At 42.3% G+C, this 258,661-nt stretch overlaps 13 protein-coding genes across 16 annotated transcripts in view; 5 read left to right on the forward strand and 8 right to left on the reverse strand.

Annotated features, from left to right (window-relative positions):
• Positions 1-684: 684 nt before the first annotated feature.
• LOC306783508 (MOB kinase activator 2) lies at positions 685-5,527 on the reverse strand. The gene is made up of 5 exons (XM_079277195.1): positions 5,164-5,527; positions 3,310-3,449; positions 3,070-3,166; positions 2,134-2,258; positions 685-2,050 (listed from the first exon to the last, which is right to left on the reverse strand). Exons 1-5 carry the CDS (start codon positions 5,244-5,246, stop codon positions 1,812-1,814), a joined length of 684 nt encoding a protein of 227 aa, XP_079133321.1. The 5' UTR covers positions 5,247-5,527; the 3' UTR covers positions 685-1,811.
• A 1,372-nt stretch (positions 5,528-6,899) lies between these two features.
• On the reverse strand, positions 6,900-20,364 carry ppp6r2b (protein phosphatase 6, regulatory subunit 2b). The gene is made up of 24 exons (XM_079277183.1): positions 20,198-20,364; positions 18,481-18,638; positions 18,248-18,346; positions 17,772-17,958; positions 16,719-16,856; positions 16,569-16,634; positions 16,333-16,445; positions 16,126-16,239; positions 15,823-15,943; positions 15,317-15,478; positions 14,991-15,221; positions 14,823-14,887; positions 14,623-14,738; positions 14,434-14,519; positions 14,265-14,342; positions 13,695-13,792; positions 13,554-13,611; positions 13,181-13,299; positions 12,878-13,053; positions 12,627-12,783; positions 12,190-12,269; positions 11,231-11,441; positions 9,939-10,085; positions 6,900-9,460 (listed from the first exon to the last, which is right to left on the reverse strand). The coding sequence occupies exons 1-24, from the start codon at positions 20,198-20,200 to the stop codon at positions 9,427-9,429; spliced, it is 2,817 nt and encodes a 938-aa protein (XP_079133309.1). The 5' UTR covers positions 20,201-20,364; the 3' UTR covers positions 6,900-9,426.
• A 3,172-nt stretch (positions 20,365-23,536) lies between these two features.
• dnaja2b (DnaJ heat shock protein family (Hsp40) member A2b) lies at positions 23,537-28,946 on the forward strand. Its single transcript, XM_079277655.1, has 9 exons — positions 23,537-23,662; positions 24,840-24,899; positions 25,327-25,553; positions 25,638-25,718; positions 25,858-25,991; positions 26,099-26,295; positions 26,411-26,555; positions 27,065-27,192; positions 27,287-28,946. The coding sequence occupies exons 1-9, from the start codon at positions 23,585-23,587 to the stop codon at positions 27,473-27,475; spliced, it is 1,239 nt and encodes a 412-aa protein (XP_079133781.1). The 5' UTR covers positions 23,537-23,584; the 3' UTR covers positions 27,476-28,946.
• A 6,514-nt stretch (positions 28,947-35,460) lies between these two features.
• Positions 35,461-55,884, reverse strand: kcp (kielin cysteine rich BMP regulator; the record flags this gene model as incomplete). The annotated part of the gene is made up of 46 exons (XM_079280489.1): positions 35,461-36,149; positions 36,278-36,578; positions 36,668-36,832; positions 36,940-37,041; positions 37,127-37,238; positions 37,956-38,128; positions 38,432-38,574; positions 38,680-38,782; positions 39,434-39,522; positions 39,630-39,729; positions 40,071-40,153; positions 40,238-40,358; positions 40,647-40,729; positions 40,828-41,001; positions 41,074-41,167; positions 41,249-41,331; positions 41,905-42,169; positions 42,307-42,486; positions 43,127-43,300; positions 43,386-43,468; positions 43,544-43,634; positions 43,718-43,800; positions 43,924-44,097; positions 44,222-44,392; positions 44,582-44,764; positions 45,477-45,570; positions 45,675-45,757; positions 45,837-46,010; positions 46,118-46,211; positions 46,306-46,412; positions 46,493-46,642; positions 46,767-46,860; positions 47,144-47,229; positions 47,385-47,484; positions 47,700-47,790; positions 47,942-48,027; positions 48,116-48,195; positions 48,388-48,481; positions 48,568-48,650; positions 50,225-50,318; positions 50,441-50,511; positions 52,979-53,147; positions 53,242-53,546; positions 54,104-54,176; positions 54,488-55,020; positions 55,782-55,884. 46 exons carry the CDS (start codon positions 55,882-55,884, stop codon positions 35,929-35,931), a joined length of 6,315 nt encoding a protein of 2,104 aa, XP_079136615.1. The 3' UTR covers positions 35,461-35,928.
• Positions 55,885-60,095: 4,211 nt separating this feature from the next.
• LOC306775197 (uncharacterized protein) lies at positions 60,096-69,262 on the forward strand (the record flags this gene model as incomplete). Its single annotated transcript, XM_079265500.1, is given in 16 exon segments — positions 60,096-60,186; positions 60,284-60,498; positions 61,910-61,966; positions 62,387-62,479; positions 62,594-62,680; positions 62,769-62,833; positions 62,835-62,877; positions 63,106-63,276; positions 63,487-63,577; positions 63,644-63,750; positions 63,857-64,057; positions 64,180-64,311; positions 66,191-66,269; positions 67,318-67,508; positions 67,595-67,615; positions 68,234-69,262. Coding segments are annotated over 16 exon segments (2,673 nt in total).
• Positions 69,263-72,256: 2,994 nt separating this feature from the next.
• Positions 72,257-76,168, reverse strand: calub (calumenin b). Of its 2 annotated transcripts, none has more exons than XM_079269014.1 (7): positions 76,088-76,168; positions 74,999-75,241; positions 74,617-74,810; positions 74,330-74,496; positions 74,177-74,237; positions 73,810-74,009; positions 72,257-73,568 (listed from the first exon to the last, which is right to left on the reverse strand). In XM_079269014.1, the coding sequence occupies exons 2-7, from the start codon at positions 75,217-75,219 to the stop codon at positions 73,464-73,466; spliced, it is 948 nt and encodes a 315-aa protein (XP_079125140.1). In that variant the 5' UTR covers positions 75,220-75,241; positions 76,088-76,168; the 3' UTR covers positions 72,257-73,463. The 2 variants fall into 2 exon arrangements, with proteins under 2 accessions (XP_079125140.1, XP_079125141.1); XM_079269015.1 differs by having other exon boundaries at positions 74,999-75,237; positions 76,088-76,114.
• A 247-nt stretch (positions 76,169-76,415) lies between these two features.
• gtf3c6 (general transcription factor IIIC, polypeptide 6, alpha) lies at positions 76,416-78,490 on the reverse strand. Of its 2 annotated transcripts, none has more exons than XM_079282873.1 (6): positions 78,351-78,490; positions 78,039-78,119; positions 77,847-77,910; positions 77,454-77,498; positions 77,270-77,362; positions 76,416-77,115 (listed from the first exon to the last, which is right to left on the reverse strand). In XM_079282873.1, exons 1-6 carry the CDS (start codon positions 78,372-78,374, stop codon positions 76,964-76,966), a joined length of 459 nt encoding a protein of 152 aa, XP_079138999.1. In that variant the 5' UTR covers positions 78,375-78,490; the 3' UTR covers positions 76,416-76,963. The 2 variants fall into 2 exon arrangements, with proteins under 2 accessions (XP_079138999.1, XP_079138998.1); XM_079282872.1 differs by having other exon boundaries at positions 76,416-77,118.
• An 8,228-nt stretch (positions 78,491-86,718) lies between these two features.
• LOC306779907 (zinc finger homeobox protein 3-like) lies at positions 86,719-98,744 on the forward strand (the record flags this gene model as incomplete). Its single annotated transcript, XM_079272004.1, has 10 exons — positions 86,719-88,411; positions 88,496-89,031; positions 89,190-89,403; positions 90,052-90,159; positions 90,262-90,398; positions 90,577-90,687; positions 92,200-92,350; positions 92,510-97,308; positions 97,445-98,110; positions 98,253-98,744. 10 exons carry the CDS (start codon positions 86,719-86,721, stop codon positions 98,367-98,369), a joined length of 8,532 nt encoding a protein of 2,843 aa, XP_079128130.1. The 3' UTR covers positions 98,370-98,744.
• A 14,583-nt stretch (positions 98,745-113,327) lies between these two features.
• On the reverse strand, positions 113,328-115,761 carry LOC306778689 (glycine cleavage system H protein, mitochondrial-like; the record flags this gene model as incomplete). Its single annotated transcript, XM_079270318.1, has 5 exons — positions 113,328-113,898; positions 114,545-114,676; positions 115,133-115,196; positions 115,314-115,399; positions 115,611-115,761. The coding sequence occupies 5 exons, from the start codon at positions 115,759-115,761 to the stop codon at positions 113,801-113,803; spliced, it is 531 nt and encodes a 176-aa protein (XP_079126444.1). The 3' UTR covers positions 113,328-113,800.
• An 890-nt stretch (positions 115,762-116,651) lies between these two features.
• On the reverse strand, positions 116,652-132,846 carry fam107b (family with sequence similarity 107 member B). Of its 2 annotated transcripts, none has more exons than XM_079271792.1 (4): positions 132,691-132,846; positions 120,844-121,015; positions 118,263-118,419; positions 116,652-118,067 (listed from the first exon to the last, which is right to left on the reverse strand). In XM_079271792.1, the coding sequence occupies exons 2-4, from the start codon at positions 120,969-120,971 to the stop codon at positions 117,948-117,950; spliced, it is 405 nt and encodes a 134-aa protein (XP_079127918.1). In that variant the 5' UTR covers positions 120,972-121,015; positions 132,691-132,846; the 3' UTR covers positions 116,652-117,947. The 2 variants fall into 2 exon arrangements, with proteins under 2 accessions (XP_079127918.1, XP_079127917.1); XM_079271791.1 differs by lacking the exon at positions 132,691-132,846 and adding an exon at positions 121,779-121,879.
• An 11,801-nt stretch (positions 132,847-144,647) lies between these two features.
• elapor2a (endosome-lysosome associated apoptosis and autophagy regulator family member 2a) lies at positions 144,648-158,462 on the forward strand. Its single transcript, XM_079266724.1, has 22 exons — positions 144,648-144,829; positions 146,359-146,479; positions 147,987-148,176; positions 148,255-148,402; positions 149,120-149,209; positions 150,583-150,688; positions 150,787-150,939; positions 152,080-152,168; positions 152,253-152,433; positions 152,541-152,669; positions 153,740-153,830; positions 153,950-154,052; positions 154,143-154,280; positions 154,971-155,234; positions 155,331-155,504; positions 155,611-155,797; positions 156,018-156,114; positions 156,205-156,306; positions 156,417-156,543; positions 156,920-157,098; positions 157,544-157,712; positions 157,810-158,462. The coding sequence occupies exons 1-22, from the start codon at positions 144,734-144,736 to the stop codon at positions 157,876-157,878; spliced, it is 3,003 nt and encodes a 1,000-aa protein (XP_079122850.1). The 5' UTR covers positions 144,648-144,733; the 3' UTR covers positions 157,879-158,462.
• Positions 158,463-171,793: 13,331 nt separating this feature from the next.
• On the reverse strand, positions 171,794-191,194 carry grm3 (glutamate receptor, metabotropic 3; the record flags this gene model as incomplete). The annotated part of the gene is made up of 11 exons (XM_079272147.1): positions 171,794-171,946; positions 172,764-172,941; positions 174,175-174,307; positions 174,629-174,822; positions 174,927-175,236; positions 175,721-175,910; positions 176,028-176,270; positions 182,536-183,148; positions 183,628-183,897; positions 188,173-188,316; positions 190,877-191,194. The coding sequence occupies 11 exons, from the start codon at positions 191,192-191,194 to the stop codon at positions 171,873-171,875; spliced, it is 2,667 nt and encodes an 888-aa protein (XP_079128273.1). The 3' UTR covers positions 171,794-171,872.
• A 53,155-nt stretch (positions 191,195-244,349) lies between these two features.
• The window catches only part of sema3d (sema domain, immunoglobulin domain (Ig), short basic domain, secreted, (semaphorin) 3D), a 27,787-nt gene continuing 13,475 nt past the window's right edge, over positions 244,350-258,661 (forward strand). Inside the window, exons 1-7 of the mRNA XM_079277892.1 lie at positions 244,350-244,529; positions 250,935-251,192; positions 254,742-254,902; positions 256,821-256,883; positions 257,004-257,123; positions 257,227-257,320; positions 257,665-257,793. Coding sequence (XP_079134018.1) covers positions 250,985-251,192; positions 254,742-254,902; positions 256,821-256,883; positions 257,004-257,123; positions 257,227-257,320; positions 257,665-257,793 — 775 coding nt within the window. The 5' untranslated portion in view covers positions 244,350-244,529; positions 250,935-250,984. The remainder of the gene's footprint in view (positions 244,530-250,934; positions 251,193-254,741; positions 254,903-256,820; positions 256,884-257,003; positions 257,124-257,226; positions 257,321-257,664; positions 257,794-258,661) is intronic.

The following is a 258,661-nucleotide window of genomic DNA, read 5'->3' on the forward strand; positions in this document are numbered from 1 at the left end:
TATGACACTTTTTTGTCGTCTACTATACTATAACATTTTTGTATGACACTTTTTACAGTTAATGACGTACCAGATCATACATTCTTTTTCACATACTATACCATGATATTTTTACGACATATTATTGTTATGGCTGTTTTAAGGCATAAATGATACAATTACATTATTTATGACACTTTTTATAGTATACTATATTATGACATTTTTTTATATTATTACATTATATATCATTTTGTTATGACATACTATACTATGACATTTTAAAGGCACAATACACTGACCTTTCGATGCTTAGGACATGTGCAACTGCTGACTGTGCTGATAAACGTGCCAAGTTAACAAGACCAACTGAAATAAGTAGGTTGCTTTTGGAGTATCGACGTGCACTCGTCCCTTTTACCTACGGCAGTAGGGCCTAACATGTCTCTCCCTAAATTGGCCTCAGTTTGAAAACCTCTGCATTCGGTTGCAACTCTTTGGTAACACTCCAGAGGGAGGTCTAAGTGGCCCAGTGGTTGGGGATTCAGTAACGGCTACTCAGGGACATTTTTGTGGGGTGTGGTTTGCCAAAATGGGAACTTGAACTTGTGAAACTAGCAGGCGAAAGAGACAGTTTCTCTAACTCCTACACCACCCTGCAACCCATCAGTTTGCTGTTGTAATGGATACAGAAGTAAAAGGAGACATTGGGCCATGAACTTTAATTCCAAAGATAAAGAATGTAGTCTGTAAGTATTTTGAATAGTGGCACATTTTCTTTTCTTTTGGCTTCACTCCAAGATTTGAAATGAAAAGATGACAAAAGGATAAAGTCAGTAGTGACTTTCCAGCTCTAAGGGTCCTGGAGGGTGTTCATATTTGTAATAGGGGCGCAGTGTAAGACTTGTGGCCCTTTGATGCGTAGTTCTGCTGTTTTTAAAGTTACGACACCGTTTTACCTAAGCTGAAACTCACTTTACCCGGATTGTCATCGTTTTATTTCAAATCCAATCGGCGGCAGCCAACAAAACAAACATTATGCCTACAGACTGCAGTGTACTACAGCTGACAGTTAAGGTTAAAAAATGATAGATGCTGCTTTCCTGTGCCGGCAGCGGGTGGTGCTGTTCTCAAACAAAAGACATGCTGAATATACATCACCAGCAGTTACTGCCAGACCAAGATAACAACACACGAGATAGCATATTATAGATAATTAAGAGTGCATATATATATATATAAATATACAGAAAATGGTCTGTTATAAATGTTTAGTACAGAGCACAGACTCTTTCATAATGCAGAGATAGGCGGTGTCGTTCCACATAGATGCAGTCACGCTGACGTAATCACCTTTACGTGTTTTTGCAAATGTCCAAAACGTAATGATGCCACATCTCGTTGACATTGACTGCGATCTTAACAATTTGTTGTTGCTTTATTACGGTGTTAATTCTACGAGAACATGAATGACCATGAAGATAAATATAATAATGCAGCATTATGTTAAAATACAATATCACAGATTCACACAGTATCACAATAACCGACGACAACTATATACAACCGGAGCAAGACACTCCTTTTCTGGTCTGAAGTACTGCTTTTTTTTTAAAGCATAACAGACTCTTTCATTCTCCCAAATACTGTTAACAGTATTTTATTGCCTATTTTAAATTTACAGACTTACAAAAGAAAAAAAATCCATACTGTGACGTAAGTTTGAGTTTGGCCCAGATTGTTGAGAGACACTATATAAGCTTTGTAACAAGATATAACAAGTGCGTGATGAAAATGTGAGAGTATACGATATGTGTGTTTGCTCTTTAGGTTTAGCCTTGCTGTCCCAGAGCTGTGATGAGGTCCCGCAATGGCTCAGTGTCGTCCGGCTCCAACAGGGCATGCTGCCGGCAGAAAAGTATGAGGTGCGCGAAGAGTGTGTTGAGGTGTGGGTGCAGGCCCAGCGCCAGTGTCTGTCTGTAATGAGACCAGTAAATGTGAGCCAGAGTCCTGAAAAACAGCAAGAACACCTTCTGGACCAGAAAGACGAAGCCCGTTGGAAATACTGAACCTGAAAAAAAGACGGAAGAGATAATGGCTTTGGGAATGTGGAACGTGATGCAGAGCAATGCAACATAAATAACATTGTTTTACCTGCTTTTGTGGGGAACACATCCTCATCAGTCAGTAGCTCCTGAATGTATGACATAGCATAGTCAAAGTAAAGTGGAGCAGAGCACTTCAGCTTCCTGCCGTGGTCATCGGTCCAAACATAAACCCTGACAACAACAACAACAACACACACAGTAATTAAGACACAACATGCTGTGTTCAGCCTTATAAAAAGGAACTTTATGTGTTTCCATGGTCCAAATGAACTTTCACTATCATGCCTCAAGTGTAGCAATTATTTGAACATTGTACAGGTATTACTTCTTCCACTTCTGCTTTTTTTTTGTTTTGTTTGGCAGACAAGAAGATAACAATGATGAATAAAATGATGATCCATTCATTTCTGGTCATATGGTCATTGCTTATGCTACAAAGCGAACAGGGCTGTAGCTGTGAAAGACTGGAGGAAAACAATCTTTATAACATAACCTCAAGCAGCTATAGAGATCTGTGAACTACAGATATCTGTTAACCTCACCTCTTTCTTACTATTCTTCAGCTTCAAGCCTATAGTCTTCAGCCGCAACTGACACGGATTCAAGTGACATCACTAGAGGAAATGTATCAGATATCAAACAGCTCCTTCTGGAGTCCCCAAAGGCGTTATACGATATTCTTCATATATGTACTTCCCAAGACCTAACAGACTGTGGTAGGTCAAATTGGTGCAGTTCCCCTTATAGTAATGGAGGTGAATGCTGCAGAATTCCATCCATGGTACCCAGAAACAACCTCCCATTTACTTACAATAATACACAAACTGCACTGTGGACAGTTTTCATGGTTGAGGGAAAATTACTTTGGTAGAAATGACTCATAGATGACTCACCCTGGATATTTCAGAAACTCTGCAAATAAAACCTAATGTATCTGCATGTCAAGATACCACTAGGACAAAGACACTGCTCAGTAACTTACGTGTTGTCTGGTCCACAGGCAGTTGGGCAGGTGCTGGGAGTGCAGAACTCAGACAGTGCACTGGAGAACAGGTTTATATGCTTGAAAAACGCCACAGCTGAAAGAGATTAAGATACAAAAATGACACTTTGTACATATTCCTGTGTCTGTTTGTTTGCAGTGTGTGGGGGAGGATAAGGAGCAGGAGAAAAGGAGTACCAACAATCCCAAAATCTGCTGTGTTTAATGTGGTCTACTCACTGTTGCTGGCAAGCCACTCTGCCTCGTCGACGCCAGGCGGCAGTGCCGTGAGGGCAAACATGTCTGTGTGTGGGATCTGCTGGCACACGAACTGCTGCTGCAGATACGGACGCTCCTCCAGATTATTGTTATTAATTCCCCTTGAGGGGTGATAGCGCAGAGTTAATGAAGCAGTGACAGAAAGACAGAAGGTATTGCTGTGTATAACAATCGATAGGTCAGTGGATTAATTACTCCTGCTGCAGTCGGTAGATAACACATTTTACACTCTCCGATGCTCTCCATCTGTCCTGCCCTCTGTGGCTGGCGCACGCACACACACACACACACACACACACACACACACACACACACGTACGTTAATTTAATGAAGGCAGTTTAGAGCCAAGAGTAAGCACTGATCATGAAGCTCACTGCTGCAGTGGTCAGTGCTACAAAAGCAAATGACTGAAAGGACCAACATTGTGCATGATAATGTGCAAAGCTGGCTCTCTTACATCAGTTCATATACCAACTGACAAGCTACAGGTAGTGCTTTATAATAGTTTGGGAACTTGTGAGAATTACAAAATTGAATGCAGGAAATGAATGATGTTTGGGAATGCCAACACTGGAAAGTCAAACTTGGCAGCATGATTTGACTTTATGCAAACAAGATGGTGACCAGGTAGTGTACTGTGATGACGAGTGCTCTACTCTGTTTTTCTGTCCAATAGCTAGTGTTGTTTTTCTTACGAGGGGTTTGGATGTAAGAGAATATTTCAAAGTGTAGTGGAATCAGGCAGCAGTTGTTAGTGTGTAGACAGTTTTTGTAACAGCTGAGAGTTTACTCAGTGTGACCTTGCCCACTGCGATAAGGGAAACACTGTGCTCTCTATGGGGTTTCACTCACCCTGGTTTAACTGTGTGTATGGGCAGGAAGAATTAGTTTAACGGTCTAAACAGCAGGTCTTTGTCCAAACTAAAAGGTCAGAGGAGGTAGAGAGGGAGGAACAGTGACGGAGAGAAATGTAAACATCAGCTGAAAGGTACAGCAGTGTAAATCCTAGCCTAACTTCTCTAAAGTCCACAGGAACTTCTTCTGTTAACATCCTGTTTTGTTCCAGCTTCATAGTATTAACTCAATTGCCGCCTCTTTGCCACCAGTTGTCAGCACACAAACGCAATGATCCGGGAGCGACTTGTAATGTTGTGTTTGTGTGTAAACACACTCCTCTGTGACCCTGCTCTCCGCCATCTGTTTGCCTTCACCTCTGCCTTAAGGGCGAAATGAACAGTGCTCTCCAGGACATGCCAGCTGGACCTTACAGATTCATCCACGAGCAAATATTTGCACAGCAAACATGTCCTAAAAACACAGTCATACAGGGCGGCCTGGTAGCCTCATCCTTACCGATCCGGCCCTGGTTCGAAACCCAACCCTTTGCTGCACGTCATCCCCCCTCTCTCCCCCTTTTGTGTATCTATCAGTGTCATATCCAAAAAAAGGCATAAAAAGGCCAAAAATGATCTTTAAAATAAACAGTCGTTCCTGATCTTGGTTCAAACTACTGCTCAACATGTGTTGAAGCTGTTGGAGGAATCCGCCTTAACTGATGCCATCAGACAAATATGTAACACACACACACACACACACACACACACACACGCAGAACTTTATCTGGAGAACATTCCTGAGTGAACCATGTGTGGCCAGCTTTCCAGTCATGTGGCCTCCACACTATCATTACTATAATAACATCTTGCATTCCTGTATGTTGATGTATGTTCAGTCAGAGTACTAGAGTATAAGATGAAGCATGAGTATAAGTGTAACACTGATGAAGACAGTTAAGAGAAAGAAATACAACTTACAGTTTCTCACTGCTGATGTCAGAAGGCTGAAGAGTCTCACTGTCTGCCTTCGTAGCCGAGGGGTAACTATGACAGCCCCCCATGGCGTGAAGCTAAGAGGAGAGGTGATGGTCGCCCCACTTTTCCATCCCAAATGTACGAACCCACACACTTCTACACGCCACAGACAGCATATAGGAGCCGCTGCTCCAGCACAAACATCTCTCAACTCACAAATGAATCCATACAGCTGACGTACACAAAAAAAATAAACACACAAAGTTTTCCAAAACACACAAAAAGAAAGTGGTCCAGGAGTTGAGGATTGTCTCCTGTGAGTCTTCTTTTGCTCCAGTGATCCAGTGTCAGAGTATCTCCTTTGTCTGGAGTCCCACACCCCACAGGCTCCTCCTCTCCCAGCGCTGAGCAGACAGGCAGGTTTCTCCACAACCCATTAAAGTACAAAACACAACTCCGCCTTCTTCCCCTTTCCACCCACTGCATACACACACTGTTCTCCACATGTACGCACTCACTACACAGAGAGCAGGCAAACTAAAATGTGTTTTTTTTTTTGTCTCTCTGTGGAAGTGGACAGCAAGGCAGGGAGAGGAGTAGAAAGAGAAGCCGGAGCAGCAGCAGCAGGTGTGTTCAGTATCTGTGCTTGGAAACTTTAGAGGAATGTGATGACATGCACGATGTGTCCGAGCCAAGAGACAACACACACCCTCAGGAAATGGGCAAGGACATATAGGACTCCAAGCTAAAAGAAAAAAAAAAAGTGAATATGTGAAGTGTATGAACACAAAAGAAGGGCGTTTCGCTCCTCCCCCACTGTTACATGAACTCATTCCAGCTCACAGCACAGTAAGATCTATGTGACAGGAAGGTGTATGTTTGCACTGCGGGGAGATGGTGTAGCATTAATTGTCAGTGTGAGGAGAGGTAGGCAATATAATCCATTAGCTCACCTGCCCCGAAAGTAAACATCTGTACGCCTCCATAGACCAAGTCCTGCTCGCACTCTCTCTCTGTTTGTACAACAGTGTTTTTATTATAACAGGCTGTAAATGTGAGACAAACACAGGCTCATGCTTCTTCTTGGTCTGACATATTTATTAGGTTCATATCTGAATGTACAAGCAAAATTGACAACAGGAAACAGACACAATACTCCCTAAATGAAAAAAAAACCACCAGCATCAGTCCACTTTACAAAAAAAAAGCTATTTTACAACACAGCTGCCTTTCACACTCACACACACACACACACACACACTCACCTACACAATAAGCTATAACGCGAGGAAGATTTAAACTTTGAAATGGCCTTAGAACAGACACTGGAATGAAGAAACAATTGAACACCCATTGTCTCTTAATTAAAGTTTTGGGCATACACTGTACAATACAGCACACACCCAATGAGGTGAATGAGGCTAACGTGCAAACCTAATGCCACTTAAAGATGACGGTATTGTACCTCATGCCATTATGCAAAACATCACACCATACCCGTAGCTACACTGCACACGCAGCCCACTCACAGTGAAGGCGACGCACCAAACAACACAACGTAAGGGTCAGATGCAGTGCTTCGGTTTGGAGGACGGGATGAAAATCCGGACCTGAACACACCCTGACAAAAGAAAAAGCCCTATTTCTCTCCTCTAACCCTGACTTGAACCAATGCTTACTCTACACAGCTCCACTTCAAAGTGTTTGAACAGATAAAAGCAAAATATCTGTGGTCTAAGATGAATCTTCCAAGTCTTTCTTTGACATGTGGCATCCTCTCTCTTACTGTTGATAACTCCATCGCATGATGGAGAAAAAAAAAAAATGAGGGATCAAACAAAGACTGGTTTCGATTAATCTCGACCCTGTGACACCATTGCGAGAATGGAGGCTACTTCACAGATATGAAAGCCAGTTGTAACACTGGTGGGAAGACACACTTTGGCAGAAAGCATTGAAGAAAAAAGTATTCTAAAGTATCTACATAATTCACTCGTTCAAGTCAAACATTCCCACCACCTCTGAGTGGGGAATAATGTGATGGCGCTTGGCACCACCAAATACAAACCAAAAGTGCTTCTTGAAAAAGTGCTTTTTAAATAAATACAACAATCTGTGGAAATCGTTCCATCGGCATATATGCAGTTAAAGTCAACTCCTGCCCTGAGAAAGAGAGCGACAAGGAGAACGATAACGTAAAGCGTAACTGTCTGGCACACACAAACCTAAAGAATCATTCTGGTTTATAACAACGTGGGTCTTGTTTTTGTCATGATTTCTATCAGTTATGATTAGATTGTACTCAACAAGGTGTAATGTTAATACACTTTACTCTGTGGCAAAGGTGAATGTGTGTTCTCTCAAAGTGTTGAGAGCATGGCTGCCACAGACGATTGATTCGCTGAGTATTTGACTGATTAGATCGATACATTGGTTGGTGTGTCAACTGTCATCATCATTTCTTAAAGTCTGACCAACAGTCCAAAACCTAAAAACAGTCAGGTAACAATGACATTAGACAAAGAAAAGATCAAAATTGGGAAACTGGGACATTTTGCCTGAAAAATCACTTAATGACTAATTGATTAGCAAAATTGTTGGTATGGTATTTTTCTGCAGATTAACCATTACATTAATCAACACATTTGTTCAACTGTAGGCGCCAATAATCCATCATTACATAGGAAAAGTATGTGCACACAAATAATAAGATGATGATAATAATATTATTATAGGTTGAAGGAGCAGTTTTGGTGTTATTTCGATGTCCACCAGCGTTTTCTCTTCCTAATGAGATCGGTTAATCTGGTATTTTGTTTAAAACTAAGACCCAAGCTCTAAAGCAGCATTACTCTTTCGGAAAAATAATAAGGACAACAAACCACAGACTACCAACTCAAATACACGCACACTCTCACGCAACCTCTATGTGGGAAGCAAGTAGCAGAGCAACAGGAACTGATGCTGGAGTATTAACTGAAACACACACACGTCATTATTGCCTCATTTCAACACTACAACACACACACACACATACAATACACACGTTGCAACCTGCAAACAACTGCATTTCCATACATTGGATTTATTCCAAAAATAGATATAATGTTTATATATACTGTTTATATTTATATTACGTTTACATATTACCAAGAATAGCCACAACCTAACACATGTTCAAATTTCACAATATTACATTTAAACAGCTCAGAGGGTGATATGAATTGTGGACATCACTGTTTTTTTCTCTTTTTTTTTGCAGGCGTGTCAGGATTTAGTTGTGTATACATGTGTGTACAGCACTGTATGTATGCGTGAATGTTACACAGGTGTGCTTTCGTTGTAGCCTCATAACTCTCCTTTGACCTGAGAATGCACTCTGTACCTCAGACAGAGCTCAAACACACACACACACACACACATGCCTTCACACATGGATACAGCAGCACACACACACCTCTCAACGTGGAGGGAGGCGACACGTGATGATCCCAAATCTGAGGCTCCAAATTTTAAAAATAAAAGAAAGAGCGTTGATGTTGTGCGTGATCAAAGCAAAGCAATCTTACTAAATGATTTTAGTAGCATGTATAAACAGAAGCCAAATTATCACATTTGTACTAGTAAAATGTCTGCCTGGCATGAAACGCTGAAGAGAAAATGGCAGCTAGCTTCGCAAGCATCTTGGCTTTTGTAATCTTGGCTAATTATTTGAATACAGTTTTCTTTACTGAACTGTAAACAGTCAAATGCTCCAATAGAAAAGAAACTCTGGTTTGTGATTTAATGCCCGGAGAGCAGAAGTGCTCAAACAATCTGGAATTTGATGCTGAATTTAATAAAAAGGTCAAATTAGTTTTCTTAAAGTGCCACAGCCTCAAAGACTCGGTGTGACCTCTGCTCATGAACACAGGGAAGAGTGTTGTCACTCTCTTAAATTACATTCTGAGTTTGGCTTTGGGTGTGTAGTACGATGAAATGTTCTGTGAAACGTACATTCCTCTTTGAAGCGGTTCAGTTATAATTGAGTCATAAAGGTGCAGGAGAGACCACTGCACCTACGTGTAGATGCGTGTTACCCAGCAAACATACTGTTGAGGGCTGTTTGACCTCAACACTGAGCACATACCATTCTTCGGACACAAAAAGGGAAAATGAGGGCTGCTAACGTGAAGCAAAGCTGGCATTGCTGTGTGTTGAATGGAACGGTATGGAGCGCTTGTGTGTGTGTGTGTGTGTGTGTGTGTGTGTGCCTGTGTTGCATCGTTAGGCCGGTCCATTAGCAGATGGCTGCATCTCTCTGCAAGTAAAAAAAACAAAACAAAAGAAAAACATGACAAAATGATCAACATGATAAAAAATAATAAAAAACAGAAAGGAAAATGAAGAGTTTGGTTTCATCCACTAACATTTTGAGATATCTACCACTAACACTGCCACCACCCTTATATAATGCAGGCAAACTAAATGTTGGTTAGAACCTTGTTAAATGAAATTACAGTTGAACAAACCAGTAACTTCTCTTTTAAATAGAGGGAAACTAGGATTGCTGCCTCACATTAGTATGTACAGTATGTTACATCCACATCTGTTCAATTTGTCATCAGTTCGTCCTCGAGTCAAAGTAGACGTTTGAGGAAAATTTGAATAAATTCATTCTCAAAATGTCCTCAATAAAGTGTAATAATTTATTACAATGTGGTCGTTATTAGATAATAAAGACATTTTGTCAAATAAAGTGGCGTTATTACACAAAAAAAACACACACACACACTTACTGTGTGACTGCAGCCGATTGGTTAGTTGGACTGGTGGTAGTTGGGTTGGGACAGTTTCCATGTTTCTTTCCCTTTTTGTGTTCTTTCTTGTTGCCTTTCTCCTTGTCTTTGATGGAGAGTCCTTCTACTGGCACCTTAACTGCTTCGCTGCAAAAAACAAAGAAATGAAGCTATAACTAACTAGGGCCATAGCCAGGGCTTGTCACCTGAACTCATAGCGTAAGGAACAAACTGCAGATGCTACTTTCTGCTAAATTGGCTCAATCTCACCAGAGTTGCTGCTTTCAGCTGTCCACACTGGTCATTGCCATGTCACGTAATACCATCATTACCATGCCCAGCGCGGACAGCAACGCATGAATCCACTCACCTGTTACTGCCAAGATACAGCTGGCTGTGACCGACCAACAGCAAAGGGGGTTGGGCACACAGTGGCTAAGGTTTGTGCTACGCTAATTGCCCTCAGATGCCATCGTAGCATGCTTGTAGTTGCACTGTTTGTTAGTAACTTACTCATGTGTTGTTTTGTTAGAATGTTGATGTGCTGGATTGGTAGCAACTTCTGTTCATAGCATGCTATCTGACATACCGTTAGTAAACTTATATTTATGTTATGACTGAGACCAGAATAATCGGTATCATAAAACCAAAGAGTTATCACACACTGATCTCATCTTTTGGTGTAATTTCATAGGTTAACAGGCCACCGTTTGATTGTTTTTAATGCCGAGTGGACTGGTGCGTGCTTGGGGTCATCATCAGGAACTATAGAGTTATGTTGAGAACATGGGATGAGCCTTGCATAGGGGCAGAGGTCCTGTAGGTTCTCTACAAGCCACCAGCAGTGAGTTAGTATATTCTTGTGATGAATTAGGCTGGTCCTGAATTATGGCGAGTCATTGTTGTTATCACATCCTGTTAAATGCAACAAGCAAAAAATAAATAAAAAACATGGCACATAAGCGCTTATGATGGCCTTTTAAATCCTTCATACACCTTGAGGAAGACTCCAGAGCAAAGGACCTGAAGCACAACATACCGTCTGACTGCTGGTCTGAATACTCTGAAGTCAAAGGGAGATGGGAAAGGAGGGAACAGACAGGAGGAGGGTAATATCAGAAGAAAAACAGAGAAAGTGGAGGTAAGATTGTGCGGGAAAAAGATTGTTTTTTGGGAGGGGGGGAGAAGAAGAGCTCTATAAAAACACTTGAAAGTACACTGGGGGAAGGGGGACACGCTGCAACAATCAAAGACAGAGCAGCTGCACGTCACTTGTGTGCGAGTGTGTCTACCTGCTGAAGACTGCCCTTTCATTTTTGGCGTCCACGGTGAGCCGAATGGTCTCCTTTCCTGCCCCGGTGGTGATGGTTTCTGTGGTGACCGTCTCGCTGGTTGAAGACTCTGTCTTTCCCTCTTCCTCATCACTGTCTGAGCTGCTGGAGGAAGAGCTGTCCGACGCTACCAGTGGAGCTTTTCTCGCCACACACACACTCCACACACACGCTGCAGAAAGCGAAGAAGAAGAAGAATTATCGGACTTTACAACGGATGTAGGCTCATTTCCCTGGCGAGGTCCACTCATAGAGGTAAGAGATTGAGAGGCAGTAGTAATGAGCTGCCACATGCATATAGGTTTTAGTCATATGACTGTAAGGCCTGTTCAGACCTCGCATTAACATGCATCTTGGGTGATCCGAACACAAGTGGACAGCTGTAGGTACAGGTGTGAAATGCACCCAATACACCCTGAAGGACCGTCCTTGTGTGTGTGTGTGTGTGTGTGTGTGTGTGTGTGCGCAATCGCACATAGGTGTCGTGCTGCTGGAGCGCACTGGAATGACGCTCTGCCACTTTTCTTCTCAAAGTGAGGAAATCCAATATTCAAGAGCTGTCCACTAGAGGTGGATGTGGCTCAGCAGGTAGAGCGGGTTGTCCTTTAACCACAAGATTGGAGGTTCGATGTCCAAGTATGCTTAAAAGAGTCGCTGAAGACCAAGCCCAGTTATATGCTCCTAAATGCTTAGGATGGGTTAAATGTCAAATTTCATGTATGTTTATGAGGATTATAATAAAGTTTAAGTTTTAAAAGTTTACATTTTTTGTGATTGGATCACCCAAGACGCATGTTAATGCCAAGTCTGAGCAGGGCTTATGCCAACTAAAATATGTTTATCCTTTGACTCTAGTCATTCCAATAACAGAATGAAAAGTTCATTATGGTATCACATTTATATTTGCTGCAGCAACTTACGGTTCTGGTTGGGTTTGGTGTTGCCTGGTCCGCTGAGCTCAGAGTCCACAGGAGAGCTGCATCTAGGGCCTGTTTCAGAGCTGCGGATACAAGTAACAGATAAGTAAACAGTACAGACAATAAACTGCAGACACACATGCATTGAAATTTAAGGTTGAATTTCTCCCCATTATAGTGAGTATCTATGTTGCTTGTGCAAAAATATATATTTTTGACCAATTTAACAAACAAACTAACTTCAAGCTGTAAACACATGCTGGGGTTTTTCTTCAAATATATTCTCATTCAACTATCACCACAATTTCCTTTTTTTGCCTTAATGTGTAGTTTTGTAATTACTGAAAGGGTGATGCAAACATATTAGGAGTATTTTACCACAATAGCTTTATCAAAACAAAGCTTTCAGATCCTCATATTTAGACCACACTCAGACTCACCAACAGAAAGGCTGGAAGTCAGTGAACTTGGCCCATCCTTTCTCCTCCGCCTCTGTGGCAGCTGGTTTGGAGTCTGGAGTGTCCCAGGCAGAAAAGCCCAATCCTGCTGCAGGAGCCTTTGAGTTCACCTCCCCGAAGTCTGCTACCCAGCCAGTGCCTGAACGCCATGAGACACATGCTCAAACCCTGCTTCAGGCCCTTACATATGGGCAAAACCATTATGCATCACTACAGAAGACAATATTTCTCACTCTTTGTTCCATCGGTCTGGCCCTGGCTTGAGAAAGGATCCAGGTCCTCTTTAGGATTCTCTCCCTCCTCGGAGTCCGAGTCTGCTGCTCTGTCAGAGGCCTCGGTGCCAGAAGCTGCCGTCCTATCACAATCTTTACTGGCTGCTGAGCTCTGGGATGATCGTGACCCACTGAATCTTGAGTCACACAAACATTTTTGTATGTTTGACTGAGCGAGGACAACTAATTCACATAATAATTCAAGCGTAATGCTGAAATAAAATCCAGAGCACGGCTCATCAGTATTTATTGCTGTGTGTCTACCTGTTACGGGACTTGGTTTGTGCTGCAAATTTGATCTCTTTCTCCTCCCAAATGTCCTCTTCATCGTCAAAGGGATGAATCCTCTCCTTGGAACAGGTCTCAAACACAGCTGTATTAGCCTGCAAAGGACAGGTGGACACAGCAGATGAGTTTAGTTTAATCAGTGTGCATCAAGATTCATAATGCATCATAGCAAATGCTGGGATAAGGCGAAAACCTTAAACCTGAATTGTGTGGCTGTGTATCCATACAATTCATGAATGCATCTTCATGAATTAACAAAAGACATTTGCAGCCCAAAAGCATGACAGAAACACAACTTTATAAAACAAATGTGTGACTAGATTTCTGGAAATTACATAAAATAACTCACATTGTCCTGTCCTGCATCAATGTTGATTTTGATCTCAGCAATTCGGTCAAACGTTGCTCTGCCGGAACAGTAGAAAACACTCAATTGACACACAATAACAGTAGCTCACTGTCATACAGAGAAGAATGCCATTTAATTTACCCAATGCTGTCGTCATGATCAGTAAACTCCTCATCATTGAAGCCAAACTGATCCACAAAGTTAGCCGTCATCTGCTGGATCTGGTAGTCTGAAAAGGCCTAAAGCACACAATTATTATTTGAATTAGATTATGATCTGTGATAACAGAGTCTGTCAATATGTTTTGTGTGCGTGTGCATATTGTCACAAACCGGGCCGAACGGCCATGACGAAAAAAGGGAGACGCATTCAATGAAGCAGTTTGATCAATTATTTATTCAGTTTAAAGTAATATAAAAGACAAAACATAAACTAACAGTGACATGTGAAGTCAGTCATTTCAGCAGTGTAAGTGAGTGGGTGCGTGTAAAGTGTATATGCAGTGTTGTATAGTGTAAAAACAAACCATAACCAAAACCAAAATGGGTGTCTCGGGAAGGTTCCAGAGGGTTTTATAAAGGGTGCACTGGCACACAGGGCCAGTGTTGTTAATTGCCTCAGGTGTCCCCACTCTGCCTGACGATCCTCTGCCACACCTGCAAGGACAGCAGCCACACAGGCAGACAGGGTCGTCACAATATGAATGTCTACCTGCTGTAGTGTCAATTCTTTCGGGAAGGGGCTCTCCATGTCATCCTCCGAGGAAGGGCGTGGGTTTCCAATGCCAATCTGGACATGGAAAAAAAAACACCGCAAATGCCACATTTGAAGTTTGAGTTATACTGTTATGTACTGTGGATGAGCATGTGTGTGTCTTTACCAGGTCTATGGTGTTCTTCCTATTAGTCTCCGACAGGGTCTGGTCCACAAAGGTTTCCCAGCGCCCTCTGTAGTCCTCTGGCAGCTCTACATCCAAAAACACAAGAACAGCAGCATTTCGAAGGCATTATTCCAGTAGACTGGCAATTGTGTATTTCTTTCACATAGGAAAGTGAGTGTCCACACTCACCTGTAATGAGACTACTAATCTGTGTGTGAACTGGGCCCTTCTCCAGGTTGTGGACTACTGTGTTGGCAATTCTGGTCAGATGTCCCATGTAGCCTTTTCTCATACCACCTTCTGACCTGAACACAGAGGTACCACCACACCCCATTATAGGCAGCTGCTGCCTGTTAGCAAGAACAACATTATGCCATTAAGATCCTCACTGTATTTTATCATTCTCTTCCCAAGCCTCCAGAATCCTCTGGACAAGGTGGCAGTGCTGAAACAACTTGAGAGAAAAATAGAGAGTCAATAAATTGTTTTAAATCTACGTTCCAGCAGATTAAATGTAAATTAAGCCTGTAGCTTCAAACACAAGCAGAGAAACCTACATGAGTCACCATTAGATTATGTGTAGAGTGTTCAGGGGTGGCTGAAGGCTCAGAAGGGGTATCAGTCAAAGCCTGCTCCTGGGAGGCATCCTGATGAGGATTGGATTTGTCGTGGGATCCCAATCCAGGCTGAAGTCTCATTTCATGGGCACAGGGCCGGAGGATGGCAGCAACACAAAGCTCCACTTGGAGGTGCAGGAAGTTGTTCCATGTATACTTGAAGAACAAGTCCTGAAAAAAAAAGAGGAAGGTTTTCCGATGGGACATTTAACATGCATTACTTTCTCATCATTGGGCTCAAAATGCAGCGTGTTTGCACATCTCACCAGAAGCAGGTCCATTGTATTGAGTCGGCAGAGTTCCTGTGCTACTACCGCGTGGCTAGCAGAGCTGGTATACAGCAGAGAGGCCACCAGTCTGGCTACGTGCAGACGTGTGTTCCCTAACGGTTCCTCTAGCACACCCAGAGAAGTCAGCATGGGATTCCGCTAAAAGCACACAGATGGAGGGCATAGAGGAATTTGGGGAACAAACGTTTGAAGGTTTAGCAGAGTTGTGTTATAAAAGGTGCAACTGTATCTAAATGGCAGAGCATCAGACATCACTTTTTAAGAAAGGGGCATGCCTGATATTTATAGTATGCTCTCACTCTCTGCAAGTGAAAATTTCCATTGCTTTCCATATTGTCTGCTACCGAATTATACTGGTGTGCAAGGGATCTCTGATGTTTCTATTGACAGCCATCATTCTATGTATTTATCATGGGCAGTGGTCTCACACTACAACAGCTGAAATGAAGATCCTATAGGTGATTATATCTTTGTTTACATACCTTGGGTGGCTCCAGAAGTAGCTGGTGGAAATGTATCAGGTGTGGTTGGATGGCCAGCAAAATGCTGCTGTTAACGGTGTAACTTCTCTCAAATCCCTGAGCATCCATTACACCATCCACCCTGATATATACACAGACCAAATGTATGAAAAACAGGAAGCGGAACATTCAATAAATGGTCAAGAGAGATGTGACTAACGTCACCAGGAGAGGGGCCAAAGGAAAAATGACATTAGGGATCCTTGCATAGTAGAACTATATAGTATTATTCATAAACAGTTTAAAATTGCTTAAAACTCTCACACAGGCCTCCTGATTTCCAGTAATGTGAGAATAACTTGAATTCCATTGATGATACAGCTCTCAGTACTTTTGGCTGTGAACATGTTCTGCAGCAACTGCTCCACACACTCCTGCCTGTGGAAACAGAGCGGAGTATGTCATCGTCTCCACATCCTGTAGAAAGAGAGCAAACGGGTTTGTGTGTGTGTGTAAATCTGTCCGACTTACGACTCCAGCACAGTCAGCAAAGGGTCAGGCTGTGAAATCTCTTGGAGCTGATTGGCCTGGTCTCTGCTCAGACGAATGATGTCGCACAAAGTCTGAGATGCATTGGACTGCCTCTGTGAGAGGAAAAACACAAATACACACATGAACAATCTGTCCTGTAAATGTTCTATTCAAGAGTCGGTGTAGTATGTTACAGCAAAGATTTTAGTTAATCATCAATATAAAAATACTTCTACCTCTTCATCTCTCTCAGGGTGAATGAGCTCTATGAGTCTCTGGGCCAGCTTCTCTTCATTCAGCCACTGTTGAGACAATATCACATTGTAAGTGCAAACAATGTCAGTGTGTAAAAGTATGGTGTGAATGTGGGTCCATTTGTCTCATACAATAAGTGTCTCGAGCCTCAGAGGGGGTGGCTCAACACAGCTGATAAGCCTCAGCAGCACATCCATCATGGCTGATGTGTCGATATGCTTCAGTACCAAGGAGAGGAATCCCTCCTTCTGTCGCAGGAAACTAATCACCTGAACACAGCAGAGAGCAGAGGAAACAGCATGACACACCAATTATACTAAACTGTAAATCGGTGTCCAGATTAAAATTAAGAAAAGTACATGTGACCTTGCTTTCAAAAGTTGTACTTGGGCTTATTTTCTAAAACAGAAAAATATATATATATCGTGAGCAAGTGGGATATTGTTTCTGCAACAAAAAAAAAACATGCTGTTCAATATTTTAAAATGCAATTTTTCAGTGATTTGAGCAGCAGAAAATGTAACATATTGGGGCGGCATATGTACAGAGGTAGATATTTCAAAACACCGGCACATGCAAGTACAAATGCTCTTTTTCCGCGCTGTTAGAGCACAGACGTTTTAGCTTCAGGGTTGAGCCTTTTGCACACATAATCACAAGCTATAGATAATGCAAACATTACATCTCTATATAGCTCCTATCCACTTGCAAGAATACATATTGACACACATAAATGTATATTAAGGTGCGCAGTGTGGACTATATCACTAGTAGTAGTGGTAAGTGAGAAAATATGGGTTTTGTGAATTTGGTACAAGTGGCAATGCTATCCACAGAACTTTCATTAAGTCCAGCGGTTAGTTTTTGAATGAAGTATCATGGACCAAAGTGATGGTCCATGTCACCTCTGGAACATAAATAACCACTCAATGTCAGTTCCAACCAGCTGGTCAGATAGACAGGCCAACGTCCCCACTAACAGGGTAATATCTGAACTTTGTGCACTGCTTTATGCGTTTCCAAAATAAATAAAACTTCTACAACTATAATGGCTGAGAGTAGTTGTCATTGTGAGCACCCCTCAGCCTTTGTGAATGAAATCACGACAACACAACAAACATAGATGTCATCTTCTCATAGTATGCCCTTTGATGTAGCTGTATGAATGCGTTTGTGTGTGTTACCTGCTCGGTCTTTCGTGTGATGAGGTTCCCAATTGTCTTGCTAAAGAACGACGCCAGGAGGGGGTTAAGTGGGGACGGCTGCTCCAGGAAGGCATACAGAGTTTCCAGCAGAGGCTCCTCATTACCCAGCTTGTCATTGATCACTCCCACATCACATGTCAAAAGCTCACATGCTATATTTGGATATCTGTAATAAATGAAGAGAACACACCTTGAAGTAAAACCAAGCTGAAACAAAACCAAACCATAAATAACTGGAAAAACACAAATGTCCAGTGGTTTTACATTTGCAATGCATGATCAATGGTGGGTTTAAATAGCTGGATCAAGAACCATTTGTTTTCACTAATCTGAGCCCGATTGAACTCTCATCTTTACTTTAAAAAATCGCAGGTAAGATATGATGTCGTGCAGCACCAGCAGAACACATCTTTTCCTGGATACAGTACATCAGCATATTCTGCACAACCACCTACTTGAAGCGCCTTGTCTCCTCTACACCAGTAGGGGGCTCTGTAGTAATCATTCGGACCAGGTCCTGCATGCACTGGTCCTGGCACACAAACAGGAGAAGTCTACAAAATCCATAATGATCAGAAAAGAAGCACCAGTTAGCATCCAAAGGACTTACTGGACAGTCAAATGCAATAATATCATAACATGCTGCTGATATGCAGTATATAAACGCACCAATGGACAATTTACAGACCTCCTGTTCTGGGCCTTGCACTCCTGCAACACATCTTCCTCCTCCATGAGCTCAATGAGCGTGACATCCTCCTTGTCCAGTAAAGCCTCCAGGTGAGAAGATGTGTGCAAGTCAAATTTCCAAAACATGGCTGACGTCACCGGCACACACACACTTAGCTGTTGATGAAAAGAGGATGTGACATGGTGATCCGTTGAGCATACAGGTTAATCACACTATTTTGAACCGTGTGCTGAACAATTAACTGTGTGATGTAATCTAATGCATGCTCTTACATATGGACAAGGAGCAGTATCCTCAGTCAGATCTTGCTAAACAGCCATTTGCCTTATTGACATTGGCATGGCCTGGACATCAGTCAGCATCAGCAAATTCACAGAATGAAGACACAAACACACCCACTCAAACCCGGGAGATATTGGCATCAAGCTGGTAATGCGAAAATAAGAAACAACAACTGTTACAGAATCATTTCCAGGAAGAGCAACATTGCATCCTCGCAGTTAGCAGAAGCATTTAAGTCAGCGTAAGTGCGGTGACTAGGCTTACACTCCTCTCTGGAGGAAGCAGGAAGCATCTGTAATTGAGTTAGTGCTGCAGATCTGAGTATTGACATTACCCAGCTTGCTTTGAGAATGGCCTCACACATTTAGTTACAGGAGTATACAATGCTGTACAAAACTAATCCTCTGCAGAGATGTTACCACACATTTGCACTTTGTGCAAATTTGAGATAAGGTGTGGTGATAATGACAGTTGAACACTGTTTGGGGACAGACAGGAGCGGTCACTGGCCAATGCCTTGAAGGGAGGGATCTTAAACTTACACCTCCTGACTCAAAGCAGATACAGTAAAGAATCCATCTTAACAGCCTATGATTCAAGCCTTCATCCGTTGGACAAAACAGTCGATTCTCGTGATAAACACGCTGCATAACGTTATCCATCGTGTTCCTCTCAATTGTGGATAAGGATCCCCATGCAAATTGATATTTTCGGACACTGCAAAGTCAGCATTCGCACAATAGAACGAGTGTAGTATTTACAGTGTGAAATTAGGTTTTAACATAACTTGCTCATTTCCACGCACCATTAAAATTGACTATCACAATAACGATCGCTGCCTAATGTGGGTAACAACAACAACAATACACAAGGCTAAACAAAGAGGTGTTTTTCGCTAAGACTAAGCACTGCATGAATTCGTCCTTAACCCACAGCTCAATCATAAATGTATTTTAAATGTCATACAACAGCACAACCACGATCAGCTTTAAGACGGGCCTTTCCTCTCATCAGCTGGTGACAGTTAGCTAACGCTAGCCACCACCGTATATTGCGTATATTATGGTTAATTTCGCGTCACTAATCTTATCCAGACAGCTGTCTTCACGTAATGCCAAGTCAGAGACTGTCAACAGGAGATAAGCTACCAGTGCGTTTACAGTGTGTAACGACGGTGCCTTTCACTTACCTTGCATGCATGTCGTAAACCAGCCCGCTAGCAATATCTTAATCACGTTAACGTTACCAAACTATTTCAATACGGTAACGTTACCGGGTCGCAAACGATAGCTCAGACGCTAACATCGGCCAGTTGTGTCAAGGCTGCGTGACGGTGTCCTTCTGATTCAGTAACCTGGCGTCACCATCCTTACGACCACACGCACAGGGTTTACGTTACATTGGTTTCTCTCAAAAGACAAGCGATTATTACCATGTATCCATCTTCGTATCAGTCGTCACCCAAAAGTTGAACGGCAAATCGGCTGAGTTTGGCTCTCATGTCACCCGGAGGCCCATAAATGACCGTTTATTAGCGTGGAGAAACGGTCCTTTTCCCGGTTGCAATGTCGGTTACACTGCCGCCGCTGCACGGAGCCTGGTCTGTGTTGACGACACTGTCCAAGTTATGTTTCAGCAGGCAGGCAAAAACAACAACAAAAAATCGGTCAGATTTAGAAATCAAAATGGCGGATACCTAAAAACGTAATCAAAAGTTCAGCTGTCCATCAAGTGTGTAAACACAAGACCTCCGTGTTTATTTGCGGTCACCCTGAAAAATTGCTCTCGGGAGCTGGCTGATACTGCAGCAAAATAGTCTGATTTATAACTCAAGTTGTGGCAAGGAAGGTGCAATGAGATCAAAATAACAATAAAAACATTTCACAATTACAGAAGAAATTGCTTTGTTCTCTGCCATGCCATGAACACCCGGTAGTGTTTAGGGACTGCCCCTCACTTTCTGACCTCAGAGTGTTTGCTGTAAAGCCTATAGGGACCAAATGTTGAATATTTACATATTTACTTGCAACATGAACTAGGCAGACAATGAAAATGGGCAACTCAAGTAAGATTTAAATGAAGCCCTAGAAAAAGATATACCAAAAGAAAATTGCTGTGACTTGTTCATCACCTGGTGTACAGAGGATCCCCTGTGTAGTGACTGATCCCCCATGCTGACCCATCACTGTGGAGCTGTACAGAATATTAGATGTAGTGCTAAGAATCCCTTCCAGGCAAAACAAAACCCCAAAACAATTCAGAGTCCAGGTATATATATCCATCTAAATTATATATATGCCTCCATATAGGTCAATGGTGGAATAAGTATTAAGATAAGTAAAAATAAGCAATCCCACAATGTTGAAATACTCAAAAGCAATTAAAAGAAGAATAATGTATTGGCAACATAATGCACTTAATGTATCGAAGGTAAAACGCCCCCAAAAAATGTAAGCAGTACTGGTTGCTGGTTGAAGTGTCTATAATTCTTTAAATTATTTAGTTTAATCCAAAATAATGCATAATATTTTAGAAACTGATCATATGTTTTGTATGTAAAAGTAACTACTGACTATCGTTTTGAAATAGATGAGTTAAAAAGTGCAATATTTTCGCTGACGACACTACCGTGGTAGGTCTCATCAGCCACAACGATGAGACTAACTACAGGAAGGAAGTGAACCAGCTGGTCCGTTGGTGCCAAAATAACAATCTCTTCCTCAATGTGGGGAAAACAAAGGAGATTGTTGTTGACTTCAGGAGAACCCACTCCCAACCCCCCCTCCCTCTGACCATCAATGGTGCTGCTGTGGAACAGGTGAGCAGCACCAAATTCCTGGGTGTGACAATCACAGATGACCTCACCTGGAACAGCAACACCACTGCACTGGCAAAGAAGGCCCAGCAACGCCTGTACTTCATCAGGAAGCTCAAGCGAGCAGGAGCCCCCCCCCCCATCATGCTCTCATTCTACCGAGGCGCCACTGAGAGCATCCTCAGCAGCTGCATCACGCTGTGGTTCGGAAGCTGCACCGCCTCCAACCGCAAGAGCCTGCAGCGCATTGTGAACTCTGCCCAGAGGATCATCGGAGTCTCACTCCCTACACTACAGGACATTTACAACACCCGCCTCACCCGCAAAGCACTCGGCATTGCGGGTGACCCCACCCACCCCTCCAACTGCCTCTTCAGCCTCCTGCCTTCAGGGAGAAGGTTCCGCAGTCTCCGTTCGAGCTCTACCCGGCTGAGGAACAGCTTCTTCCACCAGGCGGTCAGGATGCTGAACTCTCTCCCTCCCTCTCTCCTCTCGCTCCCCCTCTCTCCCCCCCTGCCATCTCTCCCCTGACCTCTCTACCCTCCCCCTCACCCACCTTTCCCCACTGCCTCAAATGGAACATACCAGGACATCTACTCCCCCTCACACCCCTTCCCTCATCCAGCACCAGTCACTTTTTCTATTTATTTATTTTAATTTTTTATTCTCTGCTGCTACGAACAAATACCCCCCTCACACACCCTTCCCTCATCCAGCACCAGTCACTTTTTATTCTCTGCTGCTACTTGTTAATCCTTTATCTAGGCCCTTATGTTCTTAACTTTATTCTATTTTATTCTATTATATGTTATATGTTCATGTCTATATTACACTGTGGGACTGCGAGAAACGGCATTTCGAATTTTCTGTATGCATAACACATGTGGAAACTTTGACAATAAAGTGAACTTTGAACTTTGAACTTTGAACTTGAAATATGGTGGAGTAGAGGCATAAAGTAATACGCAAGTAAAGTACAAGTACTTTAAACTGTATTTTAGTTAATGTACTTTGTCACTTCCCCCCCTTCTTAAAGATTATGTATTTCCTTTACCCTTCATCCTTAAACAAAGGCGCTATTTAAAAAAAATCTGCTGCAGTTTAACCACCAGTAGACATTGGCGTTGACAGCTTTTAAATAACAACTACAGTGACTTCTATTCACCTCAGACTAAAGTTGCTATATACATAGATTAATATATATAAGAAGCTATATAGCTATATTAACTAGTAATTGGAAATTGCAAGCAGAATACAGGGGCTTTATGGTCTTGATCATAGAAGGGATTATGATGTACCTTAAGAGACTGACTGACACCAGATATAACATAAATTTGGTCACAATTTGCTGAAGGTAAATATCAAGTGATGCTTAAAATGTCCTAAAACATAGACCTTCAGTGCCCCCCATGGATTGGACTTTCGAATTCACCTACTTCAGCTAAATGCTGCTTTTCTCCAACGCCAATATTTGGGGATATATTTAAAAAGCCAAATTCACTCATAGGGGACTTCAGACAGTGTGTAACCTTCCTTTAAGACGCACCCTAACTCCCTCTCACCTACTATCCCACATTATCTGATGCAAATGCCATTTCTGGTGGTCAGGGGACACATTTAAACACATGTTTTCAGTATGTGTTTTTCTGCATTCATTCTATTAATTCAGTCTAAAAGTAAATTTGCAGCCATTTCCACCTCATGTAGACACTCGCTTCCGGGCATAAAGCGTCAATATCAGTAATAATATAACCTGCCTAATTGTAAACGTACCACTTCGTTAATTAATTCGATAAAAGCACTCTCCAGTCTCCACTAATAACACGAGCCCCGTTACTGTTTTGGGGGGATAACATGGATGCTGTTTAGTGGCATCTGTATCCGAGTGGGTGTTTTTGTCGTAGTATCTGGCAACCCAGGGCAGCCCCAGCCGGTGATTGTTGCGTCGGCTCCTCTCTCAGCTGAACCTCCGCAGAAGGTCTCTCTGTATAGCCGGTTAGCATCATGTCGAACGTTGTGGACACGAAGCTATACGACATCCTCGGAGTTTCACCATCTGCCTCTGAAAATGAACTAAAAAAGGTAAATACGTTACTCTGTCAAAGGAGCTGGAAATGTGTTTATTAAGAACATAATAAAAAAGAGAGAGAGAGGTCACCAGTGAATTTTGGCCTAGAAACAAGCACCGTAAGCTAGGTTAAGGAGCGCTATCGCTAGCTTAGGATCCTCAGAGTTAGCTAGCCTTGCCAGTAAAATAAGCTAAGCTAAGTAGCTAACTGTTCAGTACATCATGGCGCGGCGTTTTGATGGCAATTAAAGCTACTCATTGGTGTTTTGTAACATACCAACAATTGATTGTGATTTCCATAGTTTCTGTCGTTACGTGAACCTGAAGCATGCCGTTATTAGCCTGCCCGAAAAACCAAGAAATACACTTTTGACCACGAGTGTGATAGCTTGCCGGGCTATTGACGATACATGATACATTCCAGCAAATAGCCTCCACCAAGTAGCGAAGCAACTGCCAATTAATCAGCTCATCTAGAAAGGAGTACCAAGAAAAGAAACCCATGTGTATTGTTAGCGGCGTTGGTGGAACATCTTGTATCTCTAAACTGAAATGTGTCGTGAGTTGAGGTTTATAGATAACGCTCCACTTGTGTGGTGGTGGGTACCAGACGTATGTCGTGTAACGTTAGCTAACTGTACTTCATACTTAATGTACGTGTAACTTACGTCTCTGTGTAACGTTAACGGTACCCCAAACTCAATTCAACCATCAGGCAGTTAGGAATTGTTGAAACAATCAACACATCTACATACCTTCACATTTAGACTGACTGTATCACGTGTTTGTGACCGCCTGTTTCGTAACCAAACTAACTATAGTTGATGTTAAGCAATCGCCTGTCATCCCAGCTGGTAAGTTAGTCCGACTAAAACATACTGGGTGATGGCAACAACTGACAGTGTGGTTCACGTTCAAAACGTTTTTTCTGTCAAAATTAAGTGCTTTTAGATTTGCCATAAGATCATAAATGTAATGTCTTTACACTCGAGTGTCTCAGATGTTCAAGCCAGCGATGCTCTTGCCAGTGTCTGTTTTTGACAGCAGGCCCACAAGTCAAGCCTTTGGCTAGTAAGGACAGTTAATGCACGTCGTGATCTGCTAGCAGAGCTCTTTGTCACAGTTGGTGCCTGTCTTCAGGGTGCAGACACAGCCTCTTTTCTGATCATTTTGAGTTTTGATTCATTACAGTCCTACCGCAAACTGGCCAAAGAGTACCATCCTGACAAGAACCCTGATGCTGGAGACAAGGTATGATGCACCATATCATGGTAACAGCAGCAACACCGTAGTTAGCAACAGCAATAGCTGTAATTATTCAACAATTTGGACCAAGAAATGACGTCGACTTAGTTTATCTTGATCACACAGCCCAACGCTTTGAGGATGTAGAGGTAAGATGCAGATCAGAATACAGAATATGAAACAGCCTATTTTCCCTTGCGAAATGTGCATCGGTGTTTGATTCATACTGCTCGACTTAATTTCTCAGATTCTGCAATGTGACAGGAAAGACTAAACTGTCTTTTTGTTTCTTTTTACTTTGTAAGAGGGGCTCCTCAGAAACACACCTAGTCGGCCCGTTTTGCTGTGATTTTCTGAGTTGTTTGACACTGTGTCAAGCTGTCTGATTGTACCTTTTTTTTTTTTTTTTCTTCTTCTCTCTCTCATTTTCCAGTTTAAAGAGATCAGTTTTGCATATGAGGTACTGACAAACCCAGAGAAGAAGGAGCTTTATGACCGCTATGGAGAACAGGGCCTACGGGAGGGAGGAGGCGGTGGGCCTGGCATGGACGATATCTTCTCTCACATTTTTGGCGGAGGACTATTTGGGTTCATGGGGGGACAGGGCAGAGGACGCAATGGAGGCCGCAGGAGAGGAGATGATATGGTACATCCGCTGAAGTAAGTGTGTTACATAGATACTGTTTAGTGCTTCACATATATTGTGTTGTTGCACACATCTTACATCTCTTTTGTTTCATGCAGAGTTTCTCTTGAAGACCTCTATAATGGCAAAACTACCAAACTGCAGCTCAGTAAGAATGTGTTGTGTGCTGCCTGTAATGGGTGAGTTTGCTTTGAATGTTTAATTTCAGTCGTTTAAAAAAATAATAAATAAATCGATGTTTTCAAAGCCCTGACAGAATAACTGAGTCATTTGTTCGATATACAGTCCTGTTAACAATGAGAATGCTTTGCCTTTTAGTCAGGGGGGTAAAGCAGGAGCAGTGCAGAAGTGCGTGGCATGCAGAGGACGAGGTATGAGAATCATGATTAGACAGCTGGCCCCTGGGATGGTCCAACAGATGCAGTCCGTCTGCACAGACTGCAATGGAGAAGGTATTATATCTGTAAAAACCCCACACACTGACTAAACCTTTAAAAGACATTGATATTCTGCAACGGCACTCTGAAACTGTCCCATCTGTGCACGTGTGCTTGTGCAGGTGAGGTGATTAATGAGAAAGACCGCTGCAGAAAGTGCGAGGGCCATAAGGTGTGTAAGGAGACTAAGCTTCTCGAGGTGCACGTGGACAAAGGCATGAGACACGGACAGAAGATCACGTTCTCTGGGGAAGCTGACCAAGCACCAGGAGTCGAACCAGGAGACATAGTGCTGGTGCTGCAAGAGAAAGAACATGAGGTACGGTAAACCTGTGTTCATCTTATTCTCATGGCTAGGAAGATGACGACATGTCTACATTCATTTGCTGTACATGTTATGACACTTAACACATTTGGATGTCGATCTCAATCAGGAATTCCGCCGTGATGGCAGTGACCTCCACATGGTCCAACGCATCGGTCTGGTTGAGGCTCTGTGTGGCTTCCAGATGACTGTCGCACACCTTGATGGACGTCAGTTGCTCGTCAAATATCCACCTGGCAAGGTCATCGAACCAGGTAAACAAGTCTTCAAACCACCAACCATCTCTGTCGGGAAGTCCCTCCTTTTTTTGTTTTGTTCTCATGGACATTTTAAAGTGCGAAAAGATGATTGCTCTTATATTCGCTGCGTCTATTCATTTTTGCAGCTAGTTTTACTGGTGTCCTGATAAACACTAAGGGTGTCTGGAATACACCATTGACTCAGGTTTACGCACAATTTAAAAATAATTCTTACACAGACATTTTCATGACAGTTAAAACCTGGTAAAGTATAATATAATAAGAGTTTTCTTATTAACTTTGTAGGTTTAAAACAAATCCCGAAGAGCATTTTAAATTGTTATTGTAACGCATCATAATACGGTATGCCAAAAGCAAAGTGATCCACATATTCAAAGCATAGTTTTGCCTGACAGTTCTGTTGTGCTTTCATCACAATAAACAGCACATAGCTTGTAGATTACAAGGTTAAGGATTCCTGTTGCGTGTGCATGCCTTTACACCGTTGTGTTGATGTTTGGCAGGTTCTATTCGAATGGTGAAGGGAGAGGGAATGCCTCAGTACAGAAACCCATTTGAGAAGGGAGACCTTTACATCAAGTTTGACGTCCAGTTCCCCGAAAACAACTGGATTAGCCCCGAAAAACTGAATGTGAGTCGCACGTGTTAAACATCCCGCAGTGCACAATTTTAGCTCCCTTAAGCTTGAATGATTGTCAATTTTTTAATTATTTCTATTTTTGCAGGAACTCGAGTGCTTACTGCCTGCTCGTGCTGAGAATCCTGTTATTGCAGCAGATGCAGAGGAAGTTGACCTGACAGAATTTGACAAGAGTCAAGGGTCAGGAAGTGGAGCCAGGAGAGAGGCCTACAATGATAGTTCTGATGAGGAAGGGGGCCATCATGGCCCAGGGGTGCAATGTGCACACCAATAGAAAGACTCGTACATAAAAACATGCACACACACATAAATACATGAACATCTCTTGAGTTCCATTGCTAACACCATTCAAGACTTGACACACATACATGTTGATTTCTCTCATGATTCACATGAAGAAGAGATGTACACAAATGCATACACACTTATATCAACCCTCCTCAGTCCCATGGTGCCCATAAGTCAGAGATATGCTGGACATGTGATGACCATTTTGTGTTTATGGACAGTAGTGCTCATCAAAGCCTCCGGCAAGAAGGTTCACTGAATGAACGTGACTTGGACCGCCCTGTTTTCATCCTCTGCTTTTACCTTTCACTGTGGGAAACACCAGTCTAGTGTATAAAATGCAAATATTGTTGACTTTCTTGTATACGGTGTAGTTTAGTCTATCTCACACAAGCGCATGCTGCTTTCTTGCTGACGATCTTGCACACGTAGGTCCAGGGTCCGGATAGGACACCACAGAGACATCTGACACCACACCTGTTTAAATTTCAACGTGTCACTGCTATCAAAGTGCCCTGCTATCAAGAGCTGACCGAATTACAGCCCTAAAAGTGTGTCCTCCGCACAGCCTGCTGAGAGCCGCACGTTTTATTCCTCGTCGTCCTCTGAGGTGAACAGTCATATTTTGAAAAGGCAACTGTTTCTGTTGAGTCCCCAGCCGTCGCATTGCTAAGATATTAAAGCCCCGAGTCAAACGCCTGTCAGCCAGGCACCACGTTTTCTTAGTTTAGAATTTTAACTCGTTTGTCTTTGTTGGGTTGAATGTTGGTGTGTTCCAGACCACAGAAGTTGAACCTAAGTTGCGTACTCATTTGAATCGAGGACACACTTGTGTACTTTGTATGCACTGTGTGTGTAATGCAGCGGCTGTGGAATGTTCTGGCTTATTACAGTGATATTCCTGCTTTGTGTTAGTGGACACTAAATAGGGGCAATTTAAGAGGGACAAAACAGACTGTTTATTTGCTGAGAATCCTTCCCCATGTAGACATTCTCCCTCTACTCACCAGAACCCGGAGATCTTCTTCTCTTGCAGGGAAACCACTGGGCTCGCAGCAAACCTCTGTATTATACATATCTCCCCATTGTAGAGTTGTTAGCCAAACATACATTCTTTGACATGTTACAATATTCCTATCATGATAGCTCTGTAAATAAATATAGCCCCAGTCCATAGGTGCATTCAAAGTCTACAGCGGTGTCCTTCGTCTAGTCACATTATTTCTTTTACAAGTGAGTAATGGCCAACGGTGCCAATATATACGTTATGTTCACATGAAGGAGAGTTGATGGAACCTCTGTAAACTGTTAACATGCACCTCTGTGACTTATTGTGTATGTAATTAAGACCACGGGGATATTGTGTACACAACTAAAGGGGGGTCATTGATAAATGACGTTAATGTTGATGCTTACGTTTGTCAAGATGATAACTGTATAATAAACAGTCAATTCAACTTTTTGATGTCTTATTGCAGCTGCACACCCTGCATTCACAACACCTATTATGTGAGCCATATATATATATATATATATACATACATACACACACACACACAGTATAACCATAAACCAGAGGGCTGATGCGATTTTAAAACAATCTGCAGCATTATACTGACAATATTATCTGATAAGCAATGTGTCAGATTTTAAATCATTAGCAAATCCCACTTTCATTGAACAGTCTTTTTATTAACTAAAAATCCCTTTTGTTAAAACTACACGTGATTTTAAGCAGCTGTAGTTTCTCAGTCTGCTCCCTCGTCTGTTTCACTGCTGTTGAGAGCTACTGGACCCAGGAGCTCCTTAAATCCTGCAGTATTCCTACAGGATAAAAGGAAACATAAGGGGTGGAGGTAAAGCTTACTTTGGTGTTTCGTTTAAAGGGGTGTCCCTCACCTGTCTCGCTTGGACTGCATGACGTGGGATCTCTCTCTTCTCAGCTGCTCCAGTCGCTCTCTGACAACTGTCTTCTGCTGGTTCTTATCCTCCTAAAACACAATAGTAATCGTGATACAATGACTGATACAATTATGTAGACTGATTCCCTTAATACACAGTATTCTACCTGTGGTAGATCTTTTGTGAGGTGCCTTAGCCTGTCTGTGTGTTTCAGGCCAAGCAGGTCTTCCTCTGCCTTTCTGTTCTGTATGATGGACAGACGCTCCTGAACCTGAAAGACAAACCGTGTCAGAGTGACATGTCACCTCTGCCTCCCACAAACAATGACCCGAATACAAGTGTGTGAAATTCCTCCTCTGCTTCTACACCTTTCTCTCACCCTCAGCAGTTGTCTCTCTCTCTCTCTCTGCTGCCTCTGTTCGACCTTTCTTTGCACATCCACCAGGTTGCGCATTGTTATTTCCCTCTCCATTTCAGAGACTGGTTCTCTTGCTCGCTCTCTCTCCATCAGTGTGGATTCCCTCATTGCCTCCCTTTCTGCAGGGCTACTGTCAAACTTTACAAGAGGAAACAGCAGATGAGTGAATAATGTGGAAATGTTCAGCACAGATCTTGGTTGCACAACCATGTATTAGCAAACTTACTGTGGCTTCTGTATTATATGTCGGGTCCTCAACATGAGCGGGTTCGGGGCCTCTCAGGTCCCACAGCTCCGACTCTGTTGCAGTGGGACACATTTCTACCTCAAGCATGTCTCTGTCCACATTAGATGTATCTTTCATCAGTTCAGAGCAGATGTCACCACCATGCCGCTTGATCTCAGGAGGGTCAACCAAGAGATGTGGTTGTGCAGCCTGCAGGGTCTCTGCTACCAAAGCATGTGCATGCAGGTCACATTCAGATTCTCCCTTCTCTGGTAGATCAGCTAGTGCTCTCTCCACCAAGGCCAAATAATGAGGATATAAAAAGGGTAACAAAAAAAAAATCAGATGCATGACATAGTAATACAATGTTTTATGGTCTGCTTTACAAATCATATAGAGTACCTGTCCTACTGTGCTGCACTGCTGGTCTGCAGACTGTGCGTTAGGATGACCTGTGGAATCAGAGTGGAGCAGAGTGGGTTTCATCTCTTCTCTGTCACTCTCTCCAGTCGTCTCCTCCCACGGTGTGTGTTCAGCTGTACTGCTCGTGTCATTTGGCTGCACATCCTGGCCTCTGACCGCAGCGCCTTCCTCATACTCAGTGTCATCCTCTGTTGGTTTGCTCCAAGCAAGGGTGATCAGTGAGCCCTGTTTCTCATAATTCTGGGAGCTCTTATTTGCACTGCCCACTTCTTCTTCCTGGGCTCCTCGGTCTGCGGTGAGACTCTGACTCGTTGCATCTGAGACACACAAGATCTCCAAGTAGGGCAGGTCCTCCATGACCGCTCCACAACCTGGGGGGAAAAGCAATATGTTGTAATTGCAGCTGTAAGTGTTTGGTCCAGGTTTGCCTGTGTTTGCATTACCTATACAGATGTCCTCTTTGTCCGTACATTCTGCAGCTTGCATCACATTTAGTTCTCTGCTGGCCCTTCTGATTGAATCCACCGTCGGAGCTTCAGCTGGCCCGCCACTGCTGTTTTGAGCATCGGCCAGTCCACTGCAGCAGGACAGAGCTGTGATTTGCGCATTGATGCTATTTTCGGTTAAGTTTGGATAAGGAGGGATTATAGAGCCTGAAGTGAGTGGAGCATCTGATATCAGCTGGAGCAGGTTGGTGTAGCGTTGTGCTTGAAGTTCTAATTCATATGCATCTCGCATAGCTCGGACACACTGTGCACTCTGACAGACACACATCATTATTTGAACAGTCTGTGCTTCAATCAAAGAGTCGCTGTAATTGTTGAATCTTAGGATTGGATGTTGTGGTTGTCTCGACTCACCTTGTCCATCAGTGCTTGCAGTAATGCAGACGCTTGGACTTCCTGGAGCTCCATCAGATGGGTCAAAAGGAGCAGGGAACAATCCTCCAGATGGTGTTGGTGCCACATTGCCGGTTGACTGCTTATGTGCGGCTGCAGTTGTGGCTGAAGGTTTGTTCGCTTTAAGGGGGTCTGAGTGCCATTGCATGTCTGCAGGCCAGCATGGATTTCTCTCAGTATTTTTATACAGTCATTTCTTAAAGCAGATTGCTGATGGCTATCTGCATATGAAACATAAAACAAGAACGATGGGATATACAAATGAGGGGGACACAAAAGAAAAACAATTCTGACAAGCATGCAGCAGAAAAATAAATACAATATCCATATACCCTTATTTGGAGGCACTGTGCAACCTGGCTCTTGCAAATCCTCGATGGAGACCCCGTTTGCCAACTTGACCAGGTGCTTCCGCTCCTGCTCCTGAGTCAGCACCAGCAACTGCAGCATTGCCTGCTGTAACAGGGCCAAAGCTTTTAATATGTTGCTGATAAAACTACTGTGGTGTTTTCCTTTAAGCCATTACTCGAGAAACATCTTCCTCACAATTTGTTTTTGAATCAGGTTATGTCATGTGCTGCCTTTCTGTCAGAATCAGTGTATGCAGATTTACCATATACCTGCTGTGGTGATACTGAGATAAAGTCTTTCTGTTGCTCCTCCTCTTCACCATGTAGCCACAGTGCTGCCTGCTCTGCTCTGCAGGGACTCTTAACATGTGGCCTGAACAGATGCACGTGGGACAGACAGAATATAGCTGAAATGGAGTGTGCATAGGGCAAAAAGCAAGAACTGATGATCGCCAGTTCATTTTCCTTTTCAGTGTTGAATCTTTATTTCCACTTTTAGTTCTGGCTCACCATGTCTCCCAGGACTGCCGAGCTGCCAGCAGAGCGCTGTAAGACATTTTCTCTCTCTGAGCTCTGAGAGTTGCCAATCTGATGTATAGGCACAACAGCCTCAGGCTCTCCCTGTCCAGCCTGGAAGGTAAACAATTAATGAACTTAACCTGACCCGTGATATCTGCTGACATCACGAGAATCCAGCTACCATGCAAGGTAAGAGCAGACCTAGCAGGTTCACATTTCAAAGGTATTTACCTCTCACCCAGGACTGTCAGTGTGTCCCTTTCTTGTCGGCGAAATGTGCATAACTCATAGAGGAGGGAGACAGCAGACCAACACTGCTCCCTGCACTCAGGACGGCTTCTCAGGAAGGCCCTGCAGGAGAGTAACTTCTGTTATAGTGCTTTTGGTTGACGCCCATTAAGAGGACATGGAGAGTTGTTTACAATGTTTACGTGAATTTTGATAAATTGCACTATCTATATTTTTATTTATCACTGAAGTTTTAATCAGAACATAAATTACATAGCAATTAAACAGCAAACTGTATTTTTACTTTCGTTTTGGAACCAGGATATATTGCTGTATTGTAGTTTGGTCATTGTTTCCTTTTCAGTTTACGACATTTCAGTATATTTAGTTTTCTATTCATCTTAAATGTGTAATAATAACCTTGTTATTGTGTGTGTTACCTGTATACCCTTAAGGCTCCTGGCAGCTCAGCCAAACGAAGCATGTCACCTGACACCAAAGCCTCATCGGCAAGATCCCCCAGCCCCTCCTCTTCCTTAAGTTGTTGCCATGGCAGCAGGGTCTCCCAGATACTCAGAGCTGTGGTTTCACCAATGAGGAAGAGGAAGGGGAAAAATGGGGAATGTGAAGCACCTGGATCAGGCTCTCTGATACTTTGAGTTAAGAGATTGTTCTTTGTGTTTTATTGCTACGACATGTTCAGTGAGACCGTTCCTTACTGTAGTGCTCCTGAAGCATTTCAGTATAAAGCAAGTGGGTCACCACATTGTACTTGACTTCCAGCAAGAGCAGGACGTCTGATAGGGCGACACAGCCCCAGGCCTCACCTCTGACCCCGAGGCTTTGGCCCTGCCAGGGAGAGGGCAGTATACTTTGCACACTCTCTGATGCCAATCTAAGATGATAGATAAAAGCACATATCAATATCATAATTATAGTAAACATGCAGTTCAATGCTTAATGGGTGCCTTGTGACATTAAATAAAGGTTTTCATTGTTTCTAGAGGTCACACATTCTAATCTTTAGAGGATCAATACTGCAATATAGTTAAAGTGATACTATGTGGCTTTTGTACGAATAAATAACACATTCTCCCTCAAACAAATTCAAAAGTAAATTAATTTGCAATAAAATGTATTGTTGCTTAAATACACTCAGGGGTTTTGGTGTTTCAGCCTCACTTAGTCTGGTATGACCTGTATGATGGCTTATGTTAGCAGACTTTAGGTAGATCTATGCATGACAGATATGACTGACTCAGTTCACTTTTTTCCTACTTAACATTATTCCATAATTGTCACAGTGGCCGAAGTTACACAGCTTGCTTTAAAACAAAAAATGATATGTTCAGCCCATTTTACTGTATGTTTAGCAAGTAGAGCCTCAATCTGCAAGGCAACAAGAAAGTTGATCCTATATAAGCATTACGTCATGCAGTAAAATAATATTTCCCTGTGTACTCTGATATAGTTAAAGTATCAAGTAATGTATTATAAAAACAGGAAAACTCAGGTAAGCGCCTTTACCTTAGAATTGTATTTGAGTAACATGTTGACTTCTGAGAGTTAAGGTGCTCACCTGGCCCAGCACTGCCTGGCTGCCTTCTTGAGCCTCTTACCACCTCTCACACTCCCATACAGCTCTTTCCCCCCCACCACTTGTTTGAAAGTATTTGGGTCTGTGCAATTCAGCACATGAGGATTGACTCGAACTTGTTTGTCCATCACATAGAGAGTGTTGAGATGTCCAACATTTAGCAGCTGGAGGTCCCAGTAGAGCTGCAGATAACAATATTGTGATGACAAAATAATACTTTGGTCACTGGGTTATATGAAATTCAGAGAAAAGAAAAAAAAACATTGCATTGACTACCTTTTCCTTCTTTTCCTTCTCCCTTTCCATTTCTAGGAGAACATCCAACACATTTTCACCAACACATGACCAACTGCTGTCACCTCCTGCGATCTGTAACGGACACACGTACACAGGAGTATCCCATAACGACAAATGAAGATTGGATCAAACAATAGCGGCTTTGTTGTTTTAAATATGTCCGTTTTTACCTTCTTCATGGCCACATGTGCTTCATCGGTGTTGGAGGAAACGTGAAACACTTTGTGGTAGAGGAGACTCACATCCTCAGAGGAAAACTCTGCTCCGACAGACTTACCCAGAGATCGCCACAGACCGGGGATGCAATCCTGAACGAAGATGTAAAGACATTACATGTAGTTTACACATGCACACGAAAACTCATATACTACATCTTACCTGCTCCATGTTTTCACCACCGTGGACTGATAAATTATACAGGCTGTTACTGTGGTTACAGCAGTCCTCTGCAAAACAGCTGGATCAGGTTACCAAGCAACAAAAGTGACAGTGTGTCCGTCAGAGGGAGAAATGTGATACAAGACCATGTGACACATTGCACTTGTATGAAAAGTGCTCCGTAACATTGAACCACTGGTGAAAGTTGGTGGCTCTCAAAGTGTAAATTGTATATTATGATGCCTGTCTCTACATTATACATTACATTATATGCAATCATGCATCTTATAAAACATCCACTGGTGTTTATAGGTCTGGAATTTCCTGCTAATTTCCTAAGTTTCCTCTAAAGGACCATATAATTGGTACTAATTATGAAGACTAAAAGACTGTTCTTGATTTACAGTAGGGAGTTTATCAGCAGTTGCTAACTGAGATGAATTTAGCTGAAAGAAGTGCTACATTAAATCCTAAATTCATCCCATCTCCATTTATCATTTGAAACTTTATTGTAAATATATGCAGAATTGTTAAGTTATTTTATATTTTTGCAAATTCAGCTGATCTGCTGTGCACTCAATAAAAGCAGTTGGAATTAATTAATTACAAACGTTTTAATTAAACATTAACATGTTTCATTTTAGGAAACCTAAAAAATTATCATAATAAATGATTGATGACATAAAATGAAATACCACATATATTAGTGAAGCCTTTGTTTATTTGTACGCTGGAGAGCAACAACATAGCAACAAAAAAAGAGTACCTGAGATTATGTGGTTTCTTGTATATACACTCACACATTGCGCAGTGCTGAAAAAACCTGTACAGTAAACAAATGCTATTTTGGAAGCAAAAAATACTGTTAAAATAATCTAAAGGCTGTGGACAATATAATCATAAATGTGTAAAACAAAACAGGTAGGGACAATACCAATGAACATGTGACAAAAAACGACAAAATCCTTGTGTAGTATAAATATTCAGTGCTACATATGAAAGTCAAACAAAGCTGATAAAAACATTAAAATGCAGTATTTCACTTCTGTCAATATGTTAAATCTCCAGGTTCTTCTATTTCAAACTGTATACAGTAACAGAAGGCTGTAGCAGTCCTTGCGTGGATTAAAGATTATAGAGGTGGCAGTGCATATGTGTGCATACAAGTTAAGTGTCCTCTTGAAAGTGAGCAGTCCAGAGAATTATAGGGGGTTGCCATGGATGATCTTGGGGCACTTTTCTGGCTGTATGCAGTAGTTGTTGTGTAGAACCAGACCAGCAGGACACTGGCAGCCTGGGACACAGGGCTTGAAGCAGTGGCTCTCTATCACTCCCAGTGGCACGTCCACGTTAAAGCAGGTGACGGGACACGGGGGTCCGCATTCGTCAAACACAAAGCCCCTCTCCACTGGACAGCCAACAGCTGTAGGAGACAGCAATATAGAGAAAACAATGAGAGACTGAGAACACTGAGAACAGTATGGCTTCAAGGTTGACCAGTGGGAATGAGCAGGTGTCAACAATAAGATCACAAGTGTGCGCTTTACTCACCACACAGCGATGGGCTCCTCCATTGCAAGATGACTCCGGCCTCTCTGCACTGACTGGCATAAGCCTCCAGTGTGTCACACAGACACTCATCAGTGTTGGCCCCGCAGGCACAGAGGTCGTACACACAGGCTCCGTACCACGGCTCAGGAGGCACCACGCGATGGCAGGGCTTAAAGACAGCAGACTTCAGGACCTTACAGCGAGCGTTAGCCCCCTTCTTGGCCTGGTAGCCTGCGTCTTTACAGGGATCAACATTCTCACCGGGGCGACAGGATGGGAGGGAATGGCTACCATTCGTGACCTAAATTGACATGCAGTTAAATTATTTTTGTGTGACGATTTCACTTTTACTCTGTGTATTCTGTGTTGTTCTATGTATTGTTATTTTACCTTCCAGCTGTTGCCAAAGTCGGACTCTGACAGGCTGAGTCGTCCGTTGGGCATTCGGAGGTCATCCTGGTAGTAGTTGTTGAAGTTTCCACAGAGCCCACAGGTGTGGCCCTTATAGGAGCCCGGCACACTCACTTCCAGATGTGAGCGACCACTCCACAGTACCTAAAGGTGAACCAGGGGGTGTATAAGTGTGTGACAGAATCTGAAGTGGATTACTGTTTCCGATCATACGTTAATCACAAAGACGAAGAGAGATAACAAGGCTGTACCTTCAGCCCGATGTTAGTGTTGAGTAAGATGGTGTTTGTTTGTCGCTCTACGTAGATGTACGGTTCTCTGAGGAACGGCAAAGTCACAACCTCATCATTCACCTGAAGAGGACAACAATGGCTGAGTGGATGCATATCACAAACATGACTGTGCAAAAATGATTTGTCAATATTTGAACACACAAACCTTCACAACCCAGTCCTGGAGTAGCTGCACTGTGATGTCTCCTATAAACACGGTCACCTCTTTGGTCCAGGACACTCCTTTACGGCCACGATCATCGTTAGTGGCATGAACACTGTACACACAAGGATGAGTCATTGGGCAGGGCAAAGAGTAACAAGTTGTTGATTCCTGTTCTAAATGTATGAAGTCACGTCTTTTCTACAGCAGGTTACAAAAGCAACGCATCTTGACAACTGGATGTTTTTGCAAACAAGCATTAGCAGCAATGAAATACACTGGATATGTGTGTCAGATACTTTACAGGCAAATGATGTGTAGCACAGTAGCTCCCAACCTTTTTGGCTTTTTGCCCACTTGTTTTAAAAAAGTATTTCTCTTCAGAATTAAATATGAATAAGTAAATATACAACAATCAAGGTTAAAGTTCAGTTGTTTGTTATTTATTTAGGAGTTAACACCTGAAAACTGATCAGTTGCTTCATCAGGACTGTGTGAGGTCGATCGGCTGTCATTAAATTTTGATTTAAATATTGCTAAATCCGGATTTGCCCATATAATCATGTGACATCACCTTTTTAGTGAGAATAAATCACTGTTTTCAGATATTTCTAATTTAAATTAGTCATAAATGTTCAAACTTTGGCAGAACATTTTGTTTTCATGCAAAACCCCATCACTCATTAAGAAGCAGACCTTTAAAAGAAAGCAACGTCTACTTCTGACCCCTCATCTCAGGCGAGTTGTGAGCAGTTCAACCAAAGATCGTTTCCTTTGAATCATTTTTACAAAGCAAACAAAACATGTCTACTACCAAGCAGCACTTGCTCACCTGAAGTCCCCACTCTCACAGTCCTGTGCCAGGATGTATGTGCACGCTCCCTGGAAGTGCAGCATGCGGCCATCGAAGGTTCGATAATGAGGGTCGCCGAAGGCAATGCAGGTGGCTGGACGAGGAAGGCAATGAGGACAGCACAAACCTGGGACAATGGCTGGCATCTCATCCTGCAAACATACACACACACACACACACACACACACACACACACACACACACACACACACACACACACACACACACACACACACACACACACACACACACACACACACACACACACACACACACACACACACACACACACACACACACACACACACACACACACACACTTAGGACCTGGCCAGAGTGTTAACACTGATGAGAAATGTCAGATATTTAATGTCTCTCTACAGACTGATGGTTGAGAACATTTCAGACTATGATGAAAGACTGAGAAAGACTGTGTGGGTGTTTGTTGTACTGACTGTTGCACAGGTTAGGGGAGGGCAGCGTTCACTGTGACAGTGTACGTCTCCAAACACACATGTACAGCTGGTGCACTCATCCACCTCCCACTGTTCGTTAGAGTTGTACACTGTTCCCTGGTACAAACACGACCCCTCTGAGTCTACAACGCACATGTCAAGACAGAGACACACGTACACAAACATTAAACTTGTTAGGCAGAACACTGAAGTTGTGGAAGCTCACTGTACTGGCTGTGTTTTGATACCTTGGCATTCGTAGCAGCATTTCCCTTGAACCTTCACTTGTTTCTGGCCATTGAGACAAAATGCAGGTAAACACTCCTCAATGCTGCACTCAATATAGCCCAGCTAAGGATGAAACAGAAAGAACAGATTACTTTAAAAGTAGATGGTCTGAATAGACACAAGAGTAACAATCCTGGGTCCAGCGGTGGAAAGTAATTACGTCTATGTATCATGTACAGCATGATTTTGAGGTATTTTACTTGAGTGTTTCCATTTTATGCTGCTTTATACTTTGCCATCCCTCCATTTCGTGAATAAATTTGAAGTTTTTACTCCACAACATAATCAGACAGATATAGTTACCGGTACTAGTTACTTCTCAGATTCATATTTTAAACATAAAACTTAAGATCAGTTTATAAACTATGATGCCTTTTTATAGATTAGTTTAGGAAATGTTTTCTAATGTTTGGTGTGAGGTTTTTCAAATTTTTCAGCAGATGCACATTACCAGAATCCAAACCTTCTATTCGCAGAACATTGCTTTTATTACTGTTTTCAGATTTGCACTATTCAAAACTAAACTTCTTCAAAGGCCTTTTACTTGTTTTTTAATTGTCCCCAAGTCTTGTTTAGTATAACCTTGACCCGTGTTCATACTTGCTCTGCCATATTATCTCGTATTTGAACATTGTTTTGAAAAGCGGTGTGTAAATGTTACTGTCATTAGTTAAAGCATAGCATGAGCAGTGTAAGAATTTCCCTCAGACTCACGTTACAGGTACATGTGACGCAGTCGTCATCGCTGTCTGTCCAGCTGCTGCCGTTGGCCACACGTCTGTTCTGGCCCTCAATCACACAATCTGCATGAAACAAAGGAGAACCATCACAATAATGGATGTTTTAATGCCAATGAGACTTCCTCAAAATTTGAAAATGTCAAACGGGAGGAAAGCAGGTGTGGTTTCACCTTTACACACAGGGCAGCATGATTCTGGAGAGTTGAACTGTTCATCGCGAGGGCAAGTGAGTCGGAGGCAGTTTTGGTGTAAGCAGGTCCATGTCAGGTCCTAAATCACAGACACGGGATCACTGTCGTGCTCAAAATCACATGAGATGGTGACAGAAGTACGAAGAATTTAGATCTCAAGGTGCAGCGATGTCAAACTAAAACTCACTTTCATTGAAAGGATTGAAGTAAATGAAATGGCAAAAATCAAACATTTTATATGATTTCCGACAGATATTCTAATTACATTACTTATTTATTCAACTGTTATACCATTACAGGCTATAACAGGCTGCGTCAGCGTCATTCTCTTACTTAGCTTCAGATTGAGTCATCCATCACTTTATTCTGGACGTGCTGTATTCACAATAGAACTTAGGAAAAGTGTCGTTGCAGCGGTACCTTGCACTGGCAGGTAAAACAAGGGTCATCTGTTGCCAAGACCTCGTTGCCAATCAGTGCAGCGGTGCAGTTGCTGAGAGGCTCTAAACAGACACACAAATGTTACAGAGCTCAGGGACAATGCAGAGATAACAAACATTGTATCACAAGTGCAGTTTGGTACTGACGTGCACAGACAGGACAGCAGGAGTCTGGCCCAGAGAACAAGATGTTGCTCTTTGGACAGTCGACCAGACTGGGACACTGCTTTCGGTAACACCTCAGGTGTTGCTCTCCGTCCGGCATCACCTGGGACACACACACAGGTTGGATTACAATGATTACTATTACGAATACTACTTCTGTTATCAAGGACAGCTGAAACTATTTGTTGATTCATCTATTAATTGATAGAAGATAATCAGAGACAATTCATGAATCATTTAAGTCATCTCTTTAACAACAATGGCAAATATAATGTAGTTACAGCTTCTCAAGGTTGAAGATTTACTGCTTTAATCAATTCATCTGGAAAAAAGCAAACAAAAAAGTGTCACAATCAGGTCTCCAGTTGTCAGGTGTGTGTGTGTATCGTACCTCACAAGTGCAGATCTGACAGGGGTCATCGGCTGGATGGAAACTGTCACCTGGACCATACACTCTGCCCTCAAAGACACAATCTACACAAAAAACAATAAAATAAGATGAAGCATCAGAACGCAAGACAATGCTAATATGTACCATGAAGCTGATGTGCCTTTGATCCTCATTTGCTTACCAGCACACACAGGGCAACACTCCCCAGGCACGCTGATGAAGTTGATGCAGGGCGATAAACAGCGTACTTCAGAGCAAGTGGTCACCCCGTCCACACACATACACGTCATACACGGGGTGGAGTCTGCGAACCAGCTGCTGCCCTCTGTATGCTGCTCTCCTCCATACACACAACCTGAGAAGGAACATTAAATCACTGGTAAAAGCTAATTCCTTCTGCAATTATGATTTTTAGAGATCTATTTACCTCGGCAGCGAGGACAGCAGGCTCCTGGATCGGTCACCTGATGCATACAAGGCAGTTTGGGACACTCTGGAGAGGCACAATGCACCTCACCTGCCTGCAAGACGCAGGTAGATTAACAATTAAACCCATAGAAAGTGCAAATATGGAGGAAAAAGACAGAGGTGAGGAGTCAGACCTGGCAAGTGCAGGTGGAGCACTGGTTTGAACTCAGGGTCCATGTCATCCCGTCATTGAACTCCTGTCCATCAAGCAAACACACTGAGACCAGAGACAGACAAGGGACAAAGACAGATTTATCAATTAAGTCTCTTTTAGAGAGATATAGCTTGTTTTTATGTAAGTTTGTGCAAGAGTGATTTTTAATGTCCTTGAATTTGCGGTGGCTTTTATCAATTCCATTAATACTTTTAGGTGAAAGTTAAATTAAAGGAACTGGTAAAAGTTAAAACAAAATAAACAATGGTAAAATCATTTCTGAACACAAATGACTAATAGTTAGAAGTACAATTTAATTAAATTTCTTTTTTTGTTGAAGTAGACTTCTAAAAAGTTGTTTCTGTCTCAGTATACAGGCCAAGGCTTGAAAGTAGTATGCATGGAAGTACAACTTGGCTTTAAAACAGAAAGCAAAAAGCAGCCCCAATATTGTGTACATCTCATTCTGACAAAAGAAAACGATAATTATTTTCTTCAAATTGCAGAATTGCAGCAACGGGGTGAATGCAGATTAAACATTGAGGCCACGGATTTGCTACAGTTAAACATATTACAAGACTCAGTGGTAACACATAAGTGTTTTCATGCCATTTACACAAACAGTTCAGGAAGTACCTGTGCACTCAGGACAGCACTGCCCTGGCTTGGTAACTGGTCGGACGCAGGGTGTTGGTGGGCAGACCAGGGGCACACAGGTGACGGTGCCTTTGACACAAGTGCAGCGCTGACAGGGATTGGAGGAGGGTTTAAAGGTTTGACTGTGAGCGTGGACGACCCTCTCATACAGACAGGAGTCACAGGCGGGGCAGCAGGTATCTGAAGGGACTGGGTGGGAGCACCGGACTGGACAAGGTCTCTTCTGACAGTTTACCACCTCGTTCTGATCAGAGGAGGGGATGAAGGGACAAGTTGGAAAGAAAGAAAAAGAGGGGAGATGGAATTAATCATGCAATTTGACTTTGTATCAACTGCAGTCAGATCATTTCATTTTCATCCATTAAGAATTATCAGACTGACCAGACAGGAGCATGAAGAGCAGGGATCAGAGGGAGAAGGGAAGGAGGAGCCGGACTGATATTCTTTCCCCCGATAAAGACAAATCCCTGTGCAGACAGGGCAACACTCCCCAGCAGGGGTCAATGGACGTACACAGGCCACACGTGGACAAGATGCATGCATACACACCACACCACCGTTCTGTACACAAAAACACACGCATTGAGGTTGACAATATTTCTTTTGTATATTCGTTATCGTCCTTATGTACAACTGAAGATAAAAAAGATGAAGGAGTGGTAGCTAGGTGTATTCATGCTCCATGTGCAAAAACTAAAGTCTGCTCTTCACAGTCCTGATCGAATTAAATGGATACTCCATTAAAAGTTACCAGCAGTATCATTGTTAAAGCATTGATTGTTTGCAACATAATAAACAGAAAAAAGTGGATTATGTGGTAAACTGAAGTTCATATGTTTTGACACTTTATTTTGGTGTTGCTGTGGGACTCCACTGGATCCACTGTAAGTGCTGTAAATCAAAGAAGAAGAAGCACACTTTTCAGAGCCTACAAGGGGCAAGTATTTGATACTCAAAAAATAGACTCCTGATGGACTATTCCTTTATTAAAACATCCTTGTGACTTTAAACACGTTAGTCATCTTTTTATCACTGACGAGCCATCTAATTCTGTTCCACAGCTCTAACACCAGTGGGGTGTTTACTGCAAACGTAGACCACCTTGCTAGTTAGGGTCTCCACAGTTATCTGATGGTTTTCATAAATATATAAGTAAAAAAACAAACAGTGGATACAAATTCAAATCCGTGCGTGTTAGTACCAGACAGGAGCAGAGCTGGCAGTGGTCTGTAGGGTGTGGGAATCGCTCTCCGTTGAAACAGCCTCGTCCATTCAAGTTGCATCCATCACAGACTCCACATGCACAGCCATCCAGAGCTGGATGTGAGCATGACACCGCAGTGCATCTTCTCTGTGAACACACCACTTCACCTCTCTATGGAGAAAAAAAGATAATATGTACAGTAGCTGTGAGGGTGCAGAGAGACCCCCAAACTAAATGCAGCCCTTCTCCCTCTCACTGAGCATGTGCAGTCCTGGCACCCTCCCTCTCCTCCTGGAAGGATCTGTCCGTCAACATAAGTCACACCTTGGAATTGACAACCTATACACAAAGTTAAACTTCAATGAACAACTTACTCTGTATACCATGAACTGTGATATGTTGTAAGCTGGTTACCGTCACAGACAGGGCAGCCACAAGGGTTGGTGACCGGGTGAGGACAACGTGCGGCTGGACACGACTTCTTCATACATCGCACTGAACCAGTCTGTAAGAGAAGATGCATGACACATTGTCTATAAGAGATTAACCAGCAGGAATGACACCTGAATGCGTGTGTGTTGATGCTACCTGGCAGGTGCATTCAACGCAGAGGTTTCCTGGGTCAGCGATTGACTGCCCATTTGCAAGGACCGCACTGTTATAGAAACAGCCTGTCAAATAAAGGCATGTTTATTTTGCCATTTTGTAACCATGGGAAAGATGAACAAACAAAGTTTAAAATCAATCATCCTAAACTCGGAATGTGGGCAGAGTTTGATTTTGACTTTACATACGTTCACATTCTCCACAGCATTGTCCGGGTGGTTTGTAAGGGTGGCTGCACTCTCCATAGCAAGGTATCTTGGTGCAGATGACCTCGCCTCCGTAACAGTAACATACGCCACAAGGGTCTTTGTCATCACCAAACTCCGTGCCATCAGGGTATTCTTTCCCATGAAACATGCAGCCTGCAAGTAGAAAACCGGAGATTAAGATATTTTTGAGACAACCGGTATATACTGTAGTTCCCAATTAAAACTGTTGACAGAAATGTCTGTGGATCATCTTCAGTAATAATAGCTTTTCACTCACTATCACAGGACATGCAGCACTGTCTCTGGACTGGGTGGTTACAGTTGGACGGTGGACAGTGCTTCCTCTCGCACCGGACGGAGCCCTCACGGCAAACACACACTGCACATTGATCAGATGCATCATCCCAAGTCTCCCCATTAGCTCGCTCCCGGCCCTCGTAAAAGCAGCCTGCAAGGGAAATGAGACAGAGAAAACATGATCAAACCATACAAAAGTGCAGTTTCTTATATGACTGAACAACTGCGTCAAAATTGCTGAGGTCTTTTGTCAAAACTGATCACATAAAGTTCTTGATCAAAATATACAAACTGCTTTGTTTTTGTGTTACAATATCTTGGCAGAGATAAGAAATTGTACCTTCGCATGTCCGGCAGCACTGCTGCGTGATGGGATGAGAACATGGAGCAAAGGTGCAGGGCTTGCGCTGACAGTGAACTGTCCCATTGGTGCAGGCACATGACCGACAGTTGTCAGCTGGGTGGTAGAAACGCTCAGTGTGTCTGTAGGCTTGCTGTTCATACACACAGCCTGATGGAGGAGCTGAGGGAATATCAGGGCGGAAAAAATTCAACTGTGCGTCTCTACGATACAACTTCATAATCTATGCTGTGTTCGACCATCACGAGCCAGGAAACAAACTCAACCACAGAAGATGTACCAACCCGACCAATGAAATTAGGAGTTGTAGCATCTGTCTGAAAGGAAAACCATCAAACTCTACAATCCCTGATGACCAATAAATAGTAACACATGGTTTAAGGATGAATATAATGATCTCTTAAGCTTTCTCTTTTCAAAATAAGGATCAGATGAAGACGATATGAAGCCATAATTTCATATAAAAACATAAAATACCAATTCAGAATAGGAACGATAAGGGGTATACTAACTAACAATAAGAAACAGTTGAGTGTAAAAATCATAATGCTGGTGCTTTTGGGGATGTAAACAGGAAGTACAATGTTGCCATGGAGTCAGTTAATTAGCTTTGTTCCATTAAAAGTATGCCAAATTAATTCTCATGAGTTTTCTCTGTGTGTTCAGATTTGTGTCAAAGAAAGAACGTTTTTTCAAGGAAATTGTGATAGTTGTGCACTAATGTTAAAACAATTACCTCATTGAGCTCCAACTGCTGACTGAGTTGATATATGAGTGAAAATTACACGCCAAACTACAATAACTAACCTCGCGTCTATTTTAGAGCCCTTCCATTTCTCACCCTCCTGAACCTTTCTCTCTTGCACATCCTTACCAGGACACTGGGGGCAGCAGTCTCCAGGCAGCACATTTGGGTTGGCGCATGGCAGCACTGGACACCTCTTCATCAGACACTGGACATTCCCATTCTACGAGAAATACAACACAGACTGAAATCAAAACCTGCCTCAAGAAAAACCACAGGTGATCAACACAGCAGGGTTCGTCATGCTGTGATGCTCATTGTTCTTACTATGCAGCTGCATGTCCTGCATGTGTCAGTGGGATGGGGGAACTCCTGTCCATTGGGATACTCTTTCCCAGCATAGCTGCAGCCTAATATAGAGGAATGTTGTGTACATTTTAATTTGGTAAATTCATTTGTATTCCTTATAGAAAATGTACGTTTCCTCACCATTGCAGTTGTTTTGACAGCATGTTCCGTGTAGAGGAGCGTTACAGTGAGGATGAGGGCATTGGGCTCGGTGGCAGTCAATCTGGCCGCTCACACACTTACAGTCCTCACACACACTCACAGGGTTGGGAAAAGCCTCTCCATCCACAAATATGCGGTTTTCAAAGGAGCAGTCTGGGGGAGATGCAAACACATGGACATTATAGTGAGCTGACTGACAATAAACTAAAAGAAAATGTGCTACTTGATTCATGACCATATCTAGTTCTGAGATTGGGCACCTGGACATTTAGGGCAGCACTCTCCAGGTGGTGTGTATGAGTTAGAACAGTTGAGTGGAGGACAAGGTCTTCTCTCACACTCTACGCTGCCATGCTGAGGAGAAGGGAGGGCTGTTTCAGCATGTTTGAAAGCAAACAGTACTATGTATTGTGTGTGTGTGTGTGTGTGAGAATGGAGATGTGCTCACCTGACATGTGCAGAGGTGGCAGGGGTGGTCAGGAGTCGTAAACCTCTGGCTATTGCTATAGATACGATGGTTATAGGTGCAGCTTTCACACAATGCACAACATGAGCCTGGGGAAAGGAAAAATACTTTGTACTGACGTTACACTGTCACCTGCATATGAGCAAAGCTCAGACACACACGCTCTTACCAGTGGTCTTGCTGGGATGCAGGCACTCGGTCGGGGGGCAGTGTGTGTGTGTACACCGCGTCTCTCCATTCACACAGGTGCAGCTGGAGCAGGGACCCTCGGGGTGCCAGTTGGCGCCTTCCTCATATTCTACCTCCTCCAACACACACGCTACAATGAAAAAAAGTAGTCATATATTCATTGATGAGTTGCACCTGTGTGAGTGTGTGTGTGTGTGTGTGTGTGTGTGTGTGTGTGTGTGTGTGTGTGTGTGTGTTTGTGAATGCATTACAACCTTTGCAGATTGGACAGCAGAGACGTGGGTCTATAATGGGGTTGGAGCACTGGACAGGAGGACACTTCTCTTCACGGCAATTGACATTCCCACCCTAAAACAGATACAAGTATTAAACGTTGTGATGTGTTTCGGTTTAAAAGATCGTACAGAACAATAATAGCTATTATGTGCATACTCGATCAGGTACTAGAGTGTTATAAAATGCTTTGAAAGGTGTAAAATCATACTGTGCTTGAGACATGAGACAAAGGTAGAAACATTTCCCCCTTTGTGAATGAAGCCTAATGCACACTTGCTCATTAAACCGGACATGTTTAAATACAAAAATGCTCAAGTTTAACCACTTTCTTCTTGAATATACTGACTGGACTTGCCTTACACCTGCACTGTAGACAGGGTCCACTTCCAGCAGGGATAAACACTTGTCCATCAGCATAAACCCTCCGGTCATATTCACATTCTGTGGGAACAAATGAAAAAAACTTGCATTATGTTTGCTTCAGTTTGAATGGTAAAAGTAGAATTGGAGGATGGCATGCAATAGGCAAAACTAACTTGACAAAGACATGAGGAAATGGCATATTTTTGACAAATTTACAGATATCGACTACTGACCACCGCATGTGGGACAACACTCTCCTTTGTGCTTAGCTGGGTGACTGCAGTGTGGTGGAGGACATGATGAATCCATGCGCTCACAAGACACTTCTCCTGCCTAGAAACAGGTAGACAAGAGAGATATAATTTAGATAGGCAGATACAGAGATAGATATGCTGTTGCAGATAACCCAATATCTATCAATCTATATATATATACAGTATATATATATATATTTATTAAATTAACCCCTGGGTCTTGAATACCGGCCACCACATCATCCAGTCACGTGAACATAAAGGAAACAAAAAACTTTGCCAGACTGAACTCACAGAGCAGAGGCAGTGGAGGCAGGGGTCTCTCCTGGAGGGGAACCTCTGTCCACCCACATACACGTTGGATTCATAATCACACTGTTCACACCTACAGGTCACACACACACACACACACACACACACACACACCGTAAACATCTAAAACCTTTGGAAATGTTTCAGTTGTCTTGAAAGTAGAAGATAAGGCGGATTGATGCAGGCTTGGAAGTGATATGGATGACATTAGACAGGTTGGGTACCGTGGGCAACAGTCTCCAGCACGATGTACAGGGTGTCGACAAGTCAAGGCAGGACAAGGAAGAGGTGAACAAGCCACATTTCCGTTCTGGAGGGGAAAGACATAAAAAAGATAAACTTGATTTATACACACAAAAACTGAAGTGTAATGATGAATGTGATGATAAATAACCTACCAAACATGTGCACTCTTGACAATGGTCTCCAGTAGGGATCACAGCTCCGTTAGAGAAGTCATGACCGTTCACACCACAGCCTGCAAGACATGCACAAACACACGCTGTGTCTCTGCAGTTTACTGAAGCCACACACACACACACACACATGCACACACACACACACACACACACACACACACACACACACACACACACACACACACACACACACACACACACACACACACACACACACACACACACAGCTCCAGTTAATTGAAGAAACCCACCTTGACAAACTGGACAGCAGGTATTGGGTGAAGGAGCAGCTGGGTTTTTACATGGAGTGTTGCACTGCTCCCTCTCACAGCGAGCTTGACCCTCCTGGTGAGAGAAGAGAACAATATCAATACAGATGAAGGTGATGGAGAAGATAAGAGGGTTAAATTGCCAATCACTATCAAACCCACCAAACAGTAGCACACATCACAAGGATTCCCCACCGACCTCCACTTGGCACTATGATCATACTGGACACCAGCATGGATACAGCCTGCAAACACATTTTTACATTCCTTTAGTGGTGTTGAGATTTTGCAAAGACAATCTTGGTGATATTTTCCGAAAACCTTTGTGAGACAGTTAGACAAATTTAATTTTGGAACAACCGTGATACACTTTGACTCCATTTCAGGGTTTGGATGTATTCCAAAAGGAATTTATACAAAGAAGGATCTATGCTTTTTGGCATTTTTTTATGTAAAAGTGTTTAATGTAGTGAACTAGGGCTGGGCGATAAATCGATTTAATCGATTAATTCGAATGTGTGCTTTAAGGCGATGTGTTTTATTGAAAATCGAGAAAATCGCCCCCACCCCTTTTTCCCGTAGTAGAGTGCGCGCGCATTGTTTACAAACTAAAACAATGGCGGCCAGCAGCTTCACTGCTGGCCGCCGCCGCCGCCACCTCACAACAACAACCCAGCATTTTGGAGACATTCACCAACTGTACTCCGCATGAGAAGAAGAGTGCCCGGTGGAAAGCCATCACGGATGCAGTCGCGATGTATATCGCAAAAGATATGGTGCCCATATACACCGTGGAAAAGCCGGGGTTTATTCACCGTCTCAAAGCTTTGGACCCCAGGTACGTGCTACCAAGCCGTAAACATTTTTCTGACGTTGCCTTGCCTCGGCTGTACAATAGTACACGCCAAAGGATCTCTGCGGAGCTGGAGGGGATGTCATTCTACTCCGCAACAACTGACCTGTGGTCCAGCAGGTTGACCCAGACACCGATCCACTTGACTGGTGGAAGCGTCACCAACTTAACTTTCCAAGGCTAAGTACTTTAGCAAAGAAATACCTCTCTGTGCCAGCTACTCTGAGAGGCTTTTCAGTGTGTGGGGGGGGCATTGTTACATGCCACCGTGCATGCCTGAAGCCAGAGGTAGTAGACAGGCTTGTCTTCCTGGCAAAAAATATTTAGAAAAAACATGCACTACTGTTTAATACTGTTGGTTATGTTGTGAATGCACTTGATTTTGTTTACATGCACTTATTTACTGTGCAAAATATGTTATGTTGATGTTAGATCAGATGTTGCACTTTTGAAAATGTGAATGTTAAAGGGTCATATACATTTTATTTCATGCTGTGTTTGTATCAGTGTATTCAGTTAGAAAAGCTTACTGTAAAAAGTTACATTTGCACAGTTGTTTACAATGGAAGGCTACTATTTAATGCCATTTAATGTTATGTTTAATTTAATTTTATATTTAAATGATTCAGGCAAACAAAAGAGTGACCAAATACTTTTTGTATACTACAGGCACCTTTCTACAATGTTCAGGTTTTGTTTGCACTTTATTTTTATCAACCTACTTGGGAAAATCATCACAAAATAAAAGAAAAAATTGTTTTCAACAGCTTCTGTCATCTGCAAAAAATTTTGGGGGAAAAAAATCGATTTAAATCGTGAATCGGATTTTTTGTAAAAAAATCGGAGATTTTTTTTTTAGGCCATATCGCCCAGCCCTATAGTGAACTAAGGCTGAGGATTTGTTTTGGATTTTTCTCTCTAACAAAGAGTGTTGAGGACAGATTTTTGTTTTTGCTGTGTCCTTACCTCTGCATCGCTGGCAGCAGTCTCCAGGTACAGTCTCCCTTTGTGTGCAGTCCAGTGAAGGGCAGGGTTGAGGATTGCATTCCCTGTTACCCTCCTGTTTGCAATGAAAGGACAAAGAGGTGAGAGAAAATGATGAACAAGGAAGACCAGAGCAATTGTTTAAGCTCAGATATGTTCGTATTAATGTAGGTGTATGTTAAAAAGAAAGATACTCACCTTACACGTACATGTCTGACAGCCATCTCTACTGTAGGACACATTATGAACTGTACCATCCAGCTCACATCCTGAAAGTGAGACAGAAGTTTAAGTGCATAAACATTTTTGAGCTTGTGGGTGTGCGTCTGAAATATCCCAGAAGATAAAAGTTGGAGTGTATACTGGTAGTTTAAGTACGTTTGAGCTTTGTCCCTCTTTGTCTATCAATGCAGATTTGTTTCACCTTTTCTCTGCTCACTGGGGAACATCTGGCTCTGCTTTCTCTCTCCAGTGGTGACAGAACGGTTCTGATATAATATATATGTGCTTGCTCTCACACGTACTATAATTTATGGGCCGCAACTATAACCACAAGTTCCTGCAGCCTTCTAGCCGCTAAAGACCACCGGCAAGTGTATTAACACTGTAAGACATTTACTGTAGCAGTAACAGCTCACCGCAACAACTTCCCACATTCTTTGGCTGTTTAAGTTATTTTGATGAAAAATAACCCCGTTTACTGTACAGCACATACTAAACACTGTGAAGAGCAAAGTCGTTATGCCGAGCTTGGACATTTCAGCAGATAATTATTTTAATGATAACTCTCCAAAGGACAGAGACAACGTGTTTGTGTGTGAGAGAGGGCAATAATGACAGCGTGTGAGAGAGGCTATTGAGGCTGCCTACTGTGCCAGCAGCCAGCAGACATTTCCTCGAGCAAGCCAAGCATGCATAAGATCAAAGTGTATGTGGGAGTGGGAGTCTGCGAGTGCGTATCAACTGGGGGCCATTGGAGTCTTCTGGCCAACATGCAGAAACACTTAAGGATAGGGTGGATGAAAAGGCAGAGACAGCGACAGAGAGAGTAGCCAAGAGGGGTGAGAGAAGGGACAGTGGGGTGTTTGGGCACATCTGTATTGCATAGATGGTTAAAACGTGAACAATAATCAGAACAAAGTTTACATAACTCTGTGGGAGTGGACTAAGGGAGACAGAGACAAAGAGAGACAGAGAATAATAGTCCTTCATGAGGCCAGTCCAAATTCAACTTAAGTCCCACGTGTTTGTTTCACTCTATTATGACAGGAGGTTCTCCACAGTTACCAGGAAGTTGAGTACAACTGTATTACCATACAGAGGCAAGGTACTCTAAAAGCTAGAGTATGCATTGGCAAATGGTAGTAATATATTTAAAAAAAATACATTGACAAAAACATGCTACAACTACCAGGATGACGCTTTAGACCTGCATTACCAGTTGAGGGCAGCGCAACAAGCTGTAAACACAAGTGACAAATGATCCCCTTACAAAGAAGATGAGGTGAGCGTCTGAGAAAACAGTCGACTTTTTACACATCCAGCAGCAACAAGTGATGTTTCTGTCCACCCAAAGAATGTGAGTTCTGTTTTTGGTCTTTTCCAACCCCTGAGGGAAATATGTGGCTCTTTCACAGCTAATTGTTGCAGCATGTCTGTCCACTGTCTGATAAGGTTTTTTTTTTGCCAAAAAATAGCTGCCTGCTGCAGTTTGATGATGAGAGCAGGTGACTGTAAACTAGAACAGGAAAGTGCTGTCGTAAAAACCAAAACAATGAGCTGAAGAAATGCTGAAATGCTGCTCACTAAAAGCAACTCCCTTCCCATTACACATATTAATGTGTTCAAACCTTCATTTTCATTTGTGATTGTGACCCACCTCAAGCTTTTCAAAAGTTCTTGAGACCTGCCGGGTAACCAAACATACAATAAGCAAATCTTCCAAACTAAAACAATGAAACACCTACTGTAGACAAAGCCTTAGAATAGCACGCAAGGACACACGCTCAACATTACAAGAAGCATCTGCCGCCCTGTTAACAGCTCTGTGATGCTGCACTTAGGCACAGCAGGCCTTTGAGCTAAATGCAAAAATACCGTCAGCATGCTAACATGCATACAATGACAGTGCTAACATGTTTATGTATTGGTGTAAGGCTTACCATGTTACCATCTTAGTTTAGCATGCTGACATTTGCTGAATAGCACTAAACACAAAATGCAGATTTTTATCGAAATCCATTCAATCGGACTCGTTGTTGAAACATCACTGAAGTGGACTGACATCACCACACCTGGACATTGCTGCTAGCGTGGCTAAAACATGGCTGGAACTAATACATACATTATCACGACATGGACAAAAAAGTTCAACATAGACATTATGAATCTACTCTACCCCACTAATCCTGGTACCAAAATACCTGTCTCAGCTGTCTCTGACACACTGGTCCCTTGGTGTTGGGGGGTCAGGAGCAGCGAAACCCAGCAGGGTCAGAGGTCAAGACGAAACATACGCCTCCATTTTGACAGGGGTTAGAAAGACAAGGGTCTGAGAGAGGGACGGCCATCTGCAAACTAGCTACTTAACACCAGTTGAACGTGTGCTTTTTAAAGTGTGCCAAAATAATATAATTTTGTGTTTTTGTGTGTGTGTGACGAAGATAAACAGAGTGAGCAAATGAGGAAGGGAATGAGGGAGCGAAAGAGAACTGGCAGGAGCTGAATCATTTTTACCTTTAATGTTAGCTTGGCATGTGACCTTTCCAGATGTGCACGCACACACAGTGGTGAGGTCAATCTGCCAGCGCTGGCCCTCCTCCACGTCACGTCCCTCCCACACACATCGCTGCCTCACACACTCACATCCCTCCAGGTACTGTACGCGTGACTGTAGGTCTGCGTTCTGCAGAAAAACAAAAAGAAATCCATGTCCCTTTATATCACCTTATATACTTGTTCTATCATGGCAAGTCATACAATCTTAGTGCAATACGCACCTGAGTTTTGACCGTGTCCAGCATATGAGCAAGCTCTTCCAGCCTCTTCTCTAGCGTCTTCAGCCTGTCATCTTTCTGTGCCTGAGAAACAGACTTCACCCCTTGAGGAGATCCCGGGGGCCCCAGCACCACACCTCTCTGCAGCTGGTCACTCTGGACACCCTGGAGATAACGGTTGGTTTGGTCCGTTGGCCTGCTGCTTGCTTTATGTTTACTGGAGGATGCATCCTGCTGAAACATTCGACTGCTGTCAGTCTGAGAATCTGAGCTATCGCCGTTTGTAAACTGAGACCAAGGCAGAGCATCTGGAAGGAGAAAGCGGGAGATGTTAGGAGTAGAGATTCCTGGATAATTCTTGTATTAATAAAATAACAAAGTTTGAGCTCAAACAAACATCCTGGGACAAGGCTGTCAAAATGAAGACCCACAATGAGGAATAATAAACAAACTGTTTGGGGGACTATCTGCCGATTCACTTTTGTCTCAAAAGTGTCTCATGTCTCCCAGTACAAGAGTACTCAAAATATAATACATTATCAGGGTCAGCAATACAGAGAACGAATGGAGCAAAAGAAAACAAAAAGGGAGTGACACTGCAGCCTCTGGCATCTCGTCAGATTCTTCAGATTGTGCAGTATCTGCTTTTCAGCATTCTGGTAAAAACTGATGAATGAAGCATGAATACTGGTATTTATCTGCACAAAAAGGATATAGTTTGCAGGTCTATAGTGAGCTTTGAAATGTTTATTTTGAAAAGCATGGTTATGGGGTCTCTTCTGCAATCTTATTATATATCTATCATTGTTCTGTGTTTAAATAATATTATTAGCATTCAGTTTTGATATAGAAAATCATTCTTTACCCGTAACATTGTCACAGATCCACGGCCTCCTTCGATAGGCTTTCATTGAAATCTCAGCTGTCTTCAAGTATCCCTGCATTCATACAGAAACACAGAAATGCACACATGCTAAATGTTACTGTATATACAGAATTCACATCAAATGGAGCCGGAAATGAAGGAATGTAACTGTAAGTTACAAATAATTATTGTATACATTTTGGAATACACAGTACTGCAGTTCCAAACTTCATTGTTATGTTGCTGTTTTTTATGTTTCATCCTTTTGTGATGAACTGCAAACGGGCTCAATTATGTCTGAAGAGAAATGGTAATAAATCAGTAAAGGTCTCATGTTGTCAGTATTTGAGTATGTACAGGTATGCAGTATGTGAAAAAACTCACACTAAATTTGCTTTCTTTCTTCCCTGGTGTGCTGGCAAGAGTGACCACAGCATCTTGAGGCAGTTCCAGGTTGATTCTCTCGTCACTTTTTATCTGTACAACAACAGCTTCTTGACAGTCTACAAAAAATGCCAGCCTATCAGTCTCCAGGCTCACAGCCAACTGTACCCACGCCTCCCCGGAGAAGGGGTTTCTCCTTGGGAAGTGAAAGCTGGCAGGGCCCTGAGCTCCTCCTCCAGCCTGGTAGTCCAAACGCAGAGAATAGTTGTGGGTGGAGGAGATGATTTGGAGAATGGGTGAGGACGCAGAGGAGATAGAAAAAAGAGTGGCACTGGAGCCCGATGCCTGATGCCCTGCCAAATGCACCCCCATACCACCCTGAAGGTTGGAGAACAAGAAGTGGGAATATTCACGAGAAAGAGTTAGGTACGGGGCTCTGGGACGTATTTTGTATATCACACTGCCAGGACTTTGCAGTCTGGCCACACCGCTGATGTGGTGGGACATGTTGAGGGCTGCCAGAAGGTCGATCACTAGGAGAGAGATAAAACAGACTTGTGACAAACATGCAGACACATACTGCATGAGGTCATGCTCGGTCAAATGGAGGGTGACACTATGGTTTCTGGGTTGTAATGATTGTGTGAGTCTGTGTGAGACCGAATCAGAACGAAGCCGTTCATCAGCCGGTCACACATGGCTGTTGGAGATAAATCCTAAAGCTGAAGTTAGTAAGTTTGTTTTGTTTTTTGGGAAAAAATGTATAGTTTTCCCTAGTGGTGGAAAGTAGCCAAGTGCAAGTACACAAAGTAAGTACATAATACAATTATTAAAGAGTACTTGTAATTGAGTATTACAATATCTATAGGCCTAGCTTCTTTGTAAATAAAGATTTTGGATGAAAACATATGATCAGCTGTGATATGATGCGGTTAATGATTCATCTTCCCAACATTATGTAAAGTAGTTGAGATGATTTACACCAACACAACAGCTGTAAAATGTTGCTTGCACATCACTAATCAGTGATAATAACTGAATGCTATAATATATGGTATGTAAGACTGTACTGCAAAAACAAGTACTTACTTTTGACACTTAAGAATATGTTGCATGAAGCACTTTAGTTTTACTTCTTCAGAATACTTTCACTTTGCAGTATTGCTAATGTTTCACTTTAATAAAACTAAAGTGAAACATTTCCAAATGAAAATAAAAAGAAATGAACAAAACTATAAATATGCAAAATAAAAAAACATTAACGAGTAACCCAAGAATGCTTTTGTAAACTCACCATTCTCGTGATTTGGACTGGAGTGCCCCTGCACAGACAGCACAAAGACACAGAGCAAATGTATCTCCAGCAGCATGAGCGTCCTCAGTTTGCCGCTCTCCATTCTCCAGACGGAACCAAAATATAAAGCCTGGAATAATCCCCACACAATTTATGCAAAAGGCATGGTATTCATTGTCTTTTTAACCTTAATCTGGTGACATGGACCTTGTACTCTAGGTTGAAGATGTCCCTGTTTTCACTGCGAGCAGATCTTTTCCAAAGGGCACACAGAAGAAACATGAAACATCTGGATGCAGGCAGGGCGTCACTTCTCTGCAGTCACACAATTACATTCCCCCTGGGGCCATATCTACAACGAAGTTTCACTCCATGATCACAAAGGCATAGAGTTTGATGATTATTACGATCCTTGCTCAAGATGCTTTTTTATATCTAACGAGAGAGAAAAACACAGACGTGCAGAAAGGTTCAGGTGTGCAGTGTGCGTGAGGTCACCGGTTCTTGTCTGTCTTGTTCAGTTCCCAGTCCCAGAAGGATAGCTGTGGGGGAAGTCCTTTCTTCCCCTGTTTTCCCTCGTTTTGTCAGGCAAAAAAAAAAAAAACCCATCTCTCCACCCATTACTGCTCAGTGGTGTTGATTCCCAAAGACCTCCGTTTTGGTAATCAGCTAAAACCTGGCCTGGAGAATGGAGGGGATCCATGCTGAAAGCAGCCAAAAATGTTTTTGTGTGTGTGTGTGTGTGTGCACAGAGAGAGAAAGAGAGAGAGAGAGAGAGAGAGAGAGAGAGAGAGAGAGAGAGTGAGAGAGGGCGGGGGTACACAGAAGTAGTCATGTTTCACTGCTTTGGAGACGGTCCCAGTGTGCATCCCCACTGTGCTCAAGCCCCCCCACCTCTGTCTCCACAACTCTTGGCGTTCCTTTCATGTTGTTGTCCTTCTCTTCTCTGCTGTGTTTATTATTTCAGAGACTTTCTTTGAGTGCACCCTCATAAGCAATAGCTCTGAGACTACACAGACACTGCCACTCAAAAAGACAGACATATGCCCCTCTGTCTCGTTGTAGTGTTTTTGGTGTGATGACACCCAGGTGTTTCATAATGGAAGCAGCAGACTGGAGAGTCCCTCACCACTCCAGATTGTTTTCTATACAGATTGAGAGTATATCTGTTGAGGGAGATCCAGGTTTAAAGAAGACACTACTTTGAACCCATGATTTTAAATAACATCTTCCCACCGTCTGTCCACATACAAAACAAACCTTGTCACGTCCGTGACTCATGCCAGCTAGTCTGTAATAATCACAATTAAAAGTTTACCCAGAGGACTTGCTCTTTTTGTTTCGGTGTTTTTTCAACATACACAACATTCTTCCGGATGCCATGACTCTTTCAGGCCAAGAGGGCTGATTAGAGACAGTGATAAAGCAGTAAAAGCTTTGGAATGCAACATTATTTTGTTAAAGGAGCAATAAACAAGGTTCTGTCTGACAATAAAGCAGAAACAGACTATTTAAAGATATTGTGAAGTGATGTTATCTGAGCTTCTCCTTGCTTTGTTTACACCGCCGGGCTGGCCGCGCATGTTTTTAGTGTATGTTAGTACATGTGAGCAGCTCTGATCTGCTCTCATACGGCGGTTACAGCTGATATGATAACGTTGTCCGCACTGACAGCGTTGTTTTGCGAAGACAGAGCACCCACCCTCAGGTTACCCCTCAGGTAAACACTGTTAGCTCTGTCAGCACTGTTGCAATTGTTTATACTGTTGGCGCTGTTAGCACCATTAGCTTTGAGACGCAGGCTAAGGCGTCGCCATGTTGAGAGCTGTTGCCAGGCAATCGAAATGCTCCCAATCTTGTATTATACACCTTTAAGACATTTTTTCAATGAAGAATAACGCGTTATAGAGGAGGAAATTTAATGTTCAATTTTCACAATTTAGAAAAATGCTTCTCAGAAGAACTCGCAGGACCAACATGTTGTTCTCACACCATCTTTGTCTTCCTTTTGTGTGGAATAAGTAGATCAGTGTTACACCCAGACTACATTGAGTTGATATGCAGGACAAATTGAGGAACTTAAAAAAAGACAAATAAGTCTACAGCCATGCATCTCTGGATATTGCACATTGCTATTTTTTTTCGCTCAATGAAACTAACATGCGTATAATGACACATATCATGTTTACCATGTTCAGTTAGCATGCAGACATTTGGTAATTAGCACTAAACACAGAGCTGAGGCTGATGAGAATGGAATAAGTTTAGCAGGTATTTAGTCAGAAACCAAGTGATTGAAAACAAATAAATTTGACCTGATCATGGCGCTACATGAAAAGTCAGGGGATCATTCGAGGTAACACTGTTCATCCTGAGGGGGGATATGAGTGTGTGAACCATATTTCATGTCAATCTATGCAACAGTTATTGAGGCATTTCACTCAATTGCCATTTCAGGTAACATCATTATAAGACAAAGCAAAACACACATTCTGGAAACAGATGTTCAGATAATGAAGTTGTCAAAGCCAGCGATTATCTATCATCCACGCCCCATTGTCCTTTTAACCACATCTCTGCTGACATCCAGTGGCCATGACCAATCACAGCAGTATAATGCAAACTCAGTAATCGACTCAGCTATTGGCTGCATGAAATACCATCTTCAAGCCATATGATCTGAGAAGTGCTTGTCCTCTGCACTCTCTGCCAAAGACTGTGCAGCGTTCAACCTTTCCCTGAGGCAAACTTCACACTTCTGCTCCCTCTCCTTTACTCTGACAATGGAAACCACTCACAAGCCTGCACAAACCAAAACATTTCTAGTGGAGCCAGACAACAGCTTTTATCGCAGGAGCCCTAAAGATATGTGCAGACACACTCCTTTAAGAGTGTCTGTCTGCACATGCTGCACAGTTGTCCCGCATGCTGGGACAACTGTGTAAAAGGATGTGGGTTCATCTTTAGAAGGTGAGCAGCCGATGTTTGATAGCTAATCCCTTGTCAAGCCACATTAGTTGTCACATGTCGGCGACGCTAATTGCACAAATCCAACAGGTGCAAGTTGCGTAAACAAAGTACATACTCATACTCTTTAGCAAAGTCTAACCTATTCAATACATTTACAAATGTATATTTAAAATATGATAAATCTTGCCAAGAAAATTACATTTCCTGTTATGCTCTGTAGTGGCTGTATTACTTAAACCTAGAGCTGAATGGACAATATGGCTGTTCAACTTCGATTGCATGACAAACTGTTGATGAAGGTCAATTGTCATTGTGCCAGATAAATCTCTTAAATTCACTTGTGACCCCAGTGTCTGACCGCACCATCGGGTTCTTGCCATCTTTAATCTGATTGGCTCAGTCTTTGTCCCTGACCAGGTAAGCCCCACCCTCAGGCTTTAGCCTCTGAGCTGCTGTCGATCCAGGGATACACACCATAAGGTGCTGTCTACTTTTTAGTGTACGTGTGGCTGGTGTTATCTATTGTTGTGTCGGCATTGTTTATTCCTGAAAACCTCAGTCTGTCTGTATTGAGTGGTGTTTCGTGGCTTTTTCAGGGCTTTGGGAATCAGTGATGTTGCTTCCATCACAAGTCAAGAGATGATGGAGACTGACAGACAAGCTGCAGAGGATTTGACAGGTCAGTACACTGAACAGCATATCCACGATACCTCAGTTGAGTGTCTATTTACTACGCATTTGCAGAGGAGTCCTGATCCTGAAAAGCCCACTCACCCCAGCCACCCCATTCAAACACTTGCACAAACACGACAGTGCATGACAGACATTTAGTCACACACCTTAATTCGCTTGAAATATAACTGGAGTTGATTATTGTGGTGAAAAAGAAATATGGCCAAGTGTCCAAGCAGTTGGCTGTACGGCAGATATACTGCTAGAAGAACTCATTGTTACTCTTCTCTGTGCTTGTAGAAAATGCAACCCCTAGGAAGCCACAAAGAAAGAAGAATATAAATCATAGTGTCGACTCTAAACTGTTGTTAGGTCAGAGAAACGTGTAGAGGAGGAGGATAGTGGGCTACTATTCAGCTGGTTTGCTCTCTCAGCTAAACCCACTTTAAGGGGATTTGAGGAAATTACACAGAGCAAGTGTGTGTACTTGTGTTGAGAAGGTCTCAACCTATTGATGCTTCTTAGGACGTGTTGTCATCAAGACACAGAATAAAGCTAGGTCTAGCCCACTCATTCTTACCGTAGACAGGGAAAGGATGACCATGTTTAACTCATCGTGTTTACCTCTTCCCTCAGGAAAAACTGGTCCCTGAGGCCTTACTGAGCCCAATGATGGTCCTCATTGAACTGAAACGGAGTATATTTCAGGCCAAGGCTCTAGTCGGCTCACTGCTGGTCCTCCTGTCTCTGCACACAGCCACGGGTATACTGCCACGTCACGTTTGTTCGTATAGGAGTTCGGTTCTTGACCAGCATGAATGGGTTTCTTACACTCTGCATATGTGTTTGCATTGACACAGGAATGTCAGGGTGGGGTGGATGTTTGGATGGTCAGGATGTATTCACAAGGATCAGAGAAAACAGCCATTCGGGAGAAGTTGTCACTGAACTCGTGGCTGAAACCCAAATGGAGGGGGTTCACTGGAGCCTGACTGGAAAAGATGCCGATTGGTTCTTCTTGGATGAAAGAAGCATCCGGCTGAAAACATCAGCTGACAAGGTCCTCGACCGAGAGGTAACTCAAGGAATGCTTGTAATACTGTGGGGCTGCAATGAGGATAACTATGTTTACAGCAAACTTTCAGAGATTGAGCTTTACAGCCTTGTCCTTGGACCAAACACAATCTCTTACCGTCATCCTCTACGTAGCCAGCTGACTTACATCATGGCAGCTGCTAAGGGGTCAACCAGATTAACAATCTCACTCTCTATCTGTCAGTCTACTTCTGTCACTATATCCTTAAAAATATATCTATTTCAGGGCTTAAAACCATTTAATACAGCTACAAAGTATCAACATTGAATCCTCATCAAGTATTCTTAGCATGTGATCAAAATGGTCCTTAACATTCACATTATTAAACAGTCTGTTTAAAAGCATCAATTCCTCCCTCTAGACATGTTGTCTTTTCAGTGCACCTGATGAAACATGAGGATGTGCATTTCTTAGACTGTAATCATGAGAGGAAAAATAACATAAAAAAGAACAAGGAATATATGAGGTGTGTACGCTATTATTTCTTAAATCTTTGGTGTACATGCAAAAGTGCACAAATACAAACGGCTTTGAAGCCTGGGTTCAGTTTTTGAAAGCAGCTTGAAAATATTTCCACCTCAGGCTTTTAATATGGAATTGAGTGTGAGAGTTTTTCTGTCTCATTACAAAGTTACCCTTTGGTTATCATCATTTCGTATTTGTGTTCAAATATTTGAATATATCGAATTAGGGATGTCCCCGACTAACAATTTACATAGTCGTTCCTGATTGGTTAAGTCTTGCCTTTTGTCGACTGATCGACAAATCATGTGGGTTATTTTATGCTCATAGATCCCGCTGTTAAAGCTTTACGTATCTGCAGAAAAATAGTAAAAAAAGATGAATGTTACTGCCGCTTTGGTGGAATAATGGAAAGCGCAGTTTGTTGTGTGTAGGGTGTTTGCATGTGTGTGTGTTGTGTAGTGGCAGCTCGGTCTGTAGCACTGTCACGTTTTTTCCCCCTTCTTGCTTCTCTTGGTTGTAAATAGAACATTCAGTCCAAATTCCATTTTCCAAATCGTAGCAATCCAAAATGAAGTGACAGTCAACAGGAGAGTGAGACACAAAAATGATTTTACCACCTGATTTTAGAGAATCGTTCATATATGCATCTAGTGCTCTGATAGTTCTACGTTCTCATGTGACTGGTCTGATTAATACATGTAGGTCTGTTATTTGATTTTGAAAGCTATGTTGATATTTATGAATAACAACGTTATTTTGTTACCACATTTACCACTTACTATCTCTGAGACCATTCGACTGTGAGATTGACAGCCAAATCCGGCTCCTTAGATCCAATATTCAAATAGTCAACAATTTGGGGTCCCTTCTTTATTAAATAAAGGACTTCTTTGTTTCCTCATATCTGTTGTTGTCTCTCTGTCAGGCTCAGGGTCCTGTCCTAATGGCTGAGTTATCATGTTATGAGGACGACGCACTTCAGGTACACTTCATTAACCTTCATCTTACCGATAACTCTTTAGTGTTTCATCCCACATTCAAACCTAGCCAGACCTTAATTCACTTGAGATAGAACAGACGTTGATTGTTGTGGTGGGGAAGAATTCTGGCCAAGTTTCCAAGCAGCTGTCTGTACGGCAGACATACTGCTAGAAGGACTCATTGTTACTCTTCTCTGTGCTTGTAGAAAATGCAACCAGGAAGCCACAAAGACAGGAAGAATATAAATCACAGTGTCGACTCTAAAGTGTTGTTAGGTCAGAGAAACATGCAGATGAGGATGATAGTGGGCTACTATTCAGCTGGTTTGCTCTCTCAGCCACGCCTAAACTCACTATAAGGGGATTTGAGGAAATTACACAGAGCAAACCTCTATGTGTCTTTTTTTTTTTTGCTGGTGTAGAGTGCGTACAGAATTGTGGTGGAGATTCTCAATGAGAATGATAATTTGCCTGTGTTTGCAGAAGACATGGTCCGGTCTTTTACCATCAGTGAGGTGAGGCACTTTCACAAATACAAGCACACAAATCTGTGCATGCGTACACAAAACATACGAGACTAAAGTGCTGAAGTGTTTCTCTGCCTGCCTTTCTACCTGTGTGTTTTCCAGCTGACTCCAGTGAACACTGTGGTGTTTACTGTCCAGGCCACAGATGCAGATCATGACAAGATCATTTACTCCATTGACCAAGCATCAGTAAGTTCTACTCTAGTTCTAAACGAATAGAAAAACACCAACACAAAAATAAGCATTGTTAATGTCTTTGTGTGTGTGTGTTCTTTAGCCGGATGCAGAGTACTTCAAGGTTGATCTCCCCAACAGTGGAGAGGTGATCCTGTCCAAGCCTCTACTATGAGACCAAAACACTGCTTTCTGTCACCATCCACGCCTCGGTAAGCTATGTACGTCTCAATTTTTACTGTTTTAGAATAAATGCATGCACATATACATCTAAATGAAAGCCATCATCCTTTCCTGAAAATAAAGTAAAGATTTGATTCCCTGATTTTCCTGACAATTACTGTTAAAGAAGATGAGCCCTATTTAATTGTTGTTCTCTTTCAAATTTGCAGGACAAGTGTAATGTCCTCTAAATACATTTTAACTTGTCGTTATCTCAGGAAATGAGCACTGCTGAGCACTTCAATACCAGCACCAACATCACCATCAACATCCTGGATGGAGATGACCAGTACCCACAGTTTATGCCCTGCCAGCTGCTTTTCCACGATGAGACCAGTCACATCTGCACCAGCCCTGTGTACACAGTCAATGTCACAGAGGGGGAGGAGGTCAGATGCTACCCCCCCCCCCCCCCACGAACACACCACACATAACCTGTGTTATACAAGAATGTCCATTAATGACATTCATATAATATCCACTGACTTCACCTTGCTAAGCTTAACATAGACACTACAGTTAGCTGTTTACTGAACGTGGCTGTGTTTTGCATATCAAAAACCAAGGATTATGACCAACAAATGTGTGTCATGTTGCAGGACATTGTGTTGGATTTCTCTCCTGGTCCCATTCATGCAGTGGATGGAGACAGAGAACTCAGCTCTCCACTCAGCTATGCCATTCTCTCAGGTACCACAGATAGACCACCAACACAATTTCATGTGCTGTGCTGATAACTGTTTGTGTTCATGCTAGGAGACGATGATGGGCATTTCCTGATGGACAGAGAAACGGGGGAGGTGAAACTGATTTGTGTGATTGGAGACAGACTCACAACTCCAGAGCTGCATCTCCAGGTCATGGTAAGACTCACATACTCAGTGTTTACAGGAGGCTTGAGACATTCACTCTACTTTCTCACTCCCAATACCAATCTGTTTTCTGTCTTTCTGTGTGTCTTGCACCCAGGCGTATCAGGACGACGACCCCAGGAAGTATTCTGTTGCTACAGCGTTGGTCCGAGTTCTGGCAGTGAACCAGTTTCATCCAGAGTTTGACATGGCTGAATATCAAGGCTTTGTAACTGCTGGAAAGAGCACTGCCTCTCTGGTCAATACTTATGGCAGCAAAGCACTGATGTTATATGCACATGATCAAGACTTTAACCATGTACGCATTGCACTACTATTCCACACACATAACATACACAAACACAGTGCAAAAATGCTCAAAGCAGATCTGTATTTTGAATTTATGTTGTCACCCATCACCTCTTTTTTCTCCACAAACAGGGCTTCAATCCCATGATCCACTTCACCTTCAGTCCTACATCCAATCACACGGAAATGTACCAAATCACACAGGAGGGTCTTCTGATCGCCAGGACCAATCAACTCCAAGCAAGACAGAAACACGTTCTAGAGGTGAGCCTTGATTTGATTGAAAACTCAATACTAGCGATTGTAACCGCACATTTACATTATGTCAGCTCACAAATATAAATTTTAGCTTTAATTACCATAAATGTTTTGGAAGATTCCCTAATTTGCATGAATGCCGATTGAGATACCGAGTCCTTCATTAGGCTGACTGCATAAGGGGAAAAAATGGAACAACCCAAAGGTTTTGGCATGCACAACAAAATAACTATGAAGTGTTGTGTTTATCTACTACAGGGATTCCCAAAGTGGGGTGCGCGCACCCCTGGGGGTGCGCGAGCTGCCTCTAGGGGGTGCGCGAGAGGAAAAGTGTAATGGCGGTCTGATGGTGTAATAATATTAAATATAAAAAAAAAATGTAATTTTAATTTAAAAACTGTCAGGTGGGACATCTGAAGCCATCAGTCGTAACAGAGGAGAGGGACAGAGAGAGAGAGAGGAATCGGAGGCGAGGGGAACGGAGAGGTGCGTTGGGGAGAGACCGGGAGAAGAAATCGAGCCAGAGTCAGAGGAAGATGAGACGGAGGAGACCGAAAAGGAGGAAGGGATAGCACAGACAAATCGGGAGCACATCGGCCCATCGCGGAGTCAAGGTGAAAGAAGAGGAAACGAGAGTGAGCATCAGACTGGGAAAAAAGGAGGAAATATGATGAAGAGTATCTGTGTCTGGGCTTCACTTGGATTGGCAACGCAGATTCCCCAAAGCCACAGTGCGTGGTGTGCAGTGAGGTTCTGGCTAACAGTCTGAAGCTCTTATTTACGTCGCCACCTGAACACCAAGCATGCCAGTGCAAGTCAAAAGCCCCTTACATTGTTTATATCGAAATTGGAGGAGTTACAAAACAGCCAAAAACAACTGGAGTCTCATTCATGTGTTGGGTCTATAAATGACGCACTACGGGCTTCATATCTGGTTACAGAATAGCGAGAAAGGGGCTACCGCACACAATCGCCGAAGACGTGAGCTTGCCAGCTGCCAGAGAGATGGTGGAATGTATGATTGGGGAGAAAGAAGCAAAAAAGTTGGACATGATCCCGGTGTCCAACAACACTGTGTCGCCGCATCGATGCTTTGTCCGAAGACATCCTGGCTGCATTAGTCGCTCATTAATTGTAAATTAAATGTGATAATCTGCCTCTGAGCCTGTGCGTGTGTGCTCGCATCCGTATTGCTCTTTAAAAGTGACGCCTTGTGTCACTGAAAGTTATTGAAACTTTGTTGCAGTGTTTCAGGGCGTTTTCACACCTTCAGTTCGTTTGCTTTGTTCTGATTCAGGGTTTCATATGATACAATGTTGCAGTTGCTCCTTTGTTCGGTTTGTGTTCACACTGCAACATTTAACAGCGGACTAAATCTTGTAAACAAATGCCACGCGCGAGCAAACTGTTCTCTCATTGGTCTTATGCGGCTATGAAGGCTTAAAAGGCTCTGTTGCTTCTTTTTTTTTTTTTTAATTAAGGGGGGGGGGGGTGCGCGAACCCGGTCGGGATGTAGAAGGGGGTGCGCGGCCTAAAAAGTTTGGGAACCGCTGATCTACTATAATTACATCCATCAAAGTGGAATTAGATTCGTTGAAATAAACTGAAAAACATTTGATGTGCTTTGGAAAATGATCAGCAGTAGTGTAAAGTACACAAGACATAAGTTAATTGGCTAAAACATTAAAATCAACCAGCATGTCCCTAATCTTACCAAAGACAAGACTGGAATTATATGTATTCAACATGTCCGGTTGCAACGACTCAAACCTTATACGTACTGCTACATCCTGCAGTGAAGCTAGTCTTTGTCTTTTATCAAAATCTCATAACAAGTGAAGACACAGTTATTGAAGACGTGATAAAAAGTCTAAATACTTTGCAGGTAACGGCTAGAGACCAGGAGTCGGGAGATGCCACCTTTGCTACTGTAGTGGTGGAGGTGTTACCTGAAGGACAATCAAGTAAGGATGCACTCTCAAGGCTTTTACACACCGGTGGCATGAGTACTTTCACACAGAACATGAATATCATGTTGACAATATCAAGTCTAAGGAGTTTTCTCAGCTTTCTGAGTTAATACATCAACCAATCACTTGTACGGACCAGACAAAAAGTGTAGCCAAGAGCTACGAGCAGAGACATTTCAGAGAGGAGGCACCCCTCTGAGAGTCAGTTTAGTGTATCTGTGTCACGTCGGTTTTGCCATTTTCCCGCCCATTTAGGAGACCTGAGACTTTTAACACCAATGGGAGAAGTGAACATAAACACAGATTATGACCGGTTCATTCACTCCACAGTCACCAACATCAATATTGGACCCAATTTTAAGCCACATATCTTCAGAACATTCTGAGAGTAAAATGTCATTTTACAGGAAGACAAATAAGGAGATGATAAACTTTCTTCAAGACCTTTCTCAGGAACACAATCTCGTAAGATCTGGCAGCCAACATTTGCGAACGCCCTTGCTAACTATTTTTTTACATTATGCAATGTGTGTTAACAACACTTCAAACAAGGTGGGGGATGGGGGGGGGGGGCACACATGTACTTACCACTCACAATAGGAGACAGGAAGTGAATATTTCAAACAATTGGCGAAGCTTGTAATGCATCATCTTTGTTATCGAGCATCTTTGTTTTGAGTAAAACAACACGGACGCTCCGTCGTCTGCACCAAGAATGCAAATGTTTTTACTCACTTCAGCCTTGACAAAGGCCGCACATACCATATCCACTCCTCCCGTTTTTACCTTTCACAATAAAAGCCCTAGATATATACAGCACCCTGCGTAAATGTTTACCAGAGGGAACTCAAATTCACTTTGAGCATTTTGTTGAAAGGAAAAAGTGCAAACTCTTATGGGTATGAATAGTTTTGATGCAAAAATATTCGTAGGCAAGTATTTCCCGTGTGTATAGGCCACTACATGGCATTCTCTCCTGATTGCTGTGATGAGCCTGCAGACTGAAACTATGTATCTGTATGTCTGTCTGTGCACACCTCAGTCCCTCGTAATCCACTGGGAGATGCGCATCCGATAAACTGCACGTTGGGCAATGCCTTGTTTCTGAGCATGGTGTTCATGACTGTACTTGGATGTGTCGTGTCCGTGGTGATGTGGCTGAAGAAGAAACAAAAGGGAAAGCGGGACCCACTGCAAAGAGGCTGTGTGGCACAAGGCAAACACCGCAATGTGGTGAGATCCTTAAACTCTATAATCTCGATTCATATTTACCAAAATTTGTTGGTCAGTGAGTTTCTTCACTGTATTTTCTCCCACAGAGCTTACGGTGGTTCCAACTGGTGAGTTAATTATACTGAAGTTAATATTCATCCTTGTCCTTTATTTCCTGTCCCTTTCCTTAAATAACTCTTCATAGTAGTCATGATCTCCATTTCACGAGTGGTTACAGTTGTCTAATTTGTTAATGTCTGCACTGTCCGAATCCTACTTAAGGTAAATATACAGTTCATACAGTTTGACAAAACTATTCCAAAATCCAAATTATTTGCTGTTTCTGAGGCTTTTGACGACATCACCTGCAGTACATCACCTGCAGTACGTGACCTACGTTTGGAATAAAAACCATCTTCATGACAACTGAACAGATCCATCTGTTGATTAAGGCCACAAGACGTGGTCGGAAGCTTCTGAAAGCGACACAAAAGTTGGACCTTGTTTTGTCAATTGTCTTGTCGAACTGCTGTTTCTACGGTCCGGAATCCCTTCAAGCTGAAGTTTATACAGTATTTGAAGATGTGAGGCACATCACTCCTGATTAATCTTCTCACTCCCATTAAAGATTAGACTCCCTGGCTGTTAGAAGGCCTGGCAATTTCTAAACGTCACAGCGATCATTCGCTTACTTCCTCTCTGCGATACAATAGTGGTTTACATTTTCCACTGTGGTTGCTCTCCAGGAGAGTCACAGTAGCAGCATGCCGCACACGGAGGAAGTACCCTACAACAATGAAGAATATGGAACCTGCAACCCTTCCTTCAGCTTCACAGACAATCCTGGCATCTACACCCACCAAGACCTCCCCTCATGCCGAGGACCCGTTCCACCCAGAACGGCTGCTGCACCCGACACCAGCTTCATCCCCACTGAAACCGCGCTCAGCCCTGTGATCTTCAATAATAATGTTTCTCCACCAATCAAAAGCTCCTCTTGTTCACCCCCCTGTCACCCGGCCATTGTGGATGTGAGCCCCACACATATGGCTCCACCCGAAGAAAACCCTGGCTCACCAACTGATACATATCTTGACCCTACCGAGGAACTACCTAACACCAGTCCTAGCCCTGCAACCTCTGATGCCAGCAGCACTCCACCGTTCACCTGTCTTGATTTACAAACTACAGAAACCACCATCAACGACGACCGTGCCGACTCCGTCACCAGCCCCTCCTCTCAATGCAGTGTTCCATGCAGTCAGACCCGAATTGCTTCATCAGAGATAGACAAACCTTTCCGCAAACCTCGTGTGAAGACACCCCCATATTCACCTTTACTGTCCTCACCCCTCCCCAAGCACACGGGCACACCCCCACCCACCCCTGAGCTTGCACCTTTAAAAGCCAAGCTGGTACACATAGATACATCTCCCCTTGATACACCTCCTGCAACACCAGAGCGAACATCCACGACTCTAAGCGCAGAGGTAGACCAACCTTCCCCATCACTGGACCAAATAGAGCAATCGGAAGACCCCGCTGGGGCTTCAGACGCCGGCAGTCCGTCTCAGGACAGGAGGCCATCGGCAAACTCGGAAAACATGCAGGTCATCCGCCGGGCAGGGGATGTCAATGACGATGGTTTTCTGGGAGATGAAGATGCAGGCAAGAACAGTGAGGATGATGATGATGATGAGTTAGATCCAGCTGACGAAGAGCTGCTGAGAGTGATGGCTCGTTGTAATCCCATTTTTATCACATTTAGGAAGTGATGTCACTATAATATTGCAGGAACTGAGAGTGACGGAGTGGACGACAGAGAATGAAGGGGGTGAGGTGAAGATGGATGGCGATGGAAGCCCATAGAGGACTTTATAAAAATGATCATGTAAACTTTCACAATAGCATTACAATTTTCCACATGTCAGTGTTATTTGAGTAAAAGATGAATTTTCACATAGTCTTATGTTCGTTCCATGACCATATTAAAATGAAAATGGAAAAGCTGTACAGTCTAGCTAATCATTTCAACTACCAAAGCACCACCTTCCAGGTAAACTGCAATTAAAATAGGCATTATGAAAAATATTTGTAGTATAACTTGTTCACAACAAAGCCTTTGGATTTTTCTGTAACGCTAGCTACTATTATTACTTCAGTTTATGTGTTGCTGAGAAATGTAGAGTAGTAATTCAGTTCAAACTCTAAAGCACACAAAGAGATGCATATTGGGCTAAATCTACTTCTCCACTCTGTTACACCAATGCTGCATCCTAAGACCAAAATAACAGGAAAACGCTCAAGCTTGGTTTGTTAGCATTAATGAACTTCAGACCATGCATATTATACCCGCTGTGACAAGACGGCAACAACACCTCACCAACACAACCTCTTATTTTGCTTTGACATAGCAAGAATACCTTTCTTTACTGTTAATGTCAGCTGTGCAAAGCAGTGGAACTTCACATTACCACACATCATCAACAAGGACTGAATGATGTCTGAGAAGGCTATATCGACCTGAATAACCCATTACAGGTAGTATCAAAACTTCAAACGAATCCTGCAGTCGATCCTTTTTGTTCCCAGATCTAGAAAAGAATATTTGTATGTTTTTGCTTGCAGCCAACCACCGTAATGCGACTTGTGATACGCACACTACCGCAGCAGCTACAACCCATACAGCCATACAATTTTCTAAGGGTCTCGTGTTCTACAATAACTTAGACTTGGAATTCTCCTACTTGATTATGCTATTAGGGCATGTCGAATAAAAAATGTGGCCATGCTGAGGAGAAAATAACATTTTGTAAACAGTAAATCAATCTGTTTCTCCTTGAATGACTCAATGAATTCTGGTGAAGGAAAGAGAACAAGTTGAGAGGTTGAGTTGCAATTTAAAGGAGTTGTGTGATGGCACAGCAGGTTAAGTTTTTGAAATTAAATCTCAGCTGCGGTTTTCAACTTCAAATTGTTGAAGAAATGCTGTTTGTAATTTTGAAATTTGAATTGAGAGGCAAAGTCCCTCCCCTTTCGATGTCCCCCATGGGACCTTATTTGGAGAAAAGAAATGTACAGAGCCAATTATTATTATTATTATTTATTTTTTTATTGTGGCATGAATTATGATGTTTGTCAATTTAAAAGACAGCTTTACACATCAAGAAAGTCACAGTTTGTCGTAAAACTGTTAAAATACATAATTAAAAAGACTACACACCGAAAGTCTGGCTTGTTCTTTGCACTTTTTTGCGCTTTATAGTTTTGCAAGTCACGACAGTCGCACTTTGTCGTACGTTTGTTGTAGTACCATACAGTTTTGTGTGAAACCGCTCAGTGAGCTACATCTCTTGTCTCGCTCAATAAACGCCACCAACCTAGCTAGGTAACTTAGCTATGCTCCACACATGTAACACGATCTTGTCAATGTGTTTTATCCAACACCACCTGGACTTTTTTAGCCGGGAAGCGAAAGAACGACCTACACGTGTTGCTCGTGTACATCCGTACATCCCGGTACAAAACACAGGAATCATAGCTTCAGAGAGAATGACGTCACTTACACAACTTTAGGGGTTGTAGCCTTTCTAATGATGTATTTCCACTGTATTATACCTCACAGTATTATGTCAAACTCTCTAGATGTGCAAAATTATCTTTTAAATTGACAAACATCATTACACATAATTCATGGCACAATTCAAATGGGATCAAAAAATATGTATACAGTCCCATGGTGGTCAATCAGAATTGGGGAGGGACTTCGCCTCTCTATAAACATTTTTAAATTGTCCTCAGTACAGCAGGTACAGTCTTGAATTCAAATGTCAAATACATTTTTCATTCTCATTTCCAAATTGTTCGAAAATTGCATTTTTATTTTTACTTGAATGTTTAAATAAATGAAAATCAGGTAACATTGTTTATATTGCATTGAAATGTTCAAATTTGAAAAAAACATTTTCATTTGAATACAGAATGCCCAGTATGCGGAAATGAAAATTGGATTCTTTTATTTTTATTTAATTGTTACTCAGATAAAACATACATATGTGGCAAATTATGCTATTGTGGAAAAAAAGATTTTCATTTTAATAAAATCCTCTATACTTCCATAGAGGGCACTGTGACTGACTTGCCAAACCAGAGTTTTACTACATACAGAACTAGCATGCAAACATAATATTTGCTAATTAGCACTGAAACCGAGATGGAAAGACTTGTGATTAAATGATTACAAATCTAAAGAAATTTGATCAAATATGTTTGACATAAATGCTGAATTTCCTCCAGGCTTCAGTTGCTTGATATGCAAGATAGAAGTGACAGACCTGGAAAATAAACATCTAAATATGTATTCAGTTGTGATACTTCATGTTTTTCTGTAGATTTCAATAGCCTATATATATATACACACACACACACACACAACAACCCAGAGATCAGTGGGTCAACAGCCTGAAGGGAGGCAGGAAACAGCATTACCTAAAAAGGAGGAAAGCTGGGAAAACAGTGATTCTAATGCAACACACACTATTGTAAACTGCTACGTAATACCACGAGGTTATTGTAAAAGTAGCGAGGATTGTTTTTTTAAGACGACAGAAACACCTATGTATTAGTATGTTTTTCTTTCCACAGAAACAACTTCCTGAGAACAATAACTTGGCTAGAGTGAGATTAACACAGTCACTTGTAACGGCAGCTGCCGTGTGAAAAACACACGACAGCTAGTACTTCAAGTCAAAGAAACGGCAGACGAAATGTTCTAATTTAGTTTGTTTTTATTGAGACCATTCTTCTCAATCACAAAAACTGGACCTGATTGTTAAGAGTGCTCAGTTTGCAGACCCACAACTTATTTTCAGTCAAGTCACAAGTGAAAGGGTGGTTGCTGCAGTGAGCCTGTAAAAAAACATTATCATATACATTATAGTACACCATAAAAAATCTCAACAGTGGTTATAAATGGTGCTATGGATAATACAAGCATAAACATTTTTAGGAGAGGAAAGTGTTTGACAGGAAAATCTTTTGTTTTTTAACTGCTTACAAATCCAAAGTTTTTTGCTTGGCACACAACTTAGCCGAATCCAACAAAACATAACGTCCAAAAAAAAAGGGCAGGCGAGTATTCAAGAATACAAGCAATATATGTACACAAAGATTCCCACGCGCACACACACACACAATATTGAGGTGATGAGAAAAAAAATTAAGCGAAGCAGCTTTGTGGGCGAAGCATCCATCAATCCCTAAATCATAAATTCTTGATTCCGTCAACTAACCCACAGGCCGGCCTTATGTAGGACCGATAGCTTGTGCTCGCGTGGCTGCTTTGGGGATAAGTATAGTAGAGACGGTGTGGTACCTCTGATGATACTGCATTGCACTGGTCCAAATAGTCTTCATCGTCACTGGAATTTAATATTTACCCTATACTCCAGAATTACCGCATTATGATCAATGACACAAAAACAAAGTACGATGAACCAACAACTGGTGTTTTGAGCCCGATAACATAAGAGACGAGAATAACAAATTCTACTGGCTGGAAATGAGATGTACTCTTCACAGTCCAGTGAATCACAAAAATAAATGCTGCGATAAACTACTCCGCATACTGCAAAAACTTAAACTTGTTCTATTAGGGTTTCATAACAAAACATGGCTATTTCATAAAATCATTTTAGCAGATAAAAAAAAAAAAAAGACGAGTCGTCATCTAACATTGTTTGTTCTTTGCCTGACCTTAGAAAGGGAAGATTAGTGTGATGAAGCAGAGTACAGGCTGGCGATATATCCCGATCTTACACACAACGGAGACAAACTCTCAGATCAATCAAATAAATCAAATAAATTATTGTTTATGGCGTTGGATTAGGTGAGCTCATCTCGTTTGAGATACTCCGTCCACTGTTGGAGTATGGTGGTGCACAAGATGAACACAGAGTCTTTGGAGGCCGGCGGATGTTAGAACTCGTCGTGTCGAGTCAGAGCTTCTCCGAAATCGGTTGCCTGACTGCCCACGAACAGATCGTACTTATCCACGATTTCTGCCTTGGTCAGGCGGCCATCCTGATGGCGGGAGAACAAACAACATGATAAGACTTGTATTTGCGTCAGTACACAAAGATTACTTCTTTTAAACTGTTACCAAGATATGAAGGTACTTCATGTTGTTATTATTTGTTACTGTTTGTATTTAGTACGTCTTGTATGATTTGAACATCCATAACTGGGAGCGGACAATAACTAAGATATCTTTTCTCATCTTAAATTTGCACAATAGAAATATCACAAATTTGACAGCACATACTTTGTCTGCGTCTGACTCGTAGACCAGATGCTTGGCCTCTGCGTCAGCATGGTCGTAGTCACTGGGCAGGATCCAGTCTCTGGTCTCCTCCTTGTCCATCTTTCCGTCTTTGTTTTTGTCTCTGAATTCAGTAAACTGCTCCCTCTCCGTCTTCACCCACTCAGGCTCTGAGGAATCTCCCTCCTGGTTGTACATGTCACCTGCAGCACAGACGGATGGTGTTGTCATGCTCATTTCATGAGGGGTAGCTCAAACATTTACCAATACTTCAAATTTTTGTATTTTCCATCCGTCTTGAGCCAATTACAACCTTAAAATCATGAGGTAAAAATTGATGGTGCTTATATGACAATTAACTCAAACTCACCTATGTACTCGTCTAAATCTATTAAACCATCTCCATTCTTGTCAATGTCTTCCATAGTTTCCTGTAGAAAGAAAAGAGACCAAAGAGCAGTGAGAAGGGAAGTAAAACAGTGCGAGTGTCTTCGTTTAACACCCGTGTGCGTTTGTCACTCACCAGCACTACAATGTCTTTCATGTGGTCGTACTCCTCCGGGTGAAGGAAGGCTGTGAACTCCTCCTTGTTGGCTTTCATGTCATTGTCTTGGTTGGCCATTTTGAATCTCCTCTCGTCGCGATCCATCATCTGCCTGTAGCTGAAGCCATCATCAGGGTCGGGATCATCTGCAAGTTAGACGTCACAACTTTGTATAGTGTGCGCATGTGTGGCAAAGTAAATCCGTGTCCATGCAGTACACAGGTAAAACTTCAATCATATAAAAAGAAAACGCTCTGCCGCTGTACCCATAATGTATCCATATGTGGCATTCTTGTACTCCTCCCAGGACACCAGTCCGTCCCCATTCAGGTCATGACTCTTCCACTGTCGATCCACATCATCGTAGATCCACCTCTTCTGAGCATGCTTGATCCACTTCTTCATCTCCTCCACTGTCACGTAGCCATCCTTATCGTCATCTATACGTTCCACTAACATGCTGCAGGTAAATGGAAGAAATGTGGCAAACAATCAGCTTGTACCCTCACATCATATGGTGGTGTGTCACCGCAAATTAACTTTTCTGCTCCTTGAGGTAAAAAACTAGGTCATTACCGCAGTGACTTTATATAGTCACAGTATTTCAAGAACAGATTCACATTCATCTTCCCCGACAGGTATTCTTACCCGAGCCTCTCCTTGCTCTCCTCTGGTGTGAGCTGGTCAAAGGTCTTGGCCTCCTCTTGTCCCAGAAAGGCTTCGTGGTCGTAGTCAAAGTTCTCCACGTCGTCGTGATCTCTGTCGCTGAGGGGTTCGTCGTGGTGAACACGTTCCTTCTTCTCCGTGGGTTTACTGGTGGCGTAAACCACACAGAGAGCAAAACACATAACAAGTGGTCGCAGCTCCATCCTGCGTGTGTGTAGACGCTGTCTGGACAAGGGGTGGAAAAAAGAAAATACCAACAAAAAAAAAAGCTATGATTACTGCCCAAACAGTGCAGACAGCTTTTGTATTGCATGCCTATCTTAGTCTGTCATGCACTTCTATGCAACTCAACCCTGCCCCTGTTTAGCAGTGCAAGCTAACACTCAGGACTATGAGAGGCTAATCTGTTCAAGCTTATGAAATCCCTTATTTGGTAAACATTACTTGTTGCAGGAAATGACATCACATATATTGTGATTAATTAACTGACGTTTCAGCACAGCTTGTTGAATCTATCATTAGCTACATCTAGCATGGATAAAACCAATGCAACATGTAATGCAATGAAATCCTACCTTTATAAAAGTTATGTTCTGATTAAGCATGTTTAAGAGCAAAATACTCAAATCACCTTCTAGCAACCCACATTTGTATATTATGGTTTTGTCATTATAATAGTACTGAGGTATTCGGAGGGGAATAAATATAATCTTTGACTGTTTAACTGTCTTCTAACTACAAAAAAGGCTGCTGCTAACTTGACTGCTTGTGTGACACAGCATCAGTAGTCTGACTTTAGTCCGTCGAGACACCTTCACCCTGGCCATCCCTTGTGAATTACGAGTCCGTTTGTACGCGTTACGTCTAATTATTAATCGTTAACATTGGACTGGCTAACCTAGCGTACCGTTATTCTTTCAGCCAACGTTAAACCTGCAATTTCACTGGTCCAAAGGCAAATGAGCAACGAGGTGATTGTCCATATTGCGTCTTTCTAAACACCAGCTACATGGGAGACATATTTTAATTACTTTTTAGTATTTTAAACCAAAATGTAGCAAGATAACTCACCGGTGTCTTCGGGGAAGTTCGTCGATGCAATTTTAAGTCCCGCCTCTCGGAGACACACCCATGCACTTCCTGTGCTAAAACGCCAAACGACGCGACCGACCAATCAGGCGCCGAGAGCGCGAGTGCGATGTCGCTCGCTCACTGGTCCACTTCAAGGGTGCATCGGTGATTGGATTGGCCAAGAACCGCCACGTCCTCAAAGTCAACAAAACTTGGTTCATTCATAAAACTTCTGTGGCAGAAATTCCACACGAACAAAACATCAACAACAGAAACAACACAATAACACCCAGACAAAAAAAAATAAAGTCTTTATTTCGTGTGGCTTTAACACTATAAAGCAACCGTCACAGTACTGCAGATACAACATATTTATCACAAATCAAAAAAATAGGGTCTAAATATTTTAAGTGAAGTATTCTTTTCACTTCTTTAAATGTATAAATGACGTACTCTCTCCTATAATCGAGCAGATCAAGCAAATTTCTCACCCTCTGCTGGTTGAACACTCATCAAGATATGTGGAAAAAACAGCGACGCACAATGACAGGACTTCCTGCTGCTAAACTGAGGTTTGTCTGTGACTGCTTTTCCCAACGAGATAGGAAATAAAGGAATATATTCACGTGATGGTTTGTAAAAGCGTCATTCAACTATATTTATGTTGCGCATCAAATATCAAATTCACTCTTTTTGAGGTTCAGTGAAGAAGAGGCATTACATGTTTCTGGAAAAGGATTGTGCCACAAGACTTACACTAATACTGTCACTCTCCTTTATTACTGAACTGTATCAATCCAACTGTCTTGGAATTGTCTGTTTTAGACATGGAGTCCTTCACAGCCAGCCCAGTGTCTCTGCACTAGTATCGGGAGGTCACGATATAGCAAAGCCGCTATATCTCAGCCCACTGCTGTCTTCCAAATCTGTGTTGTCCATATCGCCTGCTGTTTCTCCCTGTTGGTTGGCATTTTCTTCTTGATTGGACAGACAGGTTGTGTCCATCTGCTCACCACTATCACCACTTCCTGCTGGGACAACACAAAAAGCCATATTTAGGATTTTAACAATGTTGTTCAAAGCGGAATTCTTTGTAAAGCAGCATAATATCAAAAATGAGTTGGGCCAAGCTTCTCCTGAAAAAATACATTGTATAAAAAATGAATAGCGGTTCTGGCTGACCCTCTTTTTTCTCAACGAGGAAGATTCGTTGCATCATCAGTTTTTTCACGGTGTGGCACATGTACTTGAGCTCTGGAACACTGTCTGATTTTCCTGCAGATATCAAAATGGACAATAAGGCAAAAAAAAAAGAAAGAAGCTGAAACCCAACAATAAACATTGAGGAATATATAGAAAGCCTTACCTGTCTGTGGTGCCTCCTCAAACAGCACACAAGTTCCCAAAGCCTCTGTGACGAGCAAAGGACAGCAAGTAAAAAGTTAAATGTTTATTTTTTTTATGATAAAATCTATTATAGGAGCTCATGGAAGCTGCTTCGTAGAGGAAAAATAGTCAGCACCACTGTGACTAATCATGCTTATTAAAATGTATGGATATGGTATATTCATAACTTCTATTGTATGCTTTCTACTCTATGATTAACAGACTTTTGAGTTGTGACTTTTGACATATTTCCATCATGACAACTTGCTTTAAGCAGGGGGAAAGAAGGAGAGTGCAATATATTTTAACAACAGGCACAAGTCAGTCAAGCTATATATGCTTTCTCTGTAGATATTTAGATTTGACTCCTTACCTTCATATTCCCCTGCAAACACATATTGTCCCATCTGTATCATGGGCTTGTCACTGTCGATATCCTGCAACACATGGACAAAACGTATTTAGTGACAGCTGCAGTGAGAGAGACCTTCACTGCTATTGATGTCATGCATGGTGGTCAGACCGTTTCTCTGTCACAAAAAAAGCATTGATATCCGACACTCACCAGTATCTTGCATGTGCCCCGACACTTGGTCAGGAAGTCATTGTTGATGATACCAGAGAGCTCCACCACAACAAGCTGCTCCTAAACATGCAAAAAGACAACAGTGATCCCAAATAAAGAGACATTGTGATTACAGTCAAACAAGCACAAAAGAGAAACAATTAAATAAAGACGTTTAAATATAACGTTAGTTTCGTGAAACATTTACATCGCCAGGGTACTAGCCCCTAGTAAATGAACTAACGTGCTAGCCACATGAAGCTAATCTGGGTATCGCTAAACAAACGCTAGTACGCTGATGGTATGTCGTACCTCCTCTTCCCATTCATCTTCCATTTTAAAAATCCTGTAATAAAAGGGAATGGTAGCAATAAACGTAAACACTCCTTTCAGCTATATCTACAGAAATCTCCCATTCCTTTATCACTAAAGAATATTTGACAACTTCCGCGAATGTACGGTGCCCGAGAAAGCCCATTGTATTTTGTTTTTTTTCTACATGGCATATTTGCAGTTACGGGCTCTGAACAACGAGGGGCGCTGTTGCTCAGTTTTGTTTGTGGAGTGTCTTGTTGCAAAGCCATTTAATGTCAACTGGAAATAGCGCGAAGAACAATTAAATATAGCTCCTACCCATCCATCCATCCAGTCTGTCTGTCTGTCTGTCTGTCTGTCTGTCTGTCTGTCTGTCTGTCTGTCTGTCTGTCTGTCTGTCTGTCCATCTATCTATCTATCTATCTATCTGTCTATCTATCTCTCTGTCTGTTCAGTCTACTTATGGTTGAGTATGATTGGATCTAAATATTGGCTACCTGTAGGCAGACGCATCCACATCTATCATTAATGTTATTAATGTTATCCTGCAGGAGGACATAGCGGAGGTGATGAGATGAGATGAAATTAGACGATACACTTTATTGATCCCCAAGGAGAAATTCATCTGTCACAGGCAGAGGCAACAAAAATCAAAACAAGCACACACATCAAACATATCCTGAACAAAAAAGAAACAAGAGGGCAGATGCAAAACATGACTGAATCATAATCAAAGTGCAGAATAAGAAAATATATTAAGCACAAACCCACACCATTTAGCTTGGTGATATGAACATACGTGTGGGGGCACCTGAGTTCTTCGGTTTTGTTATTGTGCAGAAGTGGATTTGGTGCCAGTGCAAATCTATTCCTAACACACACAATTAAGGCAACAATCTCAAAATTTGTAATTACAAATGTATTTCTGTCATTATGGTAGGAAGTCAAATGTAAAAAAAAATATATATATAATAGACATATAATATAATTTACGAGCTAAAGATGTTTTATGATACATCAACACAGTTTTATCAGTTTTAATAAGGGGTGGGGAATTCTCCAGTATTTCATTTGTTTATGCCATTGAATTTAGGGAAACAACATATGTATATATATATATATATATATATAATTAAAATCACATGAATGTTATATTGCATTTCTGGTTTAAACAAGTTTTAAAGCAGGAAATTATTTTCCAATAGAACAATGAAGCCTCTAGGATGAGAGGTGACGTCTTGTGAACTCATTTATCATTCAGTTGTCTTGTTTTAGTTTTTATATTTTTAGCCTCAGGATGCTTGACTGGAGGTAATGTATATTGTTCTGTTCTGTATATATAAAATATTTGATATATTAAAAAATGTAATATGTATCTAATAGTCCTGATGAATAATGGTACATATCGATCCTTATATAGGACATATCTCTTCCAAGTTTGCTACCCTCTACAGAGGGGTCAGAGATCGGGGAAAGCTGAGGGGCAACACCCCGGGAGCTGTTATGGATTCATAATCTCGCTCAGGACTTCTTTTTTCTCACCGAGTGCTCTTCCTGAAAGACCACACTGTCCAATAATGAAAAACAGGACAGGTGTGATGAATGGAACATGTAATAAATAAGTGAAATGTATTTGTGCAAATCTACTATATCACCTATCAACCATGCGAGTGCCTTTTACATGTAAATCTTATTCAGTAAAGGTTCTGGCAAAAGTTTTGCATTTTGTTTTTCAGGAGGAGCCATGAATCCTCTTCCACAGACAACACAATTAATAGACTGATTGAGGGAATTGAAGTAAAACTGAACCATTTAACTCGTGGGATGACAAAGTCAATAAATTGGTGCTGGGCCAGTCACAGTACTGTCCTCGGGTTTAGGAAATGGAGTCGTGGAAAGACGGGGTTTAATATGTAGATATCCGTATCCTCCTGGTTTTTTAGATGTCTGAATTTCCTCCAAATGAATTTGGCGGTAACCGTAAATAGCAGACTGTGGGTTTAATGCCCCAAAAGTAAAAACATACAGGTTTCCTGTACCCACCATTTATATGCATTTGCTTTGAAGAAAATGACCACTGTTGGATATTTCTGTTGTAAAGATACAGGAAAGGAAAACAGCACAACAATGAAAACAATTTTTACGATTTAAATTTTTTACAATGTCCACCCAGGCGCCGTAGAGCAAGGCCGCTAACAGTCGTGGAGTGGCTCGGGGGCTGACAGTATTTGTAAATACCTGTATAAATGTAAAGCAGGTTGATGCTGAATGAGAGAGAAAAAAAATATTTTGAATCAGAATCAGGCATCCCAAATTAAAGGGGGGTGCAAATCCCCCATGTGCCTGCTCCCTCTCCATTTCTGGCCTATCATTTATCTCTGGACCACGGTGGGGTTGTCATGTCGACCAGTCCACAAGTTACTATGACAACGGCTCAAGGGGAGGCACTTGCAAGGGAGGTTATTGCCTCCTTGGGGATGTAAGAAGGACGGGGGGAATGGGAGCAGAGACAAAGATAGGGGGACTTATAGATGCCAAAAAGTCTAGAATGAAGGGAGAGGTCAAGTCTGAGTATGTTAGCTGGAAGTGTGTTTGTGTTGGCTTCGCGATAAAGGTCAGTTTACATTCAGAATCACGCAGAAGTGGACACAGTGTGTAAATCAGAGTGGCCCCACTGAAGCTTTGGAGAACAAAGTTTTCTCCCTGCTGGACGAGGCCTCTCCTGTACATGATGTATTACACTTCCTGCTCAGTGCCATACCCTGGGGCACAAAGGGGCGGGGGCAAGGGAGGGAGTGACATTAAGGACCCTCCAAGGTGTCAGATGGGTCCCCAGCTTCCCCCACATTTTGTGATATAAATGTCATAAAGACAAGTTTGGAGTTGGGGAGCTTTCGGGACTCCTTCTGCCTGGGGGGCATCATGGTGGTTAATTGCCCCATTAGCACTGACAGGGTAAATTGGCGGAAGGGCTAACTATATATTACAGTGAAAACAACAACCCCTGGCATACACCTGAGGGCATGGTGCATTTTACAGTACCGCCTGTGCATGTTTAAGTGTGTATGCAAAGAAGTGTGTGTGTGTGCGTAAATTGTAAATGTACATTTACACGAGAGCTTTAAAATCTGTAAAATATTAAATTTCTATATTTATCACGATGGAAATTAACTCAAAGTTCCAGTCAGGGAGAGCGTCTCTCATATCTGTGCTGGACTATCTCAAGGCAACCAATCAGGAGAATTATTCTATTCTATAAAAATGTGACTTTATGTAAGGACTGCTTTATAGAGGACTGTGTAGTTTTGTATATATGAATTCCTTGTGTGAGAAGGTAGACATGAAATGTGTATGTGTGTGTTCACATGCCCTTTTTTCATTGTTTTAAATTGGGCAAAGAAATATGAAGAAATGGAAATTGACATCAAGAGCCAGCAATGCAAATTATATGAAGGATCAATTGAAAGCATTTCTTATTTTGTCCCACTGTAGTGTAAAATGTAAGATTGTTTGTTTATGATGGAATTCATAAATTCCCCCTGACATCACATTTGTGTTTACAGGTTATCCTTTTACACCAAAGAAGCACACATTTGACATCTTATCAATGTACTGTAGTATTAAAAAAGGATGCACATGTAAGGATGAATAAAAAAACAGCAGATCTACATGTTGTTTTCGCTACACTTTTCATTTTAACATTCAAACCACACGCACGGAAGCAGCAGATCACATCTTGTTTCTGTCTGTCTGTCTGTCTGTCTCTCTATCTCACACACACACACACACACTGCTGTGACACACACCTTGCAATATGGACTAACGTTAAAAATACATTGTTATATTCACTGTCATTGTCTTTTGCTCATAAAATGACATACAATTGTCACAGTTCTAACTGCAGTCATAACAAAAACAGGAAATATCCATGTCGGCATAAAGACAACAGAGCAGTCACTGATGTGTATTTGTGATAACCTGCAGTCTTTGCTTGCTGGCATGTGCCAGACGGACAAACACTTTAAATGTTTTCAAATATTAAAATAATCATTGAATCTTCTACACACGTAAACCAAATCATTTGGCACTTAACTAATTGGCCAATGCATCGATTCTTTACATATTTATAGTTTTACAAATGCAGGAAAATAATCAGACCAAAACAAGACAAACCAAAATCAAAATGTCAGCGTTCTCAAAACCAACACAACAAAATAGCATTAATATTCATGTGACTCCGATGTGGCCTTGTAGTGCGGTTGTTTCACGCAACAGCGAGCTGATAGTGACCTGACTGCAGTTAATGCTATCGCCTTTTTATATTCTGTGGTAATACAATAATATGCCCATCTTTGTTTTCCAGAGTGACTTTCTCTGTAACATCGCAGCCTTTCACACCTTTCAGAATGTATATTAATACAATTCTAAAATAAGGACGAGGTCAGTTGTGACAACACCAAATTAAGTATAAAATACATTATTTGATCTTACAAATACATGCAGTTTTCACCTTCTTAAATATGGGCGATCGACAGATTGCTCGTCCAGCGAGAAATTCACAATAGGATTATCATAACAATAGACCCGAGTGGCGAGGATGGGACGGCCGGAGCAGGAAAAAAAACAAAGGTCTTATGTGATGACAAACACAGAAGTGAACACATCAATTTAGGCTGAAGTAGTTTTAATGTTATCCAAAAGGAGTAAATTAACAAGCAAAACCAATGCCCGCAACCCACCTGCAGCCTCGGTTCAAAAACAGTCGAGAGGGAAATTTCTCATTTCATATTGAAGTATATTTAGACGAGACCTCTTCCCTTTTTGTTTGAAGCATTCATATTTTCACTTGTTTGTTAAATGTGAATATCTGTCAGCCAGAAACCTTGCAATTACATGCTACAACTTTTCTAAAGCAGGTGGGTTATCAAACAGAAATTTAAATATTTCATGAAAATAATGCGATTCATGTATGGGACATAATGTTTACATTTGAGCGTCCAACTGCCTGCTTTAACACGAACAAAATGCATATGTAATATTCCTAAAATAATGCCCAAGGGCCTTGCAATGCGTTTTGTTCTCAATAGTGAATCACGGTGATCGTGACGCATTTTGTGGTAGATTTTCATAATGTCCCTCTAAAATCCCTTTGTCTGTTTTTTTTTTTGGTGAATATTGACATTGTTGTTGCCTACTTCGTGCTATTTTAGCATATATTTTGGGGCATCTAGAGATTTTTTTGCAATTTTGTTTTCTCTCAAATTTACAAATATATATATATTTTTTACATCAGCTGGGCTTTGTTTTAACATCCATCCAAAATATATAGCTGGAATTCTTTTCAATAAAAAACAAACCTTTCAGCTGAATTTTATCGTACTTTTTTAAAAAAAATTGTCTTCTCCTCCCTGTCCTCTCTATGCGTTCCCTGTAGCCTCTCCCCCTCCCTCCTCCCTCCCTCTCGCGGAATCCTATTGATCCAAACGGGCTAATTAGCGGTGTCTGCGCAATTACGCACATGCGCACTAGGCGTAATCTCAGCCATTTTTTGAAGGAAACTAATTAGCAGGAATAAAGAGCCAAGTGTTTTTCCCCCACAGTGATCAGAACTCATTCTACCTCTGGAGCTCGCACAAACCCCTCCGTCCCCCTTCTTCTGTTTACTCCAGCCTATATGTAGCTTTAATTACAACTTGGACCCCGCTGCTCTCTCTCCCTCTCCCCTTTTTTTTCCTCCTGGCTCCGTAAAAACGCAGAGGATCATTCATAAGGAATGAGTGGGCTCTCTATACGATTGTTTTCCGGACTACTACACATTCAGCGTACGGAGCTTTGTACCAGAGCCGCTGCATAAATGTAAGTCTGCCGTTTGTTTACGATATTAAAGGGACGGGAGGAAGCCACCCCGACGGTGGGGAGGAAGGGGTGTTTGGTTAGTGCAGCCTGTAAATCGCAGAAATCGAGCTTTTGGTGATCTGCTTGTGCATTGGGTCACCTGTTACTGGATACTGAACGCGATCACTCTTGCTTTAGCTGAATCGGGAGTGTGGAACGGTGCGGTCCACTGTAAACAAAGGCTGAAGTAGTCTGGAGGCTGAGTGTTGGTCGGTGGCTTGACAACACAGACAGAGACGGGGAGTGAACTTCAAGTCGCTGCCCGTCCGGTATTCTCCAACAGCCCCGTTTGTATGGTACCCAGAATAATGCAAAATACAGTTTAGTGCTATTACCTTGATTCTGTATGCGGGGTCCTCGTGCAAAGCAGTTGCGTTCAAAACAGTATTTGTCCATGTCCAACTGTATTTCTCGAGGTCCTATAAAGACAAACAAAATGCATTTTCTCAAAGTATAGCCAAGCAACTCTACTCTCAAGGTCTTTCTCTCACCCCATCACACCCCTTTCTCTCCTTTCTCTCTATTCTTAATACACGCACACACACACACACACACACACACACACACACACACACACACACACACACTCTCACATATACACACACACTCACACAATCACACACACACACACCAGCCTAAGAGTCCGGGGACACATTTTTTGTTAGATATTTGAGCATTATCTTTTGTTGCAAATTGTGTTATATTCACACCTAATAACAAACATGTATTGTGCATTAATATTTTCAGTAATTATAGGTCAAATTTCAGGTGTTTTGTGCCTGTGCTTAATTGACATTATCACAATCAGTTTGCAGAAGACAACAGGATTTACTCTCATTAACACACACATAGATGTAGCCTACACACACACACACTCACACGTTGTTAAATGATGGTTTCCCGCACTTGTGATCGATAGAGAGCCAGGAATGTTTGTATAAATAGTTACATTGCCGATAGACCCAGGTTATTGATTGCAGTGTAAATGAAAATCTTTATCAGATTAGAGACTCTTCTCAGCTGCTGGCAGTCAGGCTCAGCCCCTCAGCACTATCCGGCGGGACAGTGGACAGCTGCAGTGGGCAAGGGTCTGTGGCCTGTGACATAAACACAGTACATTAAAGCACTATCAGAGTGCCGATATGAGCCATATATCTTTAAGGTGCAGAGAGGGGAGAGGCGGTGGCTACAGGAGAGAGAGGATATTTAAGCAGCAGAAGGAGGAGGGGGTTGGTTGGCTGAAGTAGAAGGTGAAAGGGTACATTAAGGTCTCTCCTTGATTAAAAAAAGGTCAGTAATGAGATTGTGGGACACACACAGAGTAAGAGCGATGTATCCGTCTCATCTGCCATCCATCTGTCAGTTAGAAACAGAAGAGGACGAGAGGCTCGATTCATTTTTTTAGGAAGTCACTGATGTATGATTGTGCTGGTAATGGAGATTATTTGTGAAACCTCACTGATCAATTTTGGGAAATTGTAATTATTGACTTGAATGTTTATGGTAATTCCTGTATGATAAAATGTCACAGCTCATTGCCAAATTTTATTAAGACCAGATTATTTCAAAAGCCAAGGAAATGCAGTCTTGAATTATTGTTTTTTATGCATTATATATAAAGTTTCAGTTTACAACAAAAAGGGATTCATTTTAATGTACATCACTGCTTCATTGTTCATGTATATGGGTGTGTTTTTAGTGTGCAAGCAATGGGACTTGGTATATACAATTTTACACACATACAACGGGGAGAGGGGATAAATAATACACTGCACTGCAACACCAGTAACTATTGCTTAAAAAATGACCACAGATTTTCATCAAAATCTGTCTGAAACCTCAACAAACATTTTATAAGCCTCATACAAATATTTGTTGCATTTGGACTAAATTAGATTACACAGGTGTTTATTGTATTGTGACCAGCCCGTGTTTGCACTGCGCGTTATAAAATGGCTCGTGCTAAACAGAGCTCCAGTTTTCTCTCCTAATATCTCTGTACCAATGCACAGCGAAAGACAGATAAAAGCAGATAAAAGAACAGTTTTCAAATCCAGTGTATCAAAGTGTGGCAATTTAGTGGAAGCCCTTTAGCTCAGAAGCATTCAGTTCTTTATTTAATCCTATTCCCTGAGAAATATTGTAGACCTCCTGCGTAGCCTTTACCCGCATTCCTCTACCTAGTTTAGCGCTCATGCTATTGATTTTCCCATTAAGGGCTAACGCTAACCCCTGAGTAACCAGCCTCTGTATTGCGCACTGTGAAGGCAGTATTGAACAGATGCTATCCAGGGACCATAATCAATGTCCTCCACTGTTATGCAATATTATTTACATGACTCATGTATTTCATTTTCTCCTCTTTTCCCTTCACTTTTCTTCTGTCTCTGTCTGTCACGCTCTCCTCTTCTCTTTCTCTGTATCTGAAACACAGGTGGGGTAGTAATGCGTGGCAGCTGTAGCCTCTGGTATGGACAGCGGTGAGGGAGGAGGAGGGGATGGAGGGGGAGGAGAGGAGAGAGATGCTGACCTCAGTCCCCAGGCTTTATCTCTTCCTCTCCTGACCCTTGCGGTCGTTCCGGAGCAGGGGTCATCTTCTCGTACCTCAGCCATGGCCCCTGCCAAAGAGCCCCTGACCCTGCCTCAGCAGGAGGAGGAGGGCGTAGAGGGGTCCCAGGCTAGAGAAGAGACCCAGCGAGGTGAGCAGAAAGAAGGAGGCCGACATTCACAGGAGAATGGAGCGTGTCAAAAGCAGGGGATGAAGGGAGACTTCGGGGAGGGAAATTTGTCAGGGCAAAGGAAGGAAGAAGGGGAGGTGCATGTAGGTGTAGGAGAGGCGTCAGTTACAGGGGGTCTCCCAGCAGCCCTTAGCAGCAGAGGGGGAGAGGAGGAGGAGGAGGAGGAGGAGGAGGAGAAGGAAGAGGAGGAGGCCATCTCAAACCAAAGCCAAACCAAATCCAAATGTTCTTTATTACCTCAACAGAGCCAGCACAGCTCTTCTTCCAGCACTGCGAAGGCCAGTGGCACACTCGACAGCAAAATAGCCGCCTCTCCAAAGCCCTCCCCCACTCCTTCCACCTCTCCAAAGCCCTCCCCTTTTCTTTCCACCTCTCCAAAGCACTTCACTTGTCCGTCCTCCTTTTCTGCCCTGCTGAGCGAGACAGAGGTAAAAGACATTAAGGGAGATCAGGGCTGGATTTCTGAGTTTCCTCAGAGCTTTAAATCCCAGCAGTCCACTCTGGCTTTTACACTGGCAGGTACGGAGCCTGCCAGTACAGCTGCTGAGGATGATGGGCCAGCAGGGGTTCCTCACTCTTCCATTTCCGAAGGAGATGGTGCCAAAGCTCCAGAACCAAATGACAGCCAGCTTGACACAGAGGTGGATGACGAGAGAGACAAAGAAGAAGAACAGAAAGACGCTGTCCTTAAAAACCTCAACCAAGACCTCTCTCCTAATTCACTGACCAGTCACATGACCATAATGCACTCACGCAACTCCTGTAAGACGCTGAAATGCCCCAAGTGTAACTGGCACTACAAGTCTCAACATACACTGCAAGTCCACATGAAAGAGAAACATCCGGAGACGGGAGGCCAGTGTGTGTGTGGGGCCTCCGCGGGAAAGTGTGTGTGTGGCGGTGCAACACGAGGTGTGTGTAGCTATTGCAGTTCGGGGAAACCCCATCCTCGCTTGGCCCGTGGCGAAACCTATGCCTGTGGCTACAAGCCCTACCGCTGTGAGGTGTGTGACTATGCTACCTCATCGAAAGGTAACCTTAGCATACACATGCAGTCGGATAAACACCTTAATAACGTTCAAAATGGGGGACACTCGAATGGTCTCATGCACACTTCTCACATTACCACAAACAACAGCAGCTCCTCCGACGGTAACGCAGTGGACGAGCCCACATACAAGCCCCCACTCTCTACTCCCACGCCTACCACCCAGCCCGCCAAGCTCTCACCACCTGCACACACTCACTCCCATGGTAAGCGGTGGCGGTGTGATGTGTGCGACTATGAGACCAGCATTGCCCGCAACCTGCGCATACACACCACCAGCGAGAAACACACACATAACATGCTGCGGCTCCAGAGAGGTTACTACCTGTCTCACTGTAGGAGTCTTGCCCCGCAGCTTAAACACTTACAAAACGCAGGTGAGTAATGCATTTCTCGCTGTAATCCAACAACAACAAAAATAAAACGTGCAAATTCTTACAGTGGATCTCTCTGTTTCATAGGTGCGGAGCTCTCCTTGAACATGCGACTGACCAGTCAGCAAGTTGCAGATCAGCCAGTCACCCTTGGGTCTACACTGACTCCTTCTCCCTCCCCCTCCCCCCCTCCAGCCCCTTCTCTGTCCCCCACTGAACCCCTCTCCCAGGGGGGCGTGTTTCAATGCCTTGTCTGCTCCTGCTTTTCGTCTGACAGCTTAGAGTCTGTGGAGCAGCACCTGAACGCCCCTCGCTCTCTGCCCCAGTCTGAGTGGTGCTCCCTGGTCGCTGGTGGCTGCCACTGCAGGCTGTGCGGCTACACCACCCAGCTGAGGGCTAACTTCTCCTTGCACTGCCAGACTGACAGGCACCGCACCCGCTACCAGCTTGCTGCTCACCTCCAGGAGGGTGGGGATAGGGGTCAGGAGGGGGCTGCCCTTATTGCTAAGGGCAACCCTGTCCAGCTGAGGTGCAACCTGTGTGACTACGTGACCAGCAGTTTGGACAAGCTGCGAGGACATTCCCTCAGTTCCCACCACGAGGCCAGCGTCCGGGTTTACCGAGTCAGTACACCGTCATTAGTAACACCTTTATCTTCGGGCATGCAAGCAGCATTTCAAACAGAAATGTATTCAGCAATTCGGGATGATCGGACTAGATTTATAAACTGTTGTCAACCATAATCCTTTTCATTCTCTCCTTTCTGCCTCATTATTTTTAGTTCCTGCAGCAGTATGATGGTGAGGTTGATGGGGGATCGTGGCTGTTCCATTGTCTCTTATGCAACCACTCCTCCTCTTCTAAACTACAAGTAATGAAACACAGTCAAACCCTAACCCATCAGCAGAGGGAAGGGCTACTACAGCTGCAACCAATGGGCGGAGAGGAGCTGGCAGCCATTTTTACCATCAGGAAAAGCCCTGATGGTGTCACAGGTGAGAATATGAACCATGTGGCCGTATTTGATTTCATGTTGCATGTGCTAGCTGACGTCATCGAGTAGAGAGGGGATTGAGATGAAAAGAGTGAGACAATAAGTAATGGCTTTTGCTGAGATATTGATCAAGTAAATTGATTTGTCAATACACATCCTTGTTATAACCCCTAACAACAGCTAACTAGCACCTGCTAATCAATGGACCAATACAAATCCCCTGGATAAGGATGGGGGAAGTAGAGGCTAGTTACCCGTTTGTTCAGGATAAAACACTGAATTTACATCGTCTGGAGTGTGTCAACTGCTGGGACAACCTCTAAAATTAGTTGTTCAACACTTCAGTTGTAAATTAAGTGCATCCTGTGATTTGTTTATGTGCAGATTAAGACTTATCGAGGTGAACTGATGTGTTGTAAGTCCATATTACCTCTACTCCACCTCTGAGGAGAATCTAATGGAGAATCAATACTTGATCAATAGTGTACGGAGGCAAGCAAGAAGAATAGAGTGAGGTCCAAAGGAATTGGTCTTTTTGACGGATGCTATCTCGATATTATAAACTACAATTAACCTGTTAGTTTGTGAAAACATATTGTATGAAGCACGATGTTTGTGTAACATAATTGTTTTTCATGTTCCCTCTCAGGAGAGCTCAGTGAGGATATGGAAACTTCCAGTGAGACCACCACTGGTCCTTTGGACACAACCAAAGACATTTGTAACTTGGGGGCGAAGATGATTTCTAAGGAGACGGGTATGTTAATTCATAGTTCAAATGATGATAGCATAATAACCTATTGCATACATGGTAAATATCAATCCATTTTCACGTTAATATGATTTTTTTTACATGAAGAAACAACTAGGGAGGAGGAAAGAGAAAAGAGGGAGTCATTTCCATCAGTCAAGCGTCCATCCTCTGAATGCGAGGAAATGGAAAACTCTATCTCAACCAAACGCCCCAGAATACACCAGCAAAATCAGAACCAGCAGGTGAGCAGTTGACACACATTTTAATAATTGAAGTATGTCCTTGTTAATGTAAAATGTATCAACGGACACAATAAATGCAGTTCTACTGTTATCCCACAAACCTATACACACCTGTGCGCTCTTTCAGCCTTCTAATTCAACACGTTTTAACCATTTTTCCCACTTCTCTCTCTTTAAGACTGTCCAGTGCCCTTTGTGCCAGGTTAAACTCCCACACGCACACCTGCGACAGCATCTCACGCATGTGCACAGTGTGGCACAGGACTGTGTAGACAAGCTCATCAGCACAGTAAGTGTATGCAAGTGTGTATTCGTTGTATTTGCGTTTTGTCAGGAAGAAAAATAAAACGTGAAGGCAAAGCAATGGGGGATGGGGAAGAGTGAAATGTAGGGAGACAATTCCATTAAGAAGGCACCAGAGAGAAAGGCACCGCTTTTTTTTTTAATGCATGTTTAAGTAGCTCCCCGCTATCATCTTTGATGCAGCCGTGCATTCTGTGTATGTGTATGTGCGTGTTTTAGAGTGGAAGAGAGAGGGGTTTGACTGAGTGAGTGAGGGAAAAGCCAGTCTTTCTATAATGCATGTTTAAGTAGCCCTCTATTACCAGAAGTGCAGTCAAGCTAAAAAGGGGCCCCCATGCTTTTTACTGTGTCTCTCCAACTAACAAAGACTGGTCATCTATCCACATCACCATCCTCCATCTCCCTGGCCCGTATGCTAAGTGGCCTTTGTCTCTTGCGCTCTTCGCCTCCACTTGACTGACTGCTTTTCACCCTTTCTCCCCTCTGCTGTCCCTCCCTCCCCCCTTCACCTACTCCTATCATTCCTATTCAGCAATATCTGTCCCCGTCCCTGCCCCTCCCTTTCTGTCCCTCCCAAGCTCACTCTCAATTTCTTATGCGTTACCCCTCCCTTACTCACTCTCTCTCGCTCCGAAGCAGTTTTTTTTGTTCATTGCCCCATACCTTCGCCCTCTCTCCAAGCTCCCTCTTTCTCATATTCTATACCCCTTACCCCCCTGCCACCCCCCACCATCATCCTCCCTCCCTCTCCTCCGACCCCTCCCTCACTCTCTCTGATAGTAATTGAGGTTCATTAATTCAGACTGAGGTGATGATGGCCATTATGTACCTTGCTTTCCAATTACGCTCTCTAGATTAAGCCTGACCTTCAGTTTTCGCTGCAGTGTGTGTGTGTGTGGTTGTTCTTCTCTTTCTCTCTTATGAAGCTGTTACGCAGAGAAAACTCTTGTCATGTAAATCTCATCTTTAGCTGTCTGTCTTTTCCTAAGGGTTGCTAGCTGTTCGCATAGATATGGTATTTGCTCTCAGTGCTCGAAGCTGTGGAGATGGAGGTTTTCTGTATGAAGAATGATTTTAAATAAATTCATTATTCAGCTCAGTAAAGTTTTATTAAACCCTTGGGGCATGTTGGACGGAGCTGAAGGGCAGACCCACATATCTCACCATATACACTTACCAAATTGATGCGCCTTGCTGTCTATACTGCTGCACAGGCCGGTGCAAGATGTAACGATACACTCACAGATTCACACTTTAATGTTTTATGATATTAGGACAGGGTATGCAGGCACTCATGTTTCTACGTCTGGATATTTGCTTGCTGTTATTCTGTTCAATTAAATGTTTTATTCATAATATAGGATTGAGAAAATATGGTAATATCCCATTTCTCTGCCTGAATTCATAAAACAGCACGGATTATAACTGGCAACATCCTCCCCCCCCCCTCCAATAAAAATAAAATTGACACACGGTCACTTTTTTTTTTTCTTTGCAGGTCACACTATCCATGGAACAACCACAGCCTCAGCTGCAGACAGAACCACAGACGGATGATACTCAGAAAAATAAAAACACCAAGAATACCAATGCAAATTGTTCCCATACTGCTGATTCCAGTGCCTCACTTGATTCACAAAAAAACCAAGGTTGGTTTAAAATGCACCGTAAAAAATACCATATTTTAGAGATGAATTAAGAGTCATAAACTCCAAACCATGTCACTGTAATTTGTTTAAAACACATTGTCTTCTTGGTCTAAATTTACTATCACTATTTACAATTTTTATTTTTTTGGCATTTTGCAGGCATTTCAGTAGAGAACACTGAGGGAGATGTAGCCGCACCCAAAGATGTCACAGCTCTACTCACCCCACCGCTAGAAGACAACACCACTCACCCTTCCAATGGCAGACTGGCTCCTCAGTCCCCAACTCAGACTCCCACCTCCTCCCCGATCGGCGACCCCCCTCCTCTTTCTGATCGCCATGGTTACCGGTTCCGTTGCAGCAGGTGCAGCTTGGCGTTCCCCACTCAAGAGAAGCTCCAGCTGCACTGGCAGTACCATGCCATGAGGGCGGCAACAGAGTGCCCCTTCTGCTCTCGACGGTGCCGCAGTCAAGAGGCCTTGCAGAGACACATGCAGAACACACACTCACAGCTGGATAACACACAGGGACAGAATACACTCTTACCGCCTCACACTGCTCAATACATGGAGCAAAATATGAGTTCAGTTCAACAAGATTTTAGTTTATCACCTCAAGTAGGTCAAGAAGCAGGAGAGGATGAAGAGATGGAGGAAGAAGTCCTGGGCATAGAGGTAAAGGAGGAAGAAGAAGAAGAAGTACAATTTAAAGAGAAGAACGTGATCGGTGAAGTTGATGGAGATGAGGAGGCGTTAACTGAGCCAGAGAAAGGGCCACATGAGGATATCATATCAGAACCTACTTACAGCTCTCTTGTCAGAAAGATCTCCAACCCCACAATGGACCGCTATCTAGATCCAACCAGGCCCTATAAATGCACAGTATGCTCTGAATCTTTTACCCAGAAAACCATTCTTCTGGTCCACTATAACTCTGTGTCCCATCTCCACCGGGCCAGACGGGCCCTACAGGACTCTGGCACAGGTGTTGCTGTCCCCGAGTCTCCCCGTGGTCCAGATCCTAGGCCCTACTGCTGCCGATTGTGTGGCGTGGGCTATAGCCAGAGCTCCACACTGGACATTCATCTTCGCTCTGTTCTTCATCAGACTAGAGCTCGTGCTGCCCAGAACTCAGCTCCACAGAACCCAGCATCTAGTGCAGCTGCTCCAGTATCAGTCCCCACTACTGCTACTCAGGCTGCTGCCAACAGAGAACAAATATCAAAGGCTTTGCCGTTCACCAAGAGGCCAGATGTAGTAAGCTCTTCAACCTCTTTACTATTAGGCCCTGGCTTAGCAGCTGAGGCGCAGCCAACCCTCTCTATCCCAACTAACAGACAGCAGGCTAAAAGTAGAGTTGCAGAACTTATAGCGTCAAGAAACCAGCTAATGCTGATACAACAGCAGCAGCTAGCCCAGGCTCAGGCACAGGCCCAAGCTCAGTTACAACAACACACAGCTCTGCTCCAGTCCCAATTAATGCAGCACCTTCCCTTAGGGACAGAGAATCTCCTTAAACAACACTTCTCCCTGTCACCAGACAACTTGCTCTCTCTGCAGCAGCAACTTCTTCTGCCCTTTTATTTGTCAGGAGACATGAATATTAACCCAGAGTTAACTGTTAAGAGCCTTGAACTTAGTCAGTTAGTACATGCCAACACCATCCCCAAAGAACAGGTTAAGGTGGAAGTTAAAAGGGAGTCCCAACCTCAAATAGATGAGAAACAAACCCAGAGACAACGTTCAAACTCAGCTGTTAGCCAACCAAAAGATCGTATGCAGTGTGAAGCCAATGTTGAAGCTGGCTGCAGTGGATCCGCCAAGAACCAGTCAGAAAAAGGACACAGCAATTCTAATCTAGAGGAAGAAAAAGAAGAAATGCCTGTTCCTACTTTTAGAAATAAGTGTCAGAAAGAGGAAACGGATTCCTCTTCATTTACTCTTCATGGATTTCAGTGTCCTCCTCCCAGAGTGCCCTATACAGCTGTGAATGGCGAGCCTGTTCGAGCCCTGCTGCAGAGTTATGGCTATGAGTTGGCACTGCAATACATACAAAGTAGACAAAGACACCAGCAGCAGATAACAACCCATATGATACCAGATAAACAGGAGTGTTCTGATAGCAACAATATGGAGGTATGCTCAGACGAAGAAAAAGTTGAGTTAAGTGGACTACAGGATGGAAAGCTGGAAGACTGTGACAAGGATAACAAACAAGTAGAGGGCAATGGAGAAATAGAAAGTTTGCCACATGACAAAAAAAAGAAAGACAAGGAATCAGTAAACAAAGAGATAGGCTGTTGTGAAAGGGGAGAAAAGTGTAGAGACTGTGGCAAGTTCTTTTCAGATGCCTTGATTTTAAAAAGTCACCGGGAGTACATTCATAGGAAAATGTTTCCTACTCCTGCACTGGAGAGATTTTCCAGAGAATACAGGCTGCAGTATGACCAGATGTACCCACTCACACAACCTAAATCTGGGGAGAATTCAACTGCTTCAGCTGGCGCCCCAGTCCCATCCTCAGAATCAGAACCAACACTGGAACCAGTTATGCCGCAAGTTAAAAGCCTTGCACCCTCACCTGTACCGTCATTTTCAGATCCCATAACCAAAACGTGTGCCCTTGCTACAGACCCAGCAACAACTTCCCCCACACCTTCTTCTTCTCCATTTATTTCACAATCTCAAGAATGTCCACAACAAGAGGCCCCCATCCCAAGCACAGCTGATGCAGCTACTTCTCAAACCACATCCCCAGCTAATGCCATACCTCTTACCTTACCGAAAATACCTATGCTTCCTTTAGACTTGCCCCAGCTTCCTAAAGCCCAACTGCCTTTACCTGAGCTTACCCTACCCCACATTCCGTTTCCCATGGACCTACCTCTCCTCTCTCCAGTTATGATGCAGTCTATGGGTCTCCAGCCCCAATCTTGGTTAGACTTAAGTGTCAACCCTGAGTTGGCAAAACTCTACCAATCTCAACTCAACACAGCACTGCTTGGGCAACAGCCACAGCTCAGCCCTTCTTTGCTTGTCCAGCAACCCCAGCTCAGCCCTTCTTTGCTTGTCCAGCAACCCCAGCTCAGCCCAGCTTTGCAAGGTCAGCCTTCACAGATCAATTCTGCACTGCAGGGTCAACCATCCCAATACAGCCCCATCCAAACAGGACAGCAACCCCAAGTCAGCCCAACAATACTTGAACAACAGGGTAAGAGAACCCGAACCCGAATCTCTGAGGATCAACTGACTGTCCTGAGGAAACACTTTGATATTAACACCCTCCCCAGTGATGAAGACATGAACAAGATGTCTGTTATGTCTGGGTTGCCTCATAAAGTTATCAAACACTGGTTTCGCAACACCCTATTTAAAGAGCGCCAGCGAGACAAGGATTCTCCTTACAATTTTAATAACCCCCCGACCACAGCCCTGGAGGAGCCCAGAGAAGTAGCACAACACCAGCCTCTGTCCCTTTCCCCATGTCCACTGTCCCCAGGCCTTCCAGCCCATACCTCCCCACTGCCCCAGACAACAGACCTCCTGAGAGGAGAACCCCATAGGGGCCGACGCTCTTCCCGAACCCGCTTCACGGAACAACAGCTTGAGACCCTGCAGGGGGTGTTTGAGGCGACTCCGTATCCCAGAGAGGAGGAATATGACCGCATGTCTGCCTTGTTGTCTCTCCCTAACAAAATCATTGTTGTGTGGTTCCAAAATGCAAGACAGAGAGCCCGTAAAAATCAGGACCATGGGACAGATGATGGATTAGAGGGGAAGAACCAACTTGACAATATTCACAGACAGAGAAATGGCTCCAACAAGAATGATGATGACGATAACAGCTGCGGGGATGAAGCACAAGGTGAATCTCAAAATGAAAATTCCATGGATCTGACTTATGAGTATTACACCCACCCTGACTCACCTGTCCTTGATTCTTCCTCTCACTGCATAGAAAGTGAGCGTCTAACAGCCGATGGTGAACCAAGACCTGTTACTAGGCAACAAGAAGACAAAACAATCTCTTCTCAGGCTAACAAGAGCCTAGCTCTTGTTCAAACTCAAAATGAAATTTCAGATGCAGACATCCAGCGTAAGGAAATTGTTCAGGCCATGAAAACGGGGTCCTCTCCACAACCTCAGCCCAGTCTGCAGCCAGAAAGTAGACCCCAGCCTCGCTCCTCCTCTTCTTCACAAAAAACTGTACAGGCCATCACGTCCACAGCTCATTCCAGCCAGGGGCATACATGCAGCCCTCCTTCTGATCCAGCTGTTGAAAAGCCTGTTGATACATCACCCAGCCTCCCTGCTGCTTCAGAGTCCGACACAAGCCACATTCGGCTGCCTGATGCCACCTCTTGCCTATCCACTGAAACCCAGCAAAAAACCCAGCTCCAACCCCAAACGCAGGCTCAGTTTCAGTGCAGTCTCTGCCCAGTGACCTTGCCCTCATTCCAGCTGTGGCAGGAGCATCAGACCAGGCACCTCCTGGCAGCTCAGTCCCAGGTCCAATTTCTCCATTCTGGCTTCACAGACCGAACCATGCCTTACATGATGCTCCACCCCAACCACACCCTGATGGCCAGCCAAATGCTTTCAGGCGCTATGTCCCAGATGCACCCTAATCCCACACATTCCATGATTTCACACTTAAACAGCATACAAATGAATAACACGCTCTCTGATCACTCGAGTAACAACCTGACCAGCCTCTCTCAAAGTACCCTGACACCCATGAAGCAGAGTTCAAAGCTCATGTCAGAGACCAGTTTTGAAGGCCAAAAGAGCGGGAGAGAGATTGAAGAAGAGCACCGAAGGGATAAGCGCCAGAGAACCACCATCACCCCAGAACAGCTTGAAGTGTTGTATCAGCGCTACAGTATGGACTCTAACCCCACCAGAGGAGTCCTGGAAGGCATTGCACGCGATGTAGGCCTGTCAAGACGTGTGGTTCAGGTATTCTAAGGACTTTTTTTGTATTTGATTATGTGTTGATGTTTGTTGGAGAGAGGGACAGAAAGCAAGGCATAGAAAATTACTTAATTATTTTGTGTAACTCAAATTTTAAATCATGCTGGTCTTTCCTTCACAGGTCTGGTTTCAGAACACACGAGCCAGAGAGAGAAAAGGACAGTTCCGATCAATGGGGCCAGGATCCAGTTTCAGCTTGGGTTTGAACCACCTGCGTTGCCCATTCTGCAGGGCTCTCTTCAAGGTAAAGAGTGCTCTTGATGCCCATATGAGGTCACGCCACTGGGCAGAGGCTGAAAGAGCAGGCTACAACTTATCGATGAGTAATGGATCCAATGGGCAGATTGGGATGGCTATGGCATCTGTCATGGACAGACCAGGTCCATCTATCTCCTCCAACCTCATCCCAAACCATGGCTATGTCATCATTAACAAAGAGTTAAGTACGAAGCCACCTATGACCTCTTTGTCTTCAACCACTGATCTGAACAACCCAGAGGAGGATGATGATTATGAAGAAGACGATGAGGAGTACCCATGTGAGGAGGGTTCCAGTACGGCTGACCAAGGGTCTCCTAGTCCTGAGGGATCTGGCGGTCCAAGCTCAGATTGGGGTGAGACGCAAAGTCTGCAACAGCACCAACATCAGCAGCAGCGCCAAAGGACACAAATGAGCCACTTCCAGGTACTCCAGCTCAGAGACTTCTACAGGAGCCACCGTACCCCCAACCGACATGAGTGTGAGACACTGGGCCAGGAGTTGGGACTGCCTCACCGAGTTGTGCAGGTGAATGTTTCAAATATTCATGAATGATAAAATGCAGTTTAATTTTTATGTGTTAGAGATGAAAAATGATTGTTTGAGAACAATTAAGTATGTTAAGGGTGATAGCTAATTTATTCATACAAATCTTTTTTTTTTTCTCCAGGTGTGGTTCCAGAATGCCAGAGCCAAGGAGAAGAGGGCCAGGAGCCTGAGCTCTGACTCTGCAGAAAGGGAGCAGGCCGAGCTGTCCGCAGGGGCAGGGGAGAGAGACAGAGCTTAAAGAGGCAGACTACGGCTGTTTTGCTTCTTTCTACTACATTCTCCCCAAAACGCCTCCTGCACCTGCTGTTGATCTCTAAACATATACCTTGTCCACTTTGCTGCCAAACCTGTAACCTGAACACCCCAAAGATGCCGAGCCACAGTGGCCCAAAGAGAAACTCTCAACTGAAAGTAGGAGAGAGCCCAAACCAAGTCCTCTCTACCACAGCTTTCCTCTTTTCTTATTGTTCTTAAACTCTTTCCCGGTCTGTCCTTTCACATTGAAAAGAGCTCCTCTCCCGATTACGTCAAGACACCTTACTACAACCAAACACCACCTTGATAAAAAACCAACCTGATGCCACAGAGGCCAAAGAGCATTCTCCAAGTATGTGACCTCACTGCCCAGCTAGACCTGCAGTCTACCTCTCAGTCTGCATGACAGACTCACAGTGGGCCCTCCACCAGACAGTGCTAGATGACTAGCTGTGTAGCATGTAGTGCCAGTCTGTAAGAGGCTGGAAAATAAATTGTCAAAGAGATTTTAGTGTAAATAGAGAGCTCCAAAAGATAAACTTGAAGAAAAACAAAGCAGTGGAAGAAGAAGATGAAAAAAAAAGAAAAACATGGAAAAATATCCTTGAAAGAGATGGAGGTATTCGCGTAGAGCTTTTGTAAAGACTGACTCAGATTCCAAAGCTCGTAACCAAAATTTTTCATGTCTGTGGATTTAGTTTCAACACGTTTGTTTTCAATAACAAACTGCAGAGCTGACGTCTGTACGGTGAATGGGTGAGATCTGCAGCTGGCAAAATGAAGCCGAGTACCAATAGACTGATACGGTGCCAGAATGCAGCTTCACCCCCCCCCACAAGCCAATGATGAGTCTTCTGTTGTACATGTACACCTTCTATGTTCCTTTAGTGGATAACAGCCCAAATAGCACAGAACGAAAAGGCCAGTTTGTCCTGAACGGGGCAAACTATTTTTTATAGCACTCAACCATTATACTGTATATGAAAACTTTAACCAAACTCAAATTTACATTGTGTGTGTTTAGTAATAGTTTCTTAATATAAATCGTATGGACTGAGATAAACTGTCTTGCTTCGATATAATAGTGTCATGATTATGAAAAGATGATGACAGCTTTGATATGTTCAGGCAAGGTGACTTACTGCCTTTCCGTTCTATTTGAATATACCAATGGCTGACCGATGTTATTTGATTAATGTAAAGCTTTCTATGCTCAGGTCAACAGCTCAACATGGCTCCGCTTAAATTGTGGTCTTAATACTGGACTTTTCTGTTTTTAAAACAGAAGAGGCATGGTTTAACCTAGGACTAAGTATTAAAAGATATCTACAAAAACATCTGTATTTCAAAGATCTGAGCTTTTCACCACTGAGTAATAGATTGTTACAAAAACCTTATTGAAACTAAAGTGTTTAATAGTGTGAGGGGTAAATGTACAGTATTTAGCTTTTGTATGGTTGACTCGAGACTTCATTGGATGATTGAGACATGGCTCCCTTTTCCACTTACAGATAGGGAGCTACTGCGCAAATCTGAGAAAAACTTCGGATGTTATTGATGTTATTTTTGTACACTTAATTTATTTCCCCTCTTTCTCCTACCTTACCGACTTTGCTCTTTTGCTCTCTACCTTTCTTCCTGTGTTCATTTGCAACCAGTCCTTATTCTAACTGTAATGATGACAATATAACAATAATAGCTAAACAATAATTAATGCTTTAAGACAAAAATCCAAAGACGTGATAATACTTTAACCATATGACCTACAAAAATAAGCGCTACTGTTTACTTGACGATGTATTGCTGTTTTTAAAGAAGGAAGGAGTCCCTATATCTAAGCTACTGTTTTCTGCCTCTCATAAGCACACTGGAGACTGTAACCAAAACCCCAAACTAGAGCCATGGCAGTCTGTAATATAGCGGTTAAAGAGTTTTACTTCTCTTGAGAAATGTTGCAGTTTATTTTTCTTTCTTTTTTACCATAGTGTTGAACTTCAGCCCTTAAGGATGTCCAGTTTGCTGCTAATGTACTGTAGTTTCTAATGATACTGTAGAAAGATGCATGCTCTGATCGCTTTACCACTAGGCTTTAATGACTACAAACTGTAATGATACCTGTGATGCTGTTGATAAACTGCTCCTATGTTATTCCGTTGTAAACAAATGGATATGTGGGGCTCAATTCCATCAGGTTTGTTTTTCAGTGTCCTAATAATTACCCCGACTCAGAAGATAAAAATGGCTTTCGTAATACCAGAAATATTTTTTCAAGCTTCAGTTTTAGAGAAACCTGCTTGGGGCATTCATTTCTCAATACTTACTGAGATACTGCATAGCTATTTGAAGGAGTTCAGCCCCAAATCTTCCACTGGTATGGTGTCAGCCTTTCTGTGTTGCAATGTCTCTCGTCTTTAGCCATTTGTCCATTGAAAACAGCTTTGCTCAACTTGTCTCAGACTGACATCACAACCAACTTTCCAAAGGATGTGGACTGACTTACTCTGTAACGTTTTGTTCTTAAACTAACCAATGTTTACGACAATACCAATGAGCTTTCTTCTGTACAGAAATGTGCATTCCAAATACCACAAAGGCAGTTTTTTTGTATACTGATTATTTAAAATTTTATTTGTCATATTCTCTTGATCTTATTGACTGTAAGATGTAAATATTGGGGTCCTCTATGGTGAAGGGACTCTGTTAACCTTACTGTAGGGAAAACTATTCTTTTCATTTTTTTTTCTGGATATGTTGTTGCCATAGTGATGACCAAAAAGATACCTGTGATGTGCACCTGTCCTTATGTCCTGCTCCAGTGGTTTAGTGCGTCTCTATACTCTCCCTCCCCAAGTTCTCCCCTACTGGTGTGTGTTTCTCTTCCTTTCCCTTCCCATACTCCACTGAGCTAAATAAAGTCTGCTTTGGTGCATGCTCTGGTCTCATCCCTGGTCTAACCAAGAGAAGCCATTTTGTGTATGTTGTGGTATGCGAGGGTGTCTGCCTGTTATGTTTCATATTGCAGGTTGTATGTTGTGTGCATCTGGCCAGAAGGCTTTTGATGTGCAACCGTATGTGTGTGTGTGTGTGTAACACAACAGTGTGTGGAAGGCGTTTGGTGAATGGAGCCATGACCTCTGGGGTCACTTCATTAATTACATCTGTGACATTCAGCCAGATGAGTTTCCTTTGTAACTCAATGATATGATGAATATTAACGACCTCGGATGAATTACACTGCTGCTTCTGCTGCTGATAATGTGTTTTACGACTCTGGGAGAGAGGGGAGTAAAATTGCACACTACAGCATATTTAGATAACGCAGATTTTCATATGCAACATTTCAAAGACCACAGCGTAGGTTGGTCGAGCAGATTTTATTATTTTGTTTTCTTCTGCGTAAAACTTTCCAGTGGTTGATCAGACAACGTGCCAGAGAGGAAAAACTACAACACAAGAATGCGTCGGTCAGAGTCTCAAGCACAAACTGGTATCCTGTCCTTGTTCTCTACCAGCAAGCCATTCATTTAACCATTATACATGAATGCGACAACAGAGGAAACCGTTCTGATTGGAGTTGCAGTGAACAAACAGATACATGGGGAGAACATATGCAAAGTAAACACAGAAGAGGGCTTGAGATAGCTTCGTAGCTGATGATAGCCATCTTACAAAGTCATCCTGATAAAGTGATCCCCAACCATTTCTCCTTCTCCCTGTCCTCCCCCTCTTAATCAAATGAATACTGTGCAGCTGGTGGGGTTGCGGCAAAAAGGGGTACGAGTGTGTGTGCAGGGGGGGGGGGGGGCTTTGAGGGATGGCGTGAAATTATTGCCTGCTGGTGTATATGTGTCACTGGGGGTAGAAGAGTAGAGTAGGGGATTGGGCTGGGGGGGGGGGGGGTGTAATGTCATTGCCTGCTGGTGTATCAGTAGTGGGGGCTCATTTAGATTTAGATTGGTTATGTGAGGAGAGAGCTGAAAGGCCAGCTCATGTTTATGCATGAATCCCAAAGCATGCTGCTGTGGTGGAGCCCCGAGTTAAAGAGACAGAGCTAAAATACATTCACACATTTGGACACAGCTCTGGTTCTTTGGATAAGGCTGCAGTCGAAGCGATGCTTTGCTATCAGATACATTTCAATCACTCGTGCGTGTGTTGGCCCGTTTGTGACGTGGTGTATGCAGATAGGCTACATCTTCGTCCAAATGAACAGCATGCTGCTTCTATTAATCAAAAAAAAAATTTAATCTAATTTTAGTTTTAAAAATCCCACTGCCCGACTGTGTCCTGAAGATTGCTTTGGTATTTTCAACAGCTGATTTACAATCACTCACACACACACACACACACACACACATGCACACGCACACGCACACACACACAGAGTAATCAGTAAATGTCTTTGAAGGAGTTTGTTCAGCACTTCATCAGGTATAAAGTGGTTTTTATTTGGAAATGTGGTCCCTATCCATCTTTTAAATGACTATTTAATGGTCGTCACACCATCCTAATCAATCATGTAGCAGAGCTAGCCTGCAAGCGCAAATACACTCTATTTATGATTCCTAGATTCTGCTGCAAAAACTGACACTCTTTGCCTTCTTAGTGCTGTAAACGAGCAGAACAATGAGTGAAATTGTCTATCAGATTTTGTGGAAACATTAGAAAGACTTCCTATACCGATCACCAGCATCCTGGACATGAGGTACCCTTTGAAATCGGTCTTTATATTATATCTGCACTCTCTAAACCTGTAGAAATGGTGGATAGAATGGCTTTATAAAAATACTGCTGTTTATTGTCATTCTTGGGTGTCTCCACATTCAGGCCCACACTTTTTTCTTTTTGTGTGACCCTTCACCATCCCCCCATCCACTGTGCACCCCCCATCGCCCCCCCCATTCAGTACTTTACATCTATAATGAGATACAAATATACGCATCAGCAGGACAGTGTCTACGCCACGCGTCACTGTGTGAATATTACTCACACTTATTAGCTGGATTATGTTAATCTTTACACTCCCTGCTCACAGACAACAGACTCCCCATGATATGGGGTGGTCACGGCAGAAAGCGTGTGCTGTCGCGTGTGTGTATGTGTGTGTATGGCTGTATGTGTGTGTTGAAGTGATTGCCATGTTGTCAAACTGATCTGCATGTGAAAGGGCGGTCTAATTACATCACTTATGCAAATGTGAAATGCACATATGCATGCACATACATACACACCACTGACAGCTTACTACTGAGGTCAAAAAGACAGTGTGAGCTATTCTCTTATTGACTAACACGAGGTGGCATCACCACCTGTCAGAGACAGACATGTCTTGACAAAATACAGAGAAGTCACAAAGGATGTTTTGACACACTCCTTCAGATAAATTAGAAAAAAAGAGTGGCTGGGTCAAGCTCACAGTAGACTAAAGCACTTAAACTGTTATTGGGAAATGTCCAACCGCATATTCACTGATTATTCTTTTTTCAGACTGAAACATTGATAGTATCTGTGTTGGAATGATTGATTGAGTCTGACACATTTTAATTACGCCCAAATTAAATGAATTGGCTGGCGGACTATAAAACATTGCTGTTTAATAACGAGCCCCACCATTTGCCTTTTTTTCCTTGCTTCATCCAATCCCATTTTGGCTGCCTGCACCAAATAACCTCTCTCCATTTAATGATATGCAAATTAATTTTCATGAACCCCATGATCCCACGCGATGATTAAACTGAGATGACATTAGCTGCCATGCCACTGCCACTGTCAGTGTTTCTGTCTGCCTCCTTTCTTCCTTCCTATCTCTACCATCTTTCTTCGTATCCACGACAACGGCCAACTGGTGATATTAAGGGGTTCATTGTCACCGTTCCCTTATGAATTTGCTTTGTGAGAGATAACATTCCGCGTATCCAGTGTTATTTCAGAGAAGTTTTTCCAATGGCAACAGAGATGGAGCGTCAGAGCGGGAAAAAACGTTGGCTCTCACACCACATGTGGTAGTGGTACACTGAAGACATGTCACAACAACGTACAACGTGCATTGTAATGCAGTAACATCATACAGACGATTTTGGCAACCTTCCACATCTCTTCATTTTCCACTTCCAGTGCTCCCCTCCCACCGTTCCGTTTCAGTCTGGATCCAGCTCCACCTCTGCTGTCGTTTATTGTACCTCATTTGCATAATGAAGCCCAGGCTTAATTAAGATCCCACTGGAGTCTGGAGCCAAGGATGAAGGAGAGGAGGACGAGGAGAAGGGGAGGGGGGATCCGGCGTTCCTTAGCTTATCCGCACGTGTCCAAATAGGAGGCACAATTTAAGGGGAGAGTAAAGCGTTGACGAGCGATTAAATCGCTAATTATGATCGGCTGTTAGAATTAGTGTGTGGCTGTTAATTAGCTGCAGATGAGATGCCCAGACAGTTGCCCGCCCCTGACGACTGCAGCACCCTCCCTGACTGGCAATAGAGAAACACAGCGTGACACCCTGGAGATGATGCCAACACATCCCTCCCTTTAACACACACAGCAGTCTGAGGGGATATCCCTTTAAGAATGTCCCAGGTGTGCATGTGCAGGGAAGAGGCTCTTCATCATCCTTGTCCACCCACTCCCACTGTTCTTCGTTAGGCACAAAATTCCAATTTTGTTTCGTCTGCTATATCCTTTATTCATGTTGCTCATTATTTCTCATCTTCCACATACTCTTTCTCTTCATATTGGAATGGTATGATCCCTTGTAGGTCTTTGTATTGGTCAGCAGCTTCCTTCCAGTGCAGCAATTGGCACTGAGCAGAGTTGGCATCGAGGAAATGTTTTTCGTCCAATACTCCTACCATAGTTGAATTTGGCTCTGGTTCAAACCTTCTGCTACTATTTATTGTCTGCATTTACTACGCCTTTATACGGCTTCTGATGGCACCCGCGAATGCCTCCCTGTTTGCGTTTGGCACGATGCCATCTCTGTGTTTGGTCTCTCCCTTGAGGGGATGCCATTGCCAAAACATTTAAAGGCATCCGAAATGGTCCTGCTCACCGTATGGAGGTTTGAGTTCGCCAATGTGTGCGTTATGTTGGCTGGGCAGCGTGCCATCTTTCTCCTCGTGCCCTTGCCGCCCCTGAAAAAATGCCATCACAGAATCGCTGGCAACCGTTGCCTGGGCACCTCTTCTTGGCTTTGTCCAAGCAAACAAACGGCGATTAGCAGCAAATTCTCAGAGGTGAGTCCTCTTGTCTTTGACTAAGACAGTTCTCCGCCGACCGCTTTGATCGCTCCGGGTATGCCACGACTGCAAGCTGGCATGGCGCCCGCTGGCTGGCACGACGTGGCTGGCATTGAGCGAAAGAAAATTGCAAAAATGAATGGAATGTAGGATTTTCCACCGACATTTTTCTTCGTATGATCAACGGTCATCACCATGTTACAGTTTACGGTTTCATAGTATCATCCATTTCGCTCCTTCTATGCTTCCCTTCATCCAGCTACATCTGAGTCATCATGTGTCTTCTGGCATCGTCCTCATTTCTATGCTCTGCTGTCCTCTGATATCTTCTGTATCTTCCTTTTCTCTGTCCGCTCTGCTGTTCGTTTCACCCCATTGTGCCTGTGCCAAGGTGGCACCATGGTAGCAGTATGGAGGTCTGTTTCTCTTCCTCTTCTATTCTTATTGTCCTCACCCCTTCGCCCATGCCCATGCCCGCCCCCCGCTCAAGTCCTGACTGGATGGCACTGTGCCAACCTGCCACCGCCATCGCTCTCATTTGTAGCTCATCCCTCCGTTGCCCTTCCCCCTGTCTCTACATTTCCATCCCTCTCTCTTCTCCTCATCCACTTTCTAAATCATTTATCCTCTGTTTGTATGAAATGCTACGTTTGTAAATTAACACATTAGCTAATTGACACATATACAACTTTTTCTTTCTCAAATGCGCGCTGCAAATTGTCGGTCTTTGTTGTCATTTGGAAGACTTTTTTGGCACCTGAAGGAATGCTCAGAGTTACTGCCCTGCCGTTAATTACCGCAGCAGTTACTTATTCCACCGAGACAAGAGGAGAAAGACGAAGAGAGCCCCGAGTTTGGATAAAGCTTGTGTTGTTTTAATTAACTTTTACCAACCCCCACCATGTGTGCTTTTGTTTCATCTCTAAGAGCCTTATGCAGGTTGTGCTTGTTCACACACATACTATACATTAATACAATTGATCCGATTATCAATGAAATCAACTGTGTACCATTGACCTCGTACACTTTTCTAAAATGACCCTTGTTTCTTTGTCCTCCTCTTTAAAATATCGTATGTCAAACAATAGCTGCCAGTGGTGGTGGAGCCATTAAGAAAATACTCTCATTAGTACACAAAACATAATGAATATGTAAATGAGGTGTGTAATGTATGCATGGGCTGAGAGACTTGTTCTCTTTTCAATCCTCCATTGTAATCACTCTATGTATATCCCCTTTCCTTAAAACTTGACACTCTTACGCCAATTTTCCTCTTTTCTTAGACCACCAACTGTGAATGAATCCACGGGGGATTTCTTGAGATCTCACTATTATCTCTTTTATTTTGTGTTTTTAACACATTTCTCCTCGCCTTTAACCATGGCTTGTAGTGTAGAATGGTCTCTCAGAGTCTCTCTGTTTGCTTCTTCCTGCTCACAGCTTCCTCTCCAAAACCAAACCCTGCAGTGACGCATTAAACCAACAACTGTGTGTTTGAACAAGGTCTTTCTTCCAGGAATATGAATACTGAACGTTCTATCCACTAAATCACGTCGGCACTAGACTGTGTTTTATTCCGTATTTTGTCTTTGTCCCTTTGTGACTGCGTTGATCTTAATGTGTGGTCCAAACTGTGTGTTAAATTCAAGCTCGCCCTGATAGACGGTGAGTATAGCCTTGCTCCTGCCTAGGATAAACACCTATAATACTCTGGCTCCCTTGGCAATCACCATAGCAACAAACCATGGTACCCACGTGAGTTGCATAATAAGATGTTCTCCAAGAGCACGGACCATAAAGCGGCGACAAACTAGACACCCGCAACGATGATTTCAGAAAATAAGTATTCGTAAATGTCAAAGTTATCAATAGGCTTGCGTCACATAACAAACACTGTCAGATGCTCATGCACCTTCTCTCTGTCTCTCCAGACCTTAACAGGTGCTGATGAGCCGCAGTCAATGATTGTAATGAGCTATCGATCAGCGTGGGAAAACCAAGGGACAGAGAGGGGTGAGGGAGATACGGGGAACCAGAGGACACACACACAACCAGAAGGAAGTGGACTGCCAGGGGAAAAAAACAACTTCAAATGAACTTAATGGAGACAAGCTACAGAAGACAGGGTATCGATACTTGCTTTCATCAAGTCCTTATCTCCTATTGTTCTGCTTAAAATAGAATGGATGGGGAGGTGCTTTTTTTGCCAGCGCAGGTTGAATGGAAGTGTTCAACTGAGAGCAGCTTCTGGACAGGCCAATCTGCTCAGGATGACCATGCAGACATGGTTGTCATGACTGAGTTCAGATGCCAGTGAATGGCACTGACGCAGTATCCCTATTTTCCTCTTTTTGTGCTGTGTGCATGGAGTGGAGGCAGACAGCTTTAGGGAAGGGGGAGGTGCGTTGCGTGTGTGTGAGTGTGTGTGTGTGTGTCGTGTGTGTTGGCTGGCGTTTTCAGATAATGAAATGCAGCAGGGAACAAAGAGCTGGGGGCCCCTATTCTTTGTGCTGCAGCTTCATTTTCACTCCCGTCAGTCTATGATTCTTCCATACCCTCTTTCTTGTATACGTGTATGTGTGTGTTTATGTTTGTATGAGCGGTTTGTTGTGGGTACCTGTGTCCCCTCCTCCTCCTGTTAGTATTCTGCATGGCAGATCCCCCTAATGTAATAACTGTGTCTGCATGTCTAATTTACAGCAGGAGAGAGTAAATAGCCTGTGGTTAATTACAGTACGTGTACGTGTACGTGTGTGTGTGTGTGTGTGTGTGTGTCTATGCATGCGTCTACATGCGCGTGGGTGTGTCAGAATGATTTATGAGTTGCAAATAGCTACACCAGTGGCCCGTTTCTCCTCACTTAGTTTTTAATCTGTCTTTCCATTAATTTTCCTGGAGACGTTATTATGGTTTTATAACAGTGTGCGGACGATGCACATGTGAGTGCACATATGTGTTAATGAGACAAAGATGAGGACAGTTTATGAGAATCGAGGCCATTTGGGCATCTGAGCTGTACTTTGCTTTTCTCTCATCAGACTTCTCCATTTCCCTTCCTTCCTTTCACTATTCCGGTGCTTCATTCACTCTCGTCATTGAGAGCCACAATGAACACAGATCTTTATTGACAGTACACGGTAGAACATGGAAACAGCAGGTCAATCCGTTTAGCCCAAGGGCCGATACACCAATTCACCAATTTGTCAGTGTTAGTTTGAGAGAGAAAAGCAGCTAATCTCTCCTCTCTGCTCTCTATTGATCACACACTTAGACTCCACTTCTCTGTCTAAACACTATTGATTCTCTCTCTCTCTCTCAATCTCTTTCTCTCCCTCTCTTTCTGTCTTGCTCTCGCCACATACCATAGCTCTCAACACATCTTCCTTCATACACTGACTTCTTCTTAGATGAAAGCTTGAATAATGGAGACTGCATGTCCTTGGCTTGTACATGAATCCCCAAGTCATATTTTGGATGAATTTAAAATACAGCTTTGATTAATTTCAGTATAACTGGAGCTTATCAACTGCACAAAGCAGTATAGTGTTTGGTCCACATATGTCTTTGTATATATATTATTGTTCCCTGCTGCGTACATTCACAAGCTGCATGGTCTCATTAAAGAAATCAATTACTTAGCAACTCCTCTACAGCTTGAATACGGACCATGATTAAACATTCACTGCTGGGTACACTGTCTCCTGGCTTTGTTTATCAGTCTCACATCGCAGGGTGAACTTGAAAAGGACCACATTCCTGTCAAGATGAAGGCTATGCAAAAAATATAGAATGATTATCTTAAGGGAGATTCATTTTCACATCAATAGAAATGACCAACAGGTCTTTATTTGATTGGCTTTAGCTTGCGTGGGCCCTTGTCATGGCACATGTGAGTTGAAGCGTAGATTACCACGTCAGTGTAATCAGTACTGTAGATGAAACAGGGAGGAAGAGAGAGAAACCTCAGACAAAAACAGAAATTCCCGGAGCATTTATTATATATTTAACCCTCTCTACCCTAATATCAAATTAAAGAAATATAAACAAGGGAATCCCAACCGTTACTCTGATGCTGTGATAAAAACATCCAGGCACGCATGGGTTTCACTGTCTTCCCCCCATAACTCTTATTTTTTAGACTGGTACACCCCCTACAGGTGAGATGAATCCATTACAAACCTTTAACTTTGCAGGTTACAAAACACTAACACATGGCTTGTGTAACTCTGGCATCAGCTGTTTGATAAGATAACCAGTACTGAAGAGTAGGTTCAGCACGTGGGGCGCATTGTGTGGTAAATATTTGTTTAAACTATGCAGTAGATGATTATTCACAGAAGTTTTACAGCATTGTGTTGCTATACCTTACATTTGAAGATGCCTCCTTCAGCAGCTGATAGTGAAGTGTTAGTGAGGAAGACGTTAAGGGAAGTGCTGGTGGGTCGAGAGGATCCAGAGGGATTCTTTGCGAGCTCGTAAAGGAGACCGGGGCGAGAACCGTCGTGGCTAACGCCGTCTATGAGCCTTGGCTGAAGGAGGGGGATGATGAGGTGGTGTCGGCCCTTCAGAAAGATGGTGTTGATTGCAGGATGTTCCACTCGTACTGTCTTAGAGCCCCTTACTCTGTCAGCACGGAGGGTGTCGGACTCAGAGGTTAGTCTCAGCTAAATTAATTTGGCGTTTGCTTATATATTTGTGGTAAATATCAAAGCTTAAAATGTGTATACGATTGGAAAGAAGTTAATTTGGTGGTGGACTGTTTTGTCTTCTCTTGATTTAGGAATAGGTTCAGTGTCTCACTTCACGAACTGCTGTAGACAGAACCCAGGGTCTGCGCTAGGGCCCCCCCTGGACCCTCCTGCATCTCTCCCCACACCTGCCCACTGGCCTCAGGGTGTCTCTTTGGGCACGCTAGGCCTGGCACGCATGCCCCGCAGGAAGGATGGCACAACGGTCAGTAACCACAGAGGAGCAGCCCTGCAGGGCCGAGCTGTATAAATGAATGGGTGCATTTCATCTCCTCTTTCTCTCCCCTGCCTTTCCTGTCACTCTTCAAGTTCTCTCTATCCAATGAAGCAGAAATATTGGAAAATATCTCAGAAAAGAAGATTAGGTTAGCTCATGAAGTCCTCAATGTATTTCTTTGTTCATTTTGGCATTCAGAGTGACTGGGCAGCCAACATCTGTGAATCTTGGGATTTCAGCGAGGAAGGAGCATGTGCCCGGCCTTTCTGAATGATGGCGAGACACCTTGCGTGTACTTTATAAACATATCTCTGTTTGGAGGAATGCTAATAAGTGTGACATTGATTTTACAGTATCATATGATTCTTCCATCTATCCAAGGTGTGTAGATATGAAAAAGAGTCCGGCAGGGCAGATGCCCCAAATACCAGCCGTCTGTCTCTGTACCTTCACTTTGGTCAGCTCAGCCCACGCTGGCTGTTGTGGGACGCCAAAGGGGCACGCTGTCGACCCACAAAGTTCCAACGCAAACTGCCGTGGAGAGATCTGGCTTACTGGCAGCTGACATTGTTTCCTGACCTCCCATGGGAATCCCTCAGACCTCCATATACGGTAGAAATTGGCTACGGACATGTTGATGACACATTAATAACATGTACTGAAAGTGTTACTCATAAATACAAAGTTAAGTTGAACTACCCTTCACTTTCATCATTACTGAAAGCCTATATCACATAATGAAGTGTTTTCATGACGAAGCATTATTCATCCACTGGTATTTGCAGGCTCTGCGATGGAGCAGTGATCGTGGCCACCTGAAGGCCTGGCAGCGAGGGGGAACAGGCTACCCTCTGGTGGACGCAGCCATGAGGCAGCTGTGGCTGACGGGCTGGATGAACTACATGAGGCATGTGGTGGCGTCTTTTCTGATCGCATATCTCTGTCTGCCCTGGCAAGAAGGTTATCGCTGGTTCCAGGTGAGACGTGCATGTATAAAAAGGCACAAAATGCACTTGCATAGAGATCACAAAGCAGCAACACATAATATAATACTACTTACTGACTGTGTCCAACATTTACATGTGTTTAGGACACTCTAGTGGATGCTGATGTTGCCATGGATGCTATGATGTGGCAGAATGGGGATATGTGTGGTCTGGATCACTGGAACTTTGTCATGCACCCCGTCGATGCAGCAATGACCTGTGACCCCTACGGCAGCTATGTTAGGAAATGGTGTCCTGAACTTGCAGATCTGCCCGATGAGCTTATTCACAAACCCTGGAAATGTCCCACGTCCATGCTTCGACGTCCAGGTGAGGAAACGATCATGCTCAGTCTCAAGAAATGTTGGCTTTGGAAACACGCTACCTACCGGTTCCACACTAACATATACGCTGCTATCCTCACTGCTTAGGTGTGGTCTTTGGCCAGACATATGCTGAGCGAATAGTTACAGACCTGGAGGAGCGGCGGTGTCATTCCCTGCAAGATGTAGCTCTGGTGCGAAAAGAGTTTGAACAGTACGTGGACAAGTGTTCAGGCTGCGACTTGGTGCCTCTGCCCCCACGCCTCGTCTCTCAGGCTCTGGGCTTATCGCACAGGGATGGCGGTGTGGTAACAGAAGGGAAGCAGTTCCCATTGCCCGCCATCACCCGCATGGAATTCAAACACCAGCAGGAAGATCCAGATGCAGATGCCGCCTCAAACCCCTACAATGCTGTTCTAAAAGGATACGTGAGCCGCAAGAGGGATGAGACCATTGCCTTCCTTAATGAGAGAGACTTCACTGCCAGTGTGTTGTACGAGGGAGTTCAGAGAAAGGAGAGGCTGGAGAGCGATCATCGCAGAATCGAGGGACTCCCTCAGCTTCCTGCTCCTCGGGGCAGAGCCAGATGAACTCCAACAGCCATGGACATGTTTTCTGTGGTACCCGGTGGGGCGGTCTCCTCAGTCAGGTGATCCAGAGGTCCAGAGGGAACGTTTACAGGTTCTAAGTGACCAGACAGTTGCTAGCTATAAAATGCACAAGTACAAACTGTGACAGAATAATAGTCTAAGTGCAACAATGAGGAAAAAACAACAATTCTACACTGGACTCCAGACTTTGGATAGAGTGAGGAAAATGTGTTGAGACAAAGAGGGTTGCAGAATGCTCATTCAAAACATTTTGTACATTTAGTGTTCAGCAAATTCCCACAAATCTGAGGAATGTTGCACAAAAATATACATTACGCCTTTGAGTCGTACAAGGGGGAAAAAGGCATCTCGCGTCATCTCAGCAGGTCTTTTGTTATTAGGTCTATTTGTGTTTACAATCTCATGTAAACCGCATCAAGAAAATGTATATTTAGTTAAAAAAAAAAAGAAGAATTTTGGTTCAGGGGCTACCTTTTATATATATATATATATATATATATATATATATATATATATATATATATATATATATATATATATAGCTGTATATTGGGAGATTACTTTTGGTTGGAAATATGTAGGTGTGGATATAATGGGCGAGTTTACTCAAACTTTTGAATGATGCAAATGATTAAATATACTAATATAATTCATATTATGCAACACTGACAGTGACACGCATATTACCTGTTCAATGGCTATGTAATGTCAAAGATCTTGTGTACACTACATTACAAGCAGTATTTGTTTTTAACTGTCCCACTTTTATAATATGAAGTCTAGACTTTGGGATTCAATAAAAATGACAGAAAACAATGTCTCAGGACAGGAAATGTTTATTTTCTAATTTTAAAAAAGGTCCAAAGTCTACAATTTAGCCATCACACATGCAGAGTAGACCAACATTATTATTGATACCATAAAGACCAAAGTGCTTTTTAAAGTCTGACAATGTCCTACAACAGAGATTCAAGTTTTCCTTTGAATGAAATGTATGGAAACTGCTCTATTGACTGAGTCTCGGTCGCTTCCGTTTGGGGACTTGAGACTGCAAAAACTCAACACAAGATGCTTAGTCAGCGCAGATTCACAGGTCCCCTAAAGTCAGTCTTTAACAGTCCATAAAGGATTCCTAATGTTCACAGCTTTACAACACTGGCAGGTCAGCCTTCTGGAGCTCCACTGGTGGATGCTAAGCATAGCGTTGTAGCTGACACAGGCACAACTTGTGGATCTTCATGCCAGTAGTGTTTGAAAAGGAGAAGGGGCGCATGGCACTTATTAGTGTAGCGGTGTTGAGTTAGTCCTCAATGGAGCGGATGTATCTCTCATAGGCTGCTTCATCCATTAGAGCATCGAGCTCTGCAGGGTTGCCAATGGTCATCTTCATCAGCCAACCTATGTTGAATAGGTTCAAATCAGGTTATGCTTGGATTTTAGGACCCTTTTTGCATACTCAAGCCCATTCAGCACAAGTCAAATGTTTTTATATATCTCTGCCAACATCTTTTCCAGGGAGTCAAAGACTTCTTTTGCTCATTACAGTGTGGAGTCTGTAAGTAGAGTAGTAATTTAAGTACTAGAGAAGGGGCTAAAACATGAAGTCAAGAGTAAAGATGGTTCACACTTGAAAGATAAAACATGCTATTAAAAGGTTAATTTTTACAAATAAAACAGATTGAACAAAGTACGAGATATCAATCTCCAAAACAGGCGTCATCTCCTTAATCCAGTGGCTGCCTTCTATGTTATGTTGCATTACTGCCATCTACTGTCCAAACAATAAGAAATTAGCGCATAAACTTCTTCCCAGTGTATCGACTCTAAACACTGAACAAATATATTTAACACGATGTAGACCAATCTGCAGTGATATTTTTTACAAGGTAAACAAAGACTAGTGTCAATTAAAAACTACACAAATGACCGTAGGACTCCAGAGTGTTAACATAGACAAACATCATACTTGCTCTTGTTTAAGCTTTAACGTGAGGCTAAAGTATACTACATAGACTCGACTATGTGTTGGTATGGACGCGCTTACCATCTTCGTAGCAAGATTTGTTCACCAGACCGGGATTGTCTGCCAGTAGTGCATTAACCTCTACAACTTCTCCAGTCAAAGGGGAATAAAGCTCACTAGCAGCCTTCACACTTTCCAGAGCTCCAAACTCATCTGTGACAGTAAGTTAGAAAGAAGTGCATTTATATATAAGTTAGGTCCTTTCACAACAGCACAGAAAGCAAAGGGCAAATATTGCTGCTATGTTGACATAAACTACAGTCTGTGTTTTGTGGGATGGTGGCAATTCATGAGTTTGTCCAAACAAGCTACATTCATGTTACTACTAAGATTTATTTTTTAAATCATGGATGGAAAGTAGCCAAACAATTGCTTCTCAACACAACAGCATCTGAGGGGAAAATTATGCATCTCTCCCTTTAAAATGCTAAATCATAATTATTTAGATATCTCTGCTTTGAAAGGCATGTTGTGTTGGAAAAACTGCACGCTAAAAATATTGGGCATTTTTCCGACAGATTATCTTAAACAATCAGGTTTTAGTCCTTCATAACAGTATTTTATACGTGTGTACTGTTAGCATGAGCCACACTGCCTTCAACTTCATACCTTGCTGAGCCAGCTGTGTTCCCACGTCTGGTAGTCCACAGTAAACTACATCTCCCAGAGCCTCCTGCAAGTGGCAGAAAGCAAGGTCAAAGACTGTAGCAAAAGTATTTAGTAACAAATAACCTAACTACACGTGTGGGCGTGAGCGTGTCTGTTTGGGTACACGCACGAGACAACTTACTTGCGCAAACTTGCTGATCCCGACAGTCCCGACAGCTCCGTCGTCTTCTACTCGGATCCATTCGTGCTTGTCTGTGAATTTTAGTGCTGCAAGATAACACAACAGACTCAGACCACAACTAGCCTCCCACTGGACGAGTGTGTAGTATTTTGTGATGTATGACAACCAGAATAAACACAGACAGACATGAAGCAGCGTCGTGAGCTCACGTGTCCTTTTCTCGAGCTAATGTTACCCTGTAGCAACCGAAAATGTTAGCTAACATGCTACAATAAAACACACCCACGGGGGGAATACCTGCTGTTAATCGACAAGAAGTGGCTAGTGTTCTTCCAAAGTAAGGTTGAGATGCCAGCCGCAGCGGTGAAAGTGTTGCCGAGCGAGTAAGTAAAGGCAAAACTGTGAAAAAGTTGGAAGACAGGGAGCGGAATAGCCCACAGGCGGCCATCTTTGTCGCGTACTGATGAGAGCGTCGAATTCTTCTTCGTGGATCTGCACGCCGCCGAGCTTCTTCTTCTTCTTTCAGGTTAATCAGCAGCTGGCGCGCGTAAAGTTGCATTGCAGGCACCTTGTGGAGTTAGTTAACTCCTACAGTGTCCGGTTTGTCATATTAATACCTCATCGTCCTGACTGCTCTCTTAAAGAAGCTGTCCAAACGTCCTGTGCCTTGTCCTTTATCTACACACTCCAGTTTGCTCCAGATAGTTCACTCATTGAAAAAGTCCCAATTAAAAACTTTTCCTCCAGTTCCCAAGTGTAATTTAATCAGAAGCCTCTCCTTCCATAACATATTATACATCTTTCCCACTTCAAATGCTGTAGCTACTATTTGTTATGATGATACAATACGTATAAAGAATTAAATCCTTCTGCACTTATGTTTTAATACAATAAAGCATATTTAGTCTTTGGTAAGTGCCCTTTTTAACTGGATGAATGTTTATTCTACATAAGACTGGATAATTGTCACTACCTACGGCTCCGTATTGATTTATTTTCTAGTCACATATTGGAGGAACGTTATTCGAAACCAATGTAAGATCGAACGCAGACTCCTTTCATGTATTGACACCGAAGTCCCCACACCACACAATGCCTGCCCTACTTTGCTACCCAACAACCAACCCTGTTGTTGTCCCAAATACTATTCATCTTGACATTTGACTGTTGTAGTCTGTGAGCAAAACCAACATCATCTTCAGTCTAAATATCACAGTAATAAGCTATTTGATAGGCGTACTGCTTTGCTGATACTTTTGGATCACGTTCCATTTAGAAAATAAAGACAGCAATTAGTTAGATACAACTAACAAACAAATGCAGACTCCAGAATAAAAATGTGTGTTAAAACTGTTTATTTGAAAGAAGATTCCGAGGAAGAACACAGCGTTATGCCGTCATAAATCTGCTTCTTCCCATCAGAATAATAACTATCATCCCTTGGAGACCCACACATTGTTTTGCAGTTAACGGCCACTTTTATTCAGATTCATTGACTTCAAATATCTGTCTGCACATCTATGGCTCCATTGTTTATAAAAACAAAATACTGCAGTGATTAAGTTCCAGGACTCTTATCAGAGTTGTTTCAGGAGCCACACAGATCCCAAGAACTACTGATTAATTCTATCTTTTGATGACCAGTGGCCTACATGTGTATGCGTCCCACCAAGTCCTTTGCTCATGAATACACAAAGACTGATCAGACAGGGCTCAAGGCTCATTCTTATAGACCACCCTAACAAGAACTTAAATTATTTATTAAGTAACACTTTTATTTATACAAAACAACAGAATATATAAAGAAAAGGTCACTCTCATGCCTGAGAGTTCTACTATTGCTCAAAATTGCATTAGCTGAGGAAATGGCATGTTTGGAATAAAAAATAAAAAGAATATCGCAAACGCGAGTGTTTCACACAACCATACACTTCCTTTGTCCTGTTCTGGCTTCATAAACTATGCTGTAAAACAAACTAAAATACAGAAAGACTAAAAGTGTCCTCCCCTATACCTGGGCTAAAAGCTACAAACATAAATAACAAAAGCACATTTGTTTGGCTTTTACATTACACAGCTTCAAGAGTCCATCCAGTGTCCACTTTTCCTTATTTGATTCTGAAGATGAGAACAAAAAACAACAACAACGGTAACAACATTGATAACAGTAAAGAGAAACGACAGCTTGCTGTGTAGCGAGGAGTGAAAACAGAGGGGATGAAAACTCCTGTGTGTCTGTGTGTGTGTGTGTGTGTGTGTGGTTGGTTGGTTTCTCCATCAGAGCTCATTGGAAGCTTGTTCGCCCTCGTTGGAAGGCGTTTAGCATGAAACATGTCTGTGTTAGGTCCCTCCTGCAGGGGGTGCTCTGTGCTGCTGAATGGGTGCGAGGAGCAGAGGTGAGTACTGGCGGTCCATGGCAAGCAGAGGGGGGTCTTTAGTCTGTAAAGTCTCTCCTCACTGCGGGAAGGAACAGCTAGGTTAGGAAAGCCAGGAAGTGCATCTTGGACCGCGGTTAGGTCACCGCCGTGCCAGACAACTCTCTCTCTCTCTCTCCTTTGTACACACACACTCCTGAAGTCTTCGTGTTCTCAAACACGCGCACAATCAGCCAGACCCAGACACCCCGGCTGGTTTTTAGGTGGTCCGTTCATCCCCGTCAGCCTCCTGCTTGGTTCTGCGCAGGTTGCTCTTCATCTTCACAAACTCAGGGGTGTTCTCCTGTTCCTCCTCATTTTTCTGCTGCTCCAGCTCCAGCTGTAAAACCACACAGACATCGGCAAATTCAGATTAAACAAATTATAGAGGCGATAATCTGATGATGCATCTTGTTTCAGCTTGCAAGGTCCAGTCAGTAACTTCAATCCTGGTTTTTGCTTGTGATCATATACAGTAGCAATGTGCATCCATCTAAGTGACGGTTCATTTTTATATACGCTTTCAATCATTTACCTGCTCTAGTTTCTGTTGTCTTTTCATGAGCTCTATCTCCAGGTCGCTCCTCTTCGTGTGGGCCTCCTGCTCCTCTTTCTGAGCCTTGAGAACTTGCTCCCTCTTTCTCTTCTCCAGAACCTTCTGGAGCTCAGGTTTGTTCTGAGGAGCCAGACCCCTGTGCAGAATCAGCATGTTCAGCGGGAGATTAACATTCACATTCATGGGTAACACACGACGACCATGACCTCATTCTAGTTTGACGTGCAGATCTGGATTTGATTTTCTGGATCAAACAGTCAGTTTTGATTCTGACCCCAATCTCAGATTGTTCCATATTTCTGTGTATGTGGTGGTCGGCAGCATTGGACTGACTTTGGAAAAGAGGGTTAAAACCAAGAGCCCTTTCTTATTTTCTTTCCCTATTCTAAGGACCAAAACAATCCCAATGTATCAACCCATATCTTAAACTATCCCACGTGGAACTGTTCCTCACATGGAAGTTGTCTTGGGGTGATAAATCAGTGACACACCAGACAGATTGTTGCACAACTGCCTGGGTTCGTGCAGCAACATTCAAAAAAGGGACATCTTAATAAAGTGCGAGCGTGCCTTGAGAAGAATAGCAAAAAATACAGAATGTTATGTAATGCCACAAGCTCCTCCAAATTACGAGAGAGAAGGGTGGGGGCTGAGGATGAGGCTGGGGAGAAGGGTTACTTAAGACAGAGGGGAACAGAGATGGGCTGGTCTCAGCTAGAAAAGGCTGAAGCCAGTAAACAGCAACGTCCACAAAGGATTAGGGAGGCATAATAAAGTGACACACACGAGAAAAAAAGAAATCAAGAGCAGAAAAAGGACCGAGGCTATCAGTCGGTCAAAAGAAACACGCTGCAGTCCTTGACTACTTCAATTTAAAACCATATTATCCAGATTATTTGCCTCGTAGTTAATCATTTTCCGTTCGTCATGAAAGCTCGACTCTGCACAGGCTGCGTCTGTTCTTCAAAGAAAACACAGCTTACCTGCCTGCAGTTCGGCAACAACAATGTCTTAATTAAATGCATTGTTAAATCCTGTAGATTGCATAACCGGGCCCACGTGGTCCAAGAAGGAGTGGGAGTTCATTTACAACAAGGCCCTACTTTATTTCAAGTCACGGCTGCAGTTAAATGCCCTGGTTTTCCTCACAGTGAGGGTTCTGTGAAAGCACTTGACGTGCTGGAGCAGAGCAGAGGGTAAAAGACACGATTGAGTCGGGCTGTTTGAGCACCACGCGCAGAAAGGGAGCAGGGCTAAGGCCAACGAAGGCACTAAGACGGGCTATAAAGATGCTTACTCCACTCTCCTTTCGCAGGAGGCATCGTTTACATAATCACAGAACCTCCTATCCGTGACCCCCCCTCCAATGAGTGCACACCCTCTAGCAGACTAGGAAGAATGTGTGTTCAATATCTCAAACATCAATATCTCCATCTGCTCAAATGCTTCCCCAGTCTTGATGGCTGAAGTTCTGAAATTCCTCTGTAAATACGTCATATGTGTGTGTGTGTGTGTGTGTGTGAGAGAGAGGAAGAGTCATCACAGCTAAGGTAGCAAAGGCAGAGAAAGGCCCCCAGCTAGGAATGTTTTGTAATCTTGATTACATAACATTTTTTTTTCTTCCTCTTCATGCAGCCAATCCATCCATCCATCCGCCCTCCCCACTCTCATCAGTGTGACTCATCCACTATGAATTACATTTCTTGTATGGCCTCCCTATCCTGCCCATCCTGGCCTCTTCCCAGTGTTCATTAATGCCTCCATCACTACACAAGGACCTCACTGTTCGACCTGTTTAGGACAGAGCATCTCTGCTGCTGCGATGTAACAGCTGTCAACAGCATGTGTGTTTACATAGCTATTTATAGCTCAGGCACAAAGCTGCCGCCACTGTTTGGTGAGAGAAATTACAAACATTTAGTGTCAAAAGGGTGATCTCAGGTCCCAGTACGCATGTTTACAGATGCATGGATGCTCACATGGACCGCATTAAATCCTGTATTGCATGATCCAGTATTAGTATCAGCAGCCAGACCAGGTTTAACCACCCGTAGAGTATATCTGCGTGACCTTTACATCGCCAATTTTTGACACACTAATGCACTCTGGGTTTTATATAATAGATTCCTGAGCTTTACATAACACTGCTGCTGCTGCTGGAGGTCGAAGGGACCAGTGAAGTCAACAACAGTGACTCACTGCAGAAGTATCAGTACAGTCTGCACGGATACTATCAGACCAATTAGAAGAAAGTAGCAGGGCTACTGGAATAACTCATCGTCCATTAGTAAGTAAATTAGCCTGGATCTGGACACTGTATTGTTTCCCCCTGTCTAACCCATTCTGAATAGGGGCACACTTGATATTGATGTTGTATTTTACCACCCAATAAATGCATAAACCATGACATGTTGAACACTGATCTGAGTTTGTTCATGTGGTAAAAGCTCCGGTTGCTAATTGTAAAATATGAATCCCTTCCTTAAGTGTAACCTGTGCATGTTCGCCAGGCAACACAAAGGGAGAAAGGTGTTGAAGGTGTATTGTTCTGTCTCCTGACCTCTTCTGGTTCATGAGCAACTCTCGGTGCAGGTCCTGGTGGTTACGGGAGGTCTTGACTGGGTTGATGAGCTTTTTAGGTTTGATGAGCTCATCACAGTCTCCGTTCAGGTAGTCGGGCTCCGCCATGACACTCCTCCCTGGTGACAGCGATAGACCAGGGTCACACGGATCTGAATCGACAGAGACAAGTAAAGATACTTTAATTTGACCACAATGCCACAAAGACATGAATGCCACAAATGCGTCGGTGACAGAAGTCTTCAAATCTGTGTTTTTCATTTTCAGCGGTCTATTAATTCTCTTTTCAACCTGTGATATGAGCATCTGCCTGATCCTCCGTCACCAGCTCAGAGTTTTTGAATCGTCTCTATAGTGATAGATGGACTCAGCGCTGGAATTACATAATTGTTCCCACAGAGTGAAGAGGAACATTTTGTTCCCCTTTACAATGAAGAAATGAATCAGAACAGTACTATCAATATCTTACAGGCACATAGTTATGTATATATTTCAATACACACCAAAAGGTTCAATCCATTGTTCAGTATTTTCTTCAATTAATAGAAATTGAACCAGATCATGTGTGGAGATCTACTATCTCCGAACCAAAGGGTCACCTATCAGGTCATTATAAAGCTGAGACATAACTGTGATCCAGCAAGTTGCCTCATGTTTATCCCAGGCTACACACAATAACACAACAGTAGGAAACTTTTAGAGAAGCTAAGTGCCACTGTTCCCCACACTGCTTATCTCAATGAAAATAATCCAATTTGTATCCGTTTGATGGCTAAATAAAGACTTTAACGGATACAAATAAGTTTTGATCGAACCAACTGAATTGAGAACAGAATAATAGTTGACAAAAAAAAACCACACGTAAAGCTGTACAAAGACAAAAAGTGTACAAAATTCAATCTTGGCTTAACTCACCCTGCAGATGAGGAAAGACGGGGTATCTGAACATTGTCGTCATCGCTGCTATTTTGATCCTGAATGTATTTTCCAGAAAAAGCTATTAAAACTCACTGTCCTGTTTATCAGTATGTTGCAGAGCCTCACACAGGAGAGGTGCTTTGTCCTGCACAGCTGTCTGCTACTGAGCTGGTTGGAGATGAACGTCGGTTTTATAGCTACGCTCACACTGCCTGCCTGCCTGCCTGCCTCCCCCCCCCCCACTCACTTTCAACATACATCACGAGGCAAAGAAGAGTTCATAACCAATTTCTGAACATCCTTGCTCGTCCTGTAAAGAACTTCATGACTTGTGGGTAATATAGTCCCATATAGAAGAGTAGAGGAGTAAACTGGTATACATCGTACACAAAATCAGCTGAGATTAGATTGCAAAATCACATGCATTTCTTCTCCCACAGTCTGAGGAATGACTCAGATTTATAAACAATCATGTTCTCAAATGCCCGTGCGTGAGTCTCTCGTGCCAGCGACTGATGAAGACTGAAAACATGGAGGGAAGTTTTGGGACCAGAGCGGGCCAATCACATTCATCAGTGGTGCCAAAGACACATTTTACTGCACGTGCTAGACACAGAGGTGGGGAGAGTGTGTCCTCAGAATGAAAGCATACATGCAGAGGATTGGTGTAATGAGTTAAAGACACCACAAGAGGTCGACATTCTTGCATTCCAGAAACTAAACCATGTCACTTACATAAAAAAAGAAGCCTAAAATAAACATGGTGTGTGGCGGCACACTGCTGAACAAAGGGGGAGAAATACCACATAATAATACTCTTGCTGGATATCGCCAATATGTTGACGTATGCAATTCCTGCTTTTTCCAGTTGGTTATCATTTCAGTCACAGGGATAGATAATCCCTTCTAATCTCAGATTAGTCATCTTTCATACTAACCCATGTGGCCAACACGAATCTTAAAATGTACATTCATGAAACAATCATCTTCAGTATCACAAGTTTACGGTCAAGTTTGGAAAATAAATATTCATGAATCTGTTTCTATAAATAAGAGATTGCACCAGTTTGGTTAGATATTTTCACCCACACGCTACATCACAGGCCAGAATGTTGTTGCCAGACAGAGCGTATTTTGTGACACAGGTATACAACGGTGACAGTGTTTGTGCACGAGATGGCGGAGGTGGGCAGAGGCGGAGGTGGGCAGAACAGTGTTTGGCTGTAACCGAGGGCTGCGTGTAAGCACACAGGTGGCGTGTACATCAAAGGCGGTTTCTGTTAAAGCCGGTAGTCGGGGGGTGGGGTAGAGGAACTTACAGACTGGCAGTGTTGTCAAAGTGTCCGTTAGCTTAACACATCTGCTGCTACTTCCTCTGTGCCCCAAGGGAGAGGGGAAGTGACATAGGCAGTTCAAAGGGAACCTGCAGCCTCAAATTGGAGCACCGGAGCCCCTTAAATTCTGCTTTATCACTGGTGGTTCTGCATGTTGTAGTGAGTCTCATTTCACTTAAAAGGCATATAGAGAACATGTTTGTTTCACTCATCAGTTCAAGGTTTAGACACCTTTAGAGAAATATACAGATAAACGAGTTAACGTGCTCCACTGTCGGTCAGATAAAGACCTGCATTTAATGCATCAAGAGCTCTCCTTCTACAGGTGTCTTATGTGTGGGTTTAAGAACTGCAAAACAGTAAACACATACTTTTTATATTTATATTATATTGTAAACAAACATATTCTATGGAAGCAACCCTCCAAGCATGTCAGTGGGTGGATACGGTTACACAGTTTTAGGGGCAATACTTTCAGGAATCCCATTAAAACAGTTTGTTTATTGGTTGTGGAAACACAGCCTTAGAGCACAGACAACAGGCAAACACACACACACACACACATAATGAGCATCCAAAATACCTGGATCTCCATTATGTCCAAGATAAATGGGGCTGCATTTAGAGGATTCAAAATGTTCAAGCAATACGGGATAAAACGAGAAGAAAGTTGGTGAAACCAATGGAAAAGAAAGAAGGAAAAGTAGGTCAGACGAGGAGAAGAGGGAGATGGTGAGTTGAAGACTTCACTCACTCCCTGTTGTCCTCATGACTGTGATCTCATATACCGTGAAATGACACATGGTTTTAATCTTGCAGGAAAGGAAAGTTCAGATCAATCATGTAAGAACCCGAAAGGTAAATCCACAGAGGCTGAAACTAAACGCATACGTTTTGAATAATATATCACTCATATAATGCTCACACACACACACACACACACACACACACACACACACACACACACACACACACACACACACACACACACACACACGCACACGCACACGCACACGCTTTTCTTTTCAAGGTTTAAAAAAGGAAGTAACTGGATGATTGTGTTTGATAAACATGTTTGCTGTGGTGTGTGTAACCCACAGTGGCAGGTTGCATTAGAGCTTGTACAATGACTTATCTTAGACGGATAAGAGTGCCTGCACTGTGCCAACTGATTGCATTACCACCGGCCCGCTCCGCTATATGAGCACGCACAAAGACTTACATTCATAACACAGACTCATTTCTCAATTTCCCCCTTAACTGTCATCTTCTCTAAGTCGCCATGGAGACCTGCCTTCACCCGCTCTGCATTTAGTGACACAGCATTCAGGGACAGGAAGGAGCTGCTGCCAACTAACAGAGTCTGAAGCCTTCCAATGTTCATCACTGATGGTGGAGAACCAAAATACATTCATTTTGTTCAGCCTTAAAAGCATTTATAATCAGCATTTCTTTACCAACAAAGGATCAAACGACTATGTGTGAGGTGAAATGTGTTGCTCGTAGTGATAAGTCCAAAGATAATTATCACCCGACTCTGCAGTTCACCTCAGATCACCATTTATGTCTTCTTCAGCGCGCAACGTTAGTGGTTCATTATCAAGTTGGCCATTATCAACAATACTGTGAATACTACAAGAAAGATGAACAATATTGCAAAAAGTGGACTGTTACTAAAGTGGAAGAGAAGAGGAGGTCGATAACTTTGTGTTGGGATCAGTGCCCAGATGGTCAGGCTGGGAAATATAACATGACCTGGTTTGCTCTCATGAGTCAACAGTGGCCTTCTTCTTGCTGCAGCTCCGATTGAGAGAAAATGAAGGCGAGGAGAGCAGCTGGTGGCCTGCTCCACCATCTGACCCCCCTGTCCTCCTCCAGCATACGGGCACAGACCATCCAGAGCTCTGCGTGGAGTGGGGTTGAGCCGTTAACTGTCATTGGTTGTGAACACATGGCTGACCACACCCACTCCATCATCAGCCAGCCAGGATTTGTTTTCCACAAAGGTACACAGGCTTATGAAAAAGGATGCATCAGCATACGAGTATCCGAGTCGATATATGCTGATCATGGACACGAACGTCTAACATTTTTAAAAAAGGACTTGAAATTTGAAAGAGCATAGTCATTTTTTAACGGAAAGCTTCGAAAGCAATTCCATAGAATGAATACTAAACTAGACTTTTGTAAACCATGACTTTGCCCTTACATCAGCTGACACACCAACAGAATTGCCCATATTCATATGTGAAGAAAAAACAAGATCAGCTGGCTTTTAAATCAGACTCACAGTATATTTCCACCAAACACGAAAGAACAAATATGTAACATTTTCTTAAAACTTAAATCTCTTGTCCCATATCGTTCCTCTTGTTCACTCTCTCTGCATTCTTTTTTTGTGGCTAGATCCCGTCTATCCACTCACAGATGGGAGGTCCACCCCACAGGGGAAATTGCGTCATCAATACCCCTAAAGCATCCCCCACACCCTGTTCTTTCTCTCTCTCTCATACACACACACACATACACCCTCTCCCCTCACACACTGCGTGTTACAAGCTGGACCGATCTGAGCATGCGTCTCCTAGCGTTTCTGTTAATGAAGCGGCTATTCAGCCATAAATAGGGGAGGCCCTAATTAAACACACAGATAGATGAGCTTTTAACTGACAGGAATGGGGGAGGGAGAGCGGTGTGTGTGTGTGTGTGTGTGTAAGAGCAAGTGAAAGTGAAGGAGAAGCAGAGAGTTCTGGGGCCTAGTCGTGACAATGAGGTCATTTCCCGGAAAGCCTCCGTGTGTACGTGGTCATTTACAAGCCTCGCGACGACACATAACTCATGGTGGGCAGCGCAGTGACGTACATACGCACATATTTCTAGAGCACACAATCAAACAATGGAAACACACTTTTTTCTTGTCACTCGCACCTACAAACCCATTCAAAGTCAGTATCAACAAAAAGAAATACCCACAGCATTTGTTTTCAGTCTACAACTGAATGTGTAAGCACAATTACATGAGAGTTCCCCTCAGGAACAACTGAGCTGCAGCACATGCTTCAGAAAGAAGCAGCCAATAAGACGAGACAAAACATGAACACCATGAGCTCAGGACCAAGCACACGTTTCTGTCTGTACACTATGCTATCAAGAGTTTCAGTTTCACATTTATACTTACTACCAGACTACAGAAGACAATATTGTGAGTAGAAAATAAAGATGTGATCTTTCGTCAAGTACATTTAGACGACAAACACATCTAACATTCACACTATTTAGCTAAAGAGGACTTCATTATGAGATGATCTGAGGGAGAAAGACAAGAGGGAAATGGTTCCTCAATAGCATGCTCGGGAGTGTGGGGATTGAGATCTGTTTTGTATTTCCGGCCTCGGATTGGGGGTCTGGAGCAGGTGAGAAGAGGAGCTGGGGAATTCTGGGGCCTCATCGTGTACGGACCTCTGAAAGCAGCCACAATGTGATGATGTCACTGGTGTATATGGGAATTTTACAATCAGGGTCTTAGGGTTCATAAGGCACAGATGTGCAGCACAAACACCCACACAATGAAAAACACACAGTGCATCATGTGAGGGAGGCGGGAGCTGTACTCTGTGTGTGTGGGTGTGATGTCATTATGGGAGTACTGGGTGTCTCTGTAGACTGCCATGATGAAAAGTCAACACCCAAATTCATTACTACGCCTGGACGCCAAGAGTAATATTTATAAAAAAAAAAAACATCTGAGTTGATGGGGCTCTTTGTTTATCGCTCTGGCTACCCAATGTTTACCTTTTTTGTCTTCACTTGCAGTTTGAGTAATATCAATAACCTATTTCCAGTAGATCTGGACTGATAACAGCTGACTGCAGACATACTGGTGTTGGCGTATATACAGCATAAACATCTTTGCTATTTTTGTGGTCATTTGGAAGCAGTGTCTCCATTTCATAGTTTTCTTCAGAAACAAATCCAATCAATCCTTAACAAGTATGTTTATTGTTACTGTTACATGTCTTTGTAAAAAGAAAAAGACTTTCAGTCGATGTTTTTGCATCACTCGGCTTATATTTTCTATCTCAATGCAGTGCTGCAGGAACGAGTCGTGAAACCAGAATAAGCTAAGTTAGACTTCAGATGCCTGAGATAGTCTGTGGTTAAGATTTTAACATTTTGTTCTACAATATAAAACACACACGTAGATACCACTCTCGTACATTTTAAAGCTTTTACAGGAGTTATAAAATGTGGTTGCTAAGAAGTGCCTAAATTAGTCGATAAAATGTCATCGCGTCGCCTAGTCCACCTTTACAGCCTCGATGTGTATACTTGCGCTCATGAAACCTTGATGTATTTCATTTATAGCTTAATGTTAGTTTTTTACTTTTTACAGGAGTTGGCCTGCAAAAACACGTCAGTCTTTGTTATCTGGAGCCTCCACTAAGCTTTCATGGACGCTTCTTAGGATTTTCTGCCATAGCTTGTCATACTCCAAGCTGCTGCTCTGTCGCTGTGGTCTCCCGCCCTTCCCACTTTCAGCTCTGGCTGGTTCAAGATGACGTGAAAGTCATCCACAGACACCAGACACTACAACTCTGGTACGCTGCAAAATACAGTGAGCACGATATTATAATTTTGGACAATAGGCCGCAATAGAGGAACCTTTATAAGAAGACTTCTCGTTCTGCATTTTAAATTAAGTTTTAAAAAACATTCATCACTTTGGCAACAATTGTATGTACAATGCTAATTTGGTTCTGGGGTCTGATCGGAATCACAGTGTTGTGATCTTGGCTTGGAAACAGTTGTCTCTTTAAATCTGTGTCCGAGTTACTTTCCATCCATCTTCGTGACATGCATCTGTGGGCTAACCACCGCAGAGGCTGCATTTGGTCTTGTTTGACTAAAGTGAGAGTTTGACTGCTTCCATATCTGGCTTTTAAGAGTTGATAGCAAGGCGAGCAGGTATCCACACATCTGTTAGTCGACGTGACCCAACGTGTTTGGATGAAGAGTAACCGACATCTTTTGCTGCTAAGATGAGTCAGATAAGCACAAAGTGATCGTGTTATACTGTGATCTCAGTTGACAGTTTGTACTCCACAGTGACTGAAGGCATTTAATGCGCCGGCTCACGCGCAGTCCTGTTGCGATGCGTTGTGAGCCACAGGCGGCGGCAGATTACAGAATGAATGGGGTGGATTGAAAAAGCACAGACACCACTTTTGAGTCACGCAGTGGGAATGTGATGAACCTGCAAAGTGATTATTACTTTGGACACACAACAGCATGTAGGGACACACACACACCTTTGAGGGACAGAATGATTTGCCATGTGTACACCATGTGCACTTTTTCTTGAAAAGGTTCAAATCAAAGTGCTTACTCCAACCAAATTCTGAACACATGTCCCAAATAATTGGGGAGGGGACTTTGGGGACACACCTGTCAGTCCAATACAAAAGGCTGGTCTATACTCTCTCACAGCTGACACCGACACATGGTCTTGTATTTATATGCATCGGCCTCATGAGAACAGGTGGACTGAGCCAGATGCACAGAATCTAGACGGTTTTGCCACATAGACACGCCCTGAGAGGAGAAATTATAGACGGAGCACAAGCATGTTTCATGTGGCTCCTCCTCACCCTGCAGATGTAAGCATGTGCCCGTATACTGCACATTCCTCACACACATCGGCCTTTTAAATGCAGTTAAAATATCTGTCTCCTTAGTGGTGTAAAAGCCGTATGGTTTAAAAAAGCCACAGCCGTTTTGTCTGGCTCAGCAGTGTGAAGTGCCGTTCAGTCATAATGGAGGAGTCTTTGTTATGGCTCCGCTGTCTGTTCCAGTTCCAGATTCAAAGCTTTGTGCTTTACTGCTGCTTTTTCCTTATGGAGCAGAGTCACGCCCCTCCTCATCGTCTACTGGCTGAGCTCAGCTGGGAGCTTAATTCTCATTGGCTAGGGGGAACACCGGGGAGGATTTGGGAGGTTCCCCTTTGTTTACACGCTAGTACAGAAAACCCCAATAACAACTGTTACCTTGCGTAACCAGACAATCCACAGTTAGCCAGCCAGACAGACACACAGGGGTGAAAGTGGGTCGTCCACACACACGCACACGCACACACACACACAATGTGTAATGGGGGAACCAGGTGCAGGCTAAATGAGGAGTCTTTGTTCCATCTGATTCTATCCTTTATGCTTGACGTGACTCAAAATACTCGGCATGTACATGCATATTTTTAGTTGTGAATAGTAGGCAATCATGTGGTTTCATTGTCTCATGAAACTTTCCAAAGCCTGAATACATTCTGCATATCAGGTTGTGACAGAAAGACGTGGCTCTGAGGGCGTACATGTTTGTGTTTGTAATAAAACAGGATCATATATCTTGATACGGATTCACAAAGAGCTTAATCCAATTCATGCAGCTCAGACTTCCAATATCCCTCTGTTCTTCACCCTAACAAGATGCAAGGAGGAAGGCCTTTAGAGTCTGTGTGCATGCATTTGTGTGCGTCATCCATTCTCCAAGACCACGCAAAGTGGTCAGCACAGTAATGGGGCTTTATTGTGATTGAAGCTCCAGCATAACAGCAGGAAAATCAATGAGATTCTTTGAGAAGCTGGCTCTCTGTACGTATGCATGTGTGTGTGTGTGTGTATAGTCTCTGGTACGTGTATCTTATCTTAAATCAACATCAAGTCCTTCGCCTGCTCAAATAAAAGTAAGTCAAGCCTGTGCATGTCTGTCTTTCATATGTACTGACACCTACCAACACCTACCACGCATACAGCCAAGGCACACACACACACACACACACACACACACACACACACACACACACACACACACACACACACACACACACACACACACACACACACACACACACACACACACACACACACACACACACACACACACACACACACACACACACACACACAAGCTCCTCTCAGGAAACTCAATACCTGAATCGTGACATCATAATATAAAACCATGGCAACAACACAACCGCACAATGTAAACAGATCCGTTGGGCCGTTGTAGGAATCTGTGATTGCATCACTTGTGTTTTCATTGCATCATAATATTTTATTCAGCCTACATGCAGAGGGCCAGTAGCACATCCAGTGTCTTTGAAAAACTGCCAAATCAGATTATAAAACCAGCACCAATATCATTGATGCAGTCGCTTAGTTTGTTTAGAAATGACATTTCACCATGTTAGCTCGATTAATAACGCCCATGCTCATATACATGCATGGAGCATTTGGGTGTTGTTTAGCAGAGGTCGTACAACACAGATTCTCCACATCTTGTCCTGTGCAAGTCAGTAGATGACGGCCTTAAGAATAGCCACACTCAACTATATGACACTTGCTGTGTGAAATAGCACCTAAAACTATATTATTTCATAAAAGTGTTTTAATTATGATTTTAGTAATGGTGGTCTTTGTTTCAGGGGAGGCGGCCCACCGCCACTATAAAACACTGAGGCAAACCCTGGGTCTCCTCTACATACTCTTTGATTAGATATTTTGTGATCTAAGTTATACATTTTCCATGTGCCAGTACAACACTTTGAACACTGTGTTTGTTTTGTTAGAGAAAGAAAAGGTGTATCAGAAGAAAACGTTTTATAAACTAAAACGTTTCCCTGCAGGCTGGAACTGGACAGAGCGAAGACATGTTTGCTCAAACCATGAGGACTGGACTCTTCGAGCAGAGACCCTCTGAAACCTCTGTTTGCATGGCTCATTACAGGGGGAAATTATTTTTGCTTTCACCGCGAGTGAACAAAATGTCTAGTAACACACAAGCACAAGCGCACACGCTCACACTGTCTCGTGCAGTGTGGATCTAACGGATCAGTGCGTTCTGCTGAGTAATGAAGATTTTGTGCCCACAGACAGACCAGCAGGACTGTGGGAGATAATACTGTCAACATACATGTGGTTGCCATTTAGCCCTCCTGTACACACACACACACACACATCCCTGACACAAATACCTTGCTTTTCTCAAGGTAAGGTTGAGTCCTTGACATGGACTCAGGTTCTATAATGATAGATCTGAGAAATGCACCAGAACCACTAATGGAAACATGCTATTATAGAATGGAAACTCAGACATTTCATTCACATTTTTAAAGTCCTTTGAGTGCAATAATAATGGGAGCAGAGAGCATTCCAGTTGTAACATCCACCGCACACAAGCACACGCAGTGACAGCATCAGCCCTTACGGGAAACAGGAGACAGCAAGAGGGGCAGCGTCAGAGAGGAGGGAGAGAGGAGGGAAGGTGGGGGTTCAAAGATCAGACAACAGATGTAAATGGTTTAGCAAACTCCCCTCTAAATGACTAACACATGTGCGAGAAACTTTCCCCTCCCTGCACACACTAAAAACTCTTGAAAGCTCTGCACCTATAACATACTCATTCACACCACCTGCTTTTGTCCCTTCTCTCACTAGAGCACATCCGATGAACCACAGGTACACTACTTCACGTGTTAAAAGCTGCTCAGCTCGCCAGCCTGCTGTCCGACCTCCTCCCAGCAAACACACACGCTGGCTTTAGAGTCGGTTCAGCCCAGTTTGTTTAACTTCTTGTTAACGTTTGACAGCAAACTCTGGGAGGCTTTTTAACAAAGTTGATGGCACTGTGAAAAATAAACACCGTAAGTCTGAGACTCATTGCCACTTCAAAAATAGAACACACACACACACACACACGACAGTTGGTCTTTGCGCCTGATGACAGCACCGGCCAGTGTGTCAGCTCTGACTGAAGCCATGTGCGTTGACACAGAACCAGTAGTCAAATCTGTGCTTTTACACACAGTCTTACTCACACATGCATCCGCTGAGCCACAGCTCAACCATGAAATATGGTATCCTCTGATGCAGTTTGTCTCACAAACGGGCCTCATTTCAATACATTATCTATAAACTACGGCAACAAATAAGAAAACTAGAACCAAAAGCAAGGCACGTCTTGTGTTGTCCAGATTGTAAAGCACTCTGATGTCAACTTAATCAATCTTGACATGGCTAAAAAAACACGAGTGATTCTGTATTTTAGACTGTTTTAGATTGTGTACAGACATTGCCAACACGTGAACATAACATAACATTCTCTCTAAAACACCTCAGCGACAACAGAAATAATAAACACATGTTGTTTTTGTTCTACTAGTCTCCTCCCGGGGTACAAAGTATCAAGTGGCATGAATAGTATCAGTGCGCTAATAAGTAACTGTCGTCTGTACATGCTGTACAACGTGTTTGTTCTTCACTGTCCCGTCGGCTTCAGTCATGCGCCGCAACAAAAGGAGACAATGAAACAAGAGTTTGTGTTTTTGCAATCTCATTCTCTCTCTCCTCGGTCTTTTCTTTTCCTCGTTACTTTTTTTTTAAAACCCAAAACCTGCTGCTTCTGCCGAACGGAGCAGACAGACCGGTTAAAACGTGCTGCTTTTGTTAGTGCGCTCTTGAAACAACCTCATGAAAAACACACACGCGAGCTCCAGACACACGCACACATACATACACACTTACCTCAAAGTCGACCCCGACCCGACTTCTCCAACTGGAGTAGTTTAATATTTAAAATGACAAAGTGGTTCAGGCCACATCAGTGGGTCCCCGGATCACTTCTTGGCTTGAGGTGTGTCTGCGAGACTCTCAGTAGCCGTAGAACACGCACGCACACACACACACTCGTTCACTCAGTCAGGACCCATAGAAAATGTAAATTTAAGATGGGTGGGAGGGGTGGAGTGACGTCACGCACGGGCTCCTCCTCCTCTGTCTTCGTTTGCTCTTTGAATAACATGAGTGGGGACTCCTCGAGCGCAGGGCGGGGCGTGGATGGAGGGGTGTGCGCACCCACACACACGCTTACACAAATAAACACATTTACAAACAAAAAAAATACTGAAAAGTGCCTGTGAGAAATACCCGTGACTTGTATTTTGTCTGCTGTTTTCAATATGTAATAGTGGGCTACTTGTACGCCCCTACTTTATATATTCCCAAATGTTCTACTCTTTCCTGTGATATTACAATATATTTTAATGTGATAATATGTTTTGCTCGAGTTTTAACATTCCAATTGATTTCTTTAACATGTTGTTCAAGCTTCAATAACTACATTATATATATATACCTCTGAAAAGCACGAGTGTAGCATTTAGATGTATCTATTGGCAAAAATGGAACAGAGTATTAAATAGTATGTTTTCTTTCGTATATAATCACCTGAAAATAACAATTGTTGTGTTTACGTTACCTTAGAATGAGTTGTTTATATCCAAGAACGGGCAAACCAAACAACAGCTTCAGAACAGATGGTGCGTTTTGTGTTGGCCACCCTTGTTCTCCTACACGCTGGCCCTGTAAGATACTTTTATTTCCTTTAAAGCAGCACTATAAATGTGTAAAGTAAACGTAAAAGTGAAACAGTCGCCCCCAGGTAGCCAAAATAAATTTAAAAATGCATCATAAGTAACTTTAAGGTATCATATCATTTATGACATTGAAACATAGTGAAATATTCAAACCAAAGATTTGTATGGCTACAACATTCTGTCAAGTGGATATATTCCAGATGTACTGGGCATCACTTTTTAAAATATATTTGGTATCTTTGGTAAGCATATGATATTCCGTGGGTTCAAAAAATGTTTGGCTGCATGGCATTTTGTATTTACTTATGACTAGTGTCCTTCAAAAATGATATATTTACGAATTCAAGAGTGAAGTTTGCATCACACCCTCAGGGAGAGATCAATACTTCTTCACTTTGATCACAACAGTTCACTCAGCTGTTTGTTATTGTTGCAGACTAAATGTCCCAAGCATTCTTTGTGATGAAGAGTAATCTGCTTACTGATTAAGGGTCAGTGGATCTGCTTATCCACCGCCCTTCTGTTAAATCGGCTCACTGAAACTCTACGGTTTCAGGGTGTCGTTTACGTCGCCCTGCTTATTTCAGGAGGCATACATCTTTCTCGACTATATCTCTGGGTTCAATCTGTGTTGCATAAAAATCTAAGTTGCCATGTCATTTCCAGAGCAGGCTTACTGGAAATGACAAAAAGAACAGAAAACGACCCACGGTTTGGGTTTGATTTCCAAACATGTGGGAGGTGGGGGTATCAGAGAAGTAAAACATTCCTAAGGACCTTCTCATAATTTAAGAGTGGGGTGACTAAGAGTGTTGCTTGCGTTACACAATAGGATGAGTCATAGAGTCTGATAGAGAGGACACTCCCTTCAGAGACCACACTCAGCGCTCCCACCATGCAGGAAACAGATGTGTATGCAGTGTGTGTAAAAGCTGGATGAGAAACCCAAAAAGTCAGACCCAAAAATCACTTGCCTTACAAGCCATCCTCAACATGCTATTTCAATTGCGCAAAGGAAGAGTGTGATCATTTGGGAAGTGCTTAGTCTCTTGCTGAGAGAAGAGAATATTGACAACACTCTCCAAATATGTAGCTAGAACCAGCAGCCGGTCAGCTTGGCCTAGCATAAAGGAGGAAACAGGGGTAAACACCTAGCATGGCTCTCTCAAACTCACCAATTGACCCATTATCTAATCCGTACAAAAACTAGAATGTAAATACAATCATTTTGTCATCTAACATCCGGCAAAAAAGCGATTGAGTGTATTTCCTAAACTGTGAAACTACATTTAAACTTAAAACTTAACCTAAAATAATATGACGAACATCACCTCATCTATTCATGACATATATTTTTTTTTGATTTTTAGACTGGTTGTCTAACCTTAAAACAAACACTTTCACTGCTATTTATACTGAAGTCGTGTTAAACTTAAAGCCTTTACCACGACAGGGAGAAAGCACTTCCTCACTGCTATGACAACAGGCCTGCGTGTTCAGCAACTTCTCCAGTGATATTGCATCTGTTCTGTTTCCGTTGAAGTTTCACACTTCTTCTTCCTATAAACCACCACCGAGATGAAAAGATTGAGCAGGACAGTTACATAGCGGACCCAAATCGTGGTTTGAAAAAAAAGCTTTTTTTGCTGCTCTAGAAAAGATTCACTTAAAACCACTGCACTCTTTATACCCTGAATACATACATGTTCTGTTATGCATGCACACAATAGGATGCCTGCTCAAAGCATTAATATGTCCCTTGACCTGTGTGGACACATGTCAGCATATAGGAACGATCCTTTTATCGTAAATAAAGGCTGATTGGGTGAAGCGGACAGGTTTGGACCCTGAAGGTCATGTTGTTGCCTCTTCCTGTGTGTAGAGTTAATAAAGGGGGGTTTCCTCGATCAGTATCACTGCCTGGAAGTGGACAGCTTCCCTGCCCCTCCTCTCTAGCTCACACTGCTGGTATCTGAAGTCTAATTTCTGGGGCAGATGTTTCTGTTATCGTCCCAGGGTTTCCCACAGTTCATGTGTGTGCATGTGTGCATCTAGGTTTGCATGTGAGGCCCCTTTATTTTTTCTTCGTCAGGCCTCCAAGGGCCTCCACTTTAAACAGGATATGGCAGTTATCTGAAAACCATGGTGACAGAGAAGCCTTCCTGTCAGTGACGGCAGGTCTTAAAACTGATAATAGTGAATCTCCTATGGTAGAGGTTTGAGGGATATTCATTTCTGGGCAAGACGTAAATAAGAGACGTATAGCCTGCTCAATGATAACGTAAATCGAAGAAGAACGTAATTTATTCACTGCTGTTGTGAAGAATGTAAAGCCACACTTAGCATCACACCAGCAGGAAAGGAGTAGATGGCAAATAATTGCATGTAATTGTAGTGTACATAAACACCACCCCGTCGTGTGTGACCTACTTGTGAATGACTGTGGGTTTACACCAGCAGTACACCCACCATGTGCTGAAGCAGTGTATGTTCAAGAGCCCACTGGTTACATTTGAGATACTTGTTGAAATCCTCAGCCTTTCTTTTTTTAAACATCAAGTTACCATTTTCTTCTTTTTCTCACTCAGCCCAAACAGACTTAATGCATTCTTTCCACTCTGTGCTCTCCCTCATGTCTGACCCAGCAACAGTTAGGGCATAAAACCCCAGTGCACTGGTGGAGAAACCACAAGATAAAACTCAGCACTCAAGTCATTTTCCACAATTATGACATGTTTTTTTGGAAGAAGTTGCCATTTAGGTAACTGCAATGTGACTTTGTGAGCTGTGTGCACATTACAAAGAGGATGTGTGCTGGCTGTTTTTGTAGCATTAATAAAGCTGGGTAATTATTTTAATAAAATCCGGGTGACACTCCCATTGTCAGCTTGACTGCCTCCGAGATGTGTTCAACAGTTGGGGGAACGTAATGCATTCTCCTTTTCCTCCCTGTTCCTCTTTTCACTGTGAGTGTTCAGCCAAAGTTCAGCTAATTCAATCACTGCTGGATGACTCACACCACAGTGTCCCTTTCTGCACAGACGCAGACACACACACACACACACACACACACACACATACACACATGCACCATGATGCTTGGCTGGGTGAGGTCAGTGAAATCAGTGCCGCGTCAGCCTCTCAACGCACTTCTGAAATAATCTCTTGTTCCCGAGCTTCACAACCCTCTCTCCCTGTCTCTGCTTTTACAATCAGCTGATGCACTGTCATGCTTTTCATTCTCTCTGTCTCTTTTAATACCAACCCAGACGTTTCCCTTGCCATGAATGTATTGGCTAGCAGAGAGAAAGACATAAAACATATCCTTGAGCAATAAATCCAATTTTCATTAAACTTTAACACTTTCTCAGGACTGCCCCTCTTTGGTTCATTGTTGTTCACTTAATCAATGATGGCATACAGTTTATTTTCCTCTTATCTGTCTTACTACACTCCTACTAGCCATACGAGGTGAATTTGACAACAAATGCCCGTCTATTCAAATGAAAAATAATTAACTGGAGCGTAGCAGATGAGAAAATGACAGACTGCATGCCATTTCCAGCCTTTGCATGCCTGCGTGTGTGTCCATGTGTGTCGGTGCTTGAATGTGTTTGCATGTCATGCAAGTGAGCACATGCAAAAAGATCAAGATACAGTCATTTAACTGCAGTCCTCGGATGTTGTCGCAAAGACTGTTATTACTGGTCAAGCCACCCAGATGTATTGAGCTTTACTGTACAGAGCCTTTCCACTTAGCTTAATGACTGCCAACAGGAATGAGAGCAGATGGCTCTGTTACAGTACAGTGAGGGTGAAATATCCACAGAGTTGAACAAAAGTGCCCAATAATTACCATGTCTATTTCATCACTCAGACCACGGACTCATTACGTTTATATGTGTCTCTTTGCTGGACACTCTGGAACGTATACACCACACATATGTTCAAACTATTAGGAACACTGTTTGCATGGATACACAAATTGAGTAATTCAATACTCAATACTGTAAAGTTTCTAAATGCAGACATAAAAGTTTTTTATTCTTGGGAATGTGCACACAGTACAAGCAAACTCAAGTACTCCCACACAGCATTGACATAAGCTAACAGGTTATTTGGATTTCATACGTCATTCATACAAGTTAATCATAAACTGTGTGGAAACAAAACAGACCCAAATAATGAAGTTTGACTGAAGGGAGGTCAGCAGGCCTGGGTCAGCTTGTATGGGAGACACAGCAGAGCTTTTCCCCTCTCTGTCCGTCCACTCGTCTGTCTCTCTGTTTGTCTGTCTGCGTGTTTGTGTGAATAAGCTGAATCAGCAGGATTTACAACACAGAGAGCAGGAAAGGCCCATCCAACAACACACACACACACACACACACACACACACACACACACACACACACACACACACACACACACACACACACACACACACACACACACACACACACACACACACACACACACACACACACACACCATGACCACAGGAAATCAAGGTCAGTGTGACAATGTGTGTGTGTGTCAGAGAGAGAGACAGAGGAGGTTCTGTTCTTACATTACCCCCTGGTGCATCATAATCTCTCCCATTTTATCCTCGGTGTAGGGGGGCGGTAAAAGTGTGCTTGCATTGTTAAAATATCTGTCACTGGGATAAAGAGACCTCAGTTGTCAGGCTTACTGTGCTCTTTGTGTGGATATTATAACTCTTAGAGGACCCCATGTAGCAGATGTTCTCTTGTTTTCTCTTTTAGTGTGTGAGCATGTGCTTGTGGCAGAGGCAGAGTTAATCCATTAAAAGCACCTAAAGCGCTGCTGGGTTAGTAAAGCATTAATGTCAGTGTTTGGTTCACTAATTCTGCCTGTTGATCCACCCTTCATACAGGAGAGGAGTGCCCTCTTTTCACCTTAAAAGGAATAGGGTATATTTTGTGAAACTTTCAAAATTAGAATTTCGCTCATATTGTCAAATTTGATGTCATAGTTTAGTGTGATTTTGCACTTGACTGCTTTATTTTTTGAGATGTTTTTACCTCCCAACCCCCGCCCCCAAAATCCGTTCTTTGTAATGTTATCAGATGGGGTCAGTAAACAAAAGAGAGAGAGATTGACTGTAGATGGGGCTACACACCCTCTCCTGTATGTACTGGCACACACTCACATTTTAGCCACGCTTGTAGACACACAATGTACACACCCAATCACATTATTTATCGGGCACTCAACTCCATCCTTTTACCCATTTGTACCCCTCCACCCTCCCAGTGCTTTGCCCCAAGACTCATTGCCAAGGTAACCGCCAGCACTCAGCTCCTCCCAGACATCCTGGCAAGGTGAGTGAACACACACACACACACACACACACACACACACACACAAAGTCATACACACAGAATGCCCGTCCTTTCCTCTGGATCACTATTATCTACAGACAAAGAGAAGTCTCCCTAATCACTCATGAACAGACAAGTTATGGAACAACTATTAACACATTGGGGGCACAAGTGTGTGAACTCGATCATTTCCTCACACGCAGAGTAATTCTTTTCACAAATATGTTCCTCCCCCCCATAAAAATCAAAGTTGTTTTTCCATCAGCAGAGGACAGCTCGAGCCAGAACTTTTTCCATTGTCAAATCTGTGCTCAACAACTCCAGCATGCAAGAGCTGGAGGCGGAGAAGGGAGCGGAGAGAGAAAAGAGGAGGAAGCTCGTGTTGTTTTCCGTACCTGATAACCCTCCATCCTCTGTCTCCCTACCGTCCGACCTGTCAGACGCTGTTTCCTGGAATTCTGATTCCTGAGGGGAATGTTTGGGAAGGGAAAACAAAGATATACTGTCAGTCCCATCACGGAATAACAAACACATCAATCTGACAGGCATGACAAGTCACACACACATGCCTGCTTGAGGCTGAACAAAGCAAGGGGCCATAAAGAATGTAAGGCCAAGGATCTTAGCACACTGGCTGATATAGACACACAGGATGTCACACTTTATTGTGTTGCATAATGTAAAGTATTCAGGGGTAAATGTCTGCATGCAACAAAACAATAAATTACTGTATGAAGCCAGTGTAAAGATCGACAGGGATTTTTTCTACAAGGGAATGTTCATTTTCTTTGCTCTCTGTCATCCTGTTCAAACCACCCACATGTTTGCATAATAACAGTAATCTTTTACTTCTGTGTGTGTTTCTCTATTTCTCTCTCTCTGTCTGTGTGTGTGTGTGTGTGTGTGTGTGTGTGTGTGTGTGTGTGTGTGTGTGTGTGTGTGTGGAAAAGAGTAACACTGAAGACTTTGCATGATTGTTTACAGTTGAACAATCCTTTGATCATTGTTCCGGATTTTGGAAGTCTTTCCCATAAACCCGTCCGGCTTTAAGATAGGGGTCAGAGATAAATGCAACAACTGTATCACACACTGATATGGACACACATACACAGATAAAGCCTTAGGGCCCAGGAGATCAAAGCTACATCTGTTGCTGCGCTGGATATCTTAACAAACACACTAATGATTAAGTCCGAGGAATTGCACACTGTGGAATGACTCAAAATAACCCAAAAGTCACCTTCTGTTAGTCATGCTCACGCACTCCTACTCATTTGTCTTTCTGGACACATTGTTCGGCCGTTTCACAATAAGCCTGTTCGTTAATTGCCAGTGTTTTCACATTCAGTCCCTTGAGCTCTTCAACAGAGAGGGCATTAATTAGAACCTCGGCTGTGATTTGTGAGGGGTCAGCTGATAAGAAGATGGAGGCCTACAAAGGTTAATGCACATGCTCAGATCATGCCTGTGCTCCACTGGATCAATTTTTTAGATCCTGCTGTCAAGATCACACATGAAAAAAACACATGTGTTGTACATGTGTTGCACATGTTTAATATTTGCTTTGCTTCAGTAAACATTGTGAAACCTCTTTCCTGTTTCGACAGAAAGTGAGAAACGTATGCTCAAGAACACCGTTTTGAAACTCATTCTGACACAGCACAATAATGTCTGTGTTGGGGAGGGCCCGGTTGTATACATTCACAGTCTTGTAACCCTGGTGTCCACTACAAACATGCATTGCACTGTTTAGCAGCTTTGCTGCAGTTTTATAGGGAGGCTGGCACAAGCTTGTTAATAAAGGACGCCTTTAGATGAATTGTTGAGCAATGGCTACAGTTGGCTCAATGTTTTAGTCGCTCAAGTAATTCTCATACCAAGCTTATATCAACTGCCACATGAATCAACCATGTGTTTAATGCTTTCACGGCACATTTCCTGATTCAGATTGCATCGAAAGTGACAATCCTCTGCTATAAAACGATCAAGCCACCAGCTGTCTCAACATCTGCTGATGTCTCCCTTTGGATGAAGTAATCAACAGTATAAATTCCAGGATTCCTACTAAAACCGCCCCTCCCCCCTCTCATTCTTCTGCAGTTTCCACTGCTGATCAGCATTATTGATCAGAGCCTGGGGAGCCACGGCTTCCATAAGGTGTCATCCTCTTCTTGGAATAGGGATTCAGATCTTGAGCTTCAAAACTGTTTTGCCAGTTTTAGTCAAGACTGAATAGCTGACACATACACACACACACACACACCTACACACACACACACACACACACACACACACACACACACACACAGACAGACAAAGGCACACGTGTGTGTGTTTAGAGAGAGATCAGGATTCACAGATCATGTTGAACAGGAGCTCAGGGCTCATTTCACTGACATCTAATCTACAGTCACTGAGCACTTTGACCGCAAAGTGGGTGTGTGAGTGTGTACGTGTGTTTCAGAACTTTACATCTCATTGATAAGAAGATGTTGTATTTTTCTGATGAGAAGTAAATGAATTGAACCTTGACAGGTGAGAATCAGCTTCTACTTAAACCCGACACAAGTATGAATAACTTCATTTGGATCTACACCCACCTTGTGGTAATATAATGTATTACAATAACTCTACAAACAACTGCAGTAGACTGCTAGATTTGATTCCATAACTGATTTGCTTCCTGTCGAATTAATTGCTTTCATATTTAATTACTATATTGTTTATTATTGAATACATATTTACTGACCACAGCCTTCTTACCTTGGACTGTCTGATAATAATTGATGGTCTGGGAATTTGAGGATATTTCAGCTCCATCTCCGGACTAAACTCCACCTCCTCATCATCGTCTGAGCTCTGGGAGAGGCGATGGCAGGCCGGAGGAGACTCAAAGCATGGGCCCTCATCTGCGTCCTGCTGGTGGCAGATAGAGTTTGAGTTGGTACCATTTACTTGTATGGTTGTGGTGGAGTGATCGGAGATACAGCTGACAGTCCTCTGAGGCTGTCTGTGCTGCTGCTCTTGTGGGCTGCATGGTAGGGCTTCTGGTTGGGATATAACTGGATCTGCTGCCGGACGTCCACTGTTATTTCTGCTTCGTCTGGAGTAGTTTGACTCTTGAGCAGGTCCTGGATCAGTGATAACATCAGATGGATTATCAAAACAGTGGCCCAGGGAGGAACAAGGTAGTCCATGCATGCTGTGGGATTCAGAAATGACTAAAGCAAACAGTAAAATAAAAGCTAATCGCACTGACATCAGGTGGACCTGGGGTTTTCCAGTGTGTGGGTCAACATTAGGCAATTAATCTGGAGTAGCATCTTGTATACTCTTGAGCAGAGTTGGAACAATAATCAGTAAGGTATTTACATCATTTCCTTAAAGTGGGATGAGGCAAATGCACTTCATAAGAACGTGCCAACCATTTTCCACACTTTTAAAGCTACATATGAAATAAAAACTTCTCTTTATCCAGGGAAGACATTCACTTTGATCCATGCCAACAAGTATCCTCAATAGCTGTCCTCCATTTTAGCATGTCTTCTTGTTATGTCATTGCAGCACAAATTGTCCACTTGTCCGACAGCAGCAGCTGTATCAGTGTCATCAGTTTATTCCAGAATTCAGTGTCGGCCATCTCAGTATAGGCCGATCTCTCATCACATCTTCTCTTTCTCTCACAGAAAGTAGATTCCCAGCCAGGTTGCTTCTTGGTGGCTTCAACCACTCTTTACAGGCAAGGGTCACTCTCAGTCCTCAGCTCTTGTCTGCTTTCCTGACAACTAATGTGTGTGTGAGAGTCTCAGGGTGTGTGAGTTGCAGTGTGTCAGAGCTGGGTGTCTAGTTACTTGACCAGGTAGTCCCTGGTCTGTTGAGAGTTTGGGGGCCGGGGTTGGGCCACAGGGTCTCTGGTTACCACCTGACTCAGGGTCAGTTGCTAATACACTTCATTACTATTAATTAATGAACTCATCTGATCACAGAGCAGTGGCTTAGAGTGTAAAGATTATTGGAGTGTAGTCGATGGTTGAATATGAGAGTTCAAGTTACAGGCAAACACCGTAAGCGATAGGCCTCAGATGAGAAAGAGAAAGGAGGGGAGCGAGAGAAAAACTCAGCTGCCCTTGGGTGATGGACTACTTAAATATTCATATATGACATAAAGCAGACTTGCATCAATAGTTTATCCAGGGTCTACTGGTGAATATATATTTTTCATACGACAATATCAAGCACAGCATTTTGACAAAAATGCGGAGCATGTGATTGGTTGTTAGGTTACTGTATGTGTGAAGGTTTTGGATTGGTTCCCTTGATTTTGATTCGTTATTGAACAAGTACAGCAAAAACTCTTTTGATGCAGGATAAAATGTTTGAAAATCTAATTGTATGCCAATAAGATACAGCTAAGAGTCTAAGTGGTAGCAGGTGGATTGTGAAAAAACTCTAATCTCCATTGCAAACATCCAATCCATGATCTAGGGGTTAAACGTGTACCATTGAACTTGCCCAGGATGACCAATATATAGTACAACAGTATGTCTTGTCCATAAAGTATATTGGGGCGACACACTCGTAAAAGCCCCACATTTCAACAACAATAAAAGGGTTGAATCTTACAGAAACATTAAAAACCACATAGCCTACAACTGTACTGAAAGATGAATTACACATGCACTTTTGGCCCAATTGATACATTGGGTGGCAAGTTCAAATGATTCAGCTCCAGTTGGGTGAGATGACTGAGATTTAAGCAAAACACGAATGGTGCCCAGAAATAGGACAATATGCAAAAAAAGCTGAATTTACAGCCAAGTTTCTTACAAGAAAATCAATGTCTGAAAAGGCTATTTCTGCGATGTGTGTCAAACCGGCACCCTATCATCTTTAAAATCCTGCTTGTTGCCGTATCAACAAAGGGAAGTCACGCGGACAGAATCAGTCCCAGAATCAGCACCTTGGACAGCGGTCGTCCACATCATTCACTTCGCGCTCTAAAATACAAACGGAATGCTTTCATTGTAGGCAGAAAAATAACACCGCAGTTTATGTGACCCATGTTGCAGTAATGATGAAGAGTCGCAGAGCTTGGCTTCCCTCTGGTGGTCAGTGCTGTGGACTGCAAAGGTTGGGATTTAGGAACAATACACGAGATCTAACCGAGGCTGTTTTCAACATAAGGACGAAATGTCTATTCTCACAGAAGCATCAGCCCAAATAAATCTGCAGAACAAAGAATGTTAACTTGCCTATTTGTATTGTCATCTAACCTAAAAACACATATGCTGAGCTTAAAAATATGTTGCACATTTCTTTATTCTTTTCTCACATCTACAAGATAACAAAATGTATTTTTTTCCTGAGCGACGTCATAGGAGTGTCAGAGCCGGATGGATGAAGGCGCGCGCACACACACATACAGAAAAACAAGAGACGTATTACTACTTTGCTTTCAAAATAAAGCGACAAAATGTTAAATCTTAAGAAAATTAGGCAATTGACACGGGTGTAGGCTTCATGAAAACAAAATGGTATTACAACTAAAGGAAAAAACAGGCCCAAAAATTGAACTGGTGACTGAGGATTCCTTCACACATGCGTTGCAAGTTGTACTTTGAAAACCTTAACAGGAAGTACTCTTCTTCTTATTCTGCGCAGCTTGATTGTGATGAGGATGCCCTGGGGGCGCACAATGTGAGGATAATCGCAGGTGGTAAGGTTACGATCTGCCGAGGAGAGAAGACAGGAGCAGGTGTCGACTAGAAACTGGTTCGGGTTTATGATCGGCTTCACTTATCCATCCCAGGATCGTGGTTGTTGTTGTTTTCTCCCCCTTGATGATCCACGATGCGGTCCTCGGCTTGGTTCGTCGCCAATTACGCTCTCATCCTCTGCACGCTCCGGTTGATTGACGGGGCCAAAGAACATCGACTGTGTAGCGAGGTGAGAGATGCCACAGTCGATCAATAAGGCTTCATCCTGTTTAATTGTTAGCGCTCACTAACGGGGATGGCAATGAGAAAACCGCACAGTTTGGGCTGCTATGGCTTCACACGCTGCACACGCTGACAGCGAGTTGGTAATCCACATCAAATACGATTAGAAATTGATGACACGTTTCCGGGTCGATTTGTGGAACACTATTTAAACGAATCGTGCTTTTCAGAAGGTGGGATGACGAATGCACCTTTAATCATTGCTGTCTTTGTTAAGGGAACAAGTTTGAACAACGCGAATCTCTGCTGACGTCTGGTGTGTTTGAACTTCACCACTCGAGTGCTGTTCAAGCTGTTATCAGTTTCCTGCATGGACTGGCCCTTCCTTCCCTCTGGTCTGGCTCAGTTCAACACCTCCAAAGTCCAGGCTGGCAGCTCAGTCTCAAAGCAGACAGTCAGTCCCAAGATAGAGGAGCGACATTCCTTTTCATTTATTGGCTCAATCTCTCTTTTCACACTGGTTGAGAGATTACTGCAGCTCTCCAGTGAAGGGCTATATGGTGCTACATTTTCTGGGATAGCAAAGCATGACATCAGAGCTGATATATTGGTTTCAATCTCATGAAATGCATTCAGGAGTAGAGACTCTCATGCTGAATTATGGTGTGAGATGAGTATTGAAGTTTGCCATATCAATGTTCGACCACAGCTCTTGTTTGAGTCACAAGAGATTGTTTTAATGAGTTCTGAGTACGACCATATTCTTAACGTTTCTCGTGTCTCGATCACTGCAGCTGTAATTTTAAAACCTTGTTCGCAGTTATGCTCAATTCTGCCTCTTTTCTCATTATCGTCAGTGTGACTGAACTCTACGTCCAGACCCACAGACACCAATGCAAATCATTCCGCACACAACAGCCTGCATGTGCTGCGGTGTCAAAATCTGGTTTGGCTCAAGGAGCAACATTATGTAAACTGTCAGAAATTAGGCCGCCCTCCTCTGTAGAAGGAAATATAGAGAGAGGCTCTGTGGAGGCGAGAACATCAAGTTAATGGTGTTTGCTCCAGACGATAGATTCAAACTATAACATGTGTTCATCAAATGTCCAAATGGTCATCCAGAAAATGTAAAAAAAAAAAAGCTGCTGGTAAAACACCTCCGCCTGCTGCCACCTCCCCCATGTTCCCATCACTGTGGAGATGGTATGTTGTGTATCCAGGGGAGAAGAGCGGTTGTGGCTTGAGAGATAACGCAGCGTAACAGGCGGTCATGATTTTAAAGCCCAGAGCAGCTGGTTACGGAAGTTAAATTCAGTGCTGGTTGCTAATGCAGTAGCACCAGCTAGTTAGTCTGCTCTGATGCATTCTCACCCAGAATGAGATGACTCAGGGCTCTGATGTGGGTTGAGGCCTTTTGTGGTGTTTACTGACCTGCCTTCTGGCCTACATTTGCTAATTGTTTGGGTCCAAGACTGTCGTGGTGCCTGATTTCTAATGCAGATGTTTTGTGTGTGTGTGTGTGTGTGTAATTGGCAGATGAACTACTACTATGAGTACACAGAATGTGACAGCACAGGATCTCGGTGGAGAGTGGCCATCCCACAGAGCCCCGGGGCTTGCACTGGACTACCAGAGCCAGTACGCGGCACAGAGTGCAGTAAGTATATATGTCTGTGTGTGTGTGTGTGTGAGAGAAAGTCGATGTGTATATCTCACCTTCTTATCGGTAGCCTGGAATTTCTAACACTACAACCTGACTGACCCGGTTTGTAGATTCTATAGCCAACAACGGAGCAAAGCCACAGGCCAATACTCTGAGATTAAACCACTGTCACATAATTGCTCTTTGCTCAATCATTGATGGGGCCATGTAGGTGCTCACAATAATTGTATGGGTCTAATAGGAGGTGCAGTAACCATGAAAAAAATCTGTCCAAACAGAGAGTCTTGATTACAAATGAATAGAAAAAGGCAGTAGGTTAACAGAGTTTGTGCTTTTGAATGGACAAACTTATTCATAGGCCGTATAAATAATAACTGCAGATCAGTGCTACTGTTTGCCATGGAAATAGGCCTGCTAAGTGAAAGGTGAGTCACGGAGAGCGTTAAATATTTACTTTCGTTGAGAGGAGGGTGCTCAAAGACTTCTCAATTGTGGTGAAATATGTCTTATCATGATGGAGCCAGGAAGGCAGATTTTAATTGTGTAAATTTCCTACAAGGTGGTCAATCAGTCTTTTGTTCGACCTCCCTAGAACAGGTTTGCCCTGCGCTGTCACAACATCACTAATTGCTCAACATCAACATCACATCAACATCAACATCACTAATTGCTCAGTTGAGATCATCATTCTGTGTTTTAGATAGCTGAAAAATAACTCTCAGAATAGGGTGCATGTTGATGGACAGCTCGTGTTTCTCATGATAGGCTTGCCCTGAGGATTGTTCCTTCTGCATTGCTTGTCGCAATTTGCGTCTTCAGCTTGGATACCTCACCTTTTGTTATTCTGACATTTTCTGTTTCCTTCTTCCTGTTCAAATTCGTGCATATTTCACTTGAAGAACACCAGAACACCAGTTTCCTCATAGCAATTGGACAAAATATCTTGCATTAGATATGATGATGCTTTGCACCGTAATGCGTTGCAAGAGGCCAAGTAAATATAGTTAATTGTCACCAATTAATTACGTGACCATGAAAATGAGTGCAGCAGCAAACTATCCTAAATCAAATCACACCTACAAGCACATCCTGCTGCACACATGAACATACATCTGCTTTCATGTGCTACACAATCCCCACGTTGCATCCCCACGCATAGTTTGCATTGGTTGTTTTTTAAGCATAGTGGGGCATCACAGTGGCATTTGACCAGCTCAGGTATGAGGAAATGCTGACACTATGAAACATTGGCAGATGCAGAAGACATGAAGGCTGCTGGGTTAGCAAAAAGCGCCGAGACAGACACAGTGTGTAACAGGATATGTAAGGATTAAGTTCCCTGATCACTGGGGCTGCATTCTACAGTGATTTGCGTGGCCGTTTCTCTGTCATCTTCAGTCTGTGCGATTCTATATTGCGTTGATGATTTTTCTTTGCAGCAGATTTCAAATGACTTCTCTTCTTTCCACCCCTCTGTACCTTGCCTTTCTGTGTTCTCCAGCCTTCTCATGCTTAGCCGGGGAGTTCCTCGAGATGTCGGCTCAGGAGTGTACCCCGTGTGCAGCGGGAAGCTACTCCCTCGGCAGCGGCATCCGCTTCGACCAATGGGATTCCATGCCTGCTGGCTTCAGTAGCCTGGCAACCTCACTGGAGTACAATCCGCACAGAGACGACAGGCTCACCTGCAACAGGTGTGCGATTAGGACGCGAGAAAAACTAAAATTCGGATCGCGAGCGTAAAATCAATTACAAATGTATTTTCCTTGCAGTTCTACCTGGGTGCCTCAAGGAAACTATCTGGAGTCCAACAGGGATGAATGCACGGTCTCTCTCATCTATGCTGTTCATCTGAAGAAACAGGGCTCTGTCAGCTTTGAGTACCAGTATCTAGACAACAACTTGCTGTTTGAGTTCTTTGTGAGTTTTAAATGGTTTTATATTTTAACTTTTGTCTCTTGAGATATCTGTTTAAGTGGATGCTGTTTGTGTGTACATGGTGTGTTTGTGTTTACACATACTTCCCAAAATGTAATGGGCATAGTACTAATGTTAATGAGAAAAAAATGCTGTATGTAAGTAGAAATAGCACCAGATCATCATCATGCTAATTAGATGCATGAATTGGACAGCATACTATCCTATACTGTTAGTAGGCCTTTCTTGTGGCAGGCACAAGGACACATCATAGCAGGAAAATCAATAATAATATTGGCTGAATTTCATGTCCCAGTTCCAAGGCCCTGCATTGTGCATGCTGGCTCACCGACATGGTTTACTGCTTAGATAGAACAGAGCCATAACTAACATCAATTGTTGCAGCTGTGCTTTTGTCTGCAATGGCAAGTCATATGATGAGTCCCTTATTTAGAGGCAGGTGTGCTGGAAATATTAAGATTTTGTGATCTGTAGTAAATTGAGGACGTTTCTTATTTATTCTCCATTATGAAAGATGGGTGTTTTATTGTTCAATAAACGACACACAATGCTGCCAATAGACAAAAAGTCACATCAGCACTTTGTTTTTTTTACTGTGTGTCAGTGCATGAGTGTATATAATGAATATTGAAGTCATAAAACACTACACTGCCATACAGGAGGAGAGTTTCAGCTGATGGATTATTTGTGTGTGTTTAGATCCAGAATGACCAATGTCAGGAGATGGATCAGTCTGCTGATACGAAGTGGCTCAAGCTCACCAATCATGGTGAATGGGCAACCCATACGGTAAGTGCTGCATGCCGTCAGATGAACAATAACAACGGAGGACACATCTTTGGCAGCTGGCCGCGATCTACCAAAATAAATGTGTTAAACTCTGGCGGAGCAGCAACAAATGGGTGGATATGAGCAGCCAGCCTGCTAGTACACAGAAAAAGACTGGCATCACTTATTGCGTTCTCCAGTATTTTTCCCATCACAGTAAAATTAGTCTCCATCCGTGCTGTTCTTGCACTGAGGGTATCTGTTATGGCAGCATAGTTTTGTGTCAGTTAAATTGAAATGCTTTATACAACAATCAAATTACGTTGTTCTCTGTTTGAAGTTTTATTTGCACCATTGCACCAATGATGTACATGGAATTAATACATATAAATCAAGTAGAACATATGAATTCAGTCAGGCAGCATTGTTCTCTTTTGCCTTAAAGCACGTTGCATGAAGTTGTTGTTGAATGAACTACTGACTGTTTTCAGATATTATTTCCAGAATATTTATGGTGCAGCTTTTTGCTTTTTTTCCATTTAAATTACATAATCATGAGCAGTGATGGCCCGGCTCTAGCATTTGGGCCGATCTTACAAATGTGTAACATTTAGATATTGCAGCTGCCAGTTTGTCACTTTGTTTTTTCTAAATATAATTAGTTTCAATGTTTAAAACAAAATAATTGGAATTAAATACATATTTTTTTTAAAGTCTGAAAACCGTGCGGTAAGGTGCTACATCTGCATCGTGTGTTGAAATGTGCCTCGAGTGGAAGTTTGTCTCCAATGCTTTGCATTTTTGGGAAGCAGAATGCGCAGACATCATTCTAAATGTTTTGTTTATGTTTAATATCGTTTTGGTTGTATGATTTTATTTAGTTTTCTTTTATTTGTTTTCAGTCCAGTCAATGGCTTAAATTTTGGAGAAATTAGTTTGTAACCCAAACCAATCTGTAACTGTTCATGAATCCTTTATGGGCTGAAAGCATCAATAGCATTTCATTCAGTGTTGTTTTTTTTACCATCCATCCAAAGATGCACCTAATGGTTCCCTCTATAGATCAGCCTGAGCTAAATATTCTGTAAATAAGCTTAGTAATAGTGTTTGATTTAAATTCAGACTAGATCTCTTTTTAGTTTAGAGATGATGATTTAAATAAAACATGAAATCTTAACTAAAGAGGTCAAAATGAAACGCCAAATATGGTTTACATTTTGTACCTTGTCATTCGCAAGTGCCTTCATCATTTCAAGTGTTGATTGTATCTGTTATTTTAAGATGGCATATCTTGTTAATTGGCGCTACATAAAGCAACACCTGACTTTAATGTGCTCTCTTATCTACCGCGCTGGCACAGCCTGACTGATAAGACATGAACACATGTATTCTAGGTGAACCTGAAGTCTGGCACCAACATCCTGTACTGGAGGACCGGTGGGGTCCTGATGAGGGCCAAAGGGGTGAAGCCTGTTCTGCTGAAAAATGTTCAAATAAAAGGTCAGTAAGAAATTCCCATCTCTTATTCCCACTTCTCAAATCAATGCACTTATTAAACAATCATTTTCCCTTTTCATTCTCATATTTCCTTGTACCAGGAGTGGCCTACACATCAGAGTGTTTCCCATGTAAGCCGGGGACGTTCAGCCGAGTCCCAGGATCCACCGCATGCGACCCCTGTCCTCGGGACACCTACACTGGCCACGGTGCCAGCTCCTGCACCCCCTGCAACACTACCACTCACTATGCAGGTAGGAACGCATACAAGAAGATGTGCACATGTTGCACAGCATTTCAGACCGACAGCATGTTTAATCTCTGAAACAACACAGTGTAACTGCAGTGCAGTATTCAGTGTAGCCTTATTGTTGTCAGCGTGGCTCACAGAGGCGCATCACACAGCCACAGGATAGAAAGAGAGCGTGTCCTATTTTCAGCCACGTTAGTCAAACTTCAGAAGGAGAAACATTGTGTTTAGTTCAGTGAGGAGGACTTGTGTTATCACAAGGGAGGCGCAGATTCTGGCTCAGGAAGTAGTGGCTATGCGCTTGTATTTTTCAGAAAGCTTCTGTATTACTTAAATTTTACAATTTGTGTTTTCTAATATGCTATTTCTAAGGTTAGAAGTAATGTGCTCCCTTGTCTATTTGAGTATTTTCTCAACAAGGATTTACTCGAATACATTTGCACATGTGAGGCAGTCACCTTACTAGACCCTGCTGAGAGGCAAGGCCAGCTATATATAAATCAACAGTCGGTAGTAAATTAGTTATAATGGCAGAAATATGGCTCACTGACCCGATATTTTTGATATTCTAACGTGGTCTAAATAAATGAAATGAAAGTAATGAAAAGACTGCTCTTTTCTCTTTCTTTAATTTGCTGTGATATAAAGTATCTTCACCTCCTCAGATGATTCAGTGAATGCGTCTCCTGTTTAGTAAAGTCACTGAGAAGTGATTGTAAGAAGATGAGAGTATTCAGAACATATTACATATTTTTATTGAGTACACCTCTTTATGCATCTTGTATGACGTCTGTGCTTCACTGCTCTGTTTGAGTCTCCCGTCAAAGTGCTCTTCTTTAAGAGCACATTTCTATTCTTTTATTCCTCATCTGCCTTCACATCTTGTATCACATCTTTTTCTATTTTCTTTACTGTATTTTAACTGAATGGTTCTCTATTTTATTTTAATTCCTGTGTTTTAGTGGTTTAGCTGCATGGCTTTTGTGTTTAATGCTCTGCAGTGTGTTAGAACTATTGAGGTTATTGTTACAGTGCTACAGTATTTGCAGGGCTCTGTGTAAATTCTATCTTTAAATGATAGCCACTTATTTCTCTGTTGCTCACGTCGTTTTATTTTGCCTTATCGCCACTTTTCTTTTCCAAGCTGAGGGGTCTGCCGTGTGTAAGGACAGACCTCCATGTTCAAGGAAGGACTATTTCCAGATCCACACAGCATGTGACCATGAAGGCAAGGTGAGAGAAATATAATACAAAGAGAAATCCCATTCTGTAATCACAGTTTCTTGTCCATCACCCTACATCTTTGTGTAATTTCAGACGCAGGTCATATATAAGTGGATTGAACCTATAATCTGTCTGGAGGGTGTGACTGGAGCTGAGTCGTTGCCTCCAAGTGGAGAAAGGGAGCCCTGCCCTCCCTGCAACCCTGGTTTCTATAACAATGACACCGCCACCTGCTCACCATGCCCACCTGGGACCTATTCTGATGGGATTAAACGTACCGAGGACTCTCTTGACTTATATTGTATTGCTTCCTGCCATTTTCCTTCAGTTACTTTTGTTTTTGCTGTATGCGGTTTCCAAATTGTGTTTTTCATCCCCCAGCATGTGATCGGTGTCCAGCAGGCACTGAACCCTCCTTGGGTTACGAGTATAAATGGTGGAATATTCTTCCTGCAAACATGAAGACCTCCTGTTTCAATGTTGGAAACTCCAAATGTGATGGTATGAATGGTGAGTATATTTGGCTCGATGTGTCCACTCGTGATCTCTCTCGCTCTCGCTCTCGCTCTCGCTCTCGCTCTCGCTCTCGCTCTCGCTCTCGCTCTCTCTTTATTGGTCATTCTGTTTCTGAACGCCTCTCTTAAAGGAACATGTCATCATTGTGGGACATGCGCTTTCTTGCCAAAAGTAAGATAAGAAGATTGATAGTTCCCTCAAGTCTGTATGGTAAATATGAAGTTGAAGCCAAGAGACAGGTAACTCAGCTTAGCCAGGGGCAGTGACTATCTGGAGCCTCTACTGGTTGCCTCGTTGCTGTCACCAACCATATGGTGACAGCAACGCTCCTGTTCTAAGCTTAGATAGCTGGCAGCTGACTGCGGCTTCACTTTTACGACACAGACATGAGAGTGATATGCTCTCATCTGATTCTCTGCAAGATGATAAATAAGCATTTTTCACACGTTGTTGAACTATTCTTCTCTGGGGCCAGTGTGCAGCAATTTGGGGGGATCTATTAGCAGAAATGGAATATAATATTCATAACTATTCACCTGGAACTAAGCATCCTTTTGTTTTCGTTGACATTGGATGAGCCCTTCATATCTACATACAGAGCTGGTCCTCTTCATGGTGTCAGCCGGTTGAACACCCATGTTTTAACAGTAGCCCACGAGGGACAAACCAAAGACTGGCTCTAGAGAGAGCCTTTCGCCTTTCAGCTGAAGGTCACTGTAGTTCTCCAACACTCTTGTGAAGCTGCGGTGACGTGACACACAGAGTGGAACCTCAAGCCGCCGTTTGACTTCTGCTGCTCCTGAGGATGGCCTCTGAGCGAGGCGAACGGAGTTACCATGATTTCGCTTTCTGCAGCTCTCGCTACAGCGGTCTTGGAGAGAGCGGAGGGGTATTCAGCTGGTTGCAATCTGCAACCACACAGCTAGATGCCACCAAATCGACACGCTGTCCCTTTAATGTGTAGTGACGAGAGTTACAACAGTCAATGTTATCTAAATGTGTATATATATATATATAATATATATATTAATCGTTGAGTAATGTCGATTTGTCCTGTCCTTTAGGCTGGGAGGTGGCAGGTGATCATATCCAGAGTGGAGCAGGGAGCTCGGATAATGATTACCTCATCCTCAACATCCATGTGCCTGGCTTCAAGTAAGTACAGTCATGTTTGTTTTAGTTTTTTCTTCAGTCTCCATCATTCTCGTCACTCAGCTGTCTGTTTTGTTTCGCTGTGACTGATTCCACTCGTCTCTGTTTTCATCTGCCTCCAGGCTCCCTACGTCTATGTCAAGCCATTCAGGGACGGAGTTTGGTCGCATCACATTTGAATTTGAAACTGTGTGTGTTGCCGGCTGTGAGTTCTACTTCATGATGGTGAGACGGCTCCTGACAGATGTTCGCTGCTACATATACATTGTGATGTAGGTGGTGTGAATTAAGTGGAGTGAAAATGTTGTTCTTTAGGATGTAAACAGGAAGAGTACTACGGTGGTAGAGTCATGGGAGAGAACGAAAACAAGACAGACCTACACACACGTCATGACACAGAATGCCTCGGTTTCCTACACATGGGCTTTTCAGAGGACAAACCAACCTTCAGATGTAAGTATGAGTAAAGTACTGGAAATATATGTTTGTTTTTAATGTCTTTTATTGTTTTGTGTGTGTGTGTTTTGCATTCTTAGTTTCCTTGTTTCAATCAAAAAGCCCATAAGGCAGTTACTCAAATATGTGTCCCCTGAAATCCTTCCTTAAAAAAGATTAACAGCCAGCAAGTTCACATTTCATAATAACTTCCTCTGTGGAGGTCTGGCCACTGACCCACTTCAGAAAGTCCTTCAAAAAATCATGAAACCTGGTCTTGTGGTTAAACCTTCATATTAATTGTCTCACGTCCAGAAACAAGACTGCTCTGAAAGACTTACTGTCAGTTTTTTCATGGTCTCGTAAATCCACCCCACACTTGGTACACCGAACACTCCCTATTGTTGGCTAAGAAAGATACTATCTGCCGTGGAGTTAGTGTTTCAACCGAACCACAAATCAAACAGACTTCTTTATCTTTGTGCCCACTTCGGTGAAGCTTGAATCATTGACTTGCTCTTTTAAAGCACCTGTTTAGCAGGAATGTGGGCATTTCAAGTCAGGACAGAACTTCGTCTTGTATAAAGTACCAACACTGTATGTTGCGATCCATATGTGCTTTTTTTGTTAGAGTCTCTGGAAAAAAGGTTTTAAAACTCCACAGCCCCTATAAGCAGCATTGTTCTGTACCTTGTTTGTCTCTCTCAGGTACGCCGGTACGTCAACGACGTGGTGCGAATCTACTCCATCTCGGTGACTAACGCGGTCGATGGGGTGGCGTCTAGGTGCCGGGCTTGTGCCCTCAGCACCGAACCCTCAACCTCTACGTGTGTGCCGTGTCCACCTGGACACTACATTGACGAGCTCACCAGCCAGTGCACGGAGTGTCCCCGTAACACATACCTCGTCCCTCATGCCACACCGGGCCCGAACGCCTGCAAACCCTGTGGACCGGCTAGCAAGAGCGACAAGGTTTGTTTTTCTTTGTAATGGGGAAAGGAATCAAACCATTGGGAAACTTTTTTTAAATGATTCATATAACAACCATATGCGGGTGTTTTTTTACAGGACCACAGTTTATGTTACAGTGACTGTCACTTCACCCACACTGAGAGCAATGCCACTCTGACTTATGACTTCAGCCTCCTTGGGTCTGGAGGATCACTGATGAACGGTCCAAGCTTCACCTCCAAAGGAACCAAGTACTTCCACCACTTCAAAATCAGCCTGTGTGGAGGAAAGGTGTGATGAGATGAAAACACACACACATGCGGATTAAATGTAATCAAACGTTTGTGTGTATTAATGCAATGTTCTTGCTATTTGCTTTTTTTGTTTCATATTTAAGGGTCAGTTGGCAGTATGCACAGACAATGTAACAGACCTATCCGTCACCGACTCCCAGAGAGAGAAAGGTGAAGGAATCAATGCCGTCAAGACCTTCATCTGTCAGTCAACAATAATCCCAGCTACTGGACGAGGCTTCCACACAGCGCTCGCCTCACAGTCCATTAACCTGGCGGACACATTACTTGGTTAGTGGGCAGAAGATGCACACAGTGATAGAGCTGCATTTGGTGTGTTTTATACCGCTGTTGTTGCGCGAAAGGGTAAAGATGTAACGACACGAAACGGTTCCGTCTTGTTGGTCTTTTAACAAATAATATTACATTCGTGTTACAGGAGAGAGAAAATCAAAGACGCATTAATTGTACATACACGCATTAAACGATGTGTCTGTGTATTGTTAACCAGGAGTGACAGTTGATAGTACACTTGATGGAATAAGGGCGAGACCAGAGATGTACCACCAAACCACCAAGAAAGTCCCTGATGTCAACTTCTACTACAGGTACCTCTATTATTAAAAAAAAAAAAATCAAACTAAAATAAATGTTGCGTCTAAGGTTATGTCTTGCTTTTTGTATTTCCCTTTGCTAAGGTCCCTGGATCCGACTTCATCATGTGAGTCAGGTCGGAGCGCAGTGGTGACACTTCGTTGTAACGCAGAGAAGAGCACTAAAGGAGAGCTCAGCGTTCCCAGGTGCTACATCTCTGTCTCTGTCTGCCTGACTCCCTGTCTAATACCACATGTAACGTTTATCAATGCTGTGATGTGGTGTCGAGGTGACGGCTTGTGTTTGCTTATTGCAGTCAGTGCCCTGCAGGAACATGCGACGGCTGCACCTTTAATTTCTTATGGGAGAGCTCAGGAGCTTGTCCTACATGCACAGAGAGAGACTACCATCAGATAGAGGGAGCTTGCAAGGGAGGACACCAGGTGTGTGTGGGATGGATTTCTTTTGGTTCTTGAGTAAAACACAATGGATTTAAATGAAACAATGCGCTGACAGCTTTAATTTGAGGATGTTTACGCCCACATCCCATTGATGTGGTGTGTAGAATTTAGAGCCTATTTTATAACCCCCCCAAATTCAATATGGATGCAAACAGCCTTAAAGCTGAAAGTCAGCACTTTAACAGTTTTTGTTTCACTTGAAATTTAGTGTGCAGGAGTAAAGCCACTCCATTTCAAGTCTCTTAAGTACTTACTAGTAAGACTGCACTGTGTGGGAGGAAAATTAAAATTAGTATATACAATATTCAGTGTATGTTTTGGCTTATTTGCTGCTATATGTGTGTATGTTCTTCCTCAGGACCTGCTGTATGTGTGGACTGAACCAAAGCTGTGCATGGGCGGTCTGACCTTGCCTGAAAAGAAAACCTTGCCATGTGAGGGTATGGAGTTCTGGGTACGGCTCGGTGCAGGGCTGGGAGCCTTCACCGCAGTGCTGCTCGTCTCGCTCACCTGCTACTTCTGGAAGAAGAACAAAAGGTGTGATTCCCTTTTTCCTTCCTGCCAGCTTTTTTGTTTCTCTCTACTTCCTTCTTTCTTTCTTTCCTTCCTTTTTTCTTTCCTACTACTCGACTTCTTTCCTGTATTCCTTCCTAACTTTATCCTTCCTTATCTTTTATTATTTTCCCCCTCCACTTTCTGCCTCCTTCCTTCCTGTCCCATTTATCTTCCCCTATCTAACTCCACACCACTTCCTTGTTTCCTCCTTCATACTATATCACTTCTTTTTCTTTTTCCTCTCCTTGCTTTCCTTCCAGCTTTCTTCCTTACTTCATCTCATCATCTCCTCCAAACCTCTGTTGTTTGATCCCATACCTTCTGCCATTGTTTCCTTGTCACATCATCACACATTTTGTCAATATTCATGATGACATTGGTTGTTTTTTTGCTACAGTATTGATTCTGTCATTTGTCTCTGTGCTAGGTTGGAGTACAAGTACTCCCGGTTGGTGATATCTGCCAATAAGGAGTGTGAGATGCCAGGAGCTGACAGCTGTGCCATGATGGAGGGTGAGAACGAGGGAGACATGGAGGATGAAATCGTGTACACAAAACCTTCTCTACTTGGCAAACTCAAAGCCATAGCATCCAAGGTGAGAGTCACACCATCGTTAGACGTGCAGTTAGAAAATCTCCCTTTCATAAAAGTCTTTAGAAACTATAGAAATAATGTGTTTTTCATTTTCTCAGGGAAGTGGAGAGCACTATGAACATGTGCAGCTAAACTCCTCTCATTCGAAAGCGTTGGTATGGAGCTAGAGAGATGGTAAAGTGAGGGGAGAGATCGGACCCTCGAGAGACTTTCCACTGAACCCCCCCCCTTTAACCAACCACCCCCTTTATGAGCTCTGGTACCAGGAATACCAACTGTGTGTTCATACACACATAAACACACACACGTCATGCACCTAGAGCCAGGCTCAGAGAAGCCAAGAACATGGTGGCCTTAAAGCTCGGTACGACAGAGCCGTCCAACTCGATGCATAGTACTGTGAGGCAGGTGTGTGTGATAGACACTTCCTGGTATATTCTGATACACACTGATGTCAGAAAGGCTGTTAGAGGAGCTCAGGGTAAGACAAGGACCCATTTGATGTTCTCTTTTCATTTTCATTTCAGTCTGTGTAGTGCCTATAGACAGCCATGGCGTAATTTGCCATCAAGTTCACCAATGGTGAGTGTGTGTGTGTGTGTCCATCTCCCATAGACGTTTACACAGACTGCACATATTACACAGACATATAAAGTCTCTATCTTCTCATCCGTTTGTTCTTTTGCTTGGTTGAAATTATTGTAACGAGGAGAAGTGTGTTGCTGACCAAGTGAAAATGAAGACGTCATGTTATGCGGATAAGGTTGTGTTGTTGACTGTCTATTTACTTCAATTAAATTATGATGTATTTATGTATAAGTGGACCCAGTTTGATTGATTTTCTCTTGTACCGATTATTTTGAGAAATTCTCTGGAGGGCTTGGAGACAGACAGGTTTAAGAAGCATTGTGGGTGACAAAATGGATTTAAAGCAAAAAGGTTCTGAATAATAACTTAAATACGGGCATTATCAGTCCAATAATCAGTCCTGAAAATGTCTCTTCAGGGAAAATTCAAAAATCATAATGGTTTCTGATCCACATAGCAAATAAACAAAATACACGGGATCCATCATAAACACTGCAGAACAGGTCATTACATATAATTGTGCATGTCAGACATGTAGAATAAATGTCATCATTTTGACACAGTAGTTAACAGTTTAATCTGACTACCAGTTTGTAAAACTCATTTATGTCATGATTACCAGTTACGATGTCGTATATTTACAACTGTGGCAGTAATACAATACGTTTGAGGTTTTTACTGATCAACTTGTAACTTTTAGTAGTGAGGGTGGGATGATCTATGTATTGGGTGCAATTTATTTCCTTGTAGACATTCAGCGATCCAACAATTTATCGCGTGTGGCCCAGAATTATTCAATGCCTCAAAATCCTGTCACTTTGATTACAAAACCATTTGATCAACAACAGCCGTGATACGTCAGTGGTCTAAAATGAGCAAGCCCGATATATATTCTCTCCTACAAGCCGAGGGCTCAGCAATTGAATTATATTTTAACACAATGTATTACTTTCAAAATGATCATAACACGAGTCACATCACCAGTTTAGCGTCAGAATTTTATCGCTTTTAACCTTTACACAGCTGAAGTGAAAGAGTATAGAATGAGTTTTCTGTGTGTGATCCATTTCACATTTAAGCCATAAAACTAAAAGAACAGTAATATCAGAGATATTGTCTTGTTTTGGGATTAAAATATATATGTAGCCTATATTACAAATGTATATATTTATAGAAATAGTTTTTTGTAAGATTATTCAAGTGCCTGTGGCTCCAGACTTCAGCTCTTTGCAGACCTTCAGTGGGTTCTCCTGTAGAGGGCAGTGGAAAACAGGAGGACAAATGTAACCCTTTTTTGCTTCCCTGCAAGCCAAAATGCAGGGGTGGAAGTAACGAAATACATTTACTCTCGTTACTGTAACAAAGTCGTTTTTTTGTGTACTTGTACTGTTTTGAGTTTTTCTTAAAATATATTTATCACAGGTAGCCTACATTTCGTGTTGCATCCGCATCCGAGTAAAACTATAATTTACATGAGAAAGTCCTGATAAAACTAGAAAATGCATTTCCTGCTGAAAATGCGTTGGAATGCTGAAAGCTGAAATTAATTGTGAAAAAATAGCTGAAAATTAAGAAATGGGAGACTATCTGTCTGAAAAATGTTGAAGCCCGAAAGCATTTAAACTGCACTGCTGAAAAACCTTCTAGTTGAACTGTCTCACTATGGTGTCTGTAGCTGAAAGTATGAGGAAGAAGAAGGCTTTGAAAGTTGAAGAAGTATAACAGGATTTGAAGATTTTCTCCATAGAGCTTTAAAACTTTTTTTTTTCTGGTTGCTGAGAGACAGCTGAGGGTTAATATAAGTGTCAGTTTTACTGGCGTAGTTAAATTTATTGGAAAATTGGGTTCCCCAGGGACCGTTAGCAAAGTGTAATGCGGAAACACAGCAGTCACTCATGCAACCAGAAAAAAAAAAGTTTTAAAGCTGATACACAGCTTCTATTCTTCCAGCCAGACAGTCGCTAAAAAATTAGGAATGTACAAGGTTTAAAGCTGCTACAAAGCTTCTATTCATTTAGTCAAGACAGGCGCTGGGAAAATTAGGGAGGGTTTGACTACTCCTGATAAAAACACAGATGCGGCCTTGCTTTGTGTCTACTTACAAGGACAGTTAGCGGCAGATATTTAAAAAGGTGGGGGCAAGGTTGACTCTCTCTGTCTTATAAAATATTTAGTTACAAGCCATTGCTTGAGTAATCAAAACATAGCATTTCACACCTAGCAAGGGTATATAGGGAGATTTGTAAATAATATATATTCATACACTGTTAAATAATATGCGTTATACTTGTAGAGCTTATATTGCGGAGTTGTGGGGTCACTGTATGAAGGTTTAAAACGCAGAAAGAAGCACTCCGTCATTCTTTCGTACAACAGAATAAAGGTCAGTGACCCCTGAACAGTAATGCTTGCTAAAACCATAAGATTAGGGCTGCAAATTGCCAAATTAGTATAATGGACGAGCTTTTGTGTCCATTCACACAGAGACTTCGAAATAACTCTATAACTGTACTGTTTTCGTCCTCTTCACCATAAGTGTTAATAATAAAATAGATCATCATTTCACACACACACATATTACTGAGAAAAGCAGGTTTTAAGACATGCGGCAGTGTGAATGACATTGATCTGAGTTCAAACAGACACCAGAAAACTTGGGAGAAGCGTTGGCTCCCTCTGCTGGTGCTTCATGATAAAAAAAAAAAAAAAAAAACATTTGTTATGCATGTTGGCTTTTCTGTGGCCTCTTCAAGAACTGCAACAGGAACATTGGACAGGAGCTTTGGCTCCATCGTGTGGACATTTGGGAATACTGATTTCAGACTTTTATTGCATATTACAGAAACACACATCATGGCTGAGAAATACTCCTCGTATCTGTGCATCTTGGAGAATGCAGTCCAGGAACAGAGCAGGATTAATGGACGAAGCAAACTTTGGCCAGTGGAACAACACGCCTACAAAAGATTGATAAAAAGATGGAAAGATAAAGCCATTTGGGATGGAGAACTGCTGAACTGTCCTCTCACTGAAGAGAAGCTGCAACAAATAAGCGAAGAACACACTTATGATGAATACAGAGCCGCTGTGGAAAGAACAGATATGGAGCTCGAAGCACTAAAAGTGTCAATACAGCTGGCAAAGCTTGACGTGGCTCCAAAGCCTGCTAAAAAGAAAAAGAAACAGCACGGAAGAAATTTCTACTGCTACAACTGTGGAAAACCAGGACACTGCGCACGAGACTGCCCCACGCGTGGTCAACAACAACAATCAGGCTCACCACGTGGAAGAAGAGGAAATTATCAGAGAGAGACAGGCAATCAGCATCCAAGAAGCCAGAATCAAGCTGAACAGCAATACCTTTCACATATCTGGCAACAACAGAGACACTGCTGCAACTATTAGCCACAATACCTGCGTCATATCCAGTTCCAGATCCACATATTCCCTTAACAACCCACAGCCCACAGCCCACAGACAAAGCATCCTCCATCATGAAACACCTCAGCCCCTTTAGTTTGAACACAAGAAACAGAAGATGTGTTCACCATTCTCACGTAGACTCTGTCACCTGCATCGGCACTTCAAGAATTGACTATTCATTCCCTTTTCCACCTAGATGTTTCTGAACAAAAAGAGGGATGTTACTGCAGTTTTGTATCAGAAAAAAGGGGGAGAAGGAGCTGCATCAAAGAATCCTCCTAAGCGAGAAATTCACATTCGGAGCTGCAAGAAAATCGAAAATTCAAAAGAATGCACAAAAGCACATATTGTCTATGAAACAGGAAGAATGTTGCTACAAAGGAGGTGAAGGAAACACAGCATCCTATGCTGTGGTGAGACAATTCGAAGACATGGAACACACAATAGTAGCATCAGGTATCCTACCTCAACCAGCATCAGCACAACTGGCGGAAGTCGAAGCGCTCATACAAGCCTTGAAAATAGCAGAAGGAAAATCTGTAAACATCTTCACAGATTCTGCTTACGCACATGGAGCAGCTCACGTTGATGGGCCCATGTGGCGAAGAAGAGGATACACAACATCAATGGACGCACCCATCAAACACAAGAAGGAAATCATGGCACTGGTGGAAGCTATGAAGCTACCAAAAAGAGTGGCAATCATGAAATGCAAAGGACATGATGGAAAAGCAAGAACCAGAATAACTGCGGGAAACGACATGGCAGATGAAGCTGCTAAAGAAGAAGAGGATACAGACCAAAACAGATGGTTCTGAAAATAGCCATACAATAACCAGAAATCACTGAAGAAACACTGATTGAGATACAGAAGAAGGCTGGACCATACGAATGGTCCGAATGGCAAAGGAAAGGAGCAACAAAAGGAGAAAGTGGACTTTGGAGATCCCATGATGGCAGAGTGGTAGCACCAGCAGAATTGTGTGTCTCACTGATATCAGAGGCACGCACGAAGGAAAGAAAGGAACATTGCAAAGAATGCAAGCACTGTGCCTCTTCTGCGACGAATGCACCACCTGTGGAGAACACAATGTGAAGAAACCGTACAAAACACCTATGGGCTCTTATCCTGTACCATCAGCCTGCTTCCAAGACATCAGCATGGACTTTACTCATCTCATACTCATACTCATCATGGTGGACAGATTCTCAAAGTGGGTGGAGGCAATCCCAACTAAAAGAGAAGACGCACAGACAGTAGTGAAGTGGCTGCAGACAGAGCTGATACTCCGATAATGGTTCACATTTCAGTAATAAGCATTTGCAGGAAGTTGAAGCCAGACTAGGAATCAGACATAGATCTGGATCAGTGTATCATTCACAGTCACAAGGACTGGTAGAGAGGGCAAATCAGACGCTAAAATCAAAAATAGCGAAAACATGTGTAGCATCAAAGCTGACATGGGTTGAAATTTTACCATTAGCTCTAATGGCAGTGAGGAGCGCACAAGGAAATAAGACGCATCTTTCACCACATGAGTTAATGACAGGGAGGCAAATGCCTGGTCCTCCAAGAGACGGTAGTCATATACATAGATATACATAGATACATAGATGTACATATACCTAGATGTGCAGCAAGTTGAAATGAAGGCATATGTGACTGCATTAATCATTCTCACGGAGGCTCTCTCCAAACAGGTCCAGCGAACCAGTGCAGCTGACCAGGAAAAGGTAAAAATCTCATCCGAGAGGGTGACTGGGTCAGGGTCAAAGTTCATAAGAGAAAGTGGACTGACCCCAGGTGGACAGGGCCGTACGAAGTGAAGGAGGTTACTTCACACTCGGTCCAAGTCATAGGTAAAGCAGGAGCACCTTGGCACCACCTGTCACACTGTGCCCCAGCACCGGAGCCGTCCAGACCTCTAGCAGAGGTCCGAGGTAATCTGACGCAAAATGCATAATTTGTTTTGTAATTTGTAATTTGACTTTTCAGCAACCACCAACAGGTGATCCAATTAGCTACAGGACATGGAAACGACAATGTTTGGTTAAATTGAATTGTTGATAATGCTATAAAAAACAAAATGGGTGGCTGTATAGCTTGTGCTGCAGCTAGACCAGCTAGGTTCACCGAACCAGCACCACTATATCCTGAATCTGACCCAACAGGATACGCATGCATGACAAATATGACTAAAATGGCTACTCCACCAAATTGCACAACTCTGGCATCCATATTTAAAGTACAAAACCTGACCCAACGCAGACGCAGACATATCTTAGCTAAAAGAGCAGCTGGAGCTGAGTTCAGTCTGGACAAAGGTCCAACCTACATAGATGCAATCGGAGTGCCCAGAGGAGTGCCTAATCAATACAAATTGATAAACTAAATTGCAGTAGGTTTTGAGAGTATCGCAAGTATTATTCCATGGATAACTGTGAATAAAATGTTGATTGTATCAATTATGTGCATTACAATGTTCTTCGTTTGGCTAATCATACTAGGGATGCAATAGAGGGTCTGGCTGAGCAGCTGGCCCCACTTCTTTGATTACTGTACAAAACAGAATGGCTTTGGACATGTTGCTTGCTGAAAAAGGAGGTGTTTGCTCAATGTTTGGAGACCTGTGTTGCACTGTCATCCCCAACAATACTGCGCCGGACGGTTCAGTCACAAAAGCACTGAATAGTCTGAGGGCACTGTCAAACGAAATGCAGGAAGCATCAGGTGTGAACAATCCATTTGGAGATTGGATGGAAAACATGTTTGGAAAATGGAAGCACCTGATCTTGTCAATAGCAGTGTCAGTGGGTGTGTTCATTGCAATATTGGTCTCATGTGGATGTTGTATAATACCCTGTATTCGTTCTTTGGTTGGCCGTCTCATCACCACTGCCCTCTCCAAGGAACCATTACCACCCCCTCCTTATGGAGCTTACCCAGTATGGGAAGAGCAGAACAGCCTGGTAGGGTCAGGAGAGGCAGAGGAAGACACCAGCGTGTGAACAGGGTAGGAAAGTAAAGAAAGTGACGTCTTTCAGACGTCAAGAGAGGGATTTGTTGATAAAATTAGCATATATACAGTTTTAATCAGCAATTAGCTCATATACAGCTTAATCAGCAGCTAGTTTATATGCAGCTTTAAGTAGCAACTAGCTTATATATACAGTTTAATTAATCACTAGTATATTTGTAGTTTTAATAACCATTATCTTATGCAGCTCTATTAACCACTTATACAGTGCTCACAACACAGCAAGGCCTGAGAGAAGCAGGTGAAAGGTTACTTATTTAACTGCGTCACAAGGAACCGGCAGCCATCTTTCAGAAAGATAAGACAGTGAGATTCAAGCGAGGGCCAACGCCCCAGCTGAGCCCGGCTTTCTCCACACACTCTTTCTGTAGGTCCTCACGCTTACAACACCTCACTCACACTGACGGAAACCAACGCCTATTGGGAGGGGCCAAAGGTGAATGGACATTCACGGCTTCCAACCAAGCGTAATACACGGCATAAACGTGCTACGTTTGCATCTTTGACTTTGACTAATGTATCAAGGGGGCGGACCCCATATATTAAGGATCATGCTGATGTGTTGAAGTGTGTCTGATGGTGGAACTCTGCGAGTGAAGCTATTAGTGACCCGTGCACGTATTACTGCAGGGCTGAATAACTCCTCTGTTGATAAATAAACCTATTGCTTTTGATTTAACTATACGCCTCTGAGAGCTTCTGTTTCATTCTTAAACCTGCTCTAAGTGTGAAAGACAGCTACAACATTTTTTCACAACAATCCCATTCAAAAGAAAATTGCAAAAAGCTAAATTCAAAAAGTTTAAAGATTACAAATATGAAAAGTCAAAGCACCCCTCTCCTGAAAGAGCTGAACATTTTGATATTTGAACAATTTCTGTAGCTTAAACAAATTTCAGAAGGAGTGATATTTGTAGTAATAGTAGTAGAAGTTGTAGTTGTAGTAGAAGTATCATTAGTAGTAGAAGTATTAGTATTTAGAAGAAGTAGTAGCCTAGTATCAGTAGTAGTAGTAATAGCTGTAGTAGTGGTCGTAGTATTTAATATAACAGTAGTAGTAGTAGTAAAAGTAATGGCAGTATTTGAAGTAGCAGTAGTAGTAGTACTAGTAGCAGTCGTACTAATAGCTGTAGTAGTATTAGTACTGGTAGTAGCATGAATAGCAGTAGTAGCAGTTGTAGTATAAGTAATAGTAGTAGTGGTAGTAATAGCAGTAGTGGTAGTAATAATAACGATGGTAGCAGTAATAGTAATAGCAACAGCAAAAGTTGTAGTAGAAGTAGTAGCAGCAGTAGTAGTAGTAATACTAGAAATATTAGCAGTAGTAGTAGTCGCAGTAAGAGCATTCATTATTTCAACAAAAAAGCCTAATTTTGAGCTTAATGTTTACATACAGTTAATCCATGGGGCTTTTATTTTGAAAGGGTGTGGCTGGGTGGGGGAGGGAGGGGGAGGGGAGACATAATCATAATGTTTGACACACATAAACAGAGGTTATTAAATGACAGGCTTCATCACAAGCAGTTCAGTTAGAATTCACTCTGGGGCTTTTATTTTGAAATGGGGTGTGGGGGAGAAGGGGAGAGGAGACAGAATCATAATGTTAGATAAACACAAACCGGTTATTAAATGACAGGCTCATCACAAGCATTTCAGTTAGGATTCATTCTGTGGGGCTTTTATTTTACAATGGCGTGTGTGTGTGTGTGTGTGGGGAGGAGGGGGGAAAGACCTCTAAAGATCCCTAAGACCTGAATGACTGTATGAGAGACACAGAGAGAGAGAGGGAGAGGAGTGTATGTGCGCGTGTGTCTGTGAGTCTGTGTTTTTATCAACATCACTAATTGGCTCAATCGCTAACACCTGTGTGCCTGAAGCCATTTCATGGAGATAAAACAGGGAAACACCTCTCAAACAAATCATCAAAACTCCCATAACGTAGCTCCTATTGCGCCGATATTAAAAATTGAGGGGAAGAATGAGTTGAAGAACAGATTCTGTAAAAATTAGTGTAGTGTAAAAAATGGGGCTTAACTGGCGATCTAGAAATGGGGTACCGTGTTCTGTGGAAGATGTTTTTGAAGCAAAATTTAACATTGGTCTCTATGGAGCAGAAAGTTCGTTTTCCTCTCAATTAAAGTCTTCTGTGTCAAATGTGGAAATCTGTGGGATACCACAGTAATTTTTCTACGACAAGGACAATATTAGCTACTTTTACATCCAGAAATTATGCATGAAGAGTGAAGATTGTGGACACAGTGGCAAAACACAAATGTTTTTTTCACAAGAATCTCAAGCTGCTCTTCACTCTAGCGGTGACATCACGCACTCTAAGCTGTGCAATACACACCCATTATGAAGTCAGAAAAGGGCTGAAAAATCATAAAAGTTAAATTGCTGCAGTTCAAAAAGTTAACAGCATTCCAACAATAAGATAGTTCAGCAGCTGCTGCAGAGAAGAAGCTGCAGGTGTGTCTGCGGCCGCAGCAGAGCAGAGCTCCATCTCCAGAGAGGTGACTCTCCGGATATGATAAGTTACAAATGTTGCGGGCAACCGAGGTCAGTGAAGGTCACTTCAAATCAATTGAAGCCTCACAAGTGTGCTGTGGTTATAATTAGCATTAGTGTACCTCAGCATATTAAAAAATGTATTGCATCTACCTGAATCAATGACTTGCGTTTCCTATTAAAACTGTACTTCAATAACATGGATAATCTTATAAATACAGTGTATTGTTAACAACCTACACTTGCTTGAAGTTCTACAAAAGAGTGATTTCCCCGTACACTTCACAGTTCAATTTAAATAACTGTTTGAGGTCCAAAGAGGTTAAAGTATACATTATACATTATTTCACTAAAACCAGAGAAAAGTTTTAAAAATTATACAATTTTCTGTTGCAGTACTTTGGAAATGGAAATTCCTGCCTTATTCCTGGTAATGCATGTAATGACCTGAGCCCACCACCAGATGACGACATTTGCCTGGCTATAAGAAAAGAGTCAACATGTAGTTCTTCAAAAGTAGGAACTGTAGGCAGTATGATCCATAAATGAGCCATAAATAAGAAACAGGGGAAACAATGACATGAGTGCATTGAGTGCCTGCAATATATCTGTAATATTGTCATGAACCCAATCAACAACCTGACAGTGTAGGACATAAAACTACTGACAAATGTCATCTTAACTGTTGATTTATTTCCTTTTTTAGACTATTTATTTTAGTTTTTCAGTCTTTTTTTGAGGAAAGTGAGCCTACACACTGGAGTGCATTGTCCTAAGGCAGTGAGCATTCCAGTAGATGGTTTAATTGGAGTGCCATCACTTAGGGAACAGATTACGCAGGAGTGTTAAAGACGTCTTTCAGCATTTGCCAACACGCGCTATGAATAGAGCGTGTGTGTGAGTGGTGGTGGGGAGGGGCTGTCGATGTCGCTGTAGAGACAAATCTATGTACACTTGCATGCAACATCTAGATTTTAGATGAGATTTGTAGACACACTGTCAGCGGGACAGACTGGACACAGAAGGACGAGCAGACCACACCAGCTGTTTTCTTGTTGTTATTTATTATGATGTCATCACAGCCTCTTTATTGCACATATCATAAACACGGAACTATTGCTTTGATTGGTCAGTCCCAGAGTTCAGCTCGACCTCGACTTCATTTTGCCGCAGAGATCTTGTCTTGTTTCAAAGTCTAGAGGCCAAGGACACATTCTGTTGTATAGCAAGGGGCTACAGCACAGACCTTTGTAGAGCACATGGCCATTGGCAGGGGCTGAATAGAGGAACAATGTTCGTAGTGGATGGCTAGCTGTATGAAAGGGATATTCATGAGTAAAGCCAATTAAAGAAGCTTCCACAGAGAGTTAGTGGGTTCATGAGATGATAAACTGAGTACAGTGGCGTGAAAAAGGTGATGTATGTTGATTTTGATGTCAAAGTGATGCATTTTCTTTATGTGTAAGTCTCATTTTTATTTTCCTATACACTCTCCAAATTCTTTATCTACCTTCCCATTATCCCTCCTCCAACTTCCTCAAGTCCGCCTCGTTGGCATGTGCTGCAGTGGGCACCCATATCTGAGTGCTTCAGTTCAAGTGCGGGCTACCAGTCTGTTGGTCTGGCTTTAGGTGGTCTTGGCTGAGACCGACTCAGCAGCAAGTTTCACACAGAGTGGAGATGAGGTGGACACAAGGTGACGGGGGAAAGGTTCAAAGGGGTGAGGTGGGTTTATAGAGAGCGGGTCAGAGGAGGAGTGCGAGACTGTTGTCCGAGACTAGTACCCTGGACTAAATGAGAGGAGAATCCGGGTTAAGTGCTCTATTTGTGTGACCATTAAAAGCTGGGAGTAGAGTACAGGGCCTTGCTGAGCCAAAATCTCATCACTCGCTGCCAATTTGAATCACAACCAGCAACTACTTTTCCCTCTTTCTATTCCTCTTATTTCGCTTGCTCCTCACCCCTCCTCCCACCCTCCTCTCCATGCAGACAAATGGACATTCCGGCAGCGGATGTGGCGGTGGTTGTCCATAGCAACCTGCCATGCGGGGTGTATCTTGTGGGAGCAGGACCACTGAGTGAATGGCTAAGCCTTCTGCTAACAAAGACTGTGGATCTCTGAGATGCTTTCAGCTTCCATAGAAGCGCTGTGACTTCTGGGCTGTGGGAGTGCTTTACATAATCCAGCAGCAGCTCCCCTCTGCTCTGCCACATCACTCTCTCCTTCTGCTCTCTGCACCTAAACACACACGCCCTGATGTAGGTCGGCTCGTCTTGGCGCATCCTCTAAAATTCTTTCGATCTATCATTCAGTGTGATAATCACAGGGTGCTGTTGGAGACCGGCTGTGCAAAGGTGTCGACCGGTCAAGAGATGCATGTTCAACAGTTCTGCCTGCACCTACAGTATGAATTTCAACATGGAGAAACCGCATTTAAAATGCTTTGTCCGGGGAAGGAAAATAAGTGATTCTGATCACATATTATGTTAGAAATATCAAGTATAACAGTCACACTTTATTTTAGACAGCATATTATAGGGTGTAACCATTTACGATCAGCTTATCCTAATTGCAATACATTCTGACACGAGAGGCAACTTTTTAACAACAAAATATGATGGAACCTAGTGCTAAATTAGTTTAGGCTATTTAGATTTTCTTATAAAAAAAACGTTATTCATCTTTTTGTCATTTAGTCTCCCCACCTCATAACTGTCACCCATCAGGGAGTCTGTTGTATTTCCAGCCACAAACAGAGAGTTTGATGGGATGTTTTGATAAATGTAATGCATGTTCTGCATACGAGTTCTACTCTAACATCCTTTTGTTCGATGATAGGATCTGCCAGCAGCTGACATTGTGTGCTCTGCTTCCTCTCGTGAGCCTCTCTGGGACTGCCGTAGCCAGCTGCTCCACTGTGCCTCTCAACGGCAACACATTTAAAACAGACATGTAAACCGCACACATCAATAAGTCGACGACTCGGTAACGTCACCTTGTCGGTATATGAGCTTTTCTCTTCCCCTTCCTTTTTTTTTTTATTGGAGCAGCTGAGCTGTAACAAAATGTAAAGTAAAGTCGCTGTGATGGGTGTCTATCAGAATATCCATTTCATATTTCTTTAATCACAGACTGGAAAAAGAAGGGGGGTCGAGAAAGTCATTTCAACCTAAGAATTCCACGGGTTCACTGTAGGGAAACAATCAACAGCAGAAGGCTTGCTAGGGAATAAAACTAAGTGGCATTGTGTTGCCCTGAAACATGTGCTCTATACTGGGGTCACTTTTACATTTACCAGACACGGATTTGCATTTGGTAATGTAAAACCGATCTCTTTTCAATCCCTAACTGGAGCACTATCAAACATACATTAAGGCACATAGCCATATTAAAAACATCACCACATACTGTATCTATGGGGCACGAAAGAACATAAGCTACCACTCCCCTGTAGTTGGAAAAATGCAACATGTGTTCAGCAAAGAGGAACGTTTCCCTCCATTAGTGGTTGAGTTGTTTGAGCACAAATTCGTGATTACATGGGTAAGACACCAATTTGTGTTTGTTGACAGAACTATCGCAGCACTGTCTGTATTGACAGTTTTGAGGCAAAAGAAACGCATCTGATGTGCTATATCCTTTCTGTCCTGTTGTTAGTTGTTATTAGCAATCCGTTACAACAATCCTCTTAGTAAACAGGCAGTTTGAGAGTGGGAGTGTTTCCTTAGTGAACACATGTCTGGAACTATGGCCATTAAGATAAAGGGATCCCAAAATAGAAAAATGAACATTTGTATCAAAGGCAAAACATATTTTCCCTGCAAAAACAGCTACAATGGGTTCTTTATATTGATCTAGGATGCAAAGAAAATCGATCAAGAAGTAAATCGATGAATTGTCAAATTGTCCTGGAACAGTGTAACTGTAAGTCGATGAGTTTGGTGGATTTTTGTACATGTCCGTTCCAGCCATCCTTTACCGGCCAGTTTATGCGTTTGTCCACATTCATTCGAGGGTTACAAGACTGTCAACATTGTGCTGTTTGAACCATCAGTAGTATAATATACAAATGTACAGATACACAATATAAATACATACATAATTGGTTATTACAATGAGACCTACAAAAAAGCATGAGAATAAAAAGTCTGTGGGATATTGCAGGTGAGGCAAGCAGAGCCACAAATGTGCATCCAGACTGAGGGACACACACCCTCCTACCATGATTAGCGCATGTCTATTTACACCGCATCATAACAAAGCTATCAAAAACAAAGGCTCCAAAAATTCCTCCTAAAAACTTTTTTTTGTTCTTTTGTTTCTCTACAACAATGTCGATTCCATGTATGTACATCCCTAGAAAATAATTTAATTTTAGTTACACACTTTCTACATTTCTGAAACAATACACGTCTAGTCCACAAGGGAGGTTGTTTGTTTGTTTGTGCATGTATTTGTGTGTATGTGTACATATGTTTATGTGTGTGTTTTTATGAGTGTATATAGTGTGTGACTGAGGTGGGGAATGATGGTTTTACGGGGATAATTTTCATGGATTGGCTAACAGTCGCAGGGGCAGATTTAGAGAGTGGACTGGATGTGGTCACAGAGAGGAAGTAGTGGAGTCGACGATTTCTCTCCCGTTGCACACGGTTGGGACGTGGGTGCTGACAGAAGCTAGACAAAGGGATAGAGCGAGAAAGGAGAAGATTAATGCATAGACAAAAATCGGATTTGTGCATATAATAATTCATAACTGACTTCTTCAGTTGATGATTTTTGCTGCAAAATGATAAAACTGACAATTAAGCAATATATGTGTCACATTATGCCAATTGCATTTAAATCAAACAATTGAGGTTTTGACGCTAGTGTAGAAAGAGCATTGCCCTGATAGGCAAATGAAATAAAGGAAGAGTCACATAACTGATGCAAATTACATCAGTGGGGGTGTAAACGCAGACTTAATCGCATGGTAATAAATATGGTATCACTGCTAATTTACGAGTCATTTGTAAAAATAACTTGTGTGGAATTGCACCCAACCCTTAAATGATCTGTTTTTGTGAGGCCAGTTCAGCACCAAGGAATATGTAAAACTATCTAGTCACCTCTTGCTGGCATGCTTCTTTCTTGACATCTCACTGTACTGTTCAACACCACAGCTCTGTCTGTCAGCAGGATGCCATTCTCTGCAGTCTAACAAGCTTACGATGGAAACTGTCAAACACGCATCACCGTAAAGATATAGAGACCTTGCTTGCTTGGGGCATTATAACTTGGCTGTGCTACAGTTTAGATACAAAATACAGAAAACAAACGCCTAGATAGTTTATAATTATGTGTCCCTCATAGCAAATGTGGAACACAGGGAGGCGAAATATTGAATGCTGAAAACTCAACCCATTTGACAGAGGCATGATAATAATAGCGCAAGACAGTGCTGCTCTAAACCCCTGTCTCTTTAAAGATGAGGTAACTGCATGTAACCTACCGTGAGATGCGTATGTGGTGGCAGCCCCACTGACACTGAAGTGATTGAGGTTCAGCCTGTGGCTGGCCACATTCTTCTGTGGCTGGAACATGATGATATGGACCTTGGGAGCAAACATACAGCCCAGGACCACAAAGCCACTCAGACTGACTGAGATACACATGGTAGTGGTCTGAACCTGCAGAGAAAAGAGCAGGAGACAGTAATTAGTAGCCAGACTTTGATGGATACATCTTATGCTAATGTAGTACAAAGAAATTGCTGTTGAGAGCTAAATTGGTGATAATAATCTGTAATAAAGAACATTTGTCAAAGGGATTTTGTTAAATGAGTATTACAAAGTCCTTATCAGAAAATAAAACAATAATACATTGGACGGATACATTTGAAGCATGAAAATGCCAAAAGTAATTAACCAATCTCTAGACGTAAACAGAGCCAACGAGGCATGTAAATAGCAAGCGCTACTATTTATTGGAAGACTCTGTTACCTTGCAACAGTTCAGAGGATAACAATTACAGGATGGATCAATAAAATCCTTAATCAACAGAGACCACAGAGGCCAAACTTAACAGTATCTCAGTGGTAGCTTTTACTTCATTCTCTGTGACTTATTGTACAAAATCAATGCTAAATCTAATCGTAGGCCCGTCTGAAATGGTGTTTGCAGTATGTCCCTTTCAGCTTGCCAAGTCATTGGTGTGGCTCGTCTTGTGTGGCACAGACGTTTTATAACATCAACTCACAGTAGAATCACAGTACTGTACACACAAGCACATAAACGTTCAACCCTTCAACATCTCGCCTGTGCGTGTATATTCTTATACTTATACTATATACTTGTGTGTGTGTGTGTGAGTGGGTGGGGTTGTGTATGTTGGTGATGTTGTGCCTCTACCTGACTAATCTTAGTCAGATTACAAGGCCAAGGAAATGATTATTTCCAGAGAGAGAGAGAGAGAGAGAGAGCTGTTTTTTTTAAAGGGATAAAATGAGCAGCCCTGGCATCAGCATTCCTCTCTTATGTCCTTTGATACAGTGCACAGTGTGTGTGTGTGTTTGCAGAAGCGTGTGCTTAAGGTGTGTGTGTATGCTTAAGGTTTGTATGGATCAAATGAACACTTGCCCCCCTTTGCTGTCAAATCTGGACACGTGTCAGCAGTTTGACAGAGCCTGTCTGTTTGTCATGCCAATACTGCAGAGCTGGGACATTTGCCAGCAGGATTATCAATTGTTTAAGTTGCCTCTATACCTGTGTTGTCACTGCTTTGTGACCTGTGCGCTTGTATTGACATGTTGAGGGGACAACAAAATGCTCAAACAATTATGTTGTCTTCAATATTGTCTGACAATGTCTTCCTAGAAGACAGAGACAAGTATTTGATCGTGTGTGTGTGTTGAAGAAGGTACCCTGTAGTCACTGGATGTAACATAGAAGATGGGAAGAAAGGCCAGCCAGATGATACAGGTGGTGTACATGGTGAATCCAATAAACTTGGCCTCATTGAAGTTCTCAGGGCACTTCCTGGTCTTGAAGGCATACCTAGAGGGAGAACATCATATTTCTGATTAGTTGGACAGCATCTGAACAAAAGTGATGCCGACTCTGCTGGAATGATTGTTGCTATAAAAACTAAACTTCTGAAATTGAAAGAAAAACTGATTTTATATTTATTTATCTCAGAGCCCAGTGAGATTGTTGAGCACATAGGAAAATATGACATGTTTTTTTCTAGGTGTGCATGAAAACAAATGGCACCAAAATGCAGTGAACAAAGTTCTCAGGGTGGAGAACATAAAGGACTTTAGTTGGAACCTTTTGCGAAACTATCATGGCAAATTTAACCAGCTATGACACACTTACACAGTACACAGGATGACCAGGAGCACGTCATATCCCAGTGAAAGCAGCATACTGGAGTCGCGTACGTTACACTTGAGGATGACAGTCTGTCGTCGCTCTGGCAACGTGAAGCGGCGTGTCCCGGGAACTTCCAGCAGCAGCCACACCGACACCATCACTAACTGGACGGAGATTAAGCTCAGACAGATGAACACCTGAAACAGAAGGAAAAGTAGGGTCAGGTCATCAAGATCCACTGTCTATCTGTCCATCCATCTGAATGATGCAGATGGATGGACACGATGCTGCAATCACTCACCTGAGAGGACGGGCTAATGAAGCGTGGCCTCACTGCACCCGCTCCGTCTTTCACGCCGTTGAAAATCCTGGCGATTCTGTTTGTTTTGGTGAGGAGGGCGGAGTAGCAGACCGCGAACGAAGTGCCCAGGCCGAGGCGCCGCAGGGCACAGATGGCAGGAGAGGGTTTGGCCAAGAAGAGAAAAGTCATGGCGTAGGACATGAAGACTCCAGAGAGGAGGATGTAACATAGCTCTCTGCCGGAAGCTTTCACCAGCGGTGTGTCGTTGTGTCGGACAAACACCCAGAACACCAGACCGGTGCACATAAACCTGTGGAGCAATTTAATGGCGGCACAGTTACCACTCAAAGTTTCTAGCGAACTACTTTTAAACAAGAATGTTGTGAAAAGGATCCTAAATATACATGTGCATCATGCGAACATACTTGGGTAACATTGGCTGGGGTTGCTGCAGTGTAAATATCTCCAAATCCAATATAAAGCACCACAGAGCTGCTAATGTTATCATTGCTTACATTGCAGCAGATGAGCACTCTGTTTTACCCATTCCTTTTAACTTTTGCTCTTTTGTTTTTGGAAAGGCAAAAAAACAAACATCCTGCAAGCTCTTTGAAAGCAGAGCACTGCTCCTATTGACGGTTGCTAAGCTATGATTGGACAATCACTGCTTGGAGGAAAGGTCAATTCCCTTGCCCCATCCCAATATATACACACCCACAAACACACACACACTCACACTCACACCCCTCAGGAGTCAGAATCTGACATCCTGTTGACAGTCCTTTATCACTCACCCTACACAGGCGATGGTAATTGGAACAATAGCCCAGGCATCTTCCCACATAATATAGTCCTCAGGAAGGTCATAACAGGACGTCAGCTCATCAGTGGGCCACTGGCCGGGAGCGCAGGGCGAGCAGGTGAACTCATCAGCCAGGTATTCATGAGGATCGCAGGCTGTACAGATCCAGCAGCAGTACTCACCTGGGGAACAGGAATATGAACAGCAGAATGTGTCGGTCTGATATTTCTCAAAAGGCACTGCTGCTTGGTATGGTATGCTGCGACAAAGAAGAACATTGTTGAAATTCAGTCTCCTACCTGCCTGCATTTTCTTCATCTCATTGCGTTCACAGGGGTCGCTGCACTGCGAGGTGGGCACCACTTCTCTTGGCCAGTGAATTAGATCGTTGCTTAGAGTCAGACTCTCTGCCCAGTCACCGACTGGCACGTAACCGTAACGATCGGCAGAGCGCTGGTAGCTGAAGATGTTGTATCGGCCCACGCCGTCCCCCTGGGAATCAAATTTCACGACTGTCTCACTGCCTGGAGGAGAGAAAGGGGCTGCAGGGGGTGAGAGGAGACAAAGAGTGGCAAAGAAGAAGATAAGACAAATGGGAAAAAAAGGAGATTAAAGCTAAACGATCACAAACAATCATCCCATTGATGGCTCATTGATGCCTCTTATAAGCAACAATGAGGACAGAGACAAGCAGCCATGGTCAGTTAAGCCTTAGGAGTCCAGAACAGACAGTGAAGGGCATTAGAATAGAGTGTTTTCATTACTGAAGACCAGCCAGTTACTAGGCTATAAATGCCTGGTATGCTTGGTGATGTCTGTGTGTATCAATGGCCTCCCATCCTTCCCTGAGGTCACATACGGATTAAACACTACTCTGAATTCCAATCTGACAAAGTTTATTACCAAATGCATCATTAACAAACTGCCTATAAAGTCATATCGGCATAAAGTCAGAAGACTGAATCCCTGAGCAGTGCTAGCTACCCACACATTGATAGAATTAGCCTCTGGGTCCCTTATGTGAGGGAGGTACACTGCTGAAACTGCCAAATTGGTTTGTATACAAGTTGTTATGAAAGGATTACCATCTACCCTGAGGATGTGGGAACAGAAGCGATTGGCAGGATGCTGAAACCATTACAAAAAAAACAAGGAGAAAAGTGGCCATGGACTGAGGGAAACAAAGAAACTTCTTAATGTGTTGCAGGCAGTGTTGGAGCTGACAGTGCTGACACTTGGTCGTTCTGACACAGACAAAGTGTATGCCGCTCCTACAGTCACTGCCGCTTCTGTCCTTACAGCGGAGCAATCAACTCTATGCAGCTGACACACTGTATAGGGCTGAGTGTTACACGCTGCTGCCTCCCCTGTCAAATGATGATGTGGCTGGGTTTATAAAGCGCCACTCCTCAACGGCTAACAAGCCTCTTGGTCTTCAGTGCACATCAGCATTGACGACACTGTGCTGCCTGCCTCATATCTCAGTGTCATTGGGTAACTGTAGAAATCACCAGCCAAACGTACAGCTTGGGATCAGGGGAATGCATCAAAATACAGATTGTGGATGTGTGTGGATGTGTGCCTGTGGAGGCTCCATTAGGTTTTACTTTACAATGTGATGGTTAAGGTATTGCTCTGAGCGCTATGAGGCTGTGCTGACAGAACCGAAGCTCTGACCCTGCTGTTAGCGGCGTGTGCGTGCGTGCATGCAACACTGAAGCCGCACTATTGTTGGGAAAGCTCAGTGTGCTCGGAGAAGAATAGCGTGTCAGATGGCAGCAGAGGGGGTTAGGGTTTATGAAATCCATAAATCACCCTCTATCTTTTCTCCTCGCTCTCTCTCTGTGTCTCAGGAAAGTGTCAAGTCGTCTTTGGATTGTAGGGCTAAATGTTTCAGTGACAGCTAAATGAAAATTATTTCAATAAGATGGTGATAATATCTACAGACCAAGGAGAGATATGAATCCATTATATTGCAAGTTGACAGATAATAAAGTCTGTTAATAACACTGAGCAATAAGACAAGCCGGGCCTCCTCCTCTTAGACACCCATACACACTCACAGAAACACTTTGCCATGAGCTAACTATCACAACTGCACCTTATTGGGACCTTCGATGTGTGCTGAAGGCTAATTAGCTGTATTTGGTAATTACGTGTAATACCGACTAAAGAGATAACGGTATTAGCCTACGGACCCATTTGAGGGCGCCGTATTGTCCTTGACTTCCCTCGAACAGATCACAGTCAGGAGCAATAAACTCAGAGAACTGGCGATTCCTCCTTATAACCAACACCAGAGACCTTGCTGACGTGAGAGAGTGAGCAGCTTATCGGACAAAAAGCGTTTGAGGGTGCAAGATAGAGCTGGCGAAGGCCACCAAGACCCTGTGACTGCAGAGAGCTGAGACAAGCAGTCCAAGTACTTGACTGATGGACACCACTCTCTCTGCTGAGCACCGTCCTGGAATCAATTAAAACATCTGGTGAACTCAGAGATCCAGCGGCAATACATACTCACAATGACAATTCTAACTTGTTGGTGCTGTTTACCATGTTCACCATATTAGTTGAGCCTGTTAGCATGCTAACATTTACTAATGAGCACTAAATACAAGGTATGGTCATGGCTGATGGGAATGTCAAATGTTTTGCAGGTATTTAGTCATAAAGCAAAGTATTGGACACACTGAAAACGCCCTCAGCACTATTCCTAGCTTTTTAAGTGACTGCATCCAATGGTGTGCCATGCCTTCTCAGCGACATTCTCCCCAAATCATTCACTCTGTTGCACTGGATACGATGTATAATTCTAGACAAAAAAACAACAACCCAAAGTGCCCTTTGTGCAACTGTGAATATACTGCTGTTTATCTAAGAGGATTCATTGCATCGTCAACCAAAATCTACTAAATTTATCAACCAGCTGAGGCCACAGAATGTCAAACAAATAACTGAAAAAAGAAGAATAAAGTCAGGTGAGACAAACTGCGGTTGGAACGCAGCCGAACCAGATCCCTCATTTTTGTGAGAATTCTTTTTAGCGTCCCCACTAACTCGAGAAACACCTTATTATTCTAGCTTAATTAGAAGCTTGGTGAAAACAAGCTTTTCATTCAGAAGCTGTGAAATTAATTATGTTCTCGGCCATGTCGGGCTAAAGCGAAGCCCAAGGGGGGATTGTGGGTATTAAAGACAGGGAGAGAGAGAGAGGAGGCAAAGGGGGCTTGGGGGGAATAAGTAGGAATCAGTAATCTGAAAGAGAGAGCGAGAGAGATAGAGAGAGAGAGGGAGAGAGAAGGCAAATCTTTTCTTTTTAGTGTGTGTGTGACTAAATATTCAAAAGCTGGTTGTTGATTCGTGGTTGTTTATGGAATAGAGAATTGTATTTCCAAGTGTCAATTCATCTGAATCCCGGATTTACTCCTAATTTAAGCGTGCCAAAGCAAACACTGCATATAGGGCTGTGCACAAACGCACACCTGTTCCAGGTAAAATACAACAGCTCTGCATGCTAATGGTGTGACCAACCTTTCTTATCCCTCTTTTTCCTCCTCCAGAGGGTTGTAGACCTTACACATCTGTGACCACACAGACACACATCCCTGAGCATATGAAGATATGGACACGGGGAGGCACTCACATGTCACAAACGCACACGCAAACAGATCACATCAGCTATATTTGTTCTCCCCGTAGATCCAGTCACTGGGGACTGAGGCGGTGCCTTGGCCACGGATCAACAGGCCTCAGGGGAACACAAGACAGATAGGGAGGAGAGGAGGAAGTCGAGAACAAGGAGGATAAATATATAGGCGGAAAGGTGCAGCAGCAGAAAGCCGCGGCTCTACTGAAATAAACGTGGTGAGATAGAGGAGACAAAGAAAGAAATGGCAGGCCAAAAGCAGGAGGTGCTGGGAGGAAGAAGGAGCCAAGAGACATGATAAGGGCAAAGAAAGGAGGGAAGTGACAAGGGAGACGAGGGAGAAGAATACGAGAAAAAAGAGAGGATATAGCAGGAGAGAAAAGCAAGGAACTAGTGTGACAGCAGCAGAGATATAGGTGGACGGAGGAAAGCCTTTAGACGGAGGAATCAATTGCGAAAAGGTAAGGGATGGATGGAGGGATGAGCAAAGTGAATGAGTGGAAGAACAGACCGGCGCAGAGAGGCGGTGGAGGCAGGAGAGCAACCTTGTGAAGTCCGAGTGGGATGTGCTGTTTTTGAATGTAGAGAGAGAGAGTAGGACTCTTTCTGGGTGGGAGAGAGAATTGAGACAGAGAGATATATAGAGAGACAGAGTGAGAGAAAAAGAGACAGAAAGACAGAGAGGGACAGAGGGGGACAGAGGCAAAGAGACGGAGGAAAGAGTGTGAAGAGAAAATGGGGGAGAGAAGGAGTGAAGGTTGTTCTCCAGCATCTAAACGTTGCGGTAAGCTTGCTGCTTAATATGGCCCTGAAGGCACACCGCCTCTGCTAACATCGACGTATCACACACACACACACACACACACACACACACACACACACGGAGGGAAGGGGGAATATCACATCTATCATCACTATTTGAACAGAAGACTGCGTGCATGCGTGTATACACTGATATGCTTGCTGCAGATCGGGTTGGTGGGTGGGTGGGAGTTGAATGATGGCTTTGAGAAGTGTGTGGGTTGGGGGTGTCTGCAATTTTATACTGGAAAAAAAACGAGCATTTCAATCTGCTTCTTTGTAAAAAAAGGTTAAAGGAAAAAGCTGACTGTATGTGTGTACGTACGTTCGGTTTTGTGTTCGAAGCATGTAGCGAGGCACAAATGTGCCCCTGTGTCTGTTACTCGATGGCGGGGAGCAGTTCCCATGATCTATCAGATCACTTCAACAATTGGCAATAGTGTCGGCTTCATTACCATAGCAACTAGCGAGATGAGACGAGATGAAGAGAGCTACATATGAAAACACAGTCCTATCCACACAACATACTGCCTCAGAGCACCACAACACATTTGTGTTATGATTGTAAAGTTAAGGACAGTATTATCAGAGTATTGTGAAGCATTAAAATGAAGTGAGACCCAACTTTGATGCAATGTATCGAGTGTATAATGAACATGCATGTGTGTGTGTGTGTGTGTGTATGAGAGAAGGAGATGGCAGAGAGATAGAGAGCGCTGAACAGTGTTGGTTTTCCATCTGCTACAGTTCAGACTGAGAGCACTGCGGATGGTGATGCTGCAGTATTTATTCTCCACATTCAACCTCAACTCACCTCACCTCCTTTCCTTACATACTATGGAAAGATGCGTATGTACAGCAGTGTGAGTGTGCGTCATTCTGGGGCTAAACCAACAGCTAAAAGCAAACGCTGCCACGGTTCCCAGTTTAACTGTACCGCCACCTTCAACATCCTCATCGTCTTATCAGCGCAGATTCTTTGAATGCATTTTTTTCTTCCCCAAACCGATAGAGCTGTTTGCCATGCTGTCACCGTCGTCACTGACACTGAGCTGTAAAGACCTCAAGATCCTTGTACATGCTGTTCCTCTCTTCACAGAGTAACGACATGCGCCTCATCATGGACATACATCAGAGGTGGAAAGAAGGGAGGGGAGCGGGAGAGGGGAATGTACGGAAGAGAGATGGTCAGACATGAAGATGTAAGGAAGTCACACTGGATTCACACCTCTCTTTCTTCAACTTATTCCACACATTTTCAAACTTTCTATGTGTGAATCTGCATATCTATTCAACCCTTCTCTGTATGCATCCTATAAGAGAGTGGTTATCATTTGTGCCAACCGGAGGCTGCGACTGCAATCGTCTTGACTGTCTTTCCTCTCCCTCTTCCTTCCTCTCTATCTTACTCACACTCTTCCTCCCTCTATCCTTCTTTATGTCTCCCTCCTCTCATGCAGAAATGCTCCAAGTCCTTTGATTTGTAGCAGAAATGAAGATTGGAAATTTCAAAGCGAATCCTCTTCTTCTGCTGATGCACGCTCTCCCACTCCGGCATTGCCTCAGTGCTCCCTTGTTCCTTCCCTCCTTCCTTCCTTATTTCTTTTTCTGTCTTACTCCCTTTTACCTTACCCCAAACTCTCCTTTCTCATTCGAGTCTGCCCGTCATTCTTATCTATAAGCTTCCCTCCCCCTCCCTTCATATGTAGTGCCATTCTTTCATCCTCCATCCATTCCCCCAGCGTCTCGTGGCAAAGCTGGCGTGTTAGCGCTGTTTGTTAGGCTGTTTTGATGTCTGCTCCTGGTCACGGTTGGTGGAGGAATAAGCACCTCTAAACCTGTGTCAGTCCCCGAGACACAGCAGTTTATTTATAACGCTGCCTTTGTACGCCATCTGTCAGTCAAGCCAATCCTCTGTCTCTTCTCCCCCTACTCTACAGAGACTGACAGACAGACAGGCAGCCTGCTATAGGAGCTATTATAACACACACAATCTCATTAGTTCAAGACAGAAGAATATGGCTGACGGATTAGCAGCAGCTCTCATTCCTCAAAGCAACTTTGTAGTGTCGTATCAATTACGCATGGGTAATAGGTGTCAATAGCATGGCTGGCTCCGACAATACATAGCAATTAAGCAGATTTGTCTCAGTACTTTTTATGTTCTGTGGAAGGACAACATCCTCGCGTTGTTCATGAGCGGACTGTTAAGTAGGAACAACACTCCTATTCCTGTCTGTTTCTTGCTATCTCTCCCCTTTCCTCCCCAACTTTCTCTCCGTCATTCACGTATTTTCACTCTCCATCCATCCACCTTGAACAACTTATTTAGGACTCTACACTCGCTCCAGCTCCCTTACCTGTGAAGCTGACATTTAGGATGTAATCCCTGTAGAGTCTGCGCCCATCCAGTGCCTTCATGCTGTCGCACAGCTTGGTGGTGTTGAAGCACAGGCTGCGTTGCATATAATGGAGTGCATGAGCCATGGCGTACACCGCGTTCACCACAAACATGATCTTGGACTCTGGTTCAAAGTTACTCTTGTCGATCGACAAGTCCAAGTCACACAGTGGGAGAGACGTCTCTCCCAATCCAACACCTCCTCCTGCTCCTCCCCCACCCAAGGAGCACTGGAACCGCTGCTCCCAGAATTCCCTGTACCAGGGATTACGATGGTTTTTGACTGGGTTTAGGCTGAGAAAGTAGCGGTTGAATTCTGGCAAGGGATTGGCTGCCAGCTCAAGTGTGATGGCTCCTTCAGCGCTGACCTCATTTCCCTTGACAATACTTTCCTGTGCACCCCAGCCATCGCTGGCCACCCAGATAAAGGAGGTGTTCAGCCTGGCAGCTGCTGCCAACAGCTCTCTGGCATCGTCGCTACGCAGGAAGAGGACTGCCACATGGGCATTCGGCTTCTGGAGGAGCTGACGGATCACAGCTTCATAGGACTTCTTAGCATTAGAACGCCCCACCTGGACGGAAAGAGGACATTAATGTAATGACAGATGTACTGTAAATGTTCCTTCTACTTTCAAATAGGCCCTTATTTGTGATCATTTATCACCATCATTCAAAGGAATAAACAAGCCAAAAATGTCGTCTGTACTTCCGCCTCACGCCATTATACACCTCTGTAGCAAATGAGATAGAAATGTGTCTGTTAAAATACCCTAAGTGAGTTCTTGGAGATAAGCTTTACATTTTTTGGTTCACAACTGACAACACCAGTGTAATATGACCTCCATTTGTGTGTAGGACAAGATAAGACATGGGGACAAACTTTTATAAACTCACAAATTTAGGACCTCATTGATCGTTAGTGGTGCAGCTTCAGGCCATACATTAGTGTGATAATGCTGATTGAAAGTTTAAGTTGTTTTTTGGTATCTTACTTTGAGCAGTTGTTGCTAATATTCATGCAGAAATAAACTCATTCTATTTCATGTCTTACCTTCTCTGAAGTAGCGATACAGATGTTCCTCATGCGTGCCTCTTGTTCAAAGGCCTCTATACCGGTTTCACCGTAATCACCCTCCGATGCCACGGTGGACACGTATGTCCAGTTGAAAAACCGGAGAATCTCGGCCATGGCTTTGGCCTGGTAGAAGTCGGGGGGCACCGTGCGGGCGAAGTAATCGTAGCGGGTCTTATCACTGAGCTTGGCACTGGTCGAAGCATAGCTTATCTGAGGAATCTGAAAGAGCCTGAGAAGATTGGCAACCTGTAGGGAGAAACAGTACAATGAGAAATGAATCAGCTGGAATAATTCCAAACCCTCTTGCAAATTAAAGCATTTTAATGAATTGTAGGAATTTAACTTAATTGAATCACTCATCACGTGGCAAATTTTGCTAACGACTTTGTTTCAGAATAAATACACTTAGTTTGAGAGACTATCAATATTATCTGCATAGATACTAAATTAGTCCAAATAAGTCCTTTTGATTTTGTGTAGCTTGAGAAAGAATGTAATTGATTGACTGACTGATTCTGATCCCAATTTAGTTTGTTATTTTTTTACTTCTGAAATCGGAATTTTATTGTATTTTGTCCCATTAACCTCTGATTCCTTTATGCAATGTGATATGAAAATATTTTTCGATAAGCTGCGGTTTGGAACCGTGTTAAACTCAAGAGTCAATGCTTTCAAGCAGCTACTTATAGTGTTTGCAATGCATATGTTTTGAGAGGTGGCAGCAACTGAGCCAATTACTGTACAATTAATTGAATAGGTCACTTGAAAGAAGCAGTACACACAAAGTAGGGGTCGGGGAAAAAAATCATTTCTTAGATGCATCGCGATTCTCTCTTGGAAAATGATGACTTAATGCAGGAAACTCAATAATGGGAGATTTCGAACTAAATTCTCGACGTTATGATTGCCTGTAACAATTCTGTGAGACGAGTCACGAAGTAGACTGCAACTTTTTTGGTCAAGGATTTTCGCCCCTATTTAGTCATTGAGAATCAGAGCTTTCGCGCTATGTTGCACACTTTAAAACCGAGAAACAACATTCATCTCAACGTTTTTACGGACACAGCGATACTGTGCAAGCAAACCAAAGCTGAAGTCATGGAATCAATGAGGACAGTGGGTAGGATGACAGTAACACACTGTGTCACCGCTGCTAAAATAGAAGACCAGCCACAGTGAGAAAAAATAAATCATGTATTGAATACATTTTGTTGCATCAAGAAGAAGATTCCCACCCCCAACACAGTGTCAAAAACTGGAAGATGTACACCCCATGGATTGCTTAACAGTTGCAAGCATAATTCGTTTCATAACAGATACTCAGCGTTCATATCCGATTTCAACATTTCTGAATTGGCCATGAAAACATTTGATCAATACTGGGTATCCCACACAATATAGTGTCTCACTTTGTAGGAAGCTCATGTCTCTAATTTGGTCCAATAGGGCAAAGCAGTGGCGGCCGGCCAATAGAGGGCCACGGGGCCTGGCCCCACCCACCTTGAGCCACAAAAAAATAAAATAAAAAATTATAATATTATTAATTTTTTTAATAATATTAATAAATTATACAAATTGTCAATATTTGTGTTTTTGAGCTATGTAATATACCCAGTAATATTTGTAAAATAGGATATCTGCGCAAAATAAATGCTTTTCCCTGCTTGTCCTCTCCGCTGGTGCACCTCTCAGCTGTCCCCGTGCACGTCTCTACTGCGCGTGCACGTGCTGGGGCCAGATCGATTTGGCCCAAGGAAGACGGGTCTAATAAGCAGCTTAGCCAATCACTGATTAAAGAAAAAAATGAGTGAACTACAAATTAGCCAATCAGCGCCCTAAAAAAGACTTCCGGGAGGACCAGACCCTCCCGGAAGTCTTTTTCTCCCGGAGTGCCCGTGTCTAGTTCTCATCTCGCGTGTTCTCCCTACCCAGCTGGACGAAGGTCACCGGCTTGCGGTAAAGAAACACAACGAGGAGGTGGATAAAAACCGGCACATTTTATCAAAAATAATTGATTGTGTCAAGTTTTGTGGGGCTTTTGAGTTGGCTTTGCGTGGGCATGACGAGGCTGACTCCTCGGACAACCCTGGCGTGTTCAAGGGACTGGTGGATTTTGTTGCGTCCCTCGACGGTGTGCTGGAGGAGCACCTGGAGACAGACAGCGTTTTTAAAGGGACAAAATGAGCTGTTGGACTGCATGCTGTCGGTTGTAAGGAATTACATTCTGGAGGAAGTAAAGAACGCTGATTTTATCGCCATTCAAGCAGACGAGACGACGGACATTTCCACCCACTCGATGCTAACGGTAACGTGCAAGAGCGTTTTAATGCTCTGGCTATGCTCTCCATGGAGAAGGAACTTGTCAGGGACATGCCTGACTTCAATAAGAAGGTCATTGAGAGGTTTGCCACTCAGAAGAGCAAAGTTCCTTTACAAATAAAAACATGCAGGTTTCCTCACCGCACTGATTGGGTGTTTCTCCAACAAACAAGGTTCATAGGGGCATCTTAAAATATACTTGTTCTATTAGACTATATGTGATATTTATATTTTATTATAATGTATTCATGATATTTATATTGTATATTTATGATTATATGGTATTTATCTATCATATTATACTGAATATTATTATTATATGATATATATATATATACATTAACTGCAATAAAGTGCTCATCCACAGACATGCTGCGACTGCAGGGGTAGTGTTGTTGTGTTGGAGGTTTTTTGTTAATTAGTGATGGACATCATCTAGGGTCTACTGATGTCCATATAATATTCCCTTTTACTGTTGATTGGGGTTTGGTCATGTTCTCTTCATTACAATTTTAGTCACAGATGCCAACACAAATATAATTGCTACACACTCTCATGCACACAAAGACATGTAAACATTCAGATTCAAACATGCACACACACGCAAATAAACAGAAACTACACAGCCATTCTGTTCTCGCCTCCGTTTAATCCTTTTAGAGCGCATCACTCTGGGCTTTTCTATATTTCATTCATAGCTCATTTGATGAGCTGTTTTGACAACATGTCAGAATCTCATTAGACTAATAATGTAAAAGATTAGCAAACACACTTGCATACATACACTGACGTGCACAAGAACAGGTCCACACATACACAGGCACCTGCATTGACGTACACCCACACACACACACACACACACACACACACACACACACACATGGATAAGGGCTGCTTATAGTACTTCGGGAAGGTTTTATGGTTTTAAGATGGCAGTTGACTTAAATGTCAGGGAAGGTCAGGCTGCAAAATGTAACCGCATTGCTCCATTACCTGCCACTGAGCAATGACTACAGCTAACTAAGAGGCGTGTCTGTAGGGACATGCAGAGTTTACTCTGTTAGTGAATGCTTCTCTCTTCCTGTGAGAGAGAGAGAGAGAGAGAGAGAGAGAGAGAGAGAAGGGAGATGTACTGAATGGGTTGAATATGAGAGACGAGTAGAAAAAAAATTAAAGGGAAGGAGGAAAAATTGGTGCAGTGGAGGGCTGCTGTGTGTTTTCTGCTTGGAATGCAAGTCACACACAGCGACACGCACATGCACACATGTACGAACGGAGGGGAGGTATTATGCCTGCTATGTGAATGCCCTTAAAACATTGGAGTTTAGTTGTGCATGGTTAAACATAAAATAATTCCCTATTACTTCATTTACAAGCAATAGAGAGCCTGGCCACGTAGAACGTCATGAAGGAGTAGCTGGGTTAGCTTGTCTGGCAAGAGATCAGAAGGCTGAGCACATTTCGGCTCTCGTAAACAGTGCTGCCCTCGGAAAAAGACAGGTAAAAACAACAGCAACGGCAACAAAGGGCAACAAGAATGAGCTGCAAGAAAACAAGGGGTAATTATGTGTGCTGAAGGACAAGAGACAGAGCAGATGTGTTAACAATGGCTGCCCCAGGAATGAGGAGGAGGAGAAGAAGGGGGCTGAGGTCAGCATACACTGAGCTCTCCCCAAATAGCCGCGAGGGATGCCTCTGAATGCAAATAAAGAAGGAGAAAAAAGAGCAGTAGACAGTGAAGAGAAAGAAGAGAGAAAAGATTTAAGAGACAGAAAAAAGAGAGCTACATAACGTATGGGGAGAGAGAAAAAGAGAGGATGAGAAAAAGACAGAGAAAGTTGCAGAGATTAGGGATTTAGGGACTGATAGGAGGATGCTTTTGTGCAGTCACAGAGGAGTAAGGGAGAGGGAGGTTTTATGCTAAACTATGTAAATTAACCAGCTCTATGACAAGAGCTACAAGAGCCGAGGAGACACACAAGAACACACCAATGGAAAACCTGATTCTAAGAAATAAGTATACACACACACACACACACACACACAGACAGGAATGGACTTGCACTGCCATATCATTGGAAGTCAGCTTCTGCACGCTTGGTCATGAGTAAAAGATGAGAGAAGAAGCCGCCAAGTTAAAGTTAGAGGATGGTGGTGAAGTGCGTCTATAAATACTTCTGTACCTGCATGCTGCGTGTTTACCTGTATGGAGACGCTGCTGAAGGATCCACCTATGACTCCAGCGATTGCGAGCGGGCTGTCGTCCTGCAGAGCGTAAGATCCGTCTGGACAGATGAACTCTGTGTCGTCCACCTTAGTGAGGGAGGCTCTGACAAACTCCAGAGCCTAGGAAACACACCCACATGGACATTTCATATCAAATGCTGTGCAACGTACGGGGTACAATGGTCTATATTATCTATTTATTCTTAATCGGCCTTCAACACACTTTGAACTATGTTCTTTATAAGAAATATGCAACATAAATAAAGACTGATTCATACTTTTCTTTAGTGTAATATTTCTATCTCTTTGAAGGGACGATAAAAGCCCTTTGTCTTACTCTCGCAGCTCTTAGATCACATGTGTCAAACGCAAGGCCCGCGGGCCGAATCCGGTCCGCCACGTCATTTTATGTGGCCCGCGAATCCGCCAGCAAAAAAAAAAAAAAAAGTTTAAAAAATGATTTTTTCTTTTTTTTTGGAAAAATAATTAAAAGTTAGACTTGAAAATCAAAGTATCCCCATGGTCGAAATTATGAGATAGCATGTTGTCTGTGTTCCGACATTAAAACTATCACAACAGGTGGACAGGAGAGGCAACAGCCCAAAAAGCGGTTTTCCAACGATTGAAAAAGATCGACAAACAATCCCAAAATGTCCACGAAGAGAAAAATTGATGCAGAGGGAAGAAAATGTAATGAAAGATGTGAAAGCGAATACGTTTGTGCTTCAAGGAGAAAAACGGGTCTGTCTTCTGTGTTATGAGGCGTGTCGGTGATGAAGGATACAATTCACGACGGCATTTTGACACCAAACACGGAGCTAAATTTAGCCTCCAAGAAAAACACCGAATTGTCCAAGAATTAAAAGGCAGACTGCAATCACAGCAGAATATATTTACACAACTACAGCCCAGTGCATGCTAAAGATATGTGAGCAGTGCTCTGACCAGATACACTTTTACAAATGTCAGTTTGTGAAGAAACACCATCGCAGACCGAGTTCATGAACTAGCAGCAATCTAACAACACAGCCAGCTAAGAGACGAGCAGGTACTTGTGTTTCTAATGAACTGTTGATGAAAGCACAGACAACACGGACACATCATCTATCCATGTTCATCAGACCTGACTCTCAGTGCAGCTCTTGGATGTAGCTGCCATGCACAGGACGACGACAGGGAGGAACATTAGTGATGCAGAGAGGTGACACAAACAGCTTTGAACAAAGTTAATGTAATAACTTGTGTTTGATATTTGTCTTTGTTATTTTCTTTAATAGTTTGATCTTTGATAGAGTCATGTGGGTTTCTTAACCCTCAATTAAAATGATTTATGTTATAACAACAGAAATGTGTTTAAATATCATTTTTCATTTATATAACTGCATGTACAATATTTGTACACTTGAATAAACAATAATCAAATGCAGAGAGAGTTATTTAACAATATGTTAGGAGAAGTTAGTTACACAGTCTTACAGTTACAACCGGCCCTTTGAGGGCGACCGTGATGCTGATGTGGCCCAGAGTGGAAATGAGTTTGACACCCCTGTCTTAGATGCTTTCAGAAGAGGGTCCAAATTGCAAATGAACTCCCCTGACATCAAGCCACATGATAACATATTGCTAGGATGTGAAGAACCAGGCAACGAACCTACAACCCACTTAGGAAAACCAACTGTCAAGAATCCAAGGTTTATACGATCAGTCAAATAGCTCATTGTATGAGATAACTGGATGCATCATCCCTAAATAGCTCAGCAATAAGACACAATATATTTTTTGAAGATAATCCCTGAGGGAAAGTGCTTTAAAAAAAAAATGTCTGCCTCATTTCCCTCTTCACAAATAGCTTCAATCTATACTTCTCATCAAGGATTTGCCGGTATCATTTGAGGCAGGATCTTTACCCGCCATGGATGAAATAGAATTTCTAGGTACATTTACTTTACCTGAATAGTACCTTTTAATGAGACCTTACAGGTTTTACTCCATTTAAAATGGAAACATTGCACTTTTTATTTCTGACACCACAACTTACTTTGCGGAGCAACTTTTAAAATGTAAAATGTAGCAAAAGTTCAAGTCGCCCAGCAGCGCAAAAGAACAGACTGTATCTGAACTGCACTGTTTCTAAAAAGTTGTCTCAGCATTCACAGGTAAATGCAGATACAACTCAAAGCTCAACAACACAGAAATAGGACTTTCTCTGAGAATAAAAACTCCAACTGAGCCATTATTTCAGTAATATGCTGCTCTTTGTTTTTGTTCGAGGATTTCATTACTTTCACCACTGTCATATATATACAAATGCAGCAGATAATACTTACAGTTATACATAAATGCAAGAAGAGCTGGAAATACTGTTCAAAGAACACAAAACTATCTATCAATGTAGTTTCTTGTGATTTAGTGAATTACCAATAATATATCTTGAGCAAGTATGTTTGCAAAAGCAATGCTTGAGTTTAAACATTAACGACATCTTGTGCAAATCAAAGCGTAAGCCATATTAATTCACATATTTAAGACTATATACTACACACGCGTCAACAGTGTTTTAAGTTGATGTCAAGCAGCATAAACTAAAGATAGGAAAAGTAGTTTGATTTTAAATACTGTCTGGAACCATCTCCCTTTAGGAAACATGCAGATTATATGTACAATGATGGCGCTCACCCACCTGCTCCAGTGCATAGGTATCTCTGGAGCAGGTGTCCAGGATGTGGACCCCGAGAGAGACCCCAGGCAACAAAATGTCGTCCTCATTGATTCTGTCAATGGCAAACAGCATGGCCTCCAGCCTCTGGATCCCTCTGTCCTCGTTCACACGCCCACACTCCTCCATCCCAGCACCTTTCTCATGCACAGGGAACAGACCGCCGAGCACCAGATCTCCCTCGATGCGGATCTCCTGGCGGGACTGAAGCGGGTCTCCAACCGAGAGCAAGACGCCCCGACACATCGTGACCAAGATTAGAGCGGGAACGCAGGCCACCATGTTGGGCTCAAGGAGGGATAGGATTGTGAAAATATGAGGAGACGCTTGACAGAGAGCGAGGCAGAGGGAGGTAGGGGGCTGAGGGTGAAGGTTAGGGCTGAGGGGCTTAGGGTGGTGCACGGTGGGGTCGAGTCAAGCAGTGGGCGTGGATGCTTGGGTCGGTCTGTGGCCCATGAAACGGTCAGGGAGAACTGAACTGGACCACACACGGAGGGGCACACCATCTGTACATCATTCCTGTGTGGAGAGGAGTTATAACTCAAGTCAATCTACGTGCAGCTGCAAGATGAAATACTTTTGTAAGTGTTTCTATAAAGTATAAAAACAACAAAGAAGACCTTTGGTGAAGTTTGGGGACACTGTTAACAAGGTCTCAAAGTTGTTTCCGCCTCACAGCCAAAGCCAGGCCATGACTAAAAGGGATATAGGATTGTTTGGAGATTGTACCCACTGCTATCCAACCCCTCCTCCCTCCCTTACATCACCCAGTTAACTTTCTTCTTATAAGTGTGTATGTGTGTGTGTGTGTGTGTGTGTGTGTGTGTGTGTGTGTGTGTGTGTGTGTGTGTGTGTGTGTGTGTGTGTGTGTGTGTGTGTGTGTGTGTGTGTTTGCCCCTGGTTGTATCAGGATAAGCCAGCTTAGATGGCTGGTTGATACATGAGCCCAGCCTTCTCATGCCACAGATCAGAAAAGCTTCTCCAATCTGATCTCTGTTCCAACAATTCTCTGCTCGTCCATGAGTTTATACCCCCAAGTATGTGTGTGTGTGTGTGTGTATTACCAGATGTATTGCTCCCCCTCTTCTCTGCATAATTACAGTGTGAGGACTGAATGCATATTTACCATAAAAGAAGCTAACTGGCAACAATGAGGCCAACAACAGCTGATGTTACTTATCATAGATTACAATTAAATTAAAGCTATCACTTTGTGTTATGACGTGTGTGTGTGTGTGTTCACATTCTCCATGTACATGTTCCTCAGGGAACTCCTAAAAAAAACAATATAAAGCAAAAATATTAAGCTGAACACATTTTTAAAGGAGCTTGCCACATATTTTACATGTCAAAGTCAAGTTCCGATCCATGGACTACAGTTGGATAATGTCCCTGTATGATACAGACATTTATTGTCCCCAAGCCACATTTTTAATTCCAATATTTTGGTTTACGGACCTACAAAACTATGATATTCACATCAGATACACGTAGCTGCAGTATACTATGTCTGCGTTTTGTGCAAATTTGCAAATGTTAGAATGCAAACACGCCAAACAAAGATAGTAAATAGTATACCTGCTTAACATCAGCATGTTAACATGGTCTTCGTGAACCTCTTAGCATGCTGACGATCAGCTCAAAGCACCGCTGTGCTTATTACAGCCTCACTGGGCCGCTAGCAAGGCTGTAAATTGTTTGTCTTCGAATATGGCAAAATACAGATTGCATTTACTCGTGTAAGAGGTCCGGTTACAACGTGATCTACATCGCCTCCAGGCGTGGTCTGGCTGATATATCAAGATATATTGCACGTTAACACCATGTTGAAATGGGGTATAAGTCAGCATGTCCCAGCCCCTGCTGCATTGACCTTTCTTTTCCTGCAAGTTCTACAACTTTATGCAAATGCCACACTAGATGTCCAAGGATTTAAAGATTCAGCTTTAAGATATAATAAATAACCTCTTCTTAGTGTAGTCTCGTTCTCTTTCTCTCTGTGTTTATATCTTAAACTATTTAACGAATGGAAAGACAGTAAAGCCAAGAGTAGGAAACAGCTTTCTTCTTTTCTCATGTCTGTCATGTCTCATGTTTGCAGTATCTTCAGTCCTCAGTAGAATTAAGCTGGAAGTTGACGTTTAGACTTTGAAAATCAATCAAGACAATGTCCTGCAATTTCTGTTGATTGGTGGCATCTCTGGCCGAAACAATGTGTGTGTGTGTGTGTGTGTGTGTGTGTGTGAGAGAGAGAGAGAGTGTAACCCCCCTCCCCCCTTAGGTGGGCAGGTAGGAGGATGAAAGCTTCTCTTAGATGCAGGCAGCTCTGATTTTTCTACAGGCCGCTGCCATACCACTCTGCTCAGTAATATGACACACACACACACACATACAGACAAACACATGAACCCAGACAAACACCCACCCACACACGCACACTCAGACATACACACTCGCACGCATGCACAAACACACACCTCTGCGTCTCTGAGGCGGTTGACCTAAAAGTAGACTATTTCTATGTCTCCCGTCTCTCTCAACCAACAAAGATCTGAGTTATTGTGTTCAGTAAACATGTAGGAGACACACAGAATGTATGATAAATTCATTTTACAGAAGATATTCGAGTGCTACGACCCCATTTAAACCAGTAACATTTGTATGATGTACCCTGATATGCAAATGGTCAAGTTGTTTCCTGTCAAAAACCCCACAAGAGACTACCTGACATGTATTTGATGAATATATAATTCAACCTAATGCCTGCTCTTTTTGGAAAGGAAATAAATGGTGTCGATGAAAGATCGTCCTCGATGTGTGTGTGTGTGTCCATAGAATGTGTGTTTGTGGATTGGGGGAAAAAGGCAGAATCCCTTTGAATGATTTCCAATATTCCACTGAAATAGCGGTTCCTGAAAATCAACTCTTCAAACAAACTTACATCATTATTAGAGCCCACTTTTTAAACTAATACAAAGGGGAACTTTGTAATGAGCTCAGTTGTGAGGACAACACTGCAACAAGGCAGCAAATGTGGCTGTGTGTTTGTTTTGAGTATGCGTACATTTGTGTACAAGTGCAAACACACGCACGTGTCTGTTGTGGCATATACAATAGTATATTTATGGAGCTGAGGCTCTTAACAACAGTTTCACTCAACGCCTTACTTTGACAGTATACTTTAATGTAATTGGCAGCTCTTGAAGTAAATCATTTCTCCCAGCATTTTTCACTGCTGTCATGGTGTCCACTGAAATTGAATGTTTGCTTCATTATAACTTCTTGGAAAGTGCCCAAACCCTGCTTCCTGTCTCAAGAGCAACTGTGCAAGGAAAGCGCACACTTTCACTTCTTCCCCCTTTTCAGAAATACTGCCAGGTCAAGCAGGCTAAAGTACAGGAAATAATATATTGCAGGCATTTTAAGGATCATAGAACCTTTGCATGTTTGAGCCCCTTTGTTGGGAAGTAAGTAAACTATTTTAAGTATGAAACAACTTACATTAGTTTGATGAATGTTTGCCAGGCACTGGTTTCAGATCATGTTAGTTCACGGAGTGAACATATATTCTTTTTTGTCAGGGAAACTTTGTTGCCTGAAAATTCTTAAAGCAGTCTTTATCATTCAAATAGGTGAGAAAAGGTTGAGGTTCGGCTTTCAAACACCATCACATTCATAGGCTGTGTAGTCTGGAAATCAAACCGAGAAGACAAACATGAGACAATCATGGACACTGTGAAATGATAATGTGAAATCGAAATAGCCTCTTGCATGGCGGCAACCTCTCAAAGCCTTGAAGACAACTCGTGAATTTTCACCATAGAGGTTAAGAGCTAGTTATCTTTCCTACGTGTTGCTTTTTCAAACTGAATGACTGAATTTCTAAGAAAGAACAAATATCTCAACACAAGATATAATGTGGTGCTTTTTTGTTATTCTTTGTGGCGAAACTCAGTTTTACTGTCGTTTGAATCAACTAATCGATTCGTCAACAAAGTGGTTTCGGTCAGCAGAATTACACACATACACCATATATAGGCATTCAATGTCTTACCTGAATAAAGCAGGATAAGAGCAGATGGCAGCTGGCACATGGCAACGTCACCACAGACGCCTATTAAAGAGAGAGGGGGGACACACATGAGGTGAGTAAACAACAGCCAGAAAACAACCTGACTGTCAATAGGAGAAGAGGAGAGAGGATCAGATAAAAGAGGAGGCTGACTACTGACCCTTCCCCCTAGGAGCTATGATGCAGAGTAACATCTGACAGACAACCCCATCTCACCTCTGACCTTGTTCAAATCCAAAGTTTGTGAGTAGGCTGCACACGCACCACCACCTTTTGCTTCTCGTGGTTCGTCCCGTTTCCTCTCTCTCCTCTCTCTCTCCCACCCTCTCCTTGCTGGTGCTCCACTCCACACTACCCATTTATTTCCATCTCCCTAACATCCTCCACAGCCCTCGCTCTCCCCCTAACAGGCAAAGCTGCTGTGGATGACACGTATCCAGCTGAGAGCAGCCATGCAGGGTCGATGGACCGCAGTACACTGAGAGAGATAGCCCCACAACCCATCTCTCTGTGTGTGTTGTTTCTGTTTTCTTTCCTCTTCGTGCGTGTGTTTTCATGTGTGTAGGTGTGTGTGTGTGTATGTGTGCTTGTTTATCTGTCTGTAGTGCACCTGACAGAACCCACAGCTGCACCGATGATGTGAATCTCACAGTATGGGGAGACACTATATGTGCATGTGTGTGTGTTCGCTCATGTTTTTGAGAGTGGGAGGTGGGGTATCAGTAGCTTTGTTATTACAGCACACTATCAGAGGTTTATCAGCTAATTCATCCAATTGCTTTGTGCTCTCTTCCAGCTCTCTCTCCTTCTATATCACTCTCTCTAATGCCATTCAATTATTTTTGAGATCTGTGAAAAGAGTACTACTTTTACTTATTTTTCTTTGAGCCTCACATAATAATTACGTGCATGTGTGTGTGTGTGTGTGTGTGTGTGTGTGTGTGTGTGTGTGTGTGTGCATGGTGTCCCGGACTTCTGACAGTCTAACAGTTGCAAGGGGCTGTGACCATTAATTATTTACGAACTGCATTTTAGGCAGGAAAGACTGATGATCCATAAATAGGACAAAACACAAAACAGCCAAACATCCAGCGAGACATGATGCACATCCCTTGATCCTTTTTAAAGCACACCAAGCCGCATGGTAAAAAAGAACTCAACTTCTGTAGGTTCTGTACATTCACTGAAAACAGACTTCAGAAATTTTAAATAGAAACATCTGAGGAGGGTGTCGATGGCAACCTCGGGTTAAAGTGCCTTTGTTGCCAATAACCAATCAAAATAATAATCAGGTGCTCTCATCTCAGATGACTATTGACTATATGGTCCGTTCACACAGTCAGTCAGAAACCAACCTTTCCTGTATTGATTAGTCAGTCCATTTCGTGACCTGCAGTAGGTACAAAGGGCAAGGGCCTTATCATATTAGAAACAGAAATAGATTTTCTGGACCTTACAGACAGCTGGAATTGAAAAGATTTAACCGCACACGATCAGTGATCTTTGCTTGACAAAAGAACTGCAGCTCCACGTTTTGTAGCGTGCCATCCACATGATGTAGTAGATAAAGAAGTTTACGATGACAATTGAATTAACCCGCAAAAGAAGAGGTGTGCTTCAGGTGTGCTCTCATGTAAGTGGGTACTCCAAAGGGATTCTACATTAAATGAAAAGGCTTTTAACCTTTGAGCTCCACACGAAGTCTACAATGGGATTACTCTGCATTGTGGACTATTTTACTCAGTACACTTTACTACAGTGAGATCTCCAAAATGACCTGGAACATGAGAACGATTATTTAACTGCATGGAAAATGAATAAATTATTAAATGTCATGATTCATTTCATTTTACAACAAACAATGATGCTAACAACTGCTCGCTCCAGCATCTGAAATATGAGGATTTTCATATTTTCTCTTATTTTGTCGGGCTACGGGTAAAAAAAAAAGTCCTGTCATTTTATATATTGAGAGATTAATATATAGAATTAAAGAAAGAATCTCTTATGGGTTCCCGTTGAGTTTCAGTCAGTTGTCTTTGTCTTCATCGACTTCACACTGGGGTTTTCTCTGAGTTTTGGTGGTCCACAGCTCATATGACATGGCCTGATTAAAAATGGCTGCTCAACCTAAAAACAGACCAGGGTTGTGTGAAGGCATTCATCAGATCCACATTCCATCACCGCAGAGGGCGGGCAGGCCTGTCAAGAAGTAGAATTACTTCTCTGTGGATGGCATCTATCAACTTAACAGTCATGTAATGACCCTGGGAGCCATCATGTAGCATCAGTCAACCTCTTCATTGCGCGGGTGCTGCTGCATCCTACTTAATTCATGTTCACACCCCACCAGTCTGTCGTCACTGCAGTCGACACGTGAGGTGTACAGAGCATCGCAATGCACAGGTAGAGACTAATGGAGAGTATTGACAATCTCAGACAGGTGGACAAATACATAGACTTGTTTAGACAGAGACACGAGACTCCTAAGTAGAAATAATGTTGGTTGATTCAGGTTAGGTGTGTAAAAAACAATTACTGCAGTCATTCTTTACTAATTATCAGAATTAACTTTTAATTTGCTCTCCCACATTCGTGGTCATCATAATTGGGGGACTAATTGTTCCCACTGCAGCACTACAAGTTCAACCTATTGTATTGAATCTTTGACTTCAGTAAAAACACGATGACAAAACTCTGTTATTTGGTATTTTCAAAAAGGGATGGGCAGTATGTGTTGGGAAGAAAACATGCATGTATTTTGAACATTTTATCAACGTTGTCATTTATTTTTTGCCTTGTGTTAGTGTATCTCATATATTGATCATAAAAGTCATCCACATTTATCACTTTGTAGGTTATAGGGGAAAAAAATCCCACAACAAAACAATACAGTGTACGTCTACTGTATGTAGTTCAATATGTCCGTTGTTTGAAATTGGAGTTGAAGAACAGACTCTAGATCTGTGGGCTCCGTCCTTCTATTTCTATATATATATTTACGCTTGTAAATTATAAGCATTTAAATTGATCATGTAATATCTGATTTATCATTGTTTGCCATGCTAAGTCCCAAGCTTGTCTAAATGTGAGAAATTAAAAAAAGATAATAAAAATGCAAATGTTCTGTATACACTATAGTTGTATGATTATTTAGCGGTAATGTTTACAGCTGATATTTAGTTCTCGGGTTGGTGGCCGATGCCCACACAGCAGAGAGCAAGGAAAAGCCATGTGGTCGGTTCAAGAGAGTACAACCTGCGAGTCAGGAGTGAATTTCTACAGTAGCTACTGTACCTGATGACATAGGGAGAGAAGTTTTACAAGGTTATTGTGCCTGTAATGTAATCATAACCTAAGGGAGAGGTTATTTAATGGTGGGCCATTTCAATGATTTTCACGCAAATATAAACAATTTCATTTATTAATTCACGCAACAAAAATGTAGTATTTAAAGTGCAATAGATACAATCATTTAACCTGTGTCATTGCTAAGGATGTAGAACGCCAGACTATTGGTATGTGCACTATTCAGTGTTTTACTGATGTGCCTTGGGCCTGAAGCAATAGGTCAAAAATATACCAATGAGAGCTGTAACTAAACACCCTAACGCTCCATCTGTTTGTTGTTATGTCACACATACACACCTACATAAGTGAAAAAAGCTCCATCACCACCACCACCAACAACAACAAAGATATCACTGTCACTCACATACGTATAGATATGTATAGTCAATTTCTATTTTTAGATTGCTCATCCTAAACATTGACCCAATTTTGCAACTCTGCCTGGAATTGATCATGCTGAGCTGACAAAACTTTTAATTATTAGATATTTCAACTGTTGCACTGAGTCAGTTAAATTTAATAGAATGGCAAATTATCATTTTAACAGACATTACAGGTTTTCTTGGCATGTCGCGGCTCAGTCACCTGCTGTCAGTGTGGCGCTTTGTATAGTAGCCACTGGATGACCAGTAACACACGCACACACACACGCACGCACGCACACACACACACACACACACACACACACACACACACACACACACACACACACACACACAACTTCCCTCCTCAACCTCATCATTGATTAAAGAGTCTGATCTCTCTGAGACACACCATCACAGCTGTACATCCCACTGCCCTTTCACTGCCTCATCCCCTGAGTGTATGCATGTGTGTAAGTGTGTGTGTGTGAGTGTGTGATGAGAGAGAGACTGTGCATGTGGGAAGGATGGATGGCAGTGAACAGAGAGTGCGGTGCTTACGCTGTGTGTGTGTGTGTGTGTGTGTGTGTGTGTACATGTGTGTGCGCGGCTCAGTGTGTGCTGTGCGTGACTGTTGTTGCTGATGAGAGGTGAGCTGTGGGAAGCAGCAGTGATTTCCAGACTCTTCCCGGTTTCCTCACTGGAGCATAACAGTGTAAGAAATATGTGGAGCGGAGCAACCGTAGTAATAAAAAAACTTCAAAAGCCAAGAACTTCAGGAACCATATGAAGGACATGGTTTATGATATTCATTTGATTTTTGTGGTGAATGTCAATCCAAAACATGAGTTGTATTTCAGGAGTGTGATTAACAAAAACAATTTGCAGCAGCACATGCTGCTCTGGTTTTTATGGAGATCTTTTGATGGATAGCTAACAGTCCACATATACTTGTTGCTATAACTGAAAATGTAGAAATCCTGCTGGCAAATTCAGCTGCATATAACAATATCAATAGTTTATTAAAAAAATTAAACAAATGTGGATACATTGACAGTAAAATCACAACAGAGTCTTGCAACACTGGAGCAGGGGCGTATTCTTCTTTTCATTTTTTGCTGTGGAAATGGTGGCGCTTTTAGATGCTATGCCTGGTAACGCCAACATCTGGACATCTATACCGATACCTGGACTTTGGGTAACGCCTGATACTAAGGTACAGGTCCGATACCAGTGTTTAATAAATACGCTGTATAACTCACTGTGTGGATGTGAATGGGATCATTCTGTTATGTGTAAGGCAACATCAGCTTTGACCTAAACATTTCTTTTCCTAACTTTGTAAAACAAAATGTCACAAATAAATACCTATAAACGTAAATTTACAGATTTTTTTCATTTAAATAATAAATCCTACACCAGCAAAATAGCAAATGTTGCAGGAATTACAATTCAAGTGTAAACCTTTTTAATGTAGCAACAAATTGGTCAGAACTTCAACAGGAATTCCTTACATTGTATTGTATATAATATATATAGTATATAAACAAAGGACTGAATTGAATAGATCGGCCCTATATTCACAAATACCCGATCCAGCTTTTTGAATCAATATCGGCCCGATATCCGATCCGGTATCAGTGCATCCCTTGTCGGGTTAACAACAAGACATTTCCCATCTCAGCTCTTCTTTACCTTCTCTTTCGTTAATCCCTCAAAAACGGCAAGCAATTCAGTAACTGGGAGATTACACAGTGGGACGTATTCTTAGCAACAGTGACCTGTCTTATATCCCATTAAGTAGAGATGCTTACTTGTGGGGATGAGCTGAAAACATGCAGAAAGGAACTTTACTTGAACTAAAAGCTTTTATTTGGGAGAAAAGGTTGAAGTTAGAAGTTACTTTTTTGAGCACAAAACTCACGAAGAGTCCTACTGTATGACACCTAATTGCTTGTCAGGAAGTTGATAGCTCTAATGAATTTTGAAACGAGGTCACAACAAATTGCAGACCTTGCCAGGGTTGAAGCTTTATTATGAATTATTAAGACTGTGTGAAGGACAAAAACTTTCCTTAAGATGTTGACTTAACTCAGGGCATAGAAGTGATAGTTAGGTGTGATTATGATCTGGTGCGGTCTGAAAACGATCTTTATTGTGATTTTTTTGATCGATTTGATGATATAATTTGTAGCAAGTTATAGTATATATTTGTGTATATATTTGTTTATACAGTTGTTGTCCGCACGGAACCAGACACTGATTATGAGTTACCTACCTGTTATATTAGTGTACTACACTCCTCTTGGCTCTACTGAGATTAGATCCCATTTTTCCTTCCCCTTGTCTTCAGCGTTGAGAAACACATGAAACCAGAAAGAGAAAGAATATTGTGAAAGACGACAATTCATCAACAATTTTTATATTGTATTCAAGTGTGACCTTTCCGAGCATTGTGTTTACTGTTGCGTTAATTACATTTATTATTTGTTCTTTAAGGTAAAAACAGCTAACAAAGAGTTAAATCAGTCAAGCTATTAAAGTGAATTCAGCACCATGGACAGCAACATTAAGAAGCTCTTACATGCTGTTCTCTGAAACACCTGATCTTCAAAAAATGTTCATACTAACACTCTTAGAATACACTGATAACTTGTTAAATTGATTATTTATGTGACATAGGGCACATAACCACCACTGGTAAGTCAAGTGTTTTGCTAAACATTTACAATGCTTTCCAGATTTGTAGTATGTTATCTCACAGATAATGAAATATTCAGACTTAGTAATAGATTAATTATTATTGATTATCAATTAATCATGAATGTATTGTTTCTAGGGGCTAATGACTATTTATTCACCAGCAAATTTAGACACAAATATATCGATCATATTCAAAAGAACACATCAAAGCCATTACCTAATTTAAAAAATGTCTGACTTGAGTGCCCTCGGTTGGCATACAGCACTGCATGGCACGACTGTGATGACTGGGCAAACACCGAGACCAATAAGAAACAATAACAAAGCACATCCAGTGTACGATGGGATGCTAGAAATATCTAGGACAATAAAAAACGATAGAATAGCTCACCAAAGTAGTTTTCCACTCGAAGGATTTTTATTTCCGTTTAATGTTTCGAGCACAGTGTGCGGATCTATCTGGATCTGGATCTATCTTAAAATACCTAGACTGCACCAGTTTTTGGGATTATGTATATCGTATAAAAACTGCATATTCATCAAATACAAATCCTGATATTCCTTCAACATGATTATTTATCATCTTTCAATGGAATCGGATTGTGATGAAATCAGATTTCCACGTACACAATTACGTCGAAAGGTTTTATTTTAAACTGATAAAAACAAGCACATTTCATCTCAAATATCGCTGAACATCTGAATAATTTGCACCAAAGCGTTTTAATTAAATGAAAAAATACTCACTTTACATTTGTAAACTATTTAATTCACACAAGACTACACAAAACATTATTGGTATTTCAGATTAGTAGTATATTGAATATAGACAGTATTTTTTTTTTAATTACCAGAAAACATTCCGTATCTCAATATATATTGTTATCGAGATTTAAGATTAAATATGTGAACACATTTTTTGGCCATATTGACAGTTATAATTTCAGTATACAGTCAGTAGACTGTATGCTACTTTATAGTACTACATGAAATACACTAAGTGAAATGTATATTGCGAAAGTAATAATTATATTACAATTGAACCAGTAACAATGTTACCATACTCTTTAAACTATACTAAAGCAGAAATATCCTCAAAAACAACAGTACTTGTACCACAGGTTGAGTTAAGTAAAAGCGTAAGTGTACATTTCAGAATTAACTTAAGTAGTACGTAAACTCAAGCACTTATACATGTTTACTCAAAAGTAGCATGTTTTCAACAACTATATTAAAGTAAGATAAATATATGAATCTAATTTTAATAAATACACTTTAGACTTCACCAAAAGCACATCAAGGACTGCCAAACTAAAGCTTTACATCTTAGTATGAAAGCAGTCCTAAGTAGCTAACATATATTAAAGATATTCAGTGAAATGGTGGACCACAATTCTAATAAAGTCATATGCGTTTTATTTAATAATAATAAGTGATAAGTGATTGTGCCATCAGGGTAGAAGACAGCTTTGACATCAACCAGGTCAAAGTTTGCTGTGTGTCATTAAGTTGGTCCTTACAGATCTCCATTGATCCATTACATTGTCTTATCTGGATGACATTGGACTTCAATCTTTCAGTGGCCATGCCACCTTCTTGCCAGGTCTTCTGTACTGGCTTTGGTAAAATACCATCACCCAAAACTCCAGCCAATCCAGACCTCTATAAACTGGTTGTAACACATCTCAGATCAAGATATTTGAACCACTGGTAGAGTGGCCACATCTGAGATCTGCAAAAAAGATGGAAGATGTTGTTGGCCTCCGTCACACCACTGAACGACTATTTAGTGCTCCATCCAACACTGTTTTGAAATATCAATCTCCTCCCGTAAGCTTGGAAAGTAAAACGTTGTGTCCTTCATGCAGCATTGTGGCTGATGCCAGCTGGAATTTGAGTTGATTAAAATGTATTCCAATAGTGACAAAATATCCATAGAAAGCACTCTTAGCGCATAATCCACATTTCTGCAGTCTATTCATGTGCTCGGTGATTACTGTGTGTTCCAGACACTGATAATTTCACCCATGAATGTAAAACACACGTCCATCTCAGTCGTAATGCACATCATGAGCAGGTGTGTTTAAATAGTGTGCGTTGTAGAATAATATGGATGAAGAGCAGAGAAGTGGATTATGAAGCAGGTGTGGTTTCAAAAATGTCGATGGATATTCGGACACGTTTTTTCAAAAGTGAAACTGACATGAATTCTATAGCTGACCACATCCAGTGTCTTTATGAAACTTTTTACAGGTACATTTCAGGCTAGGTGCCGAGTATTTGATATTCCAAAGAGTATTATAGTAATCGCTGGGTCCGGAGAGCTGCCTTCCAGAAACATGCAGCCTTACGGCATTACACCAGAACTGACTGTATTTATTCATTCTCTAACTTTAACTCTATACTCAGAATTTGAACTTGGGCTGTGGGTAGTCAGGAAGACATAATTGATCTTAGCTTACTGTGTGATGTCGACACAGGTCACCAGATTCTGTATTTATCAAACACATTACTAAACAGATAACATCAATCACAGATAACCTTCAGCAAATATTCTACAATCAGCACTGCTTGTGCTTACAAAATCTTTGTCACATCACACATTTACATCCACACATAACTTGTCTGCCAATTCACAATACTACTAGTGGACAGCATTGTGGCAGGGGCTTCCTTTTCCTTTATGCACTGAGCTAGTACAATGCTAACGATGAGGTTCTGTACTGTATACAGTCCAGTGAGTGGTGCTGAGTGGAAGCTACACGGCCATACACACACACACACACACACAAAGATACACGAACACAAGCCTATGTACGCACATTTACAAAGCACAAAAATGCTGAAATTTAAGATGAAATCACGAACAAGACAGTTGTCCCCTGACTCACACATATACACATTCTCCGAACACACAAAAACACAAAAACACAATTATAAAAAAGCATGTCTTTAAGCTTTAACAAGGCCACCAAGTGCCCACCCACACTTGCGACCCCCCTCCTACACCGTGTTTGACCCTTCAATGCACACACACACACACACACACACACACACACACACACACACACACACACACACACACACACACACACACACACACACACACACACTCATCAATGTTCAAACTGCATATATTGAACAAGTGTGAATGAACACATGTATGAAATTACACTTAATTACGCAACAGGTTACACACACTCTTGGGCACAAACATGTGCAATCTGCATATACACAAACACGTTGCAATGAATCAGTAAAGCAAAACATCAGAGGCAACCCAACGTAAGATACAGAGTTCTCAAAATGTATTAAATTTATTAAAGAGAAACCCCACCCCTAGAGAAAGAAAAATAATGTATATTCTGCATTTACTAACACTTCCATGTCTTACTGCCACACAACAAATGCATCATCACTATTATCATTATTATTAGTATTATGATCATTAATTGTATATCTGCTATGGCACCAAGACTCTCAGATATCAAGCAGTACAGTCACTGCCCACCCCTCCTCCGAGTAAATGCTTGTTCTTTCTCTAATAGATACAAAGAACAAGAGTTCATTTAAAATTCTCATTACTCTTATTTAAGCCATCTTCTGATGTTGATATTGCAATTCTGATACAGTTATACATAGTAAGCAATTATCACAAGGGAAAATAGGCAACACCATTGATTTGGAAAAATGTTTTTACATACAATTGTACGAGCAAAGTTTTACGTTTTTGATTCAGGAAAAGTGAAGAAATGTGCATTAAAAAACCATACCGAAGTTATTTATAGGCTCATCAATAAATATCATCATGGGTGGTGTTTAAAAGTAAATATGGTCATCTAAGGTGTACATATACAATTAATGTGATCACTAAGGAGAAATATACCGTATGTAAGCAGAACTAAATGTGTTTCTTTCTTTATTTCATTTTATTTTTTTTAACAACAATAGGAAATATTTGAACTGTATACAAAATGTATGGCCACTCTAAGCTTACTGTTGAGTCTAATGAAGACAAACCTGCAGGAATACAGCCCGCAGGCCTTGGTTTTTCACTTGTCTTCAGAATTCAAACATGTTATTTGGAGTATAAGGTAAAAACATTTTGGTAGAGGATAGAAGTTCCATCACACCTTAAAGCTTGACTGTCAGTGAAAAATATAAAACTGCTGGTGCACCAACAAGAGCCAATTCTCTCAGGTCTGTGTACGTAATGCCATTTGGACATTTAGGTGCCACGCGCCCTTGCCTCCTGCGAAAAGGTGTAGAGCTTGTTGAGAAGCAAACAGAAAGTCATTCCACTGATAATCAGTGACCACATACGGTTATCAGATCCACCTGTATGCCTGTTTCCAGAGACGCACTAAACGCCCATCTTTTCCCCAGAAAGCTTAAAGCCGCGAGATATGGCTTGTTGCGGTCTATCTGAACCCAAATAACTTCTCCACGCACGGTAAAATACGCAACTGCAGATCTTTGTTTCACCTCCTGTATCTGTACCATGCATCTGCTGCAGAGATTAGCAACTAGGGTTTTTTTTCCTTTATCACAGCCTGCGATCAGAAGAAGCATCTGATTAAAATAAAAATAGGAACCACATGTAGGCTATGCAGTAGGCTACAATTGGGTGTTTAAATCCTGCGCAAAGTTGAAAGCGAATTGTTCCCCACCGTAGGATTGGCTGACGCGCACTCGAACGGTCCCGGACTGACAATTTTTCTCTGCACTCGCCAAATTCGAAATATAACACTGCAACACATTTGCCCACCCGAAAGGAATATGTTATATTTGACCTACCTTGACGACTTGGATCTTTCAAAGGTTGCGCACAAATCTTCAGCCGCTGGAAGTTTGACTTAGTCTACTCCTGATCCCTCGGAGGAGTCGCACTGAGAGAGAGAGGATGGGCGCCACTGCTTTGCGCGCCAGGTCTGTCTATGTGTGTGTGTGTGTGTGCGTGTGTCAGCGCGCGTGCACATGAGAGAGAGTGAACGAGAGTGAGGGAGCGAGAGAGAAACAACAGACGTGTAGAGCCGTAGCCCCTTGCCAAAGGATGCTTCAGTCTCCTAGCAACAACAATCGATCGGGCAAGGAGACATTTTTATTGGATAAAAAGAAAACTTAGCCATTCACCCTCCCTTAGCACATGTTTACCACTCAGAACAACAACTCCAGCTTTACTGAGTGAAGACAGAGAAGTGAGAGAGGGAGAAAGAAAAGAGAGAGGGGGAGAAAAAGATTTTCCCACATGTTTGACATGTGTGTTTGAGGTGCAGAATGACATACACAGAATTCATTGACACATCCATATGTCCTTGCAAGCTGACTCAAAAAAGTGCATGTATAGATATACAAAAAAAGACAGAATTCCAAATCCTTTCTAATTTGATGCAAGCTCCATGTGCTTGAATGCAGTATTACACTCTACGATGTCAGTGGCAAAGAAAAACTGTGCGAGCCGTACTAAACATGAAAAATCTGGCATTGGCTGCATGTTTCAGTGGCAGAGAGATATGGGACATTCAAACATAAACACCCTTAGAACTGTGACTAGAAGTCTTCATCCGAAGTCTGTCACACATCACACTAACGGGATGCATGATGGCAACCTCACTCACATAAACTCCATTTTCTTCAAGTTAGTTACCTCTCTCTGCCTGTTTCACCCTTTTGCCCATCATTAGAACAGAAGCAGTGGCACTCAGTGGTGTGTGTGCGTGTGTGTGTGTGTGTGTGTGTTTTGTGTGCGTGTGTCTGTATCAGTGCATGCACACACACCACACACATCTACGCATCTGTACTTGTTTGTATGATTATTGATTATGCACATGGAGTCATTAGAATGCAAGTATGCAAGTGTGCAGCTCCTATTGACCAGAAAATCCTTTCCACGCATGATTAAGTCACTGAGCGTCCGCTCGTTCTTCACAATACAAACACACACACAAATGCACGCACATACACTTTTGCATACACACACACACATGCATGCACACACACACACAACAATGAGAGAGGCACTCAGTCTAGAAGCCTGATTTCCGCATTGTAAAGTTAGTCAAGTGCAGATATATACTGTCTCAGGCCTTGCTTAAAGCTGTTTTTTGATTGGTGCAACTGTAGACCTTTGCATGTTGTTTTGCCTGTTTTATATGCAGATATATGACGACAGCAGGCAGAAGTTTCTGACTGGCTCATATGTTTTCCATCTATCTACTGTGTGACACCGTGTGGAACAAGAAAACTGTCTCTCAGGATGAGCTTCGGATGGGCAGAGATTGATTAGTTGGCTGAAGAAGTAAGGGTAAGAGCATCCACTTCACACCTCTGTGACACACATGCATGCACAGGCATGAGGTGGGAAGTGCACACACACATACACTAGCGCCCAGTGTCAGTCACAGATTTCCAAAACTTCATCCTTCGTCCCCGCCGTTCCAGCTCTGAGATGCTGGCTACTCTAATAAAGGCCTCATTGTCTGCATGGCATGCATATATGCAGAAAGCCCCGAAAGCCAGCTTTGTCCCATAAGGGTCCCTCAGCGAGAGAGCTTTGTGCCTGGCCTTTCCCCATTGACCGAGCCACAGCACAACAAGAAAGAAAGAGAGAAAGAAAGAGAGAAAAAATGATTGAGGGAGAGAGATTAAGAACCAATATGACGGAGAGTAAATATGGACAACTTAAACCTCAGAATATGAAACCATCTGCAACCTAATGGCCAGTTAGAGAGTGTGTGTATTTGGAAAGCTAAGTGTGCTGGAATTTAACGTTTTGCCTTATAGTTAACTGCTCCAGGTCATGCAGCAGGAAGTGGGTCCACTGGGATTATGTTTCCTTCTCCTTTGATTCCCCACAGATTGTTTGTGTCCCCGCGGTAATAGAATTAGCCATGCTTCATTTCCCATGGTCTGCTGTCCTGTCTTGGCCTCGTGATGGATGGAGCTTCACACAGAGGAGTGAGTGTGCTTAGAAGTGTGCCCAGTGTTGGTCAGACAACGGGACTAGTTACAACCGCAAGTTTCCATTTGTTTTGGTCAGTGTGCTCACTTGTGATGTAGCCAAGTGGACAAAAGGAATTCCTCTGTATTGTGGCAATAATACAGTTTTTGGATATTTCTATATGACATATGATGGAGAAATGAATTGTGTTCTTGAATTTCCCTTATGACAAATTAAAGAGGTAAATATTTGGTTATTGTGAGAGGTGTGTGAGTGTGTTTCTGCCGTAGACAACATTTACGACCACATTTTGAAACAAACAACTGCATTAAACACAAGCTAAATTTGTTTAATTATTCGGTTTTAAGGTTAAAGGCTTCTCCCGATATTTTCATGGGCACACACACACACCAGAAGTGTCAGAGGACTGACTTAACCATGCCGTGAATTTAACCACTACATTGAGTATAGACCTACTTTATAGATTTTTGAAAACCATAATATGCTGAATGCCTGTTGTTTTAGGAACCATGCGTAGAGGATAGCAGTTGACCACACTACACAAAATCAACAGGTCCTACACTACATCGATAATATTCCTTCACAAATTAGTCCAATAGGAACCATGTTAAAGTAAATAGGACTTTCATTTACTTTGCAGAGTTTTTAATCTACTGAGAAACACAATTTACATGACCTCCTTTCTTTGGTCTCTTAGCTGTGGTTCAGAATATACATATAGTTAATTTAGAAAACTTTATTTCATCGGCATATCAAAGAACATATATGAAATTTGTCCTCTGCCCATAACCCATCCGAAGCATTTAGGGGCAGTGGGCTGCAGTAAAGCTCCCAGGGAGCAACTTTGGGTTTAGTGTCACGCTCAAGGACACGTCAACATGCAGACAGCAGTAGCCGTGGATCAAACCACCAACCTCGTGGTTAAAGGACAACCCGCTCCACCTACTGAGCTACAGCCGCCCAGACCCATAGCCACAGACTGTACGTGCTATGAGAATAGCAGAAACACAAAGGTCTGTGTGTAGTGGGCATTTGAAAACAATCAAAGTCTATATCTGGAAATTTAGTGTGACGCATATCACATTTGTACTAAATGTGTCTTAGTTGGCTGAGTACAAACGTATGTGAATATCATATGGTTGGTAATGTTGTTTTGGGCTGTTTGTGGCTCCTAACAGGGGGTTGGTCTCTAATTATCTTGGTTACAGAGGCATGGCCAACAGACTGCAGGCCACACACTCTGCACAGGACATGCACTGACCTGTCTCATGTTCGTCTGCTCACCAGTCAAACACACAAACACACATAAACGCACAAAAAGAATGCTCCGTTATTGAGCAGTGACTCACCTCACACAACCTTTTGTCCATGGTGCTTCACAAACTTTATTTGCTGCCATGCAGGATCAGATGGACACATTGTTGTTTCAAATACAACTAAACGTTTTTTCTTGTTTTTCTTGTTTTGTTTCAGGCCTCCTTATTTTTTTATGATCTTGAATACAAAAAAAGTGAACTTTAAATATAAAACAATATAAACATACACAAATGCAGATGAAAAGATGGCTATTTGTGCTGCAGTTGAAAGAAAGTGTATCACAAACATTCTGTAGCTTAACCATCTTTCTTTCTCTTTGAAGGACTCGTGAAAAATCAGGAGCAAATTTGCATTTCCCCAATTTTTGTCTTTTATCATGAGAAGTGTTGTCTGAACTTTACATGCATAAGTATCTGTAAACTGTACTGTAAATAACAGGGGACTGTGTTACTTGTGACAGAAAATGCAACAGCCTTTGGAATGTTGGTGAGAATCACTTCAAGCTAATGTGCTTTTAAAAGGTGTTATTTGGAGAAAATCTGTTAAAAATAAATTCAACAATGAGCCTTAATTAGTTGCTCTGTATTCAAAATGATACTTAACACATGCATATGCAGAAACACAGGTGTGTTTGTATGCATATGTATATGCACACACAAACAGACTGTGTACAGTATCTGATTTGGCCTCTCCTCTGAGCGTTCTGACCACGACCACAAGTCATGAGTAATTGACCGCAGCAGCCTCACTCATTAAACATTAACAGGCTACTGGTGAATAATTGATTAATGATATGAGGCGATCTGCGGCAGCATTCTGACAATAAGAGTGCATGGATGAGAGGAAGGAAAGACCGAATCAATGCGACACTAAGCAAAGTCCCCGACACACACACACAGGATCACACACACACTCACTTACAATTAACTCACTGGTCAAGTGGCGATTTTTTTTCCCATTATGTAAACATACTTTACTGCACATAATAATTAAAAAGTCAGAGAATAACCTTGTTTGGAACTAGATATTGAAGAATAATGTTACTATCTTTGTGCTCCTTAAAATTTCTCTCAATCTTAGTTTTAGCCAGTGTCAGTTGGTTGATGCCGTATCTCATTTTCGACAGACCACTCACACAATTTCTTTGAGCAAACACTCTGCAGTTTTTCAGTCCCAACAGGTACTCATGGTGTGTTTTTGCCGCGATTGTTTTTATGAGAAATTTTGGATTGGTTGCAAGGTTGCGACATAAAAAAGAAAAAGAAAAAAATGATGAGGAAGATGGAGGGTCAATACACAACCTCCACAACCCAGAGTTTCTCTGCCTCCTTTTCACCAGGATAACACAATGTTTTCGTGCCTTCTCAAACCAATGCAAATTTCTGTTGCAAAAATCAAACCATTTTCTGCTTTGACACAGCTCTGTTTCGGCACAATCATGACTTGGTTAAAGTTGGGTTGGAATAACTACTTTATTAACGTCAGGGTACATGCGTGCTCATGGTTAAAAGATACTAACGCTGACTGTCGACAGGAAACTGGGAGCAAATAGTGGTCTCCCATGTCAAAGTCCAATGTTTTGTTGACCCATCTTACCCAATACACTGTATAATGTATGCATCCTGCGTACACTCATGAACATTTTGTCTTTACACCACATCCACATCTATCATGTCTGTCCATGTGGACCATGAGAATGTGAAAGGCACGCGGAGTCAACAAAGATACTGTATTTCTAAATGAGGCTTTTGGAGGGTGTAATGTGACATGGACAAAAATGTACAATATTACTTTTAAAATGAGTAATAATAGTAGTTTAGATTGATAGAAACCATTTAAGAATACAAGGACTCAATGCACAAACATTGTCAGTGTCTCATTGGAGCTTTCCGCATGTCTAAAAAGAGGACTTATCTTTGCTTGGTATCAAATTGGCCGATTCTAATGACATTATATCGTTGATTATTTTGGCTCTAAAAGCCTTCAAGCATCCCTAGTGATGGGAATTCGTCATTGAAAGTGGATAGATAGTTTCATTACAGTTATCTGTCATTAAGCTGATTGGACGTTAAAAAAAGACAAGGCTCGTTTGATAATTAAGTTTTAACTTTACTGACAACCGTTTTTAAAGCCCTAGACAAGCAAAAACGGCTAAAATAACATACGTAAAATGAATTAGAAATATGTGGTCAACCATTAGTCTTAATGTATATTTCTGGTTCCCTTTTAAAGGTAAGAAGATAAGGAATATGAATACATCTTAAGTAAACCTGTTTCTTTTACCATTCCATAGTAAATGGAGGAAACATTATCTAAATTGAAGAAGCATTATCACTGTTAAAACTTAAATCCAATTGACAATAAAGCCCCTGCATGTCTTTTAGTACTTTTAATTACAACTGAGACTGTAAGTTTGATATAAAATATTCATGATACAATATACTCAGATTGCTTACTGGGAGTTTTACTTCAAAACACTATTTATTTGTGTTTGTTTATGTTACAAATAACATAAATCTCCCTAAAACATTGAAATAGCAACAAACACAATGAATATTGATCGATATATTTCTATATGACAGAGAAGCTCCGTGCTATACGGGCAGATAAATGGAGAATGACAGAACCCACAGTGCTTGTATTTGTATAAGCTGGATAGAGTGATATGAGGCTTGTTGGAGTGAATATAGTTTTGACAACATACAGTTGGTTTTGCAGATTGTGAAAGCTGAAAACGAATGTTTTTGTACTGTATGAAATGCATATCTTTCATACATTTACAATCTTCCATCTTCCATTTTTGTATATGCTACAGAGGTGGACCCAGCACTTGGTCTGTTGGGAGTATTGGGCTAATAAGCAGTGCTGGATAGATACTGTAGTAATGCCTGGTGATATGGTATGATTTTGTGTAATTTGTTGACACTACAATATTCATACTGGTGAAAAAGTAATTTCGACAAAATGCTACTGCTTAATGGGATTCAGTAGTCAGCTACTCAAAACCAATACATTCTTTCAATGTTAAAATTGTATCTAAAACACACAGGATAAGGTACACACACACACACACACACACACACACACACACACACACATAAACCCTCACACCGACAATCGAGTGAAAATTAGGATAATGACAGTCATCTAACAGTGAAAATAGGAGCTGGATGTCTCCTTACTGGAGTCAAGCCGAGAGAGCACGAGCTCATCAGGGAGAGAATAGAGTGAGATATGTCCTCTGCTGATCAAACGCCCCAGGGCTTGTCAGGGGCCAGTCACAGAGGTGCTCGATGATGAATAGGGGTCAGGTTCACCCGTCTTAAATTAACTAATGGTGTGTGTACGTATATGTGCGTGTTTATATGCCGATGCTCATATAAGCGTGTCTTGTCTGTCTCGACTCCTGACACTCAATAGTTCATTATCACATGTTTCAATATTTCATTTTGCTATTTGATAAAAGAGGATGTTTTATGAACGAGGTGATCCATCCCTGGATATCAAGAGTCATCCAAACCAGTGCAACACTGTGATCCTGAAACTTCTACATGCCTCATGCTTTTTATGCTTTGCTTTACTCGGATATGCCACATGTATTTTTAGCTTATCTTTTAATCAGCGTTATCGCGTGTAAGAGTTTGTTATCTGCTTGTGCATGTGTGCTTTAAATAGCACAGACATCATTTAATCCCTGTCCATTAAGCTCCCATTTGGTTAATTATCACAGTTGCTAATTACAAACCTTTCAACAGAAGTAGACCTCCTCTGCCTGTTTCTTCCCTTATTCTTCCTCTCCGTTCCCTCTCCTTTCTTTGCTCGGTTGCCATTTGTAACATGGCAACAAGACAGTTGCACAGAAAACTTTAAAAAAACAGGAAGTTTAGTTATTACTAAGCCTATAATAGGTCCAAAACGAGGGAGATCTTCTGTCCTGAGCAGACAGTGACATTGGATGAATCTACAGCTCCCTCCTCTTTTTTATGTGGATACCTCAGTTGGTGCTGGCTATGTATCCCCGGCTTTCATGCTGCTATTTCCGCCAATGCCAGTCGCTCTAGGATGGCTGCTCTGAGAGAGGTACTTTGAAGAGCTGTCCAGGTGAGAGCTTGGCTATGGCAGAGCTTTTTCTGCTCTTTCACAACACAGAGTGCCCTTCAGGGACTCAAATTGCCCTGCAGTGTTATGGATAATACTCAAATCCACACTAAAATCACACGCGCATACGTATGCACATACGCACGCACGCAGACACACGCACACACACACACACACACACACACACACACACACACACACACACACACACACACACACACACACACACTCAGTTCTATTAAATATTAAATATATTAAAATAGCGAGTTGGACTAAACAAAAAAGCGAGAAGACAATTGCTCTGGCATGAAACTTTCCCTTGGTACCATTTCAAACACAGCGGAAAAAAACAAACGTAAGTGCTTTAACTGTTTATTTTTCTCTATAGACTTAAGCTCTTCTCTCAGTCCACCTATTTTTGTTTCCTCTTCCCATCCTCGTTTGATTTCACCTCCCCTCTTTTAATCATTACAAACATAGCCAGCCTATACAGATGAGACCATATGCGCCCGTATCTGTGTACATTTAATTATGTGTGTCTAATTATGTGTGCTGTTCTATTTGAAGATACTTTGGAGAGGCAATGAGTTGCAGTGAAAAGTGAACTCATGACTTGACAGGTCCTCGGAGGTGCTCTTACAAGAAAGAACATGCATCTAGATGTCATTGTTTTGATTGAATTGGCAAATTCCACATGTGGAATGGTAAAACGCTATGAATGGGCCTAAAAGCGTCTTTATGCATCTAAATAACAGCCACATCTTTGATATGACATGCGCATAACAAACACACGCATCCACTTTGGAACTCACAACACATAAATATACAAATACAAATATACATACAAGCCTTTCAAGTGAAGCACGTGCATGCATTCACATCCTGTATGCACACACACACACACACACACAAACACGAGCCGATTTTTACCACGAGTGAACCAAAGTTACGTGGATAATACATCATTTCCTGTTCACATAATCTTACAGATGACAAACTACATATAGCTCAGAATGTATTTTATTCATGAAAGTGTGTGCATGCCTAGGTACACACATTTTGCTCACGACCATTTGAGGGTTTTTTTTCATTTCCGGTGTGTGTGTGTGTGTGTGTGTGTGACAGAGTTGAGGGGATGTGTGAACTGTGTCATCGAGCCTTGCGCCTTGGGCCTCCTCACTGATCAAGTTAAACAAGCCAGTTACTGGGGTGCACCAGGTGAGCCAGAGAATAGATGATATCATGATGTATTGGCTGCCAGGCATTGATATTGGGCTGAGATGTAGATTAGATGGTTGAGTTTGGTCCAATGACCAACCACTGTCACAACATTTACTACTTATACGATTTTAACATTTCTTTGTTTTAATGTCTTGATGTATCCACAATTTGTCCAATATTCACATATTTATTCATACTATATGTGAATTAAAAATTCTTCAAAACAAATAATATGTGTCTTATGTAGTTCGTTTTATGTGGTTGACATATGGTGCTCGGGCTTTTTGTCCTCCTCTACCTCCTGCAGTCAAGTGGACGATTTGTGGTTCAAGCTGAGCTGGGGCATGAATCTGTTTTCGCATGCTGGCGCACAGTTTGTCGGAGCAGATCTGAAGTCGGTTCCATGTCTAAATTAGAGCACTCAGTAGCGACACATGGTAAATGAGTCTTAATGAGTTTCCCAGCCTTTATTTTCTGCACTGTTAGACAGCCCTATGGCAGCACTGAGATGTCAGCCATTCCTGCTGGTGCTAATATCCTCCAACCACCATGATGACACTGCCACCAGTCATTCACATTCACAGGTAATTGCATGCCTCAGGCACATATGCATATATATTTATATACAGCTTGCTACCTTGAGATCCTGGAGGAGAGTGTATCCAGCATAAGGCAAAGAGGAATAACATAGTTCTCTCTGAGGGTAACTGTTGACAACACATGAATTATACCTCAAACAGTGTGCTTACGCACCTCCATGCAGCACTGTATGTGATATACACCATATGCTGTTATATGCTATCCCGAAGAAGATACACACATGTTAAAGTTAAACATACTTCCATCTATATTTTGTGCATGTGGCAGTATGCCATGGCTCATCGGAATACTAAATCTTTCTCCGACAGGCTTCCATGCACAACACCTCAAATCCTCATGCGTGCTGCTAAATATGAAATCAAAAATCATGCTTGTTTTTGCATTTTTATCAAACCGCTGGCAGCATCTGCCATGAAGACTTAGAGATCTCTCAGCTGAGTATGTGGGGCAGCATACTTTAATCATAACCATATTGAGTGGAGTGACAGATACTCATATCAGTATTTACGTAAACAAGTGGAACAGAGTATGAATCCAAATGATGGACCATAAAGTATGGATGATATCAGACAGGAATTGTACCATAAATGCTGGAGAGCGCGAGCTTTTAGGTGACAGGCAATCCAGGGAACATACATTGTAACCCAGAAAAAGCTTGATAACGGAACACAATAGTCACCTTGTCTTCTGCGGGTCAATCTGACAACTCTAATTGCTTGTGTCTGAGGATGCTCGTCTTCTGGTGTTTTTGTTTGTCTTGTAAGTGTAAAAAAGAGAGGAGTTCTCCCATCTATGGATTCAGCATGACAGTATTCAAAGAGCAGGAGCTGATCTATGAATAGTGCTATTGTAAAATGTTCAAGGGATGAGTGCCAATCTAATAAAGCTGCTAAGTATGATGAACAGAGCATGAAAACGACTATACGCTGTAATCTGGGAGTGTTGCGTCACCTCTTCAAGCTAATCTTCTTATGGGGGGAAAAAAGCAACAAGGATGCTGCTTAGCTGGGCAAAGAGGAAACAAATGCATGAAAGAGTCTGTGAGTTTCCCTGTCTTCCTGTTGAGCTTTTTGTCTTTGTTTGTTTTCTCTCTCTCTGTCCAGCTGTTCTTGCTTAGCACAAGTCTTTGTCTGACTTTTATTTGGCTGTTTAGCCATACTAGGGGCGGGGCTTCAGGGATGGCAATTTCTGGGTATCCACCACTTCGGTCCAGACTGAAATATCTCAACAACTAGTTGATGGATTGCCATCAATATTTTGTACAGACATGCATGGTCCCCAGAGGATTAAACCTACTGACTTTGGTTATTCCCTGATCTTTGCTGTTGTGCCACCAGCAGGTTGACATTTGGCTTTTACTGAAATGTCTTGACACCTCTAGGAGGGATTGCCATCAAATTTCGGAAGTAATTGCTCCCAGATGATGAATCCTAATGGTTTTGGTAATCCCGACTGCCCCTCTTGTCTGCTAATTACCAAATGCATGCATTCTAAACTAAAATGGTGAAACTGGTACATCTGCAATACATCAGCATGTTACCATTGTCATTGTGAGATGCTTATCAATACTTCTGTAATTTTGAACCAGGGCCCATTTAATACCGGGTTTCAGAACGCATCCTTACCTCGGTTTTCGCTCGAGCCAGTGTCTGTGCTGGGCTGCTGTAGAAACATGGCGGTGCAGCATGGCAGACTCCGTGGTAGACAACCCGCTCCCTAGTAAGATAAAAATGTCACGAAAACCCTACGACTCTTAGTTTCAGGTGATTTTACACTGATTAAAACATAGTTATGAATATTCTAATCTATTGCTGCCAATTAATCACCCTGAATGTTACACACTGTTCCTTTAAAGCATCATTGTGTTTTAGTACAGCCTCACAGCGCTGTAGCGTGGCTGTAGATTCTTCAGTGTTGTTTAAACAATGCAGAAGAGGGTGATACATTTTTTTGCATTACAATGATGTTAAATTGTCTGCGTTTGTGAGTGTTTGCATGCTTGTGCATCTGTGTGTTTCTGGGCATTCATTGCTAATCAATAGATCACAAAAAGCTGTTATCAGTTATCTGTTTTTGTAACATTCAGTAGTGAATCCCTCAGGTGAATGTTCACTATCATGGTATCACACAGTGAGGATCTCATTGTGCTGTCAGGCCACCCTGCATGTGAGGGTGTCTGTGTGTCTGTGTGTGTGTGTGTGTGTGTGTGTGTGTGTGTGTGTATGTGTGTATTTGCTTATGTGCTTTGTTGTAGCTTGAGGGGAAACAGGCAAACTGACGTTCAAATGCAGGCTGGATAGAATACATGAAGAGTCAATATTTGTCATACGGAGGTAAAGATGAAGATTGAGAATCGTAAAGCACCGATGAATCTTAAAATATCAGGAATCAGAACCTAAGGGCATTAATACATGAAGCCAACATTTGCTATCTACAGCTCTGACTGTACTTTTAGGCTGATTTGTTTTTAGGCTGACTAGAATCGTTTTGTCTTTGAACATATATATTTTGAGTACTCACAGAAAAGCATCACCTTGTCTTTCCCTCCCTCTCTTCCCCACCTCTCCTTCACCTCTTCCTGCCTCTGCCCCAGCTCTCGTTCTTTATACTCCCACCTTCTTCCTCCTCCTCGCTGGGTACAGGGCAGGGGAGCAGAACTGTCTCGTCTTTGAGACGTAAGGAGTTTGATCTTCAGAAAGTGGAATCTCGACAGCATGTCTTGCTGTGCTTGTGTGTGCATGTGAGTGTACATGTGCGCCCACAAGTGTCTATGTTTTATCCAGAGGAAGATAAAAGACCGAACCCCGACATTGCTTAGCTTTGCTAAGTAAAGCAACAGGAATACCGAACCACAGATTGCCTTCATGATTCTTACAAAATACAGTCATGAGTCATATTTGTAGTATGTCATCACCTCATTTCATACACATATATGGACATCTACCTGTCCTTGCTGTGTTAGTGTGTTATTTTTAGACTGAATACTGAAAATGGATCTTATTCAACTATCAGGCATTAAATCCAAAGATGGAGATGGATAAATGGATAGATGTATGGATAAATGAACAGATAGATGGAAAGATGGATAGATGGATAGAGAGATATCTAGATTTATAGATATAGATGTATAGATAAATGAATAGATAGATGGAAAGATGGAACAGATGGACCGCTAGATGATAGATGGATCAATGGACATATGGATGGATAGATTTATAGATGGACAGTTAGATTGATAGATGACAGATAGATGATAGATGATAGATGGGCAGATTGATTGATAGAAGAACAGATGGATTGGTAGATGGGCAGATCAATGTATAGATGGATAGATATATAGTTGTATCGATGGATAGATGTACAGATGTATTGTTGGATGGACAGATGGACAGCTAGATGATAGATGGATTGATAAATGGACACATAGACAGATGGATAGAAAGACAGATGACTGATAGAAGGACAGGTGGATTGATAGAAGGATAGAGGGATAGTAGAGATGCTCTGATACCCATACTGATATCAGTCCGATACTGACTCAAATAGCTGGATTATGGATTGTGACAATCGGGTAATCTTGTATTGGATACAATTATTTTCAGTAATTCAGTTGATTTATATGTACACAATTTCTAAGGGTCCCGTATTGTAAAGTAGTAGTAGTTGTAGTTGTAGTAGTTATATTAGTATTATTAGTAGTAGTGGTAGTTGTAGTGAGATTTTCACGCTTTTTTTTTTTATAAAGCAGGTGTAAGTGCTATATACGTACTTAAAACATATCGAAATCAGAGACACAGCACATATTCAGACACTGCGCTTTTTAAAGGATCGCTCAATATTTCCATACGGTTGTGACATCACAGCTATACAGTATATTGGACCATTTTACAATTTTAAGCGTAAACATTGTACTTGTGTCCAAGGTAATTTCCGGTTGCAGTGTATGTGAATGACATTAGCTGACAGGAAGTTAACATCGACCCAAGCTGTTGCCTAGCAACGCAATTCCATCGAAACACGCTCGGATGGAGTGTTTCAAACAGAGGGTGAATACGGGTATATTCAGACAGATAGCATGAGAAAAATATAGAGTTTCTTTGAACATTAAAGAAAGTAAACATACAAACCCAAAATACAAGTGTTAACCTGAAAACAAGCATGATATGCCTCCTTGAAGTCAAGCCTGAATTGGTACTCTGTATCGGCCGATACCCAAAGACTGCAAGGCTATCGGGACAGAAAACATCTGATCGGATGCATCCCTAATGGACAGATGGATGAATATAAGCTGGTTAGCACTTATAATAATGAAGTCTAGCACAGTACTGATTTGAATGTTTTTTGTTTTGTTTCGTGGGATAAAAGCTGTTAACAAAAGGCCTACACCGAGCTGCATCACAGTTAAACTCAGTGAAGGGTTTTGTCCTGCAAACAACAAAGAAATAGAACATCGCACTGCAAACCTGCAAATAAGTGTGCATTGACAGGAAACCAAGTTTATTCTCCTATTCACTTGAATTTCACTGGATGGTGCTAGCGAACACAGGATATGCTGCTTTTGAAAGAACACCTTTCAAGTTGTGCTTCTATTGATGAGCAGGAACGTTTGATAAATCAAATGATACAAGTGTCCGACAAACATCTCTGCGCCTTTCTATTCTGCGGATAACATGATAAATCAAAGCCAGTGTTTGGCCTTGATTTTGTCTTTTCAAAAAAAATCTTTTCTTTTTGCTGTCCACACTATATCTCTCTCAGCCGCCTCCTCTCTGTGAGTACACTGCAGGAATGTCAAGGCTTCACTGCAATGTGTGCGTGCACATAGTACACGTTTGTTTGTGTATTTATTGTATCTGTGCAGTGTGTGTTTTAGTGTCTCTTTCTAGCTTACGATCTGCTGTAAAATCTGCTGTAAAAAAATATTTCCAGGGGACCGTGACCTGACCGTTTGACCACCACCATTTTCATCCTGTCAAACACATGACAACATTTTTCTGAAAGCTGTCAACCCACACAGTTTGGGAAGGGATTAGACAACCAATGTGTTTCCTGCCTCACTGGAAGACATACTTCCAAACAGGTGTAGCTTTTAGACAGGAGTCAGTGTGTTCCCGGGGGCTCGTGCATGTGCGTGCGTGTGTCTATTGCACATCTGTATGTATCTTTGCATTTGTCCTTTTGTGCCTGTGCACATGTTCAGGGAATAGGCAATGTGTGTTTGAAGTACTGAAGCACCAAGTCAAGTGTTGCCTACTGTTGGATGGCTTTGTTGCCAGATGAAACAGAGAGACAGAGAGAGAGAGAGAGCTGAGATGAACTTAAATAACCCTCCTACACTGTCTCACACTTTGAATTTAGCAAGAATTTAACTGAAGAGTTTAACTTTCCTGATCGTCAGTGCCTGAACTTCTCCTGAACAGTTGAGCTGTGTCAAGGTAAAAAAACAACAGCAACTTTCTGAGTGCCTTAACTCTGCGGTTTCAGATAAACAACACAGTCAGTATTCCAAGCTTATGCATTATGCTTGAAGAGCAATGCACAGTTACAGTGTGGTGTCCGAACAGATTATCTTTCTCTCACAGACGCTGCTTTCGAGTAGTATCAGTATTTCTGTGTATGCATGGCTGTGCATGAATGAATAAATGCAAGTGTGTAGGATACTCTTTTGTCCACATGAAGCCTGAAACAGTGTTACTCGACTTGCTTTGTCCAGTGTGATGGTGCAATGGACAAAAAAACATCCCCATCTTCACACACCCAGATAGCTGAATTTGTGCAACACTCAGTGTTTCACCGACATACGTAGTACCATACACATTTTGAATTTGTCGAAATTCCAAATATTCATTCTTCATCTATTAAGACAAAAATATATACAGGAAGAATATGTTAAAGAATCCTGTTTCCAGCTGTAGGTAAATGTCAACAGTATTTTATGCTTCGGTTTTGGAAACATGAGTCATGCGCTATAGTTTGAGTACATGAAAAAGGTTTGGGTGAGGGGGAGATACTCTCATATTCAACTGATTTACTTTCCCCACGGCGGCATGCACTTTTATGCACAGTGGGGCTCTTTTAGCATAACCTTGATCCATGATTGAGGTCTGACTTCAATCCACTGTGACAGAGCTAAAGGTGTTGCACAAGCACTTTCTTTATCTAAATTACATTATCCTCATGCGGGTTTTTAACCCTACTTGAACTTAAAAAGTAAGCTGTATTAACATGAGACTAAAGGTTCAATTCATTTGAAATAGATGTGGAGAGTTTAAGTGATTTTACTTCCATTTCAATCCACCGATTCATTCATTTAAAAAGTTGAAGTTACAACACAAATTGTCTTATTGTCTGATTAACCTATTTATCATATTTCGAGAGAATACATGTTTTACAACATAGCACTAATACTATGCTATGCTAATTTAGCTCCAGGTGTCTTGATTTTGAAAATGTGTGTTTGTGATTTTAGTCTATTATTACAGGAATCGTTCTTTTGTTTTTACACTTCAGTTTCTGTATCAATTAAGCAAACAAAATGTAAAGAGTTATTTACTGCTTTCGAGGTGTCGGTAGTTTTTGTTATTGCTTTCCCTTGTTTCCAACCTTGGTGCAACGCTAAGCTAACCATCCACAGCTGGTAGCTTTATATTTACCATACAAATAGTGAGAGTTATATCAATCTTCTCATCTTACTGCCAGAAAGCAAGAAGCTAAACATTTTCGAAAATGTAAAACTGTTCCTTCACGTAAAGATGGATGACCAGATGGTAGAATTTTGTGTACAGGATTAAACTTTACTTCTCCATCATTCTTATATATTAATACTTATACACCATGGGCAGCCATGGGAAGATGCTTCTTTCAATCCAAACTTGTCTCATTCTTGTCCAGTGTTCTTGTGTAACCTGGCTTACACGCACACACACACACACGCACACACATACACTGTACACACTTTGAAATGAATGCGAGGTGTGGCCCCCTGTTGTGACTACCATATATATACGTGTGCATTATTTTTAGTCTGTTACCTCTGTTTGAGTCTGTATTGTGATTGGTGTTACTGGACAACACACACACACACACATGGAAGCCTGTTTTTTTTACAAGTAATTGAGTTACTTTATCAGCTTCCCTCTCCCCTGGTTTTTGTCCCTTCACTTGGGCGGATGCTAACATGTGGACGGCTACAGTGGTGAAGATGAGGTGGATGAATAAACCCACTGGTTTATCACGCTCAGCATGTGGTCCTGTTTATAGGCAGCCTGTGAGGGATTTCAAATCGACTCGGCTCTGGCTCTGGGTTTCTATTGTTAGACCCGAGGAGATTGGGTACCTTTCTTTTCTCTCCTTCATTTTCCTGACTATATCTTCTCAGTTCCCCCTCTCCTATTCTCCCTTCCTCTCTGCTCATGAAAGGCTTTTAAAATATACTTCTTAAAAATATGGAGTAGCTGGAGTGCACTTGTTTTGACCACAGCCTCAAATGTGTAAATGTAAAAATATTTGGTTTTTGAAAGACAAGAATATTCAAGAGAACCTGACTTTGACAGAATTTGAAATGCATTACTGATCATGGTCATTTTTGCATATTGGTAGTCCCAAAGTTTTTTTTGTTTTGTATGTGCATGTTGCAGTGTTTGTTGATAACTTGCATGGATCTTCTACTATTCCCAAAACCCAAGAAACAACATCAAATATTATCTGATGTGGTCACTTCTGCGTTCTCCATTCATGTAAATGTATTAAATCATGATTCTGGCTTATAACCGTGTAAACCAATAGAAACCAAAGTGTGACATCGAATTACTATTCTTTCACAATTGCCAGTGAGAAAGGCATGAAATGTAATTTATTGAACCTTGAACCTGCTGATATTTCGGCCACTTGGGGGCTGAAGAAACAAGGCAAGAAAATATGTCTCTTTGCCTGCTAAATGCTCCATCATGTCAGTTACTAACTTTGTCTGTCTCCCACTTTGCACTGGGCCAGTAGCATACAGTTGGTTCAGCAGAGCTGTTTCTCTAAAAACAGCTGCGGTTGTGGTTGCGGTAAGAGAGAATCTCAATAGTAAAATTACAGGCATTCACAATAAAATAAAGAGCTGAAAGACACAAAAAGCTGAGAAGAACTGCAGAGTCAGGTGTTCATTTTCTGTGAGTTTATTGCTATGGGAAATACGTTTTGACTAACACATAGTCATTTGATCGATCAGTAATATCAAAATGTTGATTAACGCACCCTGAACCCTGAAGGATTCACAATTCAAAATGATAGAGGGATAAAATCTTGATTTTATAATGTTTTTCTGTTATCTCATCTCTCCATTCATCTGCTGACCAGAGGACGCTAAAGGGACTGTTCAAATTCTCCCCATGGTGGAGTAACAAGGTGATCGATGGTCAAACGAAGGTAAGGGTCCGTCACATAATTCATCACAGAAACATACGGAGAAAGGAGAAGGATGGATGTTCAGGTCTCATACAAGGAAATGTCACTGCATCCCAGACAATTATGGGCAAGAATACAGATAAATAATCTTTAATAATAATCTTAAACAGGTCATTGCAATATCCTTAAAAGCCATTAATGCAAAAGTCACACATTTATCATAAACTTAGTGGATTCTTACATGAAGAGTGTAACACAAGAGCTGTCAGTGTTCAGTATTTTATTTTTTGACAGAAATGGGAAAAGTCTGAAATGAAATGGTCAGGCAACGACGTCATCGCTAAATGACAAAGATGACTTGGGTCCTAATGGGGAACTATATGGCCGACTACACATTAAGAATTTAACCCTGAATATCTATTAATCTGCACGATAGACTCCACAAGTCAAATATTTATTAGCTCATATTAGGAAATTCATATTTTAGATAAGACTGTGTCTCATTCCTCTCAGCTCATAAATATTCATGTCATTTCAGATGATAGCCTCAGAAGATTTCAGACAAGACAGCTTCTCTGTCAAAGAATCTGCTGTCCAGACGTGTAACGTATCTTAAAAAGTTTCTTTGAACTTTGTTTCATTGAATGTTGAAGATTTGGTCGATGATTATGTCAGACACTTGTTTGCATTTGAGTCAAACTACATTCCTGGTGGGTTTCTGCCTTTTATTGTTCGATGCTTGATAAAAGTCTGTGTACATTCTATGTGTGTGTGTGTGTGTTCTATGTGTGTGTGTGTGTGGTTAGATTTGAGCAGTGCAGATGAGTAGGCCTGGGAATTCTCTTGGGGACACATAAAATCATCAGGAGCAGCATGAAAAGAGAGCAGAGATAGAGAGGATGGTGTTTGCCAAATTAGACTGAGATCTGTTTGGATTGACTGAAACTGGTTTGTGTGTGGTCAAATTGTGTGTGTGTGTGTGTGTGTGTGTGTGTGTGTGTGTGTGTGTGTGTGTGTGTGTGTGTGTGTGTGAATGATTGTGTGATTATGTGTGTGCGCTCATTGTCAAAGTGGTGTCTTTACAAGTTGAAGAGACGTCCTATTGGACTATACGGGTCATGGGAACCTGCCTGCTCTCTCAGGGTCTTATTGGCCAGCTCATCACACACACATAAACACACACGCACACACACACACACACACACACACACACACACAGACACACACACAAACATCAGAGGTTGTCGTGTGACATGGTGCTACTCCCAGTTGCTCTGTCTTCCATTGTCAACACTCCCCTCAAGAGCAGATTAGCACCACTTGTTTTTGCCAACTGGTTTACAGCTATACATGCCTTAACCTGTATTCAAGGCCAGTGACTGGTCCCACACTTTGTCGATGTACGCCACATATCAAAACACTCGAAACACAGGATTACACAGTCTGAATAGGAGACACACAAAATATGGAAGGAATCATTTCCTTTGACAAACTACATTATAACACACTCTTCTTCAAAGACCCATTTGCTCAGTGTAAACAAATGGGTAAGGAAAGGAAAAATATTTGACATCAAAAAAATGGTTTTCCCTCTTAAATCAGCCGACAATATGATGCATTACCTCAATTAAGCTCATTTTGGGGGGTCGGATGATTTGCAATCCATTAAGCAATATGCAAATGGCCGTGTTTGTTCGGGGAGGTTGGGGAAGGATGGAGGCAGAGAGAGAGAGGGGATGGAAGGAGAGAGAAGAAAATAAGAATTTGGTGTAATTGGCCCAGCTACTATCCTCTGCTGTGGGCCTAATGAGGTATACACACACGGACAGATACACACACATCACACAACATTTCAGACGTCAACTGCGCTGGTTGGTTGGCCTTTAGTATGCAAAGGCACTTTACTTTATAATCAATACAACTCGACAGGGGAAAGTTTGAGGGGGTTATGGACATGTTTTTGTATGTTCACCCCCAGGTTTGTTGTCTTGAAATTGCGTGATTGTGTGGATGCATGTGTGTTTAAGTACATTAGGTATAAGTGATGGGGACATAGAGCAGCACACTTGGAGGCTTACATCCGTGTAATAAAATGAATCACTCACTTGATGGTTCAATAAAGAAGTACAAGCAACAAAGAAAAGAAAAGACAATAATCAGACCGATTTGCAAATAAAAAGGTCCCATTGAGAACACCACCTGGCTTCCAGGTGGACTCTCTCTCTGCTTTTGCACGGAGAGAGTAAGTGTACGACCTGTAATGAGCTAATCCGTGTGCAGCCATGGTCAGGCCTGCTCAGGTAGACTGTGTTCTCTCAGGCTGAACCATCACTGCGCTGTCGCTTCTCCAGCACTTAATGACTTTCTGCTCCGTAGACAACTTGGGCCAGAGAGATTACATAAAAAAAAAAAAGATGGAGGAAGGGAGAGGGACAGAGAAAGACAAAGAATGTAAGTGTGAAAGAGAGAGGCGGGGTTGAGCAGTGAAGCATGCCAGGTTCTCTAAGGTGGTAAATTGGTTCGGACTGGTGTTGATCTTGATTACTGATCGGTCCTGCTCTGCCCTGCACTATCCAGCCAACACTAAACTGAACATCTGGACAAAACTTAATCTTACCAGCAAATCAATATTTTTGCTCTGGTGAATTTTCTAAAGCAAGACAGAGGAGCTGAGCCTTCAGTGGCACTAAACGTCAGTTTGCGTATAATTTCCCAGAACCGTCCCAATGACCTAATTCATAACAATTAAGCATCAGTGTTTTTTGCTGGAGCACAAAGTAATAGCACAGTTAAAACAGCGGACAGTCATGGCATTAAGGGATTGACTTCAGGGTGACTTTTGTATGGATTCAACAAACAAGATAAGGAGCCAGTTCGGAAGTGCATTGGCTTGCATTCTTTCTAATGGCTCTGTAAGTCCTATTACCCTTCCCTTGATTTATTACATTACATTACATTACAGTCATTAAGCAGACGCTTTTATCCAAGGTGACTTTACCTCAGTAAACATTATGAATATGACTTTATGGTGTCAACCGTTAGTTTCAAGTCTTCTTCAATACAGCATGATGTTCATTTATAAATTATATTGTCTCATTTAGAGTGAAATACTTGTTAAGGCAGGGTATGCTTGAGGGCTGCCTTGTGATTAACAATTTGCTTCCACAGTGTTGTCAGATCTCGGAGTTGTCCGTGTTTTCATCTTAGAACTTTAACCCTTTCAAGGTGTGTTTTCAGTTCATGAAAGTTTATTGTAACACTTAGGTTGTCGAAAAATATCTTATTCAGTGTTTGGTTGTATACGTCACCCTATCGAGTCACTTCTGCATGCAAAATGCCGAGCTGGCGAAGGCCAAAAACCAAGAGTACGGACAAAGTTCAAAGCTTGAGGCTTCATATACGAATAGGTGACGTAACGGTGACCACGTCCACATCTTATAAACAGTCTATATGTGTTGTTGATCTTCTCATCAAACTCTCTGCAAGAAAAAGAATAAGCCAATGTCCCAAAAACAATGCCTTTAACAAAAATAACACATTTTTAGCAGTGTAACACGGTATAATTATCACTTCTGTAATGTTGCTGGCAGCATAAAGGACGCACAATGTAATCTTGAACAAGGCTATTAATAAAATAAATATGGAATACATTTGGGTCAAGGTGCGACATCTTTGAAGAAAAAACAAACTATTAAGGTGTTGAAGAGGTCAGGATGTATTTTCCGTAAATTCTGTCTCATTACGCATTTAAGTTTTGATTGTTCAGAATGATTCTGTTCTTTCACCAAACTTTACCGAAAGGTTTTTAGTTTCCTAACATTCACATACCTTTGAGAATCACCACGTCCCTCCACTGGTGACTCCATAGAGTCTGTAAACTGCAGAAGTCTAGATTACGCCAAAAAGTTTGTTGACAGGAAGCAGGTCACAGTGAACAAGTGTCTTATTGTAATGTGGAGATGTTTTGTGCACTGTGGGATGGATGTGGAGGACTCAGGGCAAAGCAGATGCCGGATGCCAGCTGCTCTCAAAGTTACAGTTGTCAGAATGTTTTCTCTAAAGTTGCCAAAGTATAGCTTGTTTGCAACCCTCACAAAAACATATCAGATGTTTCGAACCGCGAGGTGCCGCCGTCCTGTGGCATTGTGTCAAACAGAGCTCAGAACCCTTGCTGATGCAAATGTTTCACCCCACCCGAATGTGGAACCCCACTAACAAATGCCACTGTGATTTCAATATCAGATGGCGCAGTCTAATAACAATACGTCCATTATGCAAACAGGTGTTCCTTACAAAAGTGGATCTGGATCTGATCAGCACTCTAATGCATATAAAATAAATGAAATAAATGTTCCTCATTGCCTCGTCCTCCCTTGCCTCCTTTCTCCTCCTGGACCAATTACAGGCCGAGTGGAATTTGTTCCGTCTCTGTGCATCTCTGTTGCTGTGACCCCTGGGCTCATTCTCATGCTAAAGTACTGTTCATTTGCTAACGACGTGGCACGGCTTCAGTCGGCCCGTCTGAATATGTATGGCGGCTGTGAGGAGAGAACAGGTTTTATGGAGATGCGGATCCATCGCTGGCGCTTTTGCTCCCATAGTCGGCTCCATTACTGATGACCCTGCACGCAGTAGGCGACTGAGTGTGTTTGAGTGTGCTGATAGTTGTGTGTGGATGTGTGTGTGTGTGTGCACAAGTGTCTGTCTGCATGGGTACCTACCTGTGTCTGTATATGTGGGTGTGGATGTGTACGGTAACCCCTCATTTAGTCGGCCCTCATTCGGTCATTAAATCCACTAATGCAGAGTATACATGGCTCTACTCATAATAGCACTTCTCTGATATGCAAAATGAGCTCTCTGCTGCACCTGGCATCCAGACACACTCTTCTCATCAGCACCTGTCTCCTCACCCTAATTTGCTTCTTGTTTAAATGTAATAGGAAACCACTCATACAGGAAAATGGTTTGTTTCGTCTACCTTGATAATAATGTGTTAAGGGCTGAACATGTCTGTGTGTATTTGTGTGGAACAAAGGCTTTGTTTAGGTGCAAACAACGGGAAATTGGAAAATAGGAAGAAGGCTACAGATGGGGATAATGGTGTTGCTACAGGTGTGTTCAATTTTGCACATACGAACATTGGTATAATTCTTTCTCCTTTTGTCTGCACCAATAATGAACACATCGGTTTCACAATCAAGTAAGCCAAGTTATACAGGAGGCTGTTGATGACAAGCCGTTGCTTTGGTTAATTTATTAACTGTGCTAAATCATCTTCAATACATGTGATAATTAATCACCCAGCGACGTTTCTATCAGCCACCGTGTCTTTCACTGTATGTGTGCTGATGTACCTGTGTGCCTGGGTGCCTGTGTGCTCATGTGTTTGTGTGGGCAGAAGATAGAACAGAAGGTGTGAAAAGCGGATGTGACCACCGGCTGCAGATAAGACAGTCAAGCCTGTCTATCCCCACCTCTCTGTTCTCCCTTCTCCTCTCCTCTCCTTGACTAAATCGAAATAAGATCAGTTAGGTGTTTAAAGTTTTGGCAGCATCATTTCCCCTCCTAATCAATGACTTATGCCTGGCAGTAAGAGTCCTGCGCTGTTAAGTTGCACCTCAGGGGGTGGAGCAAGGTGGATTTATAAATGAGGACGGATCAAATTAAAAGAAATGGGAGTGAGGAAAGCCGATATTACTCAAAATAACTCAAAGGGAAATTCAAATCCCTTCAAGGTTTGTTTAGGTTTGACAGTAGGTCTATCAAAAGCCTGCGTATAACTTTAGCTTGTCCCCATGAATTGAGGATAAGTCATGTTTAGAATTTTGGTTCACAATATTGCAAGCCTTCTACAATGAGTCTGTAATGAGGTGTGTGTCCATGGTAGCTCTGCTTGTATGTGTGTCAGATTGCAAAGGAGGAACAAACCCTGCATACCTATCTAAAAACAGGTTGGGAAGGGACACATCACCATGACAACACAGGGAGGAGTAGGATGTACGCCGTTAAAAAGATGGAAGCAATGTTGTGTCTCCAATGTGGACACATAAAAAAATACATTTGTGTCATTTTTTGCATGGATGAAATAAAGCGAGCACACAAAAATGCACATGCACAACCACATGACACATGCACGAACACGTATTCTCCATCCAACACACACGCACCAAGCACACACATTTCTGCTAATCCATTTATTCAGTCCTTGCCTAATTTGCCACAGCGATGACGAACTGAAGTAATTTCCTCCACATCTTTTTATTCCATAATGAACTCTTAAACAATTCAACTTGAACTTTGATTACTTGCTGCTCATTTGCATTGTCTTAGTTAAAGCCAATATGTTCTTATGCCAGCAGAGTTAAAGGAACCCGAGAAGAAATATTAAAAACACAGGCACGGGTCACGTATTTATCACATTCATCCCATAACAACAAATTCATTATGACTTATAGGTGTGTTTGCAGGCATGCCATAATCATCAGCTTCTTTGTAGTCATTAAAGGGTTTTATCAAATTTGACAATAATTTACTGAAGGGGTGTGTGTTGAAAACAACGATGTAATACTGTGAAGCAAATTTGGCAACTGTTATTAGTGTGAGCCAAACATATCAACAAGGGCAGTGAAGTGAGATTTAACACACAGATAATAGGGACATCTAGTGGTCACTCAGGAGAATGATGAGGCGTGTGCGTTGAGTGAATGGATGGAAGCCTGTGCTGGTGACAAACAAAAAGCACTGCTTATTTCTCAGTTTAATGATGTTGCTCACAAAGGACTTTTTCTCCAGCATCTTAACTTTGATTCTACTTTGTGTTTTTTTCACCGGCAAGCCAATAAACCATTGTCTTCTTTCGCTACATCTTTCTCTCTCATGCCTTTTATCACTGCATGTACACACACACACACACACACACACACACACACACACACACACACACACACACACACACACACACACACACACACACACACACACACACATACAAAAGGCACATAAACATTTTTCTGTCTTCTGTGCCCTCCTGTCATCAGATAGCCAGTGTGAGTAATGACAGGACAAGCTGTGATAAAGGGGGTACGAGGAGACATATATCCCAGGAGAGGAAGGATGGTGGGATGGAGGGACAGGATGGATGGAGGGATAAAAAGGCAGACAGATACAGAGCTTTTCAGGCCCCAGTGGCCAGACCAGTGGTTCCACTGTCATCAAAACCACAGCGCGTCCTGCAGGACGGCAGGGCAGATATCATCCTAACAATGTGGCGACAGGGCAGACGAGACGTTAAATACACTTTAGGAGGCATGTCACAACCCCTACAGGGAACAGAGGTACAGATGGAATAGAAGAAGACAGAACGAGACGACAGATCGGTATATCAATGCCTCAGCCTCAGAGGTCTTATGAATCCCAGCAGACAACGCTGAGTCTCTCAGTCCCTCCCTTTGGTTTAATCCTAAAAGGTAGGAGGTGACAGCTTGGGCGCCTACATAACTTTGTGATGACAGTGTGAACTCAGGTCAGATGAAAAAGACAGTATCTGGGAAATGGTGGTTCCGAGGTGCAGGGGATGTGAACGTACAGCACAGTACCTTTTGTGTAGAAGATCACACAGACCAACAATGTGAGCCGTGCAGTGGGCCTGCTTTCAGCAGAGTGGCTCCATGACAAACGAGAGGAAAGAGGGTTAAAAGAGGCAAAAAGTTGTGGTTCTCCTGGCAATTCTTTGAAGACTAGAGCCTAGGAGATGGTCTGACCCCATGGAGATGCAACCACCACTCCGACCCCCCTTGTAACCTGGGAACAGGAGAGAGGGGAGTGGAGAGAGGAAGGGGATTTGATGGTGCTCTGTTTTTGGAGTTTGAGGCTGCAGAGAGGAATAAAATCTCCGAAGCCAAGATTCTTAGATTAACAACAGAACAGTAGGAAAAGGAAATATAAAGGATGAACGACTTCATTCATTATGTATAAAATACTAGATGGTTATTATGTAGATTTGGTACGGCATAATATTGTTAATACAATACTATTATTTGATCACAGACAGGAAGTTTGTGTGCCTGGGCTTTATACATTAAATTCAAATATTATTATAATTTCTTTGTGTGTGTTTGTGTTGTCCACAGGGTGCTGAACTGAGATATGACCCCTATTGAAATCGATGAGACACACTCCTTCACTCTGTTTATTACCGTTTCTCTCTGCCCTCAGTGCGTTGGCCAGCAACCCTTCACTGATTTTGTCAAAATGCTCATTAGTAAAGCCTCTTCAGTCTTTTTTCTTGACTTCAATTATTTGTCCAATTAATTTCATGCCCCCTTTTCAGTCGAAACTGTGATATTTGTGTTTAATTACTACAGCAACTCTGGCTCAGCGACAGCTTCTTTTGCTTATATATATCAACCACTTCAACTTAAGCTGCACTGTTTGGAGCATTTAAAGGGTAATTGCCCCTTTGTTCAAGCCTCACATATTATATTGCTTTAAAAAAAGCGAGTTCTGCGGCAGCTTCATTCCTGAACTGTACTAAACATTCACATTTTGCCTGTATATCTCACACCAGATGATGGTGATTTCTTTATGTTCCATCTATCAGCATCAACTTTCAGCCGGAAAAATGCTGATTTATCTCCTTGCGAGTGACAGAGATCTTGATTTGAAACCGGTTGCCTGCACAAGAACAATCTGATCTCCTGCCGAAACTGCCATTATGAAGGTGGAGCACTGACATTATAATGATGTTCCTGTCCCTGTTTTCAATTTCACACTCAATGGCTTCCATGTGGTAGAGCTTAATTGGGGCATCATCAGGGGAGTCTTTGCATCTGTATGTCTGTGTGTCTGCACATATAGGTAGGTGTGTGTGTATGTGTGTGTGTGAGAGAGTGTGCTATATACAGAGTTCCACTGTTTTACTGTGAGAGAAGCTTTGCTAAGACACTTTTATGACTACCACAATAGCAGGATTTGTACAGTTCTCCACCCTTCCCTGAGCACACTTTGCATGCTCTTCAGAAAACATCTGGAAGTAAAAACAACAAAGCAGCATGGCTTTAACTGTGGTTTCTGCACAGTTTTGAGTCGTGGATCTTCAAAAAGAATGGTTGAATTGATATATGTTATTATGAATAACAAATTATATCAATATATTACCAAGAGAGCAGCGTTTACACCTTATAATCTGTTTATGCGACAGATACACTGTTAATAATACTCAACTGGAGATAATTATGCAGCAAAAATACTGTACAAAGGAAGTGAACCCTCTTCTAGATTTCCAGAGGGAGAGATAACAAAGGGAGATATCGTTGACTTTAGTGCTGCTGCTTCTGTTTTCTTTGACTCTTTTGTAAGTGTTTATAAAGAGTTCGGTGTCTTCAGCTTGTCTTTCATCTCAGGATGAGAGAAGTTATTACGTAAGCTGCTTGAGATGCATGTATGCACAATGCTATAAAGGTTGATCTACTTCTGGAGACAAACTTTTTTGATAAAATATCTATTTTACAGTGTTCCAGTTGTGTGTTCTAAACTTGACTCATTGAACTGACAGGCTCAACCCAGCTCACAGACATCACACATATCAAACTGGAGCTCTATCACTCAACACACATCAAAAGGTCTCAGTTCTTTTTTGGCTCCATCTGTCCTTTCATTCCTTCCAGTCACTCCCCAGGCCCAGAGGGACTGTGTCAGCTCTTTGGGATAGGCAGTCAACAGACCATTTCCTTTCAAAGGTAATAATAAAATTCACCGCTCTAAAGACAAGAGTGACTCCATGTAATTTGTTTTACAACATTGACATTCATTGACAATGTCAACCAAATTGCTGCAGCTAAAGTCAGCGTGGGTGCAGCTTAGGGGTTTTGTCAACAGCACTAGGACTCCAACACAATAGAGATCTATAGTGCTTGGCAAGTCCAGCTCGGGGGGGCCCCTGATTCATTCAAGCGCTCCTTCTCATCAACACCCCTGAAAGCATCAGCCATCATTTTCTTTGTACTGTACGTCCAGTAGTGGCTCATAAAAGAGCTTCACCCGGTGGCTATGTGTTCAGCTTTTAACAGGTACATGGTGTTACAAACCACAATCTTGATAACTGTGTACTCAATATTTTACTTTTACGGCTCCATCTTAAGAAAGCAAAACAGATGTTATAAACAGACCCTGTCCATATGGATGGCCAGGTGGTTGAAGGTGTTTACTGTAGCCAGGGCAAAGAGCAAACAGCTGTTTTTGATGTTGTTCAAGCTTTGATGAATAAACAGCGCATAAGTGCACTATGTACCACACAAACTGTGCTCCAGATGCTAAGATGAAGTTACAATTCATACACCAAGACTTGTTTTGCTCAATCTCAATTTCACATTTTAAATGTATAAAAAGCTCATTTATTCCTCCTCACTGGTGAATCCATCATTCAAATGCATCTTGCAAGGCCACACTCACAGGAATCTTTAGAATTAACAAAGTTACCTAAAATATGTACATAAAATGATGTCCTGGTTTTAAATATTCTGCTCTGTTCAAATAAATAGTTCTACATTTTGGGAAATACCATTCTCTTTCTTGCCAGACTGTATTCAAAGGAAACACAATTTACTTACCAGCACCTGTAATGCTCACTAATTAACACATTATATCTCAATTCTTTCCTCCATGCAAAGATATAAGTGTGACATCAGGATGTCACTGAACCCGGTCAAGAAATATTCCTGCACATAGTCCCCGTCTAATACCATTACTTTGACACTTCGTGAGCTTTAGTGGTCTGTTTCCCCCATTTTATTCTTTTTTTTAAAGCTGAGCTTACCCTTTCCTGGCTGTAGCCTTATATCTAACACACTAATACATGTGTGGTATGACCCTTCTCATCTAGCTCTTGCCAATAAATCAAATGTGTTTTCCAAAATGTTGAACTACTCCAGTGAGTCTAAGATGTAGTTTAAATGCTGGAACAAGCTCATGCAGCACAAATGATGAATGTTCATGTGACATTGTTGATGTTTTACTGGCTTTGGCACCTACTTGAAGCGATTCAAGGGCAATATTAGGGATATATAAGATGGCTTTTAGGGCATGGACCCTATCAGTGTATGAAAAGGGTAAGTGTCCAACATTTTATACAGTGTACACACAATTTTGGACGGCTGAATTCACAGCATGTTCCACACTTCCTCAGACCTGTACAAGAGCTGACGTTAATGGGGATGCTATGAAAACAATCTGCTCCATGACTTGGATTCCATCACACTAAAACGCATAACGTAAACACATTTGCAGTACGGTAAAGATGATGAAAGGAGGATGTGTCACATATGATGATACGGTACATTAACCACAGCTACCAGCTCTATGAATTAGAAGGGCCTGACAAAAACAGCGTAGAGAGAGGGACAGAAAAGCAGGCGGAGGTTTCGGGTACCCGAGAGCGCAGTTATAAGCAGCAGAGTGTGGATTTACAGACCTGCCCTGTTCTTTCATTCAGCCAATGTGTCAGTGGAACAGGTGTGGTGTATCAAGCTGCATTATGACTAAACATGAACGCTGTAATAATTTCCAGAGCTATTCCCTGAAAAATGGACCGTGTTTCCCTGCATGTGCATGAGAGCATGCATCTGCGTGTTGTCTGCGTATGCTCATGAAGGCAGGAAGCCAATCAAATGAAATACATTCCATATTAATGTGATTTATTAATGCTGTGTAGCCAAATTCTGATCGAGCGGATCGTCAGCAGATGAACGAATCTATTTCAATTCTAACTAACGATACATGCCACGGGCCCAGGATGTGTTGTTTCCCTCTTTGCTGACAGTTTGTGTTCTTCTATTCTGCCCTCAGGGATTGTGGGATTGAGAAAGTCTGCTCTAGTTTTCGTGTGAATGATGAATGTGAACACAGTGTCTCGTTAGAATAAAATGTGTAAGGGTAAGTAAGATATCAAGAGAACAAGCATTAGATGACACAATCTTTGTATCCTCATAGAAAATAATCATAATTTCGTGAATAAAGTGGCCACGTCATACCGTTCATAATCTTGGCAAAAAAGAAATCTGGAAAACATGTTTCTCATTAAAGTGTTTTTTCCTGTTTCTGCATGTCTGTCGTCATGAGGTTTCCTGTCAGGATGGGTCCAGATTTAAGTGAATTCAGCACTAAGCTGACGGTTGCTGTGGCAGCATAAATGTCTGATCCCATCGACTTTGCTGTTTTACAAAGGTCGTATCTTATGTAGTGGCATTTCCCAAAGTCAGAGATTACGTTAGACCTTGATTCTGCAATATGTTGGAAACAATGAATGCTTTATACACACACACACACACACACACACACACTCACACATACACATTCAGGCGACCTCACGCCAGCCACCTCATGATTGATTACCAGCCTCTGGCTATCCCTATGTCTGAACTTCCTGGTTTTTAAGCTTTGCTTCCTGCGAGGATCGCTGCTTTTTGTGATGTGATTAACTCACCAGTATGAGGTCATGATTCATGCTGGGGTCTTCAGACAGGTAGAGGTTAGACCAGAGATTAGAGACAGTTTCCCAGGTGGTCTGGCTTAGAGGGTGAGGAGGCTAAAAGGTGGGGTTGAGAGGGCCGGAGGAAAGCCACTGGTTATTTGTTGGGGTTTAAGGTTAAGGTCTGGTTTGAGGCCAGATGAACGGTAGGTTGGGCTTGAAAGGGTTATCCGTTTCTTTGATGGGAAAAGAGTTAGTAAAAATGTAGAGCTTTTCAGTTTATTCGTGTTTTAATTAAGATGGGAGGAACCTCCAGAGATTGTAAAACAGTTTGAGAATCTTGGAGAAATTAGATGGAACTGTTTTACATTGATGGAAACATTATTTGCTTATTTACTGAGAGTAAGAAAAAATGATTACCACTCTCATATATATCATATACATATCTGTATGTTATTTATTTATGAAGCTGTAGCCAAGAGACAATTAGCGTAACTTAGCATGAAGGCTGAAAGCAGTGTGAAACAGCTAGCCTGGCTTTAAGCACCTTCAACACAATATATCTTCTTTGTTTAATCCATTGGAAAACTAAAGCATAATAACTTGTAGTTATTTATTCCTGGAAGGCTAGCTGTTTTATATTTAGCCGTATATATTCACGGTATAGACATCATAGTGATATTGATCAACTGATTCTCAGAAAGAAAGTAATAAGTATGTTTCCTAAAATATCAAGCTGTTCCTTTGAACTGAATATGTTCACAGATATAAATATATTTAAGGTTGCCTTACTCATTGGCATTTTGTGTCTTTTTTCCTAATATCCTGAGAATCGATGAGAATCACAAAGCTTCCTTCTCTCAAATGAACACACATAGAGTATGTAGAGTATATGTGTCCACCATATGTAGCTTCCTCCTTTCTGTCTGTCCATCTCTTTCTTGAAACCCAATGCCCCCACATGACCCTGTTAGCTTGCTAATTGTGTTCCTTCCGTTTATAACCATATGGTATTGGTTTCAGTTGCACTGCTCCAATCTAATGAGCAATCCCATGCGGGAAAAAAAATAAAACCCTTTCGATTTATAACCGGCTCCTTCCTAGTGATTGTACGGAATGACCCTTGTGATTTAAAAAGGTTAAAATGTCAGTGCAAGCTGGCACAAACTGAGCTAATGGACCTTTACCGCAAATGAAAAGCAGATAAGAAAGGTTTAATTTTCCAAACTTCACAACCCCTTTCTCTCCCCTCTCTTCACTGCCCATTTCTCTTGTTACGGATGTCAAAGTCGGATAGCTTAAAGGGCCCAGACTCCCAAGTAATACCAATACACAACCAGTCTTCAGTTACAGGAATTTAGTCATACATCAGGATTACAATATAATATGATCACCAAACAAGTAGCAAGTATACCTTCCAAAGATTTGTCATGTTGCGTTAATAAACAAAAAACTACACTGGCTGAAATTCAGTCTGATTCCATTTCTCACGTTTTATGCTGGCAGTGCTGAAGCGTCATCTTTTCAGGTTTATTCACACCACATATTTTCTATATGCTTCCACACAGTATTCCATCTGTATTCACGCAATCAGCCGTTGAAGATTATTGTTGCGTGACACAATTAGGTGTTACCAGCCTGTGACAGTGTTGAAGAGGGAGGTGCGGCTTACATGGCACAATGGAGAAAATGGTGCCGGAGAGTGAAATTCCTCATTTAAAACATTGAGCTGCTGCTTTTATCAGCCACACGCACAGAGACGCAAAGGCAACAATTGGCTTCCTGTGTCAGCACCAACACCCTGCAGGTCAATAAGCATTACTGTGGATGGAGACCCTGCCACTGCTTCTAGCATATATCCCTGGCTTGTCCCAGTGCCACTTTCACTTCACAGTGAGTCATTGTACCGATCACTCCTCATTTCCTCTCCGACGAAGGCTTGAGCTGTGTGGTAGCAGGCAGAGTGCAGTATCCAGCAGCGTGACACAGCACTCATTATGGCCTAATGGAGGTGAAGGTGTTTTTATGGCTCAGTCTGGCCCATTCAGTCAGTCAGGTGCCACACAAGTCTCTCTCTCTGGGGGCCTTATTACAAATGTCCTCACACAAATACTTACAGTATACCCACATACACATGCACCTGGCTTTACTCATGTCTCTCACCTCATGTCTCGCACATTATTGTCAATACGTTCCTCTGAGACCTAATGAAAGGCATGTAAATGCATCCATTGTTGTAATGAATAGGTGCAGAAATACAAGCCCAATAATAATTGGCTGAATGGGGGAGTCAGTGGTGCGGTAAAGAAGATTAGAAATAAGATCAGAGTTAATGCTGTAATTTGATGATATTGTCCAACTTTGGCCATGCTGGCATGTCTTTTTAAACTTCCAGTGAAGGGATGGCAGGGGGTACTTTGGTTCTTGATAATGTTAAACAAAATCGCCAGAGTTTCTGGTATTTGTTGCCAGGATTCAACAACGACAACAGAGAAAGAAAAGACAGAGAAAGATCATTGGCATGCTGATGGTCTTCAAACCTTGATTGTTTACAGTACTTCACTGAGGTTATCGTTGAATCCATCTCCCTTTCTATTTTGTCCATTTTCTACTGTCTTGCTCTCCATACTCTTGCTCTTTATGCTTGACTGACCACAATTACAAGCTTAAGCCAGCACAGGATGCGGCAGTGATTTTAAATGATTCATTTAGGGAACGCAGAGAGCTGACAAACTGAAACACATACTCCCACTGCAGCCCAGCATCCCACCCACATACACTAAAAAAGACTAAATGTAGAGCTGCACTAATACTGTAAATATCCCAAGCAGGTATTGATTGAGTACACTCATATTTTTTCCAGAGAACCACATTAAAAAAGTTCTTAGCTGTTTTTTTTCTAGGGTAATCACACACAAGCATACTGCATTTGCTCACGGCCCTAAAAACACTGTATACTCTGGCCTGTCAAATCTTGTCTCCATCTTTAAAGGCGACCTGTCTCGATGTTTCTAAATGTGGGACCACCTCGGGGGACGAGCCCCCCCCCCCCCCCTCTGACTGGGTGAACTGTGATGTTTGATAAGCTTTGAGAATGCTGCACTAAATTCAGCCAAGTTGGGCCACAGGCATTGCTATCTCTCTGTCTACCCTACCCCCCGCTATTTGATGGCCTGAAGGTGTAGATATGAATCAGATGTCAACAATGTAGCAGTAAAAGAGGCGGAGATGGAGGGAGCTGCAACGGGAAGGTGAATAGGAAAGAGAATGAGCTAAGAACAACCTCTACCGTCCCCACTGGCACACAACAATTATGCCTCCTGTCTCCATTTCCTTTTCCTGCTGCCAACATCTGACCCTCTCTGATGACAACACAAATTATAAGCCCTACATGGCCAGAGAAAAACATAATGGCGTCAAGCCTATACACTGACAGCTTTCTGTCTGTTTGTCCCTATGTATTCTGATTCGTATGATTCATGCTGTGATATATCTAAAAAGAACACATACTTGATACTTGTCTTCTATATTTCTATGTGACAGAACAGGTGAAATGTGTCGTGAGTTACAGTTTGAATTTATTGGCTATCATCTTTGTTCAACACTTAGCAGTGAAAGATAATGAGATCAGCAACTGAAACCCTCCTGTGTTTGAACCATTGCTGTACATTTTGGATTCATTTTCCACAGTGGGAACAGCTGATCGAGGGAGGAGAAGGCTCCCTGATAAAAGGACACAACACAGCTGTGCCGTATCACACACACACATACACACAATACACAAACTACACAAGGGAGGATGTTGTTAAATGTGTTTTGTTCAAAGACTCGAAGACCATCTGAGGCTTTATGTCAGCCTCCTCCCCCGAAGGTCTAATTTACACTCTATCCTTCTATCATTCTCTCTTTCTGGTCTTCTTCTAGAAGTGCTATTGAGTGATAGTAGAGGCCGTGTTCGGGTAAAAAAAAAAAAAAGATCCACTGTATATTCTGTAGAATATGAAGCTCAAGCTAACATCTGTGATCTGCGAGTTTGAATTGCTGTTACACCCATTTCTGCTCATGGTTTTTTACTTTGAATAACATTCATTTATACAAGTCATGGCAAGATAAGAGTCATCCATTTCCTTGGACAGACACTCCCTCCCTCATAATCGGAACTTTCCTCCGCTCTCCTGCGTAGAAAAGATATATGCTAAAGAGAAAGTAATGCTGATATTTGCAGCTCTTCACATGGAAACATTTGCGGATTCCCTTTGGTTATTGCCTGCACAGAATCATTTCAGATACAGAAACAACATGCTTATTAAACAGTTCACAGTGGAATGCCATGTTCACCAGCTGTGTTTACACTTCTTGCATGGGTATGGCATGTTTGTGCTTTAGTGTCTCGTCTCTTTTTTTTCTTTCATACAACATACCTCTTGGTGTCTCACACGTTCCCGATCCTTCTCTTCACCCAGCTGCTGTACATCCCTTCTGTTTCCACTTTCAGGTCACTTCACTCTCACTGTAGAGCGTATTGCTCTCTAAGCCACAAAGCTGTGTGTTCCTGCTGAAAACAAATAAATAACCGCACGCTCAGACACTTGACAATCACTTACAAACTCAAAATATAAATAAACAAAATGGAGACACAGAGGAAAACTTGAAATCCTGTGCCCACTTTCTACCTCTCTTTTTGTATGTTTTTGCTACAGTTGCAGTCTAATGGGCCTACGTGTTTAGTGTTTACCTTTGGTGGTATGGCTTGGTGAATATTCTAATGTGTGTGTGTTAAAGTGTGTGTGTGTTTATGTTTTTGGAAAATGCATTTAATTGGGCTGTGGGTTTATTGTTTAAACCGCATAGCTGTGATGTTTAAAACTGATTGTTTGCCTTTATTTACTGCAAGTAGCCAGTTAAAGACATAATATATTCACCTGTTATTTATTAATCAACAGTAATGCTTTGTGTGTATTTGTAGTCTGCTGCACTTCTGTATATTTGAATTTCCTGGGGATACTCAAAGTCCTTCCATGCTTGGTGACATGTCCAGTTGAGATCTAATTAATGGTCCTTATCCCTAATCATTGATAAGTAAGAAACATTGATAATTAGCTCTGCTCCAGTTGTAGTTAGAGCACAAGGAGACTGGTGGCAGCTCATGTAATCAAGATAAGTCAAAATCAGTTCAAGTCTATTGGCACTAAAGCTTGGAGGCTTGCAAGCATGCGTTTGTCCCCCACATTGCGTAGAGGCTCCCTGGGTGACCAAGCCTGGCCGACTGCCCTCTCGCTGGAGATCTTTACGATTACTGTTAGAAATTACTCACAGATTGCACTGCATTCTGTATCTTAACATGCACTGTGTGTGTGAATGTGCGCAAGGCCCTCTCCCACATGAATACCACAAGCATGTAAGAAAAGCTGTTTCCTTCTGTAAACAATTGAGGACTGCGGACCTACTAATGGAACATTAATGCCCAAGTTTATAAGAATTTCTGCACTCTCACCTCATTTCAAAGCGTTTCACCCTACTGGAGACTACAACTTAACCTTCAATGTTTTACCAACTGCCAAGTGCTTAAACACAACTTTAAGAGAATGAGACAGGGGATATGGACCAAACACTGATGTGAAATATTGGCCACTTACATACCCCAAACACATAATGTACATGTGAAAGTGTTTCCAATTTGTTAAGAGTTAATAATCCCTTAGAATGAGAGAAGATTGTGCATCCTTGTAGAGACATTTCTGCTGCTCCATCACTTCACATACCATAGTATTGCTCCTGATCTTCTCCTGTTTACATTTTAGCAATACCATCACAATTGTGCGGGAGAATAATCCTTCTGATAACCACCAACTAACTATCTCACATTTCTGCAGCTTCCCACCTCATCCAGAGTGAACACTTGATCCTCCTTAATGGAGGATCAACTGGATAACACAATTGTAGAAATGACTGGGGATTATGGGGCTGGTCTTTGGTTTGCTCTATCATGTCATGCATTGCCAAATCCCCTCAGTTCACTCACACTCCATATATCAAGGCACAGGGATAAAAGAAACACAAAGCAAGCTACCATTGTGTAAGCAGTGGGAAGAAACACGTATCATACGTGTGTAAGCGTGTCTTTGTGTGTGTTGTGCACACCAATACAACATATACTAGTTGATGTGTATAGACTGATGATCAACAATTTTGTCCTTGGTTCAGACATCTATTAGCTGCTCCTCACCCTAATTGGACGAATGGACCACTTGCTGTGCGGTCGTCGGTCTTTGCTCTTGATTTTTAAACAACTTGGCAGCTGTTCTGGGAACATTGCCAAGAAACCTACCCATTACAAACTGTTTCTCAATTGATTCACAACAAAAAAGAAGATGTACATTGCGGTCAGCCTCTGTCCCTTTTGGGACATGAGAAAATGTTCAAAGGGGCTACAAAGAGTCACTTAACAACATTTGGGGATGGGGATGGGGCAGGGATGGGATGGACATCATGTGCTGCTTTACACGATGTATGTCATCAATGCTACTCATCACTAATGGCTTTACTTGTACGTGTGTATGTGTGTGTGTGTGTGTGTGTGTGTGTGTGTGTGAGTGTGTGTAGGAGTGGGAGTTGTCCTGAGGAAGTGCACACCCTGACACTGAACCTCCCAACAGGCAGGGAGGACAACTGTTTTCACCTGCTAACCTTTAACCTAATCCTCTTAGGTAACTGGGACACAGTCACATCTGCTGAAGACACACCCAGAGCTGGAGTAGCAACAGGTTAATTACCACCAAAGTGCAACAACAAGCTTATCCCATCTCACTTCATGAGTCACTAAAACTCTCTTTTCTGAATCCAACATTACAGCTCTCATCTTAAATGAATGTGACCTCTGTGTGTACTTGGCTCTGACCCTTCCACAACTTCTGCTGACGGAGAAAAAGAAAAGTTGTGTGGATTTGGACTGACTCATGTCTGTGTGTACATCTATGAGAGCGCCAAAAAAAAAATCAATGTTTACTTGACAATCAACCAGGGGTCTGGGACTGCACGCTCTCGTCTAAAAGACACGTGACCGAGGCATCCCACCCAGCAGGATCTGCTATAAGCCTAAATACAGCTGCTCTTTCCTCTCACCAGCACCCGAGGGAACCCCAGAGGAACAAACACCAGGTTCAGAAACATGATCAACATCGGCTTTTACTGGACATGCATGCTGACACATTCAAACTTCACCATTATCAGATTACCTTTGTAGCATGACACACATTTTCATGATCACATTCATTTGAGTCACAACATGGACAATGAGTGATGCAAGGCCCTTTGTCTCTCTACCCTACTCCATTCTAATATGTGTATATTATTATACTGACACTTTAATCAATTAGCTCATTGTATCTTAAGATAACCATTATAAAGAGTTATAGCCATTAATTAATGGCTTCATGATGCTTTTTGGATACGTCATTAGTACAACTTTTGGGCTGTCAGTTTGTGAAAATCCCTCCAGCATGACACTTTATTTGCCTTTGTCTTTCAAAAGACTGTGAAAAAAGGCTGCAGAGCATCTGGACCAGAATCTGCCAACTTGATAGATTGTCCTAAGAACACTTTATCAAACGCTTTTCGATACTCTATTGTACTGTAATAGTTTATATTCACATCTTCTGGATAAAATGTGATACTACTTTTGAGTTCGTTTCTAAAAATTGAGATGAGTTCTCCGGGCAGCGGCGCAGATGCTGAGGGCCCCTCCCCTTCTGCAGCAGCAGCAGCGTAATTGGGAGTTTACCGTCTGTCTCTCCCGGGGCGAACTGCCACAGAGTAACCAGCCATCCAACACACACACACACAGTGCAAGAGTTCAAGAGCGCTAGCGTGCGTTTGACTACAATTAAGGGGAGTGGAAATATTTTTGGGGTGAAGTATCAGTTTATTCATCCACTTTCATTTTGGTCGGGACGAAGTTGCGCAAGTGTGTATACTTTTGGTTACTTTTCACTGTGCGTCAGGCAATTAAGGAGAGTGACGCTGCTGTCCACAGCGTGGGCATGTGTTGCATGTGAGACACGGATCTGACTGCGCAGGTAAGATGAGAGACGTAGAACTCTGAGGTACTGTTTTTTAGTTTACTTACTCAGCTATCGGCTTTCCCATCTGTTGCATTGTAGTAATTAACGTGCTTAAGTTTGTTATGTTATCCAGATGACAGTGTATTTTTAGCACAATAGGCTATCTGTCTAGACATGTTTAGCTCTAAATTGAAACATATCTTGCTTTAACGTTGTTGTGGCTATCTATTATATTTAGATATTTGATATTTTCCAACTTCAAGTTCTGCAGAACAGCTTACCAAATTTCCCAAATCCAGGATTTTATGCATTATGTCTGTCGACTTTTAAGAATCTCTGAACAGCTTTGTTTAATGCATGGTGACAAATTACTTCTTAGATTATACAAGGAATTTTTAGATAATTTTATCATCCTATGAAGAAGTTGTATCAATCTGTAAAGAAAAAATCCTTTTAAATGACTTAAAGGGTTGTTAAAATCACCAATATGTGTAATGCATGCTATTCATCAGGCAGCACCGATGTGTTCCTGAAATGTGCAATTGAATGTGGAGCGCACTGAAACAGCCAAGTATTATGACAATCCAAAATATTCACATCAGTAGTCCACTGAGTGATTAACAGTGCATTCATCAGTGGACATAGTTGCTTTACTTGTGGAGCTCAGCTCACTGCCATGTGTGTATTTCTGTGGTTTACTGTGCAGCATATAGGAACGAAAAGGAGTCATGTGGCTTTCGTGGTTAGTTATTTGATCTTTCCCCTACCTGTATATCTAAGTTCTCAAGGACCCACTTACTGCACTTTTAAAGGTTTATCTAACTCCCTACAAGGCGCTTTGTGGTTTGGGCGGGTGTTGAGATTGAGGTAAATAAACTATTGAAAGGGAGGCAGAGAGATGGAAGTTGAATATATTGATTTCTCTGGCAGAGCTTCAGGGCTTTCGATCAGCATGACTGAGGAAAGTAAATCATTTCTGCTTCGGGCCACATAAAGACATTGTCCAATCGTTACGTCACTGAAGTGGTGTCTGTCAGGCATACTTAATGCAGTCGGCTGTGAACTGCCGCTGAAATCACAACCTGGAAGTGATCCTTGAAAACTTTAAAGGCACTTTTGAAAAGTGACAGCATACTTTGAAAAGCTATTCCATCTCATTTGTGTGAGAGCTCTGATATGGTTGGGATTGCATTTCATAATAAGTTATGATGTGAGTCTGGTTGAAGGGTTTTGGTGGTGTATGTGGGCTCCTTTGTTCATTGTATCACTTTAAACCCACGCTGAGCCTCCTGTTTGCTTTAATTCACTCCTGTTCTGTATTGCTTCTGGTTTGATCCAACATTACCCTTAAAATCACAGCAACATTATTCAGCTGTGTTTTGAATGGCCTACAGCACCATTCCTGTGCTCTGTGACAATGTCATGCCATTCACGGCGAGGCTTTTTCCTGGACAGCGATGAAAACGGAAAGTTATTTCTCAAAACTCAACAGGTTTTGGGTGGAAGGCTTTATTAAAACATACTTGCAATGCTGCACACTAGCCTAGCCTTATACGGTCATGTTTCCAGAATCCTTCAGCACACACGGACAAAGCAGTTAAGGCACCTTTACTGCAGTGGCGATGTTAGAGAGTCTACAACGGCTAGGTGCCAATGACTTGCAGACAGACAGTCCGGCTGGGTGTGCCTGCCCTGCAGCTCTGTGGCCGCCGTGTTTCTACTGAACTATACTGGAGCCGGTGTGGGGATGACGGCATTACAAAAGCCTTCCCAGGACTGAGAAACAACAATTACTTACTTAGTTACTTCCTGTATTTGTAGAAGACATTAATGCTCTTGAGAGGAGTTGTTGCATGGCGTACATGGTGAACCCTTGTGTCCTCGGGCCATCAGGAGACAAGTAAGAGCACTTACAACTGTCAGTCACTGTTTTCATGCCCTGTTGCTCCCATCTGGCTACCTCAGGATGGTATAGGCTTACACGCACACATATGTTCATACATGCAGACACTCATCCACATTCAGAGTTGCACGTCGGGGTCATGGCTTGTTCAGCATGTCTAGAGTTACAAGTTTTGTTGTCCCTTATCAACAAACCTATCGGTATGTTTATCTAAATGCTGTTGTCTCAGTTACATGGTTGCTTTATCAGTTTTGAATAGCCTCTCAACTTTGTTTCCATTTTATGTTTTTCCATTTCTGTCCCCTCTATTGAAAAGAGTTAACTTAAACCACAGATCCGGTATCACTTCTCGCCCCTGCTCTCCCAACTTTCCTTTGTTGTGATAGCAGACCTGAGCTGGCACTGTCTCGAACCTGTGGGCTCCGTCTTCCATCGGCAGATTGGTGGATTAAACGGCAACATTAAACATTAAGAAAGTCTTGAAGGCAGCACAAACACTATTATGTTTCTTTGGTGTATTTGGTTACCATATCAGCAGTTACCCAGAGTATTCACCAGTTTTTATTTCAGATAACAGCTTAGGACACAATGTGGACAGACAGGACCTCAGGGTTGGAATTTTATCCATCTCCACAGGTTTTTTTCCACAGACATACTCTTCACCGCCAAAACGGAAGGAATTCCACTGGAATGTTGTCTCGTCCGGGCATCACCATTCACTGATTTCATGCATAGAGAAAAGTGTGATTGTCATGAGATGTCTGTTATTTGTAACGTAGTGTTGTGAATGTGTGCAGGACAGGGCCTGAATAATTCACTCTGAGAAATGCTCACATAAAGTATTTTACTAGGGCAGTGGAGTTAAATGTCAGAGTCGTTTAGTTGTGTGAGAGGGGCAATCTGTAATCAGACTTTTCTGATTTATAGGATTTATTAGCAGGTAAACGGCTGCAGGAAATACAGACTTTCCTAATGGCACAGGATCAAATGTTCTTGTCCATGGAGACATGACCTAACATGTTTTGTGCTATGCATTCTTTCACAATTCAGGGCCAATTTACTGCTGCATTTTCAACTTCAAAGCCCATCTCAGTCTGTATCACTGTGATTTTTATTTTGCATTCAATTTTATGAGGGATATGTAATTTCCCAGGAGATACACGTGCTGTGCTGATAGATACGGTGTTTAACTCCGATAAGGTGGGGTAATGTTTTTGGTTTAATCTAAAATTAATCACATTTTGCTGCCTTGATGTTTACTTTATGACCTGAGTAAACAAAATACAGAAAAAGGGAGTTAGTAAGTTCCCCAAAAGCTTGAGTGTAATAGTATGTAGGTTTTCAAAGTCAATCCATAATAATCTTACATCGCTGAACTATCACATGTTTCATATTTACTTGCACTTTGGCAAGAGTTAATTCTCAGCATACAGTTAAACGCTGTGAGAGCTGCACCCTGTGTGTGATGTGTTACATTTGACATGTCAAAATAGTTTAAACTTCGAAGACATCAACCCTTCAGATCAACATTACTAGTTTGTATAAGCAGACTTTGGAGACAGAGCTGACAGTGCTACTTTACTTTGTTTCCAGAAGTCTTGTTATGTAAATATAATATACCGCACGTTACAGTGCCAAGACATTTAGAGAAGGAGTGGTGCGTGTCTGTATTTGAGCAGTATTGTGTTTCCTTCTTTACTGCCGACTATAACTGGAGTTATAGCTCACAGAAAAATGTTAATGCTCCTTATCTATGCTTTATAGTTTGTGTTTAATACAAACACAAACAGTGCGGCCTGGTGGCTGTCCTGTGTTTTCCCTTTGAGAACTCACACACAGACTCACAAGAGAGTTACATGCTTGCTTGAATGCAAGGTTGAAAAAAAGATGATTGACTGTTGCCAAGAAAAACAAGCAATGTCTTGAGAGCTAGAAACAATTACCTATGTTGTTCTGCCAGGTCAGTGCCTGTGGTCGGGGAATAAAGACAAATAGCTGTGCTAATGCGCTCTGTCCTGTGGAGATGGAGGGGTTTGATAGCAGTGTTCTCTACAGGGCACCAGGGTGTTGCTAAATGCCTCATTAGGGGTGGTCTCTTTGTGAGAATGCCCATTGGCCAAAGCACTTCTTCCCCATCTGCTCCGGGTCTGCTGATAACTTATGCTGGGAATATTCTTTTTCTTAAAAGTTCAGCTACTTAACATTTCTTACATAGCATCTTAAAAAATAGATTTGGGATCCTTGTTAGTCGATGTCTGCTGGTGAACGGTTGTTTTATGGCACATATTCACTGTTTGACGTTGAGTCCCAAACCATAAAAAGTCAGTATATTTGAGGAGGTGACATCTATAAGATGCTATGTTTTTGGAGATCAGAAGCCAGCAGCCCCATATTGGCTGCTGTAGCTTTTAAATCTGTCACCATCGCCATCAGGATTGTTTCCCATCACCCCCTGCACCGTATGCCGGCCATGCTGCCAAAGACAACAGGGACTCTAGCTGCCAGGAAACAGAGGTGTTAGCTTAACCCACATGGCACAAGCTGTCTGCATTTTTTCTTTCACACCTCCCGCTCTCTCTTTTCATCTCTATTATTCACCCTTTTCACTTCCTTGCTATATTGTGTGACAATCCCCTGTTATTGGATGGAGAGTTTTTAATGCTGCTCTTCTAATACATGACCTTTCTCTTTTGTTTGGGGCCTATTCTTCTAGAGGGGCGATGAACAGGCCTGTACTGCTGATAGATGTAGGCACTCAAGCGGTAAAGAGAGATACATTACCCGAACACTACCCACATGGCTGAAATTGTGTCACTGCTCCCCTGAAGATACTGCATGAAGGATGAGCCCCACCACCAGCATTATCGCTGTCTGTCGCTCCTAAAGTGTGCAAAGACTGCATTTAAACCAGCCCACTTTCTCACTCTCTTTGCAGATTGCCCATCCATCACGCGCCGCTCTATATCTGTATTTCTAACCCTGAAGGTGTGACGGTGCCTCAATTTGTCATCTTAAGTAAACATCATTCTGTTTATCAGGGTCTAATCCTCTCCCGTTTAAAGCTATGGGGGGCTCGGATGGGTGCCACTCTGCCCCGATTCTACAAAATGAACTAAAGTTTCAAACACCAGATGCCAAAACTGGACTGGGAAAATAAATGAAGTGAAATGACTTGTACTTTTACAGCTTGTATCTGTCTGCCAACTTGCCATGCAAATCTGTGCGTGTGTGAATGAATGCATGTTCCCAGAGTGTCAACTTATGTACATATTCTTAGGCACTGCGTAGACAATGTTTGGCCCAAAAGGTGATCTTCTCTTGTCCATATGTCCAGTTCTTCCAACCGGAAGCAACATGCTTGGTTTCAGAATTTGAGATATGTGAGTGTGTTTGCCACAGCAGAACTATTCATTTAGGCAGACATTGTTTATGTTGTCACTAGACAGGTCGATGTGTGTTTTCTGAGATGGGGGGGGTTAGAAGGAAAGCAATGAAGGAGATGTTGCAGTAAGGTCTGAAGGGGGAGGCATTCACTTGATGCATTCATTTATTTCTTCATTGATTACTTGGCTAATTAGTAGCTAGATGGCTGTGGAATGTGCAGGAATGCAGTTTTAAAAACACTGTTTACATTCATTTGGTACTTGGATAGGGTGATGCACTAAATACAGAACAAGTCTGATTCAGGGTGCGGTTATCATGAGGCAACGATGCATCCCAGTGGGGAACAATAAAGCACTTTTCTTGAGGTCAGTAACACACATCAGTATGTGTGTTAACTTGTTAAATTGCACCTGGTTAAGAGTAAATCAGGAACAATTAATTAAAAAAGTAATTACAATGACGATTCATAGATACTTATAAATAATTACGGTCCTTTGCAATAGTTCATAGTTTCAGGCACAACTTGTTCACTGCTCTGCTGTTCATCTTCAGTTAATTGCATCTTCCTGATTTATTTCTTACTTGTTGGTGTTACCAAAAAAAACTCATTGGTTGCATGCCCTTCAAAACAGCCTTTGTATTTTGCTGATCACATTTGCTGATCACACCTCTTTAATGCACTGTGAAGTCCCAGACAGGACTTGGTCCATTTTCTTTACAGAGCATAAATGAGGAGCTGACAGGGTCATAAGCCAGTGCTAAAACTAATGGCCAGTATCATTTAGCTAAAGAATTAAATGAGTTATCCAAGTCAAAAGAAGATAGAGGGGAGAGAGAGAGACTGAAAGAGGCATGGCCGAGTGAAAGACGGGAGAATGTGACTGTTTTGTTAGCGGGACCTTTGTTTTGGGCAAACAGATTTAAAGGCAACACAAAAGGGAAGCCAGTGACAGGCAACAGCTGATGTAGGACAGGTAAAGAGAGGGGACATGCCTGTAGGGCTCCATGGTGAAATGACTGAATAGTCACAACAGAAACCTGTGTACATATCCTGCGCAAAGTTAGATGAGACACACACACACACTTATGAGTGCTCCTCCCCAGCTTGACTCTTTACTCCCGTCTCCCTCCAGGGTTCCAGAAAAGGACAGAGTGAAAGCGGAACTAGAGTTCTCCACACACCATGAAGAAAGGGGACTCTGGTAATCAGAGGCTGGATGAAGTTGGGGCTCTGCAGTGCATGTCTGGCAGTAATTATGGCAGCAAAGGGAAGAGCATTAAGGTACTATCCCATCCAGGGATCCCATTAGTGGGATTGATGTTGTTGGCCACCCTCCCTTTTGGAGCAAGCATCAAACAAACTGTCCCCAGGGTCAAACTCAGCCAAAGAGGTAAGAAATATTGTTGATTTGACTTTTTATTTTATTGTTGTTACATGTTTACATTTTGATATGTTCGGTATTGAAGTTTGACAGAAAAATACATTTTGAGTAGTTTTAGGCCATTATGGATATTGTATCCCAACAACCTTCGTCATCAGTGCACTTGCATTTAGCCGGGGTTATTGTACTCTAATGACTCACACCCATGTTTTGTTTGACTTTTTTGGTCTTCTTCAAACATTTCTTTCTGTAAGCGTTTCAGCCATTCAGTGTGCATCTTCAAAGACCATGTCTAGCAATGTCTTTGTCTCTTCCTTTTAACATTTCATCTCAGCTACAGTATATCTCTTGTGGCTTTGTCCACACAGCCAAGAGAGACAAGTGAAAAGAGAGATTGTTAACAGCATAACTCAGTTATGCTGTTAAAGTAAATGGTCTTTGAAACAACACTGTAAAGTAGAGTGAGAGATTTAAGATTCACTTACTGATCCATTAGCCCACTTCATAATTCCCTGCTCGTCACGTTTGATGGGCTCAAGAATGTTCCCTGGTGACTTTTTGTGAAACATGAACACAATCTATTAATCCTCTCATTGATATATCCCCAATACACAAGCCTGCAGTTACTAAAATACGATGTTGTTGCAGTCCATGCATTTCACGTTGATGCTCTCAGTCAACAGTGAAACTCCCGTGTGTATATAAGCCGGTACCGGCAATGTGCACTGCGTCCACGTGTATAGTTTTGCGTCAACTGTTTGCTTTGTGCCACCGGGGGAAAACTGAATTATAGCTCCCCTTCAAACCCATTCTAAACTCCAGGGCAAACTTAACTTCAAAGTCTCCATCCCCCTCATTCTATGAATCAGCTATACAATAAACCACACAGATGAACTTCAGTCTTGCTCCATAAAATTGAATCCCCACTGCGACCTAAAAGTAAACTCACTCTGACTTCAACCTCCAAAAGCTCTCGTCTGGTCAAAGACTCCCGAAAACCATGGCTGGAACTAGATATGTCCTGAGTGTCCAACAAAAATATCTGTAAGTAGCTGGAGGAATAATGATTGCTGGGACAGTGTTTACGCAGCAGTTAGGCGAGAATTTAGTGCTACAGTTTGTCTCATTTTGTTTGTTCCAAATCAACCTTTTGATAAAATAAAGCAGTTCATCATTTCATATATGATTCCAGTTAAATGGGCCCATATATATATATATATATATGTGTGACAACTGTTTTGATACTCTGTCAGGGTGTGTCTCTTGGCTTAGACTATGAGCACAGTTGACCGAACTTCACAGTTCATTCAAGAGGCCATCCGACTGGTGGTTCGTTTTGGAGTTAAACAACAAACGCTGAGTCACATCCAACCCTGTTGCACAGATCATACACAGTCATTGTCATCGTCTCATCAGTGCACACTCTTCAAAAGCAACAACACCCAGTAGTGATCACTCTTCAAACATCGCATCGCCCTCCTGTCAAAGCACGGCTGACCTGAGTGATGGGTCCAAAAGATCTAAGTGAAATCATCTGGTATAAATATTTGTAATATGCTGCACATTCAGATAGTTCTTATACCTTTTTGTTTTTATGTTTACATGTGACCAAAAAGACAAAGCTACACCACATGCCCTACTATCCTTAGTCATGCGGCCTGTAATACTCAAAAGCGACGCTTTAGTAGTCACATAGTCATAAAGTAGAAAGACGCTTTATAGGACATGTTTTTTCTTGTAAACAGTTTCTCAATACTTAACCTCAATTTCGTGAATAGATGTGTTTCGTAACAGCAAATCAAAACACATTTCAGTGATACATCTGTCTGTTTGTTGGTTTTGTTTCTTTATTCGTTAGTTATTATTGACATTACTGGCTGTGACGTTACTCTGTCTCTTCTGAAACCATGGACAGTACATGCTACACTGCATATTAATAATGGCAGACTGAGACTGGGATCATGCAACCTGAAAACAGCAGCCTCAGCTATAGCTTACATTCAGAGTGCAGTGATCAGTATAGGTACTTCTAGTGAATATTGTTTGAATTCATGCTTAAATGATGTGACTTTTCTTCCAGCAGATATGGCAGATTAATTTACAGCAACATTACAGCACTTCTACAACAGCAGACATTATAGTATTCTAGAGCTTACAGTTATAGCTGATCAATAGAGACTTAAACCTTAAGCCATGCAAGTCTTAGTAAGTACACGCGGCCGGTACAGTGAAACTACGAATGGCTCATTAAATCAGTTGTGGTTCCAAGCCAACAGGTGGATGTCTTACTTAAATAAATGTGTGGATGAGAGTGCCTGAGAGCTCCAGCAGAGGAGCTAATCAGGAGTTGTTAAGGGTGATGAGGGTTCTCTTCTCTGGAAAAAAGGTGCGGAGCGCTATCGATAAGCGGCAACAGCTAAGCAGGCTGTTTCTGTATAGGCTCATAGCGCTGTGTGTTTACAGAGCAGATTAGCGTTAGCCAAGGGCTAGCAGGCCTAATCTCTCTGTGAGGTTTAGCCTGCTGGGGGCTGGAGTGTGTGTGTAGGGGTGGGAGATATGAGCATGTGGGGGTGCTGCGTGTGTGAGCTTGTGTATAGGAGGAGGTATTAAGCAGGATTGCATGGTGTGGAGGGGTCCTATAAGTTCAAATATTGAGGGTTGGTAACCTCTCCAATCCTTCACACCAAGAGGGTAAGCACAATGTCAATCCTTTCAGAGTGGCTCCCACAGGACACCCCAACATTGAGCCAGTGTGTATTCAAAGCATGTTGCTGTACTGGCACACTGAAAAGAGCCTGGTGATAGAAGAGATTTCCTCCGATCAAGGAGATCAAGGACACAGTGCTGAGCTGAGAACGTTGTCAGTGCTCAGCTCCCAGAAATGGTAGCTCGCAGTCCAACCAATACCAACACAATGCACAGCCTGTTTATGGTATACATTGACTCTTTACATCCAGTTTTTGAAAATGCTACCACTATGAATCATATAAAAGTCAACAGCAAACTATACCATCATCTAATGGGTGAGCAACAGGTATTCCACCTGCTCTTATCACATTCTAATCTCACGTTACCCATGACAGGCGTACGGTGCAGCCACAGCTCATGTTTAGGAAAATATTCAGTCATCTCCAAGTGAAGTCTAGTCAGGAAAGTATCGGTATGGAGACAGGTAGTTTTAGAAAAAGTAAACCTGCCACCTCCTTTCAAAGAGCTGCTTTTAAACCGAGAGGTTAATGCGGTAGCTATGAAAATACCTTGAGGAAGATATCTGATAATGCATCCACTAAAGTAGTGTTCTGGTACTGTATCTCTTCTCTATCAGCATGTGTAGCTACAGTGTTGAACCACTGAGGATTAGGCAAGTTTCAGGTCAAGCCAAGACATGTTTTTTTTTTTTACTAGAAGAGGAAACCCAGTGCTTGTCTTTGGGATTTTGGTGTGTACTGTGTGAATTGAAGACAATAAGTTAAGCTTGACAGCGTAATCCTGCTGACATTATTTCCCCAACATACTGTAATTCAATGCTATGTCTGTCTGTTGCTCTCTCTGGGGCAGAACTGCTGCAAGCCGGCAGTGTATCTCTGTTTATGGGACCCTCTGATGGCCTGCACTCCCACTCGCTGCTGCTGGACGAGGAGAGGGGTCGTCTTCTGCTGGGAGCCAGGGATCACATCTACCTGTTTCACCCTGACAATCTGGCCAGAGCCCCAAGAAAGGTACACTATGCTGTGAAGAGCCCTGAAGACTGTGCAAATTATATACACAGTAGAAGGCTATAGAAAGATCCAACCTCAGACAGAAAAACAAAGCAAAGAATGAATTTAGTGCAGTGAATAAACAGCAACGTTTGAGTTTGTAGCTGTTCAGGCCATTTGCTATACTTGAGAGGTTGTTTAGATGGACATTGCAGTGACTCAAAGTAAGATTTAAGAATCCTCACACCCTCTGACAGGAGGATTGTGCTGTTAGCAATTCAAGTTTGAACAGGAGATGGAGTTTCTCCTCCACACACAGTCAACCCTGCAGACATCCAAACTCTTACTTGGAGTCACTTGAGACATCCGAACAACCTTTCTTATTTGCTGTGAGCAGCTCATTGTTATAGATGCTTCAGCTCATGACACTTATACCTGTCTTGCCATTAATTGAGGTGATGTAAGGTATTTTTTTTTCCATTACGGTGTTGCTGAGTTGAAATGAAGTCAGCCGTGTATTGTTTTAGAGAAGAGCTCACCTCTCAGTCAACAGCAGTCTGAAACTGTCTGTCTGGCGAGGTCAGGGTCATCATGGTGGAGGGTACACACGCACAAGTACGTAGACATACACAGGGTATGCACGCTCACACTTACACAAACACATAAATGCATTTGGACGAATGCCATATGTTAAAGTTTGTAGCTGTGAGTGTGTGTTTATGCAGCTGAAATTCATCCACAAGTGGGACGACGGTGTGTATATTTGATTTTTATCTGGTTGTTTTAACTTTCTCAAAGTGTTGCCTTTTTGTTGCTTTTCTGGTGATTGATACTGATGCCAGGGAGATATGCACCAGAAAGCTAATTCTATCTGACCTCTGGGATCAGCCCTTGACAGTGACTATGATCGAGAAAAGCAATCTTTGTGTTCCACTTAATGAAGAAGCATACCTCGAAAAGGCACCCTTAGGCACTAAAACACAATGAAATGTTCTGCTAGCAAACATTCTATTTGTTTTTACCTTGATTATTAGTCTTTGATAACCCAATATGCTGTGTTAAAACAAGGACATTGATCACTTTATATTCTGGCTTTCAAAACCAGTTTAAGCCCTTCACAGGCTCCACACTGTACTCAGTCAGCACATCATGTTATAACACTGTTTTTCTGTATGAATTCCACACCTGCTGGTGTGTTTGCATGTGTATTCAGGCTCTGTGGACCCATGAATAAGTTTGGTGATAGCTCTCCTTAGTAGGATTTAGGGGAGGTAACACGCTAAGCACATAAGCCTGTTATGAAACATGTGATAAACATGTGTGAACATGGTGGGGTACATTGAAGGCACACTGGATGTTGTTCGTCCATTGCGCTCTCTTACCAGCACCTGGAGATGTTGATTATTCTGCAACTGAGATTAGTTGTTCGACAATCCCCAAAATGTTGCAGAGAGGTAAGGAGCAAACGTTTTGCTACACTCTTCAATTCAATACTGGAGAATGTATCGACCAAAAGGGAAGTAGAATACAAGATGGAAAATGACTGAAGAAAAAAGTTGAGGGTGAAACGGAAATCTAGAATAATTACGGTAAATATTATGGTGTATAATATTGTGTCTCTAAATGGTTTTTGATAGAGAACATAGAACTGGCTTGCCTAAACTTTTCTGTCTGCCTCCGAGTTGAGGGGCCCTGATGGCAAAGACCTGGTCTCATCTTGTTTTTAGCCTTTAAAAGTCCCTAGAAGGACATTCTGGAGGATCTTGGGCTGCAGGCTCATATCGGGTTGGGGGATCAGGAGCTTACTCAGTAGTACCCTTTAAAGTGATCCATAACATCTTCTATTCCACTCTAAAGTGCACAAGTAGCCGGTGTGGAAGTATTGTGACTGGCACACTACATAATGAGTTGTGACGTTTTTCTCCTTTTATTTCATTAGATTCACTGGCCTGCTCCCAGAGACAGAGTCGATATGTGCAAACTCGCAGGCAAAAATGCAAATGTAAGTTCTCCTAAAGAAAGTCACCTCTGTACTGTCCTGTATTGTTGTTATAATATACAGTTTAATCAAGCTTCTTTTAATCGTTAATCACTGCTCTTCTTCTGTCGCTGCTTGTCCTAGTTGGAGTGTGCTAACTTTGTGAGGGTCCTCCACAACTACAATCGGACACATTTCTATGCCTGTGGGACAGGATCCTTCCACCCCAGCTGTGCTTTCATTGAAGCCACTGGCCACAGAGAGGTAAAGTGGATATGAGTGCATCTCAGCAAAATAGCTGACACAAGTTCAGGAGTTGCGTTTAACTTTGCCAAAGTTTAATGTTATAACCATTATCGTCTCTCAGGATGGTGTTTTCCAACTGCTGTCTAGTACAGTCGAGTCTGGCAGATTGAAATGTCCTTTTGATCCCTTGCAGCCATTCACCTCAGTCCTCACAGGTAATACGAGCAATCACAACACACTCTGGCAGTCCTCTGCCTGCCTTATCTTTCCTGCACCAGAGTTTTATTGCTGCACAGCACCATTTACCCAGGAAGAAATTATGATTCACTTCAAGTCTCCACAGTTGTTAGAGCAAATATTAAATACTTACTGAGGTAAGCCCATGAAATGGTAAAAGTTTAACGATAAAGTAAATTGTCAAATGGTTTGTGGTCATGTTGTACATGTTGAATGACTGCTATTTGACTTTTAATTATAAGTATACAAATGTTCTATATTTGCGAATTTATCATCTGCATATTTTAATGCCAATATTAAACTGTGTCTGTAATTGTTCCAGATCAGTACCTTTATGCGGGCACATCATCAGACTTCCTGGGCAAAGACACAACGTTCACACGCTCCCTTGGCCCTCCACCTGACCAGCACTACGTACGCACAGACATGTCTGAAGAATACTGGATCAATGGTACACGCATGCTTGAACATATGAGCACGCCGAGTGCACTCAAAACTTGTTATTGCTTTTTCTCCAAACTTCCAGCCTCTCCACCGATACAAAGAGCCTCTCTGTGCCCTCAGGATGGTTATTGACATTCCAGTGTGGAGGAAACAGCCCACTTATTCATTTAGCTGTAACTTTTTATATGAATGCCAGAGCTGAACAGGGACCACACCTACGGGGGAATTTACAGTGTGCCACAAAATTCACGTTCTTCGTCACACAACCACATAGCCACACACAGAGACAGGCACGCACAGTCATCACTGGGAGGGAGTCACCTCTCTATGGATACATCGCCAGTCTCGAGTGTTTTACAGCCACTGATGAGTTGTTGTGTATCCACTGTTGTTACCAGGATCTAAATCCTTACACATGGCCTCCACATTTCGCAACCACACAGTCGGAGATGTTTGGAGTCATTATGTCTGTGTGTTTTTCTCTCTCTCTCTCTCTCTCTCTCTCTCTCTCTCTCTCTCTCTCTCTCTCTCTCTCTCTCTCTCTCTCTCTCTTTCTCTCTCTCTGAGTGTACGGCATGTGTTGGTGCAGGCATAGAGAAAGAGCCATCATGCAGTATTTCTGTTCCTGTGAGTCTGTGAAACATCTTTCCAGTGCTGCAGGACTAACAATTTCCTTCTGTCGAGTGTGTTAGCAGTCGTACATTAAGCTGTTCCAGTTGGGGAATCACCCTCTGGTGGTTGGCTCTGCTTCACTACTCTGCAACACTACTGTAAGCCTTTGGACTATAGTTCCCGCCTGAATCAGGACACTGAGGGCAACATGTTGATTGTCTCCTTTCCCCACAGCTATTTCCTACATCACGTGCAGTGTTTAT

This window comes from Melanostigma gelatinosum (genome assembly GCF_949748355.1).
Source record: "Melanostigma gelatinosum genome assembly, chromosome: 1".
In the NCBI taxonomy this organism is placed as follows: Eukaryota; Metazoa; Chordata; class Actinopteri; order Perciformes; family Zoarcidae; genus Melanostigma; species Melanostigma gelatinosum.

Excerpts from the sequence above, each read along its gene's own strand:
- LOC306783508 (XM_079277195.1), bottom strand. The coding sequence starts at position 5,246 with ATGGGGGGCTGTCATAGTTACCCCTCGGCTACGAAGGCAGACAGTGAG. Across the intron at positions 3,450-5,163 it reads GACATCAGCAGTGAGAAACT|GGGAATTAATAACAATAATC; the intron begins GTAAGTTGTATT and ends TCACCCCTCAAG. Across the intron at positions 3,167-3,309 it reads AGAGTGGCTTGCCAGCAACA|CTGTGGCGTTTTTCAAGCAT; the intron begins GTGAGTAGACCA and ends AATCTCTTTCAG.
- calub (XM_079269014.1), bottom strand. The coding sequence starts at position 75,219 with ATGGAGCTGCGACCACTTGTTATGTGTTTTGCTCTCTGTGTGGTTTAC. Across the intron at positions 74,238-74,329 it reads TGAAAGACATTGTAGTGCTG|GAAACTATGGAAGACATTGA; the intron begins GTGAGTGACAAA and ends TTCTTTCTACAG. Across the intron at positions 74,010-74,176 it reads AGATTTAGACGAGTACATAG|GTGACATGTACAACCAGGAG; the intron begins GTGAGTTTGAGT and ends TCTGTGCTGCAG.
- elapor2a (XM_079266724.1), top strand. The coding sequence starts at position 144,734 with ATGCGGTCCTCGGCTTGGTTCGTCGCCAATTACGCTCTCATCCTCTGC. Across the intron at positions 156,544-156,919 it reads CTTGCAAGGGAGGACACCAG|GACCTGCTGTATGTGTGGAC; the intron begins GTGTGTGTGGGA and ends GTTCTTCCTCAG. Across the intron at positions 157,713-157,809 it reads TCAAAGCCATAGCATCCAAG|GGAAGTGGAGAGCACTATGA; the intron begins GTGAGAGTCACA and ends TCATTTTCTCAG.
- gtf3c6 (XM_079282872.1), bottom strand. The coding sequence starts at position 78,374 with ATGGAAGATGAATGGGAAGAGGAG. Across the intron at positions 78,120-78,350 it reads AAGATGAATGGGAAGAGGAG|GAGCAGCTTGTTGTGGTGGA; the intron begins GTACGACATACC and ends TTGCATGTTTAG. Across the intron at positions 77,499-77,846 it reads GTTTGCAGGGGAATATGAAG|AGGCTTTGGGAACTTGTGTG; the intron begins GTAAGGAGTCAA and ends TGCTCGTCACAG.
- ppp6r2b (XM_079277183.1), bottom strand. Across the intron at positions 16,635-16,718 it reads TGAGGCTCGAGACACTTATT|TGGCTGAATGAAGAGAAGCT; the intron begins GTATGAGACAAA and ends TTGTCTCAACAG. Across the intron at positions 16,446-16,568 it reads ACCCTGAGAGAGATGAAGAG|AGGCAGTCCAATGCATCTCA; the intron begins GTAGAAGTATTT and ends TTCCTCTCACAG.
- fam107b (XM_079271791.1), bottom strand. The coding sequence starts at position 121,821 with ATGACGACAATGTTCAGATACCCCGTCTTTCCTCATCTGCAGG. Across the intron at positions 121,016-121,778 it reads CGTCTTTCCTCATCTGCAGG|ATCCGTGTGACCCTGGTCTA; the intron begins GTGAGTTAAGCC and ends CTGTCGATTCAG. Across the intron at positions 118,068-118,262 it reads GACAACAGAAACTAGAGCAG|CTGGAGCTGGAGCAGCAGAA; the intron begins GTAAATGATTGA and ends GTGGTTTTACAG.
- dnaja2b (XM_079277655.1), top strand. The coding sequence starts at position 23,585 with ATGTCGAACGTTGTGGACACGAAGCTATACGACATCCTCGGAGTTTCA. Across the intron at positions 23,663-24,839 it reads CTGAAAATGAACTAAAAAAG|TCCTACCGCAAACTGGCCAA; the intron begins GTAAATACGTTA and ends GATTCATTACAG. Across the intron at positions 27,193-27,286 it reads TTAGCCCCGAAAAACTGAAT|GAACTCGAGTGCTTACTGCC; the intron begins GTGAGTCGCACG and ends CTATTTTTGCAG.